The 288358-nt window shown below is 43.4% G+C and overlaps 2 protein-coding genes and 5 long non-coding RNA genes across 13 annotated transcripts in view; 2 read left to right on the top strand and 5 right to left on the bottom strand.

Annotated features, from left to right (window-relative positions):
- Nucleotides 1-70427: 70427 nt before the first annotated feature.
- LOC110130341 (uncharacterized) lies at nt 70428-201797 on the bottom strand. Of its 6 annotated transcripts, XR_011490038.1 has the most exons (5): nt 201509-201797; nt 101195-101269; nt 85887-85949; nt 72240-72451; nt 70428-70743 (listed from the first exon to the last, which is right to left on the bottom strand). It is a non-coding gene; the product is annotated as an uncharacterized lncRNA (long non-coding RNA). The 6 variants fall into 6 exon arrangements; XR_011490034.1 differs by lacking the exon at nt 85887-85949; XR_011490037.1 differs by lacking the exons at nt 85887-85949; nt 201509-201797 and adding an exon at nt 137790-139250.
- Nucleotides 184438-193131, bottom strand: LOC110130340 (uncharacterized). Of its 2 annotated transcripts, XR_002311822.2 has the most exons (4): nt 192683-193131; nt 192022-192118; nt 188435-188521; nt 184438-185742 (listed from the first exon to the last, which is right to left on the bottom strand). It is a non-coding gene; the product is annotated as an uncharacterized lncRNA (long non-coding RNA). The 2 variants fall into 2 exon arrangements; XR_002311821.2 differs by lacking the exons at nt 184438-185742; nt 188435-188521 and having other exon boundaries at nt 191359-192118.
- Nucleotides 185692-199666, top strand: LOC139037184 (uncharacterized). Its single transcript, XR_011490039.1, has 2 exons — nt 185692-185952; nt 199284-199666. It is a non-coding gene; the product is annotated as an uncharacterized lncRNA (long non-coding RNA).
- A 29626-nt stretch (nt 201798-231423) lies between the features above and the next one.
- Nucleotides 231424-236552, bottom strand: LOC139037032 (uncharacterized). The gene is made up of 3 exons (XR_011489814.1): nt 236223-236552; nt 231970-232205; nt 231424-231856 (listed from the first exon to the last, which is right to left on the bottom strand). It is a non-coding gene; the product is annotated as an uncharacterized lncRNA (long non-coding RNA).
- Nucleotides 236553-246082: 9530 nt separating this feature from the next.
- Nucleotides 246083-258418, top strand: PLET1 (placenta expressed transcript 1). Its single transcript, XM_020882293.2, has 4 exons — nt 246083-246295; nt 250777-250978; nt 255076-255137; nt 257303-258418. Exons 1-4 carry the CDS (start codon nt 246112-246114, stop codon nt 257737-257739), a joined length of 885 nt encoding a protein of 294 aa, XP_020737952.2. The 5' UTR covers nt 246083-246111; the 3' UTR covers nt 257740-258418.
- LOC139037183 (uncharacterized) lies at nt 250708-257804 on the bottom strand. Its single transcript, XR_011490033.1, has 4 exons — nt 257721-257804; nt 255590-255693; nt 251055-252374; nt 250708-250944 (listed from the first exon to the last, which is right to left on the bottom strand). It is a non-coding gene; the product is annotated as an uncharacterized lncRNA (long non-coding RNA).
- A 23687-nt stretch (nt 258419-282105) lies between the features above and the next one.
- PTS (6-pyruvoyltetrahydropterin synthase) overlaps nt 282106-288358 on the bottom strand; it is a 9687-nt gene continuing 3434 nt past the window's right edge. Inside the window, exons 3-6 of the mRNA XM_020882267.2 lie at nt 287708-287730; nt 287284-287340; nt 284594-284664; nt 282106-284408 (exon numbers count right to left, since the gene is read on the bottom strand). Coding sequence (XP_020737926.2) covers nt 284285-284408; nt 284594-284664; nt 287284-287340; nt 287708-287730 — 275 coding nt within the window. The 3' untranslated portion in view covers nt 282106-284284. The remainder of the gene's footprint in view (nt 284409-284593; nt 284665-287283; nt 287341-287707; nt 287731-288358) is intronic.

Consider the following 288358-nt stretch of genomic DNA (forward strand, 5'->3'; position numbering starts at 1 on the left):
AACCCAAACATGTTGAGAAACGTGACGAAGAAACACCCAAGTAGAGATGTCCGGGGACATTTGGTGTCAAAAATATCGAAGAGATTTAGTGGTAGCTAAATACATTTAGATGCAATCTCTGAGAAAGGAGAATAGGAGTCAAAGTCAGAACCTCCCCAAGTGCAGGAGACTGAGTTGGCTAGTGTAGTGACACCTGAAGCCAGATGAGACAGTTCCAGAAAAGTGGAACTCCGTGCTGCAGAAAGGCAGGGAGAGTGAAGGGAAGTGCTGTTGGCCTTTAGGAACTGGCTCTCTCTGGTTCTCTTCAAGCAGACAGTTCAGCAGTGGACAGGGCAGGAAATTTAAATGGCTTAGTGGGCAGCAAGGAGAAGGGAGCCCTGAGGAGGACAGAGAGAATTTTATCAACTGTGGCAGAGACAGCTGAGCTGGAGGCTGTTTATCTCCTTTCAGTTTAGGGAGAGCTAAGGCTGTGTTTTATGTGGAGAGGAAGGCGCCAGCGCAGAGATTGCAATATGAAAGACAGAGTAAGAGACGTTGGTAGAGGCAAGATGTGGGAGCTGCAGGAGGAGACTGGGGCGAGTGGGGGTGGGATGAAGGGTTGAGAGGAGGAGACTGGGGGAGGGGGTGAGAGAAGGAGGAGGTGGGCATCTAGCCTGAAGGGAGGGCAAGGAACAAGCAGGGAGACAAGTCCAAGAGATCATCTTACAGGAAAAAAACAGAAAAATAAGTTCCCTGAGTTCAGTCTGGCAAAAAAGAAAGTAGACTTCCTAGGGAATGAGAGAGGGTCCCAGATGGCAAAGGACTGGACTCATGGGTTGCCAAGATTCACCCAGAGTAGGAGAGGAGTCAAATCATTTCTAAAGTTAGAATCTCATGTATATATTGCTAACTGTTCAAAAAATGAAGTCAGCACCTAGAATTACAAGGTCATGAACACCAGTGCAAGGGAGGTCCTGAGACATCATCTGATTCAGTCCTCTTGAAGCTGTGTACTGCAGATTGGGACTTGAACCCACAGTCTTTTAATTGAGATCACACACCTGGTGTCAGGACTTAATAAAGCCCAGGCTCTTGATAAATCATCACAGAAAGAATTCAGTGAGAGATAAAGTGATAGGTAAGAAGTATAATTATCTAGAGAAATACACTGGCAGAAAGAGTGTGGGCCATCTCAGAAGGTGTGAGGCCTCGAAATATGGGGTAGTTTATTTTTACAGACTGGATGATTTCATAGGCTAATAAGTGGGAAAATTATTCCAACTATTTTTGGGAAGGGGAGTGGATTTCCAGGAATTGGACCACCACCCAAAACTTATTCTAGTTAGTATTATATTTCTGAGTATTTATACAAGTGCTTGAGTTCATTTAAGCCAATTAAATAGAGCTCTTTTATGAACTTATTTTGGTAATACTATATATTTACAACACATGTAGATACATACAACACACAAATAAATACAGACGCCTCACAGTTCCCATTTCAAAATTTCAATGCTGAGTCAAGTATAACAATGTAAAACCTATCAGTTACATTCTCATTTCACCAACCAAAAAAAAAAAAAACAAGGCACAAAGAAGTGACATAAATTAACCAAGATCACACAGTTAAGACTAAACCTGAACCGGAATCTGGGACTGCTAACTCCTAGCCAAGTGTAATTTCCACCTAATAGCAACTCTGTTTGCTGGGTTTCCTGGAATAGTTCCAATCATATACAATTTATTCCTGTAACGATGGTAATTATATTAAACACATGACAACATGTGATTTCATTTTGGTAACTTCAAATGGGTTTTCACATTAAAATTTTGAAAAAAGCAATAAATCAGGAAAAGCAAGTCTTCTGTCAGATAACATTTCCCAATTTTTGGCTCTGCAATTACATGGCAGAATTATTACGAGCATAGCTCTGGAGTTGCAGAGGCTCTGCTGGGACTCCAGGTAAGCCCACCACTTACTACTTGGGTGACATTGAATGAGACGACTGACCTCCACTGGGAGACAGCCTCAGCCCTCCCAAGGTGGCAAGGAAGGGAGGCAGACAGTAGCAATCAACCATGCTGTCATCACTGGCCTTAGCATGGGAGAAAAGTGGAGAGTGAAACCCAGAGAGGGATGCAGGCAAAGCTGCGGCTAATAACATTTTCCCTCTGGAATAATCCCTGTGTTTCAGCCAGAGATGCTTTGGAGGCTTTTTGAGAGGCAGACCTGAAGAGAAAATGTAATTACTTTTTCCTGCACTTGAATTTCAAGGCAGTGTCCTTTCAGAATAAAAAAGGCACTTGAGGGGTGGACGGGAGGCGGCAGGGAGAGAAGTGAAGGATGGAGAAGGATCATTCATGCTGAAGCCTGTGACATTTCGCCAAAGTGACTCCTTTTGGGAGCAGCTGGTACAAATGTCATTCAGCTAAGACAGTAGGAAGCAAGAGAGAGCAGTAGACTCTGCAGGAAATAACATGATCCACTCCTCCTCTCTCTAACCACTCCCCTCCCCACAAATCCTGCCTCTCTGGGGGAGATGTCAGGCAGAACCAGGCGCTGAGCTGAGGTCACTGGCCTTGTGCTGGCTGCAGGCATCTCGTAGCTTTCACTACAGTCACAATGGAGTGCATATCAGCCACAAGAGAGTTGCCCCCACAGCAGAGCCTGGGGGTCTCTGTCCAGAGAAAGCACAGCTCTGAACCCCACTTCTCCTGTGTGGACAGTGAGCCAGGAGAGATGGTGCTATGTAGTCACTTTCACCGGAGCAACCCAGGAGAATTGCAGCTGTTGATGACTAGAGAGTAAGTGTGAGTGTCTAGAGCTGGCAACCATGGGGTTCCTGGAATCGATCAATCGTCTAGGGGCATGAAAGAAGGAAGGAGAAGAAAAGAGTTAAGCCAAAGCAGGGTTGAATCCAGCCTTGCCACTTACCAAGTGACCTTAGCAAATTAGTTAACCTCTGTGCCTCAGTTTCCTCATATGAAAAACAGAGAAAATACAGGAGACTGGTTTGACCCCTGGGTCAGGAAGATCCCCTGGAGAAGGGAATGGCTACCCACTCCAGTAATCTTGCCTGGAGAATCCCATGGATAGAGGAGCTTGGTGAGCTACAGTTCATGGGATTGCAAAGAGCCAGATATGACAGAGTGACTGTTTCACAGTTCATGGGGATGCTGGGAAGATGAAGCATATGCATGTCAAAAGTGCCTAGGTAAGCAAGTGCTCAACAGATGGTCTTACATACACATATGGATTATTAAGGAAGCATCAAATTCATGCACATGGGCAATAAAAGCACAGGTCCCTGGGAGAGGTCTCAAAGTCATCATGCAGGAGCATGGACATTCATAAAACTCAACAAGGCGTGATGAGACTGTTCTTTCAGGCTTCTGACATTCCCAGACAGTTGCTACCTATCTCTAGAGATATGTAGATATCGATATATACTCTGAAGAGAACTTCAGAACTAATGGATTCTTCTGGAGCCTGAGATATTTGACACTGGCAAAACCACTTATTAAAAATTTCTTTTTGCTCTATTTTTAAGTTAGTTACAATACATGATTTATACCTCCATGTACTTGCCAAAGATATTTACTGCAACTCTGTACTGATGTGAAATCTTCACGGTACCATGATATTTAGTACACAGTAAGTAGGTACTTGGGCTTCCCTGGTAGCTCAGCTGGTACAGAATTCCCTGCAATGCAGGAGACCCTGGTTCAATTCCTGGGTCGGGAAGATCCCTTGGAGAAGGGGCTGGCAACCCACTCCAGTATTCTTGCCTGGAGAATCCCCATGGACAGAGGAGCGTGGTGGGCTACAGCCCATGGGGTTGTAAAGAGTTGAACATAACTGAGCAACTAAACATAGCACAGCAAGTGGACACTTGGGATTTCCTTGTGGCTCAGTGGTAAAGAATCTGCCTGCCAATGCAGGAGATGTCGGTTCAATCCCTGGGTCAGGAGGATCCGCTGGAGAAAGGAAATGACAATCCACTCCAATATTCTTGCCTGGGAAACCCCATGGACAGAGGAGTTGGCGGGCTACAGTCCATGGGATCACAAAAGAGTTGGACATAACTGAGCGACTAAACAACAAACAGCAGAATAGACAATGCTGAGTGGGTTCTTGATGCCCTTGTCGGGGTGATCTGAATGTGCTTTCTAAATACTGATCTGGGAGGGTCCCACACATTCTAGAAACTGGTTGTATCCAGGACAAACCAAGGCCTTGAAACAAACATATAGGGTTGGTTCCTATATCTAGGAACTCTATCCGAGTTCCTGTATCAGAACTCTAGCTGATACATTCAAAGACAAACCCTTGGAAAAGATTGAGCTTAGAGCAAGTTTTCATCAAACATCAACAAAAAAGTCACAAGCAAGAGAAAGTCAGATGGAGAGAAAACTCAGTGAACAATCTGGAAATGAGAGTTTCTTTGTTCTAGCAAATACAGATGATTCATATAGTTCTGATATAAGAGTAGAGAAGAAAATTTGCTCAAACAACTAAGATTCTCTCTTTGATTTTTCAGAAAGTAGTCATTCATAGAATCTCACCTGTCAGAGGCTCCCCACTAACATGAAATGACACATAACATGTAGGCTCTGTCTCCGAGCAGAACAAGATTCAAATCTTAGCCCTAAGACTTTCTGTATACACTTGAATGAGTTGCTTAACCTTCCTGGACCAAGTGTTTCTCATCTGAAAATGAAAATAATTAATGGCCAGAAGCTCCAAAGTTATGTTCACAATCCAAAAGGATTTAAATTACAACAGGAAAATTTAGGATGGATCAAAAGATATTTCTTACTCAAGGCTCCAATAATTGGGCTTTGTTTGATATCTCTGTTTTTTTTTTTTTCATTATGTGTTTTGGTTTTTAATAAGGAGGTCTATTTTTTAAAGGAAGATCTTTTAGTTTCAGTTAAACGTATCTTTGGGAAGTAAGCTCTTGGGACCTTAAGACAATAACCAAGTCTCCTGATTGAAACTAAAATACCTAGGAGGGAATAGGCTGGCAACTGAGAGCTATCTAACACCTGACGTTCCCCAACAATGGAATGCATTCTCTCCTTATAATTTCTTGTGGCTCCTCTAGGCATCTTCAGGGATGCTGAGAGATGTAGAGAAGGATTCCCTGATTTCAAGGAAGGTTGACTAGAGGGTTCTTATCTATACTTTTGTTCACTTTTAATACTTAGAAAAGCACATCCCTGAGTGGCCAAGGAGTCACCCCCTGCACATAGAAAGCTGGGAAGAGGGAACCCAGCTATGTTTTCCTGCAAATTAGGTGCTGTGACAACTCGGGTGCTGAAACATACAGATACAATATCTGTGCTTAATTAACTACTTGGGGAAAGCAAATGCTAATAATTGATTGAAGCATGAATGAGGCATTGGGAAAATATCCAGCAGAGCTCTGCCTGCCAGTTTTCCCTTTGAGGCAGTGATTAGCATTCCACAGCTCCCCAAAGAAACCTCTACAGAAAGTCTCAGCTCCCAGGAGGGACTGCCCTTGACCGTGAGGAGGGAAACAGAGAGGATGTAGTTCTCTGTTGCTCTAATTATCCACAGGTGATAACCCTGAGCTTCTCTGGGTTGTGAAGACTGAACATATCGCAGCAGGCATGCTTCCCTGGCCGGTTTACCAAAGAAGCAGCAAGGCTAGGAGCTGTGAGTGGGTCCAGTCCAGAGTGGCAAGGGACAAGCTGTCCTTCCACTGGGGGGTTTTGAGCCACACAGACCCAGCCTTGCTCAAAGCATCTGTGGCAAAGCAGGAGGCTTTATGGGGCCTCTGGAAGCCCAACAGCAGGATCACAGCACAGGCCTCTGGGACGTGGGAACAAGGACATGCCCTCCATGCTGACATCTCTTCTTCTGAGAAGCCATTCCTGGCTTGTTCTTGGCGTCTGCAAAGACTAAACAGTCAACCAGGAAATAGCGAGAAACCATGTGGCCTGAGTTGCCCATCATGAACTGGTGGCTATCTGATCCTCTAAATCAATAAAGTTGATCAAAACAACGTTCTATCACCAAAAGGCAGAAGCACTTTTAAGAAGCTGGAATCACAGTAAGACAACTGGAGCCCCAAATGAGAAGAGACTGCTGCTGGAGACACCGGTGAAGGTCACTGTAACCCCTCAAGCCCAAGATCTCCGGGCAATATAGTCCTTCTATGGCTGGCAAGATACATAGGACCAACACTCCTCATATTAGAAAAATAGAGCAGAGCTTCTTAGCTGTGGGCAGTTTATCTCCGCAAGTCTGAGGACATTTTTGAGTGTCACAACTAGGGGGCGCTATAGGCATTTAGTGGGTAGTAGCCAGCTCAGTTCAGTTCAGTCGCTCAGCCGTGTCCGACTCTTTGCGACCCCATGAACCGCAGCACACCAGGCCTTCCTGTCCATCACCAACTCCCGGAGTCCACTCAAACCCATGTCCATCCAGTCGGTGATACCATCCAACCACCTCATCCTCTGTCGTCCCCTTTTCCTCCTGCCCTCAATCTGTCCCAGCATCAGGGTCTTTTCAAATGAGTCAGTTCTTCCCATCAGGTAGCCAAAGTATTGGAGTTTCAGCTTCAACATCAGTCCTTCCAATGAACACCCAGGAATGATCTCCTTTAGGATGGACTGGTTGGATCTCCTTGCAGTCCAAGGGACTCTCAAGAGTCTTCTCCAACACCACAGTTCCAAAGTATCAAGTCTTCGGCGCTCAGCTTTCTTTATAGTCCAACTCTCACATCCATAAATGACCACTGGACAAACCATAGCCTTGACTGGACGGAACTTTGTTGGCAAAGTAATGCCTCTGCTTTTTAATATGCTATCTAGGTTGGTCATAACTTTCCTTCCAAGGAGTAAGCGTCTTTTAATTTCATGGCTGCAATCACCATCTGAAGTGATTTTGGAACCCAGAAAAATAAAGTCAGCCACTGTTTCCACTGTTTCCCCATCTATTTGCTATGAAGTGATGGGACCGGATGCCATGATCTAACTTTTCTGAATGTTGAGCTTTAACCCAACTTTTTCACTCTCCTCTTTCACTTTCATCAAGAGCCTCTTTAGTTCCTCTTCACTTTCTGCCATAAGGGTAGTGTCATCTGCATATCTGAGGTTATTGATATTTCTCCCAGCAATCTTGATTCCAGCTTGTGCTTCCTCCAGCCCAGCATTTCTCATGATGTACTCTGCATATAAGTTAAATAAACAGGGTGACAATATACAGCTTTAATGTACTCCTTTTCCTATTTGGAACCAGTCTGTTGGTCCATGTCCAGTTCTAACTGTTGCTTCCTGACCTGCATACAGGTTTCTCAAGAGGCAGGTCAGGTGGTCTGGTATTCCCATCTCTTTCAGAATTTTCCACAGTCTATTGTGATCCACACAGTCAAAGGCTTTGGCATAGTCAATAAAGCAGAAATAGATGTAGTGGCCAGGGATGCTATTAAAAGTCTACAGAACCTCCTACAGCTTAATGAAGAGTTGTCTGACCCAAAATGTCAAGACTGGCAAGGCTGAGGAACATTGCTGTAGAAGAAAGGAAGAAGACAAGATAAAGGAAATCAGGGATTACTGAGTCGTGTCCGGCTTTCTGAGCGACTAAGCACAGCCCAGTGATTATCATATATTTGACAAAAAAATATGCGCAGATATAAACTTTCTTGTTTCTATAATTCATGACAAGGTCATAGTTGATATTTTTTTTTACTGCCCATCCATATTTCTTCTGTGTATATGTTCACATTCCTGGGCATACACATCATGCTTCCCTTAGAACTTCAAAGGAGTTTTATAGCCAGAAAGAGTTTGAGTCCCTGCTGTTGTAGTTATAATACTTATATCTCCCTCCTCTTGCCCCAGACCCCAACTCAGTGGACAACAGGCCTGGGATGCTCACGAGAATGCTTCTTCTCCCTCCCTCCAATCTGATCTAGAGATTCCAGAGGGGTGTATTCTTGGCTCAAGGTCATTTTCAACTATGCAAAAAATAGGCATATTTTTACATGTGTACTGTATTCCTACTCCATGTCTATGAATTCAGTATTAGAATAACTTCTTGCATTCATTAAATTAATAAATATTTATTGAGCCCCTACAGTGTGTGAGATACTATGCCGGTGGATGTTACAGTGGTAAAAAGACCAGTTTTCTACTCATCTTCACAGGGCTCAGGGACTATGGGTCTTTGCTCACCATTATCATTTTCATTTTGCAGGCTTGTTGAAATGGGAGGCCAGAAGAACTCAGATCTCATCTAATTCTTTCCCCAAGAACCTGTAGTTCCCTCAGGTCATCTCCTGCCCTGGGCCTAACCTGCCCAGAACCTATGGGTTGGGAGTAGCATTGTGCACCATCCCACTGTCTTAAGGGGCTGCCTTCTACAGCGTTTCCACCATCTTTACCTGATTATGTGTTGTCCTCCTATTCTCTGCTAACCTGGGACTCTAAAGAATGTACTGGGAAAGGGCCAGATGCTCACACGTAAAATGGAAACAAAAATGCCAACATCCTTCAAGAAGCCAGAACACCCTTGCAGTAACTTGGAGGTCTAACCTAATATTCCGCTGTTGTTTCTACAGGTGCAGCAGCTTTCTCTTGAGAGGCCTTGGACTGTTGCCACTGCAAGCGTCTAGCATGCCCAAGGCTGAGTGCACTGCTGGCCTGCAGTTTGTTTGGAATATCTAGTGACTCGTAGGGGCAGCCTGCCAGAAGCCCCACCCCATGAGGGTCCAAGGAGCCCCCTGAGTCTGAGGAGCCCCCTGGAAAGGATAACAGGGGGTAGGGAAGAGCTGCCCGGGAAGTCACTGTAAAGGGGAGACCTCTATGGGGGGGGGCGGCGCTTGCACTTGCTCATTGGTTCAACTTCCACTGCTTTGCCTTCTGATTCCTGAGGTAGAACCACCTGGTTATCGCCCATTAGGGTTCCAGCACCCATAGTTTTTACCTAGTAATTAATGTCGTGATGTGGCATCCTGCCTTTCACATTCTCTCAGAACACTCGACTCTATCCCCTTGTGGTTAGGGCGTACTCAAAATTTTGGAGTTTTCTACTTTTCTTATATTCATGTATTTATTATCTACTCAGGAAATTTTATTAAGCATTTATCCTAGATACTCTTTTAGGCACTTGGGCCACTTGGAGTCTAACTTCATAGAGAAAGCAGTGACAGAAAATAAATGAACAGAGATACAAATACACTCAAAATAAGTAAGGAATAGAGAGTGATGGGGACAGGGAGCCGGGTTATGCAGAGGCCAGGACTGTCTCAGGTTGTTGTTGGATGGAGTGAGAATTACAGCATATCTGTAGGCCAGGAGAAAAGAACTAATCAATCATACAAGAGAGAAGGAACAAAGGAGAACACAGCATCCTTGGGTGGGCAAGAGAGGAAGGGGGTCTACCTTATAGCTGGAGGTGTCAACCCTCCATCGAGCAGGGACTTCTCATCCTTGCTACAGGAGGGAGGCAGAGCGTAAGGCTCCATGCAGGGCTGAGTTCAGGTCTCTCAGAAGCAAGCGGGTTCATGAATTTGGTGCTGGAAAGATACACTGCTCCTCTGATTTCTTCTACTATTTCCTTGGAAAAATGAAAGGTGGGCTTTGTCAGTGAACAAGATGGAGGAGAGTTTTTGGACATTAAGGAAAGAGTGAGCAAGAGGCAGAAAGAATCTTACAGACTCGAAGAGTAAATCCTTAATAAATAAGACCACGTGGCAGGAGCACCAGCAGGAGTTGAGGATCCACTTGAGCTTAGCAGTGTCCATTTCATGCATGCTGGTTTTCAGCCCCTCTTCACCACGCACAGGCAGGGGGCCAAGCCTGGCTTGGGTTGAAGAGTGTTGATGTAAAGACGGGGTGGTGTGGAAGGGAGTTCGAGATGCAGCCAAGTCCTGGGAGTTGAGCCCAGGTCCTCCAACCCTCCACCCTCACAGCAGGTTCCCTCAGGTCTTTTTAAATTTCTGGTCTAACAACCTCAGTGCAGGGCATCAGAGAAGCTCTTATTACATCAAAAGGGAAGGGGTTGGGGGTCGAGGTCTCTTTTCCCTGTAAGCTCCTCAACTCTTAATGCACCCAGAACTTTCCCAGGGGACAGATCTGCCCACCAAGGAGGATAAGAAAGGGCGCCCCAAGCAGATGGGGGCCCAAGTACCAAGCTGTGCTGTGGCCTCTTCCTCTTCCCACCCACCCTGTCTGACATACTGGGCTGGGCTGGGCTGGGGGCCCTGCACTAGCAGGTGGAAGCCTGAGCTCATGAAAAGCAAATGGCCCATTTGTTCCCCCATCTGGTAGAACTCACAGAAACCTGGGCTGCGCTCTTCATTTCAACCACATTCAACAAAACAACCCATCAATTCTGCAATTTAATAAAAATGACTTGGGCCTTGGCTTAAAGACATTGCTACTCGTGTGTAGAAAAGAATCAGAAGAACTGGTGCAAAGACAGATAAGGCTTGGTTTCGGCAGAGGAGATTAAACAGATGTGGAGGTCAGGGGAGAACCACATAAAGCATTTCTTGCATGTGTGTGATTGATAGGCTGGTCCCTGAAACATCACCTGCATTGGAGTTGGCTCTGGGGTCCCTGCTCTTCGCTCTGCATCCACTTCATCCCAGAACCTGACAGTCAGTGCCCTCAGGCCATCCCTGCTGTTGGGGGACCACACTTAATAGCCAGCCCCCTCTACTCCCCTCCCCCGCCATAATCAAAACCCATCTCCATTTCTTCCAAGCACTCATAGGAGACTAGTGCTAACTTGATAAATTAATGTAAACCAATGTGAATTATAGCTTAATCTGTTGCCCTTCCCAGACAACATTTACATTTTTTAAAGTAGCATTTGTTCCTTAAATCTAAGGGAATGGGTTCTGTAGGAATGGCAAGCATTGTGGCAGGCAGAGAGGGGAGACTGTGGAAAACCATACAACCTTCTAGGCCCCTCTAGTATCAGATGCAGAAGGCCCCACCTGCTCCTTCTGATCATCAGGGACCTCATGGATCAAGAGGCACCAATGTCATATTTCTATCTAAAACCAGGATATATCTATTTTAAGAAAAATATACTTACAATGCATTTGGCTATTGCTTGTATTACTCTCCTATGTGCAAATGAAGAGTCTTCTGTGCAATTAAAATAAATCTATGATGGTGGCTTGCCTAATTTCCTCTTCTGCACCAGGTAATGTGAGCTCCCTGAGGACAGAAGAAGAGAGAAGAGGAGGCACCTGCCCACTGCTGTCACAGGAGAGCTCTGTCTTAGCCTGGCAGCCCTGCCCAGGCCACTACCAGGACCTTCTGTGCTGCCCTGGGTACCAAGCAGGAGGGTATCAGCTGAGGCCTACTGCACCTGGGAGAAGCAGAGGGGAGACCAGGCACCAGAGAACCCAGATACAGAAAGAAGTTCTGGCCTGTACCGTGTAGGTCCCGCCTCACAAGGAATCTTGGTGGGTCTATGTGAGTCCTGTGCATCAAGGAACCCACCTTGTTGGCATCAAGGTCTATCATGAGAAACCCTAAGCCTGGTATAGGCTGGTAGCCAAGGCACAAACAACAGCTTACCCCATTTTTCTCTGCTTTCTGGCCTGTGAATGAAAAAAAAAAATCCAGCGCTTCGCTTTTCCAGGCCCTCACCAACCGCCCTCCCAACCCAGAAAGGAGAGAGGCTGAGCCCTGCCACTCCAGAGGAAGCAGACATGAGGCAAAGGCCAGGTTACTGCCATGGACAGCCTGACAACCCAGACTGAGCAGCAGGCAGGGAGTAGCTGGCCATATAACAAGTGTCCACCACGGCTCGCAGGAACCTCGGTGGCCTTCATAAGCACTCACCCATACATCCACCCATCATGCGGTCACTGGTTACTTTTTTTGCTAGAGGAATCAGCAGGCAGCCCAGCCCCAGACAACTGATGACTCCCGGGAGAGGTGGGGCACACAAGTCCTCCATTGGATGTGTCCCCTCCTCACCTGTGAGCTGGGATGTGGTGTTACTATGATGAAGGTGTTTGTCTTTGGGATTAAGGCAGAGCCCAGCGTTTGAGGACAAAGGAAATATCTGCTATTTGGTCGCCACTCAGTGGCGGGAGCCAGAGGCCCATCACTGTCCCCACCCCCAGGCCAGTTGCCTTGTTCCTTCTACAAATACAACGTTCCCTGAGCTTAATCTTCCACTAAATGTCTCCATGCTTCTGGAACTTCAATTACAGCCCTCTCTGCTCTCAGACAGACACTGCCACTGTGCAAATGCAGTTTAAATCATTACACACATTTTTTCCCCCCTGTGTTTTCTCAAGCTGGTACTGTCTTCCTGTCTTGACTGTTTTTCAAGGGCCTCTTTCTGTTTGGCTTGCCTTCCTTCCTCTCCAAATCAGCCTGGTACACTCAGGTTCCAGCGTACGGCTCCTCTTGTACGTACGGAGGTCTCTTCTCCCTGCACTCTTGTCTCGAGGATTCTCTCTGGTTTCTGGTTTCCACCGCCCAGTTCTTAGATGCTGACACTTGCTTAGAATCCCTGCCTGTCCTGCTTTCTGAAGCTCCCTAGGATTCAATGTGTCAAACCCTTCCCTGATCCCCAGGCCACCCATTCTGTGAAATGTGAACACACACCCATACCCCATGGCTGCCTTATGCTGGTGCAAAACCCAGACATTGGTGTTTCTTGGTTCTGGATTCTGGGCTGAAGTTCTGGCTTTCAGGGACAGCAGGATATCAGATGCTATTTTCTTGGCCTCCGAAATCACTGCAGATGGTGACTGTATCCATGAAATCAAAAGATGCCTGCTCCTTGGAAGAAAAGCTATGACAAACCCAGTCAGCATGTTAAAAAGCAGAGACATCACTTTGCCAACAAAGATCCATATAGTCAAAGCTATGGTTTTTTCCAGTAGTCATGTATGGATGTGAGAGTTGGAGCATAAAGAAAGCTGAGCACCAAAGAATTGATGTTTTTGAACTGTGTTGCTGGAGGACTCTTGAGAGTCCCTTGGACTACAAGGAGATCAAACTAGCAAATCCTAAAAGAAATCAACCCTGAATATTCACTGGAAGGACTGATGCTGAAGCTGAAACTCCAATACTCTGGCCACTTGATGCAAAGAGCCAGTTCATTGGAAAAGACCCCAATGCTGGGAAAGACTGAGGCCAGGAAGAGAAGGGGACAACAGAAGATGAGATGGATGGATGGAATCAACTACTCAATGGACATGAGTTTGAGCAAACTCCAGGAGATAGTAAAGGAGAGGGAAGCCTAGCGTGCTGCAGTCCATAGTGTTGTAAAGAGTCAGACATGATTTAGCAACTGAAAAACAACAATAATTTAATTTTTTTAGGGTGCCAGTGAACATGATATTGTGTTTTTAGCTTCAAATTCCACCTGTTTGTATGCTGGTACATAGGAAAGCAGTTGACTTTTGAATATTAATTTTGCATCCTGCAACCTTGTAATTTTATATTTAGAGACAAATGAAGGAAGATATAGGTTAGGACTTCCAAGCAGGCAATATTTTAAGTACTTTAAACTTCTTTCTTCCTTATTTTCTTATTCCTTTTCTCTATTTCTTTAAACATAACAGGAAGTGAGAATGATTTATCATAAAAAGAGAAACACTATTTACTCAGATCTTTCTACAGTTGAAAAAAAACCTACTGTGTTAACACAACACAGTGTGGGGAAGGAAGCTTGAGTTGGGAGTTTGGAGTTTCAATTCCTGGTCCATGTCCCACAAGGACATGCAGGAAAGATGTGTGGCAACAATGGGGGCAACATTCACCCTTGAATTACCTTGTCTTTGTAAAGTATGTTCATTCCACTGCCTCAAAGGTAAGAGGAAATGGAGAAGAGCCACTAGGAATATGAGGCAGAGTGGTGGGGGGTCAATTCTTCCCTCCTTGAGCTACAGAGTTAACAGAATCCCAATCAAAACCCCAGCAAGTTATTTTGATTCTAAAGTTTATATGGAGAGGAAAATGACCTAGAACAGCCAACACAATATTGAGGGAAAAGAACAAAGTTGGAGGACTAACACTACCCAACTTCAAGACTTACTATAAAGCTACAGTAATCAAGACAGTGAAGCATTGGCAAAAGAATAGAACATAGATCATGAAAATAGAAAAGAGAACTCAAAAATAGACCCACATTAATATAGTCAACTGACCTTTAACAAAACAGCAAAGACAATACAGTAGACTGTATTTAGCCTTTTCAACAAATGCTGCTGGAACAACTGAATATCCACATACAAAAATATAAATCTAGACACAAACCTTATACCTTTCACAAAAATTAACTCAAATCAGACTATTGACCTAGATGAAAAATGCAAAACTATAAAACTCCTAGAAGATAATATAAAAGAAAACCTCGATGACCTTGGGTATGTCAATAACTCTAGGTAAAACACCAAAGGCATGATCCATAAAATAAAAAACTGATAAGCTGGACTACATTAAAATTAAACTTCTGCTCTACAAAAGACAATGTCAGGAGAATGAGATGATAAGCCACAGACTGGGAGAAAATATTTGCAAAAGATACATCTTACAAAGGACACATCCAAAGTATACAAAGAATTCTAAAACTCAATACAAGAAACAACTTTATTTAAAAATGGACCAAAGACTTCATCCAAGAAGATATTCAGATGAAAAATAAATACATGAAAAGATGATCCATAATACACATCATCATGGAGATGCAAAATACCACTAGACACCTATTAGAATGGCCAAAATCCAGAATACTGACAACACCAAATGCTGGTGAGGTTGTAGAGCCACAGGAAATTTCATTCATTGCTAGTGAGAACACAAAATGAGACAGCGACGCTGGAAGACAGTTTGACAGTTTCTTACAAAACTAAATATACTCTTACCATATGATCCAGTAATCACACTCTTTGGTATTTACCCAAAGGAATTGAAAAACATATGTCCATACAAAAACTAGCACATGGATGTTTATAGCAGCTTTATTAATAACTCCCCAAACTTGGAAGCAACTGAGATGTTCCTTCAGTGGGTGAATGTATTAAAAACTGTATCACATCCAGACAATGGAATATTATTCAGCACTAAAAAGAAATGGACTATGAAGCCATGAAAAGACAGGAAAGTATTAAATGTATATTACTGAGTGAAAGAAGCCAATATGAAAAGGCTACATATGGTATGATTCCAACTACATGACATTCTAGAAAAGGCAAAAGTATAAAGAAAGTTTAAAAAAAAAACAAACCAGTGATTGCCAGAGGTTAAGGAAGAAAGAGGGAGGAAGTGGTATAACATAGAGGATTTTGGGGTGGGGGTGAAATTGACCTTTTCCAACAAGTCAACTCTTCGCATGAGGTGGCCAAAGTATTGGAGTTTCAGCTTCAGCATCAGTCCTTCCAGTGAACACCCAGGACTGACCTCCTTTAGGATGGACTGGTTGGATCTTCTTGCAGTCCAAGGGACTCTCAAGTCTTCTCCAACACCATAGTTCAAAAGCGTCAATTTTTCGGCACTCAGCTTTCTTCACAGTCCAACTCTCACATCCATACATGACCACTGGAAAAACCATAGCCTTGACTAGACAGACCTTTGTTGGCAAAGTAATGTCTCTGCTTTTTAATATGCTATCTAGGTTGGTCATAACTTTCCTTCCAAGGAGTGTTTTAATTTCATGGCTGCAGTCACCATCTGCAGTGATTTTGGAGTCCCCCAAAAATAAAGTCTTTCACTGTTTCCACTGTCTCCCCATCTATTTCCCATGAGGTGATGGGACCAGATGCCATGATCTTAGTTTTCTGAATGTTGAGCTATAAGCCAGCTTTTTCACTCTCCTCTTTCACTTTCACGTGATGGACAGGGAGGCCTGGCGTGCTGCGATTCATGGGGTCGCAAAGAGTCGGACACGACTGAGCGACTGAACTGAACTGAAAGTGATCTATATGATACTATGGTTGTGGATGCACATCATTATACATTTATCCAAACCAATACAATGTGAAACATCAAGAGTGAATCCTGGTGTAAACCATGATCTTTGGTTGATAATATATGTAAATTGAGGTTCATCAATGTACAACAAATGTACCACTCTGGGGCAGGCCTGAGTGAGGACAGAGAGTAGTGAGGCATTTCTGTACCAACCCCTCAAATTTGTTGTAAACTAAAACTTCTCTAAAATGCAGTCTATTCAATATTTTTTAAAAGATACACAACTGAGTTAAGAATGGGGAAAGTTATTTGCCGACTACTGAAGTCTACTAATGACAAATCTAAATAACTGCTCTAAATATTATTGCAAATTAAATGCAAATGTCAGTAATTTTTGAAAGAGAAGATACAATGTAAAAATAAAAATATTTTATAGCTAATATTCTGTATCATAATACTCCCGTTTAATTAAAATCGATGGAAAAGTGGGGAGAGGAGGAGAAAATAGAATTGTGATGGCAGAAAAATGTAAAATATCTGTCAAATTTTTTATCCTACATATATATAGTCAAAAATGTTATTTTGTTTGCTATTTTTATCCTCAAAATATGTATATTGACTTCTATTTGTGAGCTTATGATGGGCTAAAAATTTGGACCAACACTCCTGCTAGAAGCAACAGAAAAATTCTGGAAAGGTATTTATTAAGGGTCTTTAAAGGCAGAGGAGTTCTGACAGTGTACCAAGGAGTTGCTAGACCGGAGTCTAAGAGACTGGAAAGAGCCAGGAATCGTCTGTCCCTGCAAACTTGAATTCCACCTTTGACAGCACCTGAGCTAGACAAAAGGGGCAGGTGTAACTACAGCATTTATCCATACATAAAGCTGGGGTTCCTAAGGCTGCATCTTCACAAGAAGGGTTAATTAGTAGAAGTCAACCTCCCTCTCTGTTCCAACTCCTCACAATTACCATCCCAAACTATCAGTAGGAAGGTTGTTCTGGTCCTGGTCAGAAGATAAGGGGTAAAGTGAAAACAAAGACGTATCTGAGAAGTTACAAATCAGAGCAGCTCTTGAGCGGATTTGTAGCTGAAATTCACATAAATTGGTTGGGGGGAAGAAAACACCTCAGGGCATGAATTTAAAATGGTTCTAGACTGGTAGTTCCCTTAGGTATGCCACAGAAGTAAAAATAAATCCTCTCTAAATAATGCACTTTCATATTATGCTTCAAACAATCTCTAAAATTAATATTTATGAGGGCAATGACATTCATACAGTCAAAAATTATAAAACAGATAAAAGGAGTGAAAACCAACAGAAACAACAAAGAGCAGAGACAGATCCCCTCAAATTTAGATGCTGGGATTATCAAGCTAGATTAAAATTCAATTATCCTTACTGTATTTGAGAAATAAAAGACTGGTTTTTAAATATCTCACCCCAGTCAGGATGGCCATCACCAATAAATCTACAAACAATAAATGCTGGAGAGAGTGTGTAGAAAAGGGAACCCTCCTGCACTATTGGTGGGAATGTAAATTGATAATAGCCTTTACTGCAGTACAGGACACCCAGTTTCGATCTCCTGGTTGAGAAGATCCCCTGGAGAAGGAAATGGCAACCCCCTCCAGTATTTCTGCCTGGAGAATTCCTTGGACAGACTAGGGGGTCGCAAAGAGTCAGACATGACTAAGTAACTAACACTCTCACTTTCCAGAGAGAACAATATGAAGGTTCCTTAAAAAAACTAAAAACCCCAACACTGCCACTACGAGGCATTTACCCTGAGAAAATCACGTTTTAAAAAGACACATGCACCCCAATGTTCAGTACACACTATTTACGATAGACTGGACATGGAAGCAATCTAAATGTGCACTGATGAATGGATAAAGAAGACGTAGTATGTATATATGCAATGGAATATTAACCATAAAAAGGAATGATATTGGGTCATTTGTAGAGATATGGATGGACCTACAGTCTGCCATACAGGGTGAAATAAGTCAGACAAAGAAAAACAAATATCATATATTAACATATTTATGTGGAATCTAGAAAAATGACACAAATGAACCTATTTGCAGGGCAGGAATAGAGACATTGGCTTCCCTGGTAGCTCAGTGGTAAAGAACCCTCTTGCCAACACAGGAGATGCAAGTTCAATCCTTGGGTCAGGAAGATCCCCTGGAGAAGGGAGTGGCAACCCACTCCAGTATTCTTATCTGGGAAATCCCATGGACCTATGAGTCTTGGAAGCTACAGTCCATGGGATTACAAAAGAGTTTGACAACTAAAGCAAGAGTGAGCAGCTAAACAACAATAGAGAAACAGACGTGGAGAATGGATGGGTGGACACAGTGGGAAGGGGATGAGCTGGGAGATTGGGAGTAACATATGTGTACTGCCATACATGAAACATAGCTCATGGGAACCTACTGTATAGCGCAGGGAGCTCAGCTCAGTGCCCTGTGGTGACTTAGATGTAGGGGGTGGGGGTAGGGCATCTAAGGAGGGAGGGTATATGTGTATACATGTGGCTGATTCACTTCATTGTACAGCAGAAACTGACGCAACATTGGAAAGCAACTATACCCTAATAAATAAATGTTATCTACGTCTCAGCAAGAAAGCTACAAAATATTATAGCATATACATTTTAAAGTAAAAAGAGTGTCTAGGAACTTCTTAGAATAAAAACAATGGATGAATATAACAGTTGACAGTCATAGCTAAATAGAGAATTAGTGAACTAGATGAAGCAAAAGAAATAATTCAAAATATGAAACAAAGTTTCCTCAAGGAAAGGGAGAGAGAATAGAGGAGTGTCAATATTTGAAAGGATGATGGCCAAGAAATTTCCAGAATTATTGAAAGACACCAATACACAGCTTCAAGGAGACAAACAAATACTGAAAAGGGTGAATAAAAAGAAATCCACACCTAGTCCCAACATAGATAAACTGAGAAACATGAGAGAAAAAAGAAAATGTTTTTAATCATGAAAGATGAATTACTTCAAAGGAACCACAGTCACTCTGATAATCAACTTTTCAAAAGCAACAAAAGCACTCAAAATTCAAAATAGAATCTTCAATGTATTGAAGGGAAGCAAATGCCCATCTAGAAATTTATTCTTGGCAAAAAAAGAAAATGAGGCCACCATGACCCTGATACCAAAATCAGACAAAGACATCACAAAAAAATTAAATTATAGGCAAATATCACTTCTGAACATAGATGGAAAATCCTCAACAAAATTCTAGCAAACAGAATCCAACATTAAAAGAATCACACCATGATCAAGTTTGATTTATCCAAGGGATGCAAGGATTTTTCAATATACACAAAACAATCAATGTGATAAACCATATTAACAAATTAAAAGATAAAATCATATGATAATCTCAATAGATGCGGAAAAAGCTTTTGACAAAATTCAGAACCTATTTATGATAAAAGCTCTCCAGAAAATCGACATAGAAGGAACCAACCTCAACATAATAGAGGCCATATACAATAAACCCACAGCAAACATTATTCTCGATGATGAAAAACTGAAAGCATTTCCCCTAAGATCAGGAAAAAGACAAGGGTGCCTACTCTCACCACTATTATTTAACATAGTTTTGAAAGTCCTAGCCATGGCAAGCAAAGAAGAAAAAGAAATAAAAATAATCCAGATTGGAAAAGAAGTAGTAAAACTTTCACTGTTTGCAGATGACATAGAAAACCCTAAAGATACTATCAGGAAATTACTAGAGCTAATCAACAAATATAGTAAAGTCACAGGATACAAAGTCAATACACAGAACTCTCTTGCATTCCTATACATTAACAATGAAAAATCAGAAAAAGAAATTAAGGAATCAATCCCATTCTTCATTGCAACAAAAAGAATAAAATACTTAAGAATAAACCTACCTAAGGAGACAAAAGAGCTGTATATAGAAAACTATAAGACACTGATGAAAGAATTCATAAACAACATAAACATATGGAGAGATATACCATGTTTTTGGATTGAAAGAATCAATATTGTGAAAATGACTATACTACCCAAATCAATCTACAGATTCAATGCAATGCCTAACAAATTATCAATGGCATTTTTCACAGAACTAGAGCAAAAAAAATACACAATTTGTAAGTAAGTAAGTGTTCATGGGAAATAGGTGGGGAAACAGTGGAAACAGTTCAGACTTTATTTTTGGGGGCTCCAAAATCACTGGGGATGGTGATTGCAGCCATGAAATTAAAAGATACTTGCTCCTTGGAAGGAAGTTTATGACCAAACTGGATAGCATATTAAAAAGCAGAGATATTACTTGCCAACGAAGGTCCATCTAATCAAGGCTATGGTTTTTCCAGTGGTCATGTATAGATGTGAGAGTTGGACTGTGAAGAAAGCTGAGCACTGAAAAATTGATGCTTTTGAACTGTGGTGTTGGAGAAGACTCTTGAGAGTGAGTCCCTTAGACTGCAAGGAGATCCAACCAGTCCATCCTAAAGGAGATCAGTCCTGGGTGTTCATTGGAAGGACTGATGCTGAAGCTGAAACTCCAGTACTTTGGCCACCTCATGCGAAGAGTTGACTCATTGGAAAAGACCCTGATGCTGGGAGGGACTGGGGGCAGGAGGAGAAGGGGACGACAGAGGATGAGATGGCTGGATGGCATCACTGACTCAATGGACATGAGCTTGAGTAAACTCCAGGCATTGGTGATGGACAGGGAGGCCTGGTGTGCTGCGATTCATGGGGTCGCAAAGAGTCAGACACGACTGAGCGAGTGAACTGACTAACTGAACTGAAGTAAGTGTTAGTCACTCACTTGTGCCCAACTCTTTGCGACCCTGTGGACTGCAGCCCACCAGGCTCCTGTCTGTGTCTGTGAGATTTTCCAGGGAAGAATACTGGAATAGGTTGTCATCTCCTTCTCTAGGCGATCTTCTTGACCCAGGGATCAAACGGGGGTCTCCTTCACAGAAGGCAGATTCTTTACTGACTAAGCTACAAGGGAAGTCCTCACAATTTGTATGGAAACACAAAATACCTCAAATAGCCAAAGCAATCTTGACAAAGAAGAATGGAGCTGGAGGAATCAACCCTCCAACTTCAGACTATACTACAAAACTACAGTCTTCAAGACAGTATGGCACTGGCACAAAAACAAGAATATAGTATATCAATGGAACAAAATACAAAGCCCAGAGATATATCCACACACCAATGTGCACTTTATTTTCACAAAGGAGGCCAGAATATACAAATGGAGAAAAGATAGTCTCTTCCATAAACAGTGCTGGGAAACTGGACAGATATATGTAAAAGAATGAAATTAGAACATTTCCTAACACTGTACATAAAGAAAAACTCAAAATGGATTAAAGACCTAAATGTAAGACCAGAAATTATAAAACTCTCAGAGGAAAATATAGGCAGAACACATTTTGACATAAATCATGGCAAGATCCTCTATGACCTACTTTATAGAATAATGGAAATAAAAACAAAAATAAACAAATGGGACCTAATTAAACTTAAAATCTTTTGCACAGCAAAGAAAACCATAAACAATGTAAAAAGACAACACTCAGAATGGGAGAAAATAATTGCAAATGAAGCAACTGACAAATGATTAATCTTTAAAATATACAAGTAGTTCAAGCAGCTCAATATCAGAAAAAGAAACAACCCAATTTTTAAAATGGGCAGAAGACCTAAACAGACATTTCTCCAAAGAAGACATACACATGGGTAATAAACACATTAAAAAATGCTCAACATTGCTTATTATTAGAGAAATGCAAATCAGAACTAAAATGAGGTATCACCTCACACTGGTAAAAAATGGCCATCATCAAAAAATCTACAAACAGTAAATGCGGGTAAGGATGTGGAGAAAAGGAAAGCTTCTTGCAATGCTGGTGGAAATGTAAATTGATGTCACAATATGGATAACAGTATGGAGATTTCTTTTAAAAACTAGGAATAAAACTTCCATATGACCCAGCAGTCCCACTATTGGGCATATGGCCATAGAAAACCACAATTCTAAAAGGCACATGTTCCCCAGTGTTGACTGCAGCACTATGAACAATAGCCAGGATTTGAAAGCAACCTAGGTGTTCATCAACAGATAAATGGATAAAGAAGTTGTGGTGTGTATATATATATATATAATAGACACACAAAATGAAATATTACTAAGCCATGAAAAAGATAAATTCAAGTTAGTTCTAGTGAGGTGGCTGAACCTAGAACCTATTATGTAGAATGAAGTAAGTCAGAAAGAGAAAAACAAATATCATATCTTGTTGTTCTGTCACTCAGTCATGTCCAACCCATTGCGACCCTGTAGACTGCAGAATGCCAACCTTCCCTATCCTTCACCACCTCCCAGAGCTTATTCAAACTCTTGTCCATCAAGTCAGTGATATTATCCAACAATCTCATCCTCTGTCACCCATTTCTTCTTCTGCCCTCAGTCTTTCCCAGAATCAGGGGCTTTTCCAATGAGTTGGCTGTTCGCATCAAGTGGCTAAAGTATTAGAGCTTCAGCCTCAGCATTGGTTTTCTTTAGGACTGACTGGTTTGATCTCTCCTTGCAGTCCAAGGAAACTCCAAGAGTTTTCTCCAACACCACAGTTCAAAAGCATCAACTAACTCTTCGGCACTCAGCCTTCTTTATGATCTAACTCTCACATCCATACATGACTACTGGAAAAACCATAGCTTTGACTATACAAACTTTTGAAAGCAAAGTAATGTCTCTGCTTTTTAATATGCTGTCAGTTTTATCATGCCTTTTCTTCCAAGGAGCAAGCATATTTTAATTTCATGACTGCAGTCACCATCTGCAGTAATTGTGAAGCCCAAGAAAATAAAGTCTGTCACTGCTTCCATTGTTTCCCCCTTCTATTTGCCATGAAGTGATGGGGCCAGATGCCATGATCTCTGTTTTTTGAAAGTTGAGTTTTAAGCCATCTTTTTCACGCTCCTCTTTCACCTTCATCAAAAGACTCTTTAGTTGCTCTTCACTTTCTGCCATAACAGTGGTGTCATCTGCATATCTGAGGTTATTGGTATTTCTCCTGGCAATCTTGATTCCAGCTTGTGCTTCATCCAGCCTGGCATTTCATTTGATGTACTCTGCATGTAAGTTAAATAAGCAGGGTGATGATATACAGCCTTGACACACTCCTTTCCCAATTTGGAACCAGTCCATTGTCCCATGTCTGGTTCTAACTGTTGCTTCTTGACCTGCATAAAGATTTCTCAGGAGGCGAGTAAGGTGGTCTGGCATTCCTATCTCAGAATTTTCCACAGTCTGTTGTGATTCACACAGTCAAAGACTTTAGCTTAGTCAATGAAGCAGAAGTATGTTTTTTCTGGAATTCTCTTGCTTTTTCTATGATCCAATGGATGTTGGCAATTTGATCTCTGGTTCATCTGCCTTTTCTAAATCCACCTTGAACATCTGGAAGTTCTTGGTTCACAAATTGTTGAAACCTAGCTTGGAGAATTTTAAGAATTATTTTGCGCAGCCATGAAATTAAAAGATACTTGCTCCTTGGAAGGAAAGTTATGACCAACCTAGACAGCATATTAAAGAGCAGAGACATTACTTTGCCAACAAAGGTCTGTCTAGTCAAAGCTATGGCTTTTCCAGTAGTCATGGATGGATGTGAGAGTTGGACTATAAAGAAAGCTGAGTGCCGAAGAATTGATGATGCTGCTGAATGGTGATGTTGGAGGAGACTCTTGAGAGTCCCTTGGACTGCAAGGAATCAAACCAGTCAATCCTAAAGGAAATCAGTTCTGAATATTCATTGGAAGGACTGATATTGAAGCTGAAGGTCCAACAGTTTGGCCACCTGATATAAAGAGCCGACTCCTTAGAAAAGATCCTGATGCTGGGAAAGATTTGAGTCAGGAGGAGAAGGGCATGACAGAAGATGAGATGGTTGGATGGCATCACCGACTCAATGGACATTAGTTTGAGCAAGCTCCGTGAGTTGGTGATGGACAGTGAGGCCTGGCATGCTGTAGTCCATGGGGTCGCAAAGAGTCAAACACGACTGAGCTACTGAACTGAACTGATAGTATTACATTAGAAGATCTGGGTAGAGAACATCAGGAACTCTGTATTATTTTGTGACTCTTCTATGTCAAAAATTATTTTAAAATAAAAGTTAAAATAGCTTAAAAAAAAAGAATTATTTTGCTAGTATATGAAACACGTGAAATTGTGTGGTAGTTTGAACATTCTTCGGCATTGCCTTTCTTTGGGATTGGAATGAAAACTGACATTTTGCAGTCCCATGGCCACTGTTGAGTTTTCCAAATTTGCTGGCATATTTGAGTGCAGCACTTTAATAGCCTCATCTTTTAGGATTTGAAACAGCTCAGTTGGAATTTCATCACCTCCATTAGCTTTGATGTGTGGTGATGCTTCCTAAGGCCACTTGCCTTCACACTCCAAGATGTCTGGCTCTAGGTGAGTGATCACACCATTGTGGTTATCTGAATCATTAAGATATTTTTTGTATAGTTCTGTGTATTCTTTCTATCTCTTCTTAATATCTTCTGCTTCTGTTAGGTCCATACAGTTTCTGTCCTTTATTGTGCCTATTTTTTCATGCAATGTTTCCTTGATATCTCTAATTTTCTTGAAGAGCTCTCTAGTCTTTCCCATTCTATTGTTTTCTTCTATTTCTTTGTATCGTTCACCTTGGAAGGCTTTCTCATCTCTCCTTGCTGTTCTTTAGAACTCTGCATTCAGATAGGTATATCTTTCCTTTTCTCCTTTGCCTTTTGCTTCTCTTCTTTTCTCAGCTATTTTTAAGGTCTTCTCAGACAACCATTTTGCATTCCTTTTTCTTGAAAATAGTACTGATGAACATATTTGTAGGGCAGAAATAGAGACGCAGACATAGAGAACAGACTTCTTGACACAGTGGGGGAAGGAAAGGGTGGGACAAATTGATAGAGTAGCCTTGAAACATACACACTAACATATGTAAAACAGAGGTCAGTGGGAATTTGCCGTATGACACAGGGAGCTCAACCCAGTGCTCTGTGGTGGGAAGGGGTGGGAGGTGAGAAGGGGGTTGACAAGGGAGAGGACATATGTATACCTATAGATGAGTCATGTTGATATATGGCAGAAACCTACACAACATTGTAAAGCAGTTATCCTCCAATTAAAAATAGATAAATTTTTTTAAGAAAGAAAAATATCTTTCAGAAACAAAGATGAAATAAAGACATTTCAGACCAATAGTAACTGAGAATTCACCATAAGCAGGCCTTAATCAAAGGAAATTCACAAGACATACTTCAGGCAGAAAGCAATCTCAGAAAGACTGAGATTAAAGAAGAAATGAATTCAGGACATAGAGAACGTGGGAATACCTATATATTGACTCTATAAAACAATAGTGTTAAATGCCTTAAGGGATAAAAAATACAGAGTTAAAACATGGAACAATAATAATATGTAAGTCAGGGAGCTGGTAATAAGGTTAAGGTTCTGATACTATCAGAAGGAAATGAAAGATATCAATTAACTTCAAACTCTGATAAATTAAGTACACATACAGTAATTTCTCAGATAACTACCAAGTGAATAGAAATGGAGTAAATATTTCCAAACTGGCTGAAAGAAAAATTAAAGTTACTTTAAAAAAAATATACTCCATAAATCCAAACAAATGCAAGAAAGGAGAGTAAAAGAAACAGGTCAAACAAACAAAAACCACAAAATAAGGTGGTAAATTAAAATGCAAGCATATTGGTAATTTCATTAAATATAAATGCGCCAAATGTTACAAATTAAAAGCAAAAAATCCAAAAAGCAGGAGAAAAAATTGTCTTCAACAGGAGGCTCGATAAACAAATCGTGGTAAGTTCACAGAAAGGAATGCTACTTCAATAAAAAGGAGTGAACTAGTCACACATGAAATAATGGTGATAAACCTCAGAAGCATCACTTTTCTGGGGGGAGGGGGAGACGAGTAGGTCTTAGTTGTGGCATGCAGAACCTTTAGTTGTGGCATGTGAACTCTTAGCACCATGTGGGATCTAGTTTAATCCTGATCAGGGATTAAACCCAAGCCCCCCGCATTGAGATCATGGTGTCTTAGCCACTGGACCACCAGGGAAGTCCCAGAAACATCACTTTGAGTGAGAGACTCCAAGCAAACCAAGATACATACTATCTGTTCCATTTATGTAATGTATAAGAAACCAGAAAATGGTTACCTGGCCATAATGATGCAAATCAAACTGAAAGGGGTACCAGGAAATTTTGGGAGTAATTCAGATGTTCTACATCCTGTCTTGGGTGTTGGTCGTAAGGGTAGATATAATTGACAAATGATGTTAAACTTCACATAAGACCTATGCATTTTTGTATATACACTACATTTTGGAGAGGAGATCATGATGGTGAAATAGGAAGACATGGAAATCAGCATCTCCCACAATGATATCAAAAGTGCATCTACATATAGAACAACTTTCACTGAAAACTGTCAGACTCCTGTACAATCGAGGCTGTGAGAAAGATCCACATGGAGTCAAGTGAAAAGGGAAGAGAAGTGATCATGTGACCATATCGGGACTTGTGCTTCTAGGAGGAGATTCATGAAAAAAAAAAAAAAAAGAGTGAAAATGAAGTCGCTCAGTTGTGTCCAACTCTTTGCAACCACATGGACTGTAGCCTACCAGGCCTCTCCATCCATGGGATTTTCCAGGCAAGAGTACTAGAGTGGGTTGCCATTTCCTTCTCCAAGGGATCTTCCCGACCCAGGGATAGAACCCAGGTCTCCTGCATTGCAGGAGATGCTTTGCTATCTGAGCCGACTCATGAAAAGGGAGATTATGTGGGCAGTGGGGAGATGAGCAGTTGGGACCACTTATCAGGAGCCCTGGCCATGAGGTCTTACATAGAGAAAGTGAACCCCCTTGGCTGGTTAGAAGGCCAGTGGGACTAACAGGGGGCTGTAGGAAGCCTGTACTGAGGAAGGCAGGCAGACGTGCTCCCAAAGCACCGTGGAGAGGGCAGGTTGAAAACTGCTTGGGTGGCAAGCCGGGTTAGACCTGTCCAGCATGTGCCATAGCCTGAACCTCGTGAACGGTCCAGCCCAGCTTGCTTCACAAAGCAGCTCCACATTGAGGAGAGGACTTGTCTGTGAGATACAGACGTAGCTCTGATCAGGTGGCATCTGCGCAAAGTGGGGGCATCCATTACTGGTGCTCACACATATAGCACATCAGAAACATCCCTGACCTCTGTCTAAGGCTGAACCACCACAGATCACACCAGTCACTAGTGGTGAAATAGAATTTGCAATGAAAAGACTCCCAGCAAACAAAAGTCCAGGACCAGATGGCTTTACAGGGGAATTTTAGCAAGCATATTAAAAAACAAAACAAAAAAACTAATACTTAGCCTTCTCAAATTATTCCAAAAAGTTGAAGAGGAGGAATTATTCTATGAGGTCGCCATCAACCTGATACCAAAATCAGACAGACACTATGAACAACAAAAAAAGAAAATGAAAGGCCAATATCCCTGATGAATATAGACACAAAAATTTATACAAAATTTAGCAAAAAATAAAAACTTCACTATATCATTCTTGCAAGAAGCATATCAAAACCATAAGGATATACTCTTTGTGACACCATGGACTATAGTCCATGGAATTCTCCAGGTCAGAATACTGGAGTGGGTAGCCTTTCCCTTCTCCAGGGAATCTTCCCAATCCAGGGATCGAACCCAGGTCTCCTGCATTTCAGGCAGATTCTTTACCAGCTGAGCCACCAGGAGAGCCCAAGAATACTGGAGTGCATAGCCCATCCCTTCTACAGTAGATCTTTCTGACCCAGGAATCAAACCGGGGTCTCTTGCATTGCAGGCGGATTCTTTACCAACTGAGCTATCAGGGAAGCCCAAGGATATAGAAAGGTTGAAAGCAAAAGATAGCATTTACATAGTTATTTACTCAATAATTATACAATACTAAACATATATTTTATGTCTTTTCTTCATTATCATAATAAAAACTTTTAAAAGTACACATTTAAATGTTTTTAGTACTTAAAGGTAATCAGTAACATAATTTACAATAGGACATATTTCCAACTCACTGAAGAACACAAAAGCATATAAAACATATTCCATACAGCTTAAGATAGAAAACAAAGAAAAAGCAAAGAGGCATAAAAATATAAAGCATAAAATAGATGGCAAATATAAAAATCAATCAATCAATCATGAAATAAAGGTAAGGAGTTTAACTACCCTATTAAAATAAAAACATTCTCCAATTGTGCCACAAATTCAAATCTTACTACATGCTTCTTATAAGAAATAGACATACAGCAAAAGGGAAAAAAATGGTGTGAAATAAAAGAATGAGTAAAGACTTTTCAGGCGAGTGCAAAACCATGCAGCACAGAAATGACAATATTAAATTCTGAAAGGTTTTATTCCAAGCAAAAAGCATTCAAAAAAATATAAAATGTCATTTTCTATTTATAAAATTATAATTCACAATTAAAACATAATAGTCATAAAATTTTATATATCAAATAATTCAGCATCAAGCTATAAAAAGCAAACATTGTTGGAAGGAAAATTGATAAACACCATAATTTTAAATACCTAAACATCAGCTATTTCTTGATAGATATGGAAAAGAAAAAATAAGTAAAGACATAGAGGATTTAAATAATAAAACGAATAGAAGGGAATTAATAGAAATACATCAAACGATGTGCCGGTTAGTCACCAAATACACCTTCCTTTCATGTGCCCGTGAAACATTTACAAAGTTGATACTGAGCTACAAAGAAATCTTCAATAAGTTCCTAAATTTACGCATTGTTTTGTAAGCAACATTCTCTGACAATATAATAAAACTGGGAATTAATAACAAAAATGTTTAGGCGAGAAAATTTAGCAACTTAAAAACAATTTCCTATATTAAATATCTCAAAGAAAGAAAATTAAAAGTAAATAATCAGATATACACAGATTTATGTATAAAGTGTTATTTATATTAATGGAATATTTGAATTAACTTTAAAACTCAACAACAGAGGTATAGTGAAAATAATGTTATGGTACTTTTATTAAGCATGATAGGAAGTTTTTCCAAGAATTTTGATGGCATAAGAAAAATCATATGATGTTAATGGTTAAAGAATGGTATCGAATATTATATATATATATATTACATACCATAATTATTTTAGATAACATCAATTATATATATACACAGGTATATGACACATGCTATGAAATGAATGTGTCCTAAAAAATTCATATCTGAAAGACCTAAACCCCGGTGTGGCTATATTTGGAGACGGAGTCTCTAAGAAAGCACTTAAGATTAAATGAGGCTGTAAGGGTGGGGCTCAGATCCAGCAGGATCAGTACCTCATGAGCAGAGACACCAGAAAGCTCACTCTTTCTCTCTCCACCACCCCCCACCCCACCTTCTGTGCCCAGGCAGGCAGGGACCAAGGAGAGACCACGTGAGGACAGCGAGAAGGTTACCATCTGCAGCCCACGGGGACAGTTCTTTACCCTACCGGCATCTTGCGCTTGAGCTTCCAGCCTCCGGAGCTGTGAACACATAAATTACTGTAAGTTTTTAAGCCACTCAGTCTGCAAGATTTTGTTACGCAGCCCAAGAAGAATGAGGCAACAACAACAAAAAAAACAAAGCCTAGAGGAAACAGAGCAAAAACGTGACCCATTCGAAAAGTAGAATTACTTTTCTTAATGCTTTATTGTTATGTGTAACTTTTATAATTAGAGTAGCGAGTGAATGTTATACTTCAGAAAATTATAAAAATGCTATAATTTCTAGCAAAAGAAAGAAAAAGGATTGGACTATCTAAGAAAAGGCTGAATCTGCCATCTTATTACCTGCACACACTGCTGGGAAAAACTGCTTTGGGATAGTTTATACAGGACAAGCAAACATTATATGGCAGCTGGAGGCTCGAGAACTTGGAATAAGATGACAGAGGAGATTCTTCTGCTCTCCTTTCCAGGAAAATATTTTTAAGTCTTTAAGGAGAACGAGAGCTGCCAGGTGTTTTCATTCAATTTTCTCATTTAAACCCTATAACACCTCTGCTAGAAAGACTATGACAGCCATTTTATAGGTTAGAGGACTGACTCTCAGAAGTTTGGGCAATAATAGAGCTGGTACACACTGGTCCTGTGATGCTGGATTCATATTCCTCCTGTACCAAGCTACCTGAAAATGTTTCTGACTCAGAAGCGGCTTTGGAATTTCCTACTCAATGTTGGGGGAAGGTTAAGACTTGACATAGAGTTTCCATACCATGGTAAATATTTCACTGGGCCTCTGTCTCAATACTGTGTAAAAATTTGTACTCTTATGAAAGATTTGTTTCTGACCAATAGTTGAAGAACACAGGTAATCCTCTGACTCCAAAATTCAGATGTATCTTGTCATTTAGAAACCAGGCAAGATAGAAACCAGACTTAACAGTGGTGATTATTTTGCATAATGTAAAAATAATGAATCACTATATAGATGCCTGAAAGTAATAAAATATTGTAAGTCAATTATACTTAAGTTTAAAAACAACAACAACAGACCAACAGGCAGTGTAGACATACCCTCAATACACAACTCCTGGCCCCACTGCCTACCTGCTGTGTGACGTTGAACAGATTCAAAATCTCCATGATTGTCAATTTGCTCATCTATACATGGAGTTAGGGATAAGTATTCAGAAATATTCTAGTGAGGATTATAGGTAACATATGCATAGTTCCTAGCACTGGGCAAGCCCTTAGTAAAAGAAGCTATATTTGCCCTTATATAGTATTTAGAGAGAACTTTCCATTTACAAACCATCCCACACAAATTACCTAACTAAAGCCTCAAAATCCCAATTCACAAATGATGAAATTGGGGTTTCAACAAGTAATATTCTATTGCGTACATATGCTGTGTGTGTTCAGTCGTGTCTGACTCTTTGTGACGCCATGGACTAAAGCCTTCCAGGCTCCTCTTGTCCATGGGATTTTCCTGGCAAGAATACTAGAGTGGGTTGTCATTTTCTCTTCCAGGGGATCTTCCCGACCCAGGGATCGAACCCAAGCGTCCTGCGCGGGCAGGTGGATTCTTTACCAATGAGCTACCTGGGAAGCCCACTGTGTATCTATAGCCCACACTTTCTTTACCCATACTTCCATCTATTGACACGGGTTGTTTCTGTGTTTATCTATTGTAAATAATGCTGCCTGGAGGAGGAAATGACAACCCTCTCCAGTGTTCCCGCCTGCAGAATCCCAAGGACAGAGAAGCCTGGTGGACTGCAGTCGGTGGGGTTTCAGAGAGTCGGATGTGATTGAAACTAAGCACAGCATAAATAATGCTGCCGTGAACATGAGGGGCAGACATCTTTTTGAGATATCGACTTTGTTTCCTTCAGATAAATACTCAGAATTGGGATTGCTGGATCATATGGCAGTTCCATTTTTGATTTTTTGAAGCTTCTCCCTACTGTTTCCACTGTGGCTGCACCCATTTCCCTTCCCATCAACGCCTGCGCTGTCATCTTGACTCTTCTTTAGATTCTGATGCTGATTCCACTGAGCCTCATAGCAGCACCTGGCATGGCATCACTTGCTTCAGCAACATAAGCGCACATCACCCAGAACAGGTACATCAAGATTCTCCTCTTCTAATTGGAGTTTTCTAAACTGACACTTCAGTTCTGGTCGATGATGACTGATCTAACACAAGCTCAGCTAATTAGACACATTTCATCTTTGAAGAAAAGGTTCTTTCTGACTCCATTCACTGCCTTCCTGCGTCACTTATGTCAGAGTCCTGTCTGTCCCTTCAAATAAGCTGGAGACAGTGTGGTATATAGTGGTGGCTCCCCCAACTGGTTGACATCAACTAGTTCTCTTTCTAAAAAATACAACACCCCAAGCCCCCTCCTCAAAGTTTTGATTTACCAGGTCTGGAACGGGACTCAGGAAACTGAAAAATTTTTTTAAGTTCAAAATCTAGACTCACTATACATCTAGTAGAATGGTTAAAATAAAAAAGACTGACCAAACCAAGTGTGGGGGGATGTGGAGCAACTGGAACTAACACGCATTGCTGATGAGAATGTAAAAGTTAAGCATTTATGCATTCATACACCAGTCATTTCATTCCTAGATATTTACCCCAGAACAATGAAAATGAAAGTACAAAAAGTTATACGTGAATGTACATAACAATTTATGTGAAATGGCTCAAACCTCATAACAACCTAACTATCCATCAACAGTTGGATTGTACCACAATTAAATGAATTGCGGTACAGCCACACAATGTACTGCTCCTCAGCAATAAAAAAGAAGCAACAACATGGATGAACCTCAAAATGGTTACACTGAGTGAAAAAAGACAAACCCCTTCCCCCACCAAAAAAGATTATATACTACAGCGGGAATCTCTGACCCCGGTCTGGCCCCTGGTGAGTTAGGAACTGGGCCACACATCAGGAGGGGAGCAGTGGTTGAGCAAGGGAAACTTCATCTGCCACTCCCCATCACTCACATCACTGCCTGAATCATCCCCCCACCCCAAAACTAGTCCCTGGTGCCAAAAATGCTGGAGACCACTGTACCATAGTATCCTGTTTATAGGCAATGCTAGAGAATGCCGGCTGATCTATAGTGACAAAAAGCAGATCATTGTTTGCCTGGGGATAGAATAAGGAGGTTAAGGAGGGCAATTGGAAGGGATTACCAAGGGCATAATCAAACTTTAGGGGGTGAAAATTATGTTCATTATCTTGATTGTGGTGATGGCTTCATAGGTATACATATATATATACACATAAGTATATATGTCATGTCAAAACTTATCAAATTGCATACTTTAAATATGTGCAGTTTATTACACCTCAATTTAAAAAAAAAAATCAAATTGGACTGGCAGGGAGGAATCAGCCTGATCTTAATGAGAAGCCATGGGATTCAAGTTCCTGATCCCATACCCCCGTCCACACACCACCCCACCACCCGCCAGGTGGCACCAGTCCCAAACGTGCACTTGGCGTGTCGGCTTAACCTCTCAGTCATGTCTGACACTTTGAGACGTCATATAGCCTGTAGCCCGCCAGACTCCTCTGTCCACGGGATTCTCCAGGGAAGAATACTGGAGTGGGTTGCCATTTCCTTCTTTGGGGACCTTCCCAACCCAAGAATCAAACCTGTGCCTCTTGAGTCTCCTGCGTTGGCAGACGGATTCTTTACGACTGCACCACCTGGGAAGCCCCATTGTGCACCCTAAATACCACATATTTGCCTTTAGATCACCCCCAAATTAATTCTTTAGACAAAGATCTAAAATAAACATGGGCTTGAAAATAAATTTATACTAAGTGTTTTTATTTTGGATAGTTCTGTAGGCTTCTTTCACAGATAGCTGGTAACCAAGGACTCTGGGCAAAAGACTGTTGCTGTTACACCCACAAGCAGAGGGCAGAGCTGGGTTCCCTGATGGAGAGGTGTGCAGCAGACGGGGCTAGACAAAAATGCACATAACACAATCCTGCCCTAGAGGTGCTGTGTCATGGTGGCTCAGAGCTTGGACTCTGAGCTCAGTATTCTTCTTATTTTTGCATTTTATTATTTCTTAACACCAAAGACATTTTGTATTAGGGTACAGTCGATTAACAATATTGTGACAGTTTCAGGCAAACTACGAAGGGACTCGGCCGTACATATACATGTATCCATATGCCCTCGTACCCCCATCCCACCCAGGCTGGTACATAATGTTAAATAGAGTTCTATTTCCTTTACTACAAGTCTTTGTTGGTTATCCATTTTAAATATAGCAGCATGTATATGTATGACAATCCTAAAGTCCCTTAACTATTCCTTCCCTCCAGCTTCTGACGGCTAAATCAATAGCTTGGTGGGAGTAAGAAGAACACCACATGAAATAACTAAATTCCTTACATTTCAAATAATGAGATTAGATCACATGGACGGACAGAGGTTGGCATGAAAACCTCAATTAGAGTGGTAGGTTCTCCATGGGCAGAGTAGGAACATCATCCTATAGAGGACAGCCTGTTGCCCAATGCAGGGAGGGTAAACAGGGAAATCTCCCAGTAGGTCTACAGGGCTAAGTACAGGTCAGGTGTCGGGTGCAGCAGAAGGAAGTGACAGAAGATAGGCCTGAAAAGGACCTTGAATTTTTCAATAGGAGAGGGGAAAATAATCAGATATACATTTTAGAAAAATAAATCTAGAAGATGGAGTGGATTTGGGATGAGACTGAGACCCAGCAGATAATTAGGGAGCTTTTGCAATCATCCAAGACAGGGCTGATGAAACACTGACCCTCCGGGAGGAAAAATTAATCATGTGGAAGGAAAAAAACAACTTAATTTGGTTAGTGTCTCTGGATTCCTTTTGAGGAACAAATAAAAAGTTGAATTCATCTACTGATTTAGTTAAGAACAAGTAACAAATTGTATGCAATAAATACAGAGATGTTTTGAATACACTTCATGTTGGGAATGCAGGCTCATGCATATATCTACTTTGACCCCCACTCAGCTGCCTAAGAATGGGCCGTGGGCCTGGAATACTTCCTGACTGAAATAAAGAGCCCTCACAACTTGTTCTGAACCTCTCACCTTGTGTGGGATAACCCTGCTCTGTTTCAGACTCGGTGTGTATTCCTTTGTTCTGCTTGAGTATGTGCGTCACATGGCACCTGGCCAACCCCACTGCTATCTCCCCCTATGGGAAGGGGACAGGACCCTTCTGCTGCAATACAAGAAGGGTAATGGGCCAGCTGTGCGGCACTGGCCTCTGAGAGGGGCCTGCTGGCCACTGAAGACTGATACCCAAGACCGGAGCAGCTCTGTTCTGTTTCTTTGTGGGAGTAAAGCATTGTTGCATCTACTAGTTGCTGGCATTCCTGAATATGTTCAAATGGCTGAAAGAAAGTGAAAGTGTTAGTCACTTAGTCATCTCCCAGTCTTTGTGACCCCATGCTGTAGTTGGCCAGGCTCCTCTGTCCCTGGAATTCTCCAGGTAAGAATACTGGAGTGGGTTGCCATTCCCTTCTCCAGGGCTCAGATGTCTACTCCTAATGAAAGATGACAGATGCCATTGCTCATTGCTTAAAGTCAGTATTATCACCAGTTAGGGAAGAAAGACGAGGAAGAAGAAGAGCACTCAGTTGCTGCCACAGGGCAGATAAGAGATGAAGAATTACACCAAATCATTGAGATTAAGAATGGATAGAGGATTGAAAACTGTTTAGAAAATAAATTCGATGAACTGGATGATATATTGAATAAGGAATATAGTATTCATGTCAGCCAGTGTCTTCTATTCCAGCTTCCCCTATGAAGGGTAGCACATCATTTGGAGGATGGACTTAAGTGGTCACAGTTCTTACCAGGTTAACTGGCTTCCCCTTTTACAGGTGCTTGGAGTAGGGTGAGCACCTGAGATAAGGGAAGCCTTTCAGTCGACTGATAAGGACCCTGCAGTGTGGCCAAGTGTGAGAAGACCAGCTGGGCCAATCTGATTCCTGATCCCCAGAATTTAAAACTTTGAACATAGAGAAAAACAGGCTGTGAACAGTAAGACCGGAGACCCAAATGAGATCAAGTAGAGGTTCCATGAAGGAGGAGGTAGAGTTAGAACCATGAGAGATCACAAGCCAAAGTCATGAGAACAGTCTATGATGGAGAGAAAAGATACAAGATGGAAGAAAAAAATAAGGAAATTAACTTTCAGAGGTGAATACACGAGAGATGTTGAAATCACACTTGCCAGAAAGTTCTATAAGCTGCATGTCTTGAGATTTCTAGACCTACCTTAGGTCCATTTGCACTTCTTTTTTTTTTTTTTTTTCCATTTGCACTTCTTATGAGGCCTGACTTATTGCCATTAGAGTCCACCTCCACTTCTGGCCAAAGAGGTTTCCGTTACTTGAGACTGAACATGTCTTTGTTCCTTGCTAATCAAAGACATAACTATAATAAATAGGGTAGGAAGAAAGGATTCAAGGCTATCCCCCAGGTTTCTATCTTGAGTGAACACATAAATGTTGGTGTCATTCATTGAAATAGAAAATTCAAGAACAGGAACATGGTTCAGAAGGAAAATGATATACTCATCCTTGAGCATCTTAAATTTGAAATGACTGTGGGCCTTTCAGGTAGAGGCATCTAGCAGAGTTTGTCATAGAGCTGAAATCTGGGGATAGGGGGACAGGGAAGTCTGAGTGAGAGATGAGGATTTCATGCCCATCAGTATATGGTCAGTAACTAAAGCAACAAGTATAGAAGAGATCTACCAGGGCAAGTATACACAGTGAGAAATGCACAGGGCTTGTCTTGAGACCTGCTTCAGTTCAGTTCAGTCGCTCAGTCGTGTCCCATTCTTTGAGACCCCATGGACTGCAGCACACCAGGCTTTCGTGTCCATCACCAACTCCCGGAGCTCGTTCAAACTCATGTACATTGAGTCGCCATGCCATCCAACCACCTCATCCTCTGTCGTCCCCTTCTCCTGCCTTCAATCTTTCGCAGCATCAAGGTCTTTTCAAATGAGTCAGTTCTTCTCATCAAGTGGCCAAAGTATTGGAGTTTCAGCTTCAGCACCAGTCCTTCCAATGAACATTCAGGACTGATTTCCTTTAGGATGGACTGGTTGGATCTCCTTGCAGTCCAAGGGACTCTCAAGAGTCTTCTCCAACATCACATTTCAAAAGCATCAATTCTTTGGCGCTCAGCTGCTTTATAGTCCAACTCTCACATCCATACATGACTGCTGGAAAAACCATAGCTTTGACTATACAGACCTTTGCTGGCAAAGTAATGTCTTTGCTTTTTAATACCCTGTCTAGGTTGGTCATAGCTTTTCTTCCAAGGAGCAACTGTCTTTTAATTTCATGGCTGAAGTCACCATCTGCAGTGATTTTGGAACCCAAGAAAATAAAGTCTGTCACTGTTTCCATTGTTTTCCCATCTATTTGCCATGAAGTCATGGAACCAGATGCCACGACCTTCATTTTTTGAATGCTGAGTTTTAAGCCAACTTTTTCACTCTTCTCTTTCACTTTCATCAAGAAGCTCTTTAGTTCTTCTTCACTTTCTGCCATAAGGGTGGTGTCATCTGCATGAGACCTGGAGGATCACCAATATTCCAGCGCTGATGGAGGAAGAGCTGATTCATTTGAAAAGACCCTGATGCTGGGAAATACTGAGGGCAGGAGGAGAAGGGGATGACAGAGGATGAGATAGTTGGATGGCATCATCGACTCGATGGACATGGGTTTGGGTGGACTCCGGGAGTTGGTGGTGGAAAGGGAGGCCTGGTGTGCTGTGGTTCATGGGGTCACAAAGAGTTGGATAAGACTGAGTGACTGACTGAACTGAACTGAACTGATGGAGGAAAGGGGAGCTCCAAATGAGTCACAGGAGGATTGGCCAGAAATACACAGAGGACAATGGAAAAATAGCACATAGAGGCCAAAAGGATAGATTCAAGGAGGTTGCAAACTGAAACATTAAATGCAACAAGGAAATTAAGACAAGAGCTAAAGAGAATCCACTGGGTCTAGAAATTGGGAAACTACAGCAAAAGTACTTGCAATTAAGATGGAAGGATGGAAGATTACAATAAATCACATCAAGTATGGGACCTCACATCAAAGTTGCGCAGGAAGGGCTTGTGATCAAGATAAAGGTATTTTAATAGAACTTCCCTATGTACTCAAGACTTAGGAGGGAAATGTGTATATATGTGTGTGTTTCAAAAAATGATTTAAAAATTAACATTTTAAAGGTCAAAAATATCTATGAAAACAAAGTGGGCTAGAGTCATGAGACCCACTGTATCCTCGGGGCAACAGGACAAGAAAAGGGCATGGGGGGATGCTGGGGTGTTAATACTGTAAAAGAAAATGAACTAAAGGTACCTTAATGATGGCAAAGGACTGGAGCCTGTGCCCCTGCATGAAGCCCAGAAGTAGGATTGTGCTCCCACCAAAACATGGAAGCTTAGATAGTGATTAAAATGAGCTGCTTTTTCAAGGAGTATGGTAATGAGAAAAAAAGTTTGCAAATTAAAGGGTAGAAAGAGGTACTCCAACTAGCAGTTAAATAAGACTGTTTGAACACTTAAATTTATCTCCTCTCCTTCCTAATATCCCAATAAAATGAGGATAAAGAATTAAAAATGCTATAAACCCACAAGGACAAAGAGAATAGAAGATGAGAGATGGCACCAGATGATGAATGATATAGAAAAGGAGAAAAGCATTAATAGCCCTGAGAAAGTGGAATATCAAGTGTGTACAGAAGAGGATGCCAATGTCAAGCATGGTGCTAAACACCAGAAAGTCTCTATGTTCTGTAGCACTAGGAGCTATGGAAGGCATCAATAAGGCTTGGAACTGGAAAAGATGGACTAAATGGAAGTGAAAAAATGAGATCACCAATACTCTTCCCCTGTATTACAGAACCAAGCAACAACTCTTCCCCACAACAGGATGAGATATCTGATTCATTCTGTGGTAAAACTAAGCCAAAGGAGTGCCATACACAAGGAGACCATCCCAACAAAAGGATGGAAAACAGATGCCTAATTAAAATCAGGATTTGGTGAAAGTGAGATTCCCAGCTTCCTTTCCTTGCTTTATTCCAAGATATAATCCTAAAAGAACAGATTCCAGACAGGAAGCTGGTGGATTATTCTTTGGGGAACTTGCCCAGAAGAACAGAACTACAGATACGTACTTTATGAGTTTCAAATGAAAGAACAGGACCCCACAATGATGCACACCGGTCAACAAGCACCACCTACAACCAAGCTCTCCTAAGTGCCTCACTCTCAAAGAGGAAGGGTCAACCAAGAGTATCAAGACCTTTGAAGAAATTCTCCAGGATGAAAAAGGAGGCCAAAGAAATTAAAAAGGGAGGGGATGGGGAATGGAGACAATGAATAGAGGAGGAGAAAATTTTTTTAGTTGTAATATTCTTATAGAAATAAGAGGAGATTATGTTCATGACATAAGAATAGGCAAAAATGGGTTGCTATAAAAAAGGATGGAGAATAATAAAAGAAAGTCTCAAAAATTTCAGTTAATATAGTAACTGAAGTAAGAGAGTATCGGTGGAAAGATTGAAAGATAAAGTTGAGGATTTGTCCAAAAATATAGAAGCCGAGTGCCAAAAAATTGATGTTTTTGAACTGTGATGTTGAAGTAGACTCTTGAGAGTCCCTTGGACTGCAGGGAGATCCAACCAGTCCATCCTGAAGGAGATCAGTCCTGAATGTTCATTGGAAGGAATGATGCTGAAGCTGAAACTCCAGTACTTTGGCCACTTGATGCGAAGAACTGACTCATTTGAAAAGACCCTGATGCTGGGAAAGATTGAAGGTGGGGGGAGAAGGGGACGACAAAGGATGAGATGGTTGGATGGCATCACCAACTCAATGGACATGAGTTTGAGCAAGCTCCGGAAGTTGGTGATGGACAGGGAGGCCTGGCGTGCTGCAGTCCATGGAGTCCCAAAGAGTCAGACACAACTGAGCAACTGAACTGAACTGAACTGATAGAACCAAAATACAAAAAGAAAATTCCAGGAGAGGTAAGATCAGTCCAGGAGGTTCAACAACAAAATATTCGAAAAGAGAGAACAGAAAAGCAGAGGGGATAAAGCTATTTTAAAAAATAATAGTTTAAAATTTCCCAAAATAAAGGATAGAAGTTTCTAGATCAAAAAGTCACAAACTGTGCCTAGTAAAGTTATCAAAAACAATACTAATTTACATAAGTTTTGAAATCTTAGAAGATCAAGGCTAAAACAAAAGCTCTCAAAAATCTACATGGGCAAAAAGCACTACAATATTGTAAAGTAATTAGACTCCAATTGAATAAATAAATTTTTTTAAAAAGCTACATGGGGCGGGGATAAATTTTCTGTCTAAAATCAGTTTCACTGGAGGTTAGAATGCAACCGAACATTGTCTTCATAAATCAGAGGGGAAATTATTTCAGTCTACAACTTATATTCAGACAAATTATCAATCAAGTATGCAATAAACAATAGAATAAAGATAATTGTAGAAAACATGGTTTCAAAAAGTCTATTTTCTGTGCACCATTTCTTAGGAAGTAACAGGGCAATGTATCCATCAAAAAGAGGAAGCAAACCAAGAAAAGGAACACACAACATATAAGAAGCAGAGGCGCCTACATAAGAGGAGGCAAGAGAGCAGAGGACAGCGGCTCAGCAGAGGCTGAGGGCGCTAGTGCAGAGGGCGAGAGAGGAGGGGCTCGGGGAAGGGGAGAGCAGGCGCTGATTACCTGATGCCTTTCCCTACCTGCAATGGATTTTGCAACTTTTTGGAGTGTTTATATAGTCTCAGTGACATGTAGTATAGGCAACTAAGTAAACAGAAGCACAGTTAGACACTTTCAACATGAATTGTTTTCAAGAATAAAATACTAAAAAGCAAGTCATATGATTACATGTAGGATGTGATAAACTTTATGTAAGTTTTCAAAACACAGAAATACTACCTATCATTCATTAATATGTGCAAATGAAGGTTAAAGCATCAAAAATGGACTGGAAGAATAAAGAATTTCATTATTTGATTTGCCTCTGAGTAAAGAATAAAGAAAATAGGGCTGAGGATCAAGGACAGAGAATTTCCACTTGATCTGTGTGTCTTCTGTATTTCAATAATTATGAGAGGTGGTAGAGTATACTGGTTATTAATTCATATCCTGTAGCTCCACTCACTAGTTGTATGACCTTGAGCATAATACTTAGCCATTGTTAAATATTGTGAGTTAAAGTATTACTCATTAGCCTCATTTACACAACAGTGCCATTCATTATACTAAATTCATAGAATTGTTGCGAAGATTTAATTATCCAGTATACGTGAAAACATTTAGAATTATACTTCCTGCAAGGGAAATATATTTACAATGCATGTAACATAATTGCTTGGAAAAAAGATTTGAAGTGAATCATTAATGTTCATTTCTAGTGTATACACAGGAATTTGTAACACTGGCTATATTTCTGGAGGTTTTTTTTACTCAAATATTTTTAAAAACATGTAGAATTTAGCTATGGAGAAGGAAATGGCAACCCACTCCAGTACTCGTGCCTGGAAAATCCCATGGATAGAGGAGCCTGGTAGGCTACAGTCCATGAGGTCTTGAAGAGTCCAACAGGACTGAGCGACTTCACTTTCACTTTTCACTTTCATGCATTGGAGAAGGAAATGGCAACCTACTCCAGTGTCCTTGCCTGGAGAATCCCAGGGATGGGGAATCCTGGTAGGCTGCCGTCTATGGGGTCACACAGAGTCAGACACGACTGAGGTGACTTAGTAGCAGCAGCAGCAGCAGCAGAATTTAGCTAAAAGGAGAAAGTGTAAGTATTTTACATACACACACATACACCCCAAAAGTAATAAAGTTTTGTTCTAAAAGTTTAGATGAGAACTTCCAGTTTCAGCCAGGATGTAATAACTGGGTCTAGCTTTACCCTTCAATCTAAAACAACTAGAAAGTTGGACCAACTATATAAAAGCAATGGTTTTCAGACATGGGGCAGCAAGCAACAGGGGGCAGTGATCATTTAGAGAGGAGAAACAAATGGAGTGAACACTATGATTTTCCCAGATCATTGCCTAGAGGCGGTTTCCATGACACAGAGCAGAGAAGAGAAATCCAAACAGAGCACACATTCTCTCAGAGTTAAGAAAGTGAGACAGGAATTCAGGGAGATCAACACAGCTTGAATTTACATGAAAGAACTGTCAAAAGAAAGTAACTGAACATGGAGAGCATCAGAAATATATCCATGAGGGTTCTCGTATTTTGGGTTGAATAGTAATCCATACATGCATGACCTGAAACTCTACAAGGAAATAAGTAGACCAAATAATTTTGGAGCTCACATTGTCTTAGGAGTAATTCATATTATCACCAGAGGGAGTGGAGTGATCTCACAATACAGGAGACATCAGGAAGAGTATTGAGCAAGGTGTCACCTTTGTAGAGAGGCTCACTAACCCTATACTAAAGGCTGCTCTGAACCCACTCTCATAAAGCATAAAAGTAAACCTTAGAAGGGTTAATTGCAAATAACTATGTGACAAAGGAAAGTTCAACACTTTCTAAAGAAATATAACAGAATCCAACAGTGAACAGCACAAAATTCATGAGGTCTGGCATCCAATCTAAAATTGCCAAGAATACAGAGAAGCAGGAAAATGTAATCTATAACTAAGAGAAAATTTGATCATTAGAAATGGACCCAAAAATTATAGAACTGACATAATTAACAAAAAGAATACCAGAATAAGCTAGTATAAATATACTCCATATGTGAAAGAATGTAGAGAAAAACATAAATATGGTGAGGAAACAAATGGAAAACATAAAAAGACTCACCTAGAACTTCTACAGACAAAAAATACAATAGCTGAAATGCAAATTTCACTGGATCAGATTAATACCAAATTAGATACTACAGGAAAAATGACCAAAATGAAGTATGTAAGGAAAAGGGGAAATTGAGCAGAGTGAGTACCCAAGAAATAAGTGGCAAGCAGTCTAAAATTTAAGTCTTAGAAATAAAGAAGCAAGAAAGATAGAAAAACTATTTAAAGAAATAATAGCCAAAATATTTCTATGACTGATAACAATGATAAAGCCACAGATCCAAGAAATTCAAAAAAAGCTCAAAAAGAATAAACATATAAAGAACCACATCAAAGCACAGAATAATTAAACTTCTGAGCCAGGGATAAGTGGAAAATCTTAAAAGCAGACAGAGAAAAAATAATTATATAGAGTGAAAGAAAAATAATGATACCTATAGACTTCTCATCAGAAACTATGTGAGCCAGAAGAAAATGGAATGATATCTTTTTTTTTTTTGCTTGTATTTTTTTTTTTTTATGATAGGCATTAAAATACATGATAAGAAGCAGAGTAGAATCCTTTTGGTATCACATAGCCAGTCCTGGGAGTTAACTAAACATAATAATTATAACAAAACAAAAAAAATTAATGATGGCAACATAAATATATGTGTAGTAGATAATTACATATTTATTCATAAAATCTTGGCACACTACAGATCCACTGACATAAACTCCACATCAGTATTTTTTACTGATCTAGGTTTATTGAGATATTATTGACAGAGAGCAATGTATAAGAATATATACGTTTACTCAGTCAGTCAGTTCAGTCGCTCAGTCGTGTCCGACTCTTTGCAACCCCATGACTCTTTGCAAATCCCAGGCCTCCCTGTCCATCACCAACTCCCGGAGTTTACTCAAACTCATGTCCATCGAGTCGGTGATGCCATCCAGCCATCTCATCCTCTGTCGTCCCCTTCTCCTCCTGCCCCCAATCCCTCCCAGCATCAGGGTCTTTTCCAACGAGTCAACCCTTCGCATGAGGTGGCCAAAGTATTGCAGTTTCAGCTTCAGCATCAGTCCTTCCAATGAACACCCAGGGCTGATCTCCTTTAGGATGGACTGGGTGGATCTCCTTGCAGTCCAAGGGACTCTCAAGAGTCTTCTCCAACACCACAGTTCAAAAGCATCAGTTTTTCGGTGCTCAGCTTTATTCACAGTCCAAATCTCACATCCATACATGGCCACTGGAAAAACCATAGCCTTGACCAGACAGACCTTTGCTGGCAAAGTAATGTTTCTGCTTTTTAATATGGTATCCAAGTTGGTCATAAATTTCCTTCTAAGGAGTAAGTGTCTTTTAATTTCATGGCTGCAATCACCATCTGCAGTGATTCTGGAACCCAAAAAAATAAAGTCTGACACTGCTTCCACTGTTTCCCCATCTATTTTCCATGAAGTGATGGGACCAGATGCCATGATCTTAGTTTTCTGAATGTTGAGCTTTAAGCCAACTTTTTCACTCTCCTCCTTCACTTTCATCAAGAGACTTTTTAGTTCCTCTTCACTTTTTGCCATAAGGGTGGTGTCATCTGCATATCTGAGGTTATTGATATTTCTCCCGGCAATCTTGATTCCAGCTTGTGCTTCCTCCAGCCCAGCATTTCTCATGATGTACTCTGCATAGAAGTTAAATGAGCAGGGTGACAATATACAGCCTTGACATACTCCTTTTCCTATTTGGAACCAGTCTGTTAGTCCATGTCCAGTTCTAACTGTTGCTTCCTGACCTGCATACAGGTTTCTCAAGAGGCAGGTCAGGTGGTCTGGTCTTTCCATCTCTTTCAGAATTTTCCACAGTCTATTGTGATCCACACAGTCAAAGGCTTTGACATAGTCAATAAAGCAGAAATAGGTGTTTTTCTGGAACTCTCTTGCTTTTTCGATGATCCAGCAGATGTTTGCAATTTGATCTCTGGTTCCTCTGCCTTTTCTAAAACCAGCTTGAACATATGGAAGTTCATAGTTCACGTATTGCTGAAGCCTGGCTTGGAGAATTTTGAGCATCACTTTACTAGCGTGTGAGATGAGTACAATTGTGAGGTAGTTTGAGCATTCTTTGGCATTGCCTTTCTTTGGGATTAGAATGAAAACTGACCTTTTCCAGTCCTGTGGCCACTGCTGAGTTTTCCAAGTTTTCTGGCATATTGAGTGCAGCACTTTCACAGCATCATCTTTCAGGATTTGAAACAGCTCAGCTGGAATTCCATCACATCCACTTGCTTTGTTCATAGTGATGCTTTCTAAGGCCCACCTGACTTCACATTCCAGGATGTCTGGCTCTAGATGTACTTAAATATAGTGACTTGACTTCTATATAGCATGAAAAGATTATCATGATAAATTTAGTGAACAGCCATGATTTTATACAGGTATAACATGAAATAAACAGAAAAAAAAGTTTTTCTTTGTGATTAGAACAGTTTGGACTTATACTCTTAACAACTTTCATACGTAATGTACAACAATTTTAATAAATGTATCATATTGTACATATTACATCCCTAGTACTTAATTATCTTAAACTGGAAATTCTGCCTTTTGATTAGCTACATCAAGCAAACTAATGCTTGCATTATAGGGATCCTACAGGATAAGAGAGACAAAAATGGGCAGAGAACATATCTGAAGTGATAATAGCTGAAAGCATCTCTAACTTGGGGAAGGAAACAGATAACCAGATGTAGGAAGCACAGAAAATCCCAGTGGGGTCAACCAAAAGAGGACCATACCAAGACACATTGTGTTAAACATTGTAGTTAAAATGACAAAATTTAAGATAGAGAATACTTCTTAAAAGCATCAAAGGAAAAGCAACAACTTATATACACAAGAACTCCCATAAGGACATCAGTCAAATTTTCAGCAGAGAATCTGCAGGCCAGAAGGGAGTAATACAATATATTTTAAATGATGAACCTAGACGTCCACTGGCAGATGAACGGATAAGGAAGTTGTGGTACATATACACATGGAATGTTACTCGGCTATAAAAAGGAAGGCATTTGAGTCCATTTTAATGAGGTGGATGAAACTGGAGCCTATTATACACAGTGAAGTAAGTCAGAAAGAGAAATACCAATATAGTATATTAATGCATATATATGGAATTTTAAAAGATGGTAACAATGACCCTATGTGCAAAGCAGCAAAAGAAACACAGATGTAAAGAATAGACTTTTGTACTATGTGGGAGAAAGTGAGGATGGGATGATTTGAGAGAATGTGAAACATGTATGTTACCATATGTGATATAGATGACCAGGGCAAGTTTGATGCATGAAGCAGGGAACTCAAAGCTGGTGCTCTGGGACAACCCAGAGAGGTGGGGTGGGGAGAGAAGTTGGGGGCCTTCAGGGTGGGGGGGCACAAGTGCACCCATGGGTGATTCATGTCAATGTATGGCAAAAATCACCACAATATTGTAAAGTAATTATCCTCAAATTTTAAAAAATTAATTAATTTAAAAAATGATGAAGGGGAAAAATCTACAACCAAGAAATTTCTGCCTATCAAGGTTTTCCTTCAGATTTGAAGGACAGATCAAAAGTTTTACAGTGAAGCAAAAGCTAAAAGAATTACAAAAGCTAAAATCACCACAAAACCAGTTTTATAAGAAATGTTAAAGAGATTTCTCTAAGCAGAAAAAAAAGGTCCCAACTAGAAATATAAAATTATGAAAGGAATAATCTCATTGGTAAAGGAAAATATATAATAAAAGTAGATCAATCACATTTAAAGTTAATGGGAAGGTTAAAAGACAAAAGTAGTAAAATCATCTATATACACAATAAGCAGTTAAGAGATACACAAAAGGATTAAAATATGATGCCACAAAGAGTAAATATGGTGGGCAGGTAAAAACACAGGGTTCTTAAAATGCTTTCAAACTTAAGATATCAGCAACTTTAAACATTCACACATATATAGAGATTGCTATATAGAAGCTTCATGTAACCACAAATCAAAAGTCTATAATAGATATACAAAAATAGATAAAAGAATACAAAAAAAGAATACAAACACAATACTAAAGCAGACATAAAACCACAAGGGAAGAGAGCCAAAGGAGAAGCAAAGAGCAAAAAAGAACCACAAGGCAATTAACAAAGTGCAATCAGTACATAAATATCAGTTATCACTTTAAATGTAAATGGACTAAATGCTCCTATCAAAAGACTTAAGTGGAAGAATAGACACAAAATAAGACACATGTATGCTGCCGACATGATACTCACTTCAGATCTAAAGACACATAGGCTGAAAGTGAGGACATGGAGAGAGTTTTTCCATGCAAATGAAAATCAAAAGAAAGTTGGGGTAGCAATAGTTAAATCAGACAAAATACTGTAAACAAAGACTGTAATAAGAAACACAGAAGGAAATTAGTCAGTGATCAAGGGATTAATCCAAGAAAAAGATATAACAATTGTAAATAAAGATACAACAAACATAGAAGCACCTAAATATATAAGGCAAATATTAACAGGCATAAAGAGAGAAACTGACATTAACACAGTAACAGTAGGGGACTTTAACACCCCACTTACATAAACAGGCAGAAGCAGAAAATCCTAACAGAAAGCTAATAAAAATAACACTGGCCTTAAATGACAAATTAGATCAGATGGACTTAATAGATCTACAATATTCCATCCAAAAGCAGAATACACATTGTTTTCAAGTGCACATGGAACATTTTCCAGGGTAGATCACAAAACAAATCTTGGCAAATTTAAGAAAGCAGAAACTGTATCAAACATCTTTTCCAACCAGAATTCTATTTCTATGACTAAAAACCAACTATGAGGGAAAAAAATCTGCAAAAAAAATTACCAACATGTGGAGACTAAACAAAATGCTACTAAACAACCAGTGGATCACTGAAGAAATCAAAGAGGAAAATTTTAAATTGAAATTTTAAAAAATTTAAATTTAAATTTGCTTTTTAAAATTTAAAACAATTTAAAAAGGTGAAAATGAAAACATAACAACCAAAATCCATCTTAGAACAGCTAAATCAGTCCAAGAGGAAATGTATAGCAATACAAACCTACCTCAATAAACAAATGAGAAACCTCAGATAAACAACCTAATCTTATACTTAAAAGAACTAGAAAAAGAAGACCAAACAAATCCAAAGTTAGTAAAAGGGAAGAAATCATGAAGATCAAAGCAGACATAAGTGAAATAGAGACTAAAAATAATAGAAAATATCAATGGAATTAATTATTTGAAAGATTAGCAAAATCCATAAACTTTTAGCCTGATATGTCAAAAGAGAGAGAGAGAGAGAGGGAGGACCCAAATCAATAAAATCAGAAATTAAAAAGGAGAAGTTATAAATGATACCACAGAAATACACAGGGTTATAAGAGATTACTACAAATATGCAACTAAAATGAACAAATTCCTTGAAATGTTCAATCTCTCAAGACTGAATGAGAAGAAAAAAACAGAAAATATGAAGAGAAAAGTATCAGTAATGAAACTGAATCAGTAATTTTAAAAACTCCCAACAAACAAAAGTTCAGGACCAGATAACTTCATAGGTGAATTCTACCAAATATCTAAAGAACAGATAACACCTATCCTTCTCAAACTATTCCAAAACTGCAGCAGAATCAAAACTTTCAAACTCATTCTATGAGGCCAGCATCATCCTGATACCAAAACAAGACAAAGATATCACAAAAAAGAAAATTACAATTGCCAACAAGATACTAGCAAACTGAATTCAATAATACATTAAAAGGACCATACACCATGGTCAAATGGAATTTCCCCAGGTATGCAAGAAGAGTTCAATATCCACAAATCAATCAATGTGATACACCACATTAAAAAATTGAAGCATAAACATCACATGATCATTTTAGTAAATGCATAAAAAGCATTTTATAAAATTAAATGTTTATTTATGATAAAAATTCTCAACAAAGTATGTGTAAAGGGAATATACTTCAACATAATAAAAGCCATATATGACAAGCCCACAGATAACATCATACTCAGTGGTATAAAGCTAAAAGCACTATCTCTAAGATCAGGAACAAGACAAAAATGCCCTATCTTGCCATTTTTACTCAACACAGTATTGGAAATCCTAGCCAGAGAAATATGACAAGAAAAATAAATAAAAGGAATCCAAACTGGAAAGAAAGAAGCAAAACTCACTGTTTGTAGATGATATACACTATACATAGAAAATCCTAAAAGCCACCAGAAAACTACTAGAACTCATTAGTGATTTCAGTAAAGTTGTAGAATGCAAAATTAATATACAGAAATCTTTTACATGTCTATATACTTTAACAATGAACCATCAAAAAGAAACTAAGAAAGTAATCCCATTTGCAATTACATCACAAAGAGTAAAATAACTGCAAACAAAATAACTAAGGAAGTTAAAGATATGTACTCAGAAAACTATAAGGCACTGATGAGAGAGGCTGAAGATGACACAGTGGAAAGATATAGCATGCTCATGGATTGAAAGTATTACTACTGATAATGACCATACTACCCAACATGATAATAAGATTCAAGGCAATTCCATCAAAATACCAATGGCATGTTTTTTTAGAACTAGAAAAAAAAACTCTAAATTTTTCATGGAAATACAAAAGACCCCCAAATAGCCAAAAAGAAAAAAAAAGAAAAGAAAGAAGAGCAAAACAGGAGGTATTCACATTTCCTAGTTTCAAACTATGTTCAGTTCAGTTCAGTTCAGTCACTCAGTCATGTCCGACTCTTTGCGACCCCATGAATTGCAGCATGCCAGGCCTCCCTGTCCATCAACAACTCCCGGAGTTTACCCAAACTCACGTGCATCGAGTCGGTGATGCCACCCAGCCATCTCACCCTCTGTCGTCCCCTTCTCCTCCTGCCCCCAATCCCTCCCAGCATCAGGGTCTTTTCCAACGAGTCAACCCTTCGCATGAGGTGGCCAAAGTATTGTAGTTTTTCAGCTTCAGCATCAGTCCTTCCAATGAACACCCAGGACTGATCTCCTTTAGGATGGACTGGTTGGATCTCCTTGCAGTCCAAGGGACTCTCAAGAGTCTTCTCCAACACCACAGTTCAAAAGCATCAGTTCTTCAGCACCCAGCTTTCTTCACAGTCCAACTCTCACATCCATACATGACCACTGGAAAAACCATAGCCTTGACTAGACGAACCTTTGTTGGCAAAGTAATGTCTCTGCTTTTTACAATAATAAAATAGTGGCACTGGCAAAACAAACAAACAAAAAAAAACAGACCCACAGATAAATAGATCTGAAAAGAGAACGAAGAAATGAACCCACACTTTTATAGGCAATTAATCTATGACAAGGAATGCAAGAATAGACAATGGGGAAGAGACAGCTTCTTCAATAATGACGATAGAAAAACTGGAGAACTACATGCAAAAAAAAAAAAAACTAAACTGGACTACTTTCTCACACCACATGCAAAAATAAACTCAAAATAAATTAAAGATTTAATGTGAGACCTGATACCATAAAACTTCTAGAAAAAAAAAAAACATAGGCAGCACACTCTTTGACATCAATCTCAGCAATATTTTTTTTATATGTTTCCTCGGGCAAGGGAAACATAAACCAAAAAAACGTTACTACATCGAACTGAAAAACTTTTGTGCAGTGAAGGGAACTATTGACAACATGAAAACATCATCTACTAAACAGATGACACTGGTGGCTCAGAAGGTAAAAACCTGCCTGCAATGCAGGAGACCCAGGTTTGACCCTTGGGTTGGGAAGCTCCCCTGTAGAAGGGAATGGCAACCCACTTCAGTATTCTTGTCTGGAGAATTCCATGGACAGAGCAGTCTGGTGGGTGGGCTACAGTCCATGGGGTTGCAAAGAGTCAGACATGACTGAGTGACTAACAGACACACAGAGATATATGATAAGGAGTTACTATCCAAATTATGCATAGAACCCATTCAACTTAACATTGAAAAAAAAAATCTCCATTTAAATACGGGCAGAGGTCCTAAACAGACTTTTTCCAGAGAAGACACACAGATGGCCAACAGACACATGAAAAGACGCTCAACACCAACATCTCTAATCATCAGAGAAATGCAGACCAAAAACCAACGACACATCACCTCACATCTATCCAAATGGATATTATCAAAACGACAACAAATAACAAGCATTGGGGAGGACGTGGAGAAAAGGAACCCTCATTCACTGTTGCCAGGGGTGTAAATTGGTGAAGCCACTATGGAAAACAGTATGGAGAGTCCTCAAAAAATTAAAAGCAGAATTACCATATGACCCAGCAACTCCACTTCTGGGTATTTATCTGAAGAAACCAAAAACACTAATTAGAAAAGATATATACACCCTGTGTTGAGTTTCCCAGGTGGCACTAGTGGTAAAGAACCTACCTCCCAATGCAGGAGATGTAAAAGACTTGGGTTTGATTCCTGGGTTGGGAAGATTCCCTGGAGAAGGAAATGGTAACCCACTCCAGTATTCTTGAGTGGAGAATCCCACGGACAGAGGAACCTGGAGGGCTACAGCCTGTGGGCTCACAAAAAGTCGGACACAACTGAAACAACTAAGCACACGGCATGCTGAGAACAGCACTATTTACAACAGACAAGATATGGAAGCAACCTAAGTGTTCACCAATAGATCAAGGGATAAAGAAAATGTTGCATATCTTAACAATGGAATAAAATTCAACCATAAAAAGAAGGAAACCTTGCCATTTGTGACAACATGGATGGACCTAGAGGTATAAAGCTAAGTGAAATAATTCAGACAGAGAAAAACAAATACTGTATGATTTCACTCACGTGTGGAATCCGAGGAACACAACAAATAAACATGACTAAATAGAAACGGAGTCATAGATACAGAGAATAAATAAGTGGTTGCCAGAGGGGAACGTGCTGGGGGAGAAAAGAAATAAGTGAGAGAGATTAAGAGGTACAAACTTTCAGTTACAAAGTTAATGAGTCACAGCTGTGAAGTGTGCAATGTGGGGAATATAGTCAAAAAAGATACAATGATTATATAGTATATTTCAATGGTGACAGATAGCAACCAGACTCATCACAGTAATCACTTTGAAATGTATAGAAATGTTGAATCACTGTGTTGTGTTGTAGGTCAGTTACACTTCAGAAACAAACTCACAGAAAAAAGAGATCAAATTGGTGGCTACCAGAAGTGGGGGATGGGGGAGAGGGAAATAGATGAACATAGTCAAAAGGCACAAAACTTCTAGACATAAGATAAACAAATACTAGGGATGTAACAGGTACAACATGATAAATTTAATTAACACTGCTATACATTATATGTGAAAGTTGTTAAGAGAGTAAATTCTAAGAAATCTAATTACAAGGAAAATTTTTTTATTTAACATTGTATCTGTATGAAATTATAGATTTTCACTAAACCTATCTCATTAATCTTGATGTATGCAAATCAAATCACTATATTTATGTACATCTTAAACATATATATTGCTGTATGGTAGTTATATCTCAATAAATCAGGAGGGAAAAATCAACAAACAACCATCAATTGCATTATACATTAACAATAAACAGTCTGAAAAGGAAATTAATAAAATAATTCCACAGATAATAACATTAAAGGTATAAAATACTTAAGAATAAACTTAATTGAGGAGGTGAAATAACTGTACCCTGAAAACTATGAAACATCCCCCTAAAAGAAATTAAAGACACCAATAAATAAAAAGATATCCCACATTCCTGAACTAGAGGATTTAATATTGTATAAATGTCAGTATGATCCAAAGTGACTTATACATTCAGTGCAATCCCTATCAAAATCCCAATGGCATATTTTACAGAAATAAAAAATCCTTCCTAATATTCATATAGAATCTTGAGGACCCTTAATAGCAAAACAATCTTGAAAAAGGAGAATGCCACTGAATGGCTCACACTTCCTAATTTCACACTTCTTACAAATCTATAGCAATTGAAATGGTAGAGCACTACCATAAAGATAGATAGATAGACCAATTGAATAGAGAGCCCAGAAATAAAACTTTCCATATATGGTCTGCTGATACTTGAAAATGGTTCCAAGATCATTCAATAATCTTTCAATACTTTTCAAGAAATAGTATGGGAGGGGAATGGCTATGCACACGTAAAAGAATAAAGTTAGATCCTTATCTTACACCATATACAAAAGTTAACTCAAAATAGATGCTAAAAACTTAAATGTAAGAGCTAAAACTATAAAACTCTTAGAAGGAAACACAGGTGAAGCTTCATGACATTAGATTTGGCAATGATTTCTTGAATATAACACCAAAAGAATAAGCACAAAAAATTAGATAAATTGCACTACATCAAAAAATAAAACTCCTACACATCAAAGAATACAATCAGCAGAATTAAAGGCAACTACAGAATGGGAGAAAATATTTTCATATCATACATTTGATAAGGGGTTATTATCCGAAAATACAAAGAACTCCTACAACCCAACCCAACCAAACCCTCCAAACACAGAGTTAAAAATGGTGAAGTACTTGAAGAGATATTTCTCCAAAGATGATTTACCAATGACCAATAAACACATGAAAAGAGGCTCAATGGTACTAATAAAAGGAAAATGAAAATCAAAACAACAATGAGATACTCCTCATGCTCATTAAAATGGTTACTATTGAAAAAAAGTAACAAATGTTGGTGAGGATGTGGTGAAAGTAGAATGGTATGCACTGTTGTTGGACATGTAAAATGATGCAGCCCCTAAAGAAAACAGTATGGCAGTTCCTAAAAAATTAAAAATAGAACTACCATATGATTCAGTAGTTCCATTTCTAGCTATAATCAAAAGAATTGAAACGGGGTCTCAAAGAGATACTTGTATACCCATATTTAACACAGCATTATTTGCAGCAGCGAAAAGGTGGAAGCAACCCAAGTATCCATCAACAGATGAATGCATAAACAAAACGTAGTATATACACACAATGGAATATTATTCAGCCTTTAAAAAGAAGGAAATTCTGACACATGCTACAACATATATGAACTTCAAGAACATTATGCTAAGTAAAAAAAAAAAAAGAACATTGTGCTAAGTGAAAAAAGCAGTCACAAAAAGAAAAATACTGAATGAGTTGACTTATATAAAATATTTAAAATAATCGAACTCATAAAGACAGAAAGTAACACAGTGGTTACCAGAGGTTGGGGAAGGGGAAAATAGGGAGCTGCTTAATTCAAGAGTTCTGGAAGTTGGTTGCACAACAATGAGAATGTACTTTCTACTGAATTCTATGTTTTAAAATGGTTAATTTCAGTTCAGTCTCTCAGGCATGTCCGACTCTTTGCAACCCCATGAACCTCAGCAAGCCAGGCCTCCCTGTCCATCACCAACTCCCAGGGTTTACCCAAACTGATGTCCATTGAGTTAGTGATGCCATCCAACCATCTCATCCTCTGTTGCCCCTTCTCCTCTGGCCCTCAATCTTTCCCAGCATCAGGGTCTTTTCAAATGAGTCAACTCTTCGCATGAGGTGGCCAAAGTATTGGGGTTTCAGCTTCAACAGCAATCTTTCCAATGAACACCCAGGACTGATCTCCTTCAGGATGGACTGGTTGGATCTCCTTGTAGTCCAAAGGACTCTCAAGAGTCCTCTCCAACACCACAGTTCAAAAACATCAATTCTTCGGTGCTCAGCTTCCTTATAGTTCAGCTTAGTCACTCAGTCGTGTCCGACTCTTTGCAACCCCATGAACCGCAGCATGCCAGGCCTCCCTGTCCATCACCAACTCCCGGAGTTTACCCAAACTCATGTCCATCAAGTCAGTGATGCCATCCAGCCATCTCATCCTCTGACAGCCCCTTCTCCTCCTGCCCCCAATCCTTCCCAGCATTAGGGTCTTTTCCAATGAGTCAACTCTTCACATCAGGTGGCCGAAGTATTGGAGTTTCAACTTCAACAGCAGTCCTTCCAATGAACACCCAGGACTGATCTCCTTTAGGATGGACTGGTTGAATCTCCCTGCAGTCCAAGGGACTCTCAAGAGTCTTCTCCAACACCACAGTTCAAAAGCATACATTCTTCAGTGCTCAGCTTTCTTCACAGTCAAACTCTCACATCCATACATGATCACTGGAAAAACCATAGCCTTGCCTAGACAGACCTTTGTTGGCAAAGTAATGTCTCTGCTTTTTAATATGCTGTCTAGGTTGGTCATAACTTTCCTTCCAAGGAGTAAGCGTCTTAATTTCATGGCTGCAATCACCATCGGCAGTGATTCTGGAGCTCAGAAAAATATAAAGTCCTCCACTGTTTCCACTGTTTCCCCATCTATTTCCCATGAAGTGATGGGACCAGATGCCATGATCTTAGTTTTCTGAGTGTTGAGCTTTAAGCCAACTTTTTCACTCTCCTCCTTCACTTTCATCAAGAGACTTTTTAGTTCCTCTTCACTTTCTGCCATAAGGGTGGTGTCATCTGCATATCTGAGGTTATTGATATTTCTCCCGGCAATCTTGATTCCAGCTTGTGCTTCTTCCAGCCCAGCATTTCTCATGATGTACTCTAATAATAATAATTGATATTTCTCCCGACAATCTTGATTCCAGCTTGTGCTTCTTCCAGCCCAGCATTTCTCATGATGTACTCTGCATAGAAGTTAAATAAGCAGGGTAACAATATACAGCCTTGACGTACTCCTTTTCCTACTGGGAACCAGTCTGTTGGTCCATGTCCAGTTCTAACTGTTGCTTCCTGACGTGCATATAGGTTTCTCAAGAGGTGGGTCAGGTGGTCTGGTATTCCCATCTGTTTCAGAATTTTCCACAGTTTATTGTGATCCACACAGTCAAAGGCTTTGGCATAGTCAATAAAGCAGAAATAGATGTTTTTATGGAACTCTCTTGCTGTTTCAATGATCCAGTGGTTGTTGGCAATTTGATCTCTGGTTCCTCTGCCTTTTCTAAAACCAGCTTGAACATCTGGAAGTTTATGGTTCACGAATTGCTGAAGCCTGGCTTGGAGAATTTTAAGCATTACTTTGCTAGCATGTGAGATGAGTGCAATTGTGCGGTAGTTTGAGCATTGTTTGCCATTGCCTTTCTTTGGGATTAAGATGGCAAAATTTTGTGTACAGTACCACAATCAAAATAACTAAAACCATAAATAAAATAACAGGAAAAATGATCCCCCAAATATGATCTGAGATCAAAGATGTAACTGGAAGCAAATGATTGATTAAATAAATAAATATTGTTCCCATTAAATACAAACAAATATTGTCTCTACAAAATAATATCACGAGCTTATAGGCTTTTTCATTTAAGTTCAGAATTAAAAGTTTTGCTGAAATGTCACCCAGAAAAGTTTTTAAGGCAAAAACATTCAGATGAGAGGAAAGATTTTGTACAATAACTAAAGGGATATATCGGAATCAAGGGAAGGTTTGTAGTTTTTGGTTTGGGAACATTGGTTTTGGCTGGGGAGGAGGCAAGGCTGTTCATTTCTTTGCTGTGGAGAAATAATAAGCAGAAAGGAAGAGATTGAAAATAGAGGAAAGAGGCAAAATGCAGAAGGAAATCATTGAGAATATCATTGAAGAAGAACTTTCACAAATAATCGAGGCTCTTAATAAGGAATATTTAAGATGTTAATATGAACAGACAGAATCCTCCATTCTCTCAAGCTAAACTCATTGTTAGCAAGGACAGTTTTTCCTAGGGGAGAAAGCTGTGGCCATGCCCAAGTGTCCTTGAGCAATATGTCTGCTTGCAGCTTTCTAGCGTCCAAAAAAGTCCATTGCTCCCAGAGAACTCCTGGCTCTGATTTAACACCTCTTCATCTGGGTAATTCCTACCATGATATGAACTGAGAGCCACCATGACCAATTAATCCCTCCAGAAATTGTCCTCTGACCCTTGGCAGTGACCACGCTCCCCCCACATAGGTGAGGATACTTATAATTTCGGTAGTGTGGCACCAACCAGTTGACCTGCCTCAGCACAATTCACATTTTTTGTCCCATTTCAGCATCACTGTGGACTTGTGGTCTCTTATAAACTTAACATGTTATAATTATCACAGTCATAATTTGCTTCCTGAAATTCACATGATTACAAGTTAATCCCCCACAGGTTCTCATGCCCCAAGCACAGAGCCAACTGTTCTCCAAGGAAAGTTGGACTTTCTTTGTGGAATGATAGGAGAGACCTAAATGTACCTCCTACAGAAGTTTATTGTTTCATATGAGTACATGAGGGCTTCCCTGCTGGCTCAGATGGTAAAGAACCTGCCTACAATGCAAGAGTGCAGGTTTGACCCCGGGTCAGGAAGATCCCCTGAGGAAGGGAATAGCTACCCACACCAGTATTATTGCCTGGAGAATTTCATGAACAGAGGAGCCTGGCGGACTACAGTCCATGGGGTCACAAAGAGTCAGACACGACTGAGCAACTAACACACACACACACATACACACACACACACACACACACACACGACTATATGAGGTGGTTTGTTGACAAAAAAGAAATCATCTTTGTTTTTAAAAAGGGGAGGTTCATGTTGAAATTTTCAATTTGCCTCTACTAATTTTTAATCTTGCTCTAAATTTGATGTACCATGCTATATACTCTTCTAACAAATCATTGTCCAAATTATAATCTTGCCTTCAAATTTTAAAATTCCCATTTCTTTTCTTTTTTGACCTCTGGCTCCAGTACAAGAATTAACTTCAAAATGTCCAGGTCTATGTGGTACCCATCATCAATCCATTCAAGCACTCACTATCTCCAAGGAAAAAGCCTTCCCAATCTCCCTCCAGAGAACCCCCAAAGTCTACACAGGCTTAAGATACCTGGTATCTCAGTGTGAATTCCAAACTCGTCATCAGTGAGGACACAGTACCATCTGGGAGACAAATCTGAGACCATGCCCAAGTGTTCCTGAACAATATCTCTGTAGTAAGTACCAATAACAAAGGGCTATTGTTATTAATAACCAGAACACACACAAACTCCCACTTCACAGGCTTTGTATAAAAATTTCTTGAAACTCTTCATGATCGCTAGAGTCATTATTTAATTTATATCATAGGTAACTTTAGTTTTCTATTTTTAATTGAGGATAACTGCTTTACAATGCTCTGTTGGTTTCTGCCATGCAACAGGAACCAGCCATAAGCATACATGTGTCCCCTCCGTCCTGAACCTCCCCTCCATGGCCCCTCACCCCATCCCACAGCTCTGGGTTGTCACAGAGCACCAGTTTGAGCTCCCTGTGTTATACAACAACTTCCCTCTAGCCATCTATTTTACATATGGTAGAGTATATGTTTCTACTACTACAATCCCACTCTTGCAATTCGTCCCACCCTCCCCTTCCCCACTGTGTCCACAAGTCTGTTCTCTACATCTGTGACTATATTCTGGCCCTGCAAATAGCTTCATCAGTACCTTTTTTTTTTTTAGATCCCATATCTATGTATTCATATACAATATTTGTTTTCCTCTTTTTTACTTACTTCATTCTGTATAATAGATTCTAGGTTCATCCACCTCACTAGAACTGACAAGTCCTTTTATTTTTATGACTGAGCAATATCTCATTGCATATATGTTTCACAACTTCTTTATCCATTCATCTGTTGATGGACATCTAGGTTGCTGGTAGCTTTAGTGTTGCTCTATAATTTCCTTTGGATAAGCTGATATTGTTTTTGCCTGTGCCAGCCTAACTTTTCAAAATCCAATTACTAACAGAAAATGCAACAAAAAATAAAATTAAGAATTATAAGTGATTTTTCATACTCTTCCCAAAAGTCAAAAGGGAGCACTTTTTGTAAAGCCTTTAAAATTCATGCCATATTGGCTGGGTTCCTCAAGATCAAACTCAAACAACAAAAGATATTTAAGGCGAATACATTACAATCCCTTAAGTTCACATTGCATTCTCATAACACTTGATGCTGACTCCAGAAACAATCAAAATAAGTCTTAGACATTTTATATTTGCAGCAGAAATCCTGAATCCTTACCTGGACTAAAGATTCCCATGAATTTAGTTTGCAGTTTATGATAACTGCTCAACCACAAGAGAAAGGAAATGTAGTAACTTTCTTTAGGGTAATTTCATGAATAGGATTCAGTTAGATCTACAAGTGTGAGAGACCATTTTGCCAAAAATTCAAATCCAGTTGATCAAGTATTAAACTACCTTTGTCTTGAGCTCACTATTTCTCTTTACAGAAAATCACTGATTTGATCCCTAGAAACTTTTTATTTAGAAAAAACTACCATATACAGGTCAGGAAGCAACAGTTTGAACTGGACATGGACCAACAGACTGGTTCCAAATAGGAAAAGGAGTGCATCAAGGCTGTATATTGTCACCCTGCTTATTTAACTTCTATGCAGAGTACATCATGAGAAACGCTAGGCTGGAAGAAGCACAAGCTGGAATCAAGATTGCCGGGAGAAATATCAATAACCTCAGATATGCAGATGACACTGCCCTTATGGCAGAAAGTGAAGAGGAACTAAAAAGTCTCTTGATGAAAGTGAAGGAGGAGGGTGAAAGAGTTGGTTTAAAGCTCAACATTCAGAAAACTAAGATCATGGCATCTGGTCCCATCACTTCATGGGAAATAGATGGGGAAACAGTGGAAACAGTGGCAGACTTTATTTTGGGGTGGCTCCAAAATCACTGCCGATGGTGATTGCAGCCATGAAATTAAAAGACGCTTTCTCCTTGGGAGGAAAGTTATGACCAACCTAGACAGCATATTAAAAAGCAGCCCATTACTTTGCCAACAAAGGTCCATCTAGTCAAGGCTATGGTTTTTCCAGTGGTCATGTATGGATGTGATAGTTGGACTGTGAAGAAAGCTGAGTGCTGAAGAATTGATGCTTTTGAACTATGGTGTTGGAGAAGACTCTTGAGAGTCCCTTGGACTGCAAGAAGATCTAACCAGTCCATCCTAAAGATCAGTCCTGGGTGTTCATTGGAAGGACTGCTGTTGAAGCTGAAACTCCAGTACTTTGGCCACCTGATGCAAAGAGTTGACTCATTGGAAAAGACCCTGATGCTGGGAGGAATTGGGGGCAGGAGGAGAAGGGGACGACAGAGGATGAGATGGCTGGATGGCATCACCGACTCGATGCACATGGGCTTGGGTAGACTACAGGAGTTGGTGATGGACAGGGAGGCCTGGCATGCTGTGAGTCATGGGTTCGCAGAGTCGGACACGACTGAGCAACTGAACTGAACTGACCTCCTTAGAGGCTAATAATAGGTTTTCCCATTTTGCATGTCCAAGTAGCTCTAGATAAAAATATTTTCTTGGTCTTATGTTTTGTGCATTTAAGCAAGGGAACACTATCATTTGTTACTTCTACTAGGAACCACCAGTCTCTCAGAGGGGAAGAGGTCAGATGACGCAAGCTGACTTTCAACGTACATTTGGGCAGACTCAATCAGCCTCCCCCTGTGGGGTTCAACTTTCCAAGCAGTTATCTAAGCCAACAACATCCCTTTTCTCACATCTTCTCTTTCAGAAGTTGGAGAACATGGTTTCTTCACCATGTCCTGTCTGACTCCTCCAACATCTATCTCTGCCTTTTTCAGTTCAGCTCAGCCCATCTGGTACATGGTGTGAATCTGCTGTAGGACAGATAAAAACTGCCTGGGACACTCTGTCATTCTTACTGAGTGCAGAAACTGCAAAAACCACAGCCTAGGCCAAGATCCTAAAGTGACCCAAATAAAATGGAAGAAGGTATGACCTTCCCAAAACCACTGGTCCTAGAGATGAATTGCTTTATAATAATTGCCCAGGCTTGTGGCCATCTCCTCCTGTTTTTCTTGATTAGTTTCATTCCAAAATAGGAATCTTTTGCTAAACCAAATTTTGGCCAAAGATATTCAACACTTTTGTTGAACTATCTTGCTGTTTCAATCTGGTATTTTTAATATACTGCTTAAAAGTCACCTTTCTGAAGAATAAAGTTATTTCTGAGACCCTATCCTCTGAAATTTATTTTTAAAACTTTATTTGGCTTGCACAAAACAGTGAAAGCCAAGGTCACAGGTCTCAAATGATTTTTCTGTAAAAACAAAGATTAACTCCCATATGTTAAAGTAATAACATAACACTAGCTCTTCAGTTTTCTCTTTGAAGTCAGCCTCCCTATCTTCAGCTGGTCCTGCACCTCTCATGCAACGGCCTTCTCCAAAACATACTCAGAGCCCCATTTTGCCTTCACTTTCCTGAGACTCCTTCCAAAATCTAATAATGCTGCCGGGGGCGAGGGTGGGTGGGTGGGGGGAGGCTGTTGGTTCCAAACACACTTCTGGCACCTACTGCAACTTTTTTAAGAACTGCAGTTGAGCAAGATGAAAACCCACTGTCAGATTAGAGCATCAATCTCTTTAGCCAAGGATCCAGAAGCTTATCAAAAGAGGATGTGCACGGAGCCGCCATTTGAGCAGAGGCAGCACATCTCAGCTTCATTTTCTTTGCCCTCCAGAGCCCTTAATGGGCAGTGACATTAAACACAGGTCTTATCAGATCTGACAAGCTCATTTCTTGCATGCTCTTAGCTACCACGCTATCTTGTACAGACACCTTTGCTTGTTATTAAGCTACGGTCCCTCAGTTTCACATCCAGTCTTTTGTACCCTAAATTGTAATGGGGCAGGGACTCTGCAAACCACTTGTCCGCTTTGCCAGCAAGTGCCCTGCTAGGCTTGACCAATAGGGGGAGCTAGACGGACTCTGGAAATAGAGGAGGGAAACTAGTCCCCTCCACTTTCTTCGCTCCATCAGGGTGCCTCACTCAGGCATCCGCATGAACAGCAGAAGTCGGTTCCATTTTCCAGCTTCTTCCCACACTCATTGTACCCCTCAGAGACACCAGAGCCATCCAGGCAGAGCCCTCCTCCGAAGGTCTGAGTCCCAACGATGTGGGATCCTCCTCAGAGGTGCTGGGTTCTGATCACTCCAACCACTTCCCTTTGTTCCCCTAACCCTAGGATGGCAGCTGCTTCCGGTAGCCGCTACCTTTGTTGCTTTTTCAGTCCCTTTATCAATTCTATTTAATCCCCCAGTTGATTAAATAGATCCGTTCTACTGATCTATTCTATCCAATCCCTTTATCCTATTCTCCCTATAGATATAAGTAGTATAGTTTCTACTTCACCATCTAGACTCTGACTGTCATGAAAGTACAACCTTTTGTTGATTTTAAAACTTAACACTTTCAAACATTATACCATTTACCATTTCATAGACTTCAACTGGGAATCAGTGAAGGAGGAAACGAGAAATTGTTTCCAATCATCCCAGGCCAGCGGTGCTAGACCTTGATCACTGGTAAGGAAATAATTGATCACACGCAGGTAGAAAATGTTCAGCTGCCAAAGAACTTAAAGCCCCACACAACCATGTTTTGTTCTTTTCTTGTCGGGATACCTTCCTTGACCTTTTCTCTGGCACACATACTTCTATTTGTCCCCACCACCTCCTCCTTGCCAGTCTCAGAACGAGGTAAATTTGTGAAGTCTGGAGTTACAACCACCCAGCGGGTATATGTCTTCTGATGGAAATAAAATGAAATGCAGCATTTCTTAAAAAGCCAATTATTTCCAACCTGTTTCATTAGAGTCAAATATGTTAAATGAGCATGTAACATATTGACTTTTGTGCCCTGTGGCATCTGGGGCCATAAATGTCCTGCTTGTCATACACTCATCTCCATAGCGCCTGCAAAACAGGACCCTCCCCAGGAGAGCTCACATCGCTCATTTGTAACTCAGGATGGCAAGGAGACAGACTGCCTAATGTAACGGAGCTGATCTCCCCCGCACCTTCTGCAGACAGGGCTGGACCTGCTGCACCCATCCACCTCACTACAAGTGAGGAAGCCTCTCCACCTGTGTCTGAACAGATGGCAGACAATACAATGCCATTCTCCAGGAGACGGAAATAAGGTTGCCAAGGAATTTTCCCAGACAGGGAGACAGTGAGGCGAGCCCTGATGAAGCCCACTGGAAGTACTTAAGCTTGGAACCAGAACCACCTGAATCTGAATCTTGGCTCTTACACTTATTCACTCCAAGACTTTGGACAAGTTATTTAACAACTCTGAGCCTCAGTTTCCTTCCTTGGAAAAGGGAACTGATAATGCCTATTATACAGTTGTTGTAATGATTAAATGATATGATATACATAGAGCTGCTTATACGGTGCCCAGGACACTATAAGTGTTTGACCAGTAGGCATTCTTTTATCTAGGGATTTTGGACTGCTGAGGGAGTTGTTCTTTCACTGCTTCCCTTCATCACCTTTGCTGTAGGTATAATGATAAGCACAAAGCAGAAAACATTAACTTCTTGAGTCCTTTAAAATGATCACTTGTTGGACCCCTCTGGAAGAGGCACACCCTCATACCCTTCTCTCCACCACCTTCCCATTGCTTCCGGCACAGCTCCTAGAAACAGGTGGGAATGAGTCTCCTAAGCTCCTCCTATAATACATTCTCCATTCCTGACAAGTTTTCTCTATTTCCCACTGTCTCCTGGATAAATACTAATGGCTCCGCTTCTGATAATCAGCAAGAGCAGAGGCTCAGCTTCCCAGATCCAGCAGGGAAAATCCCAGGTATTCATCAGAGGTGCGTGCAAAACTCTCAGCTCACCCCCTGTACCTTTACACAGGTGTGGTATTTGGGGTTCACCAGAGAAACTGCATAATTACTTAGAAAGAGTACCTTCTGATTGTTCCTTTCTCTGCAAATGCAATCTCTCCTAATAACGTCACCCAACTGAATGCTTCCTAATTCTGTCAGAATGCATTTAATTATCACTGCTTCTTCTGTTGGTGAGCTGTCAGTGAAGTTTTTGATTTGTGATGGAAATAGGGGAGTCATAAAGTATTTTGGTGACAGCTCCTTGATTAGGCAGCATTGCAGCAAAACAAGTTGTCACAATAAAACTGATTAATCAAGTTGTCAGAGTAAAACAAATTAATGCCACAAAAACTTTGCTAGAAATTACCTCCATATCTTAGGGTGTTTGACTGATGGATTCCTTCAGTTAGCAGAAAATTTCCATCTCATGAGCACATCCAAGTCTGCACTTGGGATGTGAGTTGGGCCAGCCACCTTTTAGCAGAGAGGCAACTGAAAACCAAGAGACTTATTTGGAGAATACAGTTATGGACTTGATCTTCAGAGATATTTTCTTCCTGCCTAACTACTTTGGAGACTATTAGTACCAAAATATAATCTAAAGCTATAAAGTTTCAATGCAAAATAAGTACAAAGGCCATTGCTATAATGTTACCAGTGGGTCTGGATTTTCAATTTTTTTAATATTTAATCAGTCCTCTGGCTGGAAGGACACTCTGAATTTTTCTTATATATTTCTCTGACTCAAAAAAAGACTTTGCCCATAATGGAGACGTAAGTCACAGGACCTGTCTACCACAGTTCATTGTAACACAGATGGTGATACGTGGCTATACAGAGCCCCCTCCCCTCACAACTAGAGACTGAACCAGGAGTGGGTATGGCCACTGATCCTGCTATAAAATGATGACCTGGACCAATCGCATTCCATCTTTCAAGGCTTTAACCAGGATATAGAATGGGCTGGTTAACCATGGGATCTGAAGGTGAAAAAGCATCCTAACATAATGCAGTGTCACTAACTGTCACAGCAATCCAAAGTTATAACCGAAAGCTTTTATGTCGAGAAAAGATACAGGCCAGGGCAGGAAGAAGTCAGTGGGGCAGCAAAAAGACAAAGAGGCAGTAGGCCATTAAAGAGTTAGAACCAACACCAATCACTTGGGAATCCTCCATTCCAGGAGTATCTCCAGGTTCAATTCCAGTTTGTCTCAGAATAAAAACCGCTCTACTTGATAAAACTGGAGTTTCTCGCAAACACTATAACAAAGGAAAGGGGACCAAAAGAGAGTGAGTGGTGTTCAAACCATTCATCAAGAACAGATCACTCAGCATGCCATACCAGAGAACTTCGACTACGCATCACACCATAACATATGTCAACTGGTGCCAGTATATGGGAGCTCTACTACAGTGCCAGACATTGCAAATTGCCTCTGCACAGGAAGAAAGGGTTAAAACACAAAACATTGTCTCTGGGGTATTCCCACTAGAAGCTGATAACTGTAACTGAAGAGGGTTGATATTGATGCAGCAAAACCATCAGTGGGCTCCTTTCTTTGAAGGCATTGGGCACAATACTTCTTTCTCTGATAAAACATCACCTTAAGGAGACTATGGCCACACCACCTTTGAGGGCAGAGACCCCCATCTTGGAAGGGAGAAATGATAAAGTAGAAAGAAATAAAGATATTGTGACCAGGTCTAACCCCAAATAATGTCCTAGGATTATAAAAAAAAAAAAAAACTTTGTCCTTTCATCTTCCAAGGGAATAAAGGGTCACTACCTACACAGATTTGTGCTCACACACATATTTATAGTACAAATTATTTAAAATGAAACATGATGTAAGAATATATTTGAGTTCAAAAAGTTGAACTATCAAATATCAGATATCCCAATCATCCTGAGCAATGTTCTCCTAAAAAACAATAAAGCAATGAGGTTTTCAATGCTCTAGTGAATACATGTGCTGTGTTTACTTGCCCAGTCATGTCCAACTCTTTGCGGCACCATGGACTGTAACCTGCCAGGCTCCTCTGTCCATGGGAATTCTCCAGGCAAGAATACTGGAGTGGGCTGCCAAGAATACCCTCCTCTAGAGGATCTTCCCAACCCAGTGATCAAACCCAGGTCTCCCGCATCACAGAAGGATTCTTGACTGATGAGCCACCAGGAAAGCCCAGGGAATACATATGTTTCATCTATTCCACTACTGCTGTGCAAATCAACACAAAGCCCACAAAACACTGGAAGTAAATCTGGCAACTAGAAGGTACAAGTTAGAGCAAATGTGCTACCTCCTTTGGAGAGGTGATGGGGCCATGGAGTGCAGGATCAGAGTTGGGGAAAGTTTAGAATAACTCCAATCTGCACGATTCTTTACAGTTCATAATCCTGTCTCACCCACATCAGCTCATTTTGATCCTCCTCGGTACAATCCCCAAAAATTAGATCCTATTATTACTCTCATTATCTCCACTTTATAGCGAAGAAAACAGGCTTGTAGAGATCAAAAAGATTTCCTGTTCAGGAAAGGCATCCTCTGCTGGCAGCCAGACCCTTCCAAACCACATGGGGCAGGATACTTTTCAAAGCCTGGTCTGGTTACATATGATCTAGCTAGGACCCCAAGCAGAGGTCACAGCTGGCATTGGGACCTCAGCCTGGCAGCTCTGGCAGTCTCTAACCCCACCCTGGGTGACTGCTCCTGCCTGCCTGGAAAGTCACCACCACTGAAGCCCGTGCACCAAACTCTATCCCTGCCATACTCAGCTTCTGGCTAAAATGCAGTCTGGTCCTCCATCCTCATTCCTTCCCACCCTCACCCTTCCTTCCACTAATGCCCTCCTGCTAAACACAGTCCTCTGAGCCCAGTGGAACCCTCATTAAAATGCCCCTTCTGCCCCCTAGCTTTAATGACATCTGAATTTGTGTCTTTCGAGATGACTTCTGCAGCTAGGAAGCAATGGCCCTCTTTTTGATGCACTGTTTCCTAAACCTGACCATTGTTTCATATCTTCTTGGCTTTGGGTTTTTGTTTTGTTTTGTTTTGTATTGGAATAACCTCAGATATGCAGATGACACCACCCTTATGGCAGAAAGTGAAGAGGAAATAAAAAGCCTCTTGATGAAAGTGAAAGAGGAGAGTGAAAAAGTTGGCTTAAAGCTTAACATTCAGAAAACTAAGATCATGGCATCTGGTCCCATCACTTCATGGGAAATAGATGGGGATACAGTAGAAACAGTGGAGGACTTTAATTTTTTGGGTTCCAAAATCACTGCAGATGGTGATTGCAGCCATGAAATTAAAAGACGCTTCTCCTTGGAAGGAAAGTTATGACCAACCTAGATAGCATATTATAAAGCAGAGATATTACTTGCCAACAAAGGTCCATCTAATCAAGGCTATGGTTTTTCCAGTGATCATGTATAGATGTGAGAGTTGGACTGTGAAGAAAGCTGAGCACTGAAAAATTGATGCTGTGGTGTTGGAGAAGACTCTTGAGAGTGAGTCCCTTAGACTGCAAGGAGATCCAACCAGTCCATCCTAAAGGAAATCAGTCCTGGGTGTTCATTGGAAGGACTGATGCTGAAGCTGAAACTCCAGTACTTTGGCCACCTCATGTGAAGAGTTGACTCATTGGAAAAGACCCTGATGCTGGGAGGGACTGGGGGCAGGAGGAGAAGGGGACGACAGAGGATGAGATGGCTGGATGGCATCACCCACTCGATGGGCATGAGTTTGAGTAAACTCCAGGAGTTGGTGATGGACAGGGAGGCCTGGCATGCTGCGGTTCATGAGGTGCAAAGAGTCGGACATGACTGAGCGACTGAACTGACTGACTGATAGTTGCTTTACAGCAAAGTGAATCAGATATATGTATACATACATCCCTCTTTTTTGGCTTTTCTCCCTGTTTAGGTTCACCACAGAGCACTGCGTAGAGTTCCCTGTGCTATACAGTAGGTTCTCATTAGTATCTATTTTACACATAGCACTTAGTCACTCAGTCGTGTCCGACTCCTTGCGACTCCACGGACTGAAGTCCGCCCAGCTCCTCTCTCCGTGGGGACTCTCCAGGCAAGAATACTGGAGTGGGTAGCCTTTCCCTTCTCCATGGAATCTTCCCAACCCAGGGATCGAACCCAGGTCTCCTGCTTTGCAGGTGGATTCTTTACCATCTGAGCCACCAGGGAAGCCCTGCTAACATAAAACCCCAGGGTTCGAGATTTTGGGAAAGGATGAGTGTGTCACGGGAGAAAACCAGAAGCCGAACTTCAGGAGGCAGACTAGCAAAGGAAGGATTTCCAAAGAGAAGTTCCATGGCTTCCTTCCAATCTAACTTGAGCCCCAAGTATACATAGTAGTGTATGTCAATTACACATAGTAGTGTACATCAATCCCAATCTCCCAATTCATCCCACCCTCCCCTTTGCTCACACTGTTCCCTCTGCCTGATGCTCTTCCTGCCACTCTGTGCCACCCTCATTCCCGACCCTTATCTTCCTCTCAAGCACTAACTCATCTTCATGTCTCTGGGTATCCTCTTCTGACCACTTCCTTCTACCATAGCTCTGCTCTGCATAAGGTTTCGCAGTGTTCTGCTATTTTAAGTCAATCCTTTCTTTTGTTACCATCGAGTTACTTTCTTTTTTTATTAGTTTATCTTTTTGATATTTGATTAATCTAGTTTATCTTTTTATCAAAGGCTAACATGTACATAGTGTAAAGAGTAAATAATTCTGTAAGGCTTCGCCACACTCTGCATTTAACTTCCCACTCCCAGAAGGTGATCACTTTCAACTCTCTTACCTGATCTTCTCTTGAATGTATTCCTGTGTCACTAAATAACCTGCTTGCAAGGCTACTTTTAAAAACTTTCAGATTCTGTTGACTCATCTGGAAGATGAAGATGTAACTTCCGCCCCTCCTCTTGGTCCCGCCAGGTATATGCACACTTTCCCACTCCTGTGCCTTTCCTCTATCCCTGCAGAGCCAGAAGGTAAGTTTGGTTAGGTCAACATTTAGTTTCTACATCACTGTGATTGCATATATGTTCTTCACAGCTAAGCCATTTGTACACTATTATTGTTTTTCCATTCCTGCATATTTTGCTTCCCCGGGCTAAATAATGGTCTTGTTGGTTTTCTATGTACTTCTCACTGATTTACCTCAAGTTCTCCTCCAACTGTATGAATTTCTTCTCAATACATTCGAACGCATTAGGTGTTCTGTTAACTTTCTGTTTTTGGAGAAGTCTCCTGGCTGCAACTTGAACTTGTTCTCCATGCCTGCTACACATCTGCCATCTTAGACCCTCCTTGCACCACTATGCTGGGTATTTCCTTCACCTCGGTTTTGTGTTAGAGCCTGTTACTTAAATCCCACACCTCTGTTTTCCTTAGATTACTTCCTCATCTTGGTAAGTGCATTCTTTAGTTGCCTCCGTAGGCAAGAGAGTGCACAGGGAAGAAATTTTGTGTGATCTTGAATCTCTGGAAATATCTTTATCCTACCTTCATATTTATTGATTCTTTGAGTATAGAATTCTCGATGGGAGATTATTTGCCACTCAGATTATGTAAGTGTTACTCCGTTGTCCTCTAGCTTCAGGTGTGGCTGTCCTTGATGTTCTGAGATTTTATAGCACTGACCCAGTGTAGCTCCTGTTGCATTCATTATGCTGATTCTGGAAATCCAAGTCACTCATTTGGAGGAATTTTTACTGAGCCTTTTTTTTCAGTGATTCTTTTTTTCCCACCTGACTTATTTCTTCCAGAGTTCCCATTACTCAAATTCAGATCTCCTGGAAGCCTTTCACTTTGCTTTCCTCTTTCCCATGTCTGCCTTTATCCTCTGCTCCAAGGAGATTCTTGCCTGGAGAATTCCATGGACAGGGGAGCCTGGTGGGCTGGAGTCCATGGGATCACAAAGAGTCAGATATGACTGAGTGAATAAATTTCAAGAAGACTTGCCCAACTTTATTATCATTCATTCATTCTCTTAAAAAATTTTTGTAGAGTGTCTACTGTATACAAAGTAAAATTCAAGATGCTGGAAATGTTGCTGTTGAAAAAAAAAAAGAAAACTTCCCTTATTGATCATACAGTCTTTGGACCCAACTACTGAGCTTTTGGTTTCTCCTGCCATATTTTAAATTTCCAAGAGCTGTTTGTGATCTCTGAGTGTTCCTTCTTCACAGCATCCTATTCTGGGTTTTGGCTGCACTGTATTCTCTTATCATCTCTTATCTCTTTGAGCATTTTGATAGATTTCTTTGAAGTTTTTTTGCTTCTTATACATTTGCCATTTCCTCAAAGTTGCCTTTGTTTGTTTGTTTTGGTTTATGTCTTTCATGTTAGGTGCTTTCCTCAAATACTTGTATCTGTTTATATGTAAAAGTGGCAAGTTTCAGCATCACTAATCATCAAAGAAATGCAAATCAAAACTACAATGAGATAACACCTCACACCTGTCAGAATGGCTATCATCAAAAAGATAAGAAACAAGTGTGGGTGAGGAGGAAGAGAAAAGGCAACCTTTGTTGGTGGGAATGTAAGTTGGTGCAGCCACCGTGGAAAATAGTATGAGGTTCCTAGAAAAATTGAAAATAGAGCTACCATAGTATAGTGAAGTGAAAGTCATTCAGTCGTGTCCGACTCTTTGTGACCCCATGGACTATAGCTTACCAGACTCCTCTGTCCATGGAATTCTCTAGGCAAGAATACTGGAGTAGGTAGCCATTCCCTTCTCCAGGGGGTCTTCCCAACCCAGGGATCGAACCCAGGTCTCCCACATTGCAGGTGGATTCATTACCATCTGAGCCACCAGGGAAGCCTAGGAATAAAGGAGTGAGTAGACTAGCCCTTCTCCAGGCACTCTCCCCAAAACCCAGGAATCAAATTGAAGTCTCCTGCATTGCAGGCAGATTCTTTACCAGCTGAGCTACCAGGGAAGCCCCAGAACTACCATATGATTCAATAATTGTTTCTTGATATTTATCTGAAGATTTAAAAAAAAACCCATTAATTAGAAAAGATATATGCACCCCTATGTTCATTGCAACATTTACAATAGCCAAGACATGGAAACAACCTAAGTAACCAATCACTGATGAATGGTGAGAATGTGGTGTGCTTACAGGTGTATAAATACCTGAATGTTATTCAGCCATAAAAAGGAAGAAGTCTTGTCATTTGCACAGTATAGATGAAACTTCAGGGCATTATTCTAAGTTAAATAAGTCAGACAGAGAAACAAATACCGTTCGAGTTCATTTATTGTGGAATCTTAAAAGCAATAATAATCAGCTCATTTACACACAGATCAGTGGTTGCCAGAGGCAGGGGGTGAGGTGGTAGCTGCTGTTGCTATGTGCTCGGTTGTGTTCGGCTCTTTGTGACGCCACTGGACTGTGACTCCAGGTTCCTCTGTCCATGGGAATCTCCAGGCAAGAATACTAGAGCAGATTGCCATTTCCTTCTCCAGGGGATCTTTCTGACACAGGGATCCAACTCAGTCTTCTGCATCTTCTGCATTGGCAGGCAGATTCTTTACTCCTGCACCACCTGGGAAGCCTGGGTGGGGTGTAGGGAGTGGAAAAATAGAAGAAGAGGCTCAAAAGTTACAGACTTTCAGCTATAAAGTAAATAAGTCATGGGGGGGTGTAGCGTATAGCACGGTGACTGCAGTTAATAATAATACATGGTGAATGCAGTTAACAATAAGTCTTGCATATCTGAAACTTGCTAAGAGAGTAGATCTTCAAAGTTCTCATCATAAGAAAGAAAACTGTAACTATGTATGGTGACTGATGGTAATAAGATTTACTGTGGTGGTCATTTTGCAATATATACAAGTATTGAATCATTATGTTGTACACCTGAAGCTAATATAATGTTATATCTTAATCATACTTCAATTAAAAAAAAGACATCATACTAAAACTGATTGGAAGCTCTGTGTGTATGCTCAGGCCCACTGACCTTGTAGATCTAGCTCTACTATTCTTGCAGAACCTCTGATATAAATTCCTTTAGGTCTTTTCTTTTGGGCTGGTCAGATTTCCCAGAAAAATCTTAGGACCATTTAATTTTATTAATTTTTACCTAATCCCCTATTTCAATACAGTAATCTCAACTTTAACTGCCCTCTGTCCTTGGTACAGAGACTCCCTGTTTTACCTTACATACAATGAAGATGGACATCCTTCTGGTTACACAGGTAATATAGTAATGGTGATGATAATGACAGTACTAGTTATCTATTGCTGCATAACAACTTACCCCAAAATTTAGCAACTTAAAACAATAAGCATTATCTCCGAGCTTCTGTGAGTCAAGCACATGCCTCCACCCTCAGATCTCTCAGGAGGTTCTAACAAGAAGTCAGCTGAGGCCAGTCCTATCTGAAGTTTCAACTAGGGGAAGATCCTGGCAGTGCCCTGGATTTTATCTTCACTTGGAAGGTATTTCTTAATTTTAGCATTGTTTGCCATCTGGAGAGGCTGAGAAATTCATCAATGCCTGACTCTTTTTTGTTTATCAGTACTTCCCTCAATATATCTCTGTCCTCTTGCATTTCACTATAAGCAACAAGGAAGCACCAGGCAGCACCTTCAGCCCTGTACTTTGAAATCTCCTGAGCTAGATGACTCAGTTCGCTGGGCACATTTTTCACTTTCCACATCACTGTAGGCAATAATATCAAGTTTCTGCCAAGGCATCTCAAAGACCTCCCTTCCTCAAATTTCCATAAAATGTTTCTTATTTCCCTCTGAGACCTCACTGGCAGCATCATCAAAGTTCAGATTTCTATATCTGTTCAACTTAACTTAGGTTTTCGCAAATACACACATCAGAAAATCTTCCCAGGCCTCATCCACTGGTCAATTAGAAATCTACTCCATATTTTTAGGTATTTGTTACAGCATCCGCTCTCATGTGGGACCAAAACCCCTATTAGATAGTTATTGCTGTAAAACAAATTACCCCAAACTTAGCAGCTTAAAGCATTTATTATCTCATCATTCCTGTGGGTCTAAAATCCAGACACAGCTTGGTGGGTGCCCTACCTCAAGGTCTCTCAAGGCTGCCGTCAAGGAGCCAGCTGAGAAGAGAAACCACTTCCAAGCTTTTGCACATCCTGCGAGCAGCCTGCAAGTCCTCATGGACTTTGACACTGAAGACCTCAGTTCTCTGCTTGCTGTCAGCTTGCAGCTTCCCTCGGTTCTCTGCCATCTGGGCATTTCCACAGGGTAGCTCACAACATGGCAATTGGTTTCCCCTGGAGAAAATGAGTAAGAGAGTGAGAGAGGGAAGCCCATGGCTGAATCAGTTTTTTTCATAACCAAAGCCGAGAAGTGACACCATCACTGTTCCAAAATTTTGTTGGTTAGTTGTGAGCCACACTCTGTCCAGTCCACACTCAAGGGGACAGGATTACACAAGAGCATAGATACCAAGTGATAGGAATCTTTGGGGGTCATCTTGGAGACTGTCTACCACAATACTATAACTGAATATAATATAATTATCACCAATAAAAGCAAGACATGAGCCAAGGCATTGAGAAGTCACACAATAACAGAAACACAGAACAGAGAGGAAAGGCCTTCTCTTTAGTGTGAGTGCAAGTCGCTCAGCCATGTCTGACTTTTTGTGACCCTAAGGACTATAGAGTCCATGGAATTATCCAGGCCAGAATACTGGAGTGGGTAGCCTTTCCCTTCTCCAAGGGATCTTCCCAATGCAGGGGTCTCCTGCATTGCAGGCAGATTCTTTACCAGCTGAGCTACCAGGGAAGTCCCTTCTCTTTAGGGTGGTTACTGCCAATTTCACATTGTGGTTTTGCAGTATTCACTGACGCACTGGCTGCTTTGTTGGTTGGTAATGCAAACTTCCCAAGATCTCTAAAATATAATTATGGCTGTTATGCAACAATTTTCACAATATTAAGTTTATGTGAATCAAGTATTATATAACTAGGGGTACTATTAAGATCTGGAGGAGAGAAATATACACTGAGAAGTATAATCATCATACCCATGAAATTCACAGCATAGAAGGAACCTCAGCTTCCTGGGGTGACACTGACAATTCCTGCCATAACTTGTCCAGCTTTCCTGCTTGCCTCCCTCTACTTCACGCTGACATCAGTTCATAGGATTCACCACTGACTGGCGTCTAAGCCATTCACCCATTCACTGGTCAACCACAAAGCACTAATTGAGCACCTGCTGTATGCTAGACCTGCACTACGCACTTGAGAGAATTAGTCATGGTCCCCATTCTTCAGAAGCACACAGTCTGAAGGGGTAGGTGAACATATACAAACCTTTGGGCTGAGTGGATGGGTCCAAAACAATATTCCAGGTGGTGGTCATAGCAAGGGTAAAACAGAACCAAAACTTGTTTCTTTTTAAATTTATGTCCACTATAAGGAAGTGGAGGAGAAAATTCATGGCTGGGATGTCTGTTTGTCTTCATAAATCCCATGAAGATGTTTCTCTGCCTAGGAGCATCAGAAGGCCTTAAGTAGAAAGGTCAGGGAAAACTTTCTCACTCAGACTTGTCTAAAATCAAGCAGGTTGCCATAGAAACCACTCTATTTATTTATTCTATTTATTCTCTTTTTCTGTTCCGATCACGGCCTCTCACTTTCTCCACTAAGCCCTGCTCCTTCTCTGTCATTCTTAGATCCTTGACTGTGCCACTGCTTTTGCCTACAGCATTCCCTCAACCCAATCTTCCTCCATCTTCCCAGCTCCCCCTTCCCTCTCAGCTCAGCTTGGATACTACTTTCTCTGGAAATGCCTTCTATATGCACCACCACCCACTGACCAGAGTGATCCCCATTAGCCTCAGAGTTGTCCCTGCTCTAACATTCTTCATCACTATTCAGTGTCTGCCTCTCTAGATAGCTGGACTGTAAGCTCCTTAAGAACCAGCAAGGCTGTTATTTGTCATCTTTCCAGAACCTAGCAGAGTACACAGCATATGAGAGTGTGCAGTTGAGGAGATGAATGGATAAGTGAACAAAGCATTCTCTCTTCCTGCAAGAGGCTAAATGGCCATTTGATGGGAGTGGCATAGAGAAGATTCTGGATGAGGCTTTCTGGAGAAAATCTTCTGGATGAAGATTCTGGATGAGGGTTGGGGCTTTCAGGTGGACGACATGAACTTTTTGCGCCATTCCAACTCTACAGTTTTAGGATATATCAAAGGATAAAGCAATAATAATCTCATTCTTCCTCTATCTGCTCTTTTAAGTACATATTAAAATCTAATAACTTAGTATCTTTGTAAATCAACGCCAAACAAGACCAAGTACAAATGAAATGATCTTTTATTAAAGATAGATTTGAAGGGTCAACTGTAACTACTGGTTTCTTCCTTTAGTTTTGCTCTGAAAAGGTAAATAAGGTGTCTGATGGAGGGGAAGACCCTCCTAGAGTCCATGTTCTGAGCTGAATTTTGACTCACCCTTTAGTGCCTGAGCCTCCCTACCGGGGCCGCACTTGCAGGATGGTTGTTCGTACATGATTTGGCTCATAGCCAACCTTGAGAACTCAGTGAACACTATGAAACTTCCCCCTAAATGCACATAGACACATATATTTAGAAAGTTGCTCTCTATTCATCTCCCTTGAGATCATACAGACCTCAGGTTGAGACACCCGGCCTAGCATGAAGCAGTTACCAAGGTTTTATGTTCCTGAGAACATAGGTCACCAAAAGCACTGCCTCTCTTTCCTTCTCAAATCCTAGGGGTGACAGCAACCAATGCAGATCTGACAGCCACCAGCCTCACCAGCCACTGGCAGACACTGAACGATCTGGAAAGTCCAGATTACAAACTCCTTGAGCTCTGGATCTATCTGTTCAGTGTGGGATCTCAAGTGAAAACACAGGAAGAGGGAAAGACCAATAGAGAGTTCAAAGAAAGAGAGACGTGAATGAGGAAAGACAGGATACAGAGACAGCCTGAAGTGGGTACCAGTGTTACCCAGAGAAAGAGATGGCATCCTGGGAACCAGGGGCCAGGATGGGAGCTTGGTTGCCTCGGGCATGGCCTCCCCGCAGTGGCCCCCCAGCGCCCGCAGAGCGGCCGTGAGAAGAGGCAAAGCTGGACAGCTGAAAAACTGTTCAACTTGTTGGCATGTTAATCAATAAGAACCAGCATAACATTTGTGCTTTGCATCCCTCTTATTTACACAGAAGACAAACTGAAGAAAACTCTATTTCTTCAGCCTTAAATATTTTCTCCCCGGAACCAACCTCCTTCAAAACCACAGCGATATGGTGAGTGGGGAGATGAAGCACTTGGCTATGCTATACTTAGCTCTGACTCAAAGACCAGCTCTTCAAGCTCTTTGCTTGCTCCTTCTCTCCAGCTGGTTTCAAGAGCAGCAAAACGCTCCAATTAAATCGCCAAGAATTTGCAGTCTCCTGTTGAGGCTTCTGATGTTTCTTATTCTGGAGCCTAGAAGAGTGGTTGGGAAGAGAAGGACAGCAGCTCTGGGGCAGAGGTCAAGTTCAGTCCCCCTTTACCCCTCCCTCCCAGAGCAGATAACCCTCAGACCACCCTACCCTGGCCAATACCAGGGTGATCCTGCCCTGACTTCACCTCAGGGCTTCTGAAGGCTTCTCTGACCCCCGCAGGCCAGGGAGATGGAAAATGAAGCAACAGTGGTTAAGAGTATCAGACAGACCCAGTTTTGAACCCCAGTCTGCCTCTTACCACCCCCTTATCTCCAGTTACTTAACTTCTCTAAGTTCCAGCTTTGTTATCTGTAAAATGATCTGGATAATACCTGCCACCTAGGGTTGATGTGAGTACTACCTGTGACAATGCAGGGAATGCATCTAGCATAATATGTGTTGCATGGTAGCAACTCAGCAAACATCAACCACTATGATTAAACGTTCCTCTCTCTCCAGCTCCAGCAAAACACTGAATGAAGCCTGTATGCTGAGAAGGGGGTGACAGAGGATGAGATGATTGGATGGCATCATCGAGTCAATGGACATGTGTTTGAGCAAACTCCAGGAGATGGTGAAGGACAGGGAAGCTGGGTGTGCTGCAGTCAGACATGACTGAGTGACCGAACAAGAACAACAAAGCCTCTATGCTGGCACTTAACCACACTGGGTTGAAATGGGCTCATTTCACCACTCCTCAGAAAAAAGCCTACTCCAACTCTAGCACCTGCCTTACCATGGGCACTCCATGAGTGTTTGACACATAGTGATGTTAAGAGCCAGAAAGGAGGGACATCCTTGGTGGTCCAGTGGTTACGAATCCACCTTTCAATGCAGGGGACACGGGTTCAATCACTGGTCAGGGAACAAGCCACAGGGCAATGAAGCCTGTGTGCCACAGCTACTGAGCCTGTGTGCTCAGGAGCCCACACCACAACCGGAGAGAAGCTCTTGGGCCGTGTAGAGAAAGAGCAAATTAGCCAAGATGGTGGTGGTCAGGCTCGCTCGCCCCACATTGTGTAAATATATGGTTATGTAACATCTGAGATCACATTGCACTGTGCATGCACACACGCACCCGCTTGGCCATGGGCGGCTCTTGTTCCGTAAACATATATAAGCTCCACCTGAAAAAGCCCTTGCTCCAGGGCTGTGCCTGCTGGGTCAACCACAAGAGGAGAATACAGCATGTCTGCTGCTGCCACAGCCACTGTGCCAGTCAGGAGAGAATAAATATGCCTGCAGTTCCTACGGCTCCTTGAGTTTTCACAATTCCAGCTTCCCGCTCATACCCTGCCTACCCTGGGTTCAGTGAACAGTGAGATATAGCAAGACAGGCCACAAGAAAGATCCTTGTGCAGCAACTAACACCCGACACAGCCACATAAGTAAATAAGTAAATATTTTAAAAATAATAATAATAATATTTTTTTAAAGCTAGAAAGGAAAAAGTCACAATATCTCTGGCCACTAAAGTCCCACACCAGGCAATCCTCAGACACCAGCTGGGTTGTCCCACAATTTAACTCAGTTCTGACACTACCTGGAGACAATATCAGATTCCACAGGTTAAGGGTTCATTCCTACAAGACCTCACACACACACCCCACTTTAAGCCCCAATCACAAGTCATCTGTGCTTTCTGACAGGCTGGCTATAAATCACAGTTTCCCTTGACTCCTTCCTAGGGTTCAACTGATTTGCTAAAGCAGCTTCTAGAACTCCGGAAAACAGCATACTTACTAGATCACCATTTTTGTATAAAAGGATGTAACTCAGGAATAGGCAGATAGAAGAGAAGTGTAGGGCAAAGTATAAGGGAGGGACCCAGAGCCTCCACGTCCTCTCCAGGTGTACCATCTCCTGGCATCTCCACTTGTTCGCCAGCCCAGAAGCTCTCTGAATCCCATACTTTAGGAATTTTTTTTATTTTTTTTTTTTTTTTTGCCACCTCTTGCTGCATGCGGGATCTTAGTTTCCAGTCCAGAGAATGAACCCGTGCCCCCTGCTTTGGGAATGCGGATTCTTAACCGCTAGGCCACCAGAAGTCCCTCCATACTTCAGAGATTTTTATGGAGGCTTCACTGGGTAGGTATGGCTGATTAAATCATTTGTTGACAACTGATTCCACCTCCAGCCCCTCTCTCCCCCTCCCCAGAGACTGGGAGATGGGGGGTAGGGCTAAAAGTTCCAGGCCGCTAATCACTTGGTCGGTTCCCTGGCAACCAGTTCCCATCCTGTGATATCTAAGGGCCATTCAAAAATTACCCCATAACATAAACTCAGGTGTGATTGAAGGGGGGCTTGTTATGAATAACAAAAGACTCTTTTTCATTTATGACTCATCGCTGAGGAAATACCAAGGCTTTTAGTTGCTCTGGGCCAAGAACAGGAACAAGGCACTTATTATCATAAATCACATTACAGGAGCATACTACACATAGGGTCAGTTCACATCTTCCTATCTGTATGGATGCAGAAGAGAGCTGTGGAACCTACTCAGGCTTCTGGAATTTTCTCTGTAATATGCTGTTCTTTCTGGTTTGTTCTCTCTGACTTGCCTATTCAACCCCTTGCCCTTTAAACTAAATGGGTCACGTGGGGAAGGGACCCCTGCCTCCAGTTAAGAGGTCTGTGAACTTGCTGAAACCTTCAGCCATCAGCTGAGGCAGAATTAACATTTGTTAATTCTCAAGCCAGTGGTCACGAGCCCTCATCTGCATGGGTTATAACATACCCTGTGTTGTCTTCAAGGCAGAAACGGCCCTAAGAACCACTCAACCGGCTCCAGGAAATAGCTAAATGGCAGGTCAAATTGCCCATAACTTTGACGAGGAGGACGGCTGGATGATTCCGGCGCCTCTCTGGGGAGAAATTAAATTCAGAATCCACACGTCAAGAAAAGGAATCATAAAAAAAAAAAAAAAAAAAAAATCCCCGATGCAGAATTTACATCCTGCCATAAAACAGGGAAGGACTCAGGATGCAGAGGGATCCTTCTGTTAGCAGCGCGCGTTTGTCAGAAAACACCTCCCTCGCCCTCGGCTGGACCAGACTGTTTGCTTTCAGACGATTCCTGTCAAGGCCAGACAACCCAGACATTTGCAATTATAGCATATCAATTTGTTTTTAAATTATCAGGTTGCCGGGAAGAGTCGGCTCCCTGCCGGAAAGAGGCTGCAGGGGGCTTCCGGGCGGCAGCCCCGCGTTGCGCGGCCACCACCCGCCCGCCCGAACGCTAAGGGCTGAGACGTCTGCGCCTGCAGCCCGCGCTGGGCCCCACCCGGCTGGGCCAACTGAGGTGCCGCCCCTCGCTCACTCCAGGAGCTCGGGGCCTGCGAATGCCCCACCCGGCTGGCCTCCATTCCGTCACAGAGTCAGACTCCCCGCGCATGGAGGGCTCCAGAGAGCACCGTGATAGAGTCAGAGGACTGGCGAGGAGACTTTACCCCCGTACTACATGGTGGGCGGCGAGGACAAACCTCACCTTTCAAGGTTTTCTTAGCTGTCGCTCCCTCCCCAGCCCTTTCATCACCACTGCCCGCCTCTCCTCAGGATTCTCCTCCACAGAGAAATGGCGGCTTCGCCCTGAATGCGTTCTCGTGCGGGTCTCTGATAGGGGCTGGAGGTCAGCAAAGTCGTGTGAGCTTCTCTCTCGGTGGGGGTTGAGGGGTGGTCAGAGCAGCTGTTGTTTCCTGGGTGGAGGAAGCGATGTGGGTGCTTCAAAGGCACTAAGGCCTTCCTCCTCCAGAGCCAGCTACAGCCAGCCTCCTCTCGATTTTCTGAGGGGCAGACGCACCTGGCTCACAAGAATTTGTTGTTTTGTTGTTGTTTTTTTTTCGAAACTCATATATTCATTTTAGCTCTGGGACTTGGACCCCTGTTCCTTGTGAAGCAATTATCCTGGCCTTTCTATGACAAAGAATCCTTTCTCTCTTTCCTGAGTCAACTCGTTATAAAGGGCCTCCAAATGTCCCTGGGCTTCCCTGGTGGCTCAGGCCATAAAGAATCTGCCTGCAATACAGGTGACCCAGGTTCAATCCCTGGATTGGGAAAATCCCCTGGAGGAGGGCACGGCAACCCCCTCCAGAATTTTTGCCTGGAGAATTCCACAGACGGAAGAATCTGGCAGGTTACAGTTCATGGGGTCACAAAGACAGACTGAGCGACTAACACAAACACGCAAATACCCCTGCCTGAGCTCTCTAGGACAATGGAGCCAGGCTTCCGGAAGTCACTTATCATGATTGTGGGTGAGGGTAAGGACCATATCAGTTCATTCTGCAGCTCATACAAACTGAGGCATCTCCAACATCCCTACATCATGCGATCCCCTTTTGCAGAGTCCTGCTGCTCCCCTGCCAGCGCAGAAGCCAAAGCAGCCCCAGAACCTTAGAAAGAAGCAGCCTTTCCAAGGAAGGTGGGAAGTATGGTAGCTGACAAGACCCAGAAACACCTCTAGTGCCAGATCACATGGGTTTCCAGACCAGAAAGCCCACCAGATGACCAGACAGAGCTCAGATCACCAGACAGAGCCCAGTGAATGCCTGGGAATGTCAGAGATCTGAGAGGCTATCATTCCTTACTATCAGCTGCTGCACCTTCATTGTGGTTTTAATTTTTGAGATGCTGAGTTCTCCAGAATTCTCTTCCAGATTATTTCCCTGCTCTGGAGAACCTGGGTGTTAAAAAAAAAAAAAAAATTTCTGTCTCTACTGAGCCTTTTCTTCATCAATTATACATAGTCTAGTGCCTGACATCTTCAGAGAAAATTTCTCTATTACCCATACTCTGAAAATCCATTTTGTCCCTTCATTTTTTCATTAAGTCTCTAGAAAATAACACTACTAAAATAACTTACTTTGCTTACCCTCCAAAACCCAGATTGCATGCTCAGAACTCAAATTATCTGCTGCCAAAGTCTCCAGGGACCTCTTTGTTGTGAAATCCAGTGTTCATCATGATGTTGGCTCCTCCTGGTTTTCCTCTGCTGCTCTGGCTGCCTGCTATCATAGGGTGACCATGTGAGTTTCATCTAACCCAGGGCCCTTGAGAAAGTGTAAGGGGCAGAATAAACTGTCATGTGGACACAACAGGCATAAAGCAGAACTAACCACTTGCAAACCAGGACATATGGTCATGCTTTTCATCAGTCTCTTCGCTGGCTTATCTTTCTCTGCTTATCCTTAAAGGCCAGTGTCTCTCAGGACACGGTCCTTAAATCCTCCTCTTTTCCTTCTGCACACATCTCTCAAGCAATCTCTTTCATTACCAAGACTTTCAATATCATTTAAATGCTAATGATTTTCAAGTCTCTATATCTCGAGTTGTGGTAGGCAGCCTCAAAGAAGACACCAATGGCCACTGAGTCCTCTATTCACACCCTGTGCAGTCTTCTCCATCAGTATATCAAGGTCAGTCTGTGTGACCATTAGGATGTGGGAAGTTATGGTGTGTGATTCTGAGGATAGATCAATAAAGACATTGCCATTTCTGCCCTGCTTTCTTAGATCGTTTGCTCTGAGGGATCGTTTGCTCTTAGATCTTTTGCTCTCAGTTCTCTGGTTGTGAAGACACTCAAACCTCCACCTATGGATAGCTCCATATGATGAGAATTTCTGACCTCTTGCCAAGAGCACCAGCTTGACAGCCATCTTGAACAACATCCTCCAGCCTAAGTTGAAACTCCATATAACCACAGCCCTGAGCAGCATTTTGCCTACCACCCAGTGAGAAATCTCCAAGCTAAGGCACTGCTCAATTCTTCATTCATGGAAACTGAAATAAAAAATTTATTATTATTTAAGCCATCAATCTGAGGACAATTTACCATAAGCAATAGGTGGTGCTGGTGGTGTTATTGTTCAGTCACTAAGTCATGTCCGACTCTTTGTGACCCCATGAACTGCAGCACGCCAGGCTTCCCTATCCATCACTATCTCCCTGAGTTTGCTTAAACTCATGTCCATTGAGTCAGTGATGCCATCCAACCATCTCATCCTCTGTCACCCCTCTTCTCCTCTTGCCCTCAATCTTTCCCAGCATCAGGGTCTTTTCCAACGAGTTGACTCTTTGTGTCAGGTGGCCAAAGTATTGAAGCTTCAGCATCTGTCCTTCCAATGAATATTCAGGACTGATCTCCTTTATGACTGACTGGTTTGATCTCCTTGAAGTCCAAAGGACTCTCAAGAGTCTTTTCCAACACCACAATTTGAAAGCATCAATTCTTTGGTGCTCAGCCTTCTTTATGGTCCAACTCTCAACAGATGAATAACTTCATTCTTTCTCTTAAGCCTTGTAGCCACATGCCTAGATGTCTTAGCTCTGTTCTCTAATATCCCAAAGACAACTCAAATTTAACACTCCTGAACTACACACACTTTCCCTCCATCACCTTCTTCCCAAACCCACTTCTCCACCTGCTCCCCATCTCACTGAATGGTGGTGGCATCTTACAGTTACTGAAGCCAGAAACCCAAATATCATCCTTGCCTCCTGTCTCTCCTTCCATGTATTATCCATCATCAGTTCTGACAATTGATTCGTCCGTCTAAGTAAATATCTCTTAAATCCATGTACCTCTCTCCAGCTACTTCAATTCAGACCATCATCATCTCTCTTCTAAGTTATCACAACAGCCTTCTTAGCTGGATTCCTTACTTGTTTTTACCTTCTTCAACTCAAGTTCTTAAGAAAACATTTCAACCACATCATGTGTCAACCCCTATTTAAAACCCTGCTATGGCATCACCATGCCCTTGGAATAAAACCCAAGCCACCGTCACAGCTCACAGAGCCCTATGAAATGTCCAGCCTCCAGCCTCCTGCTTTGCCATCCCACCTGGGCATGCCTTTCCGTACACATTCTCTTCTTCTACCTGGAAACAATACCATTTCCCTCCAGACTCATAGCTGTCACCAGACTGACTCTTACTCATCTTCCAGATTTCAGCCCGAAAGTCGCTTCTTCCAGAAGCACTCCCTGAACAATGCTCACCACATTAGGTCTGACTGCAGCCTAGTTCTCCAGGAGGCAGAGCTGGAGACAGAGGTGAACACGCAGGAGGTTTATTAGAGGATGCTCTCCCAATCAACACCTGTGGGAGAGAAGGGAGGAGAAGTGGGCCGAGGGAGATGCTGAGCTGTGATACAGCCCCCCAAGAGGCCTCAGCTGATCTCACAGGGATTCTGTGACTCAGATGACCCTTCAACTGTCCCAAGCTGGGGCATGGGGTTGGGCCTTCATACACACAATCCATCAGTCATTGGATGTGGCTACCCTGAGAAGAAGCATTATCTGGGACCAGACGGCTCTCCCCAGAGATAGGCACCTCCACAGGGCGCCCACGGCTGAAGGTCCTCCCAGCTCCCAGCAGCTGAGGGGGTATGTCCTTGGTCTCTATTTGGGACTCTCCAAGAACCTCTGCTGTTTCCTCCTGTACCCTGAACCCACTCACACAGCCCTGTACATTGCCTGACTCCATTCTCTGCCTTCTAAGCACAGTTCACACCTTTTTCAACTCTCCAGCCCAGCACCTAACACTATCTGACATACAGTAAGCGCTTTATAAAATAGTGTTGAATTTGAAGAAGAGGGAACAAAATTTGTTCCCAGGTCCCTGGAAATACTCCTTCCCTGAGCTGCCACCTAGGCTTCCACCTGAGGCATGATCAGGTGGCCCTCCTAAGGTGGGTCTTTTCCCAGAACAGACAGTGGAACCAGCCCTGAACCCTGGTGGAAGATGTGTGGGCACTCTCCCCGCTGCTGGGTCAGCTATTAACCCCTGGAAACGCAGAGCTGGAATTAACAAGTCTGATGCAGTCAGATGCCCCAGAGGAATATTTTTTTTCCTCCTCATTTTATTCTCACTTATTAAATTTTAAACAGCCCTTGAAGACTCCAGCCTAACACAGAAATCAAACACAACAAAACAATGTGTTTGTTTCTTATTAGTACGACAGAGCGGACAGCATTGCTCCAGCCAAGCTGTGAGGTGTGGCAGAAAAATCAACCATCTTCCTCATGTCTCCAGTGGGCCCAGCATTCCCCACAGAGGTCAAGACCCCAGCTCCTGGGAACCCCAGCTGCCTGCACACAGATTCACCTGCAGGCTGCTGCCAGGACAGGCCAAGAGCCTTCAGGTAGCTTCTGCTGCAAGGGAAAGCCCAGTTGGGGGAAAGGAGGTTGTGCCCCAAAATAGCTCACTACAGCCTGGGTTCTCCAGCATCAGCTCTATGTCCTGCAGCCTTGATCGTTGGGGAAGGGTCTTAAGAACATCCTGTGAAATGGACACAGTGCCCCTAGAGGAGAGTCACGTGCGTCCCCAGGCCTGTCCTGGGGTCACTTTTACTCCTGCCTCCATCATCTCAACCCTCAGCTGGGCCCTGCCACTAGACAAGAGACATTCCATAGCAACTTGCTGTGTGTTTATTTATGTTGGCTGGGTCTTTGTTGCTGCACACGGGCTTATCTCTTGTTGCACTGGGCAGGGGCTACTCTCTAGCTACAGTGCACCAGCTTCTCATTGCAGTGCCTTCTCTTGTTGCAGAGCACAGACTCTAGGCGTGGGCTCCAGGCACATGGTTTTAGTTGCTCCACAGCAGGTGGGGTCTTCCTGGACCAGGGATCAAACCCATGTCCCCTGAAGGCAAATTTTTAACCACTGGACCAGCAGGGAAAGCCCGAAAGCATCCTTTTGGATCCAGGAACATCTTGAGATAATATGAGAACAATTTACATACATCAGTGGCAAGTAAAGTGGGCTTAAATTGGATGATCATATAACTTACCCAAATTAGGACATTTTTGAAAACAAAGGAGAGTGCCATTAATCATTAAGCCAACAATGACACAAATATTGAATCATTATGTTCCACACCTGAAACTAATAAAATGTTTGTCAATTATACCACAATTTTTAAAGAAATCCAATAAGCCAAGACATGAGGAAATTGTGACTGTGTCTAGTTTTAACTCTCCCGTCTCACACCTGAGCTTTCAACCCTTCCCTGACCCTCCCTCCAAGCCTCAGACACCTTTAGCCTCCCCAGGAGGAAAGGGGTGAGGATAGAGTTGCCTGGATGAAGTGCAGGTCAGGACTAGATGTAGTCCAGAGAAGGGACGAGGCCCAAACAGAGGTGGTGCATGCTTCCCAGGAATTTCAAAGGGCATTTCATGTGAAATCTGGTGCAACACAATAATCAAGGCACAACCTTCTGTATGTATGCCCCCTCTGTGATCCCCATAGTGCCAGAAAAGGCAGTTTTGTGGAGAAGAAGGTTCTGAGAAGAGCAGTGGGAGGAAAACCCAAATCAAGCCCCCTCCTATCCCAGTTTGCCCTGATCAGGCCCCACCCTCTGTGTTCCAGGGATGGGGCAGCTCTTCCCTCCAGGCTTCTGTTTGCTGATCACGCTGGACCTCAGGAGGTTTGGGTCTTCACAGGAGTAAAGAGACCAGAGGCTACTGGTCCACTAACAACTGGAAGCCCAAGCAGTCAGGGGTCATTGTAGGGGGACTGGATGCTGAGCCCTGAATTCTGAAGTTGTGTTTGTGTGTGCTGATGCTTGTGTGCTGGTGCATGGGTACTGGTGCGTGTGTGCTGATGTGTATGTGCTGGTGTGTGCTGGTGTGTCCGTGCTGGGATGTGTATGCTGGTATTTGTGCTGCTGTGTGTATGTGCTGGTCTGTGTGTGCTGATGCATATGCTGGTGTATGTGTGCTGGTGTGTGTGCTAGTGTATGTGTGCTGATGTATGTGTGCTGGTGTGTGTGTTCTGCTGTGTGTGCTGTGTATGTGCTGGTGTGTGTGTGCTAGTGTGTGTGTGCTGATGCATATGCTGGTGTATGTGTGCTGGTTGTATGTGCTGGTATGTGTGCTGGTGTGTCTGTTCTGCTGTGTGTGCTGGTGTCTGTGCTGGTGTGTGTGTGATGGGAGTGTGTGTGCTGGCGATTGTGCTGGGGTGTCTGTGCTGGTGTGTGTGTGATGGGAGTATGTGTGCTGGTGATTGTGCTGGGGTGTCTGTGCTGGTGTTTGTGCTAGTATGTGTGCTGGTGTGTGTGTGTGCTGGTGTGTGTGTGTTGTATGTGTGTGTTGTTATGTGTGTGTGCTGGTGTGTGTGTGTGCTGGTGTGTGTGTGTTGTATGTGTGTGTTGTTATGTGTGTGCTGGTGTGTGTGTGTGCCGGTGTGTGTGCCTGTGTGTGTGCTGGTGTGTGTGCTGGTGCATGCGTGCTTGCTCACCTTTATGCTGAGATGGCAGTGTGTCTTTCCCCAGCCTGGTGTGTCAGAGTTTTCTCTCTGTGCCTGCAGAGACAGGGAGAAGCAAAAACATCAGCAGGACACCTTCCTCTCTCCTCACAGCCTCAGAGGAATGAACCTCCTGAAAGCCCTCCTTCTACCTGCTGAATGGATATTTGTGTAAAACCCTGAGGCTGAGAAGATGGCCCACAGAGCCCCACGAGCAACATCCAGGCATAACCAGCTGATCGAGAAATTCTTCCAGTGGTGGACAGAATAGATGTTTGAAAGGTGGGCTGATAGACAACAGACTTCTAGAAGTCTCCACCATGCAGATGACTGTCTGGGTGTGGTGTCTCAGCGCAGCTGAGGTCGACCACCGTAAGGTCCTGCCCACATACTCAGGCTCCAGGACTGACAGCTTCACTGGCCACCGGTCCAGTAAGAAACATCAGGTGATGCAGGCAGAGGCACTGGGTGACTCCCCCTTCAGGAGGCTGAACTGAAGATTCACATGACTCATGGCTGACAGGAAAGACTGAGGAGCCAGCCAGGCCAGGGCGGTCACAGAGCTGAAACCAGCCCTCCGATGTCAGCCCCCAATGCCCTGCTGGCCCACTGCCCCCCAAGATCCAGCTCAAAAGGCAGCCTGCTGTGTCAGAAAGAGCAGCAGAACAACACGGAACAAGAAGAAGCCCTTTGGGGGCAGAAGTGACCCCAGGCCCTGAACACAGGGGCCAATGGGCCCTGTGACACCAGTTGAGAAAATTGCCACCAAATTCTACCTCAGCACTAAGAACCCAAGGGAGACTTTGCCACCACGTCACAGGAGCAGCCATGTGACACGTCTGCATTCAGGCCGCGTGTGGATGGCCAAGTGGCAGGGTTCACAGCGGGTGGCGGAGACCACCATGCGGAGGGGAGCAGAGATGTATTATATGAGGTGTATCGGCCGGGCAGTGAGACTGGCTGCTCCCTCGGTACATAAGCCAGCGGGTCCTGAAAGCTGTTCCCACTGAGAAGCTCTAAACAGCACCCTGAGCAAGGCAGCCCTTCTGGGATCAATGCCTGGCCCCGGGCTGGGAAGAGAAGGGATGGGGCATATGTCTGCAGGGATGTAGGTGCTAGACTAATTGTTCAAAATACACCTATACATCTTGTCTCCTCATGTAGTTCTGTTTACCTTTAAAATTCTCCTACTTCCCTTTCAGAATCTCTCTGGTGTCTCCTCACTGAATCCATAGAATTCTAGCTGGACGGAAGAAGGGGGCTGGCCACCTGGATCCAAGCCCCCACTCACCTCTGCTAGCTTTTCCCATTAATCTCCCACCCTCTTTCCTGCCTGGACAACCGGACTGGAGAAACCTGTGCCTCCTGCCATCTCCTGAATCACAGACCACATTCTGAGGCCAAGACTTGCCAGGTCTAATGAAGTGGCAGCGGGTATTCTCAGGTACTAAAAAGGCAAGAGCCCCATTTCCCCCCACATGCAGGAACCTAGTTAATTTCACAGTGCGCCTGATTGGGTTTCACCCCACTTTCCCAAATATGCTTCACCGAGTGTCTACACAAGTCAGTGAAGTGGCGGCTTCGACAATAACCACTCTCATGTTTACAATATGATATAATTGTTCAAAACACCTCTGCTTTTCCTTCCAAACTGGTTCAATATTTGCCAAGTGCCCACACAAATTGTGGGGAGCACTGTGCCGGCTGCACAGGGAGTGGAAAATGATGAAACTCAAGGCTGCCCTCAGGTTGTTTTTATGAGATGACCAGGGATGAATGCAAAGGCTAATGAAGGGACGGGCCAAAGAGAGCCGAAAACGAAAACGAGGAGCCAGAGGGGTTGAGCAGGGACAGATGGGCCTGTTGGTGTCGGGAAAGTTTCCAGAAGAGGGGCCCCAAGGGACAGAGCGAGTCTACAGCCCTCAGTAGTGGAGGGAAAGAGAAAGTGTAACAGAGTGAAGGGAACTTGTCCTCTGACATCAGCAAAACCTGAGATCAAACCCCGGTCATACCACTCACCTGCTGAGCAATTCTGACCACATTATTTAACCTTAGCCTTTCCTTCGTCTCTAAACTGAGAATAATGACTCCAACTTCACACAGTAGTGACAAGGATCAAATCAACTAACATTCGTAAGGAGCCCTGTCTGGCACACAAAAGCGCTCCATGAATGTTAATTTATTAGTCATCTCAGCACTAACCCCACACGGTCCTTCTGAGCTGCTTGCAGGCTGGGAAGAGGCAGGACGGGGCAGGGCGGGGCAGGGGAGCAGAGTTCACAGCTGACTTTCTAGTCCAGGCAGTGTTTCCGCGTGGAAGACAAATAGCTTTCACTCATCGTCACCCCAGCATTCTCCTTCCAGGAGCAGATATCACAGAGTTTAAAAGCACACTCAAGTCAACATCCAAAACAGAACAGAAAAGGCCTATGCACGTACGTACACACACACACACACACACACACACACACACTCCTCTTTGTAAGAAACGTTTCCATGGAGATGAAACAGAAACAGCACAGACGCAGAGGAGCCACTGAAATGGCTATAATTAATTTAAAGAATTAGAAACAATTAAAATTGTATTAAAGCAAGTTCATTTGTACAAGGCGTAAATCAGGTGAGGAGATCACATCGACCATGCACAAAATAAAGCGTTGCTTTGGGGTGTTGGAACAGGCACCTTCAAAGGAGGGAGATAAATTAGTCACAGCATTCAGGAACAATAAAATGTTAAGCTAATTTATCTAATGTTTCTGAAAACAAAGCAATTCTCCCAATAATTCCACTTTCTCTAGTACCTTTCTGCCAGGTTAAAAAAATAAAAACCAAATGAGGATGGAAAATTACCCCTTATCAAGTGAGTGGATCCATGTTTCTTTGTCAGATACTGTGGTCCCGGGTCACTGAGCAGTGGAGAAGGGGACAGAAAGGACCAGCATTGTGGAGCGCCTGCTGTATGCCGGTCGCTCTCCTGGCGTCTATCTCATGACCCCCGCAAGCTCCACAAGGAAGGCATGAGTGCCTGTCCTACCAGAAGGAACATAGGTAGATTCCTGACTTACTTAAGGCCTCACAGCAACTTGGTAGTTGAATAAGTGTTAAACTCATAGCTCTCTAGATTCGAGAGTCCGTGCTCTTGCCATCACATCACACTGCTCCTCATGGAAGAAACCACAATGGCACACAGGACAACGGCAATAGGCACCACTTTTGAGCACCTAGTATGTCAGGTCCTGAGCTCCATGTTTCACAGACATCGTTTGACTTGATCCTCACGAAGACCCTTCACCTCACAGAGAAGGAAAGTATGGCACTCACCAAGTCCAACTTGCCCAAGACAATACAACCAATGACAAGCAAAACTGAGATTCACCCCCAGATCGGCTTAACACTCTAACACCCCGTTCCCTACATTTGCCCCCCGTGCATCAACTCCTATAGCACTTATCATTGCTACCACACGCCAAAAACTGCCCCGGATTGAGGAGCCCTTGGGGGTGGCTAGATACTCCACTGTCCCTTCTAGACAACTGAGAATAGTAGAGAAAATTTTTCAGAGGAGGCAAATTTCAAGGTGGATCTTGATTGGGACAAGTGAGGTTTGAACAAGCAGAGCCCCTTCTATTCCTGAGACCTTAGAGCTGAGGCTGAAGGACCTCAAGATGAGGGCAAACATAAGGGATGTTTGCATGAGATGACCTGAAGCCACAAGGGCTAGATGGAGAAGCAGGCCCTCTTGTCCAGGAGACAGGTCTGTGCCCTGGAGAGTGGCGCCCATGATCACATCCAAAGATGAAGAGAGGACAGACATGGGAGAAGAAGTCAAAGGTCAACAGCAGCAAATCAGATGTGGGACAAGAAGAGAAGTAAAGAAAGCTAAGGCTGCCATGAAGGGGCAGGCAGAAGGAGCCAGCAGAAGCTCTCGTGTGCCAGCTAGCCATTGGCCAGAACTCTACAATACAGACATCCGCATTGTTGCAGTATTGAGGTGTGTCATACCAGTTATACTTCATTACTCCCAACCCCACAAGGGCTCCCATCACCTTGGCCACACCACTTCTCCTCTGAGACCCCCTAGAGCCCCCTACACTTCAACAGCTACACTGCCAACATCTCCAATGCCCCAGCATTGGCACAATTTGCCAGCCTAGGCCTCTAGCAGGTACGTATTTTTGCATATCACCCCTTGCACTAAGAGAAGGACTTATGAAAGGGACACATTGAATCCTGACCACAACCATGAGATGGATCATATGATCTCTGTTTTACCAACAGAGAGTTTGGGGGATTAAGCCACAGCATAAGAGCAGTGGCCGTGGGAGAGAAGGGCTCAGAAGCTGGCAAGAGCCGAGAGGGGAGTCAGGAAAATGAATGGCTGGCATCTGATCTCTCACGGCTCAAGAAGCTGAACTTGGATTTATTTCCTTTGGGGAGAAATTCCATGAGTCACAGGGAAAATTCTAGACCATAAAATGCCTATGAAGAGGCCATCTAACTAGGTGCTTAATTAGCCCACTCCCTAGATACATTAAATACAGACAGCCATGTTCAAGAGGTAGATTTACTGATCAGATGAAAACTCAGATGAATGATGAAGGTTCCAGTTGCACCTACAGCAGCCTCCTGCCTGTGATTCCGGGAGGGAAGTGAGGGGTAATAAATAGCTTCCACCCCTCCTGACAGGAAAGACAAAAGGCCTGGCGGGGCAACTTGTGTCTCCAGAAATATTTCTTCCTCTCCGGGATTCATTAGAGCATGCCAACATGGTACAAAAGCAACATGTATATCAAGTTATGATTTCCTAGAGAATAATTTCCTTTGCTTGATAAACTACAGCTAAATGCCCAGACCACTCACCACAGAATAGTCTGAGCTGGGAGAAATCGAAGCAGAAAAGAAGCCAGCCAGAGCTCAAGTTGAGGGGCGTTGGGTAGAAGGTGGAGCTGGGGAGGCAGGAGGAAGAGGGTAAGGACTCATCCACACATGGGATGTGCCAGGCACTGTTCTCCATGCCTGCCCTCGTAGAGTTTCCAATCTAGTGGCCAAGGCAACAATTTAAACAAATATATAATATAATCTCAGGCCATAAGTGGGTAGAGTTGATGCAAAAGTCCTGAGGCCAGAATGTTCTTGCTGTGTTTAAGAGGCAGCAAGAAAGTCATCGTGGCTACAGTGGAGCATGTAAGGGTAAGAACAGGCAAGAGAGTGTTTAAGGGCTGAACCTGTAAAGCTTCCCAGGCTGTAGAAAACAGTTTTGATTTCATCCCGAGGATAATGGAGAGGGTTGAAGCTTTTAGAGGGTTTTAAGTTGGACAGTGACATAACCTGATTTACGTTTTTAAATATCTCTCATGCTGGGTGGAAGCTGGGCCATAATAGGCCTAGAAGAGACATCAGTTAGAGGTTTTGCAATGTACATGATATCTGTTGAGGAAGTATCATGTCATATGTTGTCATGTATTATCTCATGTAATAATATACATCAGTTAAGGAACCAAGGCATGGAGAAGTCAGCAAGCAATGGGGCCCAGGTCCATCTGAACCCAGGTCCCTTGACCCGTCAGCAAGCAATGGGGCCCAGGTCCATCTGAACCTAGGTCCCTTGACCCTAATCTGCTGTGCAACATGGTCTCTCTGTAGCAGTCTAGGTGAGAGATCATGGTGGCCAGGACTGTGATGACAACCTATAGAGGGGGTGAGAAGTGGCTGGATCCCAGTTATATTTTGACACTAGTACTGACAAGATTATCATCTTAATTAGATGAAACAAATGAAGAAAAGACAGTTGGAGACCCTTGCTTCGAAAGTGCTGATATCAAAGCTCTAGTAAGGATCAACCACAATCTCTAACTAACTGGTTCATAAACCTGGAGTTTCAACAGAAAGATTCAGAAACACAGATTCTAACACCTCACTTCACAGGCACTGGAGGAGGCATTTCAGAGGGGGGCCCAGAAACCTGCATTTTTAAACCGCTTCCCAGGTGACCTTGAGGGAGTGGGTGCCTGGGCTGGCATTGCGAGGCCCTGCATCTGGCCTTGATTCTAACTCCCAGGACGTGAGTGCAAAGAACCCCTGGGAGGAGACAGCACCCCACTTAACTGCAGATGAGGACCTCCAGGCCTGAGAGAGAGGTGCCTGACCCAGCTAATAAGGGGCAGCCCTGGGGACAGAGTCTACATCTTTTGACTCCTTGGCCGCAGCTGTGTCCACTACCCCAGACTGACTAACCCTAATACCACTACTGTTTTCCCTCCTCAGCCCTCATGCAGGACAAGCCCTGGACCCCGAGTGACCTCTAAGGCCACGGGAAGAGCGCTGTACTCAGGAAAGTGGATGGAGGTTCTGCCACCTGCCAGCCAGGAAGGTCACTTAGCTCTCTGAACTCCCATTTTTCTCATTTGTAAACTCAGGACATTGAGTTCCCCTGTATTGCCATTGGATTCAGTGAAATAATGCTCATGAAACACTCAGCAAGACCTTTATGTTAGTGGCTCTTTGGCATTTTATTACCATTCATCTAGATTTCCTGGTTCCTAATAAAATGTATTTTTCCTACAGCATTTTCATAACAGTTTTGAAGTCTTTGCTTCTCCAAGATCAAACGCAGGCACTCTAGGAGGAAAGAGTGGCTCTAACGGTTACAGCCGGCCTGCTCAGTCGCTAAGTCATGTCCAACTGTCTGGGACCCCATGGCCAGTCTCCTCGGCCCACGGAATTTTCCAGGCAAGAATACTGGAGTAGATTGCCACTTCTTCTTCCTGGGATCCTCCTGACCCAGGGGTCAAACCTGTGTCTCTTGCATCTCTTCCAGTGGCTGATGGATTCTTTACCACTGAGCCACATCGGAAGCCCAAAGGTTGCAGACCCAGGGCCTGAGAGGTCTGGGGGCTGGGCAACAGGAGGAGGGCACGGGGGGCAGTGAGGAGCAGGGGAGGAACCTGCCTGGCACACACACCAGCCCCACAGAAGACATGGAGGATCACAGCGCGTCTCCAGCCACATGTCAAGCGCTCGGTGCCCACGTGATGGCTGTCAAGTTCCAGACCAACGGTCATCAAAAGTCCTTCTGTAAAGGACCAGATAAACATCTTGAGCCTTTTAGCCACACATGCATTCTATTGCATATTCTTTTTTTTTTTTTACAGCCCTTTAAACATGTGAAATCCATTCTTAGATGATAGGTTATACAAAAACAGGGCCCGGGCCAGATTTGGCTTGCGACTCACAGTTTTCCAACTCCTGCCCTAGACCTCAACTCATTGAGGGCAGGACCATGCCTGATGTGTGCACTGCTGAGTCCTCTGGTACCTGGAATACAGCAGCACTCAGTAAATCATAGTCTCAGGGTTGGATTTAACTGAGGTAGAGCAGGCAAGATTTATTATTCCCATCTGATGTGTGAGAGAAGTGAAGTCAGAAAGTCAAAGTGACTTATCCAAGGCTACACAGCTAGACAGAGACCCAAGCCACGTGACCGCCGGTCCACCCATGGCTGTTTCTTTCAGGTCACATTTCTGTAACATGATGATACCTCTTTAATTGCTTCACTGGTCATCACTCTGATCCCAAGTTGGTTCATCCCTCTCTGCCCTTGAATTTGATCTCAGGGTCACAGATGCCCACTGCAGCCTGGGGAGGGGGCGGGGACAGGGTAGAGGGGTCCTGCGCTTTCTAGGAGACACCTGGGAAAGGAGTTTGTGATGCAAAGCCCATGTCATGCTCCTCTCCCTCCACCCAGGATCTCTCCGGAAATGAGTGCTTTTCATAAGGTTAGAGAAAACACATTTCTCTTCTCCTTTTCAGGCTAAAAGCATCTGCCTCCCTCACAAAGAAGGTAGTGAACCAGTTATAATTACACACCATACACTGGGGAGCGTGAAAGTGACATTTAGCAACACTTAAGCCTCAGATATGTGGTGGTTGCAATAAACATTATATAACTGCTGCAGCATCGATCCCAACAATTAATGCCAAAGAGCGGAGATGGAATGGAAGTTCTCCAAGAAACTGCCACAACCTGAGAGTAAGCCAGAACCCAAAATCTCTCCTGAAGACAGCTCCCCCACCTCCAAATGTTAAAACCTTCTCTCTCTCTCTCTCTTTTTTTTTTTTTTTTTTTTTTGGTAATGCTTTCTGTCCCAACAATTTTCAACACAATTTTCCCAGGGTCCAGGGTCCAGGGACCGGGAAGCAAACAGGCAGGCGGGGACCAGGAATTTGTCTGGTGGACTTGTCTGCTTCCCAGGGCCCTCTGGTCTAATCCGCGAAATTGGTGAACTGGGGGAACTGCAAGGTCAGTGTACCTGGGTCACAAAAACCAAGGAGCAGGCCTCAGCAGACATCCTGGAGAGGGTAAGGGTCTGTCTTTACTGTAGGTGGTGCAGAGTCACTAGAGGGGTTTCTGATGAAAAGCAGTAGAGAACGCTTGCATCTTGGAAAGAAGCAGAGAGACTGGGAAAGAATGTGAGGGGCTGAACTGTAGCAGTGGGGCTGGGGAGCAGTGGACAGATCCAAAAAGTCTTCAAGAGGTGAAATTTATAGGACCTGGTGAGAGAGAGGAGGTAGTAATAGCACAGTCAAGGCTGATTCCAAGGTTCTGACTTTGGTAACTGGGAGGTTGGTGGTGGAGAAGGAAATGGCAACTCATTTCAGTATTCCTGCCTGGAGAATCCCATGGATCAAGGAGGCTGGTGGGCTACAGTCCATGGGGTCACAAAGAGTCGGTCACAGCTTAGCAACCACACAACACCAACAACGGTGATGAGTTGGTGATACTGAACTCTGGAAAGAGGGTGGGAGAAAAAAAATGTGTCAGCGTGTTGGGAACATTAATTATAAGGATGAGTCAGATAAAAGGGGAAAGTGGAAATATGGCTCAGAAGAAATGCTGTGCTGAAGATAGAGATATGTGAGTCACGTACAACTAGGAAGTGACTGGTCAGAGCTGAGTGAGCTTCCTAGGGAGAAGAAATAGAGTAGTAGAAAAGAAGATTGGGATAAACAACAAGGTCCTGTTGTAGAGCACAGGGAACTGTATTTAATATCCTGTGATAAACCATAATGGAAACGAATACCAAAAAAATGTCTATGGTATATAACTGAGCAGAGATCAGCACAACATTGTAAATCAATTATACTTCAATTTTTTTAAAAAAAGAAAGGAAAGACAATTGGGGACACACTAGTTAAGTGGTGAGACAGAAAGGGGCTCCAACAATGGAGACAGAAGAAGGAGCAATCAGAGAAGGCAAAGGAGAAACAAAGAAGGATGCGTGGGTGGTCTTAGAAACCAGGGAAGAGGAGTCTTGGAATAAAAGAGGTACACATCCCTGTCTGATGCTGAAGCAAGGAAAAGTGAGATTCATTCATTCATTTGTTCTACAAAGATTTACTGAACATCTCCGATATGGCTAGCACCATTCCAGGTACTGAGAGAGAGCTGTAAAGTGAACATAACAGGCAAAACTCCCCACCCAAGTGGAAATTTTCATACAGATTGAAGAGAGAAAGCTTAAGCAAATAAATAAGTGTATGGTATATATACATATAAATTTTAGTATATGTATTGGATTGAATAGTGATCCCCAAGAATATACATCCAAGTCCTGACCCTTGGCACTATGAATGTGATTTTATTTGGAAACGGGGTATTTGCAGATGTAATTCAATTAAGAAACTCAAGATGAAATCATCCTGGATTTAAGTTGAGCCATAAATTCAATGACCGCTGTCCTTATAAGAAAAAGGAAAGGGCGACTTGAGACAGACACACAAGGGAAAATACCATGTGAAGACAGAGGTAGAGACTGGAGTGATGCGTCTAATGAGAGAGTCTTGGAACGGATTCTCTTCTGTGTCTTCAAATCTCTCTCTCCATAGAAGGACAGAAGTCATTGGATTTAGGGTCCACCCTAGGCTAATATGATCTCATCTTCACTTGATTACACCTGCAATGTCCCTATTTCTCAGTAAGGTCACATTTGTAGGAACTGGGTTTAGGGATTTAAACATATATTTTGGAAGATGACAATTCAACCCACAAAAAATACCATGTAACCATTTTAATAAATGCAGAAAAAGCACCCACTCATGATGAAAACTCAGCCAACTAGAAATAGAAGCAGTTTTTCTCAGCCTGACAAAGAACAACTGCAGAAAACCTCCAGATAATATTATACTTAATGGTAAAACAGTGAATGCTTTCTCCCTAAGATGGGGAACAAAGCAAGGATGTCCACTCTCACTACTTCTGTTCATCATCACACTAAAAGTCCCAGCCAGTGGAGTGAATGGATGAATGAATGCAAATTGGAAAAGAAGTACAAACTGTCTATTTATACACAACCTTAGTGTCTAGGTAGAAAATCCTATAGAATCTACAAAAACAACAAAAAACTAGTTAGAATCAAAGTAAGTGATTTCCCCAAAGTCTCACAATATACAAAAAGCAATTGCATTCATATTGACTTGCAATGAATAATTAGAAATGGGAATTTGCAAAAATATTATTTATAGTAGCACCCCAAAACCATGCAACACTGAAGTATAAGACTAACAAAATATGTGCAAGATCAGTATGCCATAAACTAGAAAACACTGATGAAAGAAATAAAAAAATATAAATAAATGAAAGCTATACTGTTCATGGATTTGAAGGCTTGGGGTTTTTAAGATACCAATTTTCCCTGGAGTGAGCTACAGATTCAACACATTTCAATCAAAATCTCTGCAGGAATTTTTGTGGGAATCGATCCTTTGATTCTAAAATGTTTATAGAAAGACAAGGGAACTAGAATAGACAAAACAATTCTGACGAACAAAATTTGAGAAATCACATTACCTGACTTCAGGACTTAGTATAAAACCATGGTAATCACAACAGTGTGGTTTAAGAAAACAGGATACACAGAGTGGTGTGCTGGAGACAGCTCATAGCAGCTCATGAGAGCCACCTGTTAAATTTTCGAGAGTTTTACAAGTTGGTTGATGTCAAATTGGCTGCTTGGAACTGTCTATTATGAGAATATTTAAGAAATAAACATCAGCAAACACTACAAATTAGGACTCCTCCAGCCCACCCCTGCTCTTCTCCCAAAGGTTCTTAAATGTTTAGCAGAAGTCTTCTACATGTAGATCAAGGGAACAGAACAGAGAATTAAGAAATTGACATCTGGACAATTCATTTTAAACAAAATTTCAAAGGCAATTCAATTCACTGTCCCACACTGGAACAACTAGATATCCATAAGCAAAAGAAGAAAAAAAGAGAACCTCTATCCATTTCTCATATCATATAAAAGAACTTAAGATTGAACACAGACCTAGACACAAAAGCTATAAAACTGTTACTTGAAAGCATGGGATGAAATCTTTATGAACCTGGACTAGGTAAATATTTCCTAACCCTGACACCATATTGGTAAAATAAACTTCACCAAAATTAAGAACTTCTGCTTTTCATAAGACACAATTACAAAAATAAAAAGACAAGCTATGGTCTGGGAGAAAATATGTATAAATCACATACTTGATAAAAGACTTGACATGGAATACATAAAAGATTCTCAAAACAATAATAAAAAAGAAAACAGTCCAATTTTTTTCATTGAAAAAAGAATTGAACAGATGCTTTCACTGGGCAAAAGAATTGTGGCAGTAAGTACATGAACATTAACCACTAGGGACATACAAATTAAAACCACAACGAGGACTTCCCTGATGGTGCAGTGGGTAAGAATCTACCTGCCAATGCGGGGGACATGGGTTTGACCCTGGTCTGAGAAGACTCTGTATACCTCAGGGCAACTAAGCCCATGTTGCCCAACTACTGAGTCCAAGCCACAGCTGCTGAGGCCTGTGTGCCTAGAGCCCGGCTCTGCAACAACAGAAGCCACTGCCACTGGAAGCCCACACTCCACAAGGAAGATTAGCCTTGCTTGCTGCAGCTAGACAGGGCCTGCACAAAGCAAGGCAGACACAGAGCAGCCGAAAATAACTAAATAGATAATTTTTTTTAATTTAAAAAACCACAATGAGATAACACTATGCATCTAGTAGAATGGCTAAAATGATCTTTGTAATTGATAACACAAAGTGTTATACAGAGTGAAGTAAGCCAGAAAGATAAAGACCATTACAGTATACTAACACATATATATGGAATTTAGAAAGATGGTAACGATAACCCTATATGCAAAACAGAAAAAGAGACACAGATGTATAGAACAGACTTTTGGACTCTGTGGGAGAAGGCGAGGGTGGGATGTTTCGAGAGAACAGCATCGAAACATGTATAGTATCTAGGGTGAAACAGATCACCAGCCCAGGTTGGATGCATGAGACAAGTGCTCGGACCTGGTGCACTGGGAAGACCCAGAGGGAGCGGGTAGAGAGGGAGGAGGGATCGGGATGGGGAATACATGTATATCCATGGCTAATTCATGTCAATGTATGACAAAAACCACTACAATATTGTAAAGTAATTAGCCTTCAACTAATAAAAATTTTTTTAAAAAATGTAAAAGACCACAATGAGATAACACTATGCATCTAGTAGAATGGCTAAAATGATCTTTGTAATTGATAACACAAAGTGCTGGTGAGGATACAGGGCAACCGGAACTCTCATTCAATGCCAGAGGGGATTCAGAATAAGCACAGCCCCTCTGGAAGTGGTTTAAAGATTTCTTACAAAGTGAAACATACTTCTGTCAAATCACTTCTAACAATAAAAGACCTCCCAGGTGTTTGCCCAAATAAACTTGAAACCTACATGCACCAAATAATCTGAATCTGTATGCAGATTTTTAGAGCAACTTCATTTCTATTTTCCCCAAATTGAAAAATACTAAATATCCCTCAACTGGGGAATAGATAAACAAATAGAATGTCTATCCTAATCCTAATCAGTCTCAAAAAGGAAAGAATTGCTGACATACATAACATGAATGAATTGCAAATACATGTGCCAAGTGAAAAAAGCCAGACTCAAAGGCTACACACTACATTGTTCTATTTATATGACGTTCTGAAAAGGCAGGGTACAGAGACAGAAACAAATCAGTGGTTATCAGAGCTGAGAGCAAGGGAAGAGGTAGACACAGAAAAATTATTCAGAGTGATAGAACTGTTCTCTATTGCACTGATGGTTAAACCACTGGATGCATTTGTCAAGACACACAGAATTGTATACTAATGTAGGTAAATTTTGCTCTATACACATTATTTCTCAATAGAAAAAATAGGAAAGAATCACTTTTGTCTTTGGGGTTCAGAGTCAACTGAAGGGTCAAGACTGGAAGCAGGGAGGTCCCTGGGTGATAGTGACATGACTTAGGCTGAAAAGTGCCCAGAATCTAGCAGTACATAGGTCATCAGTGGCCCTGGTGGACACAGCTTCAGTGAAGGTGCAAAGGGAGAGACAGACTGCAAGGGTGAGCAGTGGAGGTGAGCATGTGCAGACAGCCCTGGGTCCTGGATCACAAACAGCTCTTTCCAGTTCTCTTACCTGAGAACAAACTAGTGGTTACCTGTGGGGAGAGGGTTGGGGGAGGGGGCAGCTGGGGACAGAGATTAAGAGGCCAAAACTACTGGGTATAAAATAAAGTATCAGAATGTAATGTACAGCACAGGTAATATAATAAATATTTTATAACAACTTTCAATGAAGTATAATCTATAAAAATATCAAATCACTACATTGTATATCTGACACTAATATGACACGGTCAATCAACTATACAGTAAGTCTTTTACATATGAAATTTCAAGCTGCAAGCTTTCAAAGATGCAAACGTGCATTTGCATGTACAACCATGTGAAGTCTGTTCACGTGTCTGACATGCATTGTCACATGCATGCATCTTCTACAAGTGTTCATGCTTTTGTATACTTTATAGAGTACAGTACTGTGCAATACCGTACAGAGTACAAGAGTACCATATTTCTGTTTCAAGCCCAGAATGTCTGGAAGCAAACATAAAAGCAGCAGTGATGTTGCTGGTACAGTACTACCCAGACATCACTGGATCATTTTTTTCGAGAAGGTATATAGAATTGAACCCAGGAACCAGAGCCTGTGCCATCAAAGTCAGGCCGGAGTGACATTACAGCTCGCCCTCCATCCCCTGTTGCTGACGATCCATCATCTCTTACCATCTCCCACCCCCGCTCCCTCCTCCAGTTAGGAACGCTTCCTGCCTGTTCACTCGATGCCAGTCCCTGTATGCCAGCTATTATACTGTATTCCCGTGCTTTTCAAGGTATTGTACCGTCAGATTTAAAATGTTTTATTTTTTGTGTTTTTTAAATATATTATTTGTGTGAACAGTATTATAAACCTAATACAGTGTGGTGCTTATAGCCAATTGTGTTAGTTGGATACCTAGGCTAACTTTGTTAGACTTAGCAAACAAACTGGACCTACAAACACACTCTCTGAATGGAACTTGCTAGTATATAAAGGACTTGTTATATTTCCACCCATCAGTCAATCAACCAATAAGTAAATAAATAAACTTGCTTGGACCTTTCCCACAGAGTGAGCCCTCACATGGAGAAGAGTCTAGGCCTTTGGTGACCAATCATTCCGTTTTGCCTGGGACTTTCTCAGTTTCGACCAGAAAGTCCTGCGTCTAGAGAAACCACCCCCCTTCCTTCCCAGCTAGACCAGGACACCTGATCACGTAAACCTGGTCCCCGACCTGCCCCAGCTGAAGAGCTGTGCTCAGTTCAAGGCCCCGTGGTTCTTCCCTGTGGTAGAACTGGGGTCCCAGCCTTTCACCCTGTCAAGCCTCCGAGCTCCTCTCTCTGACACCGCTCACCCAGACGAAGATGCAGGAAGGCTGAGAGCAGAGCCACCCTCTGCTTTTTATGGCCCCTTGTTCAGCCATTGCATGAAGGCTCTTGGTCAGATGACTCAATAGCAAGAAGATACAAAAGAGGGATTTGGTCTCTCCCCCGCCTGAAGTTAGGAGCAGAGAACTTGGAACACACGTTGGCTCTCACTTCTGGAATGCCTCTCTAGAAACAGGCTCCTTGAGACACTCTGCTTTGGTCTAGTCCATCGTGATGTCTCCACCACTGCCGACCTGAAAAGCATTCTGTCCTTCACGTCTCGGCTCTGGTTGCCATCCCACCCACTCGCCTTGTGGATGTGTGTTTCTCCATCCCCTTAGTGCCTAAGGAGTCACGTGGCTTCCTCACACACACCAGGGGAGGGGTCTAGAGTCGTGCTTGCACGACCTGCCCCTTGACATTAAAGACGAGCTGGTTTGAATCCCAGCTTTGTCACTTACCGGCACCATGACCTTTGGTATGCCCAGGTATGCCCTCTGTAAGGTGGGTATAATGAATTCCTCTTCATTGGATCACTGTGAGAAGAAAACTTAATGAGATCATGTATGAAGAGGGGGAAAACTCATCACAACCCTTGGAACAGAGCAAGCGACAAATAAATGCAACTCTTGGTCTTATAAAACGTTTCCAAATGCTCAACAAAAGGAAAGTGGTTAATAAGTTAAGCTACAGCATGATTTATTATTTATAGAATACTGTATAACGAAGCCATTAAAAATAATGTTCTGAAGAATAGTTAATGGCACAGAAAAATATTCACAGTATAATTTTAAGAGAAAAAAATTCAAGCAATAAAACTCAGGCCCCAATTCTGTTCTGTAAAAATAAGTGTGTGTGTGTTGTACATGTGGATATGCGGGGGGGGAAGAAATATGGAAAATGTTCGCTGCTTTTTTTCTTTGCTAATGCTTTATATTCCTCTGTATTTGCAAATTTTCTCTGATTAGCATGTATTACTCTCATACCAATAGGTGTTGTTTTTAAAATTCAGTCATCAATTTTTTTCATTCAAAAAGTATTTTTCTAGCACACTGTATGTGCCTAGCAATACTCTAAACCCTGGAGATACTGTGATTAAAAAGTCAACAGGCAGGTTTTTCTCAAGATACCACCTTGCTTTGCATTTAATTCTCCTTAATTGTTTTATGCACTATCTTTGTCTCCACAAATAAACTAACTCCTTGAGGGAAGGAATCTTGTGATCCTCTTCTCTATGGCCCTATGATGCCACGCTCCATACACGTGTGCATGGAGTGCATAACTCAACGGTGCATTTCATTTCAGTACTTGGGATTGATTGAAAAGTGGCCAAGTTTCCTAAAACCAGTTATTATTGGAAGAAAAGAAGGGCTGCCTTCTTATCAGGGGCTATCTTTCCCTTTCCTCCCTTGTCCTGGGTGTGATGGGGTGGAACATACATGGCTGTCAGTGGGTTTTCCAGGAAGCAGAGGAATCTATGGACTGATGTCAGGGGAGCTTCTCTTTCTCCAGCTTCCAAAAGACACATCCAACCTCCCCTTTTCCCATATTTAAGCAACTTGAGAGCTCAAATCATGTCCTCTTAGATCAGGAGTTCACTCTTGTTTTTATAACAGGGATTCCTTGGACAGTCTTGTGAAATTTGTGAACCTATCTTAGAATAAAGGTTTTCAATGCCTAAAATAAATATGCAAGATTACAAAAAAAAACTAAATATACCAAAATACAGTTGTATTTAAATATATTCATGATATAGTGATAAATTTGATTTCTGTGTAACATTAAAAATGAAACATTACATTTTAAATACAGTCAAGTTAAATATCAGTTTTTAATTATTTATTTATTTTGGGCGGTGCTGGGTCCTCGTTGCCGCAGACTTCTCTCTAGTTGGGGAGAGCGGGGGCTGGTGCCCAGGCTTCTCACTGCGGCGGCTTCTCCTGTTGTGGAGCGTGGGCTCCAGGGTGCACAGGCTCATGGCTGTGTCACATGGGCCTAGTTGCTCAGAGGTGTATGGGATCTCCCAGGATCAGGGATTGAACCTGTGTCTCCTGCATTAGCAGGTGAATTCTTTACCACTGAGCCACCAAGGAAACCCCAATTTTAATTTTTAAAGACACACCCATATGAACACTTTTTGCTTACCTAGAATAAGAACATATTGGCAGACTGGTCTTTGACAAAATAAACACATGTCCTGCTGAACTCCAACTGATTTTTTTATGGTTACAAAGTTGAAAATCCAATCCTCAAAGATACAGTGTTTAAAATGAAATTAAAGTTTGTCAGCAACTTCACAGAGTAGAGATAATTGTCTCCCAGGGACCAGGATAACTCTTTAAGGCTTTTCAGTGAAACTTTAGTTAGACTGGTTGTTTTGGTCCTAAGATCAATGAATTCACCTTTGGCTAGCTGAACACTGTTGATTCAGTTTATATCAGAAAGAAAGAAAAAGAATGTGACTCTAGGGTTCAATTTTGCTACCATCAAGACAGAAATAACTTTTGCAGGAGTTCTAAAGTGTTTCCAGGTGTTTATAGATTACTCTTTTCAAATAAATTGACAGCATATTGTAACTCAACTCCACCGAGGTTAAAGCACTTCCCCCAACATTTGAAAGTTTGAAAGATGTTAGCCTCCTATCAGCCAAGAAAGCTCGTAATGTTTTTAGAAGCATTCATAATGATGATATCAAGGCCTTGAATTAAAAGAGTCATCTCGTTCATATGGTTTAAAACATCTGCCAGGTAAGCCAACAAACGCACAGACAAAATTCTTTCAAAGTGTTCCCAGAACGGATTTTCTTTTTCTTTTAGAATAAGTAAAACTTTCCTCTTGAATTCAATGAGCTTCTCTGTGATAGAGAAGCTCATTATTTTCTGCTATGGTTTCTTGATAAAACCTCTAAAAATACTGATTCAGAGACTGACTTTTGATAAAGCTGATGGCTTTTTATGGCTGTCAACAAAACTTCCCTCAGGATTTTGGAAAAACCAGAATATATCTGTTAAATGCAGCAAGTGATAACAACATAAAGTGCTCCCTTTTACACTAAAGTAGATGCACAACTAATCATCACAGGAGGTCCCATGCAAGGATCAGTAGATTTTCTGTCCAGTCAAGTTTGTTTGGGGGAAAAAAAAAAGAAGAAGAAGAAGCTACACCATCTCCAAAATGTACAAAATTCTTTGTATTTTCCAAGTCACCCACAGAACAAGAATTCTTTTTCGATGTGGGTCACCGTGAACAAAAGAAGGAGGTAGCTATATTGTAAGATGCTAGTAGTTGCATCCAGTGATTCACTGAGGAGAATGACAAAGCTGCCAATTCTTCCATAACCCACTTCAAAATACTCCACCAATTCTCCATGGGAACACCTCCCTTGACCTGAAGAGCCACTTCCAGTCCATTCTACATTCCCAGCTTTTGTGGTTTCAGGTTTCCCCAGTCACATGAGGCTTTTGTTTAGCACTTGGTAAGAAACTTCAAGAACTCTTCTGAAAAAGGTTTCCATGAAATGGCAAATCCGCGTTTTGAAGTATCCTGTGCTGTGCTTAGTCGCTCAGTCGTGCCTGACTCTTTACAGCCTCATAGACTGTAGCCCTCCAGGCCCCTCTCTCCATGGCGTTTCCCAGGCGAGAATCCTGGAGTGGGCTGCCATGCCCTCCTCCAGGGGATCTTCCCAAGCCAGGGATCGATCCCAGGTCTCCCACACTGCAGGTGGATTCTTTACCATCTGAGCCACCAGGGAAGCCCTTGAAGTATCCTACCTTTTTGAAACTGAGGTTCTTCATTCACATACACCAAAAAAACCTTCATTTTCTTTAGATGCATTTTTTTAGATGGGCAGACATGATGTATGCTTTCAGTCTTCCTGACTTCAAAATTCCTTTTGCAATAATACCTTCACAAAAGTAAAGAAATCATTGTGATCTTGTGTCCTCTTGCTTAATTAATGTCAATGAAACCAGGTATATAGTTTTCATAGACCTTCATTTCTTTGCCAGCTCAAGATAAATTGGGTCCATAAAAAAATAATAAAGTTAAAATATTTTTGTTCCAGTGACATTTTTTGAAATATAATGTTTTCTTTGTGGTTCCTAAGTGATTCGTTTGATAAATCTACCCAGAAGTGAATTATTTGTATGTTAATTAAGTAAAGTATAAAATATTCATTACATTTTTTGACAAGGAAGGAAGGCAGGTTTTATGATTAGTCAATGTTTGCATTAGTAACATCTTTTCACCTTTGTGTAGACCAGGGGTGACACCAGCTTCTCAGGAGTCCTGTTCTCCCTGGAATTTAGCTATTGCTTCATGTGAAATAATGATTCTCATTTCTCATATTGTCAATGTTTCCCACAAATGTATTTTTAATGTGTGACATTTTCACCAAATAATAGTGCAAAGACAACACGTGTATATACACTGTGCAGGTAAGACTTTACTTCACAACACAGAGAGAGTGTGCAAATGGAGAACAAAGAAGGAAAATCGAAGAAAGGACTATGCTACTCGGAGAGCCTACTGCACTGTCATGACCTGCATCACTTGCAATCTGTTAGCAATCACAAGAAGCTACTTTAAGTATCACATTTGACAGTCAGTGCGGCCACCAGACATGCTTGAACTCGCCTATGTCACCAAAAGCTGCATTCCCAAACAAGAGGGAAGAACTCACATTAAAGGGATTCAGATTTGCAAAAACTTCAGCAGACTATGAAAATGATTCCGCTCCTGTGCACTGACCCACAAACAATATGTTTAAGGGCTACTGGACTGCCTTGGGTCACCCTCCATGAGAATGTGAATTCACTGCCCAGTGGCCGCCCGCCCCATACACAGAGTTGCCAGACAGCAGCGGCCACACTGGAGGAGAATTTGTCAAGAAGTATCCCATGCTTCCAACGGCGACTAATAGCTCCTATAATTTCAATATAGTGATCAGCGTGAATGACATTTCCAGACATCTACCACAATTGTGATACCATGTGAAAATATCTGTGATTTCTATTAATGACAAAAATCACAGGTCATGCTAATACTGCCAGTCTGTTGCCACATTCATAATTGAAAGAAATGCTACATTTCAGATAAAGGATAGTAAAAATGAAGCTGTAATTTCTGCCTACACAAGAAGGCTCTCTGACTTCAAGTCCACAGACCCTGTAGGCCCATCAATCCAGTTAAGAACTTCTGTATTCCATGGACCATAGTGGTCCAAGAGAGTGGTTTCCAGATTTCAGATAAGAAATTTGAAAAAAAAGAGCAAATTTTTATAATGCCAAGTTTATTAAATGTAAAAATTTTTTCTTTGCTTTTAGAATGTTCTTTTGATGAAATGATAGAGACAGCAGGTGGTAACTGTATGTCTTTACTAGGTTAAAATTAAAAGTTGGCAACCCTATCACCAGTTCCCACGTGTGCTCGATGTTCTACTTGTGCAGTCGCTCAGTAATATCTGACTTTTTGTGAGCCCAGGGTCTGTAGCCCCCAGGTTCCTCTGTCCATGGAATTTTCCAAGCAAGAATACTGGAGTGGGTTGCCATTTCCTCCTCCATGGGAACTTCTCAACACAAGAATTGAATTCCCATCTCCTGTGCCTCCTGCACTGACAGGTGGATTCTTTACCAATGTGCCACCTGGGAAGCCAGTTCCCACATCCACGCCCTTAATGATGCATTTATTGGTCTAAGAAAGGCAAAAGCTGGGTCTCATTTGTCCAGGACCTCATGACAAACCCAATAAGCCCGAATATCTCTTCCCCTGAACAGAACCCTAGATTAGTCCACTTTTCCACTCCTCATCCCACTTCTCAGCTCTGAGCAAAACCCTGAACCATCTAAGGGTTCAGAGAAAACCCATTGTCTGAGCAAAGATTGATTTACTGGGTGGAAATATGACTCAGTCTGGCCAGTTGGGCCTGACAAGGATGTGGTTATGACTGGGTGTCTTCTATCTAGAAATGCCAGGGTCATCTGCCTCCCAAGCTCAGGCAGCTTGGGAGCCTTCCTCGGCAGAGGGAAGAGAAGAGAAATTGGCCCCTTGCTGGCATCCCAGGCCTGACCCCACTGTCCGGGAGACACACCACCACTGGACTTTCTGCTATGTGACATGGTTTAATTGTCCATGATGTTTGAGTTGGGAGAGTTCTCTAACTTGCAGGGGAAGTCATCCTAACTGACCCAGCTAGACACTTTGGGAAGCTTATAGGAATGAGCATTACCTCTTAAAAACAAGTTGCCTCACCAGGGTCCAAAATGAGCTTGCCCATCCCTATCTCTGCACATTATCTTACCTGCAGTCCTAACTCTAGCCACCCCCTCCCCATGCCTTGCTGATTTTGCCTCCTAAAAAGCCCCTCTAAAGTTTCCTATTTTTACCATGTCCATTGCCAACTCTAGCCCAGCCACTGCTATCTCTTGTACAATCTACAAGACCGGTGAGCACCATTAGGGACAAAAATATACTTACGAAAGACAAAGTTTACATATCTAATTTATAGGTATCATATAAAAGAGCATACTCTGCACATAATATAGTGATGTGAATAAAATTTCACCACACTTTCCTAATAATTTCAAATTGGTCAGCTATTTGATTAAAGAAATGGAACATTAATAAATTACTGCAAGTGGCACAGAAATAAAAAAAGGACTGGTGGGCACAGCCCATCAGCTGGGTTTCCTGTTCCTACTGGGGCCGCTTCCATACAGCAGCCAGTGATTTTGTTTCCATGCTGCTCGGTTCACATCACTTTCCTGTTTAAAACCTTACAGTGGTTTTCTGTTGCACTTAGAATACGGTGCAAACTCTTTAAATTACCTACAACGTCCAATAGAGCTCTGCATACCTCTTGCCTGGCTCCCTCACCTCCGCCCTCTCAGCTTCAGTCCCATGGGCCCTCCCACCCTCCCCCTCCTGTTCATCAACCTCCAGAGTCCGGATCACAGGCACGGCAGCTTTGCGTGTAAGCCCTAAGCCCCCAAATGCAATGTTTATAGGAGGCGGGGCCTTTGAGTGGTGATTAGGTTTAGATGAGTTCATGAGAGTGGGGCTTCCCTGGTGGCTCAGATGGTTAAAAAAAAAAATCTGTTTGCCAAGCCAGAGACCTGGGTTCGATCCCTGGGTGGGGAAGATTGCCTGGAGAAGGGAATGGCTACCTACTCCAGTATTCTTGCCAGGAGAATTCCATGGACAGAGGAGCCTGGCCGGCTACATAGTCCATGGAATCGCAAAGAGTCGACATGACTGAGCGACTAACATGTCTTTTGTTTTTTATGAGTAGGGTCCTTACGATGAGATTAGTGCCCTTGTAAGAAAAGGAAGAGACTAGAACTCACTCTCTCTTTCTCTTTTTCCCCTCTCTCTCCCTTCCTCTCTGTCTGCTGCGCAAAGACATAGGAAGAAGGCAGGCATCTGCAAAGTCGGCAGACAGACCTCACCAGACAACAATCCTTCTGACACCTTGATCTTTGATTTCTCAGCCTCCCAACTGAGAAACAAATGTTGGTGGTTTAAGTCATCCTGTCTGTGGGATTTTGTGCAGCAGCAAAAACGGGCTAAGACAACTCACCAAGAGTATCGGCTAGAGAATCAGAGACCCGCCCTCATTCCGGTTCTGCCGCTGACTGGGGTGCTTCCCTGGGCTGCGTACATGACATCTCGACGCTTCCATTCCCCATTTATAAAATGGGATAGCAGGAGTATAAACTACATGGAGTTGCCATGAGGATTCAGTGAGATAATATATGTAAGGCTTTTAGCTTTTCATGTGTTAGCACAGAATAAACATTCAACAACAAGGACCTTTATTTTTGTTTGACTTGCTGTCACAGAGCTGAAGCAGAGCCTCGGAGATTACATAATAAACAATCTGATTTAACAGATAAGGAAACATGCTCCAAGGAGGCTCCAGTGGCAGAACCTTCAGGAGCCAAGCTGATGATTCTCCCAGGCGCCATTTGCAATGTACCCTGGTTCTCTGCTCGGACAGCTCAAGGCTCTCTCAGGGCTGAGAAAAAGTATGAAGAAGGAGCAGACTAGAGCTTCTTTCGTTCAGGTCCAGGGGGGACTGGGCTATGGAGTGAATGTGGAAAGGACCAGGTGAGTGCTTCTCTGCCCCAAGAGAATATCCATTCCCCAAGAGCGTGAAAAGACACAGCCCAGGAGAATGTCCTAATTAATACAGAACCATCTGCCTTTTTTTGCAGAGGGGGCGGTGGGGGAGGGCTTCCCTGGTGGCTCAGACAGTAAAGAATCTGCCTGCAATGCAGGAGACCCTAATTTGATCCCTGGGTCAGGAAGATTCCCTGGAGAAGGGAAAAGCTACCCACTCCAGTATTCTTACATGGAGAATCCCATGGACAGAGGAACCTGGCCGGCTACAGTCATGGGGTCACAAAGGGTCAGACGTGACTGAGAGACTAACACTTCACTTTATTTTGCATCTCTTTTTTACCGGGCTTTCCTGGGAAGGACATCCAGGCTATTTATTGGGCTTTCTTTGAAAACTGGGACCAACAGAGATTAATTTCTTACTAATGGCATCCTCATCCTGCTGATACCCAAAGGACAACCTGTGAGGACGCAATTCAGAAACAGCTTCACATGCACACACATACACTTGAACAAAATCTAGGTTCCTGGCTGCCTGCCTGAGCAGCTTCTTGACAACAACTGGGAAGAAGAGAGAGCAGGAGACAGACAGACAGACAGACAGAGATGAACCTATAAGAGGTCCATCTGCCCATGGAGGCGACACAGTCACTTCTATAGAGCATCCTTGCCCTGGAGAAAAGATTTAAGGAAACAGCCAAGCAGACTTAAGGAAAAATTCCAAGCCTACTAATTGAAATCTGTTGTATTTTCTTCCTGTCGGAGAACACTTCTGCACGAGGCAATCAGCTTCTGCCTTATGTAAACAGAAACAGAAAAACCTTTCAAGAGACAGGTTAAGTTTAGCAGAGAGGCCTGGCTCTGTGACACACGGCCCACATCTCCTTCCCCGTTGTCTTTGTGATGAGACATGTCAGACTCCTCCAGACTGAAGGCCCCTCTGTTCCTTCCTGATAATGACAATCTCCGTGATAAGATGCAGCTGCTCCCAGGATGCACTGCGCTCTCTGCAAAAACCACTCACTCTGCCTGCAGCCCCCTCCCCTGGCCTCTTACCCAACCTCCTCCACTGCTGTTTGCCTGCAAGGTGGCCTCATAACATCAGCCCCTGCTGGAAGCCTAATCTGCTGTCCCCAGGAGGCTTAAAGAACTTCCTCCAGTGGATTCCAGTGGCACCTTGTTCCCACCCCTGTTGTGACAATGATCACACTGCTGTAACTCCTGCTTCTAAGACACATTCTTCCCCACATTGTTATGTTCTGATGGGTCATGGCACCCACTCCTATTGTGATAATAATGATTATGCTGCTCATATGTTTCAATTCTGAAACACTATATTTTTTCACATTTGAATGTTTCTAAAAGTGGGACATTTTGCAACAATGTGTACATTTAGTATGGTTGTATTTCTGATTTTTTTTTTTTTTTTTTTTTTTTGCTTCTGAAAAGCTGTTATTATGTTGAGAGTGCATTTTAAAAATAAGAAATAATAGTACTTATTCATGTGTCCCACTTCCCCTCTCCACTATGAACTACAAGGAGCAGGACCTGTGTTCTGCCCATCTTGGGTCCCCACCCCTTCACAGAGAGCTGGGAGTACTGCTCAATAAATGTTGGAGGGAGGGGGACAGTGAGAGAGGGAGGAAGGAAAACAAGGAAGGGAAATCTCTTCCACTGCAATTTAGAAATTGCCATCACACTTGCTCAGATTTAGTTTGATTTCCCATCAGAAGGCACCAGGCTTTCTCCTGGAGAGATCTGCCTTGGAGTTTCCTCCCTCCTGCTGTCTGGGCGCTCCTGTCTATTACAGAGCCTCAGCACAACACAGGGGTAATCAGCCAGGAGGGGCAGGTGCTATGAAGGGAGAGACTGATCAGGGGGAACCTCAGGGTCATCCTTCAATTCAGCTTCACCAGGCAGGAGACTTCTGTGGACTCTGCATCCCACAAGACCTCCACCACATCTCCACGCCTTGTCTGGCCCACCAAGCGGGTCAAGCTCTGGCCTTTTGCCTACCCTTCCTGCCTTATTTCCCAAGACTGCAGTCAGCTGGGTTTCTCATTTTCCCCCACTCGTGCCTTGCCGGTGACATTTCCCCGGCCCCCAGTTATCCCGTGACCTCTTTGATCTCTCTGTCCTCCCAGACCTCACTGTCCCCTGAATAGCCCCTGCTGCCTGAACTAGAACAGTCTGAACTACTGGTTTTTCTGTAGTTGATGTTTTACAGTATTTCCCACAGCAGAGCACATCAGAGCATCTAAGCACCTAATTAACACTCACACAGAGGATGAAAACAAACAATATGCTGAGCAGATGTGGCAGGCTCCTCCTCCCTTTAACAGTTCCTTGGTCCACACTTGCTTATACTCCCAAGCCAAACAAATCCCTCTCTCTGAGGCCCCTGGTCCATTGAGAATTATGCCCTTGTCCCTGATTTTTCCAGGTATTTTACTGGAGATACGCATCGACCACGCTCCAAGCAGCCCCTAGAATCCTGGGCACCAGCAAACGTGTCTCTGAACTGACCTCTCTCCTTCTTAGCTACTGCATCTCTCTTACAGGTTTGTCTCTGTTCCTCTTGGATAATCACCTTTGCAGCCTCCTCAGTGATGCTAAAGTTAAAGTGGCATTAGAGGTGGGAGAAGGGGCATCTGAATTACACTGTTGGTTTATGTGGAATCCACAGCCAGCTGACTCTTTTAGGTTCTGTGAGTGTGTTCAGTTCAGTCCAGTTCAGTCACTCAGTCGTGTCCAGAGCTGCTGTCAAATCAGGGTTTTCATCCTTGACGTGAAACTGATTTTGTAAACCTGAGGCGTGTCATTTACATTTGTCCCTCTTAAATTCGATCATGTTTAGCCTAATCCTTCCGGCTGGTGGTGGTCATTCTGAGGCTTCATTCCACCTTTCAATTCCTCAGCAGGGTGGAAGCAAAGGGTACCCAGACTTTATGGTGACCTCCATGAAGAAATTAACAGCATGTCTGTATCTTTATCTCACTTCTTAGCCCTGGGTTACCACTGGACCTAGCCAGCTGCAGCCTTTAGCACTCATTTTTATAAAAATGGGACATGCCTGGTAATTACCATCTTATCCCAGCCCAGCTCTACCCTTGGGCTCCTCCCATAGTCTCAGTAAACAGAACTGTCATCACCCCAGCAGGCGGCCAAGACAGGAAAGGCATTCCTAATTCCTCTTTCCCCTCCAGCCCCCACACAAAATCATTCCTTAGTCTCACCAACTGATGCTACCTCCTAAATAGACAAAAATTGCTGAACCACCGCTGCCTCTGACACTTCAGCCCACCATTGTACATTCTTCTCCCTCCTTCATCTATTTAACTTCCACATTTCAGGCCTCAGCTTAAACCTCACTCACTCCAGGAAGAATTCCTATCTCATAGATTAGACTAGGGGCTGCAACCACCTATGAGTTCTCTCTCCTATCACCCTATCTCACTGCATGTTGTGGCTTGTGCTTCTCCTTCCAGCTACATCCAGGTTCTGTGACAATGGGGAAGGAGTCTGGTTTGCTCATCATCATGTTTCCAGCATATTGTTGTTGTTCAGTCACTAAGTCAAGTTCGACTTTTTGAGACACCATGGACTGCAGCATGCCAGGCTTCTCTGTCTTTCACTGTCTCCCAGAGTTTGCTCAAGCTCATGTCCATTGAGTTGATGACGCTGTCCAACCACCTCATCCTCTGTCACCCCCTTCTCCTCCTGCCCTCAATCTTTCCCAGCATCAAGGTCTTTTCTAATGAATCAACTCTTTGCATCAGGTGGCCAAAGTATTAGAACTTCAGGTTCAGCATCAGTCCTTCCAATGAATATTCAGGGTTGATTTCCTTTAGGACTGACTGGTTTGATCTCCTTGCAGTTCAGGGGATTCTCAAGAGTCTTCTCTGATACCACAGTTCAGTTCAGTGGCTCAGTCATGTCCGACTCTTTGCGACCCCATGGATCACAACACACCAGGCCTCCCTGTCCGTCACCAACTCCCAGAGTTTACACAAACTCATGTCCATTGAGTCAGTGATGCCATCCAACCATTTCATCCTTTGTCGTCCCCTACTCCTCCCACCTTCAATCTTTCCCAGAATCAGTGACTTTTCAAATGAGTCAGTTCTTCGCATCAGGTGGCCAAAGTATTGGAGTTTCAGCTTCAGCATCAGTCCTTCCAATGAATATTCAGGACTGATTTCCTTTAGGATTGACTGGCTGGATCTCCTTGCAGTCCAAGGGACTCTCAAGAGTCTTCTCCAACACCACAGTTCAAAAGCATCAATTCTTTGGTGCTCAGCTTTCTTTATAATCCAACTCTCACATCCATACATGACTACTGGAAAAACCATAGCTTTAACTATACAAACCGTTGTCAGCAAAATAGTATCTCTGCTTCTTAATATGCTGTCTAGGTTTGTCTTAGCTTTCCTTCCAGGGAGTAAAGCATCTTTTAATTTCATTGCTGCAGTCACCATCTGCAGTGATTTTGGAGCCCAAGAATATAGCAGATACTCAATAAGTAGTAGATACTCAACAAATATTTCTTGAATTATTGACCTTTATAGGGCAAGTTTTAAATCATTGGTAAGTGGTTTTGCTCAAAGCCCATGAAACATTTTGGAATGAAAGGAAGAATACAGCTTTGGCTTCTGATGAACAGTGGGAGTCAACATCACTTAATTTCCTTGAGCCTCAGTTTTCTCATCAGAAAATCGAGAATAAAATTTCATCATGTGAGCCTGTCACAATGCTCAAAGGAAATTATGTATATGAATGTGTTCCCAAATTAAAAGATATGGTTCAGGTACAAGTATAACTGTGGACGTTCCATCCCTCTAGGAGTGGCCCCATCCTAACTTCAGAGGTTGTACCAGACACTCCCATGGGCTCACCCTTGAGCACTGGTTCTCATTAGTTTGGATCCAGTACTAAGTCCAGCAGGACCTTTTTTCTTCCTTCTCAACCTTGTCTGCGCTTCTCATTCTCCTACATTCCTGGGCCATTTCCAGAAGCTTTCATAATCACTACTTCCATTGCACTCTCTTGGTGAAGGGTTTAATGATCCTGAAGGCCCTAGAAATACATTGAATTAAAACACAAAATGAATGGCATTGTGCATTTTAGTGAAACAGCAATTAGGAGCGGCAGTCACCATGTACTCAGGAGGGCAAGAGAGCCGAGGAGAAAAGGAATAAAGTGACCTCATAAAGACACTTAATTTCATTACCACCAGACACAGTTTCCCATTATTGCTCTTGGTGTTTAATGGTTTTATGATTCCATCTATTGATGCTTAGCTAGTTCATTAACTGTGCTGCTAAAAATACAATTATCTCCAACAAAACCTTCATCACTAATAAAAGGGAGGGGAAAAAAGACCTCCATCATTACAAGAAAGCAGTGGGGTGGACATACCTGAGTAGTATGTAACTCCTTGGCCCCAAAGTTTTCATGGGTACTGAGACTATAACCACACACATTTCATGTAACAAGTTTTAAATTTTAGTCAAACAACTGCCCTATTATTTAGCCTGCTCCAACTAACAATTGTACAGATGACAGTTGGCTTTGTCATTGTCAGATGACATTGGCTTTGACTGAGTCATCCGAGTTAACCCATCACAGTGCTGGTGACAAATGAGATCTATGAAGATCTGCTTAACTGTTCATTCACCCAGTAGGTGTTTACTAAGCCCCTACTGGATGCCAAGCTTTAGTTATGCAGACAGTGATACCTAACACAGACAGGGTCCTGTTTTCTGACATTCTGACAGCCTAGTAGACAATGTGTGAATGTCAAGACCACAGGAAGGAGAATTCCAACAATTGAACTAGGACTCAAAATGGACCTCAGCTCCCAATATGGAGTGGGGGAGGAGAAAGTGGGTGTCAGCAGGGCAGAAGGTGAGCATGGTTTTCCATCTCATTTAGCATAAAGCCATTACAGTGCCCTCCCGGGCCCTGCAGACTGTGTCCTTAAGAGTCACCCTCTTTATCTGTCTTCCTTGCCTACAAGGGGTGAGAGGGGAAACCAATGCAAGTAACCCAGATCTGCAGTCCAGAGGGGGCCAGGGCCTAATAGAAACTTGTGTAAAGGTTTTCAGGTGTCCTGCTTGTTCCAAGGGGTCTCTTTTTTCTTTGGAACCCAAACTTCCTTTGTCAGGCTGTCTCCAGGGCTTCATTTCCTATCACCATCGTCCCTCAGTATCCACAGGGGTTTGGTTTCAGGGTCCCCTGCAGATACCAAAATTCAAGGCTTTAGGCTGCTATCCTGCCAAATGACAGTACGGTCTGCCTTTCATATCTGTGGGTTCTAAATCCATGGTTGGTTGAATTCCTGGATGCAGACATGGGGGGCCCACTGTACCTCTCCCCTTGGACACTCTGCTCTGGCCCCAGCAGCTTTGCAACTTCTGTGTGTCTGCCTATAATCTTCTTCCTCCAGATAGTGCCAGATAATCCCTCACTCTTTCTGTGAAACCACTTCTCAGTGAAACATTTCCTGCACACCCACCCACTCTCACCACTCCCTACCCCGTTCCCTGTTTTATTTTTCTCTGTAAGTCTTACCACCATCTGTGATACTGTTATTTTCTTGATATGTTTGCTGTCTATTTCTCCCAACTAAAATATGGGTTCTTAGGGGACAAGGACTTTCTGTTTTGTTCACTCCTGATTCCCCAGTGCTACAGCAGTGTCTGGCTTGTAGAAGGTACTCAATAAATACTTGTTAGCTGCCTGAATGTACTTATTATTTATCTACGGTCTCTCAGCCCCAAGGCCACCCTCCATATACTGCTCTGTAAGGCCTATGCTCCTTTGTCAGCTGACTTCCTCAGAAGACTTCTCAGTGAAAAGATGCTAGGGGAAACAGAAGGCAAGAGAAAGGCAGATGCCATTGTTCTTCCTCCATCTCTCTCAGTCCTTCCCTCTTTTCTCCTTCCCCTGGTGATGTCTCTAAAGCCACTGTGTTATTTCCATCATCCCAACTCCAGCTGAAATAGTCCCTCTTCCATAGTTGGGGCTCTTGAGGCTGTGACCCCTCTTTCTGTACTCCCAGATCCTGGTAATATCCCTCCTCCTCCCCTTTTTTCCCCAACCCCAGCTGTCGTAGCTTCTTCCAGCAGGTAGTAAGCTCTGGGGTGGGACTTCCCTGGTGGTCCTGTGACTAAGACGTTGTCCTCCCAATACAGGGGGCCCAGGTTCGAAAACCAGCCAGGGAATTAGATCTCACATGCCACAACTAAAGATCCTGCAACTAAGACCCAGCACAGCCAAGTAAAAAGACAAAAATAAGTATTTAGGAAAATTAAATTAAAAAAATAAATTCTGGGGCGCCTCACAATAACCCTTTTGCAGCCCCAGACTTCCAACACCTGCACATTCCAAATCCTGTGTTAAATCCTCTCTGTCTGATATACCTAGTGTGGATTCCATTTTCATGAACTTGGGAAAGGAAATCAAGGCACGAGCACAGTTCTATAGACTAAGTCAATGCGGAGGAAAGGACAAAGCTCTGACAGAGGCTGTCCAACACTCCCTAACTTTGAGAGCAAAGACACTCCAAGAATAATGAGGATGCCCAGCAGCAGGGACTGGTCTGCCAGATGCCAGCTGAAGGTTGGTCATACTTGATGCTGGGATAGACACCGAGGCATGTGCCTGGTCTCCAACAGGCTGGGCTCCAGAAAGCCTGAACCACACACAGACCCCAGTGGATCCAGTCAAGAGTCCATGACACTCTCCATCCCAGGCCTGGGAGCATCTGCATCATGGCAACCACCAGAGTGATTCTCAAGGTTATCATCTAATTGTGTTGGTGATTGCTTCATGCCTCACGTACTTCTCTCTCAGCAACTCATCTCTGTGGCCAAAGTTGAGACAATTCGGAGCTTATTTGTGCTTTTTTTCTTTAGTGTGTCTGAGGTTGAGATATATGCATTTAATTGGTAATTGGCACTCAAATTTTCCCAGAAAAGCTGTTATCTGTAGTCCATCTAATAATCAATGGTAACTTAAAATTGAAGAACTGTGGTATTAACAAGAAAAACTGAGTACCTTGTTGTGGTCTAGGCCCTGTTCCACTGCCTTATCCTTTCATACTAGAAACAGCCCTATCGGGAAAGTGTAGCGCTCTAGAGGTGGGGTTGGCGCTGCAAAGCCACTGTTCTATTCCACCCAATATGCTACCCATCCTCATATTTATGACCAGGAGGAAGGGTTGAGGAGCAGCTTCTGGTATCATCTTCTGGTGTGAGCAGTCAGCATCCTACCAGGCCAGTAGTCAGCGCCCTAAGTAATATCTAGAAGCAAAAGAAAGAAGATGCTCACTCTCCCAGGGGTCTTTCCAATGGGGCTGTGGACCCAGTGAGCATCTGCTCTGCAATGTAGAAGGATGAGTTTGAGCTGGGCCTGCCCTCCAGGTGGCTCCATCCCAGTTAGGGAGAGAGGTGCCTGGGGAAAGATAAGTGACCATGGGAAGTATTGTCAATGACAGAGAAATAGGACAATGTGTGTGAACAAGGTTCCCAAGGAGAGAAAACATTCCAGAACTGTACTTTTCTTTGCGCTTCCGTTGCCTCTGGGGAGAGAGTTTCTGAGTGTCAGGAAATGTGCTGGCTCTTTGGCTTTGTTGCAATCCTCACAAATGACTTCAGAATACAATACAGGCCTTGTCCTCCCCACCTTATATATGCTGTGGACCACTCAGGTGGTGAACAGTCAAGCTGGACTTGAACCTCCATCTGCCCTGTCTTCAGTGTTTGTGTGCATGCAGGCTCACACACACACACACACACACACACACACACACGCCTTATCTGCTGTCTACAGGGGCAATTTTTTTTTTTTTTTTGAGAAAGCAACATAGAACATATTGCCAGATGCATTCAGAGTAGCCAAATCTTCCATAATCTTTCCAAGGTATTTTACTGTTTGCAAAAGAAAATGGATTTTTGTGGGGTTTTCTATCGTTTTGTTTTGTTACAATGAGAAGCCTGTTTACAAAGTAAAGCAAACAAGTTGTAAGACCTGAGATTTATTCTTTACCTGGTGAGCAAGCTTCCTGTGGAAACGGGGCTGCACAGAAAGAATGACTTGGTCCTCGGCGCTGGCTTCTGCTCCAGGGAGCCCACTCTGTTTGGCATTGGGCTGGGGCACCTGGGAGACAGCAGGGTTACTAAGTGCCAATCCACCAGGGGCTCCCCATCTGGCCACCAAATGCCTCAGGCTCAGGTCTTCACTCCTGTAACAGACACGCATCCAACACCTACAGGGCAACAGGCACTGGAGACGATAAAATAGCTCTGATGTCAAGATGCTCAGTCTGATGAAAGAGACTGAACGGAAGTTATTTAGTAGAATACAACTTAAGAAGTGCTAAGTCACTTCAGTCATATCAGACTCTTTGTGACTCCATGGACCATAGCCCGCCAGGCTCCCCAATCCATGGGATTCTCCAGGCAAGAATACTGGAGTGGGTTACCATGCCCTCCTCCAGGGGATCTTCCCCACCCAGGATCAAACCCACATCTCCTGTATCTCCTGCATTGGCACACAGGTTCTTTACCACTAATGCCATCTGGGAAGCCCCAGAGTACAATGTAAGAAGTGCTAAACCACAGTCTGTGGGAGCACTCGGTGTGGGGAGCAACTAATTCTGTAGGAGTGGAGCAGGCAAAAGAAGGTGCTAAGAAAACTATAACAAAATTGGAGATAGAAAACCGAGACTGAAGGTTATGGGGAATAGATAAGGCAAGGGAGAGAATTCCTGCCAGAGGGCACAATAAGAGAAAAATCAAGAACAGACACCCAAAGCAATCTATAGATTCAATGCAATCCCTATCAAGCTACCAACACTATTTTTCACAGAACTAGAACAAATAATTTCACAATTTGTATGGAAATACAAAAAAACCTCAAATAGCCAAAGCAATCTTGAGAAAGAAGGATGGAACTGGAGGAATCAACCTGCCTGACTTCACACTATACTACAAAGCTACAGTCATCAAGACAGTATGGTACTGGCACAAAGACAGAAATATAGATCAATGGAACAAAATAGAAAGCCCAGAGATAAATCCACACACCTATGGATACCTTATCTTTGACAAAGGAGGCAAGAATATACAATGGAGGAAAGACAATCTCTTTAACAAGTGGTGCTGGGAAAACTGGCCAACCATTTGTAAAAGAATGAAATTAGGACACTTTCTAACACCATACCCAAAAATAAACTCAAAATGGATTAAAGATCTAAATGTAAGACCAGAAACTATAAAACTTCTAGAGGAAAACATGGGCAAAACACTCTCTGATATAAATCACAGCAGGATCCTCTATGACCTACCTCCCAGAAATAAAAGCAAAAATAAACAAATGGGACCTAATTAAACTTAAAAGCTTTTCTACAATGAAGGAAACTATAAGCAAGGTGACAAGATGGCCTTCAGAATGGGAGAAAATAATAGCAAATACAGCAACTGACAAAGAATTAATCTCCAAAATATACAAGCAACTCCTGCAGCTCAATTCCAGAAAAATAAACGACACAATCAAAAAATGGGCCAAAGAACTAAACAGACATTTCTCCAAAGAAGACATACAGATGGCTAACAAACACATGAAAAGATGCTCAACATCACTCATTATTAGAAAAATGCAAATCAAAACCACAATGAGGTACCATCTCTCGCCAGTCAAAATGACTGCTATCAAAAAGTCTACAAACAATAAATGGAGATGGTGTGGAGAAAAGGGAATCCTCTTACACTGTTGGTGGGAATGCAAACTAGTACAGCCACTATGGAGAACAGTATGGAGATTCCTTAAAAAACTGGAAATAGAACTGCCATACAACCCAGCAATCCCACTGCTGGGCATACACACCGAGGAAACCAGATCTGAAAGAGACAGGTGCACCCCAATGTTCATCGCAGCACTGTTTATAACAGCCAGAACATGGAAGTAACCTAGATGCCCATCGGCAGACAAATGGATAAGACAGCTGTGGTACATATACACAATGGAATATTACTCAGCCATCAAAAAGAATGCATTTGAATCAGTTCTAATGAGGTGGATGAAACTGGAACCTATTGTACACAGTAAGTAAGTCAGAAAGAAAAACACCACTACAGTATTTTAATGCATATATATGGAATTTAGAAAGATGGTAACAATGACCCTATATGCAAGACAGCAAGAGACACAGATGTAAAGAACAGACTGTTGGACTCTGTGGGAGAAGGCAAGGGTGGGATGATTTGAGAGAATAGCATTGAAACATGTATATTACCATATGTGAAATAGATCGCCAGTCCAGGTTCAATGCATGAGACAGGGCGCTCAGGGCTGGTGCACTGGGATGACTCTGAGGGATGGGATGGGGAGGGGTGGGAGGGGGGATCAGGATGGGGGACATCCATGGCTGATTCATGTGAACGTATGGCAAAATCACTACAATATTATAAAGTAATTAGCCTCCAATTAAAATAAACTAATTTTTTAAAAAAAGGAACAGATAATGGGATTTCTCAGACTGTTCAGTGGTTAAGACTCTGTGCTTCCAATTCAGGAGGCACAAATTCAATCCCTGTTCGGGGAACTAAGATCCCACATGCTGTGCTGTGCAGCCAAATAAAATAATAATAATAAATAAATAAAGTTTGCATCTTGTGACATTTTAAAAAACTACAAAATAATAATAATTTTTTTTTAAAGAATAAATGTGCAGATCAGTGGGCACTATGAAATTGGAACACACTTGTTAGGGAGGGGAGGTGTGCCATGGATCAGATCTGGGGATTAGTCCTAGATGGATGAGCTGTCATTTTTTTAAATTTTTTAATTCCTGTTTGAGCACAGACTGATTTATTTCAGGCCCTGACTTAATTGATATTTTATTTATACACTTACACCTGCAACAATTTCAAATGAGAGCAGGTACCTGAAATGAGAATAACGTATGTGAAAGCACTTAGAGAACTGTGAAGTGTTATACAAACTACTGCTTACATTGTTTTGCATTGTTCTAAGATTCAATTTCTAAGATATCAATTTCTGCCTGTACCTATTCACGGAGTCCCTGTCAGGGCACAGCGCACAGTGGGACCAGGAGCTGGGAGGGCTGGGGGAGGGAGGACACACGATACTTCCCCAAACTCCTGTCCCCTGGTCAGATTACTCACCTATCATCACCTGGTGGACATCAGTCCTTCTTAGACCAATAAGGAGATGGCGAGACCATAAACCCTTCCCCGGCAGGCCCCTCACTAAACCACAGCCCTGTCTCAATGGTGTTGTGTGGCTGAAAGGTCAGTGACAATTTCTCACCCCAGCTCTCCACCTGTGTGGCCTGGGGGTTCCATAGTCCTCTAGACCTCAGTGTTCTCCTTCGGAACATTCAGAGGTCATGGTGATATCTGCACAGTTTTCTCTGTTTCCTGGGGCCTCTAAACAGAATTCAGAATCAAAAACTCTCTCTTCACAGCAAACTCATGTAGTCGTACTGGCCACACCAGGAAAGATGAAATAGAAACCAGTAGGAGAGTGAAGGAGAGGGAGATGACCCTCCAGGAATCTACATTCTAACACGGACTCTGCTCACCACCTTGGGTGTGACCTTGAGCAACACTTGACTGACTTGTTTTCCTCTCCTGACCAAAAAAAAAAAGACTGTCAGGAAAACCCTAAACCTCAACTTATCCAATAGTCAACCCAAATGCTACATCAGTTCATTCAGTAAATTTGTAATGAGTATCTGTTTGCTGGCAATGTGCAACACACTAGTCTGCAAAGATTTTTTAATAATAGCTTTTAAATAAAATATTTGTAAATGATAATAAGACACAGCCTCTCAGAATTCATGTAGAATTCTAGCCAAGATAAAAATATGAATATTTCCACAATGTTAAAATTTAGTAGTATTTGACTGTATGATGTGCATAAATGTATGTAACCTATGTTTCCTATGTTTTATATTTCATTGTTTCCTGATGTTTTTGTTCCATAAACGACACTGTAATAACCAACTTTGTCCATAAGTCTCTTCATTTCTATTTCTATTGAATATATTCCTAAGATGCAGCAAGATTACATAAAGTGGTGTGAAAGTTTTCAATATTCTTGATTAAAACAGTAAAAAAGGTGAATATTTCCTATTTAAAGTCGGTGATTTTCCTGGAGTCTTTTGAAGTAGACAATTACAAAACCGTGATACAAGTGCTATGTTAAGATTTTAGAGCAAGTTCCTAGAAGAAGACTAGGCAAATGTGTTAAGTCGCTTCAGACTCTGCGACCCCCATAGACTGTAGCCCGCCTGGCTCCTCTGTCTATGGGGATTCTCCAGGTGAGAATACTGGAGTGGGTTGCCATGCCCTCTGCCAGGGGATCTTCCCAACCCGTTTGCAGGAGGTTTCTTTACCACTAGCACACTTGACAAGCCCCGGCCTAGGGACATAGTCGGTGCTGAATAAACACTTCTTGAACTAACAAAGGTCTTAAGAACAGGGCATTGTGAAAGCACTTAGGAGAGGTCCCAGCCCACGGATGGGGTCAAGAAAAGCGTCCTGAGAGAGGAACTCCTGATGCCTGTTATTGCATCACTGCCACATTGGAGGGAAACCCAGGCTGGGAGCTGGCAGGAGACCTACCCTCTAGGGAGTGTAGGCAAGAGAGCCATGGACCCGTCCCCACCCTCTTCCAATATACAAAGGTAGACTGAAGTGCTACGATGTCAATGCTGCATTTGCCAAAAGATGAGCTGTAAGATGTTCTCAGGCCTGGGAGCAGTGGTGGCGCTGGGGAGAGAATTGGTTATGGGAGCAGAGACGTCCCCACTCCAAGTGAAGTGCTGACAAACACCACCACATGGTCCACATCTACCTGCTGAGGGCACCCCACTGCTTGCAGCCTAATTTTCACTGAGTCACTGACTGTCTTGTTCAGTAGAAGCACTGCAGAATCTGGGCTAAATTACTTGTTGTATCTCCTTCCCACAATTTCCTGATGGAATCATCTTATCAATCAGGCATTTATCTTCATGTCAGAAAAAGGAGCTCTCGCAAGACCAGCTCCAACCACTCAATCTAACCCATGCAGAATTCTAGTCAAGATGAAAACAAGGATGACGTCACTTTCTACCTGGTGGGAGTACGAGCTTGAAGAGGCTTTGGGAATCTGGTTGTTAATGCGTGTGGAGTCACAGCGGAGGGCAGCGCACTAGCTTTGATGGTAATTGAAGCTGCAGCTGACTCTGGGCTCCACCACTCACTAGCTTTTGGACTGTGGGCAGGCCACCTGAGCCTCAATTTTCTCTTGCAGTAGAGCACTTGGAGGGGTAATATGAGCTCCAGTGGAGCAGACACACCATGGAAAGTTCAGGAGCTGAGGGTCGAATTCTAAGCTGGCAGCATAGCAGACACACTGGCCACATCACTGGAAGTGCACCCTGCTGGATGCTCTGGGTGGCGCATCTCCGAAGAGCCCACAGTAGCAGAACAGGTGTCACTCAAATTTGATCCTTTGAGGAGGGTTGAATAGAGTGTGTATGAAGAGCCAACTAATTAGAAAAGACCTTAATGCTGGGAAAGATTGAGGCCAGGAGGAGAAGGGGGTGTCAGAGGCTGGGATGGTTGGATGGCATCACTGACTCAATACACATGAGTTTGAGCAAACTCCAGGAGACAGTGAAGGACAGGGGAGTGTGGCGTGTTCTACAGTCCATGGAGTTGCAAAGAGTCCAGATACAACTGAGCAACTGAACAGCAACAAAAACAAGAAGGCGTGGGCAGGGCAGAGGGAGACCTTGGGAAACAGTGCAGTGCTCTGGAGCTAATAACAGCTTGTACCATCCTACAGGAGCAAGGGTGGGAGTAGTCGCTAGAGCCCAGATGCAGAGAGCCATATATGGAAAGAACTTCCCAGCAGGAGCTGTGACCTTCAGCAGAGGGATGCCGGAAGACAGTGCAGCCTAACAGGAAGAGGATCAGAGGAACAAAGGCCCCCACCTCTCTCTCCTGCCTCTCACTAGTCTCCTGCCAGTGCTCGCCATTGGCCAAACTCAAGCAGATGACAAAAGCCAAAGAAGCCCTCTGATACTGTCTATACCGGTCAACCATCTGGGGCAAAAGCAGGTTGAAGGGGGTGAGAGACTACATCTGGAGGGAGAAACAGAAGCTCTTTAGCACACCCCATAAAAGCAACCCAGGAGAGTCAACTTGGAACACATACCAAAGCAATGAGGACAAAGAGACAAGTTTACAACCGTCTCAGTCAAGTAAGATCTCTCTGGCTTCTGACCTCTCTCCTCCTCTCCTGCCCACCCCAGAGGGGTCAGAAATCACAGAGGGTCAGCAGAACTGAGGGTAGGAAAGGAGGTAGAAAGCATGGAGGAGAGCGCTGACTGTGAACCTTTCCCACTGCAAGCTTTTAGCCTGATGGGGATGTGAGTGGAGAATGTATTCGTCAGAGGAGGTTGGGCTGCAGAAACAAACAGACGCAAACATTTAGTTACTCAACCTAATAGAGGATTATTTCTTGCTCATAAAACAGTGCAGGGAAGTTCCAGGTTAGGGTAGTGAGGAAGGCAGGAGGCTTTGCTGCACACAGTTCAGTTCAGTTCAGTTGCTCAGTCATATCTGACTCTTTGCGACACCATGGACTGCAGCACACCAGGCTTCTCTGTCCATTACCAACTCCCAGAAGTTGCTCAAACTCATGTCCATTGAGTTGGTGATGCCATCCAATCATCTCATGCTGTCATCCCCTTCTCCTCCTGCTTTCAATCTGTCCCAGCATCTGGGACTTTTCAAATCAGTCAGTTCTTCGCATCAGGTGGCCAAAGTATTGGAGCTTCAGGACTGATTTCCTTTAGGATTGACTGATTGGACCTCCTTGCAGTCCAAGAGACTCTCAAGAGACTTATCCAACACCACAGTTCAAAAGCATCAATTTTTCGATGCTCAGCCTTCTTTATGGTTCAACTCTCACATCCATACATGACTACAGAAAAACCATACTTTGTCAGCAAAGTAACGTCTCTGCTTTTTAGTATGCTGTCTAGGTTGGTCATAACTTTTCTTCCAAGGAGTAAGCGTCCTTTAATTTCATGGCTGCAGTCATTTTGCAGTGATTTTGGAGACCAAAAAAATAAAGTCTGCCACTGTTTCCCCATCTATTTCCCATGAAGTCATGGGACCAGATACCATGATCTAAGTTCTTTGAATATTGAGTTTTAAGCCAGCTTTTTAACTCTCCTCTTTCACTTTCACCAAAAGGATCTCTAATTCCTCTTCGCTTTCTGCAATAATGGTTGTGTCTTCACTTTCTGCCATAAGGGTCGTGTCAACTGTATATCTGAGGTTATTGATATTTCTCCCAGCAATCTTGATTCCAGCTTGTGCTTCATCCAGCCTGGTTTTCTGCATGATGTACTCTGCATATAAGTTAAATAAGCAAGGTGACAGTATACAGCCTTAACATATTCCTTTCCCAATTTGGAACAAGTCCATTGTTCCATGTCCAGTTCTAACTGTTGCTTCTTGACTTGCATACTGATTTCTCATGAGGCAGGTAAGGTAAACTGGTATTTCCATCTCTTGACAAACTTTCCACAGTTTGTTGTGATCCACACAGTCAAAGGCTTCAGCATAATCAATGAAGCAGAAATAGTTTTTCTGGTATTCTCTAGCTTTTTCTATGATCCAGCAGATGTTGGTAATTTTATCTGGTTCCTCTGCCTTTTCTAAATCAAGGTTGAACATCTGGAAGCTCTTGGTTCACGCACTGTTGAAACCTAGCTTGGAGAATTTTGAGCATTACTTTGCTAGGGTGTGAGATGGGTGCAATTGTGTGGTAGTTTGAACATTCATTGACATTGCTTCTCTTTGGGATTGGAATGAAAACTGACATTTTGCAGTCCTGTGGCCACTGCTGAGTTTTCCAAATTTGCTGGCATATTGAATGCAGCACTTTCACAGCATCATCTTTTAGGATTTGAAATAGCTTAGCTGGAGTTCCATTATCTCCACCAGCTTTGTTCATAGTGATACTTCCTAGAGCACACTTGGCTTCACACTCCAGGATGTCTGGCTCTAGATGAGTGATCACACCATCGTAGTTATCTGGTCATTAAGATCTTTCTTTGTATAGCTCTTCTGTGTATTCTTGCCACCTCTTCTTAATATCTTCTGCTTCTGTCAGGTCCATATCATTTCTGTCCTTTATGGTGCCCATCTTTGCATGAAATGTTCCCTTCATATCTCTAATTTTCTTGAAGAGATCTCTAATCTTTCCCATTTATTCTCCTCTATTTCTTTGCATTGATCACTGAGGAAGGCCTTCTTACCTCTCCTTGCTATTCTTTGGAACTCTGCATTTGGATGGTTGCATGTAGAGTTTTGCATTGTTTCTGCAGTTATTTGGAAATCCTGGCCAATAATCCTTAATCTACAGCTTCCATCTCAGTCAACTGGAATTAGGAAACAGTATTGTCCAGCTTCCCTGGTGGCTCAGTGGTAAAGAATCTGCCTGCCAATGCAGGAGACCCGGGTTCGGTCCCTGGGTGGAGAATATCCCCTGGATAAGGAAACTGCAACCCACTCCAGTATTCTTGCCTGGGGAAATCCCATAGACAGAGGAGCCTGGCAGGCTATAGTCCATGGGGTCACAAAACAGAGCGACTAAACAACAACAAAATGGAGGGGCACACAAGTTTCAAGGGGACAGGCTTAGAAGTGAAAGGTATCCTCTCTCCTCATGTTCCATTAGCTAGAATTCAGCCACATGATCACTTTACTGCAAGGGAGACTGGGAAATGTAGTCCAGTTGGCCAGCCAAGGAGAGCAGAACTTCATTATGAAGGAAATTTTTTTTTAAATGGAATTTTGGTAGATCGTTGTCAGACTCTGTTACAGAGAAACTTTAAAGTAAATCCTGAATTTTGCTATTACACAGAATAGACATTTAAATTACTGAAAGGGTTTGTTTTGTGATTAAACGTTACAAGAGAATTTTTTTATTTGAGTTGGCAAAGAGTTATGAGTCATCTGCTCTAGATGTTATCAAAGGAACAAAAATGTACTAGACAAGAGCAGGTTTGATCAGGTCTGAACAGCAGTTCCAACAACAGTTTGTAAGTTGTTTACATACATTCTGAGGATTATCACTTGCTCAGTGCATTGATTACTTTGTTATCCTTATGTGATCAGAATGAGTAGTATTTTTTTCTCTCTCCTTTTACTCATATGAGAGACATTTTCTAAGTTTCTCATAATGTTTATTTTTAAGTGAAGAAAAATATGATACACTTTTTTTTAAGCCAGTGAAGTTATCTAATCTTCCTATTCTCTTTAGAGTCCATTCTTTACCAATTACTAGCACCTTCGAGGGCTTACCTGGTGACTCAAATGGTAAGGAGACTGCTTGCAATGTGGGAGACCCGAGTTCAATCCCTAGGTTGGGAGGATCCCCTGGAGGAGGAAGTGGCAACCCTCTCCAGTATTCTTGCCTGAGAAATTTTGTGGACAGAGGAGCCTGGTGGGCTACAGTCCATAGGGTCACAAAGAATTGGACATGACTGAGTGACTAAATACTTTACGCACACTAACATAGCCCCTTTTGCTTTAAACACTATATTCACCCTAATACTTACTTGATGACTTAGTTTGGACTGTTATGACAAATAACCATAGACTAGACAGCTTATACAATAAGTGTCTATCTCACAGGCTGGAGGCTGGAAGTCTCAGATCAAGGTGCCGGCATGGTCAGTCTCTGCTGGGAGCCCTCTTCTGAGCTTCAGATTGCCAACTTGTCACTGTGTCCTCACAAGGCAGAAAGAGGGCAAGAGAGCTCTCCAGGGTCCCTTTCATAAGTGCTCCACACTCATGACCTAACCAGTTCCCAAACGCCCACCTCCTCATACCATCATATTAGGGGTTAGGATTTCAAAACAAGAATTTGATAGAAACAAGACCATTCGGTCCATAACAGTGACCAAGGACTTGTTAGGTACTAGGAAGGTGGTTAGAGCAACCAGGAGAGGGAGCTGGGGGCCACACAGAACACAGAATACGGGCTAAATCAAGGGGCATCAAGGTGTAGTCATCACAGGCAGGATCCACCTGGAAACAAATCATATCAGGGACACATTACAGGAGAGCTCTGGGTCAAGATCCAGGTAAAACCAGTAAAGATTTAGCCAGCACTTGAGGGCTCCTAGATGTCCTCCTGAGACCAAGCCCAGGGGACAGCACTTTAGACTGTGTGTGGCTTCATCCAACTTAGGTCCTAAGTAAATCTCCCCATCATTTATTACATCCTCTTCCAACCCCACCTCCACTATTACCACCATCTGCATTTGACGTCCAAGCTATAAATGGTGGATCCAGGGTTTGACTCCCAGCACCCACCCCAAGGCTGCAACCACTCTGCAATGAAAATATTACTCCCATTGCCCAATGATAAGAGAACACATGGAAAGTGCTTGCCCTAACTGTATTTGTTTGTTAGGGTTGCCATCAAAAGATACATCACAGAGGGTGGCTTACACAACAGAAATTTACTTTTTTACAGATCTGGAAGCTGAAGATCTAAGATCGAGGTATCTACAGCGCTGGTTTCTTCTGAGAGCTATGAGCAAAGGATCTGTGCAGGCTCTCTGCCGGGCTTGTCGGCGGCTGTCTTCTCCCTGGGTTTCCATATCATCTTCCCCCTGTGTGTGTCCAAATCTCCTCTTCCTATAAGGATACCAGTCGTGTTGTATTAGGGCCCATTCTAAAGAGTTCATTTTCCCTTGATTACCTATGTAAAGACTTTACCTCCGAGTGTGGTCACAGTCTGAACTATTGAGGGGTTAGGACTCAGACATATGAATTTGGGGAGGGGGAACATACAATTCAGCCCACAACACAAGCTAAACGGCTGTAGCTATTACTGTGATTCCACTCCCACATTCTCAACTTCAGACTCAGCTTTCCATCGTCTTTATATCCCCTACTCCTGTAACAATCAAACTCTTGCAGTCAGTGTTAACCAAGACACCTTGAACTTACCCTCCACCAAGCATTTCTTGTACCATAATCTATCTAGTGACTCAGATGGTAAAGAATCTGCCTGCAATGCAGGAGACCAGGGTTAGATCCCTGGATTGGGAAAATCCCTTGGAGAAAGGAATGGCTACCCACTGCAATATTCTTGCCTGGAAAATCCCATGGACAGAGGAGCCTAGCAGGCTATGGTCCATGGGGTTGCAAAGGGTTGGATGTGACCAAGAAACTAATACTTTTTTCAACAATCTACCTTTGACAACACAGCCACCAAATCCTCCTTACTGAGAGGCTCAGCTCAAGTCTCACTAACCTGTGGCCATTCTTGCCACTCCAGCCATTGGAAAATAAGAAAGAAAGTTAAAGCATGTGGAGCACTTATGATATATTTTTACCAGCACCCTATCAATCTATTCTTTCATCTTCCTATACCCCCTCAACAGGTTAGGAAATTGAAGCTCAAAGTGGTTCAGTCCTGTGTCCAAGGTCACTCAGCAGATGAAGGTAGGAATGTGACTTTAACTCTATCTGTCCAATTCCATGGTCTCCGAGTCCTGAATTCCTGTAGCAATTCTGGCTGGAAGCATTCATCTGGTTGTTAAGCCTACAGTGCCCTGATGCTAGATCTTCATTATCACCTGAGCTTTTTCTTTGAGCTTTTATTATGTCTTTATTATCAATTTTCTATTCACATGTCTTTCTCTCCAACTATCCTTTCAGCATCTTAAGAAACAAGAATGGATTTTTCACTTGCACAGAGCCTTTCATGGCTGCTGGCAAGGTTCAATGGAGATGACTGATATTGTTTTAGGGCCAGCTCAGTAGCAATATGCTCCCTAAATAACCAAAAGACACACCCACTCTTCCAGGAAGCTACAGACACTCCCCAGAGAGTTGGGCTCCAGCCAGCAGGACACACGGACCTCTTTCTCTTTCTCCAAGTACAGTGGCTTCATGATCTAATTAATTCCAGAGATGGATGTTGAGCAGTCCCCCGCTGGCCCCAGCCTCTCGCAGACCTCACGTGGGGAGGGTACCCCCCCAGAGCTCAGCTGCCAGCAAGAGGGCTGGGCATGCGCACTGACGCCCACCTGCCCTTTCTGCTTCCCCCATCCTTTCCTGTCTCTAGTCTCCTCTCTCTCCTCTTTCAAGGCACCTCAAGGTTGCCTGAAGCTAACCTCTCTTATTTAGTGGTTAGTGTATGGCCATTATTCTAAGCATTTTATAGCTGTAACCACTACATTGAACGAGCAGGACTCAGGAAACAGTGTCATAAAGGTATTTTTACTTTGAGACCCACAGTTCATTTTTACCTCCTCAGTGGAAGTGGTCCTTCTTGGATGAAATCTTAAATAATGAACATGGTTCTTCTGGTCACTTGTAGGTAATAAAGACTTCTATAGTCACTTTCAAATGCAAACAGTCCCAATTCCGCAGTTAACAATGGTCAGATCGCACTCAATAATCAAAACCCGACTTGGAGTTAGAATGTTCCTCTCTGCCCAGATGGGGTCTGCTGCATGTGGACTCTGCAGGGAGTATGACTGTTGGGGAGCAAAAAAGAGGGCGTGAGAAAGGGTGGTCGGGGCCTATGGTGGCCGTGAAGATGACTGCTTCTTTCTCCTTCAGGGGAACCTGCTGTGGGGTCAGAGCTAACTGACAGCCCAGCCCACCCTGGGGTCCCACCGCCACACTTGCACCAAGGCCGTACTTCCCAGGGCTGCTCCCAACGGAAGGCCAAGCACAACCAGAACCAGGCCACTCCTGCCTGCGAGGGGACTCTCCTGATGGCATCCTCTGCTAGGGGACTGTTGTCCAATCGCTAAGTCGTGTCCGACTCTTTACGACTCCATGGACTGCAGCACGCCTGGCTTCCCTGTCCCTCATATCTCCCAGAGTTTATTCTAACTCATGTCCGTTGAGTCAGTGCTGGGGACTAGATGGGGACAAGTGGAAGGCTAGCGAGCCACTCTTAGACTCGCTCAGCATCGCACGTGGGCTGGGATTCTTCCTACCCAATTCCCCCTCCTTTTCCCTTCAACAGTATGGCCCAAAGCATCTCCCTCTGCATAATCTTGCTTTCTTCCCCTTTATTCTTCATGAGTATTTTGATTCTCAGAGATCTGAACTGATGCTTCCTTGCTGCATGGCAGTTTCTATTCGTCCCTAGCGAATGGGGCAAGCGGCAGCCCAGAGGCACATGTAGTCAACTTCTGTCTCTCCCACAGCCCCCATCTTCCTCGACTGCTTCGTTGCCCCCCCAGCCCCACCCTCAGCTCCCATGGAAGCAGGAGACAGAGTAACTAAGGGGGCAGGAAGGTAATCACTTGACTGGCTCTCACTTAAGATGGCCTTTCACTCTCTGGACCTGGCAGGGCTTAAAAGCTGAGTTTTTCTCACGTGGCACTTTCATGGGTTCCACATTGTGGGCAATGCCTCTTCTGCTAGCCTTCCCTATCCTGCCCTTCAACTTCAGTGTTTACTTCCAGAGAAGCAGAACCAGTAAGATATATACGGATGGATAGATAGATTATAGATAACAGATAGATGGATAGCTAGATGATAAAGATGATAGATCTGTAGGTACAGAGATACATAGATAGATAATGATAGACAGATGTAGTACATGGAATTGGTGCACATGATTATGGAGACTGAGAGGGTCTAAGATCTGCTGTTGGCTAGCTGGGGAGGCCCAGGAGGGCCGATGTGGTTCCAATCTGGGTCTTAGGGCCCAAGAACAAGGAGAACCTGTGGTTTAAGTTCTAGTCCAGACACCAGTGAGCTCAAGACCCACAAAGACCTGATGGTTCAATTCAAGTTTGAAGGCAGATTTTGTTGCAGCTCAAAGCAAGCAAAAGGAGTTCCCCCTTAGCCTTTTTGTTCTCTAATTGATTGGACGAGGCCCACCCACATGAAGGAAAGCAATCTGCTTTAACCACCTTTGATTCAAATGCTATTCTCAAATGCTATGAGAAACACAGAAATAGCATCATGGACACACTCAAATAATGTTTGACCAAATGTCTGGGCATCCCATGACATAGTTGGGTTGACACATAAAATTAACCATCCCATCCATCCCTGACTTCTCCCAAGGGGGACACTCACAGAATCTTAGTACTGGTACTGGGGACCTTCCCTTTGCAGGATTCCTTACAGGCCTGTCCTAACACGAGTCCCATATCTGGGCCAGGAGGCATGTCCAGCTGAAGGAGGAGAGTGTGGCTGCTTCCAGATGTGACTTTCCATCTGCAGCCACAAGTGTGAGCCCAGATCATTCCCTATGCATCCCCAAAGCCAGAGATTTTTCTGGCTCTCTGAAGTGGTCCTCAACTTCCCACTGCTCCCTGTGGGATGGGGAAGGTTGCAGGCAGTCCCCAGCCCACCAACAACTCTCTCAGAAAGGGTTCTCAATTTCTCTCACCACTTTTGTACCCTGTGTTGAAGAAAGTAAGGAAAACCACTAGACCTTTCAGGTTTGACCTAAATCAAAACTCTTACAATTATACAGTGGAAGTGACAGATAGATTCAAGGGATTAGATCTGGTAGAAAGAATGTCTGAAGAACTATGGACAGAGGTTCACAACATTGTACAGGAGGAGGTGATCAAAACCATCCCCAGGAAAAAGAAATGCAAAAGGGCAAAATGGTTGTCTGAAGAGGCCTTACAAAGAGAAAAGAAGAGAAGCAAAAGGCAGAGAAAAGTAAAGATATACCCATCTGAATGCAGAGTTCCAAAGAATAGCAAGGAGATATAAGAAAGCCTTCCTAACCAAATGGTGCAAAGAAATTGAGGAAAACAATAGAATGGGAAAGACTGGAGATCTCCTCAAGAAAATTAGAGATACCAAGGGAATTTTTATGCAAAGATGGGCACAATAAAGGACAGAAACCGTATGGACCTAACAGAGGCAGAAGATATTAAGAAGAGATGGCAAGAATACACAGAAAAACTTACAAAAAAGATCTTAATGACCCATATAACCATGATGGTGTGATCAGTCATCTAGAGCCAGACATCCTGGAGTGCAAGGTTAAGTGGGCCTTAGGAGCATCACTATGAACACAGCTAGCGAAGGTAATGGAATTTCAGCTGAGCTATTTCAAATCAAAAGATGATGCTGTGAAAGTGCTGCACTCAATATGCCAGCAAATTTGGAAAACTCAGCAGTGGCCACAGGACTGCAAAATGTCAGTTTTCATTCCAATCCGAAAGAAAGGCAATGTCAAAGAATGTTCAAACTATTGCATAATTGCACTCACTTCACATGCTAGTAAATTAATGCTCAAAATTCTCCAAGCTAGGCTTCAATGGTACATGAACCAAGAGCTTCCAGATGTTCAACCTTGATTTAGAAAAGGCAGAAAAACCAGAGATCAAATTACCAACACCCACTGGATCAGAGGAAAAGCTAGAGAATTCCAGAAAAACATCTACTTCTTCTTTATTGATTATGCCAAAGCCTTTGACTGTGTGGATCACAACAAACTGTGGAAAATTCTTCAAGAGATGGGAATACCAGACCACCTTACCTGACTCCTGAGAAATCTATATGCAGTTCAAGAAGCAATAGTTGGAACTGGACATGGAACAACAGACTTGTTCCAAATTGGGAAAGGAGTATGTCAAGGCTGTATTGTCACCCTGCTTATTTAACTTATATGCAGAGTACACTGCAAAAAAACTGGACTGAATGAAGCACAACCTGGAATCAAGATTTCAGGGAGAAATATCAATAACCTCAAATACGCAAATGACACAACCATTATGGCAGAAAGCAAAAAGAAATTAAAGAGCCTCTTGATGAAGGTGAAAGAGGAGAGTGAAAAGGCCTGCTTGAAACTCAACATTGAAAAAACTAAGATCATGGCATCTGGTCCCATCACTTCATGGCAAATAGCTGGGGAAACAATAGAAACAGTGACAGATTTTATTTAAGGGGGGGGGGGGGGTTCCAAAATCACTGCAGATGGTGACTGCAGCCATGAAATTAAAAATGCTTGCTCCTTGGAAGAAAAGCTATGACAAACAGCAAATAAAAAGCAGAGACCTTACTTTGCCAACAAAGGTCTGTATAGTCAACACCATGGTTTTACCAGTAGTCATGTATGAATGTGATAGTTGGACCATAAAGAACGTTGAGCATCGAGAAATAGATGCTTTTGAACTGTGGTGTTGAAGAAGACTCTTGAGAGCCCCTTCAACTGCAAGGAAATCTGACTAGGCAATCCTACAGGAAATCAATTCTGAATACCCATTGGAAAGACTGATTCCAAAGCTGAAGCTCTAATACTTTGGCCACTTGATGCAAAGAACTGATTCATTAGAAAAGACCCTGATGTTGGGAAAGATTGAACGGCAGGAGAAGGGAATGACTGAGGATGAGATGGTTGGATGGCATCACCGACTCAATGGACATGAGTTTGAGCAAGCTCTGGGAGATGGTGAAGGACAGGGAAGCCTGGCGTGCTGCAGTCCCTGGGGTCACAGAGTCAGACAGGACTGAGCGACTGAACAACAATAAAACACAGCTATGACACGGCGGGGCTGTGACTGGACCCAAATACCTGGTCTTGCCCGTGCACTGTACAAGCATCAGAGCTGCAGGGAGGAAGGGGGATGGCGGCTGTGCAGAATTACTTTCTCAGGAGAGCGTTTGACTGAGGGAAGACAGTGGCTTCCCAGGTGGCTCAGTGGTAAAGCATCTGCCCGCAACACAGGAGACACGGGTTCAATCCCTGGGTCAGGAAGATTCCCCTGAAGAAGGAAATGGTTATCCACTCCAGCATTCTTGCCTGCGAAATCGCACGGACCGTGGAGCCTGGCAGGTGACAACCCTTGGGATTCAGAAGAGCCAAGGACAGATGAGTGGCTGAGCACTCACTCATGAGTGAGGACCGAGTCCAGCACCCTTCCTGTGTTCCGGCAGAATCCTCTAGGAGCTGAGCATGTCCCGCCCACAATAGGCCTCAGTTTGACAGGTTCTTGACTTGGGTTTTTTTTTATTTTCCTTCAACTTTCTGCTTTATTTCTCCTCTCCCCTTGGAGCCTCAGTGTCTTAATTTTTGATATGGGGATAGTATCAGCCCTGCCTCATATAGCGATCCTGAGAATTAACCATCACCCACCCAGTTATCTTGCTCATGGCTTTGCTGGCCGGGAGCTCTGATGATGCAAACACTGGTGGCCAGCTCCTCAGAGAGGGAAAACCCAGCCCCCTGGGGGTCGAATCAGTGGCTGAGCCTGTTGCCTGGGTGGAATGTGTTTAATCCCGAGAGCTGCCCTCATTCTCAGCCCAACTCTGGTGTTGTGTGAGAAACTCATTACAAGCTTGGTTAACTTCTTTGGGGGACATATTCTAACTGAGTCATCACCAGCAGCATTCACAGTTTGTAAGAGGTTTTGTGTTTTTTTTTTTTTTGAGAGCACGTCTTACATTTCAGATAGCCACCAACACCCATTTCCTCACTGCACTGCTTCCTGCTCCAGGGGCGTGACTGGTGACTCTGGGAATCAAGTGGGATTCTGAGCTGTGGGTGGATGTCTTCTCCTGGAGCATTAACCAGGGTGCAGAGCAGCAACCCCCAGGTGGTATAACCAGATAGGTGACAGCTAACCTTGCCAAGCCCCGCTGAGGAAGAAGCAGAGTGTCACAGGCATCTCTTGTGGGAACTGTAACCTCCACAGTGTGACTCCCACAAGCCTGCTGGGGCCCCAGCCTCACAACCGGCCAGCTCCCGCCGTCCAGGCCTCTGCAAAGGGTCCAGCATCTTGTCTCTGTCTGCATCCCTGCTGCCCCCAGCTTTGGTCAGAGCTGCCCCATGGCTCACTTGGTCCATGGCCTGGAGCTCCCACCAGAGGCCCCACCTCCACGCTCATCCCTGCCCCCATCCCTGGCCCTTCCTTGACACCAAGGTCCCAGTGACCCTCAGGTCTAATCAGGTCACTGACCCCCTCCTCAGAAATCTCCCAGTTCCCCACTGCCCCCGAGGGGGGCAGAATGGTGGCCTCAGGCCAGTTACAGTATCCAGACGGATTTTGTTTGATCTCCATAGTTTTTCATATTTTCTTGAACCAATGCTTTAAAATCAGGAGTTACACATAAAAATTCAGACTTCTGACTTATCTCAACCAGGAGATCTGGCAAGCCCACTAGGATGATTAATGTTATGTGCACAGGAATGCCCAGATAGCTGATTAAACATTATTTCTAAGTGTGTCTGTGAGGGTGTTTCCAGAAGAGATTAACATTTTAGTTGGTGAACTAAGCAAAGATCTTTCTCCCTAGTGTGGGTGGGCGTCATCCAGTCCACTGAGGGCCTGCAAGGAATAAGAAGGAAGAAGAAGGGGGAATTTGTTCTCCCTGCTTGAGCTGAAACATCCATCTCCTCCCGCCCTCTGACATCCACTTTCCTGGTTCTATGGGGACCTTCGTCATCATCACTCCTTCTTTTGCTGCCTCCCTGGTTCTCAGCATTTCAAGCTCAGTCTGACCTAAACCATCAGCTCATCTGGTTTTCCAGTTTATAGACTGCAAATCATGGGACTTCCTGGTCCCCAAAACCACACGAGCCAATTCCTACAATAAATCTTCTCTTATGTATATATCTTTACAGATCTTACTGTTTCTGTCTCTCTGGAGAACCACGATTGGTGACCTGGGTCTTTACTTGCATGGTGGCTGTCGGCTGGAGTTGGGTGGTCACAGCCGCCTTTTGAATACTCATTCACTCACGCCCTGACTCTTTGACCTTCTTTCCTTAGTCCCCTAAGCTTTCCTTACAGCTTCACTCTCACTGCTGATGCAATGATCTTCCACATCAGGACGCTTTTGAAAGGAAAAAGCAGCACTAAAAATAAGCACCAGGTGTTCACTGACCCGCAGCAGGCATTATGGGACATTTTCTGGCAAACCTGAGTGTATGGTTGCCAAAGTATTGATCCCAGCTTGGGCATCACACACCCCAATCTCCAGGCAACACACGTCAGGCATTTTTCCTTAGTGTGGCATGTTGGCACTCCTGCCCCTGTTTTCTCAGCTCATGGGACTATCCTCTCTTGTCTCAACCTAAGATTCAGTCACCCTTTCAAAGCCCAGGCCAGGGACTTCCCCGGTGGTCCAGTGGTTAAGATGTCACATTACAGTGCAGGGGTGTGGGTTCAATCCCTGGCCAGGGAACTAAGATCCCACATGCCTCGTGGCCAGAAACACAAAATATAAAACAGAAGCACTACTGTAACAAATACAGTAAATACTTCTTAAAAACTACTGCTGCTGCTAAGTTGCTTCAGTCGTGTCCGACTCTGTGCGACCCCATAGACGGCAGCCCACCAGGCTCCCCTGTCCCTGGGATTCTCCAGGCAAGAACACTGGAGTGGGTTGCCATTTCCTTCTCCAATGCATGCATGCATACTAAGTTGCTTCAGTCGTGAGATACAAATATTTGTTGCCTGTTGACCAAGAAAACAGGAACTTTTCTGTCTTATTTACCTCAGCCCACTCTGTAGAACCCAGAAGTCCAAATTCTTCTGCATCCCAGCTGGCAAAAATGATCATTTTTCTTGGTCTCCAGCCTGTAATCATTGTTAACACACATAACTAGGTATATCTACTAAAAGCAAAGGAAATTTCAGTTGGTCACTTTTTGTCACCACCTACCACAGAAACCCCTGGTGGCTCAGAGGTTAAAGCATCTGTCTGGAATGTGGGAGACGCCGGTTCAATCCCTGAGTTAGGAAGATCCCCTGGAGAAGGAAATGGCAACCCACTCCAGTACTCTTGCCTGGAAATCCCATGGAGAGAGGAGCCTGGTAGGCTACAGTCCATGGGTCTCAAAGAGTCGGACTGAGCGACTTCACTTCACCATAGAAACACTACTTACCACTAGTCAGCAGTTTCCCAAAACTCTGGGCAACTTCTTGCAAAGCAGCAACCCCACTGATTGGGTCAATGCCTCCAAATACCCAAGAGTCCCGATGACCTCCCAGAATAACATACCTGTCTGGGGGAAAAAAATGCGTTCAAAAGAACTTCAACTTTGAATACATTTATAAAGAGTACAATTTATGTTTTTAAATTAAACTTCCTCTAATAAACATACCACCACGGTACAAGATGTTACATGTGGGGTTTGAGGGGAGCAGGGGTTACATGTGAGCTCTCTGTATCTAGTACTCAATTTTATTCTGAACCTAAAACTGCACTAAAAATAAAACATATTAAAAATGTTATGTTCTAATCAGAAAAAAAAAACTTCCTCTAGAGTTTCCCCATAGAAATCAACACCATAAGGTAGAGTCTTCTTTTAGAATTATACTTTTCTCTTCCAAGGTTAGTCATTTCACATCAGCCAGAAAAAAAATTAGCTGTTAAAAACTAGTTCCTATCAAAAACATCTTTAAAAAAAAATTTTAAAAAGCCCAGGTCAAATGTAACCACTTCCTCACATTTCCTGGCTGGAACCCCTCTCCCCAGTTCTGAATTTCCAGAGAGCCTTGTCAATCTGCTATTACCCTTCTCTGTCTGGAGTTAAAAACCACGTCATTCATTCAGTCAACAAACATTTATGGAGTGCTGGGTATACAGCCATGAACAAAGCAGCCAAAATGCATCCCTTCACTGAGTTTTTTCTTGACTACACAGCAGTCTCGCTTGTGAGCTTATAACCTTCTCAAAGGTAAGATTTACAGACGGAAGTGTTAGCACTCTGAACACAACAGATGATCAGGAATATTTGTAGATTAAGTTGTAAAAACGTCTCTGTGCCTTACTCGACTCCTCTGCTTACATGGAATAATGCTCACCCTTCTTCCCTTATAACTCTTGATGACTAATGAAATCCTAAGTGACAATATTTGTAAAGTTAAACACATATTAGCCATGTTGAGTTCTAAAAATAGGAAGTACTGAGCAATGCCAGCTATGATCAGTACATCCTTACATCACTTCCTTTTAAACCCTTAACATTGGAGAGAAGTGTTACCATTCCTTTCAACAGAGGAGAAAGCTGAGGCTCAGAGAAGTTAGGTGATTGACGGAGGGAGGGTCAGGCTCAACCCAGGTGTGTCTGGCTCCAGGCTCTGCGCCTTCCACCACATCCCGACGAAAAGGAACTGGATTCCAGGGCGACACGGTGTCTCCTCTTTGGAGCAAGACTAGGAGTGTATTGAGAGAAATCTAATTTTAGCAACCCTGCTAAGTAAGGGCAGTGCCTTAGCAGGACGGCAGGAGACGAGATGGTGAGAGAGCATCACCGACTCAATGGACAAGAGTCTGAGCAGGCTCCGGGAGACAGGGAAGGACAGAGAGCTTGGCGTACCGTAGTCCGTGGGGTAGTGGAGAGTCGGACGCAACTAAGCAACTGAACAGCAACGACAGTGGAAAAGGGAAAGCAGAGAGCAGGCGCAGAGGGGCTGAGATGTGGAACCACGTGGTCAGCCCCGCCCACCCACTCTGCCAGTGTCCCCAGGGGAGGAGGGTGACACCAGCTGAGACCCCCTCACACACACACACACACACACACACAGTCCTCCGGACACTGTTCAGCACAGGGGAGGAGGCCGGGGCGGGGTGGGGGCGGCACAGGGCTCCCGATTCCTGCCCTGAAGCTGCGTCTCCCTCACCTGGGGATGTTCTCAGACCTGAGCTGAGGGCCTGGCTCTCTGCTCACTCCCAGGAAAGAGCACCGATTGGGTGACAAAGGGCCGTGATTCCAGAAGCCCCGATCTGTGAGGCTGTGCTTCCCATGTCAGTAAACAGGCAATTCACTCTAAACATCTGCTGGCTCCTGTAATTACTCAAGGAAAATGTCATGTTTGCCACTGTGCCGTTAGAGCAGCACGCAGTCTAAGATGCAAACAACTCCACAACAGTATCAATATTTTTAATGGCGTCATTCCAACTCGCTGGTGCACGTGCTTCCGGATGATCACACGGGAGAACATCAAAGAGAGGGATCCTCTGTTAGGAAAGGCAGCCAGCAGGAGCTGCGGCTGAAGACAGACAGCTCGGGTCTGCTGTGAAATCCGGTCTGATCCCTGCATTTGAAGCTATCTTTATTCTCTCTTGCTTAAGACTTTCTCACTCTCTGATTTGATTGCAACATGAAAAGCTGGATGTTGAAGCAGTTTTCATGGAAACCCTTAGCAAAGATATCAAACAGCCTGAAAAAAGAAAGCCGCAGACTGACTTTGGATAAGTCACTGAATCTCCCCGGGTTTCAGCTGTCTCATCTGTAAAATGGGGGTAAGACAGTAACTGTCCAAAGTGAAGATGACTTTTGTACTTCCTTCAAGCTCTGAAAACCATGACAAATTGGAGGCCTTTACTTCATACCAAAGTAAGATGCACACACATGCCAATGTGCCCGATGGTTCTCGCTGATTCTAGAGGATGTGGTCAGGCCTGCCCCTGACATTTGCAGGGCCCAAGGCAAGTGGCCACAGAAAGATTACAAATGGAGGCCCACATAGTATATGTATAGTATTTAAAAGTTGGGATTCAAAGTAATAAACTTAATTTAAATAAAATGTGTTTTGATCTCCTACCTTGAGAATATACCTTTAAAGCCACCTAGAAGGCCAGGTTGGGCTTAGACTTCTTGAACTCTTCAAAGTTCCACACCACACATTACAGTCGTGCATGCATGCATGTGTGCTAAGTCACTTCAGTCGTGTCTGACTCTTTGCAACCATACGGACTGTAGCTTGCCAAGCTCCTCTCTCCATGGGATTCTCCAGGCAAGAATACTGGAGTGGGTTGCCATGCCCTCCTCCAGGGGATCTTCCAGACCCAGGGATGGAACCCACGTCTCCTGCACTGGCAGGCGGATTCTTTACCACTGGCGCCACCTGGAGGCCCTACATGTGAGAGTGGGAGGGACTAACCCAGCCACCCCTTTCTTCCCATGCTGGCTCCATCTCATAATTCAGAGGGGCCCTGCACTCATGCAGACAGCAGCCCAGCCTGCATGTCCACTCTCCACACACACACACACACACACACACATGCACGCCAATGAGTCCAAGGGTGTGCATGCCAGCAGCACAGTCCACTCTCTAGAGGATGATGGACCCAAGAAAGAAGCCTGGTAATGGGTTTGGTGCTGCTTGAGCAGGAAACCCCAGGATCCTGTGTACCCATGGAATGACCTAGAAAAGTGAATACACTCTTAGGGCTACAGACTCCTCACCCATGGGGTAGTGAACATCCACAGGAGGCCAGGTTGGAGCCAGGACAAAGACCCCTTCTGACGGGGTCTACGGGCAGTCCTATCAGTGGTGCAAATGATGCACCACTGACAGTGTGCTAGTTTCCTTAGTATATAAAAGGCCATTTCAAATCAAAGAGAAAAAAATTAACCCCTCAATTAAAAGAGAGACACTTCATTTAAAAGACTATGCGTGAGTTTGTGCTAAGTCACTTCCATCATGTCCGACTCTTTAAAATCCTATGGACTGTAGCCCACCAGGCTCCTCTGTCCATGGGCTTCTCCAGGCAAGAATACTGGAGTGGGTGACTGTGCCCTCCTCCAGGGGATCTTCCCGACCCAGGGATCAAATCCGTGTCTCTTTACATCTCCTGCATTGGCAGGCAGGTTCTTTACCACTAGCACCACCTGGGAAGCCCTAAAAGACTGAATAGCTCCTGAAGATGAAAAGATGCTCAGTCTCAAAGATCAAGAGTTTAATGGCTCAGTTTTGTTGGCTGGTAGAAGTGAAAGTGGTAAAAGCTCTGTGAAGCATGATTTGGCAACAGCTGTAAAACTCACAGATGCTTATACTCTGTGTCCCAGCAATTACACAACTCATTATTTAACTCAAGAAATACTTTAACAAGAAATGGTATTTATTGCATGCATTTTGGTAATAGCAAAATATTGGAAGCAACGTAAACGTGGAGCAATGCAGAGTAGGTTAACTTGGCAATGTCCTGGCACAGAACAGAATGGTATGGGGCAGAGCTACAGGAACAAACTCCAGGACACATGACTAAGTTAAAAAGGAAAGCTTCCTGGGCCAATGGTTGTGTGCTGCTTATTCCTGTGAAAAGAAAGCTCATATACCCTTATGCTCCATGTGCTAAGATTTTCTGGAAAGATGCATGAGGGACTAAACAGTGGCTGCATCCAGGTGGGGAATCTGTATGCCCAGGGACAACTGTGGGAGGGAGAATTACTCTTTGGCGTATTTCTTTCTGTGCTTTTGGAATTTGCACCATGTGTATGATTTACTTGTTACAGAATATTCAAATGATACAAAAGAAAAGTTTAGTTCAGCATTTCATATGTACCTTTCTTAAAGAACACATACTTTTCTATCTTACGTCATCTTTATTTATGCATGAGTTTTGCAAATCTTAATATTTTACAGTTTGAGAAGCCAGAATCCATGTCAAATAATAACAAATATTCTTGAGCACTTATTATCTGCGAAGTCTCATTCTCAATGACTTATGCATCATCTCACTTATCTCTCTTCACTTATTAATGACCTTGGATGATATAAGTACTGTTATTGTCATCTTGCACCTGAGGAACATAAGGGTCCAGCAAGAGCTTTAAAGCTTTCCTAAGGCTACTGGTACAAGCTGGGTTTAGAAAAGGCAGAGGAATCAGAGATCAAATTGCCATTTGTTGGATCACGGAGAAAGCAAGAGAATTCCAGAAAAAAATCTGCTTCTCCTACATAGACTATGCTAAGGCCTTTGACTGTATGGATCACAACAAACTGTGGAAAATTCTTAAACAGGTGAGAGTACCAAACCACCTAATCTGTCTCCTGAGAAACCTGTTATGTGCATCAAGAAGCAACAGTTGGAACCAGATATGAAAAAATGAACTGGTTCAAAATTGGGAAAGGAATATAAGAAAGCTGTACATTGTCACCCTGTTTAAGGTGCATTTAACTGATATGCAGTGTACATCAGGCAAAATGCCAGGCTGGATGAGTCACAAACTGGAATCAAGATTGTCAGGAGAAATATCAACAACTTCAGAAATGCAGATGATACCACTGTAATGTCAGAAAGTGAAAAGGAACTAAAGAGCCTCTTGATGAAGGTGAAGAGAAGAGTGAAAAGACTGACTTGAAATTCAACATTAAAAAACTAAGATGATGGCATCTGGTCCCATCACTTCATGGCAAATAGCTGGGGGAAAAATGGAAACAATGACAGATTTTCTTTTCTTAGACTCCAAAATCACTGATAAAGTGCTGTATATTGTCAACCTGCTTATTTAACTTATATGCAGAGTACATCATGAGACACGCTGGGCTGGAAGAAGCACAAGCTGGAATCAAGATTGCTGGGGGAGAAATATCAATAACCTCAGATATGCAGATGACACCACCCTTATGGCAGAAAGTGAAGAGGAACTAAAAAGCCTCTTGATGAAAGTGAAAGAGGAGAGTGAAAAAGTTGGCTTAAAGCTCAACATTCAGAAAACTAAGATCATGGCATCTGGTCCCATCACTGCATGGAAAATAGTTGGGGAAACAGTGGAAACAGTGACAGAGTTTATTTTGGGAGCTCCAAAATCACTGCAGATGGTGATTGCAGCCATGAAATTAAAAGACACTTAGTCCTTGGAAGGAAAGTTATGACCAATCTAGATGGCATATTAAAAAGCAGAGACATTACTTTGCCAACAAAGCTCCATCTAGTCAAGGCTATGGCTTTTCCAGTGGTCATGTATGGATGTAAGAGTTGGACTGTGAAGAAAGCTGAGCACTGAAAAATTGATGTTTTTGAAGACTCTTGAGAGTCCCTTGGACTGCAAGGAGATCCAACCAATCCATTCTAAAGGAAATCTGTCCTGGGTGTTCATTGGAAGGACTGATGCTAAAGCTAAAACTCCAGTACTTTGGCCACCTCATGTGAAGAGTTGATACGTTGGAAAAGACCCTGATGCTGGGAGGGATTGGGAGCAGGAGGAGAAGGGGACAACAGAGGATGAGATGGCTGGATGGCATCACCGACTCAATGGACATGGGTTTGAGTGGACTCCGGGAGTTGGTGCTGGACAGGGAGGACTGACGTGCTGCGATTCATGGGGTCGCAAAGAGTCGGACACAACTGAGCAACTGAACTGAAACCTGAAATTAAAAGACACTTGCTCCTTGGAAGAAAAACTATGACAAAACTAGACAACATATTATAAAGCAGAGACATCACTTTACTGACAAAAGTCTGTATAGTCGAAACTATGCTTTTGCCAATAGTCATGTACAGATGTGAGTTAGACCATAAAGAAGGCTGAGTGCCAAAGAACTGATGTGGTATTAGAGGAGGCTCTTGAGAGTCCCTTGGACTGCAAGGAGATCAAACCAGTCCATCCTAAAGGAAATCAACCCTGAATATTCATTGGAAGGACTGATACTGAAGCTGAAGCTCCAATACTTTGGCCATCTGAGGCAAACACCTGATTCATCAGAAAAGACCCTAATGCTAGGAATGATTGAAGCAAAAGGAGAAGGGGGTGGCAGAGGATTATATGTTTAGATAGCATCACCAACTCAATGGACATGAACTTGAGCAAACTCCAGGAGATACTGGAGGACAGAGGAGCCTGGCATGCTGCAGTCCATAGTCACAAAGAGTCAGACACAACTTAGCGACTGAACAACAACAGAAAATACTGCCTGGCTCCATGCTGGGGATGCTGCATGATTTTAAGACTGTTCTGCTCCAGTCCTGACTTGAAGAGAGCCTTAACTACTACACATAATACCTCATTCTTCCTATTCCCTGGAATTGTGGAAGAGCTCTGTAGATTTTGTTGAATGAATGAAGGAATGAGTTGTTGAATGAATGAACGATGTTCTGGCCACATTCACAGTATCCTGCACACCATACTTCTAGATCACGTAGATCCTGTTCTTCGCTCTGGGGAAGGGCAGAGAAGAGCAGGTCTCCTTAAATACAATCATGAGTTTCCTTTGCCCACTGCTGCCTGGAGGAAAATATGGAGAAGGAATTGACCAACAAAGGAAGATGAAGAGGTGGGTAGTTTCACACCAGAGAATAATTTTTTAGCAAATGTACTGGGGCTTAGACAAGAGCCGAAGGGCCTATTCTGTCAATTCTGCGTGAAGCATGGCTCACTTTTCCAAGTGCAGAAAGGTCACAGTGCTGGGTACATGGTCCCTGGCCAACGGGAGCCAAGAGGCCCCCTTCCAACAGCAGCTCAACCTGCATGCCTGTCACCCCACCACCTGCGGGCAGAGCTGCAGTGAATCCCACAGTGGGGTGCACTGTTCTAGCAACAGAAACAAACGATGCTAGGATACCCACCTCCCAGCCAAAATAGTTGATATCTTTGTATTCTGTCTGTTTTGGTTCTTAAAAAGCCCTCTTTGAGCTTTCATAAGGCAGTTTGAACCTGGCCCATGATCCTTACCCACTCTTCTGACTCTTCATCTTGCATGATTTATATGGGGGTTAAATAATAAATTGCACCGATGCTGTAGAATTTATAGTGCTCCAAGTAGGTCATTAAATAAATCACTGTATAATTTATATAAATGAACCTAAATCATGCAGTAGGGGGATTTCATGAGAAAATCAATCCTGTGAGTGGATAAACAGAAAGGGTTGGCAGGAGCAGGCCTGTAGTTGCAAAGCCCCCGTGTCCGTGGCGGAACACGTGTGACCCCCAGGGCCGGAGGGCAGCACACCCCACCTTCCATGCAGCCTGCAGCCTTGGGAAAACCCCTTCTCTGGACGAAAGAAATACCCACCTTCCCCTCTTCATTCCCAGGCACTTCCAGGGGGAGTCAGCCCAGCCCAAAGCCAGCCGGGGCCCTCCTGTCTCCGCATAAGAGCCCAGATAAAAAGAAAGGCTGGGTTCCTTCTCGGCGATGGAGCTCACAGGGGCACCTACCAAGCACAAGCTGGCCCGAGCTTGAACACAGGCCAAAAGACCAGCCCTGGCGTCTGGCTGGCAAGAGCGTTCACCTTGCCGGGGGCAGATATTCTGCTGGATGCTGCTGCCTGCCAGCTGACGCTTCCTCCAGCCTCCGTTCTGGATCCATCCCCGCCTCCATCAGACGATCCTCCTCCAGGGCACATAAAGGGTGGACTGACCCAGGAGGCAAGTCCAAATGGGGCAGCTTAACTCCTACAGGCCCCTCCAAACCCCGCCTAGCCACCCCCCCCAACCCCAGGACCGGAGTGTGAAGGGGCAGGAGCGTCCCCAGACCTCTCTTCCCAGCCCCAAGGAGGGGAACGTCGTTGCCAGCAGCCTGCAGCAGCCCTAGGGCGGGGGCCGGAGGCCAGCTCTACTGATGGTACAGATGTTTCAGGAGAAGGGAATTTCAAGTGAGAGGAGGAGGTCTTTTATTTTATTTTATTTTATTTTATTTTGATTTTGTATATTGTTCTTTCTGCAACCTTTTTTTTTAATTGGAGGCTAATTACTTTACAATATTGTAGTGGTTTTTGCCACACATTGACATGAATCAGCCACAGGTGTACATGTGTCCCCCATCCTGAACCCCCCTCCCACCTCCCTCCCCATCCCACCCCTCAGGGTCATCCCAGTGCACCAGCCCTGAGCACCCTGTCTCACGCATCGAACCTGGACTGGCAATCTGTTTCACATATGATAATATACACGTTTCAATGCTATTCTCTCAAATCATCTCACCCTCGCCTCCTCCCACAGAGTCCAAAAGTCTGTTTAAAACCACTGCTTGAGAAAGATCAGTGAGACGGGGTTGACACGATGGAAGATGGACAAAACACTCTGACAAGCTCTCCAGGAGTCATGACAGGGAGGACATGACAGGCCTCCCCAGAAACCTCTGGGGAACCAGCCACATGGGAAGCTAAGAGTCATGAAGTGACGGGCCCCGGGGTAACCAGTGCTGTCTAGTCATCCTAAGGGTGTGCCTTCAAAGATTCTGAACCCCCAACATTGGGGCACCCTGATATCTTGGCATGCACACCCCAAGGTGCAGCGGATGCAGGAATCAAGCCTGGCACTTTGCTTCTGAGAGGGGTGGCAGTCGGAGGAGGAGCCACGAAGACCATGTGCTTGCCTGGCGCAGAGCTTGGCGGCAGGTGGTCCCGGCCCTTCCTGTCCTCTGCTCCTATGAGTTGCCATTCCCAAATACCCACAGGTGACACTGTCCACTGTCCATCAGCCTTCACTGAGACGCTTTGACTTCAGCGCCTGGGAAACGAGAATAAGCCACTGAGAGCAGGGACATCCTTTGAGTCCCCCCAGACACTGTTCAACCTCCCAGTCTTCATGATCTGAGGCCAGGAGCTATAGGGGAAGAAAATCTCTCACGTGGACAGCCCACCTCGCACCAGATTTCCACACTGAACTATCAAGGCCACCAGGGGTGTGTGACGGAGGGCACCGGCTGGCTCTGTGCTCCCAGGAGCTCCTCGGGATCGCAACCGAAAAGGGAGAGGGCGGGAGGGTGGCCAAGTCCCTTTGGGCTGCCGTGACAAAAATACCACAGACGGGTGGCTCAAACAAGAGAACTTTCTTTCTGACAGTTCTCACAATCCCGGAAGCTGGGAGTCCAAGATCAAAGCACCCGTAGATGCAGCGTCTGGTGAGAGGGTGAAAGCCCTCCTCCTGGTTCATAGATTGCATCTTCTCACTGTGTCCTCACATGAAAAAGGAAAGGAGGGAGGCAGAGAGAGAGGCTTCTCCTGAATCCACTGAGTCCACTGGTCCCTGAAGCCACTACCTGGTTTTTCCTTCTTGCCTTCATTGTCCAATTCATTTACTCGAAAATGGGCTTCATTTTCTGCCTCAGCTGCCTCTCGTTTCTAAACTCCTCACCACGGGGCATCCACACCCCCTGCCCCCTGAGAAGGGGCTGGTACCCTCCTCCCAGCCACTACAGTTTTGCATACATTTGGGCATCTCCCGAGTGCCTGCCCAGCTGAAACCCCTCCTCCCAGCTGCACCTTCTCCTGTGGCTCTTCTCTCTGTATCTCCCTGGCATCTTTGCCTTCCTTCCTCTTTTTTTCCCTCAACATCAATGTCTCCACTGGCTCCAAACATCTCTCCTTTGAAAATACCTCTCAGATCTCCATTTCTAACTCTGCCGCGTGGCCTTTCAACGAGCAGCCCTCCACGGGGATCATCAGGTCTCTCACACTGGATACCCCACCACCTAAAGCTGAGCTCTTTCTTTCCGCAAATGGGCCTTCGCTCCTGCTGTTATTATCGCCACGAGGAAAGCCACCACCCTCCAGCTTCTGCATCCCTGGAATCCTCTTTATGCTGCACAACCAGCTCCTCATCAGCATCTTCCAGTGGTTCCTATGATGCGTTTCTCATACCCACTTCACTTCCCCGACCCTTACCCCAAACCAGGCCCTCCTCATCCCATCCACGGGCAAGAGAAACACACTTTTCGAGCTGGGAGGAATCTGTTAATCCAACCCTTCATGTAACAGATGAGGAAACAGGCTCAGAGAGGAGGGACGTGTGCCCAGGACCTCAAGCTGTGTAGAGTCAGGTCTGGAATTTGGGTCTCCTGGCCTTTCCACTGCCCTGCAGACATGCCACACAGCAGCCCAGCCCCTCACACTGCCCTTACAGCCACTTGCACCACTCTGGAATATTTGCCCATCTCAGCCCCAGGGTGGACCAGTAGTCAGACTTTGGTTTCTGTTGCTTGCCATCAGAGTCTTAAGTAATTCTCCACCCACCTCTACCAAACACACACACGTACACACACAGACCTATACAAGGTGGATCTTACTTTATCTCAGGTCTCTGTACAGGTCTGCCTCTGCCAAGGGTGGACATGAGTGGTCTGTTCACCTCGCAGGAGATTTGCAGCTCCCCACCCTGCCCACCAGTCTTCTCCACAGTGACCTCACAGACAGCGTGTCACTCCCACTGATGACCTGCTCCAGACACATCAGTGGGCTTACCATTCTGTAATATTTATTCACATATTTAGCTGTCAGGTTGCAGCTGTGGCACGTGGGATCTTTCACTGTAGCACACGGGCTCCTCTCTAGTCGTGGCCTGGGGGCTCCGGAACACAGTCCGTAGTTGTGGCATGCAGGCTTAGTTGCCCCGTGGCATGTGGGATCTTAGTTCCCCTACTAGGGATGGAACCCCTGTCCCCTGCATTAAAAGGTGGATTCTTAGCCACTGGACCACCAGGGAATTCCCTGGGCTTATCAACTCTCGTCCGGATCCTGCTTCCGCACTTTTGCAAATACCATTTTCCCTTCTGCAGTACCCCCGCCTCCCCCTCTCCAGCCTTCTGTGTACCTGGGTGGCTCCAAACCCTGCCCAAGTTAATTTTCCATGGAAAGTCTTTCCTGGTGAGCTTCATCCAGGTCTAAACTGCACCTCTAGCCCCATCCCCAGCTCAGCTCACCACCTCCTCCCCTGCAGAGACCTAGCTCGTAAAAATGCACTCAGTGATGGGGATATATTTTCTTCCTGATGGTCTGTAAGCTCTTCTACAAGGGAGACAGGGCACGTGTTCTATTCCCCAGCTCCTCCCTCCAGCATCTGGTGCAGCACTTTCCACGTCATAGGTGCTGAATAAATGTAAGCACCTGCCTGCCTGAAACAGGAAAGCCGTAAGCCTGTGACCAGACCTGCTCCCTGCAGGCCTCTAACTACCTCCCCCAAGTGGCAGGCATCGGAGCTCTGGGCCCTCACTCACTTCCAATCCCAAATTAAAATGTGCTGCTCTGTTTATCATAGCCAGGACATGGAAGCAACCCAGATGCTCATCAGCAGACGAATGGATGAGGAAGCTGTGGTACATATACACCATGGAATATTACTCAGCCATTAAAAAGAATTCATTTGAATCAGTTCTAATGAGATGGATGAAACTGGAGCCCATTATACAGAGCGAAGTAAGCCAGAAAGATAAAGACCATTACAGTATACTAACACATATATATGGAATTTAGAAAGATGGTAACGATAACCCTATATGCAAAACAGAAAGAGACTGAGATGTATAGAACTGACTTGTGGACTCTGGGAGAAGGCGAGGGTGGGATGTTTCAAGAGAACAGCATTGAAACATGTATATTATCTAGGGTGAAACAGATCACCAGCCCAGGTTGGGTGCATGAGACATGTGCTCGGACCTGGTGCACTGGGAAGACCCAGAGGGACCGGGTGGAGAGGGAGGTGGGAGGGGGGACCGGGATGGGGAATACATGTAAATCCATGGCTAATTCATTTCAATGTATGACAAAAACTACTGTAATGATGTAAAGTAATTAGCCTCCAACTAATAAAAATAAATGGAAAAAAAAATAATAAAAAATAAATAAAATGAAAAAAAAAAATGTGCTGCTGCGTGAATGACCCCAAGACCTCTAGAAATGTCTGAGCTGAAGGCTGCAGGGCAGGATCTTGGAAAGTGAGACCCGTCGGGGACTCAAGTGTGAACGAACACGACCAAATCCCCAACTCAGGACAGACGCCGCCTCCCCCTTGACCCCCAGGGCACGTGTGGGACTGGGGACGGGCCACAAAAACTTGCCCCACGGCCTTTGTCTTTCAAAGCCCACTGCTAGCATCAGTAATGGGTTCATTCAGGGCTTTTCCCCATTTCATACCCTACATCCCATCCATCACTCTTAACTATTCTTTGCAGATAGAGCCATGAGAAAAACCTAAGTGGCTTTTTAGTATAATCCATTCAAAAATATCTTTGTTAACTGAGTTTTCACTGTATGCCAGGCATTGTATACCTCTTATCTCATTTAATCCTCCATTTGGTTTTTTGCTGTGGTTCAGTCACTCAGTGACATCTGACTCTTTGTGACTCCATGAACTGCAGCACGCCAGGCTTCCCTGTCCTTCACTGTCACCCAGAGTTTGGTCAGACTCATGTCCATTGAGTCAGTGATGCCATCCAACCATCTCATCCTCTGTCATCCTCTTCTCCACCTGCCCTCAATCTTTCCCAGCATCAGGGTCATTTCCAGTGAGTCAGCTCTTTGCATCAGGTGGCCAAAGGATTGGAGCTTCAGCATCAGTCCTTCCACTGAATAGTCAGGGTTGATTTTCTTTAGGATTGACTGATTTGACCTCCGTGATCTCTATTTGGTAAATTATCATTATTCCTATCTTACAGAAGGAAAAACTGAGGCTTGAAGAGGTTAAGAATTTTGCTTAATCTGTGTCTAAAGCCAGATAGACAGGAAGTGACAGGGCTGGGATTTCAATCCACCTGCGCTTTGTGCTGAACTTGGGTATTTCCCCCTTATGTTGCCATCTCCTGAGATAAGATAGCCAGACCCCCTGCTAAAGGAGGGGCTTAGCCAAACTGTAAATTGGGCCCTTCCTGGTCAACAGTGAGTCAGGAAGGTCAGCAGGGAGAAGCATGTCACAGTTAGGGAGAGTGCAGTCTTAGTGACCATTATGAGACCCTGTGTCCCACCCAAAGAGAACACTAATGGAGAACAATGGGTTAGAAAACAAGGCTTCAGAAATCAGCTTTAAAAGTGACCATCTGTTTCCTGCAGGAAAGTGGAGAGGATCCAGCAAATCTCCTCTCCTTCCCCACTACTACTTATCCATATATTTGTTTTATCATCACCATTATTTGTTAACATTCATCACGTGCTTCTCTCACGCCACCTTTGTTGCTGCCGTTTGGTCACTAAGTCGTGTCTGACTCTTTGCGACCCCACGAACTGCAGCACGCCAGGTCCCTGTCTATATCTCCCGGAGTTTGTGCAAACTCATGTCCATTGAGTACATGATGCTATTTAACCATTTCATCCTCTGACGCCCCCTTCTCCTTTTGCCTTCCATCTTTCCCAGCATCAGGGTCTTTTCCAATGAGTCGGCTCTTTCCATCAAGTGGACAAAGTATTGGAGCTTCAGCTCCAGCTGAATGTCACCTACTTGATTGTATTATCTTATTTAACCGTCACAACACAAAGAAATGAGTGTAGTCTCTCCCTCGTCAGCAGGGGAAGCCCGGAGAGCTATAGCACTTTATCTAAGCTGCACAGCAAGTCAGCAAAAGAGCCAGAAGGAAACCCAGGACTATTTCTAGAACCTGAGTCCAGAGTCAGACCACAGCAGGGGCTTTACTAGCCATCACCCTGGAAGGTGTTGGGTTCAGCTCTGAGGTCCCAATACAGGCTCAGAATGTTGACATGTGGTGTTCATCCTAGAGGAGCAGGGTGGCCGTCCCTAAGGCAGCAAAGAGAAGCCCGTGCAAATAGAAGGAGAGCCCGGGGAAGCCCAGGGGGAGCAGAGCTGGAGGGAAAAAGCAGTCCCCCAGGCACTCACCCCCACCTGAAGCATCTGAAGAACAGGCCAAGAGGGAGACACGGGGTATCATATCTGCCGTGTCCTAGTTTCATGATGCTTAAAAGCTGCTTATTCCACCTTCCAGTGGGAAGACTCCCCTTGACCAGCAGCTGCAGCCATGTGTGAACAGAGCCTTCTCAGGGCTAGGCTATCTCAGGACCAAAGCGAAGCCTGTTTTGGATTCTATCCTGGTACTATATAAAATACTTCATCACCACTGTCTTTTGTTTTGGGGGTGACATGGTGGGGAATCTGAAAACATACAAAGAGAAAGATGTAAGCTTTACATCTCTTTTTATTCTTTAAGGATGCTATTTTGGTTTTAAAAAGAGAGGGGAGCAGCTTTGCAGCAGCACTGATTGTGATGCTGGGGGCGGCAGGGTTTGCCGGCTGCGCTGATGCAGTCCTTTTGCATTAGAAGGCAAGCCTGCTAGGCAGAGTAAGTGCTGATGACTGCATAGAAATTACAGAACACAATTTCAGTCTAGCAAATTGAGATTGCAATTGATCTCCATTTTCATATTCCGTTGGATATTGGTGTAATATAATTATCATGAAAAACTCCACACATACATATGGATCCTTTATGTGTCAAATAATGGTGCTAGTGTCTTAAAAACAAGCCAAGGTTTGTGGTATGAGGTTAAGTCCCTGAGGCCGTGCAGAGAGGCAGCATGGTGGAAAGGAACACGTACAGATCTGGGATCTAAGAAACCAAGGTGCAGGGGTCAGCTCAGCCATTTCCTGGTGTCAACCTTGGGAATTCCTGTCTCTGCTCCTTACTCTGCACCTGTTGTGTTCCAGAAAAATGGGTCACTGTACAGAACCTCCTTCCCCACACAACCCAGAACGTGGAGTTGTTTTGTCCTGTTCATCTATGACAACTCCAGACGCAGACCTTCCAAATTCCCATTCTCCGCCTCATCAGTGGTTAGCCATACTGCTTAGTGCCTGATAATTCAATCAGAACAATCGGAGTAAAATGCTTTTAACCAGACAGCGAAGCTGCTCCCCTTCCCCCAGATACTTGTGCTTGGTAAATAAACCATTGTCTGACCTGCTGTTCTGATTGGTTTTTGCTCATTTGGTTCTTTCTACTGTTACTTACTACTCTCCCTGCAAAAGAAAAACCCCATTTGCCCAGACTTTGAGGCCCTTACAGAGGCTACGTGGGAGCTTCTCCCTTTTACAATAGACTCTTTCCCTCTCAGCCCCTAGAATAATCCTTTTAAATAAAGTCTCTTCTTACTAAGCCCAGATTTGTTTTTTATCTGATAGTTACAAGCAACAGTGACCCGTGCTGGTCACGGGAAGAGTCTGAGCTCTGAGACCCAACAATTATCTTCTAAAAGCCAATTTCCAGTCGCAGAAAGTGTCTAAGAACCAAGCAGTTGAGGAGAGATAATAAATTCATATTTCAATCCTGCCCTCCACCAGGACCCCACTGCTCCTCCAGGCACCGTGGCTGCTGGCACAACTGTGTGCATGATGAATGGATGGATTCTGGTCTTCCCTTTGCTGACTTAAAAGAATCCACAACACGAGAGCTGTGAATTAAGTTTCATTTGGAGGAAAATGAGGACTATAGCCTGGGAGAGAGCATTTCAAATAGCTCTGAGGAATTGCTCCAGAGAAGTAGGGGGAAGGTCAGTATATGTGTGATTGCAGTGAAAGGGGAGTGCATGCAACCAAGCACAGATTTTTGCAGAAAGTTTCTGCTAGTCACAGGAGCACACATCCCCATGAAGGAATTTAGTGCTTTTCTAGATATGAGGAGATGAAAGAGTTGGGCTCATAAAATCAGCTCCTTAAAATATCTTAACTATCTGAAGACCTGTTCTGCCAGTTTTCAGGAGCACAGAGTGCCTCATTCCTGGTATCCAGTCTGAGCTCCCTGCAGCAGGAGTTGAAGGTCAGCAGCTGCCGCAGCACATGATTTAATCCTTATAGAGGTCAATGGCAGTGCCCATGGCAAGTGCCAGTTTGTAGCTGACACCTTCTTTCACCTTGACGGTCATCCTTGAGGCTTTGGCACCAGATACAAAGGCAGCTTGGGTCGGAGCGTCTGCCTGGCCAGCCTGAGCCACATGCTGATGCCCTGTGGTCAGGGCTAATGAGGGAAAAGCTCCAGGGATGGGTTCTGAGGGGGGAAGCAGGGTCTTGCACCCCACCAACAATGGGCAAGAGAGCTACCATTAGGCAGTTGGGAAAAAATGATAAATAGCTCCTCTTTCTTTCCAGACTTTAGATTTTTGTATTGCTTTGGGGGGATTTGGAGTTTATTGATGCTGATTAATGAAATTCTAAAACTTGTTCTATCCATCAGTAAAGTTGGGATAAAACCCCCAGGTGAAGATGTCTACCTCAGGCAGGGCTGCACAGAGTGGGTCTTGATTCAAGGGTGACACACGACTCCCAATGCTACCCTTCCCTGCCCATGCCTTCAGCTTTGATGAATCAGCCCAGACGCTGAGGTGAGGAGAGTGCTTGCCAGCTTCCACGGTCTGCAGCTCCCAACGCTCTTCCCACCAGCCTGCTCCACTTATCGCTAAAGAGGAGCCTGGGCCCCACGGGAGAGGAAGAAAGGAAGGTGTCAGCATTAACCTGCTACCTCTTCTGCCAGGGCCTCTGCCAAATGCCAACGGGGAGCTGCCATCAATTGTCACACAACATGCCAACCGAACAGCTGGTGCCCACTCACCAGGGTAACTCGCCCAGCACGGGAATTTCAAGAAGCCCTCCGCACACATGGAAAACGAGACTCACTGCAAAACCAGGTGTTCCGGTCTAATTGCATGAACCAGTTTGAAATGTTAATCTGCTCCCTGGAACTACATTTTGCATGTGAGAAGTTTGGGAGAGAGATTCCCAGCCAAGCTTCAGAGGGAAGAGCAAATATTTTTGTTCATTTATTTATTCATTTGAGGCTGGCTTCAAGTCTTTGAGCAATAGAGGTGTAGAGCGATGTGGCAGGAATTGACCTTGAGGGCATTGGCTCCTCGTCCTGCATAGCAGAGCCCAGCTATGCCAGCTTGGCCCCGGGCAAAGCCAGCCGACCCTTCCTCCCAGGCTGCCCGATCCTGCCTGTTGGATGACACAGCAGTGGACCAGCCTCCAGCTTCCCCAGGGATTCCCACTGTTCTGGCTGGAGCCAAGTGCTCCTGTTCCAGGAGGCAGTAAAACCCAGTCATTAAGAACCTCAGAGGCAGACACACCTCACTCCAGCCTCTGCTCTGCCTTGGCGGGCTGTGTGTCCTCGGACAAGTTCCTTAACCTCTCTGAGTTTCTCAGAGCCTCTGTTTCCCCCTCTCTAGAAATAGAGATGGCAGCCACCTCACAAAGGAGGCAAAAGTTAGCTCAGCTGATATATGTAAAGCATTTTGCAAAATCTATGGCTCATGGTGAGGCCTCCATAAAATAACTGTTATTACTAATTCATTAGCTGAGATAATTTTATTCCTCTTCAAGAAATCTGAGAAATCAAAGCGTCTTCATCCTAGCTCATGCTTAAAGACAGCACAGCATTCCCATTCATCGATTTCTCAGTCCTTTTCCCTCCAGTCTCTCTGATGTTCAGGGCCTGGTACCAGCTGGCCTTTGCTGCTTCTCCAAGTTGACCTGCCAACCTTTCCAGCCCTCCCCCTTCCCCCTTCCCCCCACCTGCACGACGTACCCCATTCTGTCTCTCAGGCCCCGGAAAGCTCTTTCTGCCTTCTCTACCTTCCTAGACCCAAGGCTTCTACAGAGTTCGAACCCTACCTTCTCCACAGAACCTCTCGGGCTGTTCCACGTTATTTATTCAGCAGCAACTACTGACCAAGCAGCAGTGCAAGGCTGGGCCCTGGGCCTCACAGAGGCCAGAAGGACTGTGGACAGACAGGCTGGTCCCTACCTGCCCCACACACAGTCAGCCCTCCCATCACCCCTTCCCTGAACCACAACTGTGCTTCATAGCGTCTCACCACCCATGTGCACGGCTGAGTCATATGTCACGCTTGACCTTTGATGCTAACTTCTTCAGAGAAACAGTGCAATGCAAGACTGGAAGAAAGAACACAGGCTGAGACATCCAATAGCCTTAGGTCTGAATCCCAGCTCTGCCTTTTTCTTAATATTTACTTTTTTTGTTTATTAAGTAGATAATACATTTATTTATTATGGAACTAACGCCTATGCTAGGTCTTAGTTACAGCACACAGGATCTTCAGTTACAACATGCAAACTCTAGTTCACCAACCAGGAATCAAACCTGGGGCTCCTGCATTGCGAGTGCAGAGTGTTAGCCGCTGGACCACCAGGGAAGTCCCCCCAGCTCTGCCTCTTGCTAGCCATGTGACCCTGGGCACGTACTTCAACTCACTACAAGAAGATGGGGTACCAGGCAGAACCAAGGCTCTGCTGACATCTTAGGATCGCTGTCCCTCGGCTTCCGTCAGGGTGGAATCTAAGCAATGTCCCAGACAGGGGCTGGACAGCCAGTCTCTAGACTGGACCCCAGCAACAACTCCTACTCTCTCCCCACAGCGTGTGCACAACATACAAGAAATAACATCAAGGTCTTTTTGTTCTAATCGGCTCATGAAATGATTGAGCCAACTTGCTTATTTTTCAGAGTTCTTTCTCCCCCCACTCTGCACAGTTGTCGATGAATGCATTTTTTAATTGTTCTGGGAAACGTATCTATCTTGCTATTCCCAAGTTAGGCTACCATAACTCTGACTTCTACCAGGCAGGAAGAATCTAGGAGGGGGTGAAATAGACTTTACATGCCTCTTCCCAAATAATGCTGCCGGTTCTTCACGGTATTCTCTATCCATCCTCAGAGCAGTGAGAAGGTGACAGCAACCGGTAAACCCTCCTGGGCCACAGGTGTGTGCCCATGGAGTCCTCATCTGCCCAGGTAAAAGGTAAGGAGGAAGAACACTCCCGCTCTTTCTGTCACTGCCTCTTTATCCCAAGTTCTCAGTCTGTTTGTGGTTTCGAGGGTGGGTGCTTAAGATTATATTGATTTGCCTTTGGTCACAGAAACTTTGTTCCAACCACCTCAGTCCTAAATCTAACAGAAAAGCACTTGAGTCCATTAAAAGGCAGTATAAAAAAACAGAACACTTCAAAATTCAACCAAAATGACACTTTAAAAAGTACAAAGGGGAATCAAGTCATCAAAATGCTCAAAGCTGAAGATAGGGTAGGAAAGAACCAAAGAGGTCACAAGGTGAATTCAATCATATTGACGGCAAACAACAGCGACAAGAGGGTGGTAGAGACCCTGCCTCCCCATCCCCACCCAAAAATTAGCAGCTAGAAGGAGGAGCTGCCAGGAAGGACACTGACTGAAGTGAGCTTCTCAAGGGTTGGGCTCCCCAGCGTTTTGCCTCCAGGCTGAATCTGAAAAATCAGAAGCAATTGGAAGTTCTTTCTGGAAATGGGTAGCATTTCACAGTGGAATTGGCATCCCAAAGTAGGGTCATCCCAATCTCGCCTACAGCTCCCCACTCACACACTTAAAATGCAGTTTGGTTCAGTTCAGTCACTCAGTCGTGTCCGACTCTTTGTGACCCCATGGACTGCAACACGCCAGGCTTCCCTGTCCATCACCAATTCCCAGAGTTTACTCAAACTCATGTCCATTGAGTCAGTGATGTCATGCAACCAACTTCACTTAAAATGAAGCCTGTGTGTAAAATTGGTGCAACACTCAGCCCTCTCCTTCAGGTGAAGGGCAATAGCCAGGAAACCTACATACAGACTCCTTAAGAGGGGAGTCTGGTCCTCCCCCCATAAATGTGTGCAGACAGTCTAGGGTCAGCAAACCCTCAAAGAGAACAGGAAAAAAAAGAAACAGCTCAAAGACATAGACTCAAGGAAATGTTGATGATGTTGCTGAGTTGCTAAGAGTCCAGCTCTTTTTTGACCCTACAGACTGTAGCCCTCCCTTCTGTCCACGGGATTTTCCAGGCAAGAATACTGGAGTGGGTTGCCATTTCCTTCTCCAGGGGCTCTTTCCAAACCAGGGATCAAACCTATGTCTCCTGCATCGGCAGGTGGATTCTCTGCTACTGAGCCACCGGGAAAGCCTGCTAAAGAAGTGTGTAGAACTCAAAGAACTCAATTTAATAACCCCAAAGAGATTTGAGATGAAACTGTATTCATAAAGAATATGTTATGAAAATATAATTGTTGAAACAGAAATTCAAAAAAGTACTCCAACGTGGAAAGCAAAAATACAAACAGCTATAACATGAGAGAAAAATTAAAAGATATAAAAGATTAATCAGAGCCAATATCCATCTCACAGAAGACCAGGGAGAGGGAACCAAAAAAGAAGAAATGGAGAAAAGAGTCAAATACCTCATGTACTTTCAGAACGTGGATTAAGGGAAGTTTCTAAAGCCACTAGGGGAGACATTTTATCTACAATGGATTGATAATCCTCTCAGTCGCAACTCTGGATAATAGAAGACAGTGGGGCAATTCCTATAAAATGTTGTGTAAGGTGATTTTGAACCCAGAAGTCAACCAAGGGAGAGGATAGAAGAAAGATATTTCACACCTGCTAAGACCCAGACATCTTACTTGAGAAAAATTACCTGAGGATATACTCCAGAAAAGCAAACAAGCAAAAATGAACCTGCAGAAATAAATAAACACCAACCAAATAAGGACAAGCACAAGTTATTTATTCAGAGCTTGCAAGGGAACCAACCCCATCACTTGTATTTGGCAGAGACTCAAGTGGGGCAGAAGAGCAGAAAAGCTTTTTATTGGAAAAAGTAAAAGCTTCAGATGTGTGCTGACTGGAGGCTGTGGGCGTGGGCAGGTCATGGGCAGGTTAACTTCCTGTGTGATTGGTTACGGGTGGACACTGGCTGTTCTTGGTAGTCCTAAGTCGGAATCAGGAACAAAAATGAGGGAAACTTTCAGATATTAATCCAGTCCTGCCCCTACTGGTCCTATTGTTTCAGAGGTTATTGTGTGGCTTCATGGGCTGGTTTGCTATGATAGTGGTCAACTTTCCTACAAGTCTGACCTATAGATAACATGCTGGCTTCCTGGACGAGTTACTGTGAATAATGGGTTGGTGTCCTGGATTGGTTGCTGCAGATTTTATTTTTTTCATATCATCTGGACATTGTCCATTTGTCCATCTCAAATCTAAGAGACTGTATGAGATCCAGTAAGCAGTGGAGCTAAGTTAGGAATGCACTGAAAAAGCTCAGGACCCAGTTAGAAAGAAATCTATTTGAAATTGCCCATTTCATACTTATAGAGTAGAATGATTAAGAAGCTGGACATTCTTAGTAATATATGAAGAAGGCCTTTGTTATTTCAGTCAGTAAGAAAAGGGAGAATTGCAATTAGTAATTCCAAGATGAGAGTCAGTGTATGCTCCAGATATGAAATGGAGCATACAAAAATCAGTGGGTTTTTTTGTTTTTTGTTTTTTTGAAGAACTGATAGAGTACAGCAGTAATCCACTTGACCTTGATGCTTGGAACAACCTCCTCTGAGCAGCCCAGATTTGATGACTAGGGTTACATTTCCTCTATGGAATCTGTATGCAGGTCAAGAAGAAACAGTTAGAACCTTCTACGGGAAACAACTAACTGGTTCAAAATTGAGAAAGGAGTATGACAAGGCTGTTAATTGTTACCCTGTTTATTTAACTTATATGCAAAGCCCATCATGCAAAATACCAAGTTGGATGAGTTACAGGCTAGAATCAAGATTGCTGGGAGAAATATCAACTACTGCAGACATGCAGATGATATCACTTTAATGGCAGAAAGGGAAGAGGAACTAGATAGCCTCTTAATGAGGATGAAAGAGGAGAGTGAAAAAGCTGGCTTAAAACTCAGTATTAAAAAAACTAAGATCATGCCATGCTGTCCCATCACTTCATGGCAAATAGAAGGGGAAAAAGTCAAAGCAATGGCAGATTTCCTCTTCGTGGGCTCTAAAATCACTTAAGATGGTGACTGCAGCCATGATATTAGAAGACTTTTGCTTCTTGGCAGAAAAGTTATGACAAACCTAGACAGTGTATTAAAAAGCAAAGACATCACTTTGCTGACAAAGTTCTGTATAGTTAAGACTATGGTCTTTCCAGTAGTCATGTACAGATATGAAAGTTGGACCATAATAAAGGCAGCGTGTCAAAGAATTGATGCTTTCAAACTGTGGTGGTGGAGAAGACTCTTGAGAGTCCTTTGGACTGCAAGGAGATCAAACCAATCAATCTGAATATTCATTGGAAGGGCTGATGCTAAAGCTGAAACTCCAATACTTCGGCCACCTGATGTAAACAGCCAACTCATTGGAAAAGACCCTGATGCTGGGAAAGACTGAAGGCAGAAGGAGAAGAGGACGACAGGGGAGGAGATGGTTGAATGGCATTACCAACTCAATGGACATGAACTTGGGCAAACTCTAGGAGATGATGAGGGACAACAAGGCCTGGTGTGCTGCAGTCCACAGGGTCGCAAAGAGTCAGACACGACTGAACAACAGCAACATAGATCCAGTTACTCTACTGATTCCACAGTGAATAATATTTACAAAATCACAATACCGGTTAAAGCTATGTGCTGATTTTCAATTTTCAGCATCAACAGGTATATAAACAAAACATGAGGACTAACTATACTTGCAGTATGAAATATAAATGTTCTAAATTTTGACAACACTCAGTTAGCACTTACTGAGACGGGAAGGAAGAGGAAGGAGGCAACGGAGTAATGGTCTCAAGTTACAAGGTGGAGAAACAAGAGACATAAGTTAATGAATCAAGGAATGAAGGTTTAAGCCCCCCATTTTAAACCAGAGAGGAAATAAGTAGAAGAATAAAAATGTAACAAAAAATTGGCAGAAAGAAGCCAGGAGAAGATACATGCCTCATCTATCATAGTGGGGAGTCAATAGCTACTGCTTCAACATGATGAGTCAAGAAATAGAAATGCAAGCATATTATTTGAGTTATGGACAAAAACAACCATCATGACCACACGTCAAGTGAAAAACGGGACCAGCCATAGAGGCTTAGGGGAAGACTTCCCTTTCATGTCAGACCCTTCTGTACTATTTTCATTATTATTTCCTCTGGGCATGTGTGGTTAATATTGCTTTTTCTCTTTTAAGCTTAAAAGAAGTTAGGATTCAGAGGTAACCCTGGGATACTCCCACAGGGCTAAATTCTTTTTCTCTGTCCCCAGAGCAACCCCAGCCTCATTATCTGACTGGGCCTCACCAAGACTCTGATTTTAGCTGCACTTTGTCAAACTAACCTCCTTAGGGACTCAGAAGAGACATTTTCATTGCATATTTATTACCCAGGTGAGAAGATAGTAATTTCTGTCCTTTAATAAATATTTACAGAGCACCTACTATGTGCAAGACTCTGGGATTTTGGAGTGAACAAAATAAACTCCCCACCCTCAGGGAAAGTATTTGTGGGTAAGCAGACACCAAGCAAGAAAAACCTGCCCTTCCTTTACCTGAAAGAAAAGAACACGGGCTTCAGAGTCAGACAAACTGAAATCTATATCTTTATCAGTTATGAGACTTTGTGTTCAGCCGCTCAGTCATGTTCGAATCTTTGCGAACACCATGGACTGTAGCCCGCCAGGATCCTCTGTCCATGGAATATTCCAGGCAAGAATATGGGAGTGGGTTACAATTTCCTACTCCATAGGAGACTTTGAGCCAACAATTAAACCTCTCTGAGCCTCAGTGTCTCCACCTATAAAATGGGGATGCTGTCTCTCAGGACTGTTGGAAAAGTAAGAATGTTTCCAAGCTCCCAAAAGGAGCTTACACAGATACAAAGGTTTATTTCAGTTCAGTTCAGTTCCGTTCACTCAGTCATGTCCAACTCTTTGCAACCCCATGAATCGCAGCACACCAGGCCTCCCTGTCCAGCACCAATTTCCGGAGTCCACTCAAACCAATGTCCATCGAGTCAGTGATGCCATCCAGCCATCTCATTCTCTGTCGTCCCCTTCTCCTCCTGCCCCCAATCCCTCCCAGCATCAGGGTCTTTTCCAATGAGTCAACTCTTAGCATGAGGTGGCCAAAGTACTGGAGTTTCAGCTACAGCATCAGTCTTTCCAATGAACACCCAGGACTGATCTCCCTTAGGATGGACTGGTTGGATCTCTTTGCAGTCCAAGGGACTTTCAAGAGTCTTCTCCAACACTATAGTTCAAAAGCATCAATTTTTCAGTGCTCAACTTTCTTCACAGTCAAACTCTCATATCCATACACGACCACTGTAAAAACCAGAGCCTTGACTAGACGGACCTTTGTTGACAAAGTAATGTCTCTGCTTTTTAATATGCTATTTAGGTTGGTCATAACTTTCCTTCCAAGGAGTAAGCATCTTTTAATTTCATGGCTGCAATCACCATCTGTAGTGATTTTGGAGCCCAAAAAAATAAAGTCTGCCACTGTTTCCACTCTTTCCCCATCTATTTCCCATGAAGTGATGGGACCAGATGCCATGATCTTAGTTTTCTGAATGTTGAGCTTTAAGCCAACTTTTTCACTCTCCTCTTTAACTTTCATCAAGAGGCTTTTTAGTTCCTCTTCACTTTCGGCCATCAGGGTAGTGTCATTTGCATATCTGAGGTTATTGATATTTCTCCCAGCAATCTTGATTCCAGCTTGTGCTTCTTCCAGCTCAGCGTTTATATATATATAAACTCAAAAGGAAATGCAAAGTCAATCAAAGTTTCAAAAATCATTTAGGAGGAGCTTTTAATAATATTAATGTCAAATATTTCTCTTTAATATAAGAGCAAAAAAGTGAAGAAAAATCCAGGTTAAAAGATACTTGGGGTTAAAAAGATACTTGAAAAATATTTGGGGCTTCCCTGGTGGCTCAGAGGGTAAAGCATCTGCCTGCAATGCGGGAGACCCAGGTTCGATCCCTGGGTTGGGAAGATCCCCTGGAGACGGGAATGGCAACCCATTCCAGTATTCTTGCCTGGAGAATCCAATAGACAGAGGAGCCTGGTAGGCTACAGTCCATGGGGTCACAAAGAGTCAGACAGGACTGAGTGACTTCACTTTCTTTCTTTCTCTTCTTTCTTCCTTCCTAAGAGACAGTTAGACTTTGAGTATTTTGGTGTCAATGACTTAAAAAGTCAGCAGAATGAATCTCATTCAAGAAAGACTTCATTTCCTAAAATGTGTTTGAGAAAACACTTGCAGCAGGGGGCCTATAGCCAAGCAAATAGTAAGAACACAGCACATCACAGCCCTCTCTTAGAAAGTCACAACGCACGACAGTGTAACAAATGCCTGAGAAATCTTCTGCAGGCAGACCTGTTCAACCCACCATTTCCCAACTCTCTTCATCACGGAATCTTCTACCCACCTTTGACCTTAACCCACCTGAACATCCCCCATCCCCTTCCTAATTCTGAGCTACTGCTCAGCAGAACACACTTTAGAAAATGCTGAACTAGAGAACCTATGGATTCTGTTTAGCTCAAGCTAGAGTTAATAGCCTTCACGGTTCCCTTGCACTAAAAATGTTCACCAGACTTGAGCAAAGCCACGTGGCCAATTGCAGAATTCACTGTGAACAACCAGATTCTCTCCTAAAAGCCCTCAACATTCTGCATGTGGCACTCGAGCAGCAGCAGGACCCACCTGAGCCCAGAGCTGCTGTGTGCAGCCTGGGAGCCCTGCTGAGGAGGCAGCAGGAACAAACAGGCTCCTCTGGCCTCCTGCCGTCACGTCGGGTTCAACACTGATGATATGAGTCACCACTCCCTTCGATCTAACCAGTGCCAGGAAACCCACCCCAGGAATACCTGATCCTCCAACAGCCAGCTGATTGATGCTGCCAGCAATTCTAGAGCCTGTCACCCAGGAAAAGACCCTGATGCTGGGAAAGACTGAAGGCAGGAGGAGAAGGCGACGACAGAGGTTGAGATGGTTGGATGGCATCACTGACTCGATGGACATGAGTGTGAGCAAGCTCCGCGAGATGGTGAAGGACAAGGAAGCCTCACGTGCTGCCGTCCATGGGGTCGCAGAGTCAAACACGACTGAGCGACTGAACAACAATCACCCAGGAAGGTGCATGGCAGAGGGGGCGCGGATACACCCAGTCCCACACGCCTCCAGCCTTCTGCCCCTGGGCCCCACCCTGACCCTGCACATGCCAGTCACACACGGAGCTACCTCTTGGGCTTGTAGCGCTTGCAAACACAGCTGTCCTTGGGACAGACTGGATTGCCAGAAAAGAGTTCTGGAGACAAAACTGCTGCTTCTGGGAAAAACAAGCACATCAAAGGGCATGACTGGCATTCCCTTCTGTCTCCATGACATCTTCATTTTGAGCGGAGAGAGGAGTTTGGATACCACTGACAGCTGTTGATGCTCCAGCAGGAGGCCTGAAGCCCACAGTGCCTCCAAATGGCAAGTCATTCTGATTGCTCCTCCCCTCGGCCGCATGCTGGCGGCCACCTGAAGCATGGCCTGGCTTTGTTCCCTCCACGTTCACTCGCCGGCAGCAAGGCCTGTGCTCTGCCTAACATTCACACCCCACTCTGCTCAAGCCACATCAAGGCGCTGCAAAGTGATCCACGGAGGAAGGTGGAGGAACAGGCAGCTGCGGGTGGCTGGGACATGAAAGCCCTCTTCCCTCCAGAACATTCTCTCCCACTGGCTGTAAGTGCCTCCAGTACTATGGTAAGGCTTTTTTTCTTGGTCCGGACGCAGGGACAGCAAGATGGAATTACATGGCGGGTTCATGCGTTGGTGGCAGGCATCCTACACAACCCAGGAACTTGTTTTTGCTGAATCCTGACCCTGCACCCAATTCCTTCTCAACTCAGGTAGCCCTATGAAACTTCCCATGAGGTTTTAGTCCTAGTAAATATAACTTCCTTTTCCATATTTGTATATGAAATGAAAAAAATGGAAATAATGTAAAGCAATCCAGAAAAAAAGTATGCAGAGGGGAGACAGATGACAGATGAATACAAAAATGGCAGATGGCAAATAAACATTTAGAAGATAGACAGGTGTGGGTTTATTACACTTTTCTCTCTACTTTTGTATTTGAAACTTCTACACTAAAAATTTAAATTAAAATATATTTGTATGAAATCAACATCCATTTATAACCAAAAGGGAAAAAAAACACTCCATAAAATGACCATACAGGGAACATACCTCAATGTAATAAAGGCTATGTATAACAAAATCACAGCCAACATCATACTCAACAGTGAAAAGCTGAAAGCCTTTCCTCTAAGAACAAGAACAACACAAGGATGCCCACTTTTGCCACTTTTATTCAGTATAGTTTTGGAAGTCCTAACCAAGCAATCAGGGAAGAAAAAGAAGCAAAAAGAATCCAAATTGGAAAGAAAGAGTCAAAAGTAACTGATTGCAGATGACATGACTTTAGGATAGACAATCCTAAAGACACCACCAGAAAACTACTAGAGCTCCTCAATGAATTTGGTAAAGTTGCAGGATACAAAATCAATATACAGAAATCTGTAGCATTTCTATACACTAAAAACTATCAGAAAGAGAAATTAAGGAAATAAACACATTCACCATCATATCAAAAACAAAGAAATACCTAGGAATAAATCTACCTAAGGAGGTAAAAGACTTGTATTAGGAAAATGATAAGACACTGATGAAATTAAAGTTGATACAAACAGATGAAAAGATATTCTTGGATTGGAAGAATCAATATTGTGAAAATAACCATATCTCCCAAAGCAATCTGCAGATTCAGTGTGATTTCTATCAAAATACTAAAGGCATTTTCCACAGAATTAGAACAAGCAATTTTTAAATTTTTATGGAAACACAAAATACATCAAATAGCCAAAGCTATCTTGAGAAAGAAGAGCAATCACACTCCCTGGACTTCAGACTGTACTACTAAGCTACAGAAATCAAAACAGTGTGGTCCAGGCACCAAAACAGACACATAGATCAGCAGAGCAGGGTAGGAAGGTCAGAAATAAACCTGCACACCTGTGGTCAATTAATCTAGGATAAAGGAGGCAAGAACATACAATAAAGAAAAGATCGTCTTCTGGGAAAACTGGATGGCTACAGTTAAAGGAATTAAATTAGAGCATTCTCTAACACCATACACAAAAATAAATTTTAATGGATTAAAGATTTAAATTTAAGACTGCATAATATAAAACTCCTAGAAGAAAACACAGGCAGAATATCCTTTGACATAAATCATAGCAATATTTTTGGATCTGTCTCCTAAAGCAAAGGGAATATAAACAAAAATAAAGAAATGGGAACTAATTTAACTTAAGAACTTTTGCACAGCAAAGGAAATCATCAACAAAGTGAGAAGACAACCTACTGAATGGGAGAAAATATTTGCAAATGATATGACCAATACGGGGTTAATATCCAACACATATAAACAACTTATAGAACTCAACAGCAACAAAAAACCCAAACAATTCAATTTAAAAATGGCAGAAGAATTGAATAGACATTTTTCCAAAGAGGAAATGCAGATGGCCAACAAGCACATGAAAAGATAGATGCTCAAGGATGCTAATTATCAGGGAAATGCAAGTCAAAATCACAATGAAATATTATCTCATACCTGTCAGAATGGCTATCATCAAAAAAAACCCACAACAAAAGTTGACGAGGATGTGGAGAAAAGGGAACCCTCACACGCTGTTGGTGGGAATGTAAATTTGTTCCGCCACTTCAGAAAACAATACAGAGGTTTCTCAAAATACTACAGATAGAACTATCATATGACCCAGCAACTCTCCTCCTGGGTATGTATCCAAAAGAACAAAAACACACTAATTTGAAAAGATATACATTCCCTAATGTCCATAGCAGCATCATTCACAGTAGCTAAGAAATGTAAGCAACCCAAGTGCCCATCACCAGATAAATGGATAAAGAAGATGTGGTATGTAATATAATGGAATACTATAGAGCCATTAAAAAGAATGAAATTTGGACATTCACAACAAGATGGATGGACTTGCAGGACATTATGTTAAATGAAATAAGTTAGAGAAAGACAAATACTGTATGTATAAATAGATTCTATTATATGTAGAATCTAAAAAACATAACAAACTAGTGAATAGAACAAAAAAAGAGGTAGGCACAGATTTAGAGAACAGACTAGTGATTACCATAGTGGGAGGGTGGAATATCGGGGTAGGGCATTAAGAGGTATAAACTACTAATATTAGGTGTAAAACAAGCTACAAGGATAGGACTTCTCAGGTGGCACTGCTGGTAAAGAATCTGCCTGCCAAAGCAGGAGACACAGGTTAGATCCCTGGACAAGGAAGATCCCCTGGAGGAGGAAATGGTAACCCACTCCATATTCTTGCCTGGAAAATTCCATGGACAGAGGAGCCTGGCAGCCTACAGTCAGTCCTTGGGGTCACAAAGATTCGGACATGACTGAGCACACATACACAAGCTACAAGGATATACCGTAGAACACAGGGTATGTAGTCAATTTTATAACAACTATAAATAGAGTAAAAGCTTTAATATTGTGAATCACAATATTGTACACTTGAGATGTACGTTATACATTCAACTATACTTCAATTTTCTTAAGAGAAAAATTAATAAATAAATAATATACATGTGTGCACATACACACACAAGCAGTCAAACATAACTTTCTAGTTTCCCGCCCTGCTATTGTTTAGCCGCTCAGTTGTGTCTGACTCTTTTGCAACCCCAAGGACTGTAGCCTGCCAGGCTCCTCTGTCCGTGGGATTTCCCAGGCTAGAACACTGAAGTGGGTTGCCATTTCCTTCTCCTGGGAATCTTCCTGACCCAGGGATCAAACCTGCATCTCCTGCATTGGCAAGTGGATTCTTCACCACTGAGCCACCTAGGAAGTCTACCTGATATCATTTAAACAGCTATTGACAACTTAAATTGTAATGTCAGCAAGTTTTAGGTTTTTTTCATCTTTTTTGAAAGCAGGTTTTTATAGTAAAAGAATAGAAAGAAAGCTGAATTCTCAGCAGGCACAAGGCCATCAGTTGGGGGAGGGAGAAGGCAAATATATTTGGGAGGCCAGGGTCCCTAAAAACATTTGGAAGGATGCTTCTTTACAAGTGTTGAGGCTCCTGCTATTTCAGAACAATCACATTAGGATTGGGAGGTTTGGTGGAAAAATTGAACTGACATTTATTCTTGGCCTTGTTGATCTCTGAAGTGTTCATCTTTGTTGTTACCCAAAGTAGGTAGTTACCCAAAGTGCTTTTTGCGTCAACCAGTTTGACTATTAAGAGGTCAGGCTTTTGCTTTGAGTAAAAGAAAAAAGTAAAAGTTAGTCACTCAATCATGTCCACCTCTTTGCAACCCTATGGACTGTAGCCTGCCAGCCTCCTCGGTCCATGGAATTTTTCAAGCAAGAATACTGGAGTGGGTAGACATTCCCTTCTCCAGGGGGTCTTCCCAATCCAGGTATCAAACCCAGGCCTCCTGCATTGCGGGCAGATTGCTTGAGCCACAAGGGAAACACTTTGCTTTGAGATGTAAACTTTAAAAGTTTGTGGGCCAGCCCACCTACTGTTTCAAGTTAATGACACTATTCATTTCTCTGATCCCAAGGATACTTGTGGATCTGGTCTCAACCTCCAGCAGATTTAGAAGATTTCACTTCTTGTCCATGTTTTATTGAACCATTCTATTCAAGCTTCTCAAACAAGGTCACCCTTCAAGATAGTATGAAATGGAGGAAGTTGGTCTCCTCGCCCACCACCCCCATGTCTCTCTCTTGCCATTTCATCCCCTTCTAAACTCAAGCTGTTCCCCTGTTCAAAAAATAATCAGTGAAAAAGAATTATTCAATAGGAGCATCAATTCTTAAAGCCTTCAGCAATAGGAGTCTGCTTAAATAAATCGGAGTTATCCACACAATGGAATATTTACACAACTGTTAAAAAGGATACATTAGATCAATAGGGACTGACATGAAAAGATCTCTAGATACTCTATTTAGAGAGTGGTGAAAGTCCTGTTGCCCTGTGGGCTTGAAGGGAAGAATTCATTCTCCACATAGAGAGGAAGAGTCTTACCCGTTAATCACTAGAAGTGATCACTGACAAAGCCCGTGGCTCAGTGGAAATTCAGATCTAAATGGCTGAGCACGGTGGGATGGCAGAGTTTAAAAATGGCCCTGTGCCTTATTCCAGAAAAAAGCAAAGCTAATCTCCTCTACACAGAGATCTGACAGCAGCTGAAAGGATCAAAGTCAGGCAAAACTTTTATATACTCATGCCAGGCTTTTGGGGATGGAAAGCCGTTACCTTAAGATCCAAACCCATAAGTTGTAAGTTTCTCAGCATCCAGCATTCTCTTTGTTTATTTTCTTCTTTTCACACCGGGTCCTAAGTGAAGATCTTTGAAAATGCCAAGGGATCCCATTCATGATGGGGACAAAGAAGGAAAGAAAGTGTACTTTCTGGCTGTACATTTCAAAAGAGTAGTTCTATGCCCTCTAGCAGGGTGACTACACAGCAGGAGAGGAGGTGAACTTCAAGGGGTCAAGCTCTTTCTGCTCACACTCCAATCTGGATATTTTCTTTTTTTAATTTTATTTATTATTTATTTCTTTTTGGCCGTGCTGGGTCTTCTTTGCCGTGCTCAGACTTTCTCCAGTTGTGGTGAGTGGATGCTACTCTCTGTTAATAGTTCTGGAGTGTGGCCTCTCATTGCAGTGGCCTCTCTGGTTGTGGAGCACAGGCTCTGGGGCGCACGGGCTTCAGTAGCTGTGACAAGCAGGCTCAGAAGTTGCGGCACGTGGGCTCTAGTCTGCAAGCTCGGCAGTTGTGGCACATGGGCTTTGTTGCCCCTTGCCTTGTGGGATCTTCCCAGACCAGAGATCGAACCCTGCGTTGGCAGGTAGATTCTTAACCATTGGATCATCAGGGAAGTCCCAGTCTGGATATTGACATGAATATCCTCTGATCTTTTGCTGGGCAAATGGCTGTGTGGGATTAAAAACTACATTTCCCAAACTCACCAGTTTAAGTCAATTGACTAAGTCCTGCCAAAGAAAAGTAAGAAGACATGGTAAGTGCAACGGTAAGTGTGATTTCTGAACAGAGTTCTTAAAGACAGAGAACCTTGCTTCTCCTCCTTTCTTTTTCCTGCTGGCTGAAACATATGGCTGGAGCTTGAGCAGCCTTTGGACCTGAGAATAAATAAGATTACCAAGGAGAATTCCAGGGACGGGTCTTGTGCCTCCTCCTCTATTTCCATTAAAAAACAAAACAACAATTCATTCTTTCAGGTGTCCTAGAAATGCTATCCCCTTGTCCTCCAGCCCATCCTGGGGTCACCAGCCAGGATGCAGAATCTCTGGGAAGTAGGTAAGAAGGAGGTTCTCTCCTCTTTATTTCAGAACACCTCCAATCAATTCCTTTAACAATCAAAGTGACAAGATCAGGATGGCCCAATTATAGTTACCAGGGCTTCCCTGAGTCTTTCGGAAAGAACCCCAGTTATGACACTGGACTCCTTATTCCCTTTCCTCCTATAACCCAGATTTAACCCAAATTAAGACAAATTTTAGCAACATTTAATCAGAATTGACCCTTCCTTTCAGATTCACTTATCTCAGGTAGAACTACTTCCAAGATGCAGATTTTTTCTTTAAGTCCTAACAGGAAAGGCCAATACTCTCAAGGCTGAACCCACGGATAAAATTTAAAATGTGAAAGCAAAGATGCTTCCCAATCAGCAGGGACTGGTTTTGTTGGAAAACCAACCAGAAGATGGATGCACCAGCAACATGCAGTTACAACATTAAAAAAGGAACCCTTTGGTTGTTAAGAGTTCATGGTGGTGTTAAGAAAAAGAAGTCATCCTATCTGCTCCAAGCAGAAGAAGCTTATGAGAGAGAAGGTGGAACTGATTTCCCTGAAATACTCTAAGGTTGATGGTATTGGCAACACTGGCCGCCCTCCCTGAGACTTTCTGGTGGCATCCTCACAGCAAGCTACCGTAACATACGACTTTGCAAGTTTTTTCTAATCCTTGCTTCAGGGACTTCTCTGGTGGTCCAGTGGTTAAGACTCTGCACTTCCAATGCAGGGTTCAATCCCTGGTTGGGAACTAAGATCCCAAATGCCATGCATTACAGTCAAAAAGGAATTTAAAAAAAAAAAGACTCATTGCTTCAACAGTAAACATGTGTGTTAATACAAAACCAGAACGACCTTAAACATTGAATTTTATTCCAATGTTTTAAACATGAAGACCTTGTTTTCAAAAAGACAAATCTATAGTGGTAGAGAACAGATCAGTGGTTGCTAGGGGTTATGAGTGGGGAGAGGATGTGATTACCAAGAGGCCGCAGAATGTGGGTGATGGGAAGTTCTGTATCCTGATCTGTGCTGGTGGTGGTCCCACAAATTTACGTATGTGTTAAAACTTACATAGAATTTTACATCAAAACTTTTCAAGTTTATTGAATGATAGCCTTTTAATTAGTTAAATTTAAACAAATTCAATTTTAGAAGGTCTTTCCTAAGCAGTCAAAAAATAAGCAGACCCCTAGGCTAGTTCATGAAGAAACTATCATTGGAAGTGTCTAGACGGCCAGCATCCAGGTGCCAGTCTTGGGACATTATTCACAAACAGAGGCCACAAGTCACTTGGAGATGGTCGCAGGGATGGGGAAAATGGGAGTAACTAAACTAGTTACACAAAAACTAGTACATCTTTTTACAGAGAAGCATTTTCCATGCACAGGGATTCACAGGAGACCTCCAAAGTGTGCAAAATAAAGCAGCTTGCAAACATGAAAAAGAAAATAAAAAAGAAAACTAGCTCTACCTGACTAGGTAATCAGAAAAGTCATCACCAGAAACAAAAACACCCTATACACCATGTAAACATCGAGAACCATCCTCCACAGATACCAGCACAAAGCACAAAGCTTGCTGCCTGGGAAGCATCCAATGACTCACGGAAACCCAGAACTAACCATGCAGCTGGGAAGGAGGTTGGCACATGGGAAGGAAAGTCCCAAAATGAGATAAAATTTTCCATCAGTACAATATGATGAGAGCACAGGAGCAAACTTAGGTTAATATATGGACATGGATAGTGGTGAAGAACCCGCCTGCCAGTGCAGGAGACACATGAAACTCGGGTATGATCCTTGGGTCGGGAAGATCCCCTGGAGTAGGAAATGGCAACTCACTCCAGTATGCTTGCCTGGAAAGTTGCATGGGCAGAAGAGCCTGGCCCTGGGGTCACAGAGTCGGACACGACTGAGCATGCAGACTGGACCGCTGACCCTGCTCACAGCGCCAGTGGCCTCGCTGTTTGCGCTGTCTGCACTGTTTGCGGCACCCAGGGTAGGCCAGGCGTGGGCTAAGAGTCTGGAAGAAGACTTGAGGAGCCACAGGAGCTGCAAACACATTTATTCTCTCCTGGCTGGCATGGTAGCTGTGACATAGCCTCTCTTCCAGCTGCTGCTGCAGCCATAGCAACAGCCATAACATAACCATAACGTAGCCAAAACACAACCTCATGTAACATAACCATGATGTCGCTCCAATATAGCAGCCGCAGCCAGGGCTTTCGTGGTGAAGCCCATACAGGTACACTGCACAGAGTAACCCGTGACCAAGAGAGGACCTCATAGCGCGCCTGCACAGCGCTAGAAGTGATCTCAGCTGTTACACAGTCACTCTTTACAAAATGTGGGGCAGGAGCGAGGCGAGAGAGCGTGACCACACCATCTTGGCTAACTTGCTCTTTCCCCACACACATGCACAGAGATTTCCCGCCCACCTGAGACTGGTGCCTGCCATGCCGATGAAACTCACACGCTGGTCACCGTTGATGACTAAGTGGTAGTTCATCTCCTCCTCCCGCTCCCTGCCCACAGGACAGACAGGCGTTCTGTCTGTGCCCTACACCGTGACTTCAGCTGCTGCTGAGACTGCTGGTCCCCATGCCTGGTCCAAGGGACCCACTCAAGCGCCCTCCGAGTCTCTGCTTGTCTGCCCTAAGGCTTTCTTCCTCCACATCCCAGTTGTTAAGAGCAGTCCGAAGGTAATTAACACCTGCAAGGGCAAATCCTCAACCGATGGCATTGCAAGTCGGTCAATAAAACCACCAGAATCCCCCTGCAGAGGGACGATTCTGACAGGTCCTCACCAGAACTGGGCCCAGTTGCCCATGTGGTACCAGCTCTCTAAGACTCTTTCTCCTCGTCCGTTTCCCTCACCCCTTTCCCTTGGATCTCTGCCGAACAGAAACTGCTCCCCAATCCTTTTCTCAGGCTCCTCAGTTTGGGGAAACCCACACTGAAGACAAATAGCTAGACTACTATTACTCCCTACTCCATTGCACTCATTCTGTGAGGTCCTAGAGCCAGTGCCTGAAACAGAACTGCACATTTCCACCTAATGCCAATGGCTGGAAAAACATAAATCTCTTAGTGTCAGTAAACCGGCTAAGAGGTTTTGGCCGTTTCTAGTGAGGACACTGCAGCCTCCTCCCCGTTATCTCACTTGTATGTAACCATTTCAGGAAGCTGTTCATGCTTCTCACCCCCAGCCTGGGTTTCCTGTGGCCTGCTGGCTGTAAGCAGCAGATCTTGGCTGTTTTGGTTTTCTGACCCCATCTGTATAATGAGCCCCAGGAAGTTGGCACTCGAGGCATTTCAGTGCCCACTGGAGGGCTTGTGATTTCTTCCCTAATTAGGGAGGTGAAAGGGCAGTCCAGGGGAGACTCTGCTCCTGCATCTGATACTAGCATCGCACCAGGTGGCCCACCGCCCCCCTCCCTCATCAGTCCGTCAAGCCCGTCGCCCTCCAGCCACAACTGCTCAGGTTAAGATGCACCAAGACGGGAAGTTGCCACTTGATTAAGATAAAAATAAATTAATCAAAATATGTAACACATCCCTCCTTTGAACAGATGGCTGGGGAGCTTGCCTCATAACGTGGAACATCAAAAATGAATCAGAGGCTCATCTCCCTGCATAATCAAGAATTTGCTCACTGTTTCTACTGCAGCCAGGCAGGAGCTGGTGAAGCCATAGGCAAAGGCTGAGAACCCACTGATCCTATCTCAAGCCTCTCCTTAGCCTTGTCCTCTGTCTGTCAGGTAACACTCCTCGGCATCAGACACCATGTCAGTGTGGGCATGGGGATGGGGAGACAGGAGAGTATAAAATAAATGAAAGATGTGTCAGTCTATCCCTTCCAAAGTGCTCGTTACCCTTTATCAGACTGCACCTGTTGACACTTTTTCCAAAGAAAAAGTATTCCAGCCACCTCCTGTTTTTGTTTTTGTTTTTAATCTCTTGGAGACATCCCAGTCCAGATATGTGTCACTTCACTCTGGTTACAACACTTGGGCACATTGCATTATGATTTATTTGTTTACTTGTCTTAGCTCCCTTGAGCTCTTTGAAGTCAAGGATAATTTCTTATGTGACTTGATATCACAGAACCCAGCAAAGACGTAAATAAATGTTTGATGTATGAATAAAAATAAATGGAATATTGAAAGAGCCTCTCAGTTGGTCTCCCTCCATTCCCCTTGTTCTAGTCCACATGGATGCCAGTTTAAATATTTGCAAAACTTTCAATCAGACAAATCTATAGTTGCTATGAAATTATCTCCAAGATATAGGGTGAGGCGAAGAAAAGGAAGATCTAGAACAATGCATGTATAACACATGTATAATTGATTTAAATGGAAGCAAAGGACATGTATATATATGGATGTATGCATATATATATGTATTTCTAAGATTTCACCCCACCTGCCTCCCCATCCACTTCTTGCCCACTCTACACCTGCACCAACTCGAGGAGGGGCTGATTCTGTCAGATCCTCAAACAGGCTTGGCTACACAGTTTGCAGGGCCCAGTGCTTAAGGAAAATATGAGATCTCTTTTTCAAAAGGCATTAAGACTCAAGACAGTGGCAACAGAGCATGACATCAAGCACCCATCCTACTGAGCCTGGTACCTGTGTAACCACACAAATCACACACCCGTGAAATGGTCCCTGATCTCAGACCTCCTCCGAAGGGGAAAAACAGCTTCTCAGAGAGAGTGTCAGAGAGAAATGAGCCATCTCCCACCCCAGCTTCTCCATCCAGGCAGACTTTGCCATCCAAAGCTCCTTCCTACATATTCACTCAATATTTTGATTAAAAACCATGATAAACTTGTGGATGCAACAAAAGGAGAAATTGATGTTTTAATACAACTCATTAGAGCACCTTTATTAACTCCAGAAATAAAAAAAGGGGATATAAAATAGAAAGATTAGTTTAAAATCAACACTGCACTGGTGAGGGCAGCTGCAATTCCAGAAACATTAATTGCTGGGTCGTCTCATTACTGATTAAATAAGAAATCTCAAATACCATTAGACAATTGTGATTAAATGTATGTCATTCTAATTGAATGTGTGGTTTATTGCCTTCCCTGGATCGGCAGGTCACCTTCCTGTTGTGTATATTTGGAAAGGGCACATCTATACAGTGATGGCACGTGAGCCATTACTTCTCAGACAGCCCTACAACCCTCAGAGTTGTATCCTAAAAAAAAATGACTGCATTTGCAGGTGGGGAAGGAGTGTGTGGTGCAATAAGAAACCTAACATGATGAAAATAAATTCCACTTAATGTCATGGCTGGGCACTTTTCCAGACCAGGCTCTGGGTCTTCTGATGTCAGAGTTGCTGACAGTCCCTCTGGCTTTGAAGTCACTTGTGGACTCAAGGGTGTGGGGCATCTTTTGGGCTTAAAGAAGCAGCTCTGGATCCTTGAAACTGGATTTGACTAGAATTATGCGGAAATGAAAAACCTTGGCGCTAATTGCTCCCTCACTATGCTAAGGAGCGAGGGCAGAAGAGTCTCCTAAAGCCTGTTCATTTTCATTTCCCAAGGACAAAGGTACAAAATTAATTTTGCCTTCACTCTGACTGGTTGTTGCTACCTCCCTATCACATGGGACGTGGATATACTCTCCCTTCCCTAGTCTTACTTCGTTTGGATTGGAGCCATGGTGAAGCAGGAAGAGCATCAGGCCACGCGCTTATGAGATCCAACACCCCACCAGGCACGTGATCCAAAGAGGGAACAGGGCAGCAGCGGCCCAGGCCTGCCCTGGAGGGATTATGCAGTCAGACAGTCATTCTTGGGAGCATTTTGTTGCACACACACTACACACACACACACACACACACACACACACACACACTGCTTCAGTCTGCTGTTTGGAACTCAGCAGAGGGTCAAACAGGAAGCGGGGACATGGGGAGGCTTGTACTCAGGAAGGCCTTGCAGCTTCCTGCTCGGTTTCAGTCCCCCCCCCCCCTTTTCTTTGATGCTCCTCAATCCTGAGGACAAGAAAGGGAATAAAGTTTTGGGTAGAGAGGTTAATCACAGACTCAGCAGGGGAACTCAGTTTTAGGAGGATTCAGTTTCGCCTTCTTCCCATCTGTATCCCTGTCTTCTCTCTTTTGCTTTCTCCATCTAGGTACTCCTTTCGCCCCTCCCACACTCACGAAGAGCATGATTTAAAAAATGGCTAAAAGGAAAGCCTTGTGTTACTGCTATTGATACCAAATCAGACCCTGTGGGGCTCCTGGGCACAAAACCCTTTCTGTGACCCCCGTTTCTTGATTACAGGAGACAGGCTTCATTCAGCTTCCATCACCTTCCCTGAGTTCCAATGGGCAGGTTCCAACAGCTGTTATTAAGGAAGAGAAGGGAGGTGAAACAAGGGAGGAGCAGGATATAAATACTTAACAATATCTTTGAGCTATTTTGCTGATGCTGAAACCCCTACTACATGGGAGAAATTAACCATATGCTGCCCACAAGCAAGTAGACACAAGACCAGTTAGAACCAGAAGGTTAACGATGCTGACTCCCACTTAGCTCACCACCAACCAATCAGAAGAATGTCCACAAGCTGGTCACACCCTCCCCTTTGAGCCATTACTATTAAACTCCACACTATCCCCACCCCTCCAGGTTGGGACACACAGTTTTGAAGGGCATTAGTGCCTGGTAAGGCAATAAAGCTGTTCTTTCCTCCTTTATTCAAAACTCTGTCTCCAAGAATTAATTTGGTATCAGCGTACAGAGGCCAGATTCAGCTTCAATTGTGTCGGTAGATCACAGACAGAAAAGGGCTCTACCAAAATAGCCCTGTTTCTGCATTCAGCCAGCTTCCTGGCCAGCACTTCTGTGGGCAGAGAAGGCCTGCATTCCAAACAGCAGACACAAGCAGTGTATGTGTCTATCTATGCGACCTGAAAACAATGAAGGAAGTTCACAATCACCAGGCTGACAGCAGCTATGAGATGCATGGACAGGAAGGCTTTCTTTCTATTTCATCAATTCTTCTTTGGTACAAAGCAAAAATCAATAACAGCTCACTTCAAATTTACAACTTTCCCAATTTGGAGGTTCAACTTTTAAGCCTCCTTTAAACATGTTGTCCTAACTTGGGCCTCAGTTCCTGAGCACAGACTCTCTGCACCTAGTCCATAAACATGGCCAAGAAAGGGTTCTTGGGAAGCCCCAGCCTTCTCTGAGAAGCGTGTCTCTGCATCCACATTTGTAGTCAAAGGCCCCGGCCTGCTCCAGTTCTGGAATCTCATTTCATTTCTGCCATGCACTTCGCAGGCTGGTAGGTGTGACAAATTGTCTTATCTTTGTCTAACCTTTGTTGGACCCATGCTGGCTTCAGGTTTCACTTTAATATATGACTTCAGTTTAATAGCAAAGTGGTTCTCTTAAAAATGTCAGATTGTAAAATGCTGAGTCATTCACCAAGAAAAGACTGGTCCTGAGTAGAAATTAGAATCACTGGGGCACGCAGAATAAGACCACATATCTTCAGTCTAAATAGAGGGAGATGGAGCTTAAGTTCAGATTAAATTTAGAAAGTAGTTCTGAGCTCCAAAGACACTGTGTGCTCTGAGAGACAAGAATGAATCAGCCAGAAGGATGAAACATCATTAAAATAGTGTAATACCTAAAAGCAAACACAGTGAAAGCAGAGTAGATGTAACATTCAAACTTTTATGGACTTAACCACTGACTACACTGTACTAAATGGGACAAAACTATGAAGACAACCTAGCAAACAGATTAGAAGTGTAAAAAGGGATACAATCCTGCCCACAGGCATATAAGATTCTTTTATTTTTGCTTTATAAGTGTCTTGTCTTTGCATTTATAAGTGAATTAAACTACCCAGTAATAACACATGAATGAATGACTGAATCCTAAAATCAGTAGGCAAATTGTAAGAAGAAACAGGACATTTTTATAAAGTGTCTCCTCACCAAACACTTATTGCAAAAGTAAAAGCAGTTGGTGTACAGGGCAGACATCTGGCAGCCACCACCTTAAATAAAAGCTCAAAGTTAACACCACAGGTACCAGAACAAAGAGAGGCCACGCAGCTCCTGATATGATGCTCTGAGAAGGATACAACATCACTTCTGTGCTGCTTTTGCCAAAAATGAATAGCCTGGATGTAAGTCACAATGAGACATCACATAAACCTAAATTAAGAACACCCTAGAAGATAACTGGCCAGTTCAGTTCAGTCACAGTCGTATCTGACTCTTTGCAACCCCATGGACTGCAGCACGCCAGGCTTCTCTGTTCATCACCAATTCCTGGAGTTCGCTCAAACTCATGTCTATCAAGTCAGTGATGCCATTCAACCATCTCATTCTCTGTCATCCCCTTCTCCTCCTACCTTCAATCTTTCCCAGCATCAGGGTCTTGTCCAATGAGTCAGTTCTTTGCATCAGGTGGCCAAAGTATTGGAGCTTCAACTTCAGCATCAATCCTTCCAATGAATATTCAGGACTGATTTCCTTTAGAATTGACTGGTTTGATCTCCTTGCTGTCCAAGGGACTCTGAAGAGTCTTCTCCAACACCACAGTTCAAAAGCATCAATTCTTCGACACTCAGCTTTCTTGATGGTCCAACTATCAGATCCATACATAACTACTGGAAAAACCATAGCTTTGACTAGATGGACCTTTGTTGGAAAAGTAATGTCTCTGCTTTTAAATATGCTATCTATGTTTGTCATAGCTTTTCTTCCAAGGAACAAGCATCTTTTAATTTCATGGCTGCAGTCACCATCAGCAGTGATTATGGAGTCCAAAAAAATAAAGTCTGTCACTGTTTCCATTGTTTCCCCATCTATTTGCCATGAAGTGATGGGACCAGGTGCCATGATCTTACTTTTTATAGTGTTGAGCTTTAAGCCATCTTTTTCACTCTCCTCTTTCACCTTCATAAAGAGACTCTTTAATTCTTCTTCACTTTCTGCCATAAGGGTGGTGTCATCTGCATATCTGAGGTTATTGATATTTCTCCCGGCAATCTTGATTCCAGCTTGTGCTTAATCCAGCCCGGCATTTTGTATGATGTACTCTGCAAATAAGTTAAATAAGCAGGGTGACAATATACTGCCTTGACATACTCCTGTCCCAGTTTGGAACCAGTCAATTGTTCCATGTCTGGTTCTAACTGTTGCTTCTTGACCTGCATGCACATTTCTCAGGAGGCAGGTAAGGTGGTCTGGTATTCCCATCTCTTTCAGAATTTTCCACAGTTTGTTGTGATCCACACAGTATTCACTACACTTTGAAGTAGTTAGTAAAGCAGAAGTAGATGTTTTTCTGGAACTCTCTTGCTTTTTCTATGATCCAACAGATGCTGGCAATTTGATCTCTGGTTCCTCTACTTTTTCTAAATCCAGCTTGAACATCTGTAAGTTCTCAGTTCATGCACTGTTAAAGCCTTGCTTGGAGAATTTTGAGCATTACTTGGCTAGCATGTGAGATGAGTGCAATTGTATGGTAGTTTGAACATTCTTTGGCATTGCCTTTCTTTGGGATTGGAATGAAAACTGACCTTTCTCAGTCCTGTGGCCATTGCTGAGTTTTCCAAATTTGCTGGTATATTGAGGGCAGCACTTTCACGGCATCATCTTTCAGGATTGGAAATTTCTCAACTGGAATTCCATCACCTTCACTAGCTTTATTTGTAGTGATGCTTCCTAAGGCCTACTTGACTTCACATTCCAGGATGTCTGGCTCTAGTTGAATAATCACACCATCATAGTTATCTCGGTCTTTAAGATCTTTTTTGTGTAATTCTTCTGTGTATTCTTGCCACCTCTTCTTAATATCATCTGCTTCTGTTAGGGCCATTACTGGAGAAGGGAATGACAAATAACTTCAGTATTCTTGCCTTGAGAACCCCATTAACAGTATGAAAAGGCAAAAAGATAGCTGGCCAGCACTTTTCAAACATGAAAAGGTCATCAGAGACATTTTAAAACCAAAGAACTATTTCAGACGAAAGGATACTAAGCAGGCAGGACCATCACATGTAAAGTGTGATCCTGGATGGGATCCTGGAAATGAGAAAGGGCCTAGTGGAAAAACTGGCAAAATCTGAGTTAAGTTCACAGACTAGATAATAGTATGTATCAATGCTAATAGTTTTGATTATTGCCGTCTAGGTTATATAAGATGTTGACTTTTGGGAGAGTCTGGGTGAGGGGAATTTCTCATACAGTTTTTGCAATTTTTTTCTTAAGTCTGAGATGAATTCAAAACGAAAAAATAAAATGTTAAGTGAATTAAAAGATCTCAATCTAGCAATTGTAAGGAGAAAAAGTTTTGATAACTTGAAAATATAATAGTATAATCAAAACTATATGAAACCAGGTATATAAATAATAAAGCATACCATATGGGGTTTCTTTTCTCCTGTAACTGTAAAATCTGCACATTTTTCATCAAGATGGACAACATGAGCTTTGAGGCTAGAAGACCAGGTGTGAAGTGAGGTGGAGAGGCTCTGTTCCCTGGGAGAAGCAGCCACCACCTCCTGGAGGCCTGGGCACTTTCCCTGAGTTTCTCTTAGCTCCGTCTCCTCCTCCACTAAACAATCCATCTTGGTGGCCTTGCTAAGAGGTATGAAAGGGCAGTGCTAACTGAGGGCCCCTGTTCCCCTTCAGAGCAGCATGAGGCCGTGTTGCTGGGTGAGCAGCTGGGGCACCCTGGCTTGCCTGGCCTGGGGGCACAGCAGCCTTCACTCGGGGCCGCTGAATGTGCAGTCCCCAGCCTCCGTCTCCATGCCTCCAAGACCAGGGATGGGTAAGGGTCCTCTGCAGAGGGACAGGACCAGCCCCCCACTCAGCACCCCTGTCATGCCATTTGAGCTGCAGCTCCCCACAGCCTCCCGAGTCCTCTCCTGCTCTCTCTCTCTCTCATCAGCACAATCCTGCTGCCAGGCTGCCATGTCAGAGATGCAGTTTACACTTTACATCAACAGCCTGGTGCCACCTGTGGCAAAGGCAGAAACGCCCGGCAGGCAGGTGCCTGGGTCTGGCAGGAGACAGGAGACTGGTGGGCTTGGGCCCCATTGAGCCTTTCTTCACAGAGACTGGGGTGGGAGCCTGTAGGGGTGCCCCCCACCCCAGACATAGGAAGGTCTCATTCATTCCCCATCCTCAGTACTCACACCTGCTGCTGTCAGCTCATTCTCAACCCTCTAGAGGGTGCGCACGCGCGCGCACACACAAACACACACACACACACACACATTCACACACCTGTTCTTGAGGAGGGCATAGAAACCTACAGTTGCTCCAGACCCACACTGCCTGGCTCACAGGGCCAGGAACCAGGCAGGCTGTGCTTATTAGTATCCGCCCAGCAAAGTCCCTTTCTGACCCTTACCCATGTTCCTGTCCACCTGCCCATTCTCTGGCGGCAACTGGAGAGCAGAAGGCTATTTCCAGCCTCTGGCTGCTGGTCTCCTCTCCCCAAACAGCCAAGTCAACAAGTGTTTATGGAACCCTCCCGTCTGTCAGGTAAGCACAACTGTCAGAAGAGATCTGCAGAAGCCTTCAAAGTCAGACAAACAGGGATGCAAGTTCCAGCCCTAGAGCTTGCTAACTGTGCATCCTTGTCTGAGTCACGACCTTTTGGATTTCAATGACCTCAGCTGTACAAGAGAGGAAATAAGTATGATGACTTGCAAGGTTGTTCTGAGGCTCAAACGAGGTAATGTCTACTAATCATCTAGTGCAGGGTATGGCACACCCCGGACAGTCAGGAAATGTTTAGTTTCAACCTCCTTAATAATACAATTATTGTTAATGAAGCATACCAGTCTCTGGGGTGGGCACATCACCTAAATCATCTCATGTAATCTCACCGTAAACCTACAAGGGAAACATCTTCATCATTTAACAGAGGTCAAGTAAGTTGCGCAAGGTCATCCAGGCAGGAAGTGGGAGAGCTGGGACTCTCCTTCTGATCCCAAACGCAAGTCTTTCTGGTCTTCACCACCTGGGCTCAGCCTGCTTTACCACACATCAGGACAGGGCTGACATCAAAAAGGGGGCGACTGGGAGACTCCAGGTTCTGGAACCAGAAGCAGCGGCAGGAAGAAGTCCAGTCCAAGATCCACAGCAGCAACCCCAGGGATGGAAGGAAGGGAAGGAGCACCTCAGCTTGAAGAAACATCACACAGACTGATGGAGTCACACACCAGCTTGGTCAGAGGGGCAGGATGGGCAGTGAGTCCATCTGGCCGCCTGAGCACAGCAGGGGAATCTGGGTCGAAGGACACTCAGCACCACGTGGGAGGTATGCTGGTCAGATTACCTTGCTATTCAAAGTGTGGTTTCAGGACCAGCATCATCTCCTGGAAGACTGTTAGAAATACAGAACCCCAGGCCCTCCCAGACCACCTGAATCAGAATCCCACACTGAACAATATTCACAGGTGTTTCTTATGTACATTTGTGTTTGAGAGCCACTGCATCAGCAGGTGGCTGGACCCTGGTCACTAAACTAGGGAAAACATAGAGCAGTGGTTCTCAAGCTAGGCTGGATATTCAATCACCTGGAGAACTTTAAAAAGTCTCAATGCCCAAGGCCAACCCCAGATCACTTAAATCAGAATCAGGTATCAGTGTTTTAAAACTCCCCAATGGGTAGTTAGTGATTGCTACGAGGAAAACTTCTGGAGTGAGGTTCAAATTGACTCTATTTAATGATGGCATCACCTTGGGCATGTCAGCTCATGTTCAGAATCCTCATCTGGATAATGACATTATCCAGCCCATACGGTTGTAAGCATTTGTGACCCAGGAACCAAAAGGACCCTTGCAAACTCATGCCAGAAAGGCAGCACCTACTCTTTTTGCTTCTCATGTCACAGCAGCTCAAAACCAAAGAAAGTGAGACCTTGTTCCTTTGGATTTCATCATTTAATTTAACCCTAATTCACCTACCCTACCCCACCCCACCCCCCCCCACACACACAAAGTCCCAAGAAGGGGAAACCATCCTCTGGATTTGCCTCACTTAAACTTGAGTTTCCTGGCTTCCCAGGTGGCTCAGTGGTAAAGAATCCACCTGCCAATGCAGAAGATGCAGGAGACTCGGGTTCCATCCCTGGGTCAGGAAGATCCCCTGGAGAAGGAAATGGCAACCCACTCCAGTATTCCTGCCTGGGAAATTTCATGGACAGAGGAGCCTGGCAGGCCTACAGTCCATGAGGTCACAAAAGAGTCAGACACAACGTAGCAACGAAACAACAACAAATCCTGCGTTTCCCACCTACCCCAATTTGTCTCATCTCCCTCTCAACACCCTGGGGCACATGATACACTGAAGGAATGGGAAAAAGAACAACCACGTCTGAGCTCCCAGGCCTTAGGGTATGACAGCCCAGTCAGCACCGTTAGCTCCAGAGTCTTGTCCAGGATGCACACGAATGTACTTGTCACATGGATGGAGGCTCAAGCATGCTACTTCAGTCTCAGCACAGCCTCTGTCTTTTGGTCAGATCAGAACAGGTCAACTGCGGACTAAGACAGGAGGTCTGGCCAGGAAAAGCAGGTGCATGAAGACCTGGGCTCACATGAGAGCCTTCAGATGGGGGATATTCAGAATTTCATGCTTCATCCAGCTTTCCCTCTGATCTACCTGTGCCACTGGATGAACTGTCTCACCCTCAGTTCCTACCTGTCCTCCCAGTGGTGTGCAAATCTCTATTAACCACTGGAATATTATTACAATGTTATGAATAGTCCTTCTGATGTCAGTTAATAAAGAATGGCTTACATTTACAGATGTTTGATTCGATTTAAAGCACATGATAGATGGTAAACAAAGTATCATTATCTCCACTTTATAAATTTAAAAACTGGAATTTGGGTCCACCGAGAAATCTGCTCAAACTGTTGAAGTTTTATGTGAAGGCTAATGTGGAGAATAAAACCCAGGACTTTTGACATCCATGCCAGTGCTCTGGCACACTGCTAGCTCCAGCTGTGTTCCACCAAATGTATCCATGAGAAGCACATTCCATTTCTACCTCCATAGAGAAAGGCACGGGTGCAGGTGCGCCCTGTCCAGTTGTGACTGGTCCTGCTTGAGAAGTGAAGGGAGAGGTCAATTTCCAAATAAAGTCACTGCTAGAAAGCCGCAAAATGTGGGCTTCATACTAAAGAGCATTTCTGATTGGACAGATGCGGGAACAATGCCAAGGAAAGTGTAATGGAAGACAGCTGGAGACACAGGTGTGCAGACTTACAAATTAACTCGGCAGCTCTTCACAAGGGTTCCCCCCAAGACTCACAGCTCAATGGGAAGACTGGTGCTCTCGTCCACCCAAGTAACCCATAGGTCTGAGAGGAGGGTCATGGTCAGGCGCCCCCGTTCCCCTCTGGATAGGACCTAATGGGCTTTCTTCCCAAAGCCAACAGTGATAGTCATCTTCGGACAGTCTGACCAGTGCATAGTGAGCCTCTCCCTGAGAACTGCCCCCCACCCCAGCCCTGAGTTGGAGTCAGCAGTTACACTAATAGCTAGTTCTTAGGGAAATTAAAATAGAGGAAGTCTTGCTCAGGCTTCAAAAGCAGGAGAGCAGGCCTCTGACCTGCTTCTGACCTGCCTGGACACTGCCTGAATTCCATGCCTGCCCACAAGCACAGCTAGTCAGGTGGCACTTTAGATGAGAAAGGGAGTGGGTCTTGATATTCTTGAGCCCCTGAGAGTCTGGTCAACCCCATAGGGTCTAACAAAATCCTATGACAGCATTGTAAAAAGGTTAAAGTAAAATCAAATCTGCACTATTGCCCATAAACTGATGACGATATCAGTTTGTGGCCTGGGATTATAAGCGGGAACCCCCAAAACTGCAGTTTGAAGTCTCACTGATGGGGTGAGTCTGTGTGGACTTTGGAGACTTTGACTGTGTGGATCACAACAAACTGTGGAAAATTCTTAAAGAGATGGGAATACCAGACCACCTTACCTGTTTCCTGAGAAATCTAACAGTTTTGGAGCTTCTAGTCCCAATTGTCCTTGGATTCCTGAGGTACTCCAGCATTCCAATATGCTTTTTTTTTTTTTTTTTCATTTTTCTTCTCTTTCTCTCTTTCTCCACCTTCCCCCACCCGCCACTGTAATTGGTTTCTATTATCAACAATCAAAAATACATTGAATAAGACCCTAGGTCAGAGAAATTACCCTCCATTTGATGACTGTTTTACATGGCTACCAAAAGAAGTCACACCCTTACTTCCTTCAAAGGCCCATGCAATGAAATTTAGAGAAGCATCTGAAGACAACTTTGGACCCTGTAGATCCTGCATGAACTGATTTAGGGTAAACAGAACATGATGAGTAAGTAAACTGAACTAATTCCTAGACCTGTTTTTTTTTAAATAAAATAAAGTCAGGTTCTCTTAGGGTTTAAATGCCATCTGGCTTGACACACCCAATGAAGTGTCTCTAAACTTCTCTCTAAATTACTTACAAAACAGAAAAAGAGATAAATATTCTCAACAACTTCAAAACTGAAGAATAGGCCTTCTCTGGTGGAAGTGAAAGTGAAAGTCACTCAGTGGTGTCCAACTCTTTGCAACCCCATGGACTATACAGCCCATGGAATTCTCCAGGCCAGAATACTGGAGTGGGTAGCCTTTCCCTTCTCCAGGGCATCATCCCAACCCAGGGATCAATCCCAGGTCTCTCGCATTGCAGGCAGATTCTTTACCAGCTGAGCCACAAAGGAAGGACTTCTCTGGTGATCCAGTGCTTAAGAATCCCCTTTATCAATACAGGGGACACAGGTTTAATCCCTGGTTCAGTAAGATCCCACATGACATGGGGTTACCAAGCCTGGGTACCACAGCTTACTGAAGCCCACAGGCTTCAACAAAAGAAGCCACCACAATGAGAAGCCCACACACAGCAATGAAGAGTAGCCCCCACTCACTTCAACTAGAGAAATCCCTGGTGCGGCAATGAGGACACAGCACAGCCAAAAAATAAATATATAATTAATTTTTTAAAAAATGAAGATGACACCAAGCTGTTACCAGAATCTGAAAAGAATTTCTGTTACCTAAATAAAGCTATTGAAGCTAAGTTGCATTGAAACAAACAATCCTTGTTTCACCTTGTAAAACAGGGTAGACCTACACACCTGAAAAGTGATAGGAATACTTTGCCTTTCTCCTACTTTCTACCCCTAATTCAGAGATCCAGGACCGAACCAACACCTGGCTCTCTACTATGGGTATTACTCTTTGGATGGCCCCAGAGAACTGTTCCATCTCCCCCAAATTAACCACATCCATTCACAGAATGGAATTCCTGGGAAACCAGGAAGCAGGAAGTAGATGAGGATGAGTAGTGATGGCGCATCACACTGTGGAAGGTATTTTGCCCACACATGATGCTGTAGAGGCAGGACAAAGAAAATTTGTGCTGGAGAGTAAGACTTTGACATGCTCATCAGTTCTGAATGTTAGAGAACCGAATGTTAGTGAACTTAGAGAAGTTCTGTTGTTCTGAATGTTAGAGAACTTAGAGAAGGAGGAGGAGATCTCACAGCAGTTCAGCAGGGCTGAATCCCATTAAGATGAATCTGGAAATTGCTGAGGAGCTATGCACCTCAACTGGCCCTCCAGCTACACATCTGAAGAACAGCCCAGTGAGCAAAGCCAAGGACAAGCCACACTTCCTCTGCTAGCCATCTCCAAATCTCCATAGAGTTCTATTGCCTTATTGTAAAATGAAGAGGGGTCAGGGGTTGGGGGAGGAGAATTGGACCTACTGGAAAACAATGCCACATATGAGAAAAAAAGAGAATCACCCAGAAGACTAAGAAAAAGAGCACACTTCTGAAGATGATTTACTATAGAAACCAGAAGAAAATTTTAGGAAACTGTCATCTATAATATGAAAAATATAACATGGCCCTTTGAGGATGAAACTGAAAACCATATGGAAAGCAAGCTGAGATAAAATTGATACCAGGATAAACCTGGACACAGTGACAGACTTTATTTTCTTGGGTTCAAAAAATCACTGCAGATGGTGACTGCAGCCATGAAATTAAAAGACATTTGCTCCTTGGAAGAAAAGCTATGACCAACCTAGACAGCATATTAAAAAGCAGAGACATTACTTTGCCAACAAAGGTCCATCCAGTCAAAGCTACAGTTTTTCCAGTAGTCATGTATGGATGTGAGAGTTGGACCATAAAGAAAGCTGAGCACCAAAGAATTGATGCTTTGAAACTGTGGTGTTGGAGAAGACTCTTGAGAGTCGCTTGTACTGCAGGGAGATCCAACCAGTCCATCCTAAAGGAAATCAGTCCTGAATATTCATTGGAAGGACTGATGCTGAAACTGAAACTCCAATACTTTGGCCACCTGATGTGAAGAACTGACTCATTGGGTAAGACCCTGTTGCTGGGAAAGAATGAAGGCAGGAGAAGAGGACGACAGAGAGTGAGGTGGCTGGATGGCACCACCGACTCGATGGATATGATTTGAGCAAACTCTGGGAGTTGGTGATGGACAGGGAAGCCTGATATGCTGCAGTCCACGGGGTCGCAAAGAGTCAGACACAACTGAGCAACTGAACTGAACTGAACTGAGGATAAGGCTCAAAGACTGCCACCTGAAATGACATTATAGGTCTTACAAAAATGTGATGGGGGTAAGCTTCTTTGTTTATGCAAAGGGTAATTGCGAATCTTTTAAAATAAACAATAACAGAACTTTTATAATAAGAGAGACAACAGCTAAAAGAGCAGAGTTTTCTAAAAAAAATATTTCATCCAAAATAGCATTAGATATAGTCCAGTTATTACCCATCCAGGTTTCAGTCACTTGCTTGCAAGAGTTCTTCTTTTCTTCTTTTATCAAATGTCTGAGCAATTCAGAACTCCATGTACTCACTGGGGAAAGATGGTATTCTGAAACCTTTTTTTATTTTGGCATAAATGATGGGAATGTTAAAATCTGGTAATTACTTCATTACCTCATTTGCTATAGTTTCACTGTCCAAGTTACTCTCTTTTCTTAGCAGCAACAGTAATTAAGAAAGCCAAATTCAAGGCAATTCTCACTGAAACTTTGTAAGAATTTTATGAAAATCTTTTAGAAAAGGTACATGGTGATTTCAGAATATGTATTAGAGTAAATTCAGCTGCTGTACAAATACACCCAATATTTGTATATTGGATGAAATAAAATAAAAGTTGACTTGCCACTTAGAAAACAGTCTAAGGCAAATGTTTCAAGTCAGCAAGACCTCCATCCTTGGGCACCCAGGATAACAAAAGTGCCACCATTTTCATCATGTGGCCTCCTGGGTTGTCACTGTCATCTTCTGGCACTCGGCAGTAATGAGGGAAAATGAGCATGGAGAAGAGCTTAACGAATGCTCTTATGGGGAAGTTCTATAAGTCACACACATCATTTGAATTCCATAGAGCTCAATTGTATGGTAAATATCCAGGGGCTTCAAACCTAGAAATGAGAATCTGACCAATGGTATCCAAGAACAGATAGAAGGGAAGCTAGTTCTGATAAGAGCTCTATCTCCAAGAAAATGAGATTGTTAAACAATAGTTAAAAGCCACATACAGGAAGCAGTGGACAAGGAAGCCTGGAGTGCTACAGTTCATGGGGTCACAGACTGAACAACATAGGAAGCAGTAAATGAGTGCAGTTGACACGCAGAAAATCAAGTATTATGGATGACAAACTTGAGAAACACTTCCAAATTGCAGAGAAAGAGAACAAAGAATTGATATTATCATATTTCACTGATTCTAAGATGTCCATCTTTTCACAACAATTCAGAAATCAGTTAAGTCTTATAATCAGTGGCATCGTATAATCACTGTGGACCTGGGAGCTGTCCCAGTGAGACTGTTGTCAGGTCCTGGGCATGGCCTAACTGTGGTCTCAGCTGTTCATGTTCTAAGCACCTTAATTGAGTTATGCACATTGTTGCAATCACATGTGAGCTTAATTGCCATTTAAAATGTCTTTTAAAAGATTACACTATGATTTGGCACTAAAACAAGAAGTTATTGTGTATGCAGAAAGGCATGGAATTAGAGCAGCAGGGTGTAATTTGATATTACTGAAGCAAATATCTGTTTTAGGAGCAATGACTGAAATTCCTGTTTTAAAAAAGCCAAGTTCTTTACAGGATCCAAGAAAGGGAAAAGAAGTTATCCTTAAGTAGAAGCTTAGAAACTGTTATGTTTTGTAACTAAGATACACGCAAAAGAGATTGCCTGTCACATGCCAAACAACGCAATTAAAGGCAGGAGAAATTGTCAAATATCTCAAGATAGATGAAGTACTTCACAAGAAAGAAGCTGGTATGATCAACTTACCAGTTTCACAGGACTGTAATTATGGCATTATGTCATAGTTTAACTGGCAGCATCTTTTCTTCCTTAATAGTACATAAAATACAAGTACTGCTTACAACTGATAAAATATTGATACAGTAATTAAAGAAGAAGATGATAGCTATTGAAGACCAGGAATAAAGATTCAGCCCAAGACTTATCGTTTCTGAGGAAGGCTCTATAACAGTCAAAGAAGAAGCAATCACTGAAGATATAGCGAAAGAAAACTTTCCAAGGAGGAGTGCGGGAGAACGAAACACTCACCAGGTTCCAGGGAAAAGTAACTGACACAGACTCATGTCCAAAAATATCCTGACAGTTTTTTATTTTATTTTTTTTTTTAATTTTTATTAGTTGGAGGCTAATTACTTTACATCATTACAGTAGTTTTTGTTATACATTGATATGAATTAGCCATGGATTTACATGTATTCCCCATCCCAGTCCCCCCTCCCACCTCCCTCTCCACCCGATCCCTCTGGGTCTTCCCAGTGCACCAGGCCCGAGCACTTGTCTCATGTACCCAACCTGAGCTGGTTATCCGTTTCACCCTAGATAATATACATGTTTCAATGCTGTTCTCCTGAAACATCCCACCCTCTCCTTCTCCCAGAGTCCACAAGTCTGTTCCATACATCTGAGTCTCTTTTTCTGTTTTGCATATAGGGTTATCGTTACCATCTTTCTAAAGTCCATATATATGTGTTAGTATACTGTAATGGTCTTTATCTTTCTGGCTTACTTCGCTCTGTATAATGGGCTCCAGTTTCATCCATCTCATTAGAACTGATTCAAATGAATTCTTTTTAATGGCTGAGTAGTATTCCATGGTGTATATGTACCACAGCTTCCTCATCCATTCGTCTGCTGATGGGCATCTGGGTTGCTTCCATGCCTGACAGTTTTTTAAATTAAAATATAAAACATGTTTTTTGTCTATCTACATATCCAGACCCAAAAATGAACATAAAAATATCTATAAAGGAATAAAAATCATGCTGACCTTGTCCTTCTCTTCTGCAATGATAGATGCTGACAAAGTTTTGACATGGTAAAAAATTTAGACTCAGGTGTTCTACTCACAGATAAGTTTTAATTTTGAGATGAGAAAACAAAAGAGACATTCATAAGAGCTCAAAATGTCTGCCACTCATATACTGTTTAAATCACTTTGAAATATATTCCAACTGCTCAAGTGACAACTTAAAATTAGGACCTCAAGAATGGGAAAATCAAAACATAAAAGGACTAGCAGTGAGCACTGAAGCCAACCACACAAAAAGACAAGTCTAAGATAATTGTTTAAATACAGTTACAAGACAGAATATGTGTCAGAAATATGTTTCAAAAATCTAAATCCAGGATACACACAACATCAAAAGTAATTTAATAACAACCCAAATTACAAACCCATATTTAATGAACTTTCAGATAAGAAGGAAGAACAGAGGGAAAGAAAAAGATACAAAAGTCATTAGTCTCCACAGTTGTGAACCTAAAAATACCATTTTACCCTTAACTTTATCACTGGGAGAAATACCAACTGGTGTTCACACACATATTTAGAACATAGTGCATAGGAGAGTAGCGGGCTGTCCGTGCAAAGATAGATAAAACTTCAACCTCTGCCTCAAGATCTTTAGTCCAAAGACCTCTAGTCAATATAGAGGATATATTTTAGTTTGTCACAAGAATAAACACATGTGAAATTCCTGGAAGAAATCTATGGACAGTCAGTCTTCAAACGATGATTAGACTTCACTGCATACCAATATTTTCTATTCCTTCTAGTAAAAGATTCCTAAAATCCAGTACATAAGGGTGTAGAGTTCTTCACAGTTCTTCACAGTGGTCACTCACACACCACCGCCCGTGTCAGTGTAAGCTGTGACAGCCCTTAAGCTGGACAGCCTTGTTCAACAGCATCGCTGTTGTCACAGAACAAGATAGAAAACTCAGACCACAAGGAAGCTCCTCACAGTGACTGTCGCGACACACACCTCACTCAGGCCTGAAGCAGTACATACATTCACAAGATGTTTTCCAGCGGAGCGGGCAGAGGCAGATCTGCAAGCCAGGAACTTCTGGTGTAAAAGTTTCATCACACCACACCACACCATTTCCCTAATTCAAGCAGAGACGGTAGAAGGAAAGAGAGGAAGAGATTCATTTTATAATTTATGAAAGTCTTAGTACAGGTGCTTCCTCTTTTACAAAAACAGTAATAATACGGCAAAGCACTGAGCTAATCCCCCTGGGCTGGCACCTCATTATTCCTCTCTCAAACATTCAGGGAGTGAGTATAGGGCTCCTTTTTCTCCCACATAACTGGTTCTGAGACCTTCCCAGGAAGTGCCCTGGTCCCTGGGGCCTGATTAGCCAGGACCAATTAATGAGCCTTCAGGCTTCTTTGTTTCTTCAGTATTCTGGACTAACCTTTCTCTTGCCAGGAATTAAGTTTAGATGGAGTCATTGATTTACTCTAAAGAGTTTAAATTCCAATGCATTGCTGCTTCCCAGAGCCTTGAGGAGGGAACAATACTTAATGCATCTCTGATAGTGGAATTTTAGACACCAACAAGGGATTTACTGCCAGCCACCCCTTAAAAAAAATTCTTCACACCACAGTATATTGAGACAGCGGTTCCTCAACTGCACACCCAGGGCCCTTGGCTCATTTCCGTGTACCTTGAACTCAATGTCTTGCACTCCTGCAAATCCTGCGGAGAGAGACTCAACCAGGGTGTAACCAGACTGGTCGAACCCCAGCTCCCAGACTCCGGGAGACATCGAGCCGCCGCTGGGGGCACCTCGCGGCTGCTTCCGTGGTTCCTTCCCCGCCGGCCCCGGGGTCAGCCCGGCCAGCCTTGGCGCCCCCGTCCCCAGCCACTCGAGCGTCTCCGAGCCGCCTGTGTCTCCGCGACCTCCGCCCGGTCCGGAGGTTTGGAGACGGCGGGCGGGCTGATGCTGCCACCTCTCGGCCACCTTCTCCCGCGGCTGCGCTCAGCCCTCTCCCTCTCCCACCTGGCAACCCGCCCCCAAACCCTCCCCAGGCGTCTGGGCCCGGGAAGGCCGTGATCACTGGGCCTGGGAGGGGGATGACCTTCCCCGCAGGGGCGGCTTCCTTTCAAGCCACCCCAGCGGCGCACCAGGACCGCGTGTTCGAATGAGCGCGGCCAGCAACCAACTGCCCTACTGTTCTGGGGCTGGTGCCCACGCCCCCTCCCTGACTGGAGATCAGAAACGCCGCCTCGTTCCCCTGGGCCACAGTTTGGCCGGAAAACAACCACATTCACCCCCCCAAACCTGGGCCCTCCTGGCTGTCTAAAAGAAAGCAGGTGGGAGCACAGGTTTTTAAACTTAGATTCCCTATTCAGACCCACTGAATGCGAATCTCCAGGAAGGAGAACAGGAAACTATTTTTGCAAAGTTCTCCAGTGATCCAAATGGTGAGGCAGGCTAGGGACCCTGTTAGAAAATCTACCTGACCTTTCCCCAGTACCTGCTAGTATGCATACTCACTCACTCACAAGCTGTCAAGAGACAAGCCACCCAGTATCAGCGCAGGGCTTGAAAAGAAAAGGGTTTGATTGAGGGCATCCTCACATCAAATGCAAAAGGCAAAATGAGGAGACAAGAAGAAAAGCTGAGAAAAGAAGAAAGCCAAAGGCAAAAGAGAAAAGGAAAAATATAACCATCTGAATGCAGAGTTCCAAAAAATAGCAAGGAGAGACAAAGTCTTTTTAAGTGAACAATGTAAAGAGATAGAGGAAAACAATAAAATGGAAAAGACTAGTGATCTCTTCAAGAAATAGAGATACCAAGGGAACATTTCATGCAAAGATAGGCACAATAAGGGACAGAAATAGTATGGACCTAACAGAAGCAAAAGATATTAAGAGATGGCAAGACTACACAGAAGAACTATACAAAAAAGGTCTTAATGACCCAGATAACACGGTGGTGAGATCACTCACCTAGAGCCAGACATCCTGGAGTGTGAAGTCAAGGAAATTATTACTACGAACAAAGCTAGTAGAGTTGATGGAATTCCAGCTGATCTATTTCAAATCCTAAAAGATGCTGTGAAAGTGTTGCATTCAGTTCAGTCACTCAATCATGTCCAACTCTTTGTGACTCTATGGACTGCAGCACACCAGGCCTCCCTGTCCATCACCAACTGCCGGAGTTTACTCAAACTCATGTCCATTGAGTTGGTGATGCCATCCAACTGGCTCATCCTCTGTCATCCCCTTCTCCTCCCACCTTCAATCATTCCCAGTACCAGGGTCTTTTCCAATGAGTCAGTTCTTTGCATCAGATAGCCAAAGTATTGGAGCTTCAGCTTCACCATCAGTCCTTCCAATAATAAATATTCAGGACTGATCTCCTTTAGGATTGACTGGTTGGATCTCCTTGCAGTTCAAGGGACTCTAAAGAGTCTTCTCCAACACCACAGTTCAAAAGCCTCAATTCTTTGGTGCTCGGCTTTGTTTATAGTCAAACTCTCACACCCATACATGACTAATGGAAAAACCATAGCTTTCACTAGACAGATCTTTGTTGGCAAAGTAATATCTCTGCCTTTTAACATGCCTAGGTTGGTCATAACTTTTCTTCCCAGATGGTGGTTTAGTTGCTAAGTCCTGACCAACTCTTGTGATCCTGTGGGCTATAGCCTGTCAGGCTCCTCTGTCCATGGAATTCTCCAGGCAAGAATATTGGAGTGTGTTGTCATTTCTTTCTCCAGGGGATCTTCCCGAGCCAGGAATCAAACCCGGGTCTCCTGCATTGCAGGCAGATGATTTACCAACTGAGCTATTTAATTTCATGGCTGCAGTCACCATCTGCAGTAATTTTGGAGTACAAAAAAATAAAGTCTGTCACTGTTTCCACTGTTTCCCCATCTATTTGCAATGAAGTGATGGGACCAGATGCCATGATCTTCGTTTTCTGAATGTTGAGTTTTAAGCCAACTTTTTCACTCTCCTCTTTCAGTTTCATCAAGAGGCTCTTTAGTTCTTCTTTGCTTTCTGCCATAAGGGTGGTGTCATCTGTGTATCTGAGGTTATTGATATTTCTCCTGGCAATTGTGATTCCAGCTTGTGCTTCTTCCAACCTGACATTTTGCATGATGTAATCTGCATATAAGCTAAATAAGCAGGGTGACAGTATATAGCCTTGACATACTCCTTTCCCAATTTCGAACCAGTCTGTTGTTCCATGTCCAGTTCTAACTGTTGCTTCCTGACCTGGATATAGATTTCTCAAATGGACTGGAATGGGTGAATTTCACTCAGATGACCATTATATCTACTACTGTGGGTAAGAATCCCTTAGAAGAAATGGAGTAGCCATCATAGACAACAAGAGAGTCTGATAAGCAGTACTTGGATGCAGTCTCAAAAATGACAGAATGATTTCTGTTTGTTTCCAAGGCAAATCATTCAATATCACAGTAATCCAAGTCTATGCCCTGACCAGTAATGCTGAAGAAGCTGAAGTTGAACGGTTCAATGAAGACCTACAAGACCTTCTAGAACTAACACCCAAAAAAGATGTCTTTTTCATTATAGGTGACTGGAATGCAAAAGTAGGAAGTCAAGAAACACCTGGAGTAACAGGCAAATTTGGCCTTGGAGTACAGAATGAGGCAGAGCAAAGGCTAATAGAGTTTTGCCAAGCACTGGTCATAGCAAACACCTTCTTCCAACAACACAAGAGAAGACTCTACACATCGACATCACCAGATGATCAATACAAAATCAGATGGATTATATTCTTTGCGGCCAAAGATGGAGAAGCTCTATACAGTCAGCAAAAACTAGACCGGGAACTGACTGTGCCTCAGATCATGAACTCCTTACTGCCAAATTCAGACTTAAATTGAAGAAAGTAGGGAAAACCACTAGACCATTCAGGTATGACCTAAATCAAATCCCTTATGATTATACAGCTGCACTCAATATGCCAGCAAATTTGAAAAACTCATCAGTGGCCACAGGAATGGAAAGGTCAGTTTTCATTCCAATCCCAAAGAAAGGCAATGCCAAAGAATGTTCAAACTATCACACAATTGCACTCACTTCATATGCTAGCAAAGTAATGCTCAAAATTCCCCAAGATAAGCTTCAATAGTATGTGAACCAAGAACTTCCAAATGTACAAGCTGGATTTATAAAAGGTAGAGGAACCAGAGATCAAATTGCCAACATCCACTGGATCATCAAAAAAGCTAGAGAATTCCATAAAAATGTCTACTTCTGCTTCATTGACTACAATAAAGCCTTTGACAGTGTAATCGCAACAAACTGTGGAAAATTCTTAAAGAGATGGGAATACCAGACCACTTTACCTGCCTCCTGAGAAACCTATATGTAGGTCAAGAAGCAACAGTTAGACCCAGACATGGAACAATGGACTGGTTCCAAATTGGGAAAGGAATACACCAAAGCTATATATTGTCACCCTGCCAATTTAACTTATATGCAGAGTACATCATGTGAAATGTCAGGCTGGATGAAGCACAAGCTGGAATCAAGATTGCTGGGAGAAATATCAATAACCTCAGATACACAGATGACACCACCTTATGGCAGAAAGCAATGAAGAACTAAAGAGCCTCTTGATGAAGCTGTAAGAAGAGAGTGAAAAAGATGGCTTAAAACTGAACATTGAAAAAATGAAGATCATGGCATCCAGTCCCATCACTTCATGGCAGACAGATGGGGAAACAATGGAGAAACAGTGACAGATTTTATTTTCTTAGGCTCCAAAGTCACTGTGGATGATGACTGCAGCCATGAAATTAAGACACTTGCTCCTTGGAAGAAAAGTTATGACCAACCAAGACAGCATATTCAAGAGCAGAGACATTACTTTGCCTACAAAGGTGCAAACAGTCAAAGCTATGATTTTTCCAGTAGTCATATGTGGATGTGAGAGGTGGACAATAAAAAAGGCTGAGCACTGAAGAACTGATGCTTTTGAACTGTGGTTTTGGAGAAGACTCTTGAGAGTCCCTTGGACAGCAAGGAGATCCAACTAGTTGATCCTAAAGGAGATCAGTCCTGGGTGTTCACTGGAAGGGCTGATGTTGAAGCTGAAGCTCCAATACTTTGGCCACCTGATGCTAAGAGCTGACCCATTGGAAAAGACCCTGATGCTGGGAAAGATTGAAGGCAGGAGAAGAAGGGGATGACAGAGAGTGAGATGGCTGGATGGCACCACCGACTCAATGGACATGAGTTTGAGCGAACTCTGGGAGATAGTGGAGGACAGGGAAATCTGGTGTTCTGCAGTCCATGGGGTCACAAAGAGTCAGATACAACTGAGCAACTGAACAACAGCCTCACCTAGCCCAGGAGTGGGGTTCCAACCTTCTCTGTTGATAGTGCTCACAGAGGCTTGGTAATTTTTTTCACAGCCCTCTGAGGCCAAAACAAATACCTAAGGATTCTTTTCAGGAAGTATTTGGGTTGGTACAAAAATAATTGTGGTCTTGCATTGTTGAAATTTGCTGTTTGGTATTGGAATACATTCTTAAATAAATGTGGTTGCATTATACATCATTTTAATGCATATTGCTTGATCTATTTTTTTTTTTTTTTTTGCTAATGATATTACTTGCTGCTTATTTTATATTTATTTTAGACTAGGGAAATGATGTTAGACCAAAAGCAAATTCAAGCAATTTTCTTATTTGAATTCAAAATGGGTCATAAAGCAACAGAGACAACTCAAAATATCAACAATGCAGTTGGCCCAGGAACTGCTAACAAACATACAGTGCAGTGGTGTTTCAAGAAGTTCTGCCAAGGAGACAAGAGCGTTGAAGATGAGAAGCAGAGTGGCTAGCCATCAGAAGTTGATAATTGAGAGCCATTACTGAAGCTGATCTTACAACTTAACACGAGAAGTTGCCAAAAAACTGTGTCAACGGTTCTATAGTCATTCAGCATTCGAAACAAATCGGAAAGGTGAAAAAGCTGACCAAAAATTTTTAAAAATCATCATTCTGAAATGTCCTCTTCTTTTATTCTATGCAACAATAATGAACCACTTCTCAATCCAATTGTGACAAGCAATGAAAAGTGGATTTTATAAGGTAACCAGTGACGACTAGCTCAGTGATTGGATGGAGAAGCAGCTCCAAAGCACTTTCCCGAAGCCAACTTGCACCAAAAAAAGGTCAGGGTTACTCTTTGGCAGTCTGCTGCCTGTCTGATCCATTACAGCTTTCTGAATCCTAGCAAAATCATTACATCTGAAAAGTATGCTCAGCAAATCGATGATATGCACCAAAACCTCTTAACAACTACAGCCAGCATTGGTCAACAGAAAGGGCCCAATTCTTCTCCATGACAATACCCAATGAACATCACACAACCAGTGCTTCAAAAGTTGAATGAACTGAACTATAGAGTTTTGCCTCATTTGCCATATTTACCTGACCTCTCGCCAACTGACTATCATGTCTTCAGGCATCTCAACAACTTTCTGTGGGGAAAATGCTTCCACAACCAGCAGGACGTAGCAAATGCTTTCTGAGAGTTCGTGGCATCCCGAAGCATGGATTTTTATGCTACAAGAATAAACAAACTTATTTGTCTTTGGCAAAAATGTGTTGATTATAATGGTTCTTATTTTGATTGACAAAGATGTGTTTGAGCCTAGTTATAATGATTTAAAACTCACAGTCCAAAATCACAATTACTTTTTCACCAACCTAACATTTAGGATCAGGAATTCCCTGGCAGTCCAGTGGCTAGGACTCAGCACTCTCACTGCTGGGACCTGGGGTTCAATCTCTGGTGGATGAACTGAGATCCTACAAGCCCAGACAAAATAAATAAATAAGGTAGGTAGGCCCAAAGAGTGTAATAAGTTTTTATGTCCTAATAACTAAGTAGCTGTTCAAAAAAATAATACAGGGACTTTCCTGGTGGTCCAGTGGCTAGGACTCTGCCCCCCACCCCACAATGCAGGGGGCCTGTGTTCCATCCCTGGTCAGGGAACTAGATCCCACGTGCCACAAGGAAGACTGAAGCAAGAAAGAGAGAAGATCCTGCATGCCACAACTAAGACCAGGGCAGTCAAACAAATACATATTAAAAGAGAAAAGAATGCATGCAAATTGGGAAAGAATGATATTTTTTTGTTTCATCCTTAAATAACCACAACCGCTTACTAGCGGCACGTGTGTTATGTCCCGGTGGGGCAGGGCACAGCCTCTCAAAACCTAGAATCTGATGAGACACTGCCACCCTCATTTTCTGTTCTCCATCAGTTTTCCCACGGCGCTTGCTTTTTATCACAGCAACCAGTGAAAAGCCAGCTTCACAAAGCGACGCCATCAAAAAGCACGGAGGGAAGTCTCATGATGAAACTGCAAACTATCCTGGGCCAGTTAGTAGTCTGCATGGAGTCCAACAGATGCTGAGGGTTCTCTTAAACACCGAACTTCCCACAGAGCCCTGTGAGTTCCCTGCGGGCCTCCAGACACCCTGGCATAGCATGCGCGAGCAGGTCTGGACTCTGCTCCTGCTCACCAGCATCTCTCACAGGTCCTGGCAAGGCAGATGCCCTCTCAGCCTTCAGGTCTCAGTTCAAATATCACTGGACAACCCAAAGACTCCTCGGGCCTCCTATTAAATCACTCTCTGCTACTTATGTGAGTCTCTTTCCTTGTCTTTGTGGCTCTTATCACAATCTGAATGTATCCTGTTTATTTATTTAATGGTTTCCTTACTTGTTTTCTAGCTTCCCCATCAGAATACGAGCTTTGTGAGGGTTTTGTTCATTACTGTTTTCCCAGAACCCAGAACAAGGCTTTGATGGGCACCAGCTGCGCCCTCTGCACCACACTGGGCGCCCTGGGAGCCCGCCTTTCAGACAGTCCCTGAGTGAAGCAAGGTCTGTCTGGACACACTCATCTGCACGCCCTGCAGGGCGTTTCAGGCTGTGTTCCTCCCCTCACCCCCGCCAAGGAACTGTGAGGGCACTCACAGGGCAGACGCTGGGTGGCTGGACACTGAGTTTGAGACCCTTGCACAAACCAGATTAAAATCTGGTCTGTAAAAGCAGGAGACCTGGGCTTTGTCTTTCTCTCCTCCTCACATGCCTCGATGTCAACATGTTCCTATTAGACAGCGTGGTTCACGCAGCACAATTCACCTTTCCTCTCCTCTCCTTTACACTCCCCTTGGCCTGGCCAGCTCCTGCTTCCTTTTTCAGGATCAGTCCCCTTGGTCCCTTCTCCAGGAGCCTTCTCGAGCCCCCACTAGACCAGGTAGCTCTCCTCTGTGCTCAGAAACAAGCCACATATGATTGGATCCTGGTCCTGACCATGTGCGTGTGCTTGCTCAGCCACTAAGTGGTGTCCAACTCTGCATTGCCATGGACTGTAACCCACCAGGATCCTCTGTCCATGGGATTTCCCAGGCAAGAACACTGGAGTGGGATGCCATTTCCTCCTCCAGGGGATCTTCCCGACCCAGGGGCTAAACCTGCATCTCCTGTGTCTCCTGCATCAGCAAGCAGACTCTTTATCATTGAGCCACCTGGGAAGCCCCAGGATGGGGTCCTTTCACTGCATTGTAATTACCCGTGTGTGCGGGTCTGTCTCCCCCATCAAACTGAACACTTATTCACTGTTGCATTTCTAGCCCTCAGCACCATGCCTGGCACAGAGTAGGAGTTTAGGAGTAAATATTTGTGATGGACAAGTTACTGAATTCCCAGATGTTTTGACCCCTGGTTGGGAAGATCTGATCACCCCAGTTCTAATCTCTTTGCTGCCAGCATTTGTAGGATCTTAGAAAAGACCCCAGGGGTCATCCAGCCCAGCACACGGGCACCTGCACCCCGAGGTCCCTGCACTGGAAAAGCGGCCCTCAAAAACCACAAACGGCAAGAGAACGGCACCCTGGGAAAGGCTTGGCCACAGGCTCCTGTCAGATCTTAAGGCTCTGAGCCTGCATCCCTGACTGTTGATGACCAACTCTGTAATCTACCCTGGGTCAGGGAGCAGGGACCCCCGCCATGCAGAAGGTCACTGTGATGGCTCCCTCTTGGACTTGCGGCATTACCTCCACCCACAGCAGCCATCCCTGACAGCAAAAACAGCCTGCCAGAAAAATCATCAGAAAAGCAATTAACATGAGACTGGGTAATATGAAAGCAGAGGGCTTCTCTGGCACTCTCTTGCCAATGCTAGAGACATGCCTTCAATTCCTGATCCGGGAAGATCCCACGTGCGTTGCAGCAACTAAGCCCAAGCACCACAACTATTGAGACTGTGCTCTAGCGCCCGGGAGGCCTCAAGTACCGAGCCCAGATGCCCGAGGGCCCGTGCTCCACAACAAGAGAAGCCACTGCAATGAGAAGCCTGCACCCCGCAAATCAAGAATGTCACCCGCCTCCACCACAACTACAGAAAAGCTCTGGCAAGAAAGCCCAGCACTGCCAAAAATAAATAATAAAGCTTTTAAAAAAGAGAGAGAAAGCAGAAACCTGTAAGAACAAAGGAGATGACTCCTAATAGCAAAGTTTGCAAGGGCCTGCCTGGAAGCCCGCATCTGGAGACCTGCGGATCCGGCTTCGGCTTCAGTCTTCAGGATCGGCCCCGCGGCTACGTTTCTGACCCGCACAGGCCCCCTCCCCGTTTCATCTTGAGCCGGCCTGGTGTGGGAGCCCGCGGGGCCCGCTTGAGGCCAGTGACGGGAGAAAACAGCGCCGCTCAGGAGAACCGCATACCGTCTCCCCGCCGCCCACGGAGAAACAGCGGCTTCTCTGCCGCAGGACTTGGAGAGGCGGGAAAGAGAAGAAACATTTAGGAAACGCGAGGTGACCAGCTGTCTGCTGACCGGGCATGCTCGTGGGGAGAAATGAGAGACAGAGCAGGAGAGAGGAGGAAACACACGGACACAGACTGGAAAGCAGAAGCCAAGATCTGAAAAGAGGATGTTTTAAAGGGATGAGTTTTCAGGATCAGTGAGATTCCCGGGAGCAGGATCTCTCCTCCTGAGAGATGGAAGTGGAACATGAAAGCATAACCAGAATGTTCGGGGCCTCATCCCTGGAAGCTCAAACCAGAGCACATTTCCTTTCAGTTCCTAAACTGTGATCCCCTGAGGCTGAGGTTCCACACGCCCAGCAACCCACCTGTCAGTGGTTCACTGGCTTCGCCTGGGCGTCCAGGAGCCCCCAGGGCACCAGGGAGCTCGTGGATCTGCGGGAACAGCAGGCCTCCTCCGGGGCGCCACTCGGCTGGCCTCTAGGGAAAGGGCCTGGCTCAGAACCCTGCTTCTCAGCCCTTACCCTGGGATCCACTGCACAGCGCAGCACACACAAGCTACGTTTATCACGAATCTCCCAGAGGCCTGGAAGTACAGCAGGGCATACGTAGGCGCCTTATCCACCTGCCTCCCATCTCCCCTCAGCCCACCCAACTTCACAGGGCTGGTGTTGTTCACCTCCCACCCATCACCAGAAACTGGTGAACTCCACCCACTCTGGAGTCTGAGTCCAAGAAATGTTGCCTCACCCCAATCTAAGGCCTCCTCCCGAAAACACTCTGTGCCCTGGACAGTCCCCTTTCACACCCCCTCCCTTCCAGGGCACACCATTCCCCATCCCCTGCACCCCCTGTAGTCCAGATAGGCTGGGGCAAGGCCATCTTATGTCAGACCACAGTACATTTCCCAACACCTGGCTGATTCTTAGAATAACCTCCGATTTGAGGGAGGGTGTTTCAAAAGCTCAGCTCAGCTTCTTTATAGTCTCCTGAAAGTTAAAGTTCAGATCCCCCCAAAGTTCCCTCCCCCATCTATATACCAGTGAATTTCCTCCTCAAAACTATCAACTGAAAGTTTGCAAATCATCAAGGAAAGGCAAATCAAAATAGTGACAACTTATCACTTCACACCTGTTAGAATGACTATTAGCAAAAAGACAGAAACGTGCGATAAAGATGTGGCGAAACTGGTGTACTGTTGGGGGGAATGTAAATTGGTGCAGTTATGGAAAACAGTATGGAGGTTCTGTTAAAATTAAAAGATGCTTGCTCCTTGGAAGAAAAGCTATGACAAATCTAGACAGCATATTAAAAAGCAGAGACATTACTTTGCCAACAAAGGGCCAAACAGTCAAAGCTATGGTTTTCCCAGTGAGAGTTGGACCATAAAGAAAATTGAGCACCAAAGAATCGATGCTTTTAAACTGTGATGTGGGAGAAGACTCTTGAGAATTCCTCGGACCGCAAGGAGATCCACCCAGTCAATCCTAAAGGAAATCAGTCCTGAATGTTCATTGGAAGGACAAATGCTGAAGCTGAAACTCCAATACTTTGGCTAAATGACCCTGATGCTGGGAAAGATTGAAAGCAGGAGGAGAAGGGGACAACAGAGGGTGAGATGGTTGGATGGCATCACTGACTCAGTGGACATGAGTTTGAGCAAGCTCTGGGAGTTGGTGATGGACAAGGGAAGCCTGGCATGATGTAGCCCATTGGGTCACAAAGAGTTGGACACGACTAAGCAACTGAACTAAATTAAACTGATAGAGGTTCTAGAACTATTGTATGATCCAACAATCCCACTTTTGGAGATACATACAGAAAAAACATAATCACTACCTCAGAAAGATATCCATGCCTCTACGTTCATTGCAGCATTATTTACACTATCTAAGATATGGAAATAAACTGTGTCCACTGACAGATGAACAGATAAGGAAATTTTGTTTATATATGTATATATATAATGGAATATTATTCAGCCATAAAAGAAGTAACTCCTGCAATTGGTGACAATATGGATGAAACTTGAGGGCATTATGTTGCGTGAAATAGTCACATGTTGTTGTTCTTTAGTCGCTTCAGTCGAGTCAGACTCTCTGTGACTCCATGGACTATAGCCCACCAGGCTCCTCTGTTCATGAAATTCTCCAGGCAAGAATAGTGGGGTGGGTTGCCATTTTCTACTCCAGGGGATCTTCCCAACCCAGGGATCAAACCCACATCTCCTTCATTAGCAGGTGGATTCTTTACCACTGAGCCACCAGGAAAGCTGAAATAAGTCACATCAGTTCGGTTCAGTCATTCAGTGGTATCCGACTCTTTGCAACCCCATGGACTGCAGCATGCCCGGCTTCCCTGTCCATCACCAACTCCCAGAGCTTGCTCAAACTCATGTCCATCAAGTCAGTGATGCCATCCAGCCATCTCATCCTCTGTCATCCCCTTCTCCTCCTGCCCCCAATCCCTCCCAGGATCAGGGTCTTTTCCAACGAGTCAACCCTTGCACATGAGGTGGCCAAAGTATTGCAGTTTCAGCTTCAGCATCAGTCCTTCCAATGAACACCCAGGACTGATCTCCTTTAGGATGGACTGTTTGGATCTCCTTGCAGTCCGAGGGACTCTCAAAGAGTCTTCTCCAACACCACAGTTCAAAAACATCAGTTCTTTGGCTTTCAGCTTTCTTTATAGTCCAACTCTCACATCCATACATGACTACATAGAGAAAGACAAATACTGTATGATCTTGCTTATATGTGGAATCTAAAAATAAATAAATAAATGGACAGACAGGCACACAAAATAAGTCATAGATACAGAGAACAGTTTGATGGTTGCCTGAAGTTATGGGAGGAGAGAGCTGGAATGGGTGAAGATGGCCGAAAGGTAGAAACTTCCAAACTTCCAGTTAAAAAATAAATAAATACAGGAGGTGTATTGTAAAAAGGAAGAAAGTGTGTCCATGTCCATTCCAAACTCCCTAACTATCCCTTCCCCTCCTCCTTCCCCCGGCAACCATAAGTTTGTCCCTAAGTCTCCTTCTGTTTTATAAGTTCATTTGTATCATTTCTTTTTAGATTCCACACCCAAGGGATGTCATATGATATTTCCCCTTCTCTGTCAACTTACTTCACTTAGTATGACAGTCTCTAGGTCTATTTGTGTTGCTGCAAATGAACACTATTTCACTCTTTTTAATGATTGAGTAATCATCCATTGTATATATATGTACCACATTCTTTATCCATTCCTCTGCCTATGGACATTTAGGTTGCTCCCGTGTCTCGGCTATTGTAAACAGTGCTGTAATGAATACTGGACGTGTACACACTGCTGTGTTTGAAATGGATAACCAACAGGGACCTTAGCACATGGAACTCTGCTCAGTGTTATGTGGCAGGCTGGACGGGAGTGGAGTTTGGGGGAGAATGGATACATGTACATCCATCAGTATATGTGCGGCTGAGTCCCTTTGCTGCTCACCTGGAACTATCACAATATTATTAATCAGCTATACCCCAATACAAAATAAATTTAAAAAAAAAGAAGGGAGGAAGGGAGAATAGAAAGGATAAAACACATGTTGCCCACCATCCAGTTCTACCTACAATACACCCGGAAAGGAATTCAGGGCAAAGATCAGGAATGACGTACTCTGTGCCCTGAGAAAACAAGCAGAACAGGCCCTCAGATAGTGAGATTGTTTCAGGAGAAAATTTCATGAATCCAGATTCTTGCATCTTCCCACACTTAGAAAAGCACTGAGATACCTGTGCCTGGTGACTAATAGTAACCTTCTACCAAGATGTGTGCCTAACAGCACGTAACCCTTCTCCAAAATCACGCATCTACTGACCTTGTCACCCCCATCCTGTCTGGAGCAGCTCCTCAGAACTATCTGAGAGGCTGTTTCCCCATCTCCGAAAGTGAAAAAGTGAACTGAAAGTGTTAGTCATGTCCGACTCTTTGCGGCCCCATGGACTGTAGCCCGCCAGGTTCCTCTGTCCACAGCATTCTCTAGGCCAGAATACTGGAGTGAGCTGCCATTTCCTCCTCCAGGGGATCTTCCCCACCCAGGGACTGAACCTGGGTCTCCGACATTGCACATAGTTTCCGAACTGTCTGATCCACCAGGGAAGCCCCATCTCCCCAGCCCTAGGCCTCAGTTAGTTCCTACATAAACTCGAAACTCATTGTGCATTTTTATTTCAGTCAACAAAAGAAGGGGAGAGAGAGAGGGTGAGAGGGGAAGAGAGGGAGTGGGGGAGGGAAAGAGGAAGACAGAGAAATGAAGAAAGAAAGAAGATAAGGTTACTTTGTGCTCTTTGGCTTACCAAATGAGAGTCCACATGGTCCGGCTTTGCAAAGTTTTCTCTAGCCCACCTGCAGCCACTCTGCTGCATTCAAACCTTCCCTTCTCCCACCCACTTCCATCCACGTCCAGGCCTTGGTACAGCTGCATCTTCCTCCTGGCATATTCTTCTTTGCAGTTCTTACTCATCCTCAAAACTCAGTCCAAACACTGGTGCCTCTAGGGAATGTTCTTGGACTTAAAACATCCAACCGAGTTTCCCCTGCTCTGCACCACTCATGCTGCGGCTGCTGCTAAGTCGCTTCAGTCGTGTCCGACTCTGTGCAACCCCATAGACGGCAGCCCACCAGGCTCCCCCGTCCCTGGGATTCTCTAGGCAAGAACACTGGAGTGGGTTGCCATTTCCTTCTCCAATGCATGGAAGTGAAAAGTGAAAGTGAAGTCGCTCAGTCGTGTCTGACTCCTAGTGACCCCATGGACTGCAGCCTGCCAGACTCCTCCATCCATGGGATTTTCCAGGCAAGAGTACTGGAGTGGGGTGCCATTGCCTTCTCCAACTCCACTCTCTTTCTTAAATGGAAGAGTGATTGAAGGGAGACACCAGGAGTAAATTCCCTTGAGGGCTACTGTGTAGACACTCATTGGTTACTAAAATCTTTCTCCTTTTATTAGAGGACTAGAACTGTACTTGGACACTGGCTACAGGAAAGGAATACTTTACCCAATGCCCCTTGCTTCCAGGGGACTAAATTCTCACCATTGGAAAAATGAGCAAAAGTGATGCGTGTCACTTAAAATACATCCACCTGCAGACTTCCCTAGCATTCAGTGGCTGAGACTCCAAGCTTCCAATTCAGGGGACACGGGTTCGATCCCTGGTCAGGGAACTAGGGGATTCCACATGCCTCATGGTGTGGTCAAAAAAAAAGACACATCCCACATGCTTCTTTCTGGAACCCAGAAGTGCCTGTAAGCCAGCTTAGGCAGCAGTCCTAATGCTCTGGGGATGGTGCCAGCTTCCTGACTCCCCTTGTGGAATAAACGCACTCATCTATTCACAATAGACTGTTGAATGAGAGAGAAATAAACTAGAAATAAACTAGTTCTTTAAGCCACTGTATTCTTGGGTGTTTTTCTTACAATGGCTTTTCATTTCATCCTAACTAATGACAGCAGGCTGTTTCCTGTCATGAGTCTCACCTGATTCCAGCTCACAATAGTGATCGTGCCCTCTAAGGCTCAATTTCACATGATGCGACGGTTAGAGCAGGTACTGGGCAAGACTAAATGCCTCCCCTGCACTACGGATGGCCTGTCTCTTCTAACAGGTGACCCATCCCGTCCCTGTCCCTTCCCAGCATGCAGAGGATCCAGTGGGAAGCAGCACACACTCAGTAGCAACACTCCCCAGCGAGTGGTCTTGAGCACGTCTCTGGCCCCTGGGCTCCTTTCCCGACCTACTCTGTGTTAAAGGGCTGGACTAGATCAGCACGCCTTAGCTTTGGCTTGCCGGAGAATCACTCAGGGAGCTTTAGAGAAGGGAGATGCTGAGTCGATGCCAGACCAGTTAAAACCACCTATCTGTGGGTAGAGAACCTCCAACTTGGAACTAAATCCGGTTTTCAGGTTGACTTTGTCATACCCTGGAGGCACATCATGTGGCTTACAGTCCAGTCCAGCACAGCCTCCAGGGGGGATTTGGATCTTCTTAACAGCCCGACACCTAGGACGTGAGTGATACATAGTAAGTACATGCTGGTTTTTCTTTCTGAGAGGTTGCTGTAATCTTGGATAAAATTCTATATTTCCTGCAGTTAATTTCAGAATATGTGAATGAAACTTTCTAGAGGGGATAAAACTAAATTCATTTGCTTATTCCTATGGGGGAGGAGGGGGTCGCAGCTCATCCCAGGTGGCGCTAGTGGTAAAGAACCCGCCTGCCAATGCAGGAGAGGCAAGAGACTTGCGTTGGATCCCTGGGTCGGGAAGATCCCCTGGAGGAGGGCATGGCAGCCCACTCCAGGACTCTTGCCTGGGGAATGCCCTGGACAGAGGAGCCTGGTGGGCTACACTCCATAGGGTCCCAGAGTCCGACACGACTGAGGCAACTTAGCACGCACTCCTATGGGCTCTCCAAGAGATTGGTGCCACAGAAGAGGCATGAGCTGTGAAGTCATTCAGGCCTGGCTTTGAATCCCAGCTCTACCCCTGCCCCATCGTGAGGCTTGAGCAAGTGACATTGGCCCCACCTCTAACCACCATGCAGCTTCAGTTACAAAGTGAAGAGCATCTCTTGGAGCAATGAAAAGACACACCTTGCAGCAGCCGTGGGGAAGCCCTCAGCCCAGTTTCCATAGATGTAAAATGAGGCTCATCATAGATCCAACAGGTCTGATGCAAAAATATGAACAATGTATATGAAACAGCACTGCATCTAGCATATAGAAAATGCCCAACAACTGCTTATCTTCTCCCACTCCCCCTCAATATTTTCTATATGGCAAATCTATGCACTTGTGTCCGCTGAACAGGAAGGACTCCTGTTCCATTGCCACGTGAGATCCTTGCGAGGACCCTGTAGAGGCACGGCTGGCTGAGATGCATGTGGTACTCAGTGTGGGCCCGGCAGACAGTGCAGACAGCAGGGCCAGTGCTGAACACACAGCTCCTTGTTATCAAATGAATCGCATCCACTGCTCGCCACTTACAAACTCAGCAAATGTTGAAATTTACGAAATGAACAGTTCACAAATGTTGGTAGCAAAGGAGAGGTGACTTTATGCAGAATGCCAGCAATCTGGGGAGATAGCAGACTTAGCGTCCCCCCAACACCACCTCCCCGAAGACTCTGCTTAAATCCTGAGAGCTCCTTTCACCCTGTGGTCCTCACAAATTTGTTTGGTCTCTACAGCAGTTCTCTGGAGGATGTCAGCGAAGGGTCTTGAGGAAGAGGTGCCTTTTTGAAATGCAGACAAACTTGCTCTATCAATTAGCAGCCGACTCCCAGCCCCACTGCCTGTCTCTTCTGCCCCAGTGTGACTTTGTCCCTCATCAGCCAATTAATCAACCTGCCCACAAGGAAAGTCCTGATTGTTTCCACCTTAGGGTCACACAAGCTCTTCTTTGTGCTCCTCAACACTGACCACACAGAGAGGATGGGAAACACCACAGGACAAATGGAGATGAATCCCCCCAAGACGGGACACGCTTCCAGATGGAAGAAACTGCCTGGCCTTGGGCCCTTCTGCGAAGACATCCTCAGGTGCTTCTATTTTGTATCACACCCTCCCCTGCCCAGATGATTGCAACGGGAAGCAGAGCCCCAAATGGCCAATTCTCTGGCTGGCCAGAGATTTTTGAGGTACCCCTTTTTAGTACCCCCTAAAAAGGTGGTGACATCAATTAGATTTCTGTCTCAAGAAACAGAACTAGAAAATGCCAAGGAAATAAGTCAGTTGGTGGTAAGCACTGAGGCTGGAGTCTCTCAAAGTGGAGGGACAGGAGAGATGCTAGAGGGACCACAACAAGCTCAGGGTAAACCAAAATTTTGAATAAGCAGAAGCTAGGATGCAGAGAAAAGGCAAGGGCAAATTCAAGCAAGCAGAAAACGGAGAGGAGATAAGCCACCTTATCGGGGAGAACTAGACAGGGCAAAATCCCAGGAAATCCTGCCCTGGTATGACCTTAGGTCCAAAAGGCAGGCTCTGTGGACATCTCCTCTGATGCTCCCCCGTCCTTTTAACATCTTCTCCAACTTCTGGGCCACCAAGGAATATAACAATTTGCAAATTTTGGCTTCAGGAAATTATGAAAAACCTGGAAACTGAAGCTAAGTTCAGTCTCTCTCTCTTTCTCTCTTTCTCTGTCTCTCTCTTCCTCCCTCCCACACCCCCTCCCTCCCTCTTTCTTTCTCTCTCTCTCTCTGTCTCTCTCTCACACAGGTCACCACTGAAAAATCAGTTCATTTTAGTCAGAATGTCAGATGGGGTCTTTGCAATCTACAACTTTCCCACCCACAGCTCAGTGGATCTTCTTAACCTTGTAAGGGAATCTACATGGACCAAACATCGAAGAAAGCATCATGAGATACACCTTGGTAGCCACTAGAGGGAGGTGCTTCCTTGTGAAACAAATCTTAGCTAGCTGCCTACCAAAGACCATGCTTGTGTGCATGCTAAGTCACTTCAGTCATGTCTCTTTGTGACCCCTTAAACTGTAGCCCTGGAGAAGGCAATGGCACCCCACTCCAGTACTCTTGCCTGGAAAATCCCATGGACAGAGGAGCCTGGTGGGCTGCAGTCCTTGGGGTCCCTAAGAGTTGGACACAACTGAGCAGCTTCACTTTCGCTTTTCACTTTCATGCATTGGAGAAGGAAATGGCAACCCACTCCAGTGTTCTTGCCTGGAGAATCCCAGGGACGGGGGAGCCTGGTGGGCTGCCGTCTATGGGGTCGCACAGAGTCAGACACGACTGAAGCGACTTAGCAGCAGCAGCAACAGCAAACTAGAGCCCACCAGGCTCCTCTGTCCCTGGGACTCATCAAGCAAGAACACTGGAGTGGGTTGCCATTTCCTCCTCCAGGGGCTCTTCCCCACCCAGGGATCAAACCTGTGTCTCTTATGTCTCCTGCATTGGCAGGTGGGTTCTTTACCACCAGTGCCACCGAGCTGAGACCAGATGCGAGGAAACCCATTCCCCGTCTTCTTTCAGAGACATCAGTGGGCACCACCTTCTCAGGAGCTAAATGGTCTGTCTTTCCTCCTTGGTCAGGACAAGCCCGTGTTTTACAACGTCCGTGTGGTAATCCCGAGTTCCTGCAGAGTGAAAAAAACATGCTGGGCACAGCAGAGGTTGAATGAGGGAGCCAGGGGAAAAAAGTCTACTGCTGCCCCCAAACAGCTGAGGGGAGATCGGAAGGGGCACATCTACTCAGAGCTGCAGATGAAACTTCCGGCTGAGAGCTACACGAGAAACTTAGATGCTCGATACCAGAAGGGCTCTCTCCCTGAAGACAAAGCTGTGCAAATGCAGGTGGTTCTGGACAGGAAGCTAATCCCGCTGAACTTGCCCATCTCTAGATGTAGTGTAGAGGGGACACCTGTACTGTGCAGAGGAAGGAGAAAATGACTTGAGTGTCCTCTCCACCCCCCTGCCCTCTGAGTGGCTATCTGCCAGTCTTATCACCACATGCCATCAGCGGGCGTGGCTGCTCCGGGAGAAGCCATCCCACTGAGGTTTTCAGAGCCGTCACCTTGGAGCATGGCCACCATGGATAAAAGACCACCTTCTGGGTCAGGATGTCACACCAAGTCCAGTTGTGCTTCACCGTACTGGCCCAAACACATTGCAAAATATAAAAAGGGAAAAACCAAAAGGCCTAGTTGGACTGAAAAAAGTAATGCTACATCTCTTTGGATGAGAAGTGAACAAAGATGAAGCTCTTGGCTCCTGGGTTTTAGGTCTGGAAGCTGGCAACGTCAGGGGGCTCAACTCTAACGACAGAAAAAGAAGTGCTCTGCTGCTTAGAGTCAACTTTGGGTGGGGTCACCTGTAATCCAGAAAGGAAGCTGAAAAACCTGCGGCCCAGGGCAGCCCAGGGTGATGGAAGCTGTCGGCCCAGCAAGCTGGAGGACCAAGCCTTTCTTCCAGGAACCAAGTTAAGAGAGCCTACCATGCCACCCACCTCAACCACCAGCCAGCAGCATAAAGCCTGTTCCCAGACCAGAGCTTCAGGGGGCAGTGAGGAACCCACTGCAACAGCTTGAAACACGTAGGGCTGGACACGTAGGAAGAGAAAGAAAAAAAAAATCCCGAAGCTTCCAATTCCAAATGAGCCTGCATATCAAAAATTATGAAACCCATGGAGAAGTCGAATGCTAAGAGTAAGAGCCAAACACATCAATAATCTACACGTGACCCCATCCAAATGAAATCAGTTTTAGGAAGCAGCGTAATAGACGTTTGGAAGTGTGTTGAGGAAATTTGAGAGATAAATGAAGGTATAATGTCCACCAGGCAAATAAAAGCAAGAACCAAGGAGCCCAGGCCCTGGCTGCTGGGGCCACACCCACTGGGTGAACCACAGAGAGGAGCAGGCCTCGAGTCTTGTGCTCTTAGGGCAGCACCGGGAAGTCCCGCACAGTGAGACCTGAGACTGCGGGAGAGGGACCCTGCCGCTCAGCCTGACCGCGCTAGAGCTGGAGACTAGAGAAGCCTGCGTGGTAAATAGAAGGGGGAAAGTGGAAGCAGTCCCAGATTTTTTCTCAGGCTCCAAAATCACTGCAGACGGTGACAGCAGCTATGAAATTCAAAGACACTTGCTCCTTGGAAGAAAAGCTATGACCAACCTAGACAGCGTATTAAAAAGCAGAGACATCACTTTGCCGACAAAGGTCCATCTAGTGAAAGCTGTGTTTTTTCCTGTAGTCGTGTATGGATGTCAGAGTTGGACCATAAAGAAGGCTGAATGCTGAAAAATTGTAGCTTTCAAATTGTGGTGCTAGAAAAGACTCTTGAGAGTCCCTTGGACTGCAAGGAGATCAAACCAGCCCATCCTAAAGGAGATCAACCCTGAATATTTATTGGAAGAACTGATGTTGAAGCTGAAGCTCCAATACTTTGGCCACCTGATACAAAGAGCCAACTCGTTAGAAAAGTCGCTGATGTTGGGAAAGATTGAAGACAAAAGGAGAAGGGGGCCGCAGAGGATAAGATGGTTAGATAGCATCACTGACTCAGTGAGCATGAATTCGAGCAAACTCCAGGAGATAGTGGGGGACAGAGGAGCCTGGTGTGTTGCAGTCCATGGGATCACAGAGTCAGACATGACTTTGAGATATAACAGCAGTACAGTGTGACAGAATCTGGGCTCAGTGTTCCTGCTGGGAAGAAGTACCAACCCAATGCCTTGTGATTGAGACTTGTCCAAGCCTAACGGTTGTAGCTCAATGACTTAGCACCTTAGTGGTGTGGATTCACAGCTGGGGAAGAACCAGCCCCCCTCTCCAAGCATGATGAGGGAGTGAAGATGGAGGGCTGGTACCCAGGAAGCACGTGGGACAGTTCCCCAGGATTCTTGCAGGACATCAACTCCATTTCTGGGAAGCCCATCTGTGGCGGATCAGTCCCCACCCCACACTCATCACTGGCATTACAGATCCGTGGAGGTGGAATGCTTTTGCTGTAACTGGTTATTGACATGGGAAAATATTCTATTCTTAGCTCCCACAGTCTTGTCTCCCATAGGCACCTATTTACCTCAATGTCTACTTCAAAGAAAACCAAAAAATTATGAAACCAAAACAGACAGATATAAATTTTCTTCACCTTGGAAATGAAAAATAAAGTCATTGAATTTAGAATTCAGTAGTCACAAGAATCTCTGCACTAGTCACAGTCAGAGCCAGAATTAGTATTTGAAAGACGGCACCTTAGAATTTGCCAAGAATGCATCCAGAGCACAAAGAAATGAAAGGTATACAGATGAGCTAAGATAGCAGATGGACCAAGAGGATCTAGCAAACATTCAATCAGGAGTTTCAGAAGAAGAGGGTGAAAAGAATAGTGATGAGGTCTTAGTCCTCTCTCTCACCCCCCACATCCAATCGACCAGCAGGTTCTCCTCCCTCAACCTTCAAGATACACCTCGAATTTGAATTCCCACCCTCCCTGTTCCTACTGCCATGATCTCTTGCTTCCTAACTAATGTCTAGCCCCAAGACAGTGTTATCTTCATGCAGCAGCCAACGTGGTCATCACAAGATGTAAATCTGATCACGTCATTCCCTGCTTAAAGCCCTCCAGCGGCTGCCAAAGCCTGAAGCTCTTACTGTGACCTTCAAGTTCTTTCATGACCCGGCCTGCAGTAAGCATGCCATCCCAGCCTCCTGATGACGACACTGACCCCTGGCCACAGCTCCGACCCTTAGGGTGCCTCACCCCAGGGCCTCTGGGTTTGTTTTTCCAACCTCAAAGGGGGCTTCCGTATCTTTCTATCTAAATACCCTAGCAATGCCATCATGGGTGACATTACAGATCCATGGAGATGGAATGCTTTTGACATAACTGATTAGCTACATGGGGGAACATTCTATTCTTATCTCCTCTAGCCACAAAAATAGATCTCTGGTAAATTCAAGACCCAAAGGTGACATGTAAATCTTCCCAAATTCAGAAGAAAATATATCTTTTTAATACTTAAAAGAGGGATATCTTTTTAATACTTCATGAAAGGAAAAGGTTCTTTTTAAAAGACTCAAAAAAAAAAACCTGCCCATAAAAGATTATAAAAGTGCATGCATGCTCAGTCGCACAGTCATCTCCAGCTCTTTGCGACCCCATGGACGTTAGCTCCTCTGTCCATGGGATTCTCGAGGCAAGAATACTAGAGTAGGTTACCATTTCCTCCTCTAGGGGATCTTCCCAACCCAGGGATTGAACCCACATCTCCTACATCTCCTGCATTGCAGGCAGATTCTTTCCGCTGAGCCACCAGGGAAACCCCATAAATGTGACTATGTTAAAATGAAAAATGTGTGCTTAACAAAACACACCACAAAGAAAGATAAATGACAAGCCCATATTTTGAGGAGCAATATAATACATATAACCAAAAATGTTCAGTCCCCAGTATTATAAAGAACTCCTACAAACCAATAAGAAAACGGCAAGCAACCAAATAGAGAAATGAGCAAAGAGAAAGCCAAAAGGGCCACACTATTAACTATTCTATAAAGGAAATATTCCTTCAAACAATGAGATACTGCTTCACACCAAATTTGCAAAACATTAAAGTGTGAGGATTCCAAATATTAGCAAGGCTGTGGAGCACCTCCCATCACTATTGACAGTGAGATGTTTAACCCGGAGACCTGAAACAAAATCAAGAAGGAGCCTTCAGTGCTAGGAATTGAGGGAAAGACTTCTAGGTGGAAGCTTGTGAAAGACCTTGAGCTGAGGAAAGTCTCAGAGGAACAGAGAAGAGGATCCTGCAGCCAAAGCACAGCCACGGGAGGAAGAGGGAGGCATGCGATGTCCCAGGGGCAGGATATTAAAAGGTGACACAGGCCAGCCTGTGAGAGCAGTCTGCGCTGAGATTCTTGGTGACATGACCATCTGAGCAGGCTTCCTACCTGCCTTCTGGGTCTCCATCCAGAGCGCCAGGTACCTCCAGGTTCTATGGGACCTGAAGCTCATGCCCTGCTGAAGGCTGACTCTAAGAAGAAGGTTACACGGACTTCCCTGGTGGTCCAGCAGCTGAGACACCACACTCCCAATGCAGGGGGCACAGTTCGATCCCTGGTCAGGGAACTAGATCCCACTCACTGCAACTAAGACCCAACACAGGCAAATAAATAATTTTAAAAAGAGGAAGGTGACAAAATCACAAATTCAAAACAGCTAGGCCCACGTGCAAGGTAGAGACCTTGAAGGGTAAACTCCATTAGCTTTGGGTAAATCTGCTTCTGCTGACGTACATCATAGTTTGCAATTAATGTGTTTGCTTCTTAATTGCCTGTCTGCACCACTAAACTGTACAGTCCATGGGGCCAGTGATGTCTTGCTCACCATCTAGCCTGTTTGTCACAGAGTAGGACTCAGTGAATCTAACAGAATGGATTAAATATACAGCACCAGCATCCCGGAGGAGTGACAAGGATGTCCTTGGAATCTTCTCTTCCTGATCACTCAGACCATCGGCTCTACGGTTAGGAAGCTTGAATGTGAGGTCAAGGCCTTCCGCTCACACCAGCCCTGCCGTCCTCACCTGCTTCCCACCATCACCCTCCTCCTCCCCTCGCCCATGAGGCTCTCCTCCTCCCTCATCATCCCTGGGCCTTCCCTCCCGAAACCTTCATGCGCGTCCAACTCCTTACACTGCCCTCAAGGTCCAGGTCAAGTGAGTGCTCTTCTCCTCCACCAAACCCCACCAGAACTAATCTCCCCTTCATCTCAAGCCCCACGTCTCACTAGCTGTCCTTTGCTTATGGTGACTGTCCCTCTCTACTGATTTTACTGCTATTTATGTCCCTGAAACCCTCTTCCAAGGATAAGCTCCTCCAGGACAGTTTGGTTCATTCTCGTGTTTCCTCCTACCTTCACACTTTTCAGATGGAGAGTGCCTTGTGCTAATCAATACTGATTGCATGAATGTGAGTTGTTTACAGGCTACTCAGCAAGACTTAGCAACTAATCAATAAGGGATCAGAAGATGTGATCTAGCAATCCCTCTCCTGGGCATATATCCAGAGAAAACCCTGATTCAAGAAGATACATGCACGCCAGTGTTCATTGTAAAACTGTTTACAGTAGCCAAGACATGGAAGCAACCTAGACATCCATTGACAGAAGCATGGATAAAGAAGATGTGGTACATATATACAATGGAATATTATTCAGCCATAAAAAAGAATGAAATAATGCCATTTTCAGCAACATGGGTGAACCTACAGATTGTCATACTGAGTAAAGTCAGGCAGAGAGAGATAAATAGCGTACAATATCACTCATATGTGGAATCTAATTTTTTTTAAAGATACAAGTGAGCTTATTTACAAAACAGAAACAGACTTACAGATATTGAAAATAAACTTGTGGTTACCAAAGGGGAAATGTGGCAGGGAAGGGAAGGACAGGTCAGGAGCTTGGGGTGAACATACATACATGACCATAAACAAGATAAGTAACTAACAAGGACCTACTGTATAGCACAGGGAACTCAACTCAATATTCTGTGATAACCTATGTGAGAAAAGAATCTTTAAAAATCTTAATGAATACATGTGTATGTATAACAAAATCACTTTGCTATACACCTGAAACTAATACAATGTTGTAAATCAACTATACTCCAATATAAGTAAAGTTAAATAATTTTAAAAAATAAATAAAAGAAAGGCGATGTGGAGGATGACTCCATGGATTCTGGGGCTGCTGTTTTCCAAGGTGGACTACAGGAGGAGAAACAGTCTGAGGAGGTAAGATAACAAGTCCATCTTAGACACGAGGGTTGGATGTGCACGTGCTGATCAGCACATAACTCTGCCCTCCCGGGAGAGAGGCCTGGCCCAGCAATCATGCCAAAGATTTCCAGTGACATTGCTGTCTCCACTTAATGAATTTAAAAAAAAATTTGGATAAGGAACTTGCTCACACTTGGACGGTAGAAAGTAGCATATTCCAGTAATGGACCTTACCTGACACTACCCTTGCTAGAGAGAGGAGAGGACACAGAAGTCTCTCCCCCAGGAGATTCAGAAGATTCTAGAGATTAGAGATTCTACTGGCGACTCCAGAGGCTTGGGGAATATCCAGGGCTAAAGTCACCGTTTTCTTGCACCCCAGATCCTCAAAGACAGATGAGTGTAGTTGAAAAAGCACTGGGTAAGGGACACAGTGAGGGGAGGGGAGGGGGGAGGAATTGGGAGGTTGGGATTGACACATAAGCACTTGTTTAATTGCTAAGTCATGTCTGACCCTTTTGCAACTCCATGGACTTGTAGCTCTCCAGGCTCCTCTGTCTATGGGGTTTCCCAGGCAAGAATACTGGAGAGGGTTGCCATTTCCTTCTCCAGGGGATCTTTCTGACCCAGAGATTGAACTCACATCTCCTGCACTGGTAGGTGGATTCTTTGCCACTGAGCCATCAAGGAAGCCCTATATATAAAATACACCGTGTAAAATAGCTAGTTAGTGGGGACCAGCTAATATAGCACAAAGCGCTCAGCGCGGTACTCTGTGATAACCTAGAGGGCTGGGATGGGGGTGGTGGGAGGGAGGCTTAAGAAGAAGGGGATATATGCCTAGACATGGCTGATTCACTTCATCGTACGGCAGAAACGAACACAACTCTGTAAAGCAATTATACTCCAATAGAAACAGAAAAAGAAAACAAGAGAAAGTTCTGGCCCAGGAAATATGACACTCACTACTAATTCATATTTAACCTTATACATTTCTCTCCTGGTGCCTCAGTTTCCTCAGCTGTACAATGAAATTAAACAAATGATCCCTAAGGTCCCTCATAACCTAGCATAGATGAATCACTAGTTCATCTCTATTTCTTTCATGTTTTAGGACAAGTCCAGGACTGCTTCTTTTCTAAGTAACTTTGTTTCTGATTATAATACTAACATCATTTCTATAATGTTTGCTGTAGAAAATTTGATAAAAGAGAAAAACCCAAGGAAGGAAGGAAAAATCACTCTAGTATTACCAATCAGAGATAACACTGCTAACATCATGCTGTAAATTCTACTGGTCTTTCTTTAACATGTGCAAATACATATCTTTTTATAAAGCAGAAATTGGGTAATAAAAGCCACTATTGATTGAGCACCCAACACACATCAGTCTCAGAACCAAGTGTTCTATGTACACACCAACAGTCCTTACAGCAACTCTGCAAAGCTCCATTTTAGAGAAGAGAAAATCGAAGGGCAGAAGAGGTCAGGTAACCTTCCAGAGGCCACACAGCCAGTAAGGAACCAACCAGAATTCCAGAATGCCTTTCGCTCTCGCTTTCTGAGCTGGTGCTTTTTATTTTTTAAAGAATTTAATCCATCTTTAATATGTTCCCATTTTTTTCAAATATATTTCTACCACATTATTATAGGTTGCTTGAAGATGCTAATCACATAGTCCTAAGATGTTTTCCACTTTCACTAGCATGAAGAATGCTGTTTATCTTTCTCCACTCCACAGTAATTTTTCTCCTTAGGGTAAATATGTAGAGATATGTGCATCTTAAGGCTATCGACAGAGCATCAGTTTGCCTTCTCAAAAAAACTGAACAAGTATTCCCCCATTAACCATTTATAGAAGTTTCATTTACCTGCGGCCTCATTAATGTTGGGAATTATTTTTATTCATTTCTGCTGATGTTTTAAGTGAAACTTCTGGTCAATGAAGCTGAACTTTAATATCATTGACCACTTCATGATTCATCTTAATAATGGTTTATTGTATAAATCCTTAGAAGACACGGGAGGAATGAAGGGATGAGATGAAAGATGGGGAAAATTAATTTTATTCATTTAAGAAAACCAAGTACCTAACATGCAGATCATGGTGTAAGCCCTAAAGTCACTGAAATGGATAAGAGGGAGCAAATATTGAGCATCTACTCCATGCTCCATCCCAGGCATGCAGAGAATCAGGGGAGGCACTAAGGGAGGCACAGAAAGTCCCCTACACACAAACCTTCAAGCTGTGGACTTTCAAAGACGGGAACATTCGATCCATGGCGTCAGGCACGAGTGACACTGCAGCTCGCCCTCCGTCTCCCATTGCTGACCTTCCTCCAACTCCACCATCTCCCCTCTCCTTTCTCTCCTCCAGGCAGTAACTCTTCTTGCATGTTCACTGGATGCCAGTCCCTGTGTGCCAGCCATTGTCCTGTATGACCACACCTTCCAAGGTACTTCACTGTAAGATTTAAATGTTTTGTTTATTTTTTGTGTTTGTTTTGATGCATTATTTATGTGAAAAGTATTATAAACCTATTACCATACAGTTCTGTATAGCTGACTGTGTTAGTTGGGTACCTTGGCTAAATGGGTTGGACTTTACAAACAAATTGGACTTATGAACACAATCTCAGAACAGAGCTCATTCGCATGTAGGGGACTTGGACAATATTTACCTTCTGAGAACTTGCAGTCTTGTTGGGGAGGGGGAAAAGCAACATACAAGAAGGCATTCTGAATTTAATTCTTCCCTTTCCTGTTCTTTCGTGGAACTTTTCACATCCAACAGGTCTTTGAAGGATTCATCTTAACCTCTTGCTACATGTCCATATGATTCTCTTCCTGGATCGCCTGAGAGCCCCAGAAGCTGGGATGGTGTCTTACTCACACTCTTATCACATCATAACAGTGAACGATTTCATAATCCCTACACAATTCAGTATTCATTGTTGTAAAATAGTGGCAGGTTGCCATGTCCTCTACCCACAGCCCACCCCATCCCCATTAGTCCAGTTATATCTGAGAACCTCCAAAGCACAGGCAAGTACTGATCTACAAGGGTGTAGCAATATTCCTTAAATTAGCATGAAACCAAACCAACCAGAATGTCATTGTCAGTTTGATTAAATAACTGCCACACTCTCTTCTACCACCAGATCCTAAGATTTTCCTCTGTCCGTTCATTTACACATTCCCCCTGCACACGTAGGGGGGTTCAAGGGTCTGGAATTTGTTTGCACGCTTGCTTCCTCATTTTTCACCTTCTCGCACCTTACTGATGTCCGCAGGTCCCACAGACCACGTGATCATCTGAACATCTGACTCAAGAAATCAGCCCCTCTATACCTAAGCTGAGCAAACTTCATTTCACAAGCCCTGTTAGCTTGTTTTTCACCCTTTCGCCTGCTGCACTATGTCCTGCCCATCCCTTTTCCCCGCTTTCGGCAGTTTCAAACCCGGCCCTGCCAGGTCGCCCTTCTCTGTTCCCTAGGGCACAAGAGTTTTCCCTCTACCATTCACTGATGTGTATCATCTGTATTGCCAAAGCATCTAGCTTGCACTTGCGTATGTGCTCAGTCATGCCTGACGCTTTGTGACCCCATGGACTGTAACACACCAGGCTCCTCTACCGATGGAATTTTCCAGTCAAGAATACTGGAATGGGTTGCCATTTTCTATTCCAGGGGATCTTCCCAGCCCAGGGATTGAACCCACACCTCTTGCATCTCCTGTGTTGGCAGGTGGATTCTTAACCCCTGAGCTACCTGGGAAGCCCAAAGCTTCCCAACTAGATAGACACTTGCTTTACTCAAATTTTGATGTTGAATTGGAACTGAATTAATTCAAATTCTATTTAGAATTTCAAGAGAGTTCCAGTTCAGTTGTGGGCTGGAGGTGTTGGAGAGGACTGGCTGCCAAGGCAGGACTGGAACCCACATAAAGTGTAAGATTCAGGTGACAAGGTGGGCAGGGGTCCTTGCACCCCATTCTTTCCTTTTCCCCTCCCCCCACTTCTGAGGATCCTTCAGTAAGACAGAGAAAAGAGGCAAATTGTTAGCGAGGCACAGTATTGAGGGAAGTGAGGGGAGGCCATCAGTACACCTGCCCTGCTCATGGTCCACACATCAGCCTCAGGAATGACCCGAGGCCCCTGCTTGCAGCAGAGCCGTGAGAGCAGCTGCGGATAGAAAAGACCAAGAAGCCTGTGGAAGAGAAAAAGGGGGAGATGAGAGCAAGAAGGGGGATCCCCAGAGGTGTAACTGAGAGGTGTTGTGAAGGGAAAAGTGAAGCAATATTCTGCCCACCCCCTGGATGCCACGTGTATCAGCTAACAGTAAGCTCTCTGTGGGTTCCTATGCCCCTCCCATGTCACCAATACCGGGTTGTGTGTAAAACCTGTCATTGTTCAGGCACGCCCTGCACCAGGTGCTGTATCTATATTACCCCACTGAATACCACTAGGTGCTATGCACCCAGGACCACCGAGACTCCCAGGCAGAGGTTCTCAAACTTTGACAAGCTTAAAAATCACCTTGGAGCAAAGCATAATGGCACACCAAGGCATCACGTCTTCAAATCTTGGGTGGGGTCCAGAAGCATGCATTTTTAATAAGCATACTGACACCAATGTAGATGTCCAAGGACTATGGTAGTATATCCAAATGGGATCATTCTGGAGATCCAGCCTGGCCCTGGGAGGCTAGCTGCTTTTTTTTTTTTTTTTTTTTGGACAACCAGCCTGTTTATGCTTGAGCCCCTCCACCCTGGGGAAAGCCCCTCCACCCTGGGGAAAGCCCCTCCAGTTACCCCTCCTCCACAGGACACTTCAGGGCTGCTCCATCCTCCGCTGCCACCCTCTCCTCCCCATCTCGACATTCCTCTCACCAACCTTCCCTCTGGCCATTTGAAGCCCGGACTGCCTGGTAAACTCCATGACATCTTTGATCCATTCTCTACACTCTGCCACCTCTGATGAAACCCAGCTCTCTCCTGAGGACACCACTCCCTAAGGCTAATGATAGCCCTTCTGAACCTTGGGCAAATTAGAAGGTTGGCTCCTCTGGTTTAGAAGGTCACATTGGTTAAAAGTACCCCCCAGGCAGTCCAGCCCCTGAGGACTCAAAGTATGATCAATGGTTTCACTCCCTCCCCTCCTTGGACAGACTCCAGTCTGACTGCTTCCCTGTAGCCCTTCATGGGAATCGCTCAACTCCCCACTCCCACTGGACCCAAGGTCCGGAAGAGGGGGTGTTCTCCTCCTCACTCCCCAGGGCCATTTCCAAACCTTTGCTCTTCCTTTTCCCGAAAAAAAAAAAAAAAAGCCTCTGCCCTGAGGTTCCATGGGCTTCTGCCATCCCGTCCAACGTCTAACCTCGCACTCAAGACCAACACCGCTTCGCTCTCCTCCCCGTCCGCCATCTTGCTGGGAAACTTGGGTGTCCGTAGCTCACAGACGCCGCGCACAAACCTCCCCAATCCCGTGGCTTTGCTTCCACTCCCTTCAGTTCCCCCACATCCAGGAACCTCGTCAGAATTGCCGCGTATCAGAAATCTCAAGCTCCAGTAGCCCAGTCTCAAACAGCAACCCTCTCACCAGGCACTTCTCTCCTGTTCTCACACTATGTCTGCCCCTCAGCCTCACAGACACCTACCTCGAGTCCTTCATTTTCTGCCCACCCAGCCTAGACCACACAGTTGACCTGAACCCATCTCTCACAAGCATCTACCTTCCACCTCATTCTCCTGAGGATACCTAACGCATGCCATGACCTGCCTCAACACTCCTCTGCTTTGAAGGAAAGCACATAATTCCATCACGGCACCAGGAACTCCAATATCAGCTGGGTTCTTAGTGTCACAGATCAAGGATCCTTTCCCTTGTGCTTTGCAGGTGATCTCTCCCATTCGCCTCAGAAATTGTTCCAGCCTCCACAGCCCTCTTCAAGCCACCCCCACCCAAACCCAAAGCTCCTCCATCTCAGCAGACAACAGCTCTTCCGACCTTAATGAGAAAATGGAAGCCCTAAGATGAGAGCTTCATTAACTTTCCAGCCCCCATCCACACCCTTATCCATCTTCACTTTTCCTTTCCCCTCTCCCGACAGCATGAGAGTTCTTCCTGCCCTAGGCCAGTCCCTCCACCTGCATTCTCTACCTTTAGAACTTGTCTTTATCAAGTTTCACTCCTTATCTTCTTTGGTTTTTTTTGGAGAATACTTTTTTAACTTCTGTAGTCAAACCTATGTAGATAAGACCTTACATGTTTATACAGTGTGTTCAGTTCAGTTCAGTTAAGTCGCTCAGTGGTGTCCGACTCTTAGTGACCCCATGAATCACAGCATGCCAGGCCTCCCTGTCCAGCACCAACTCCTGGAGTTTACTCAAACCCACGTCCATCGGGTCGATGATGCCATCCAACCATCTCATCCTCTGTTGTCCCCTTCTCCTCCTGCCCCCAATCCCTCCCAGCATCAGGGTCTTTTCCAACGAGTCAACCCTTGCGCATGAGGTGGCCAAAGTATTGCAGTTTCAGCTTCAGCATCAGTCCTTCCAATGAACACCCAGGGCTGATCTCCTTAAGGATGGACTGGTTGGATCTCCTTGCAGTCCAGGGGACTCTCAAGAGTCTTCTCCAACACCATAGTTCAAAAGCATCAATTTTTTGGCACACAGCTTTCCTTATAGTCCAACTCTCACATCCATACATGACCACTGGAAAAACCATAGCCTTGACCAGATGGACCTTTGTTGGCAAAGCAATGTCTCTGCTTTTTAATATGCTATCTAGGTTGGTCATAACTTTCCTTCCAAGGAGTAAGCCTCTTTTAATTTCATGGCTGCAATCACCATCTGCAGTGATTTTGGAGCCCAAAAAGCTAAAGTCTGACACTGTTTCCTCTTGAGAAACCTGTATGCAGGTCAGGAAGCAACAGTTAGAACTGGACATGGAACAACAGACTGGTTCCAACTAGGAAAAGAAGTATGTCAAGGCTGTATATTGTCACCCTGCTTATTTAACTTATATGCAGAGTACATCATGAGAAAAGCTGGGCTGGAAGAAGCACAAGCTGGGATCAAGACTGCCGGGAGAAATATCAATAACCTCAGATATGCAGATGACACCACCCTGATGGCAGAAAGTGAAGAGGAACTAAAAAGCCTCTTAATGAAAGTGAAAGAGGAGAGTGAAAAAGTTGACTTAAAGCTTAACATTCAGAAAACTAAGATCATGGCATCTGGTCCCATCACTTCATGGGAAATAGATGGGGAGACAGTGGAAACAGTGTCAGACTTTAATTTTGGGGGCTCCAAAATCACTGCAGATGGTGATTGCAGCCATGAAATTAAAAGACACTTACTCCTTGGAAGGAAAGTGATGATCAACCTAGATAGCTGTTGAAAGAAAGTGAAAGTGAAGTCGCTCAGTTGTGTCTGACTCTTTGCGACCCATGGACTGTAGCCCACCAGGCTCCTCCATCCATGGAATTTTCTAGGTGAGAGTACTGGAGTGGGTTGCCATTTCCTACATATGGGAAAAAAAATGTTCACTGGATCTAGACCAGGAGGCTGTTAATTTCTGTACAACGCCAACCAAATATAGTACAACTGGGATACTGTTTGAAAGCTGGGAGCACCACTAATGTTTCCAAAACTTCAATTTTATACACAGTAGGGCCCCTACATATGAACCTCCAAGTTGAGAACTTACAAACTTTAGGAACATGCATTCACACATCCAATCACATAAGTTAGTTCATGTGTCTGTCTGGTGTTATCTACAAAAGCTGGGTACCTAGGATAACTTTATTGGAAGAACAAGTTGGACTTACGAACATGCTCTCAGAATGGAACATGTTTGTATGTAAGGGACTTACTGTATATAAGATATGAGTTTATATGCAAAGAGAGAGAACATATCAATATATTAGGCATTAATAGCAGTAACAGCTTTTTCGGGTTTTGCAGTCATGTCCATTTAAAAATAATAATTTTTAAAAAGACTATGGAGAGAATTATGGAGATTCTTTTAAAAACTAGGAATAAAGCTACCATCTGTATCATTTCAGTCACTCAGTCATGCCCAACTCTTTGCGACCCCATGGACTGCATCACTCCTGGCTTCCCTGTCCATCACCAACTCCCAGACTTGCTCAAACTCATGTCCATCAGGTCAGTGATGCCATCCAACCATCTCATCCTCTGTCGTCCCCTTCTCCTCCCGCTTTCAATCTTTTCCAGCATCAGGGTCTTTTCCAGTGAGTCAGTTCTTCACATCAGGTGGCTAAAGAGCTTCAGCTTCAGCATCAGTCCTTTCAATGAATATTCAGGACTGATTTCCTTTAGGATTGACTGGTTTGATCTCCTTGCAGTCCAAGGGACTCTTAAGAGTCTTCTTGAACACCACAGTTCAAAAGCATCAATTCTTTGGCCCTTAGCTTTCCTTATAGCCCAACACTCACATGCATACATGACTACTGGGAAAACCATAACTTTGACTAGATGGACCTTTGTCAGCAAAGTAATGTCTCTGCTTTTTAATACTCTGTCTAGATTTGTCCTAGCTTTTCTTTCAAGGAGCAAGCATCTTTTAATTTCCTGGCTGCAGTCACCATTTGTAGTGATTTTGGAGCCCAAAAAAATAAATTATTTCACTGTTTCCATTGTTGTCCCATATATTTGCCATGAACAAAACTACCATATGACCCAATAATCCTACTACTGGGAATATACCCTGAGCAAACCATAATTGAAAAAGACACATGTACCCCAATGTTCATTGCAGCACTATTTACAATGGCTAGGACATGGAAACAACATAGACGTCCATCAATAGATGAATGGACAAAGACATTCACAGAGGTAGGATACAGTGCAGGCACTCTCAATCACTCAGTCGTGTCCTACTCTTTGTGACCCCGTGGACTGTAGCCCACCAGGCTCCTCTGTCCATGGGATTCTCCAGGCAAGAATACTGGGGTGGGTTGCCATTTCCTACTTCAGGGGATCTTCCTGACCCAGGGATTGAACTCACATCTCCTGTGGCTCCTCCATCACAGGTGGACGTTTTACCCACTGAGCCACTGGGGAAGCCCGGGATATGGTACTGTCCCACATTTATAAAACCAGAGGATATAATTTTTAAATACATTATTTGAGACTTGATTCTGCTTGTCCAGCAGAGGACCCAAAGGATGCTGTGGCACAGCCCTGGCACGGAAATGCACCTCCCCGGATAGGATCTCCTTCCTTTAGCAGCACGGTTATAGGTACTCACTGCTCTTTGCAAATGTCAGCTAAAATCCATTTAGAAAAACCACAGAAAACAACCATTGGATTCATACAAAGATGACTGAGTGGAGGCAAGCAAGACTCAGCCTAGCTAATACTTTACCAAATCTGTCATGTCTGAATGGGGAGAGTTTCATGGGAGAAAGGAGATGCCAAGTAGCATCTGAAGAGTCTGAGGCAGAGCAATTAAAGGCTACCCTTTAGATCCAAAATTAGGCCAAAAAAAAAAATCTGGGATGCTGATAAAGGTAATGTAATCTGCCAGAGAGCCCTCAATGCCTGGAAAGTGTTATAAAAATTTGTCTGACCAGGCTATTGTACTTGTCCAGAATAAAGATGTGAAGTCTGGTAAGATCTGCTTTAGCCTGGAGAAGATGTGTGTCAATCAGTTGGGAGACTTCGAGTCCTGTTGCCTGACTCAGCTGATGCTCATACAATACAGGAATAGTCTGCATATTTGAAGTTTGTTGAAAGGCAAGACCCAACTGGCAGGTTCCTGGTGTTGGATAACTGGAAAGTTGTGGATGGCAGTACCAGGAAGGACCACAGATGGTGGGGATAGGCTGCTATGCATAAAGGTTGGCTGAGATCTCTATGGTTGAAGTGAAAACTAAATAATTCCTGAGCCTGGGAAACAGCAGGTCTGGCACCCAGACGAGGCAGGGGTGCATAAGTAAGTGCTGGAATCAGCTGAACTGAAGTAGACTGAGAAAAACCTGGTTGGAAGCCTTGTTGCTCAGTCAAGTATGGCGGAGCCAACTGTTCACATTGGATGATTGAATAATGACTTGGGTCCGCATAGAAAGCTGGAATTTGAGCTGGTGCAGACTGAGACACAAAGACTAGTGGACTCTGTTGCTGCTGGGTGAAAAGGGAAGGCTTACAGTTTAATTGTGAAAAATGACTTGCAGAAGGCAGGCTGCTTGTCTGAACTTGTTGGAGTTTCACGTCACAGATATCAGGCTGGTCTGATATGGTTATATTCACTCCCTGTCTTTCAGCCTCCCCTTCTCTAATATTCTCCTGCCTCTGATACTATAAATATGCTTAAATTTTGCAACATTTTAAAAGAGAATGAACATATGGTTGTTGGGGATGAGGGGAGGATGAGAGGAAGGGATAGTTAGGGAGCTGGGAATGGACATTACACATTGCTATATCTAAAATGGATCACCAACAAGGACCTACTGGCCAGCACAGGGAACTCTGTTCAGTGTTATGGGGCAGCCTGAAAGGGAAGGGAGTTTGGGGGAGAAAGGATACATGTATATGTATGGTTGGGTCCCTTTGCTGTCCACCTGAAACTACCACAACATTTTTAATCAGCTATACTCCAATACAAAATAAAAAGTTAATATGTAAAATGGGGATTGTAGACATAATAAAAAATAAAATAAAAGCAAACAAAAACCTTCCTTCACTTGGGTCTCTCAGCCCCACTTTGTCTTCCTTATTCCTTCTTTATTGAAACCTGTACTACTCTTCCCACTTCCTCCCCTCCCCAGTTCAATTCACTGCAGTCTCTGATCCCCTAGTTCATTCCTCGGTCGAAAATCATCAACACCTTCCTATTGCCAAATTCAGTGGCGAGTTTTCTACACTTTTATTATTGGTGCACGTGACTCTATTACTCACTCTCTCTTCCTTGAAACCATCTACTCCCTCATGATTGTAACACCATCCTCTCCACGTAGGTATGAGCTTCCACTTTGGACCCTTTCTCCACCCACCACTTAATCACTGGAGTTCCCTGTCAGTCAGCCCTTGAACTAGTACTTTTCCCATTCCACACAGTCCTCTTGGACAATAGCATCCACTGTGGAAGTTTTCACTAACATCTATGTTCAGGCAACTCACAAATCTATACCCCAGCCTGGATTTCCTTTCCGAAATCAGATTTGTGTATACACTCTGTGCTAAGCATCTCCTTTGGGACATTTCACAGGCACCTCAAACTAGACCTGTGTAAAGCTGAGCTCATCTTCTCCACTCTTACCCCAAACCGGCTCCCCCTGTGACCCTCAGTGGTCAATGGCACATCCTCCACACATCCCAGGTAAGCCAGACACCTGGAGTCATCCTTAACCTCACCCTCCCCTCAGCCATCTGCCTCTAGGATCTGCTCTTTTTATTGTCCTGATTTTTAACATCTGACCCCTGTCCTCTACACCCTGCACCTGCTGATGATGAATTGTGTGGTAATTTATCATCACTCACCTGGACTATTACAATAGCCTCCTACCTGGATTCCTAATTCCAGATTTTTCACTCTCATATCCGTTCCCAACATAATCGCTAAAGTGACTGGTCCAAACCCAAATCTGGCCATGTCACTCTCCTGCTTTAAGATGCCTTGCCTATAGGATGGAGTTCTAAATTCTTGGTGTGACCTACAAGGCCTCCCATTACTTAGCCACTATTCACTCTCCAGCATCAGCACCATCAATCTTTGCCTTGAACATTAACTTTTAGTAACCCCCTGCTCTCATCATGTCATCTCATCTTCCACACTTCTGTCTTCCAGGAGCATGTACCTCAATTTCACCCACTTGCCTGGGTCATATCCCACCTTTCTTAAAAACTCATCCACTGTTTACTCCAAAAAGATTTTTTGCCTTTCATTTGTACTCCTAAATCATCCTGTGCTTACCTCTATGAGCATTTACCCATTATTTTGAAGTTATCTGTTTTTGGCCCTTACCTCCCAATGCTAAACCAAATTCAAAACGAGGGATTGAAGGACTTGCCTGATGGTCCAGTGGCTGAGATTCCATGCTCCCAAAGCAGGGGGCCTGGGTTTGTTCCCTGGTCAGGGATCAGGATCCCACATGCCACAACTAAAGATCCCGTATGCTGCAACTGAGACCTGGTGCAGCCAAATAAATAAACAGATTTTTTTTAACATATGCATCTTTAAAAACAGATCAGGAATCGAGTTCTGGGTACTGGTCTTTGTGCCCCTCCATACTGCGCACAGTGTCTGACACACACTGGGCATTCAAATAACAATTATTGAATTGATTGTCACAGCAGAGCAGTGAGCCTGGTACAAACAAAAATACTCGGACGTGAATAGCAAGTCACATACTATTAGTAGGTGGGAGAGCAGCAACTTGAAACCAGCTCTAAGGCCTGTGCTCCTTCAAGCACAACCTGAAAACCGTAAGCTAAGTGTGGAGATGGAGATGAGAATGGTGGGTCAGGGTACCAGCCTAGGAGTGATGGTGTATGGGAGGAAACTAGGGAAGGTGAGCACAATTCTGTGGGCAGAAGCATATAGTCCTAAGACCCTGGGGTTGCTGGTTCTAAGGAGAACCCCGATGTGATAAACTGTCTGAGCTGCCAGGTAGATAAATCCAGATGCTGAGCCTGAGGCAGCCAGTGTCCCCACCAACACTCAAGTCTGTGCTTCACGGCCATCTTCTGGGTCCTGCACTTGCCCCTTGCTTGGACACAAGAACTTCCTCCAGGAAGTTCCTAGTGTAGAACAAGACAGAATATCCAGGGACTTCCCTGGTGGTCCAGTGGCTTAAGTCTCCATGCTCCCAATGCTGGTGGCCCAGGTTCAAACCTTGGTCAGGGAACTAGATCCCACAGGCTGCAACTAAGATGCTCACATGCCACTACTAACAATCCGGCCTGCCTCAACTAAGACCTGCCACAAATAAATAAATACACTTTTTAAGAAAAACATGGAATATGCAAAAATTATGAGAAGATAAATAAAAGTGGACCTGTGCAAATAGGAGCTGCTGTGTCCCTCGCCCTCTCTAAGGGAGCTCCCCATCTCTCCCCACCACTTTCCAGCAGCCAGCACCCATGCCCCAAAGCAGAAAGCCACCAACAAAGGAGCCAAGTGTCAGAGGCTGATAGAGGCTGAGGAGAGCTCAAGCCCATGACCGCACAGAACGAAGGCAATATTCCAAGACAGCAGTCAACATGGGGGGCTGTTAGATACAGCTAAAGGCCCCACACCTGCACAGTCAGAACACGGCCCTCCTGGACACTGCACGATGACTGCCCTGGACCAGGAAGTCAGGAGGGCATGGGGCTGGAATAATACCAGAGAAAGAAAACTAAAAATATCTGTTTACAAAACACAGGAAAAGGCAGCAAAGGGTGTGGATAACAATGGATGAAGACAGAGTGCCCTTCCCCGGTAGAACCCACGTCAGACAAAGGCGAAGAGCCCAAATGACCTCATTGGCGAGAACCTGGCAGGTAGCCAGGGTAAGAACACCCCCGCCCTCTGTCCTCACCCGAATACCTGGGGGCCAAGCCAGCCTATCACCTGCCCTGGAGGGTTCTAGAGAGCTCGCATCCTGTCTGGGGAAGGAGTCTGGGGCAGCCCCAGCTCTAACCCATATGTATCATGCACAGATGGAGACCTTCACACTTCACTCCGCATGATGCTTCTGCTCTGCAGACCGAGATGAAGGTGCTCAGTTTAGGAAGTTTCACAGGAAAAAGGAACTTGCTCTCCATCCTCTTTCCTGCTTCCTCCGCCCTCCGCCCCCTGCCCTCCACCCCGCAGTCAATCAAGCCCAGTTCAGTTCCACCCCAGCTCAGCTGCGGTGATGAACAGCTCATGACTAGCTGGACAGGCTGTGTCCTGGAGCCCGAGTGTAGCACCCCCGGCTCTGACTCAACTGTAGTCCCTCAAAGAGGAGCTCCCCTCTGGAGAAAGTGTGGGCAGCTCCCAGGCCCCACCACAGTGGACTCTCTCCAAGAGTAATAACAAATAGGGAAGCAAGACTTTACTGAATGCCTCTCTGTGCCAGGCATTGTGTGCCACACATATTATCTCATTAAAAAGCTCCCAGCCACCTTATGACCTGGATGCTACCATTATCCCCATTTTATGGAGGACAAATTATTAGAGCAATTCAATATATTATTCTGAGGTCACCTGGATGGCAAATGCCAAATCAGGAAGACAAAAAAAGATCTCTCTTCCCCACTTCAGAAATCCTGATCTTAACCACCCACATTAAAGGGACCGTCTTACTTGCCCCTGTGTATAGCTCTTTTTCATTGTATGGACTGATTATGATTTTTCCCCTTTGGTAGCTGCTCAAATTTTCAGAACTTCCTGGTTTCCCATTACAGTTTCCCATATATGAAAATCAGTTTTTGGACCTTTGGAAGTGATACCAGGAACACAAATACTGACTGATCAGTTGAAGCGTGCAGACACCACAGATTTTTGTTGTTTTTGCTTGCTTGTTTATTTATTTGTCAGTGGTTCCTCTGGGCCGTCGTTGCTGCACACAGACTTGCTCCGGTTGTGGCGAGCAGGGGCTCCTCTTTGTTGTGATGCACGCTCTTCTCATTGCGGTGGCTTCTCTTGTTGTAGAGCACAGGCTCCAGGATGCATGGGCTTCAGTAGGTGCAGCTCTCATGCTGTAGGCCTGCAGGCTTCAGTAAGCTGTGGTGCACGGGCTAAGCTGCCCCGTGTCAGTGGGATCTTCTCAGACCAAGGATGGAACCTGTGCCCCTGTGTGGCAGGCGGTGGATTCTTAACCACTGGACCACCAGGGAAGCCCCCCATGAATGTTTAATAACTGGTATTTATTGGTTGTTATTAAAAGCCACGAATATTTCACATACCTGGAAATTCCTTTCCTCTAGAGCAGGGTTTCACAACCTCAGCACTGTTGACATTCGGGGCTGGACAACTGTTTGTCGTGGGGGCCGTGCTGTGCATCGTAGAACATTTTGCAGCAGCCTGGCTTCTACTACTCACCAGGAGCACTCTCTTCACTACTTGTAGCAACAAAAATGCCTCCAGACATTGCCAAATATCCTCCGGGTGGCAAAATCACTCCCAGTTGGGAACTATTGCTCTAAAATAAGTATATAAAGATGATGGCATTTATTCTCTCAGCGTAAAACTGCAAGAAAGCTTATTTCCACCTACAATAAAACAGCACTCTTATTACTCATAGTTAATAAATGTGAGAGCTCCTGAGAAGTGCTTATTAAATAACAGCCCCAGAGCACCAATTTCAGAAGATCAAGATAATGTTTCTGTTATGCCTGAACCAAGTCCAAATCTTCTGTAATGGGATGTCAAACTATGGGAACCCGTAACCAAAAAAGGAAAGGCCTGGTTTCAAATCTCAGCTTGTAGTCCCAAATCAATTTTTGTAACAAGATGAAGTAGACATAAAAGTTTGTAAATCTCAGCTCCTTCACTTACTAGCTTCTCCTCAACTCACTATCACTGGGTCTCAATTCCTGTAAGATGGGAGTTGATGGTTCCTAGCTCATGGGATTGTTGTGAAGATTAAATAAAACAAATGGAAAGCAACTATCTACCAAGGTCTGCCTCAAGAGGACTTCAAAACAGTCACTCCTTTCCCTGTCCTCACTTGTCACCAGCTCTTCAGAGCATCATTATTGTCATTTAGTTGCTCAGTCATCTCCAACTCTTTTGTGACGCCATAGGCTGTAATTTGTCAGGCTCCTCCGTCCATGGGATTTCCCAGGCAAGAATACCAGAGTGGGTTGCCATTCTCTTTTCCACATCTATTTTATGTTTAGGATCCATGTGTTTCATCAGCATTTTTAGATTCTATGTTTTAATTTCAAAGATCATTTTTAAAAATAGCCCTTATAGTTGGGGGAGGATAGATAAATTGGGAGCTTGGGATTAACGTATACATACTACTATATATGGGCTTCCCTGGTGGTTCGGATGGTAAAGAATCTGCCTGCAATGCAGGAGACCAGGGTTCAATCTCTGGGTCAGGAAGATCACCTGGAGAAGGGAATGGTGACCCACTCCAGTATTCTTGCCTGGAGAATCCCATGAACAGAGGAGCCAGTGGACTACAGTTCATGGGGTCGCAAAGAGCTGGACACAACTGAGCAACTAAGACTTTCACTTCCATATGTGGGTTTCTCTGGTGGCTCAGACAGTAAAGAATCTGCCTGCAGTGTGAGAGACCTGGGTTTAATCCCTGGTTTGGGAAGATCCCTGGAGAAGGGAACGGCTACCCACTCCAATATTCTTGCTTGGGAAATCCCATGAATAGAGGAGCCTGGCAGGCTGCAGTCCATGGGGGTCACAAAAGAGTTGGACACAACTAAGTGATTTTCACTACTATATATAAAATAGATAGCCATCAAGGACCTACTATAAAGCATGGGAAACCCTACTCAATACTTTGTAATAACTTTTGTGGGGAAAGAATCATATATGTGTGTGTGTGTGTGTATACGTGTGTGTGTATATATATGGAAAAGAAAGTAGAAAATGAAAGTCGCTCAGTCATGCCTGACTCTGTGACCCCATGGACTGCCGCCTGCCAGGCTCCTCTGTCCATGGAATTCTCAAGGCATGAATACTGGTATTCCCTTCTCCAGGGCATCCTCCTGACCTAGGGCTTGAACCCAGGTCTCCTGCATTGCAGGCAGATTCTTTACCATCTGAGCCACCAGGAAGACCTGTATATATAACAACCACTATGCCATATAACTGAAACTAAACAACACTGTAAGTCAACTATTCTCCAATAAAAACTTTAAAATAAATTTTATTTAAAAATCTATATGTTTAACAGTTTAAATATATTTTATATGTTATTTTTATTTTTTAATATTTCTTTCTTTATTTTACTGACTGTGTTGGGTCTTCGTTGCTATACACGGGCTTTCTCTAGTTGCAGAGAGCGGGGGCTAGTCTCTAGTTGCAGCGTGCAGGCTTCTCAGTGCGGTGGCCTCTCATTTCAGATCACAGGCTCCAGGCAAACAGGCTGTCACTAAAGCTCATCACCTCAGTCGCCTGCGGCATGCGGGATTTTCCCAGGCCAGGGACTGAACTGGTATCCCTTGCATTGCAAGACAGATTCTTAACCACTGGACAACCAGGGAAGCTCTAGATGTTATTTTTTACAAAGCATCTTTGAATTGGTCATTCTTAACTGAAAGATATGTTCAAATAAGACTTTAACTTCTTCAGGTGATGACTTTCAAAGTTTCAGGAAACAGTGCTACAAATAATTTGAAATTACTTTATCAATAACAAATTGCATGTGACAAAGATGTGTTTGTATACAAGGCTATAAATAGAGCCTCTATGTTATCAAAGTAGATACTGTTATTTATTTTGTTTTTAGGAAAGATAACGAAGCTACAGTATGCAGTAATAGTATTTAAAATGTTTCCACATTGTATCAAATCAGTACAAAAAGGAAAAAAAATGACAGTTCACAATTAATGGCAGAAGTCAGTAGTGTCTAAGAGAATTATATGAATTAAAGGATGTCCCTGGGACTCAACTAATGGAATGATATTGGAAAGGGAAAGGTTTCCCTGGGCTGGATTCAGCTTTGCATTTCAATAGTTGTTGTACATTACATGAACACATCATAAACTCCATTGGAGTAGGGATTTGTCTTATTTCCTCAGTGCCCTCAATAGTACCGAACTCAGAGAGACAGTCACCCAGCATTTCTGAATAATGGGCCTCACCTTCCTCTTAATCATCTTATTCCTTCTACTCATTATCCTTATAGCCTTAACTTTTTGCTTTTTAAATCTTATATTTCTGTTAGCTACCTTAAACCCACATGAATAAAGTAGGATTTTAGAAAATCAATATACCTATTTTCTTTTTTTTTTTGACTGTGCTGGGTCTTTGTTGAAGCACGTGGGCTTCTCTAGTCATGGCATGAAGGCTCAGTAGTGTGAGGGCTTAGTTGCCCCAAGGCATGTGGGATCTTAGTTCCCTGACCAGGGATCAATCCCTCATCCCCTGCCTTGAAAGACGGATTCTTAACCCCTGAACCACCCCGGAAGTCCCTAGAAAATCAATACACTTTGAAAGGACAGGCTGTAAGGGAATTCTCATATGTGGCATCTTTTTTTCATTTTACCTCTGGAGAGTTGTCTCCATCACTTTCTCATTAGACCACCACACTGATCCATCCTGGGAGTTCCAAGGCATGCCTCACTGATTAAACCATCATATATCTTTTCACTATTAAGCTGTCCAGTTAAATAGTAGGAACAAGCATTTGAATTTCTTGATAAGTGCTTCATCCTCCAAAGTAATTTTAAAGTCTAATTAACAGAAATTAAGGGCTTCCCTGGTGGCTCAGTGGTAAAGAATCCACCTGAAATGCAAAAGACAAGGGTTTGATTCCTGGGTCAGGAAGATCCCCTAGAGAAGGAAATGGCAACCCACTCGGGTATTCTTGCCTGGGAAATCCTATGGACAGAGGAGCCTGGCGGGCTACAGTCCATGGGATCAAAAGAGTCAGACATGACTTAGCAACTAAACAACAACAATAACAGAAACTAAACAGAGAGCCAACTTTCTCCAGAGGTAATTGACCAGGGCTTCCTAAACTCTCCCCAAGCACCTTGCAACGCACCTGCTCTCAGGCAGAGTTCTTGCCTCTCAAAGGAGAAACCAGTTACCAAACCAGGTTCCTTTGTATGATGCTCAGCAAGGTAAATGCTGAGATGATCAGGCTTGCAACAGAGAAACGGTTTATTCATGAAGTAGCCAAATGAGGAGATGGGAGAAGAACTCTGAGCTCTGCCTTGTCAAAGTCAAGGGACTTGAAATATTTACGGGTTAAAGAAGCAGAGTGGTCTTAGGCATTCAGAAAGAGGAGTGGAGGCAGGGAAAAGGTCAGGTAATCGGTGTTCTATCCAGGTCCAGTTTTAGAGTCAATGGTCCCAAATAGTCTCAGCTGGTTCAAACTGGGCAAGAGCTGATTCCAGATTCCTAGGCTATGTGAATCTATGAGGACACGCAATCGGCAATGAAGTGATTAAAGGCGAGCTTGCGCTTGCTCAAGTAGGGCAGGCTATAAGCAGAAGGAAGTTTTAAGAAGCTTTTCCCTTACCTGCTGTTCTGTAAGATAAGCTCAAGAATTTCAGATAGTCACCAGTTTCTGTTATCGCTGTGGGGCATGGTTTCAAAGCCATGCTAGCTGGTCACATGCTAGCTGGATGTCCAAAGCTTCCTCCTCCCCCTGTTGCGGGTGCAGTTTCGAGTTCCTTTTCTGTTGGGGGTTGGGGAGTAGTGAGGGCAGACTTCTATTCTTGTCTCATTTCAGTCCTTCACCCACCAACCCAGACCACAAAGTGCCCTCAATGCTTTTATTTTTGCCTAAAAAATGAATGAAATCAATTTTCAACTGGGGGGAGCTATGGATTCTAATATTGAAAGGAGGAACTCAAAAGGTTCAGCCTCCCTCCCAGTGAGAAAGAGATCTTTGAACACACCCTGAGACAATTTTCCAACTCCTACTTAAATGCCAGCAATCTCGGCTCCTTGCCAAGGTAATACAAGGCATTTTGGAAAGTTATGATGCAAAATCTTCATAGACCCCCAGTATCCAGATTTTGGATTTCAGGGGCCTAGATAGAATGCTAATTCTTCCAGAGAGGAACAATTTTTTCTCATTTTGCCAAATAAAAACATTTTAAAAAGTAAACAGATGAGTGGGAGAGGGATCAACTATCTATAATCTACAAGGACCATACTTTCATTTTAAAAAGACATTTTAATTATAAAATGTCAAAATGCCATAAAATTAGAATAAAAAGCAGGCCTGTAAATAAATTTTTGTGTTCTCTTTTTAAAGTCTCATCATTTTACTCTCTATTTCTCTCATTCCTTTGACAAGTGTGTGTTGATCGAGACTGTCATCAGCCTGGAATTTGGCGACAACTGAGTATAAGACAGGGATCACTTTTCCCGAAAGCCGTGTGACCTTGAGCAGCTTGTTTGATGCCCCCAACCCTGACCCCAGCTACTGAAGATGCAAATGAGGCCGTGTGGCCAAAGTAGTGTGCCATTCCAGCTGTTCTCTGGACACACAGTTCAGGATTAAAGCCACAGATGTGACCAATAAAAAGTCTCAAGCAAAGATAGAATAATGAACTATTGCAATAGCAACCTTCTCTCCAAATTCTATAAAACGAAAACAGATGGAGAAAGAGTACTGGATGTACACACCTAGCACATTAAAATTAAAACATACTACACCTTGACTTGGTCCCATCTGAATCTAAAATGCCAAGTAGGAACAAGCAAGTAGTAACTAGACAGTAGAACAGAACAGTGTAGAAACACCCCGCCAGGAGCAGGTAGGGTGGGGTGGAATGGTGTTCTAGGCCCAGCTTTGCCACCGAGTGGGTCTATAGCCTTAGGCAAGTTTAATCTATGTTCAGTTTTCTCAGACATAAATGAGGGAGCTTGATTAAAGTGATTAGGGCCAGTCCAGCTTGAAAATTCTTAATGGCGTGTACAATAGTTTGTCATCTCTCTGAAAATGTGTCAGCTTCAGGGAATGAGAAGGATAGTATACATCTTCTGAGCAGCTGACCACCGGATTATCCTAAACCAAAAGAATCCACACTATGAGAGCCTCAAAAACATGACATCCACCACCCTAAACCAAAGAGCCAAAGGGTATAAGCCAATCAGTCCCTGAATATACCCGTGTTGACTGAAGCACCCACCCTGAGGAGACAGACAAGAGTCAACGTTCTCGGGGCCCCTCCCTCCCCCGGGGTCCCTTTTCTTAGATTTGACTGTGACCTGCCATCAGTGGTTAAGAACCCCCACTTAAAGAGCATTGGCCATGGCAGGCAGTCACCTGCATTATTTCTTAAACCTTGACACAATCCTGCAAGGCTGGTGTTATTTTTTCCACTATATGAATAAGAGAACTGTGGCTTAGATAGTTCTTTTTCATAAGTACAGGCCGAGGCTACAAAGAGGTCTGAGGCCCCTCTGACTCCAGTCTGTTTGTCCCCCCCATGGTGGCCAAACTGCATCCCAGACACCTTTGACACACCCAGGACACTGGATCAAAACCCCGAGAAATTCAGCCTGATAATCCCTGCAGCCTGCAGTCGCCAGTGGTCGCTTCTGGGGAATTTCAGGGACCCTCCCCTCAGCGTTTGAGCTTAGAAGAGCAGCTGCCCTCTCGTCTCTGATAGTGCTCCTTTCCAGAGAGACCAGCCAGGTATTGAAGTGCCCACCTTCTACACCATGAAGCGTTTCAGCAGATAAACTCTAGGCAAGTTGACTAGTTTGAGGTACACAGTAGTCATAGAACCTAGCTTTTTCAACTTTAACAATTAGTTTTAACATTCAATCTGTTTTATGCAGATCAGCTGCTAAACCTGTGCTGTTCAAGGTGTGGTCCATAATCAACAGTTCGGCCTTATATGGGAGCCTGTTAGAAATGAGGGGTCTCAGGCTCCACACCAGACCCATGAATCATGCATGTTAGTAAAATGTTCCATGTGACGTGATTGAATGTTAAAGTTAAAAAAAAAAACACTGTTTTAGAATCACCTATGGAGCTTATTAAATGTGTGCATGTCCAGGAACTAAGGTCCAAAATTCCAAAGAAAAGGGTAGAGGAGAGGGAAGCCCAAAGAAATGTATTATTTTAAAAACTAGTTTTCTTGTGGTCCCTAGTAATGGAGGGAAGGAAGGGAGGAAAACAGAGAAGGAGGGAGGGAGGGAGAGAGGAAGGAAAGAAGGAAAAAAACAAATTAACATGTGTTATACACCTACTGTGAGTCAGACCCATCTCACCCCCCTAAATGGTTTACATATAGTTCTCACTTAATATGCATAAAAATACATAAAATTGATATTAATGTCTCAATTTTCAGCAGTGGAGACTAAAGATCAGATCCGTTAAAATTCTCCTAGCACTAACATTCTGTCTTGAGTGGAATCTGGATGAACTGGCCTTGCTAATCACATCTCTCCCCCGTTTACTGCACTTGCTCACCTTTTTCTTATGACACCTTTCCATGACTTTTCAGTCTTTCCATAAAAACACTCAGGTTTATACCATTAGGCAACATCTCCTGGGCTTCCCTGGTGGCTCATGGTAAAGACTCCACCTGCCAAGGGCAAGAGCATGAGATAGAGGTTTGACCCCTGGTCCAGGAGGATCCTATGTGCTGCGGAGCAACTGAGTCCACGGGACACAACTATTGAGCTTGTACTCTAGAACCTGGGGGCCGTAACTACTGAGCCCACATTTCACAACTGCTGAAGGCCGTGTGTCCTGGAGTCTGTGCTCCACACCATGAGAAGCCGCCCCGCTGCACCGCCCACCACAGCTAGAGTAGGCCCACGTGCGCATCAGTGAAAACCCACCACCGCCAAACTACAAAACAAATAAAATTATTTTTTTAGAAGTCTCCCCGTTACTGGAGGTGCTAGCTAACACTGTTCTTAGTAGTCATATAGCAAGATAAAAGTGTTGTCAGTATTCTGTACACTTAATTTTTTAAATATTTATTTATTTTTGGCTGCTCTGGGTTTTTGTTGCTTTTGCATGGGCGTTCTCTAGTTGCAGCAAGAGGCGCGGCTCTTCATGGCGATGCTCGGGCTTCTCATTGCGGTGGCCTCTCTAGTTGCTGAGCATGGGCTTCAGTAGTTGGGGCACACAGGTTCAGTAGTCGTGGCTCATAGGTTTAGTTGCTCTGCGACATGTGGAATCTTTCCGCACCAGAGAACACACCTGCGTCCCCTGCATTGGCAGGCGGATTCCTACCCGCTGAGCCACCAAGGACGTGCCTGTTGTACATGTCACACTTGCACAATGTTACATGTCAATTATATCTCAGTATAGCTGAAAAAAATCACTTGGGTTTGCTCATTTCTTCATATCTTCATTTCCCTGTGATGGCTCCCATGTCACTTCCAACAAATAAATTTGAGTACTTTTCTCTTGTTAAAAAGATGAGTAAATAAAAAATAAAGTTCGGTCTCATTCTTTCTACTCTACCCCAACTTGCCTACACAGAATAGTATGTAAAGAAAAGAGTTTACTGAAACATAATTCAGATACCATAAAATTCAATTCAGTGGTTTTTTCGTATATTCACAGATTTTGAGACGATCCCCATTATCTAATCCCAGAACATTTCCATCATCCCAAAGAGAAACCACAAACCAACTAGCAGTCACTCCATTCTCCTTGTCTGCCAGGCCCCTAACAGCCACTTTCCATCTCTATGGGTCTCTTCACTGATAATGACTACTTTATTCTCTGTATCTGTGGGTGTGTTTCTTTTTATTATGTGTGCTCATTTGTTTTATATTTCAGATTCCACATATAGATGAAAACATACAGTGTTTGTCTTTCTCTGTATGACTTATTTCACTAAACATAATAATCTCTAGGTCCATAGATATTGTTGGAAATGACAGAATTTTATTCCCTCTTATGTTGGAGTAGTAGGGCATTATGCACGTATATTGTGTGTGTGTGTACATTTTGGTTTGTTTCCTTTTCCTTAAAAGAAAGATTCCAAAAAATATTGCTACAATTTATGTCAAAGAGTGTTTTGCCTATGTTTTCTTCTAGGACTCTTCCAGGTTTACACTGTGGTCTTTAATCTATTTTGAGTTTATGGTTGTATTCAGCGTGAGAAAATATTCTAATCTCATTCTTTTACATGTAGCTGATTTTTTTCCAGCACCACTTCTTGAAGAGACTGTCCTTTCCCACTGTACATTATTGCCTACTTTGTCATAGATTAATTGACCAAAAGTCATAGATTAATTGAATGTTGAAGTTTGTCAAAATCTTTTTCTGTATCTATTGAGATGGTTATATGATTTTTATTCTCTGACCTTTTAAAGCCTTTTTAAAATTTATTTATTTATTGGCTATGCAGGGTCTTCACTGCCACTTGGGCTTTTCTCTAGTTGGAGTGAGCGCGGGCTACTCTCGAGGTGCAGAGCACAAGCTTCTCATTGTGGTGGCTTCTCCTGTTGTGGGGCATGGGCTCTAGCGCACAGGTTCAATAGTTGTGGCACACAGGCTTAGCTGCTCGGCAGCATGTGAGATCTTCCCAGGCCAGGGATCAAACCCATGTCTCATGTATTGGCAGGCAGATTCTTTACCACTGAGCCACCAGCCCCTATTCTTCAATTTTTTAATGTGGTGTATCACATTGACTGATGTGCAGATATTAAATTATTCTTGCCTCCCTGGGATAAATCCCACTTGACCAAGGTGTATGATCCTTTTAATATTGTTAATATAATGATTTGATTTCCTAATATTTTGTTGAGGATTTTTGCATCTATGATCATCCATGATGTGTGTGTGCATGCTAAGTCACTTCAATCTTTGTGACCCTATGGACCATAACCTGCCAGCCTCCTCTGTCCATGGGATTCTCCAGGCAAGAATACTGAAGTGGGTTCCCATGCCCTCCCCCAGGGGATCTTCCCAACCCAGGGATCGAACCACGTCTCTTATATCTCCTGCAATGGCAGGCATGTTCTTGGCCACTAGCACCACCTGGGAAGCTCTCATCCATGATATTTGCCTATAATTTTCTTTTTCTGTGATATCTTTGTCAGGTTTCAGTATCAAGGTGATGCTGGCTTTTCGAATGAGTTCAGTGCAGTTGTCTTGAAATTTTTTGAAATATTTTAAGAAGGATAAGTAAGTCTTTTCTAAATGTTTGGTAGAATTCACCTGTGAAGCTCTCTAGTGTGGAAGGGCCTTGTCCAGTAGTGGCTCTGGGCTCCAGGGGTATTAAGGCAGCCTGTCTGCTGGTGGGTGGTGCTGTGCACCACCCCAGGTAGTTGCTTGGCCTGAGGCGTCCCGTTATTGGTGTCAGAAGCCTGGGGGGTATAGCTGAGTCCTGGCACTAATAAGCTAGAGGAAGGATCAGAAGATGACTCTTGCAGCACCAGTGTCCTGCGGTAGATCGAGCTCCCAGGAATGGCCGCCGCCAGTGTTTATACCCCTGGGATGAGCCCCAGTTTCCTCTTGCCTCTCCAGGAGACTCTCCAAGATCAGCAGGTGGGTCTGATCTTGTATGCACCCTTTAAGAGTGGAAGCTCTATTTCCCCCGGCCCTGTAGGTGTCCAATCTAAGGGTTTGTTTTTCCAGTGCAAGACCCCCAGGCTGGTGAGCTCAGATCCCTTATTCCTTGGGGAGAACCTCTGAAATTGTCATTATTTTCTCAAGGGGTATGGGTCCTGACAACTCCTCACCTCCTACTTGTCTTCTTGTGGTTCCTTCTCTATGTCTTTACTTGTAGATCTTTTCTGGTAAAAACCAGTCTTTCTCATCAATAGTTGCTGGACAAATAGTTGCAGTTTTGTGTGCCCATAAGAGGAGGTAATCTTATTGTCCTTCTACTCCACCAACTTTCCACACTGTCTTGATTACACTGTCTTCATGGTTTTGAAATTGGTAAGTGTGAGTTCTCCAACTTTTGTTGTTATTGTTTCAAGATAAGTTTGGCTTTTATGAGTTCCTTGTAGTTTTCAGTATATAATCTTGCATTTCTTTTCTTAAATGTATTGAATATCTTTACTGAATATCTTCAAGTTTATTGATACTTTCTTCTGCCAGTTAAAATCTGTTCTTAAGTCCTTCTAGTGAATTTTTCCTTTCAACTCACTACTAGTGAGTTTTACTTTTCAACTACAAATTTTCTGTTTGGTTCTTTTTATCATTTCTATCTCTTTATTAATATTCCTTTTTTGTCGAGATATCATTCTTACACTTTTCTTTTATTCTTTAAACATGGCTTCCATTAGTTCTTTGAACATATTTATAATAATTGAATTAATATTTCTGTCTAGTAAATCCAATGTCTGGACTTCTTCAAGAACAGTTTCTATTGGCTGGGAATTTTTTTTCTATAAACAGAACATACTTTTTTATTCATTTGTATGTTTCATAATTTTTTATTGAAAATTGAACATTTAAAAAATATAATGTGACCATTGACCATTCTGTACACCCAATTCCCCTCCTTCCTAGGGTTTGTTGTAGTTCCTATTGGTTATTATTTGTCATTGCTGCTGCTGTTTGTTTAGCAACTTTCTGAATTCATTCTGCAAAGTCAATATTCCTTATTATGTGTGGCCACTGAAGTCTCTGCTCAGTTAGTTTGTTGTTGTTTAGTTGCTAAATCCAACTCTTTGCAACCCCATAGACTGTGTCCCACCAGGTTCTTTCATTCATGGGATTTCACAGGCAAGAATACTGGAGTGAGTTGTCATTTCCTTCTCCAGGGGATTTTCCAAACCCAGGGATGGAAACTGGGTCTCCTACTTTGCAGGCAGATTCTTTATTACTGAGCCACAGGGGAAGCCTTCAGTTAGCTTAGTGGTCAGTTAATGAATAGACAGAGATTTCCTGAACATCTTGAACCAATAAGTCACTCAACTTTTGCCAGCTTCCTCTCTGTACGCATTTTAAAGCATGAATTCACTGGTCGAGTAAACATTTTACAACTTGGCCTTAACTGCATTTTTCTTACTTGTATAGATCCTCAAGGTCAGCCACAGATGAGAGATAAGGGCTTTCTCAGATCTTTTCTGGGCCTGTGCATAGCTCTGTTCGAGCAGATGGCATTTTAGATTCCCAGGAATTTGTCAGAGCTTGCCAAGGCCCCTAGTCAAAATCTCCTTCTCCAGTTTTTTCTTATACATTTTTTCTCAGCTCCTTGTTAGTTGCAACCGCTGCCTCAGGCAGCTGCAATGTTAAGAACTTTCCAATGATAAAGAATTTTAAATAAGAGCCCAAAGTAAACAACCCAAAAGTAGGCATTGTTGTGCATGTCACTCAGTCGTGTCCAACTCTTTGTGACCCCATGGACTGTAGCCCACCAGACTCCTCTGCCCATGGAATTTTCCAGGCAAGAATACTGGAGTGGGTTGCCACTTCCTTTCCCAAGGGATCTTTCTGACCGAGGGGTTGAACTCGTGTCTCCCTCACTGGCAGGCAGATTCTTCACCACTGTGTCACCTTGGAAGCCAAAAAAGTAGGAATTAAATGACTCAATAAAGGTCACAAATCAATAGCCTAAAGTGGTCAGGAGTCGTAACACAAAAGAGAAAACTGAGCTCATTAAAAAAAAAATTTGGGGGGTCATATAATGTCAACATATTTTGTTCTTAGTTCTGCATGTAACACTGTCAGGAAGACACAAAGGATTTTACTGAGTTTACTGGGTTACTGAAAACAGAATATCTTATGTCAAGGGGACAGCAACTCTTTAGCACTATTTAATGAAATTTTTTGCTCAATATTCCCTCTTTTCAAAAGAAGCTAGGAATCTAGATTTTGTTCCCTATTTTAAAATAATAAACAGTGCACAGAACAAAGGACATTTCCAGGTTTAGTTCAGACTGATGTTCACCATTTTGGAAACTCTGTAATACTTGGATAAAGTCTATGTTAAAGAGAGTATATAAATATCTGGTTTAAATAAATGAAGTTCCAAATATAAGCAATGATTTTCTTAATGTGCAAAACACCAAAATTTATGTAACAGCAATATAGCTGAAAGATGGTCAGATTGGGTTTCAGAAAATATGTTTTTTTCAACCTGAATATATTACTTAGTAAATATACAGGAACATCATTTACTCATCACTCTTTGATGAGAATAAAATGACACATAGAAAATGCCTGGGAAGTCATAAAATACTTTAAAAATTCATAGCATCATAATTAAATCGTATTAATAATAATTATTAATTTCTAAAAAAAAACACCTTTCCACTGACTATTTTCAACAAATATCCTAACAATAAGGTTGTTTGCACAGAGAAAGTTCTGAAAGCTCTGAGAATTCATCTTTATAGACAATTTGAAATAGGTCACATAGTGACAACTCTCTGAAAATGAAGCTTTTTGGAGCACTCTAAACCCATTCTTTCCCCTCCCTCTTGATGGCTAGTTTGCTGGTCTTCATGGCTATCTCAGTTGCAAGATTGTTGGTTTCTAAGGCTACCTAAAGAGGTGGGGTGAGAGGGATGGGAACAGGGCAAATTAAAATGTCACGATGCTCACTGTGCTTAATGAGATTTAGCCATTTTTCTTAAACAAATGCTCCTCAAATTACTGCAAGTTTTGGTGATTTCCAGAGTTCTGAAAAAGTTGACTTCGTTTTTGTTTATCACTTTTCTGGAGGAGGGGGTTTTTCAGAGGTCCTTGCTCCACCATTTTGTAAGTGCTTTTCTCAAAGAAACATATATAAATATCTCTTTGATTCAAGTCTACATTTTTTGTTTTCCTTTTACTCACACAATAGAATACATCTTTCCTCTTTTCTCCTTCAGCGAGTGAATTAAAATCAGAAAAGAGATGTGAAAAAACACATTTTCCAATTTTTTTCAGTAGTTTCCTTGTGTTATAGAGGAAAGTGTTAGGTAGGAGAAAGCTGTTTCTTTCCAAAGAAACAAATATAAATCCAGAAGTACAGTCTTTCCAGTTCTGTGATAGTCACAAAATGAACTGGGACAGGAGGATGTGTTTGATTAAGGAGTATTGGAAAGGGTATGTAATATTCGATTTAAAAAAAAAAAAAGTGCTTTAATGCCTGAGTTTCCTACACAGAGAAGAGTGTAGTTTCTACATGGGCCAGGTAGGTTATGATTACTCAACTCCAAATCTCACTTTGCCAGTATTAACTCCTTCCAATAGCTTCCTTCAAATATCAGAAGTTGAGGTGAATGAGATGCAAAATACATCATAATCAGTACATTCCCCTTCTTGAGCAAAACTGGAACTGGTGAAGGGTCACAGAAACTAGGAGAGATTCATTCCTGGTGATATCTTGGGCCAAATTCCAGAAGCCCAAGGGAGGAGTGGGCAGGACATTTGCATGCATGACCTCACCCAGAAGATCCAGCCCCAGAGCATATAAACAGGTGAGTTGTCACTTTTGCCCAGTTCCAGGCTCAGCAGTTTGCAAGCGGATTGAAGCATGGCGATCCTCAGGCCCCCGCTTCTGCCACTGGGGTTGCTTCTGTGCCTCTGGCTTCTGTGTTCTCTGGCCAGTTGTACAAACCCCGCTGTCGAATGCAAGCCCATCACTTCAGTCACCAACAAACTACCCTCATATATCGACGTCTACCCATGGGACTATGAGAGCAACAAACTCTACACGGGTGAGTAGAAGCCGCTCTCTCTGCTGTCCTTTGTTCTCTGAAGGGCGATCAAGCCAGAACTGCAGGACATAGCCCTCCACCCCTGCTCTCAGTGACACCCAGAGCATGTGTCTTTGACCGGGCTGGGACATTGACTGCAGAAGAAGGGAGAATGAGAACGTGGGAGTGGGTGGATGGGGTGGGATGCTTCCTGCTCATGCCCTCTGTGAACCTGAGCCACGAGAGCCAGGATGCCCCAACACTTAGGTTAAGCGAGTCGCAGCCAGAGCATGACTGCAGCAAGTTCTCTCACTTAAATAAACTGGACTTAAACTGTCTGTATTTGGGAGGGGGAGGCATTTTTATTCTTTTAAGAAGCAATAACTGCATCTCAGTTTGTAGTCTTTTCCCATCCACTTGCTAAAACAATGCCACGTGGATGATTGTATACCGTGAAACTGCAGGAAACACTGTTCACACTCAGGCTATGGGCGGAACATCTAGTGAGTTAGCCAGGGAAAGCGTTACTGCCCCACCCAATAAACGAGGAGTCTGAAGCTGAGAGAAGTTAAATGACTTGCTCAGGGTCTCACAGCTAGTAAGTGGCAGAACTGCCTCTTGAATCTTAGTCTTTTCATTCTGAATCCAGGGCTTTTCCTTGATGTGCCTAGAACTATTATATACACATCCCTTTGGGGATCAGTCAGACCTAGAAGTCAAGGCAAGTGCTCTCTAATACAACTTTCTTAATAGCAATAAATTGAATATGGTTGTTTATGTGTACCGATACATTTAGCCCTCACAACGACCTGCTGGGTAAAAGCTGCTGTCAACCCCTGTTTGTAAATGGGAAAACAGGCGGAGATGCCAATCGCTCAGGTCATAGAGCCACTGAAATGATGGACCTGGAATCTGAACTTGAGCTTTCTAGCTTCAGAGACCCTTCTCTTAATCACAGCACTATATACCTCTCAATTACGGGAGTGACAGCTAAGACATCTCCCTGTGTTCTGAGTGCTGATCTAAGGGGAAACGCTAGTATCATCTGCACTTTACAGATGAGAACTGAGGCACAGGGGAGTTAAAGTTTTACCCAAGGTCACTAGTAGATCGTACCGCTAATATTTGAACCGAAATAATGGCCAGGAGTTGCCCAGCTTTGTCCAGTCAGGCGGTCCAGCTTCAGAGCCTGCCTCCTCATCTACCATGTCATCCTGCCTCTCCCAGAACCCTCACCACATTTTGCAGAGAACACTGGAGTGCTGCCCACACCCACGGTCTACAGATGCCAGGCTCGAGCAGGAGAATGACTGCCACCTGCCTTCACACACTCATTCTGGCTAGTCCTTTTTCCTGTTGTTGTTTTTTCTCCCTTGGAGACGGTCACTAAGTGCCTCAGCTGTGGTGAGGCTCCCTATGTCTGACTCCGTCAGGCAGTGGATCTTGTTCTAACCGGGGCAGGGAGGATGATCTTGTGATTCGAGATGAGACCCAGGAGGTGTGGGCTTGTGTACAGGGAAGAGTGGGAGCTTGCATACAGGGAAGGATCTGGGTGGTCAGAGATCTCAGAGCTCTGACTTAAGATAACACATCATGAGGTGAGGAATTTTGCTGTTGAAATGGAAGAGAAAGAAACCTATCTTGTGAAGACGCAAAGGGTGTGGGTGGGGCAGTTAGAGGTGGGGGTGGCAGAGAAACCTTCTGAAAGTAGGAGCACAAGAGAAAGAAGAATCAAAAGACCATCCATAAGACGATCCATAAGGGAATGTGCCCGATGAGATGGATGTGACAGCCTTTATCGAGGCATCAGGTCCAGAAGCAGAAACGAAGACTCATTGGACATCTGCTATGTGTCACGCACTTCTCCAAACTTCATCTGATTTCCTCTCAGAACAGAAATGTGTTAAAGCTTTGTGATAAACTGACTCACTGTAGGAATGATTTAAGTTGAGAGTCAAAATCCTATGCCCTTGGATATGTGATGTATCAGATTCCACACCTGGAACTACACAACAGGCTCCATGATTTCCTTGTGTCATTTCAGGACCTCACTGGGATTCCTGGGACTTTTGGGAAGACCAAGTAAATGTCCACACAGGCCAACTTCTCCTTATTTTAATATTGATTTTTTTTTTTAATTTCAGGGTTTGTGTTAACATTGGTGAGACATGTATAAATGGTTTGGCAGGTTTCAAGATACAGATGCAGCTCAGGCAACATCATAGAACAGGTTCCCTGGGTCTGCCTTAATATCAGTCAAAGAAACTCGTCAGGCAGTAGCATTTACAATACATTATAACGTGCAGGGTAAACATCTGCCTCCATTTTTACTTTGACGGGAAGAGAAATTTAACTTGCTTTTCTTTTTTCCTGAACCTTTGGATTTAAGGTTCTATGCAACACTGGATGCACAACTTTTTAAAAATCAATGAGCAAAAAAAAAAAAAATCAATGAGCAGCTACTTAGTGCTTTCCAAGTACCCAGCACTGGATTGCCCAGATCCACGGGTGAAACTACAGTGTACAGTACAAGCCAGAATGCAACTAAGTCCTCTGCTCTATAGTTAAAAGCGTACATGATTCAGGAGTGAGAGGAAAAGAGAGCAGAATCTTGGAGAGTAAGTGGGGGTGAAATGTGAGATGAGAAGGAAGATGCCAGGCAGGCACCAGATATGAACAAGGGTGAGCAGCAGGCAAGCCAGGTGTGTCTGCAGAACAGAGGAAGCTTCACTATCTAGAGGAGGGGTACAAACAGCAGAGTCAGTGGGGTTATGACAGTCACAAGAGCTGTGTGCTGGGTGTTGGGATCAACAGAAGCAGAGATATAAAAGCAAAAATGTTTAGAGGCTCTAGAAAGAAAAGCACTTTGAAGATTTTGAATAGGTGTGGGTCCTCGGGTGGCAGTCTGAAGGGAGGGGGCCATGGAGGTCAGGAATCTGAATAATACAGATAACTAGGAGGGATGAAAGGAGGATATAAGCCAGAGAGAGAGAGAGAAAGCAGAAGGACAACGGCAAGCTCAGAGCCCCCCTCCCTCCCCTCCACAACAGGACCATGACAGGCTTGATGATGACTGGATGACACTGTTGCTCATTAGCATCCACCCCACCACCATGCACAGGTATTAAGGACAAATATCAGGTTCTAGCTGAGCAAGTCAGGGCCAGGGGATCTGGCTCAGCAACCTTGACTGGCAAAAACAAACAGAACAGAGGACTGTTTTGTGCTAAGAATAATGATAACAACTTATTCAACACCCACCAGTACTAAAGTTTTTACATTCCTCTCTTCACTATCCCAAGAACCTTTCAAGATAAAGTATCATGATCTCCATGCAATGACAGATAATGTCATTGTCCTCATACCTAGAACCAAGCCTAAAGTATCATGATCTCCATGCAATGAGAGATAATGTCATTGTCCTCATATCTAGAACAAAGCCTAATGCAAAGCATAAATATTTGTGGAGTGAATGATGGACAGAAAAGAAACCAAGGATCAGAGGTGAAGTGACTTGGTCTTAAATGCTAGGGCTAGGATTCAGATCCAGGACTGTCTGCTCTTATCATGCTACATGATCAGTTTTCTTTATTTTGTAAAGGAGAAGCTGTTGAAGAAATTTGGGGTGATTGGGAGGGCCCTAGAGAATAATACCCTTAGGATTGAGAAACTTGTTCAGAAGGGATCTTCTAAGGGAGGAAATGGACAAACTGAAATATTCTCTTGAAATTCCCTCCCTAATACACTTTGGAAAGCTGAAAACAGCATGTGGAATTCATAAGTATCAGTGGCCCACGCCACTGTGGGCACATGCTGGGCTAAGTCAACAGGTAAGATTCACTGAGTGGAGGGGACCAGGGAACCCTAAGTGGTTAGTTGATACTGCTTGGATTAGGGCCTCTGGGTCTCAGAGACCCCCTCTCTTCCCTCACCCTCCACAACAGAGATCAAGAACATCAGCATTTCTGGAACCAGCAAATAGGTTTTGTTTGACTAGGCAGTAACACACCCTTATTTCCTGAAGCACTTCCCAGGAGGCCCACTTGAGCTCTTCACATACATCTACAGCTTCAATCCCCCCACTTCACTATCATGCTACCCACCCACCCACAAAGGACAGAACTGTCATCTGGAAGATAGGAACAGGACTCAAGAGGTTAAAAGTCAGCCAGGATCTCATCCCTGGTACGTAGCAAAGCCAGGACCGGAGCACAGTTCTTCCTTTGTCCACCTTTTCCTACAGAAAACTTGGAAAACACAAAAAAAGCACTAGGAAGAAAATAAAAATCATCTATAATTGCACAATCAGGAAACCCTCATAGCTAATATTGATATATTTCCTTCCAGGTTTTTTTCAACTTATTTTATATTTTATAAAAATGGGACCATACCTTATTTACATACTACTCATCACTTTCTTTTTTCATACTTAATTTTGATTTTATGACCCCATCTCACGTCTCACTGTACAGACAGCTGACTGTTTCCTTATTTCCTCCTAGTGTCACTCATTGTGGAGCCCAATATTACCTCTGTGATCTTGGAAGCACGGGACCAGCATGACTCAGTCGTTGGCTCCTGGCAAAACCCCAGTATATCTTGTGAAGGCCGGGCCGAGTACAACTTGAAGGGTCAAATCAGGACGCTCTTCGAGGCAAAATGGATGTCTCCTAAATCCACGGACATATGCTCAGTCACGATATAGTAAGAAATTATCCATAAATGATTTGCTCTGGGGCTTTTACAATTTCATATTGGGTTTGTACATTTTTATACTGACCTTGGAGGATTCAAAATACAATCCAGATATGATGTGAAGAATTCAGTAGCTGCACTCCTTTTCTGCCTCACCATTCTTTGTCCTATCTTTTATCTGCAAAAGTTTATACATCACACACACACATACACACACACACATATACACACACACATACACACACACACAAGGTACGCTCAACATAAACAGAAAAAAATTGGTGTTAAAGAAAAACCCAGAGCTGGAGAGTAGTTAAAGCAAAATGAATGAATGAATGGATAGACAAACACAGATTTTATTTGAGACTATTGCAATAAGAGAAAAGAGAACTCAGTATAGAACAAGTCTCAGTTCTGAATACAACATGGGCAAGTGTGAATTTATCACCAAGGAACAGGGTAGGGGGTGAGCGGATGGAAACTCACTAAGAGGAAGCATCAAAACCTGTAGGAGGGATTCTGGCTAAACTGACCTAACAGGATTCCTGCTGAAGGCAGGCCAAGGTGATCAGATATCACCTGGGGAGAGCTGAGGAAGAGGAATTCAATCAGATAATAAGGGTGACCAGATATCAAGGGTAGGAGGTTCTTGCTAAATTGACTTATGAGGAGTCTGGCTAAAGTTGGATTTTACAAGGAAGTGCACAGATGGGTAGGAGAAGGTTCTAGAACCTGACTAAAGCTTGGATTCAGAAAGAACCCATGTCATTGGCACCCAGTTTGCTTCAAATTCTCTCTATTCCCCTGCTACTTCCACCCAATTCACTACTATTAGTCTGGGGCTGACAGAACTCCAGAGCCAGGCAGGGTTGGGGGCAGCAGTTGCAAACAGTTAAAGATAAAGACACTCGTCCTGAAATCATCTGGCTACCTTGGCACTGCCCTCTCTGCCAAGCCCTGTGCAGTCCTTTAGAGGACTTGCTAAACTGAGGGTGCAGAGAAGCTGCCTGCAGCCAAGAGCCTGCAGGACGGGTGCTCTTAGCCCCTACTGTTACTGAACCAAACCCTCCACTTGCCTGCTGCAAAACGCAGCCAATGTACTGACGCCAGGTTGTGATGAAAGAAAGGATAGTGTTTACTGTAGGCACCAAGGAAGGAAAATGGGTGGCTCAGGCACAAAAGACCTGGTCTGATGGCCCTCAGGGAAGGTCCTTCAAAGGCCATGTTTGGGGTGAAGTTTGCAAGGGGCATGACTTTCTTCTGATTCACTGGTGGTGGTGAGGTAAGAGTGATGTTTCAGGAGTCCTAATCATCAGCCTTCTGATTCCAGACAGTCTGGGGTCTGTGTGCCTGTGGTCCGCATGTAGTCAGCATCCTCCACCAGGGCAGGCGGTGGCCTTAGTTTCTGAAGAACAACGCAAAGATATGTGTGATATTATTATGCATATCCCTTGAGAAGAACTAGGACTCTGTTCTATCACTGAAGTATGGTTTCTTGACTGTCTTTCCCTAGTTTCTGCCTTTCCCCACTTCTCTAATTAGTAACTGATGGGTCTGCTCTTTGGAACTCAAGGAGGGTCTAGGAAACTAAAACCTTTTTCAAAAAACAAGAAATGGGGGAGTATGGAGGGGCTTTTGTACCAGAGTGGGCCTCCAGGGTCCTGTTTGAGTTTAGTCTCTCCCATTTTCTTTGATACTCCTCAATCCTAAGGGGAATAGGAATAGGGAAAAGGGTCAGCATAAGAAAGATAATAACATTTTGGATAGAGAGGTTAGTCATAAACTCAGCAGGGGATCTCAGTTTTAGGGGGACTCAGTTTCACCACTACACAGAGAATCCTTTTTTAAAACATAGATGCATTTGGGGAACGGCTTGCTAGCAAAACATGTGATGACTGTACAATAAAATTGGCTTCCTAGTGTCCTGCAAAATGGACACAGATTCTAAGGTGAGGCCACTGGGGACTCGTATTACAGTTTAAGAGAAAATTCCTCTCACTCCCAGTTGGGGATTTGTTTACAGGTTCTCATCAAGGACCAAATGTTGCGAGGTCCTTATACTTTCAGACTGCCCTTTTGTACTGAAAGGGCAGATCTGCCCACCAGGCCATGTCCACTATGTCCAGGTCTTTGTGGACAGTGGTGATGGTCATGCTATCAGGCCACTCCACCCTCTCCTGCCACACCCTGGGCCTGGTCAAACCTAGCTGTCTCTGGAGCTCTGGAGGGGGTACTGTTATGTCCACAGAGTGACTTGCAAGGGTAGAATTCAAGGGAAGCTGCTACCACCCAGCCTCACAATGACAGCAGCCTTTTAGAAGCCAGCCAGGACCAATGAGGGTGATGACCTTCCTTTCGTCTCCCCTCCTCAAGTCCTCCACACTTCCTGAAACAGTAGATGGTTTACGAAGCGCACACGTGGCGTTGTCTGACAATGTCTTGCTGCGGCGAGGCTGACGAGCGAAGGGAGGCAGCACCTGGGCTGGGGGAAGCCCCCCGTGCTGGGTAGGGCACAGAGGGGAACAGGAGCAGGGTCCTGCCCAGAATGTTACAGCGAGGACTGGGGAGGCAGCGCCATGCAACAGTGATGACTGAGCTTATACAGCACTTCCTCAGAAAGCATTCCCCGAAGCCCCGCATCAAGTCCCGCTCCCAGTTTACTCACTCTTATCACTGCCACTGCTTCATCCAAACACGTGTCACAACTGTGACCAATTACTCGTCAGTCGATTATTTGTTTCAAATCTTTCTCTCTGCAGGGACTCGAAGTGCCACCAGGGTAAGAACCAGGCTTGCACTGTTCACTGCGGTCCCCACAGCACCGAGCACAGGGGTGGGCATGTAGTGCACTCTCTTTAATTGTTACTGTCTGAACAAGTTTGTTGTTCTGTCGCTAAGTCGTGTCTCACTCTTTGTGACCCCACGAACTGCAGCACTCCAGACTTCCCTGTCCTTCACTATCTCACCGAATTTTCTCAAACTCGTGTCCATCGAGTTGGTGATACTCTCCAACCATCTCATGGACAAGAGCCTGATACAATAACAGACCCACTGATATTAAACAGACCAGGCTGTACAGATCCTTTAACAAACACTGAGCACCATGATGCTAAGTGTCAGCCGCTGTCAATGACAGAACTGGCCCTTGAGGAACTGGCCCTCCTGTGTGAGGAGAGGCACATAGCTAGGCTGTGCAGTAGAGAGGCTCATCTCCCTGATGCAGACCTATCTGGGTTCATGACAACAGGGAAAAGCAATGTCAGAGAGGCTACTGTTGAGTCTGTGGGCAGATGTGCCTGGGACTGGTATTACAAGCGGAAACACTGGCCTGAACAAAGACCTGCACTGTACCCCAGCCTGTGAGGAGTACAGGGTGGTGGAGTAGATGGGGGAGAGGAGTGGATATGAGCTAGTCTGGAGTAAGATCATGGAGGATCTTAGTCAAGCCAGTATAGAGAAGATCACTACTGAATGATCTGCTAGATGTGCTATAAAGTTGTTGTTCAGTCGCTAAGTCCTGTATGACTCTTTGCAACCCCATGAATTACAGCATGCCAGGCTTCCCTGTCCTTCACTATCTCCCTGAGTTTGCTCAAACTCATGTCCACTGAGTCAGTGATGCTATCCAACCATCCCATCCTCTGTCACCCCCTTCTCCTCTTGCTCTTAATATTCCCCAGCATCAGGGTCTTTTCCAATGAGTCAGTTCTTTGCATCAGGTGGCCAGAGTATTGGAGTTTCAGCTTTAGCACCAGTCCCTCCAATGAATATTCAGGGATGATCTCTTTTAGGATTGACTGGCTTGATCTTCTTGCTGTTCAAGGGACTCTCAACAGTCTTCTCCAACACCATGGTTCAAAAGCGTCAATTTGTCAGTGCTCAGCTTTCTTTATGGCCCAACTCTCACATCCATATATGACTACTGGAAAAACCATAGCTTTGACTAGACGGACCTTTGTTGGCAAAGTGACGTAAATAAAGTGATATGCTTATAAAGTATGTAAGCACAAAAGGAACTAAGAGGTTGGGTTCCCCTGGGAAGTCAGCCATGGGAACTGAACTTGTGAATTCCTCACCATTAATTCTCCTCGATTTGCCCTCCACAGCGTCTACTGTGCCAATCTCCTGAGACATGCTGAACTTGCTCCCCTAACACTGTCGAGAGTTGGTAAGTTTCTCTGCAGCCTATTTACATATCTGGCAGTGAAATCCATCAGCCTGGAAAATAATCTTGTGGGTGCCCTAGAAAAAAAGAGTCTACTTGTGCATTATCCAGATACCAGCTGAGTCTTTCAGCACCTTGAGTTCTCATAAAATAAGCTCAACCCTGTGCCCTGTGGAAAACGAAAGCCACTTCCAGCAGGTCTTTGATTCTCATGGTCACTTGGCTCCAGACCTCAGGAGCTCTTTCCATATCTGCAGGGATATGTTCCTTCCTCAATTTCCATAATAATCCCACCTTGCACAAAGCCTTCATAGGTATGGCAGACCTTACTGAAGAGTTTAAGGGAAGAGAAGAGGGATTTGTACAAAGAAGGGCTGATAACAATAAAAACCAATAATGCCACTAGTTCTCAAGGTGGCCTCTGGCCTCCAACACAACCAGGAATTCCCACTCACTTTTACCAGGCTGTCGTCCTCAACTTCAAACCATCGTGAGGCTCCTTGCCCCCTTTCTCTCCTTTCTCTGCCCCCTTCCTTCTCTCTTGTCTCTCTCTGGGAAGCTGGAACGAATTCAAGAAACAGGTTCAGAAAAGATAGGTAGCTTGCCAAAGGCCACACAGAAACTAACGACAAAACTAGTACTCAAATTCCACATCTTATACTTCTTTCCACTTTTCTTGAACTTACATTAAAACTATAAATACAATCTTTTTTTTAAGTAAGTTTTAAAATACAAGCTTTAGCCAAGAACAGGAAACATTAGTCTTTCTCAATGCCCAGATAACAGGTCTTCCTCGTGAGCCCCGAACACTGAAATACATCTAGTGTGCTGCCCATTTTCCCATCAGTCAAGCATTGCAAATGTGGTCAAAGACATATCTATTTTCCACAACAGATGTTAAAGTGATCATGCCAAATCAAAATATTTTACAAAAGCATTAACTGTTTCTTTGGTGGCTTCCCTTTGTGAAAAGATTGGGATATTAGTATCTTTCTAGAACATTTTCAAAATGAACACTCATATAAATGCAAGGAAAAGAAAAAAAAAGTTTGTTTCTGGTCAGGACCCCTTGGTCTTCAGTTCCTCAGTCATGTCCAACTCTTTATGACCCTATGGACTATAGCACACCAGGCTTCTCTGTGCATGGAATTTTTCAGGAAAGAATACTGGAGTGGGTTGCCATTTCCTACTCCAGGGGATCTTCCTGATCCAGGGATTGAACCCGTGTCTCATGTGTCTCCTGAATTGGCAGGCTGATTATCACTGAGCCACCTGGAAAGCCCCCCAGGACTCCTTAGCGCCACACTAATAAAATCAAGATTTTTAAAAAATAAGGAAAAGAAAGCATTTGTGTTCAGACTTTTGGCTCAGTGGTGTACTAGAGAAACATTTGCCCTGAGGAAATGCTAAATGAGATAGACAATGCCACAAAACTGGAAGGCACTGGCAGGTGGGCAGAATGCATACAGGTCTGAGCAAATTACTGGGCATTTCCCTCCTCCTTCTTTATAGTCCCTTCCGTGGTTCACTCAGACTGTTGGAAGTGTCATTGCCAAGCTCCAGCTTTCCAGGAGCGGACAGCCTCCCAAGGATATAGGCCTAGATTTCTCTGCTTCTTTGCAAGGCAACCTCAGAGAACCAACATGTGATCAGATCACCATGAGAATGACCAGTGACTCAGACACCACGAAAATGGATTTATGGGTTTGGACAGGGCTTGTTTACACTCCCTTAAAAGCAGAGTTAGCCATCCTCAGGTCTGGATGGTGTCTAGCTCTTTAACCCTTGAAATTAGCAAAAATTAAACATTTGTACTAATTGATCAAATGTAATATTAAGGACATGAGGACATTTGAGGGCAGATTACTTTCCCAATAGTCAATTCAGTAGTTATATAACTTCAGTATAAATTCAGTAATTATATAAGTTCAGTATAAATTCCTTCTTCCATAGACCTTAAGGTCAGAGTGTTTATTTTTTGATCCTTGACATTCTGAACCCCCTGGCTTCCCTGTCCTCTACACACACTCAACCCTTGAGAAGTGGCCATTGAATTGTGCCTATGAACTCTGGTCCCAGCATTCTCTCACATTAGCCTCCTTTCTCTAGTGCCCACTCACCACTGAAAAGAGTTTCTGATGCCACTGTTGTTGTTGTTTTTTCCCCAGGGGCACCCTCAGGTGAGAACGCCAAGCATTTCCCAGTCAGGAGCATAACACCCCCAGGCCACAGACCAACCGCAGCTCCCCGGAGAACAACCCCAGCTCCCCGGAGAACAACCCCAGCTCCCCAAAGAACAACCCCAGCTCCCCCGAAACCAACCATATCCCACCCAACACCAACCACGCCCCACCCAACACCAACCACACCCCACCCAACACCAACCACGCCCCACCCGACACCAACCACGCCCCACCCAACACCAACCACATCCCACCCGAAACCAACCACATCCCACCCGAAACCAACCACATCCCACCCGAAACCAACCACAACCAACCACAAACACACCACCCGAAACTCAGCCAACAGAGCCTTCCTCAGCCCCGTGAGAGAGGCCATCCAGATCCTGCTCATCTTTCTCACCAGCACACTCCTCTTCTAGAAGGAAATGGAGGGAATGACTGCTCCTGGCTCCTCTGCATCCTTCTACGTTCAGTCCCAAGCCAGGGCTCTGACCTGTGTGAATGACCTCTGTGAATGATTTGCGCTCTCAGATGTAAAAGTACTGCCACTGCTTCAGATCCAATTAGAGACCCGAGGGTCACCTAGACCTGATCTAGGTGTAACTTGGAATTCTGGCTCCTAATTGAACATGCTGGCAGCCAGTTCCCTAGCCAATCTAAACTTCTATTTAGATGCGACACCGGTAGCATCTGAAGGGCAAGAAAATAACAATGTACCGTGTCTGAGTAGCCAAGGATAGTAGAAAGGCATTATTTTCTGTCATACCTAATAGACTGCACCTCAAATAAGAATAATGAATGTGTTAAATTCAAATATGTCTTTAATGAGTGATTAACTGAAAATACAGAAAACGTTATCTAATTTTATTCACTTATGTGAGCATTAAAAAAAATCAATGGATTTAAAATAGATAACTAATAAATATTAATTGTATAGCACAGGTAGCTCTACTCAATATTCCATAGTGACCTATACAGGAAAAGAATCTTAAAAAGAGTGGATACATGTGTATGTAAAACTGATTCACTTTGCTATACACCTGAAACTAACACATTTTAAATCAACTATACTACAATAAAAATTTTTTTTAAAAAACAGTGGAATGGTGAGAGTGTGTTTTTAAGGCCAGATATAAGAGTAAAATTTTAATTTTTCTCAGGTGCAAATTGGTCATTTTTCCCATCATGGTAATTTCCACTAAGACAAAAGGGCGAAATATTTATAATATTCATAAGGTAATATAAAGCCAAAAAAAGCATGGCATTTCCAATAAAAAGCAACCACATTTTCTTTTAAAAGTTATGCTAAATTCCAGGATGCCAACATCAGTGACTGAGTGCCAACTTCCAGCTGGCCTTCCTCAGGGACAGCTTCTGTCAATTTTTTTCCCTGTGAATAGGCCATACTTTCCTATTTTGTATGTCTTTAATTTTTGTTAAAAACAAGATTTTGAATATTATAATGTGGTAACTCTGGAAACCAGATTCTGCCTTCCCATCAGGTAATGTTGTTAAGGGCTGCAATTATCCATTTGTCTAGTAACTTTTCTAAACTGGTTTTACAAAGACTGTGTTCCTGTTGAATGTGGTCACTGAAGTCTCTTTTCTGTTATCTCAGTGGCCAGCCAGTGACCTGACAGATTTTCATGTATGTCAAAATCTAGCAGCCTCTTTCCTCATTAAGCATTCCCCTAACAACTGGAGTTCAGAACAAGCTGACCCTGACAGATTTTGCTTGCTTAAGGGCGGTCTCTCAGTGGAGGGACCAATTCTTTGAGGTCCTTATTCTACCATTTCCCGTGACATCACTTGGTAGCCACTATGAGTATCTGCCAGGCATCATCTCTCTTAACCCTCACAACACCCCTATGAGATATAGCCATTTTACAGAGGAGGACACTCAGGCAGAGAGAGAGAGAAACGACTTGCCCAAAGTCACTCAGTGAACAGGTAGTGAAGCTGGGTTTTGAAGAGCGGGCTACACCACTTCAGAGCCTACACCTTTACCTAAACACCCTAAGGGCTCCCTGAGCAGCTCCTTCATCACCTGGGATCCCCCAGAATAACCAGCTTCCCTGGGTCAAATGACAAGGAGAGGGTATGGGTGCTGCATGCTCCAGCAGTGCGCCTCCAGCCTCCACTTCTCTGCCACCACCTCCAAGAGAAGTTGCGGTGAGTGAGTCCTAACCCAACAAGCTAGGAAGGAATTTCATATTTGTCGTTCATCGCCCAACCTGATGCCTCAGCTCAGGTTCAATGTGGAGGGTGACGAATACTGGAGCCTCAGCAAAGACACTATCTGAAACTGGAAAATGTTTAGACTCAAAGAAATCTGGTGTAGATGAATTCAGACAAGCGGTACAGACGTTTCTGAGCACTGGATTAGGAGGCAAGAAACCTATTAATTTCCACTTCTGCTGCTAAGTAGAAAGGTGATCTTAAAGAAATCACTTTACCTTCTTCTGTCTCAGATTTTTTATCAGTTATATACAAGGCTGGCCCACAGGTGGTATCTCAGTCCTCCTCCAAGCGTAAATTTTGATTTTTTGGTCACACCCAGACTAGTCCTAACGGTCTAGTCAGAGATGCGAAGTAGGTGTACCTTATGTCATACCTGACTGATTGGCAGAGGCTGCTGGGGACACTGTTGAGGATTCCAAAGCAAAATCTAGGATCAAAAATTCTTCATATTCAACTAATGATATCTTCCTGGGGCTCAGGAGGCAGGAATTGAAGCAGAACAGGCTCCAAGTATTTGCCATTCTTGGTCACTCCTTAAGTGAATCCATAAGTGGCAAGCACATCGCAAGCAGCAGAAGAGTGAAGGAGTATGTACACTCATGGTCTCAGGAATAGCTACTCCTGATCCTCACTAATGGGAAAGTGATACACCAAAAAGAAAAAGAAAAAAAAAAAAAAACCACAGGCAATGACAGGGAAGCCCAGAGTCCGCACTTAATGCACAGAAAGAGATGGACAGTATATTGCTCCCAAACGCCCTGGCCCAACCTTGCTCTTCCACGTGTGTGCTCTGGTTGCAGCTTCTTGTTTTATAAAATCAGTGCATTCTCATCCTGTGTCAGAAACAGTAAGTGCCTCCCCACTTAATGGAAGTGATCATTCATTCTGAGAAAGTAATAGAAAGAAAAGTGTGCTGTGCTGTGCTCAGTCATGTCTGACTCTTTGCAACCGTATGGACTTCAGCCTGCCAGGCGTCTCCATCCACGGAATTTTCCAGGCAACAATACTGGCGTGGGTTGCCATTCCCTACTCCAGGGGATCTTTCTGGACTAGGGATTGAACCTGCACCTCTTGCATCTCCTGCACTGGCAGTGGATTCTTTACCACTGAGCCATCTGGGAAGCCCAGGAAAGAAAATTAATGTCTTTCAAATCCCACTACCTCTGAGACCTTCACACAAGAGAAAAGTTCCAGATCTAGTCAACAGTCCAACTATAATATCAACCATCAAGCAAGAAAAAGATTAGAACAGTGAGGAAATTTAGACAGTATTTTATTGCCTATCAACTCCCACATTATTTTTTAAAGTAAATGTTGAAAATATAATAATATTTACTTAATAAAGTAAAATTATATTATTTCATAAGAGAGGTTGTTTTGGCAATTGTCTTAAAGGATAAATTCTGAAGCCAGACTGTGTGGCTCAATTTCATTTTACCACTTATTAGTTGTGGCACTTCATATAAGTTACTTCTCTGTACCTTGGTTTCTTCATTTCTAAAATAGAGAGAAAAATAGTAGCTACCTACTGGTTGTTATGGAGATTAAATCAGTTAATATATATAAAGCACCCAGAATAGCATCTGGCACAAAGCAAGTACTATATAATTATTTAAGACCACAAAGGGCATCACAAATTGCACATTGATGTACAAGAAAGCCAAGTATTATAACAATATAATATGTGAAAATGGTGCCCATAACAAGGACTAAAATCTCTAATTTGTAACTGTTAAAAGAAATGGCTAATGTCTGACTTTTCACCATCTTTCTTCCTCCAGCCTCACCTTCACCTCCACCCCCCAGGCTTCTAAGTAGAATGTCTTCTAGCTTTCTGGATCAGCTCCCAGGCTCTCTCTTCTTGTAAGGAATCCAAATAATGGCTAAAGGAGTTAAATTATCCTAAATAATAGAGATCTAGATCAAAGGAGAGGGTGGGGGAAGAGAAAGCAAAGGCAAAGTTTGGGTCAAGCGATTTGTAAGGCCTGAGACAGAAAGCTCTGGAACCTCCATGGACTGAAAGTAGAGGCTAGGGCTATGTCCCTGGCATCACTCTTGGTTACAAACTGGTTCTAGTAACGTCCTTCAAGAGAAACAAGTGAAAATCAGAAATATTTTACTTCTGATTGCTGGACTGTTTGTTTAAATATGGCACAGCAGTGAAATCAGGACATAAGGACCACCCCCCACCCTGCTTTTATGTAAGTTCTATCCATATATATAGATAAAGTTAAATGTATATACCTGATATAACTGGGAAGTAATTTAACATTTGCAAAAATAGCTGCATATTTATCAATGCATACATATATAACCTATATGTAAAAATAACTTTAGATTCAGATGCTTGAGTCCAACAAACTCAAAAAGTCTTTGGCTAAAATAAAATGTGTAGATAAAGCACATGTAAAGAGTTTGGGATTCTTTTTGAAAGTCGTTGAATCAGTTTTTCCTTTTTTTTTTCAACCCAAACCAATCTAGGTTCAAATCCCAGTTCTTCTACTTACTAAGTCACTTTGAACAAGACTCAATCAGATTCCTCACAGTAAACTGGGGCTGACTCCTACGATAAAGGGCCTGATGAGTGAGACACTGGACACATTGTGGCTGACATAATGCTAATTCACAATAAATCAATCAACACAAAAAAACCTGTCAGTTAACCACACAGACACCAACAACAACCTCAAATGAATTGATGGACGATGTCATACCCCACAATCTGGTTAGGTTGCATTTTTCCTTTTCTAAACATAGTTTTCTCCTTCACGAGAGGAACCTTGATGTTCCCCCAGTACTGATTTTGGGGAATTACTGAAAGTTATTATGGCAACAAATTGAGCCCGTTTGCCGAAAAACACATATTGCCTCAGGGTTGCCACGGATCTGTCAGCTTTGTACTCCACAAGGAACCCTGTTCCTAGGGGCTAAACAGATGAAATGATAAAAGGCATTCTTTGCAAAACCAGCTGAGGCCCCACTGCCTACAGTAAACCCACTCTCCACTAGCCAGGACGATAACTACCCACCAATCTTTACTGTCTATCCTACCATAAAGGGAATACCCTAGTGATCCCCTGAGTGCGGGGTGCTAAGCAATTTACTAAAAGACCCTTGATTCAGAATTCTAGCTTCTCTGTACTTAAATCAGTAGCTGAGGACTAAAACAAATGTTAACCCACAGATGGAAATGGAAAATCCCCAGGAAGACAAAGTTAGCCCTATAAACAAGTTTGGAGGAAGAGAGGGGATTCTGAAGGAGAAATTTAAAATTCACTTTTGGAAATGTAAGTTTGAGATGTCCAAAAGACATCCAACTACCCATATGTGGTTCTATCTGTGGAAATAAAAACTTTAAAAAGTAAAAGCCCACACTAGCTCTATTTCATCATGCTGTCCCCAGGACAGTGCTCACATTTATTAAGACATTGTGAAAAGTGAAAAAGGTTTTTTAATTTAATTTTTTTTTTTTTTTTTTGGCCTGCACTGCACAGCCTATAGGACCTTAGTTACCTGAACAGGGATCAAACCTGTGTCCCCTGCAGTGGAAGCGTAGATACTAACCATTGGACCACCAGGGAAATCTCCATACTTATTATCATACAAAATTGGGAATTTTCATTGACTAGTAAATGGTTGTATGAGGGTGAACTTGGGCTTCAGTACTGAGGACTTGTTTCTTGAGTGTCTTTAAAAATACATGCCTGACTGATTCTTGTTAATATTTGACAGAAAACTACAAAATTCTGTAAAGCAATTATCCTTCAATTAAAAAAATAAAGTGGCAAAAAAAAATCAGAATACATGCCTGAGATGTCATTTCTTTAGCCAGCAACCAGGAAAGGAAAAGGAAGGGGAAAGGAATTCTAATTCTCTTTTCTAATGATTAATACTTCTGTCTAGATGATGACAGAATATTGGGAGCAGCAAGTGGGTGGATTTTGAAGGAAGCAAAACCAACTGATGAAAGCATAACTGCTGCTTTGAAAAATCTTCCAATGCAAGAATCACTTTACCCGAATTTGTGGTAAAAGCAGTTCTCTCGGGAGAGATAAGTGTTTATGTGGGGCACTTTCCAAAATGTCTGTCTTGCAATAGAATCTTGTTATATAGTTAAATGGTGTGGAACTAACAAGGATTTTTCTATATGCAAGGGAGACTAGGAATATCCTAGACATAACAAAAGCAAAATGAGCACAGTCTGCTCCCCATCTTTAAGACAATTTCATTTCCAGGAAGAATGTGAAAGTTTTCAGTTTAAAAAATAAAAAGGACACTTATCACAGATCTTTTTTCACTCTTGCAAAGTGAAATATACTTTACTCCCCTGGGATCAAACAAGGCATGCTACACACTCCCTGCCGACCTGCCCAGCCTCACCTCCTGCTAGTCTTGGTAACACATTACACACTAGATGATGTTTAATCCCCCCCTCCCCATGAGTGTGACATGGATCTGGGGACTTGCTTCTAAGGAACAAAAACACATAAAAGTGATTAGGTTACAAGACGCTGGCTTCCATCCTGCTGGCGCTCACTCACACACACACACACACACACACACACACCCCCCACTTGGCTCCATCCCTGATTCTCTTCTCACCCCCTCTTCTCACTCTCGCTGGCACTCTCCCTTGCCCACCCTGATGAAGCAAGGTGCTCTATGAAGAGGCCTACAGGGCAAGAAAGGGAGGGAGGAATGGAGACCTGAGTCCAAAGGAACTGAATCCTGCCAACAATATATGAGTGAGCAGGGAGGCTGATCTTTCCCAGTCAAGCTTTGAAATGCCTGCAGCCTTATGAGTGACTCTGAGCCAGGCGTCCTAGCTAAGCCACATCCAGGTTTCTGGCACGTGAACAATGTGAGATAATAAATGTGTGCTGGTAAGCTCCGATGTTTGGAGTAATGTGTTATGCAGCAATTGATAACTAGTATGGTCACCCCGCAGGGTGGTTATAAGGGGAAACTGAGGTCGTGTAAGAAGTATTAGCACAATGCCTGACACCACAGTAAGCACACACAACGTCAGTTCCAAACTTCTCGAGTCACTCTATTTCCACTGCCACCGTCACACTCATGACACCGTCACCTCATAACCAAAATAGCCTGTTTGCGGCTTCTCAACTATATATATTGTACATCTGCTTTAATTACTACAGAAAAGGGTGTAGTGATCACAAGAATATCCATATTAAAAATAAAGATTAAATACCTCCCTTCCTGGGACACCAGTGCTGATCCTCCTTCAATGAGGCTGCTATCCAAAAGTCTACAAGCAATAAATGCTGGAGAGGGTGTGGAGAAAAGGGAACCCTCTTACACTGTTGGTGGGAATGCAAATTAGTACAGCCACTATGGAAAACAGTGTGGAGATTTCTTAAAAAGCTGGAAATAGAACTGCCATATGACCCAGCAATCCCACTGCTGGGCATACACACCAAGGAAACCAGATCTGAAAGAGACACGTGCACCCCAATGTTCATTGCAGCACTGTTTATAATAGCCAGAAGATCCCTTCCCAGGTGCCAAGGTCATACTGACTCGCTGTGTATGTGCTGATCTGGCTTTTTTGAAACCATGAAGGAATGTACCCCTGGCTTGTTTGATGTTTTTTATTCTGACAAGACATAAAACTGTGCTGAAAACCATGCTTCTCTGGAACAGTTCCTCAGAGTTATCTAGAGGCAGTCTTCTGGACTATGGTCCTCAGTTTGGCTCAAATGAAACTTTTTCATATTCCTATTATGGATTGTCTATTGATTATTTTCATCAACACCCTTAAAGAATAAAAATCGAACTGACATTCAAGGCTCCTCCTGTTGTGCCCATTCTGTATCTCCAAGCTGACTTCCCATGACCCTCTCACACTGCATCACCATTCTATCAAGATTAACCTATTTGGAGACAAACTTAAATAGCAGAGAGTAAGACGGGGAGAGCAACTTCCCTCCATACATGCATCAAGGATTCCTCAGCATGTGGAACAGCTTCTACAGAACACCACCTGAACACTGACCGAAGATCCCAGACTTCCTAAAAGGCAAGCCAATCTCCTCAAAATGAAGTGCGGCAAAAGATAAAGATTAAAACGAGAGAGAGAGAGAAAGGATTTCGGGATGGGGACCTGTGCCTCGGGGAGGGAGACGTGAAGGAGGAAGTTTCTGCAGACTCGGGAACTCCCTCCCAGGCGGGGACAGGGGAGAGGGGGTCTCAGCGCCTCAGAGGGGAGCCCAACGACAGGTGCCAGCAGGCAGAACGGGGAGAATTCAGCCCAGAGCCCGCTGCTGAGCAGCCCGTCCCAGCTGAGAAGCGGCTGACACGGCCTCGCGGCAGAGAGTAGGGCCTGGGTCCTCAGGCTCGGGCTCCAGGGGTCGGACCCCCGGGGGAGGACCAGGGTTGGCTGCCGTGAAGAGCCTCTCAAAGGGCTGGTACGACACAGCTGGGGGAGTGCAGGGGAAAGCCCGGGCCTCCCAGAGAGGCACATGCGTCTCTGCTGTGGGAACACTCTAGCTCTGCGAGGGTGCAGGACGCAGGACCCTTGCCCTCGCGAGAGCCATCGGGGGAAAAGCCGCCGCCAGTGCCAGAGGTCAGGAGGACCGTACGGTCTCCATCACCGAGCTGCGAGCGGGCACAGGGGTCACTGCCCACAGCTTCCTGAGCAGCCTGGCACTGCCCAGAAGCCCACCAGCCGACACCACCGCCCTGGGGAAGTGCACATCTGCCTCTGCCTGGGACGACCTCCCGCAGTTCCCGGCCCCGCGACACTCCCCACACACCCTAACTGTGTCTTGAGGGCCACCTACAGGCAGAGGCGGACCCCAAACTAAAACTGAACAGCAGGGGCAGCGTGAGCCAAAGAGAGAAGGGGAAAGCGCCCCTGCGCCACGGGTGCAGGGGATGATACCCCCAGGATCAGCCTGAGACTGTGGGCTTCAGGGACAACTGTGGACCTTAGGAGCAAGTACAAGCTGGAGTGGGGGCTTCCCTGGTGGCTCAGAGGGAAAGAATCTGCCTGCCAGTGCAGGAGACTCTGGGTTTCGGAAGATCCCTAGGTTGGGAAGATCCCCCAGAGGAGGAAATGGCAACCCACTCCAGTACTCTTGCCTGGAAAATCCCATTGACAGAGGACCCTGGTAGGCTACAGTCCATAGGGTCACAAAGAGTCAGACACAACTTAGAGAGTAAAGATCACCACCACCACAAGCTGGAGTAAGGCAAGATCTGAGTCTGAGCTGATTCCACACTGCCAACAACAGGACCAGAGACCTTCCTAGAAATATTGGAGGACTTTCTGAGTGGGCAGAGGGACTCGAGAAAACTGTGTGGAGAGGAAAATGAAAGAATCACAAGGTCATTATTTCACTACCACTCTATCTATATATATTCCTATTTCTTCTTTTTTTTTCATATTCTCATTTTATTCTCTCTATATTATTCCTTTATTTTTCATAACCTACTTTTCCCATTTTTAAAGCATCTTCTTTTTAAATTCATTTTTTCCTACTTTTACAGTACCACTTAGTTATATTGCATTTTTTTTTAATGTTTTGATCTTGTATATTCACTAGTCTAGTTTTTAGTATTCACTTTCACTTAGGGATTTGTTTATTGACTTGATTTCTCTCTTCTTTTTTGACTCCTGTTTTCATTCTTTTTTTCCCTCTTTTTTCTCTCTTCTTTTCTTTATAAGTGTGTGAGTTAGGTGTTCTTGGCTGTTTGATGTTGCTCTCTCCATCAATCTTGGAGTTTTTTCTTCTGCGCTGTGTGGCCTGTGAAGTCTTGGTGCTACAGTAAGGGGTCAGGCCTGAACCCCAAGGTAAGAGACCCAAGTCCAGGACTTTGGACCCCCAGAGAAGTCCCGACCCCATTGGGAGAGAGCTCTCAAGAGCTCTCTAAGACCAAGCCCCACCCAAAGGCCAACAAGCCCCAGAGCTGGATGTCTCATGCCAAATCTTTAGCAAAACAGTAACCCAACCCTGCCCATTAGCAGAAAAGCTGCCCAAAGCCTCATCAAGTCCAGACAACCCAAAACGTACAGCTGGACACAGCACTGCCCTTCAGAGAGACACATCCAACTCCATTCATCAAACCACAGGTACAAGTCCCCCAAACAAGGAAACTTTCACAAGGCACTGGTCCAAGCCACTCATGGGGGGCAGACTCCACGATTGAGAGGGACTGAAACCTTCCAGCCTGCAGAAGGGAGACACCAAATACAGTAAATTAAACAAAATGAAAAAACAGACAAACATGCATCAGATGAAGGAACATAGTAAAAATCCATAAGATAAAACAAATGAAGAGGAAATTCTTCTACCTGAAAAAGAATTCAGAGTAATGATAGTAGAGATGATCCAAAGTCTTGGGAATACAACAGAGGCACAGATAAATAGACTGGAGGCAGGGATTGAGAAGATACAAGAAATGTTTAACAAGAACCTAAATGAATTAAAGACTAAACAATCAGCAATGAACAACACAATAACTGAGATTAAAAATACACTAGAGGGAACCAATAGCAGAATAACTGAGACAGAAGAGCAGATAAATGAGCTGGAAAATAGAATGCTGGAAATAACTGAAGCAGAGCAGAAAAAAGAAAAAAGAATAAAAAGAAATGAGGACAGTCTCAGAGACCTCTGGAATAATACCAACATTTGAATTATAGGAGTCCCAGAAAGAGAAGAAAAAAAAAGGTATGAAAAAATATTCGAGGCATTATAGTCTAAAACTTCCCTAGCAAGGGAAAGGAACAGCCACCTAAATCCAGGAAACCCAGAGAATCCCATATAAGATAAACACAAGGAGAAGCACACCAAGGCACATATTAATCAAACTAATGAAAATTAAACAAAAGAACAAATATTAAAAGCAGCAAGGGGAAAGCAACAAATGAGATACAAGGGGATGCCCATAAGGCTAACAGCTAATCTTTCAAAAGAAACTCTTTAGGCCAGAAGGAAGTGACAGGATATAATTTATTTCTTAATATAAATTTATTTATTTTAATTGGAGGCTAATTACTTTATAATATTATAGTGGTTTTGCCATACATTGACATGAATCTACCACGGGTGTGCATGTGTTCCCCATCCTGAACCCATTCCACCTCCCTCCCCATCCCATCCCTCTGGGTCATCCCAGTGTACCAGCCCCAAGCACCCCTTGTACCCCTGATTACACAGCAACAGTATATCTTGCCCAGAGACATTGTCTGGAACCTGTTCTCCCTGGCTAATCTTGTGCCAAAGTTATCTCAAAATAAATGTCTTGAGAAAGGGAGAGCCTATGCTGATTTTTTAGCTAGACTAGAAACTGCTATTTCCTGTAATGTTATCAAAAAAGAGACCAAAATACAAAAAACTGCTTACTTATGAAAATACAAATCAGGAATGTCAGAGAGCTATCACTTCAATTTTTGAGACTGGGACTATTATTGATTATTTGAAGGCTTATCACGATTTAGGATAAAACAAACAAACAAACAAAAACCTCAAAAAATACAAATGTTAACTAAACCAATGGCTACTACTTTAAAAAAAATTAAAACTATTAAAAAACCTCCAAAAATCTGCCCTTATTGCCATAAACAGATATATTGGACCAAAAAATATCAAAATACATATGATGTTAAAAAAAACACCTATTTCGAAAAACTCCAAGCTGGGGACTCCCCGGGTCCCCATCAACAAAAACCAGGGACAAACTCCATCTTTTCCCTCAAACCCTCAACATCCAGCAGTGCTGCCATTGATATACCAACCCTAAATGATTTTCTTCTTTTTCCTCACACAGTCCCTTCTAAAATACCTACCAGACTTTTTAGACCCCTACCTCCAAAAACCGTTGGCCTTTTACTTTACCAATCTAGCTTGACTTCTAAAAAAATTACTGTTCATTCTGAAATAATTGATTCAGATTATAAGAAAAAAATTCAAATTATGATGTCATCTCAGATACTATAACAATTCAAAAAAAAAGAAACAAAATTGCCCAATTATTTCTTTTACCTTACGTTTCTATTAACTCCTCTAATGATATACAGACAAATGAATTAAAAAATACAAATCAAAACAATCCTTATGAGTATCATTGATATCTAAATATGCCTGACCAAATATAAATATCAAAACTAATGATAAAAGCTTTTCTGGTCTCCTCGATACTAGATCCAATATCACTATTATTTCCAAACTCTTATGGCCTAAATCTTGGCCTATACAGGAAATTTCTTACCAAATTACAGAAATTTCTCAAACAAAAATACAAGAAGTCTATCAAAACATTCAAATTTATCCTTGTGAAGGACCAAAAGTCTGCAACATTACAACCTTATATGATAAATGAGCCCCTTAATCTAATAAAAAAAAGATTTACCTATGCTATGACAAACTCAAATATACATTCCACATTTTTCCTAAGGGCCACTGCTCATTTACCAAACAATACAATTATTAAAATAACTTGGAAAAATGACGAGCCTATTTGGACAGAGCAATGACCCCTTACAAAAGAGAAATTGGAGACTACTAAGAAACTCATAACAACACAATTGAAATTAAAACATATTGAGGAATCTTATTCCCCTTGGAACGCTCCCATTTTTGTTATAAAAAAGAAATCTAACAAATGACATCTCTTAACAGATCTTAAAAAAGTTAATGCATCTATGAAACCTATAAATGCATAAAAACCAGGAATTCCATCACCTACCACTGTTCCTCCAAACTGGCATATTATTATTATAGATTTATGGGATTGCTTTTTTAGTATACCTTTACACCCTCTAGACCAAGAAAAATTTGCTTTCTCTCTTCCTTCTCCTAATCACACTGGGCCTCATAAACGATACCAATGAACTATACTACCTCAAGGAATGATGAATTCTCCTACCATATGTCAATATCATGTAGCCAAAGCCCTTAAACATATAAGAAAACAATTTCCTGACTTTCTTGCTATTCATTACATAGATGATGCATTGTTTTCAGCTCCATCTGTTTTAAAAACTCAACACATGTTTAACATAGCTCAACAATGCTTGAAAGACTCTGGATTAATTATTGCCCCTGAAAGAATCTAAACCTCTATACCTTACCATTACTTAGGGTTAGTTATTAATAGACAACACATTACTCCTCAACTAATACAGATTCATACTGATAAATTATCAACCTTAAATAATTTTCAAAAACTTTTAGATGATATAAATTGGATTAGATCCTCCTTAGACATTGCTAATTATCAACTGACTAATCTATTTAATTCTTTAAAAGGAGATCCCAATTTAAATAGCCCTTGTTCACTTTCACGAGAGACACAAGTAGAACTCAAGTAGAACACAAGTAGAAATTGCAAAAGCAATTTCTTGCACGTACTAGACTTGATTTACCTCTAAAATTATTTATACTTGCCTCTCTTCATTCCCCCACAAGACTTCTTGCCCAACTAAAACAACCAATAGAATGGATCTATGCCCATTTTAGAGGGACAAAATCATTTACACCCTATCTTGATCGCTTTAATCATTATCAATGAAAGAAATAAAACTAAGACATTAATTGGCTCCGACCCTCATAAAATTGTTGTACCTATTAATAAATCTCAATTCAAAAACACATTACAAACTTCTACTGATTTCCAAATAGCTTTTCTGGAATATTTTAGAAAATTTTCATTTCATTATCCTTCTAACAAGCTCTAGAATTTCTTCAAAAATACTGAATTTATTATCTCCCACATCATCAGCTCACAGCCTATACTTCAAGCTGATGTTTTCTATACAGATGGGACTGACAACGCCAAAGCCTCATTCTAGTCTCTTAAAGAATGTAAAGTCTTTCATACTAAATTTCACTCTGCTCAACAAAATAAATTATATGCTCTTATTCAAGTTATCCACCTACATCCTTACCCCATTAATATAATCTCTGGTTCCTTATATTTAGTTTTTGTGTTAAAAAATATAAAAACCTCCACTAAGCTCCAATCAACCTGTTATTCAGCAACTTTTTTTCAAACTACAATCTATTATTAGAAAACGCACTTCTCCCATTTATATTACTCATATCCGAACACATTCTTGCCTTCCCAGGCCTATGACTCATAATAACGAACAAGCTGATAAACTTGTTTCTTTTGCTACTCCCGAAAAACAACATGCTTTTTACACAATAATGCTGGCTCCTTACACCATATATGAAAAATTCCTTAACACTAAGATAAAAAAATCATTAATAATTGCTCTACTTGTAAACCCTTACACATTCAACCCATTACACAAGATACCAATCCTCGAAGATTACAGCCTAATGAATTATGACAAATGGATATGACTCATTGCCCTGAACTCTCTCCATCTTTCTTACATGTCTATATTGACACAAACTCTTCTTTTATCTGGGCCATACCTCTTCAAGGTGAAACTACACAACACGTTATAACTCATTTATTAACTTGTTTTGCTATAATGAAAACTTCTAATTCTATAAAAACAGACAATGGACCTGTCTATATTTCTAAACACTTCAAATAATTTTTACAATCATTTTCTAGTAACATATTACAGGTATTCCTTATAACCCACAAACACAAGATACAGTCAAACGACCACATCACACACTAAAACTACAAAAAAAAATTTAAAAAGGGAGAATACACAGGAACCACTACTATCTTCCTTATCTAAAACAGACTTTACTAGATTCCAACATAAGCTATTCTCTAAACCTATAACTATTGTTAATACAGCTTTATTTGTTTTAATTTTTTTTAATTTACCACAAGGAAATATCTTAACAAGAGCAGAACATTTCGAGGGATCACAGGATGCCTCTCTTCCTCTGCCCATTTGGTATCAAAATGGGCTAATCAAACAATGGAAGTCTAGGAAATTAATCTTATAGGGAAAGGGGTATACTTATATTTCTCCGGATGGATCCTACGGAGTCAATTGGCTCCCTCTTCAGAAGATCCACCCCCTGGGGAACCACTGGTGTTCAAGATAGAGAGGAAAAGGTGGAATTCCCAGAAAGAGGAAGTTCCAACATAAGCTATGAGGCTTTCAGTTCAGTTCAGTTCAGTTGCTCAGTCGTGTCTGACACTGAGACCCCATGAATCGCAGCACGCCAGGCCTTCCTGTCCATCACCAACTCTCGGAGTTTACTCAAACTCATGTCCATCAAGTCGGTGATGCCATCCAGCCATCTCATTCTCTGTCATCCCCTTCTCCTCCTGCCCCCAATCCCTCCCAGCATCAGGGTCTTTTCCAATGAGTCAACTCTTCGCGTGAGGTGGCCAAAGTACTGGAGTCTCAGCTTCAGCATCAGTCCTTCCAATGAACACCCAGAAATGATCTCCTTTAGGATGGACTGGTTGGATTTCCTTGCAGTCCAAGGGACTCTCAAGAGTCTTCTCCAACACCACAGTTCAAAAGCATCAACTCTTCAGCACTCAGCTTTCTTCATAGTCCAACTCTCACATCCATACATGACCACTGGAAAAACCATAGCCTTGACTAGACAGACCTTTGTTGCCAAAGTAATGTCTCTGCTTTGTAATATGCTGTCTAGGTTGGCCATAACTTTCCTTCCAAGTAGTAAGTGTCTTTTAATTTCATGGCTGCAATCACCATCTGCGCTGATTTTGGAGCCCAGAAAAATAAAGTCTGACACTGTTTCCCCATCTATTTCCCATGAGGTGATAGGACCAGATGTCATGAACTTAGTTTTCTGAATGTTGAGCTTTAAGCCAACTTTTTCACTCTCCTCTTTCACTTTCATCAAGAGGCTTTTTAGTTCCTCTTCACTTTCTGCCATAAGGGTGGTGTCATCTGCATATCTGAGGTTATTGATATTTCTCCCAGCAATCTTGATTCCAGCTTGTGCTTCTTCCAGCCCAGCGTTTCTCATGATGTACTGCATAGAAGTTAAATAAGCAGGTTGACAATATACAGCCTTGACGTACTCCTTTTCCTATTTGGAACCAGTCTGTTGTTCCAAGTCCAGTTCGAACTGTCGCTTTCTGACCTGCATATAGGTTTCTCAAGAGACAGGTCAGGGGGTCTGGTATTCCCATCTCTTTCAGAATTTTCCACAGTTTATTGTGAGCCACACAATCAAAGGTTTTGGCATAGTCAATAAAGCAGAAATAGAGGTTTTTCTGGAACTCTCTTGCTTTTTTGATGATCCAGCAGATGTTTTCAATTTGGTCTCTGTTTCCTCTGCCTTTTCTAAATCCAGCTTGAACATCTGGAAGATCACGGTTCATGTATTGCTGAAACCTGGCTTCAGCAGTTTGAGCATTCTTTGGGATTGAAATGAAAACAGACCTTTTCCAGTCCTGTGGCCACTGCTGAGTTTTCCAAATTTGCTGGCATATTGAGTGAAGCACTTTCACAGCATCATCTTTCAGGATTTGAAATAGCTCAACTGGAATTCCATCACCTCCACTGGCTTTGTTTGTAGTGATGCTTTCTAAGGCCCACTTGACTTCACATTCCAGGATGTCTGGCTCTAGGTGAATGATCACACCATCATGGTTATCTGGGTCGTGAAGATCTTTTTTGTACAGTTCTTCTGTATATTCTTGCCACCTCTTCTTAATATCTTCTGCTTCTGTTAGGTCCATACCATTTCTGTCCTTTATCAAACTCATCTTTGCCTGAAATGTTCCCTTGGTATCTCTAATTTTCTTGAAGAGATCTCTAGTCTTTTCCATTCTGTTGTTTTCCTCTATTTCTTTGCATTGATCGCTGAGGAAGGCTTTCTTATCCCTCCTTGCTATTCTTTGGAACTCTGCATTCAAATGGGAATATCTTTTCTTTCTCCTTTGCTTTTTGCTTCTCTTCTTTTCACAGCTATTTGTAAGGCCTCCTCAGACAGCCATTTGCTTTTTGCATTTCTTTTCCATGGGGGTGGTCTTGATCCCTGTCTCCTGTACAATGTCACAAACCTCTGTCCATAGTTCATCAGGCACTCTATCAGATCTAGTCCCTTGAATCTATTTCTCACTTCCACTGTATAATCATAAGGGATTTGATTTATGTCATACCTGAATGGGCTAGTGGTTTTCCCTACTCTTCAGTTTAAGTCTAAATTTGGCAATAAGGAGTTCATGATCTGAGCCAGTCTTGTTTTTGCTGACTGTATAGAGCTTCTCCATCTTTGTCCACAAAGAATATAATCAATCTGATTTCAGTGTTGACCATCTGATGATGTCCACGTGTAGAGTCTTCTCTTGTGTTGTTGGAAGAGGGTGTTTGCTATGACCAATTCGTTCTCTTGGCAAAACTCTATTAGCCTTTGCCCTGCTTCATTCTGTACTCCAAGGCCAAATTTGCCTGTTACTCCGGGTGTTTCTTGGCTTCCTACTTTTGCATTCCAGTAGCCTATAATGAAAAGGACATCTTTTTGGGGGTGTTAGTTCTAAAAGGTCTTGTAGGTCTTCATAGAACCGTTCAACTTCATCTTCTTCAGCATTATTGGTTGGGGCATAGGCTTGGATTACTGTGATATTGAATGGTTTGCCTTGGAAATGAACAGAGAGAAAAGGGGAAGAAAAGGTGGAATCAAAAGAAGAGAGACAGATCCAGACAGTAATCAGTTCCCTGAGTGTTCTCCACAGCCCAGAACACACAAAGAGATTCACAGAGTTGGATAGAGAAGAGAAGAGAGAGGGAGAAGATAGAGGCGACCTGGTGGAGAAAAAGGAGAGTCAAAGGGGGAGAGAGCAATCCAGCCAGTAATCTCACTCCCAAGTGAAAATGGGTACTGAAGATTGGGGTCTTAAAGGTACAAAATTGATAACAAATACCAAAAAGGCAAGATTAAAAATCTAGGGTAGAGAGGTTAGATTCTCAATAATACAATATTTTTTTAAAAGTCACAAAAATTATAAAATATATATATATATGAAGTTTGCTTTTAAAATGGGGGGGGGTTGCAAGGCAATAGTAGGTTATAAAAATGAAAAAGTAGTAGTAGAGGACTTAAAAATAAAATTTTCTTTTTAATTTAAAAAATGATGATAGTGAAAATATATCTAGGAATTTCCCTGGAGCTGTTGCGGAGAGTGTGGGGTCAGTTCATTTTTAGATAGTACCTTGATCCGGCTTGTACTTCTCAAGATCTATAGGCCCCTTCCTATGTAGTCGGTGCTAACTGCAGGGTTTTAATCTATTGCACCTGTCACTTGCAAAGCGGTTCCCTCTCTATTTTAGCTTCTTCTGTTTGCTGGTCTCTTCGGTGTCTAATTTCCGCCCTGACACAAGGGGGCGATGGTGGTCACTCATTTAGGCTCACTTGTTCAGTCGTGCTGTGGGAAGGGGGGAACACTGCAACCAAATATCCCTGGCGTGTGTGCACTGGGTTTGCCCCGCTCAGGGCGTGTGCGCTTTCATGGTCTACACTGCTCAGGCCCCAGGTTGCTCTAGGGGAACTGTCCGAGGCGGGCCCTGGGTTGTGTGCACTTCCCAGGTCTCAGTCGCCCAGGTTCAGGTCCTCGGGTCCTCCCCAAAGGCGCAGACTCGGTTGGGCCTGCGTTCTGTGCCTTCCCCCGTCCCAGCAGCTCAGGCGACCAGGTGCGTGGTACGCAGTCGCCCTCAGGTGGGCAGCGCATCCTACCGCCTCCCCCGCCCCAGCCGCTCGGGTTTCTGGGTGAACAACAGGCACGCCTTCTCAGGTGTACCGTGTGTCTCTTCTGGGGAGCTGACCTCTGGCTGTGACCCTTCTGGATGTCACTCATCCAGAATCCCAAGTCTTGGTTAGCAACAAAGCCTGCTTGCAGTTTGGTAGAGAATGCCTCTCTGGGGCTGTGATTGCCCCCTTCTGGCTCTGGCTGCCCCCGCCTGCCTGTCTCCGGCAGGGGATGGGTCTGTCCGCAGCCAGCTAGCTCTGCTCAGTCCTTTGTTCTGTGAGCGGGCCTGGCAGTGTCTTGGTTAGGGCTTTTCGCAGGATAGTTCTCTCCTCTCTCTCTCTCTGGCTATCCCACAGTCTGGGTTGCTATCTCACGTTAGTTCCCTCAGATTGCCCTCGGGGCATTCAAGCCTGCATTACCCTAAGCAATGCAGCCGGCACCTCCCTGTCCAGCCCCTGCTTGCTAGTGGTGGATGCAAGCGTCTGGGCTGCTTCTCCGCTTTGAGAAGGCACATAATCTGTAGGTTTTAATTATTTATTTATTTATTTTTCCTCCTGGTTATGTTGCTCTGAGATTCCCAAGACTCGCAACAGACCCGCAGGTGAGATTGACTCCTGGTGTTTGGAGGCTTCTCTCTTTTTTAAGACTCCCTTCCCAGGACGGATCTCTGTCCCTACCTCTTTTGCCTCTCTTTTTATCTTTTATATTTTGTCCTCCCTCCTTTCAAAGACAATGGGCTGCCTTTATGGGTGCCTAATGTCCTCTGCCAGCATTCAGAAGTTGTTTTGTGGAATTTGCTCAGCGTTCAAATGTTCTTTAGATGAATTTGTGGGGGAGAAAGTGGTCTCCCTGTCCTACTCCTCTGCCATCTTAGGACCACCCCCTACAGGATATAATTTAAAGGACAAAGGAAAAAACCCACAACCAAGATTACTCCATCCAGCAAGATTCTCATTCAGATTTAAAGGAAAAATTAAAAGCTTTACAGGCAAGCAAAGTTAAAGAGAATTCAGAACTACTAAACCAGCTTTACAACAAATACTAAAGGAAATTCTCTAGACAAGAAACACAAGAGAACAAAAAGGCCTACAAAAACAAGTCGAAAACAATAAAGTAAATGAACAAACCAATCACAAGCACAGTAATCAACACTGCAATAAAAAATCTCCCAACAAACAAAAGCCCAGGGCCAGATGGCTTCACAGGCAAATTTTACCAAAAGTTTAGAGAAGAGCTAACACCTATCTTACTCAAACTCTTTCAGAAAAGTGCAGGGGAAGGAAAACTCCCAAATGCATTCTATGTGGCTACCATCACCCTGATACCAAAACCAGACAAAGATACCACAAAAAAAGAAAATTACATGCCAATATCACTGATGGAGAATAAAATGGCAACCCTCTCCAGTATTCTTGCCTGGAGAATCCTGTGGACAGAGGAGCCTGGTAGGCTGCTGTCCATGGGGTCGCACAGAGTCGTACATGACTGAAGCGATTTAGCAGCAGCAGCAGCATCACTGATAAACACAGATGCAAAAACCTTCAAAAAAATTCTAGCAAACAGAATCCAACAACATATTAAAAGGATCATACATCATGATCAAGTGGGCTTAATCCCAGGGATGCAAGGATTCTTCAATATATGCAAATCAATCAATGTGATACACAATATTAACATATTGAAAGATAAAAATCATATGATCTTCTCAATAGAAGTAGAGAGATTTTGAAAAAAATGCAACATCCATTAATGATAAAAACTCTCCAGAAAGTAGGCATAAGGCCATATATGACAAACTCACATCAAACACTATTCTCAACTCTGAAAAACTGAAAGCATTTTCTCTAAGATCAAGAACAAGACAAGGATGCCCACTCTTATCACTATTATTCAACACAGTTTTGGAAATCCTAGCCACAGCAACCAGAGAAGAAAAAGGAATCCAGACAGGAAAAGAAGAAGTAAAACTCTGTTTGCTGATGATATATTATACATAGAAAACCCTAAAGATGCCACCAGAAAATTACTAGAGCTAATCAATGAATAAAGTCACAGGATATAAAACTGATTCACAAAAATCCCCTGTACTCTTATACACTAACAATGAAAAACCAGAAAGCAATATTAAGGAATCAATCCCATTTACCATTGCAACAAAAATAAAATACTTAGGAATAATCCTACATAAGGAGACAAAAGAGCTGTATATAAAAAACTATAAGACACTGATGAAAGAATTCAAAGATGACATAAACAGATGGAGAGATATATCATGTTCTTGGATTGGAAGAATCAATAATATGAAAATGACTTATACCCAAAGCAATCTACAGATTCAATGCAATCCCTATCAAATAACCAATGATATTTTTCACAAAACTAGAACAACAACAACAACAACAAAAATTCACAATCTGTATGGAAACACAAAAGATGCAAAATAGCCAAACTATCTTGAGAAGGAAGAATGGAGCTGGAACAATCAACCTTCCTGACTTCAGATGACAATACAAAGCTACAGTCATCAAGACAGCATGATACTGACACAAAAACAGAAATACAGACCAGTGAAATGAGATAGAAAGCCCAGAGATAAATCCACACACCTATGGGCACCTTATCTTTGACACAGGAGGCAAAAATATACAATGGAGAAAAGACAGTCTCTTCAATAAGTAGTGATGGGAAAACTTTGCAGGTATGAGTAAAAGAATGAGATTAGAACATTTCCTAACACCATACACAAAAATAAACTCAACTGATTAAAGACCTAAATTGAAGATCAGAAACTATAATGATCTTAGAGGAAAACATAGACAGAACACTCTTTGACATAAATCACAAGATCCTCTATGACCCAACTCCTAGAGTAATGGAAATAAAAACAAAAAGAAACAAATTGGACCTTATGAAACTTAAAAGCTTTTGCACAACAAAGGAAACTATAAACAAGGTGAAAAAACAACCCTCAGAATGGGAGAAAATAATAGCAAATGAAACAACTGACAAAGGGTTAATCTCCAAAATATACAAACAAGCAGCTCATGCAGCTCAATACCAGAAAAACAAACAATCCAATCAAAAGGTGAGCAGAAGACCTAAACAGACATCTCTCTCCAGAAAAGACATACAGATAGTTAATAAACACATGAAAAGATGCTCAATATCACTCATTATTAGAGAAATGCAAACCAAAACTGCAACGAGGTATCACCTTACACGGATCAGAATGGCCATCATCAAAAAACTCACAAACAGTAAATGTTGAAGAGGACATAGAGAAAAGGGAACCCTCCTACACTGTTGGTGGGAATGCAAATTGATAAAGCCACTATGGAGAATAGTATGGAGATTCCTTAAAAAACTAGGAGTAAGACTACCATATGACCCAATAATCCCATTACTGGGCATATACCCTGAGGAAACCATAACTGAAAAAGACACGTGTACCCCAATGTTCATTGCAGTACTATTTACAATAGCTAGGACATGGAAGCAACCTAGATGTCCATTGACAGATGAATGGATAAAGTTGTGGTATCTATATACAATGTAATATTACTCTGCCATAAAAAGGAATGCTTTGGTCATCTGATGCAAAGAACCGACTCACTGGAAAAGATGCTGATGCTAGGAGCTAGAGAGCAGGAGGAGTAGGGGGCGACAGAAGATGAGATGGTTGGATGGCATCACAAACTCAATGGACATGCATTTGAGCAAACTCTAGGAGATACTGAAGGAAAGGGAAGCCTGGTGTGCTGCAGTCCATGGGGTCACAATGAGTCAGACATGACTTACTGAACTGAGCAACATAAAAAGAAACAAATCTGAGCCAGTTCTAATGAGGTAGATGAACTTAGAGACTATTATAGAGTGAAATAAGTCAGAAAGACAAAAACAAACATTGTATATTAACACATATATAGGGAATCTAGAAAGATGGTACTAATGAATCTATTTATAGGGCAGAAGTGGAGAAGCATACATAGAGAACAGACTTGTGGACACAGTCGGGGAAGGAGAAGGTGCGACAAATTGAGAGAGGAGCATTGAAATGTACACATTACTATATGTAAAATTAGACAGCCAGTGGGAATTTGCTGGATGACACAGGATGACAATCTAGAGAGGTGGGATGTGGGAGGGAGGTCCAAGAGGGAGGGGGTATATGTGTACCTATGGCTGATTCATGTTGATGTATGGCAGAAGCCAACACAATATTGTAAAACAATTCTCCTCCAATTAAAAATAAAAATTTTTAATTTTAAAATTTGTAAAAATATTAATCTATTCACTATATACCAAATACACTTAGCACATGATCACATTGGTGATCTCACAAAATTTTACCTCACTTACAAAATTTTACCCTTTCAGTTTTTCCCTTTTTCTTCTCAATTCTAAACTATTCCACCTCCCTGTCCCATCACTTTAAGCACCATTCAGGACTAACCTTCTCCACTAAGCTTTTCTGAACCTCACCACCCCACAATAATCTTTTCCCATCTCTAAGTTAATACCCATTTGGTATTTAAAATCATTGAGATATAAAATCTAAGATCAGGCAGAAGCAACTTCAGAAAACACCTGTCCAACATTCATTTTGGAAAACTAAGGCTCTGAGGTGAAAGGGACAAAGCTGTTTGGTAACAGCACTCAGACTAGGACTCAAGGCTCAATGTTTTCATGTTACTCAATTGTAAAAATACTTATCACTATGTATAAGATACTGTAAAATTTCAGCAGTTTCTACCAAACACCATTCATTTAATCAACAAAAATTATTGCATACTATTTACCAGATATTCTGCTTAATTTTGCCCACAAGTTATCAGGGCAGTGAAAAAACAAAACAGTAAAGCTTCCCAGAACACACCTGCAATGCAGGAGACGGAGACACAGGCTTGAGCCCTAGATTGGGAAGACCCCCTGGAGAAGGAAGTGGCAACCCACTCCAGTATCTTTGCCTGGGAAATCCCACGGACAGAGGAGCCTGGAGAGCTACAGCTATGGGGTCGTAAAGAGTCGGACATGACTTAGTGACTAGACAACAAAGCAATAATTACAATATTCTTTGATAAGGTCTCTGACAGCAGTTCTAGGTGAGATTTTAAAAAGATCTATATCCTATCCTTGAACATTCACTCATCTACTCACTCACTCATTTACTAGATAGATAGATAAACAGTATATAAATAGAATTCTCACTTTCCTAAGAAGAGCAAGTAGGAGAAAAATGTTCTCTAGAAGCAACTCATGAACACCTGGAGTGTTCATGAGTTGAACACTCAAATACCTGGAGTGACTGTTACCACAAAAAAAAAATGTTTTTTTAACATGATATTAAATCTGCATAATTTGGTATCAAAAAAGTATTGAAATGTATACACTTTTTTTTTAAGTCTGTACTTGGGAGTCAGACTGAGCATCACTCAGTTTACTACTTATTTTGCTGAGTTAGTTTAGGCAAGTAGCTTAAAACTCAACTCAGTCTCAATTTTCTCATCTGTAAAATGGAAATAACACTCACCTTGAATGGAATTTTTAAAAATTAAAACATAAATTGCCTTACCAAATTATTGTTATCCTGCCTATCAAGTAATCTATACAAAATATAAGTTAAGTACCATAAAAATTGTGCTGATAACTAAAGACATTCAAATTTGATCAAGTGGGCATCATATTACTGTCAAAATTGATTGTAAAATACATGCAGTTAAACTCTCCAAAGTATATACTCCTTTGAAAATTTTTTTAGTGTACTAATCATGGCACAAGTCCTTTTACTCTTTTCAGGCAGCAGCATTCTAAGAATCCATTGTGTACTAGTTAATATGTGAAGAGAAAAATGAACCCTATATTTAAGGAACTTGGTTTTAAAATACAAATGAGAACACAAGTGAGAACTGTTCTTTATGGGAAGAAAGCAAATATATTCTTGTAGATTTTGGCATGAAGAAAGATACCAGAGATGAATGCCACAAAAGCAGCTCAACTTGAAGCAGGTGATTTAGTGATCAGAACAAAACAAGATTAACTAGGAAAAAGTTCCATAAAGAGATGCTGTACAGAGTAACATATCCTTTTCATGCTGATTATCTTAACAAGGTTTAAGACATGTGATTATTTTTCAGTCTTCTGAGTTTAAATGGTTCAGGTAGCCGTAAGGTCTGAAAACAGACAAATACACAAGAGCAGTTTGCTCCTCTTCTGTGGTATGTTCAGCGTTCCTCACTAGCAGTTCAGGGTTCCGTGAGCAAATCTGCAGTGAACAGCATGCACTACCAAAAGGCAGCCCCGTCAGTCCCCGTACATTCACTTATAACGCACTGTGCCAGACGATTCAAGTCTAATTCTCACTGACCAAGCGTGCACCTTTTCTCCTTTGCCTTTTGCTTCTCTTCTCTTCTCAGCTATTTGTAAGGCCTCCTCAGACAACCATTTCACCTTCTTGCATTTCTTTTCCTTGGGGATGGTCTTGCTTAGCACCTCCTGTACAATGTCACGAACCTCTGTCCCTAGTTCTTCATGCACTCTATCAGATCTAATCCATCGAATCTATTTGTCACTGCCACTGTGTAAGCATAAGGGATTTTATTTCGGTCATACCTGGATGGCCTAGTGGTTTTCCCTACTTTCTTTAAGTCTGAATTTTGCAATAAGGACTTCATGATCTGAGCCACAGTCAGCTCCTGGTCTTGTTTTTGCTGACTGTATAAAGCTTCTCCACCTTTGCCTGCAAAAAATATAATCAATCTAATTTCAGATTGACCATCTGGCCCTATCCATGTGTAGGGTCATCTCTTGTGTTGTTGGAAAATGGTGTTTGCTATAACCAGTGCATTCTCTTGGCAAAACTCTGTTAGCCTTTGCCCTGCTTCATTTTGTACTCCAAAGCCTAACTTGTCTATTACTCCCAGTATCTCGTAACCTCCTACCTTTGCATTCCAGTCCCCTATGATGAAAAGGACATTTTTTTTTGGTGTTAGTTTTAGAAGGTCTTATATGTCTTCAAGGAACCATTCAACTTCAGCTTCTTCAGCATTAGTGGTTGGGGCGTAGACTTGGATTACTGATATTATAATGAATTTTGATATTGAATGGTTTGCCTTGGAAATGAACAGAGATCATTTTGTCATTTTTGAGACTGCACCCAAGTACTGTATTTTGGGCTCTTCTGTTGACTATGAGAGCTACTTCATTTCTTCTCAGGGATTCTTGTCCACAGTAGTAGATATAATGGTCATTTGAATTAAATTAGCCCACTACAGTCCATTTTAGTTCACTGATTCCTAAAATTCGATGTTCACTCTTGCCATCTTCTGTTTGACCACTTCCAATTTACCTTGATTCATGGACCTAACATTCCAGGTTCCTATGCAATACTGTTCTTTACAGCATCAGACTTTACTTGCACCCCCAGACACATCCTCAGCTGGGCACTGTTTCTGCTTTGGCTCAGCCTCTTCATTCCTTCTGGAGCTGTTTCTCTGCTCTTCTCCAGGACCATATCGGGCACCTACCGACCTGGGGAGTTCATCTTTCTGTGCCGTATCTTTTTGACTTTTCATACTGTTCATGGGGTTCTCAAGGCAAGAATGCTGAAGTGGTTTGCCATTCCCTTTTCCAATGGAACATGTTTAGCATATCCTACAAGAGTAATCAAGGGAGCTCAATCTACTAGAAATATTATGTAGTCTCTGTTTCCAGACTTTGTGGTCACTGGTATTTTTTATAAGATTCACCTACTGTCAGTCTTATAAACATTTTTGTCATTTATATTATACCAAGAAAAAGTGAATACTAAAAATGAGATAAAGGAAAAAAAAAAAAACATTTCTTTTGCTTCCAAATAATTCTACACCAGAACATTTTGCTGAAGTGATTTTAATCTACAGATGAACAACTCTTTAAATGATACTCAGAATACATTACAAACTTGGTTTTAAATTAGATTTGAGTCTAGAACAGGACTCACTCACAGTGATTCCAGAACACAATGTGGAAGTGCAACAGTTAGGTGATGACTTCTTAATTGTTCAAGGGGATAAAGATCTTCAAATATGGATGGAAATTAATCTCTAGGAGTTATTCTCCTTTATAGACCACAATATTATTGTCAGTTTCATATACTTTTACTTTATAAAGAACTCCCACAGGAAGAAATTTCTGGAGGTTTTCCCAGATATATACGGCTACATTTTCTGTTGTGCTGGAGAAGAAAAGGAAAGAAGGTCAAAAGACAAATAAGCGAAACTTCATGTTTAATATTTACAGAGAATAAAAATTCTAGTTTCAAAAGATATCATTACACTAAAAAAAAAAAAGTCACACAATCATCAAGTAAAATGTTAAATTCTTCTTTCTTACTATTTATATAAAATAAAAGTCACTCACCTTACAATGTCTGCAAAATATGGCACATCTAGATCCAGATTCTTATGATCAAGGGGCTTCATAATCACCTCCTACAGACAAAACAAAGGAAAAGTATCACTGATTCCATTTATGAACCATATTTCAAAGTGTCCTACCTTCGCCTCTAAATCTTGCCTTATCATCTCGTCACTAACTCAGTACTTGCAAGAACTTTGTGTCTTACAAAACAATCTCAGAAAGTTTAAAGTTGTAAAATAAAAAAAGGCCTAGCTCTCCATAATGGCTGGATATCCTCATTACTGAATGCAGAGAGGTAAGAAACCAAAAAATAGAGAATTTACTGGTTCTTTCTCATAACAAGCCTCTGTGATTCAAAATTTAGTTTAACACTTCTTGAATTCGGTCCAAAACGATACCACAAATACTTTTCTCTAACAGTCTCACCTTCAGCACAACGCCACAATATAGTTAGGACACACCTTCAATGAGCACTACATTTTATAAAGCAGATTAAGACTGAAATTATGTAAGGTGTTCTGAGTTTCTGCCATAGGAGTAATTTAACAATGATCCTGGGCTCTTAGAAAGAAAACTAAAAACATGTAAAGACTGGCTTCTTAATACTTATATATATTATACACAGCATTTTTCTTTGTCAATGGCAAGAATTGTAATTGCCTTATTCTTTGTAAAGTTTCCCTGGTGGCTCAGATGGTTAAGTGTCTGCTTGCAATGCGGGAGGACCTGGGTTCAATCCCTGGGTTGGGAAGATCTCCTGGAGAAGCAAATGGCAACCCACTCCAGTATTCTTGCCTAGAAAATTCCATGGATGGAGGAGCCTGTTAGGCCACAGTCCATGGGGTCACAAAGACTTGGACATGACTGAGCAACTCCTTTCATTTCACTTTTTGTAAACTTTTACTTTTAGCTATTGAAAAAACCTAAGCAATCTTAAAAAATTAATAAACTAGTGAACATAACAAAAAAGAAATAGACTCACAGATGAAGAAAACTAGTGGCTACCAGTGGGGAGAGAAAAGGGAGGAAGGGTATAAAAGCATAGAGGATTAAGAGGTATGAACTATTACATACAAAATAAGCTATAAGGACATACTCTACAACATGAGGAACACAGCCAATATTTTATAAACTATAAATGGAGTATAAACTTTAAAAAATGTCAATCACTATACTGTACACCCATAACATATAATATTATAGATCAACTATACTTCAATTTAAAAAAAAGAATTCGTGGAACAATCTAAGTTTCCATATGGTATGGTTCTAAGAAGGGTACATTAATAATAACAATAACAATCAGTTTCTGAGAAAAATCAGAATCATATAAAAAGAGTAAGTCCTAAGCCAAACAAACTTTAAATTAATGATATCCACATGGATATCAAGAAAATAAATCCTTGTTTAATCTTTGTTTTAACTGAAAACTCCTGTTCAGATCCCAACTTTTCTATTGAGACCTCTCCTACAGGGCTCTTTCTAATTTGTCTCTGTCTGCCATAAGCCACTTTTACTAATGTAAAAGTAAAGTATGTGGTATGCAGCGTTCTTCAGGTAAACAAAGATGGGAAAAAAGTGCAGAGAATTTCTCCTCTGGTATTTCGCTGTATGCCTGTCTAGGTGTTTCTTATAAACCTTAATGTATATATATTTATTTTATGTCACTAGTGTTTGCAAGAACTTTGTCTTATAGCTTTCCTAAAGTACTTTGAGCACAGCACTGTTCACTCACTCACTCATTCTCCTATTCATCTATTCAACCAACACTTAACACTTAGTGTTCTTCACCTGCTATAAAGTCATGTGAGCATGCTGTGGCTAAGAGTTATGTCTCATTCATCATTGGATTCCTAGTGCTCAGCTAAAAGACTGATGCAAAGCAGGCAAACTTGTTAAATATATGGAAGATAAGCAACATGAAAGAAGTAATGATTATTCATAATAACATTTTTAATTAAACAAATGTCAAATTTTAAAGCAAAAGTAAGGAGCAAAGCTGAAGCACAACAAACAGGTAAAATGATAGCATACAAAAACAAAGCTGGATGGAAGGAAATCTACTTCCCGACTTTGCAAAGGATTAATTACATGACTGAGGGCAAGTAGGAGACGTTAACTATTCAGTGTCTCTCACTCTCAGTCAAAGGAAGGAAGAAGCTGGCATAGATAACCTCTGCAGTCTCTTACAATCCAAGAATTCTGTAATGATATAAGCAGTTAAGTCTTTTAATGAAAACCTTCTTTTTTGTTATCCCTATCATCAACTGCTCCAGTGAGTTTATAGTAAAGCTAGAGTGAATAAAACAGGATAGTATTAAAATTTGTGATTAAAGATATAAGGAAAATTCAGGAATAGAAAGCTTCAAGGATAAAGTGTCCTGAAAGAAGGGAAGAATTTGTTAAACAGAGGAAATCAGGATATGTCAACAAAGAAGACAAGATGAACACACTACATTTCATTCCTGTCACTGTAATACAACCATGACTAATTTCCATTCAGCCATCCCAACACCTTTAGAGAACACTGAGAGAAGTTCCTCCAACTATTAATACTACCCCATTCCCACACCCAATTCCACCTGAAAGGTCATGGGACCTCTGATGGTACTTGGCTGGGGAAGTGAAAAGGGGGCCATCAAATATTATACTCAGAAGACAGCACAAAACAGCATCCAGCATGCCATTACCTCCATACACTCCTTGAGGTCAGTCAAATTCATGACCATTCCTGTAACAGGATCAATCTAAAGAAAAAACAAAGGTGAGTATTACTACAGCATGCTCTTCATATTTTAACCTCTGTAAGACTGCGACATGTGCGGAACCTGGTCCCACACTGCCTTCGTCCCCGTGACAATCCATCTCAGCATGGAAACACCAGGTCCTCGAGGCTCCCCTTCCACGGCACCGCCCTTCTACCTGTCCACACACAGCACACGACGGACGATGCTTTGGGACAGGACAGGCCCGAAATGGCAGCAGCTCACCGTACACAAAGACCAATAACGAAGCAACACGAATCTGAACAGAAGTTTTCAACACAGAATCCATCGCTTTGGCTGAAAGAGGGCCCAGCAATCTGCACAAACCACAGACAAGTTTGGCACGTACCTCTCCATGTACTGTCACCACAACTATGGGGAAGAAAACAAAATAACCAAAAAACCAGCGTGACTTTCAACAGGTTAACATCCAAACACAAGTTAGCAACATAAATTAGGTGTTAGAGCCCAGCTCTACAAAGCTGTATTCCCCCCTACAATGTCTGTTCTTTCGGTTAAGATCTTTTTATCAACTAATGCAATTCGGCCACGGCAGAGGAACTAAAGAGTGCCTAGCCAGGGCCAAAAAGGGTATAAATTTTGCTTCTGATGTACTTGGAAGGAATCGCTACTTCAAGATGCTGCTTAATCACTGCCTACAGAAGTAGAAAATGTACAAGAAGACATCCAACTACACACTGGGCTGCTCCCACCTTCCTGAGCAAGCAAACTACTGCTGGGCCTAAAACTCGTGTCCTTTATCTCATAAAACTGTAAACACAGTGTATAGCAATGATTTGTAGATTAACAAGTACTTCTGAAAAAATGTGTACCTGTGGCCAATTCATATCAATGTATGGCAAAAACCATCATAACCCTGTGAAGTAACTCTTCTCCCATTAAAATTAATTAATTTTTAAAAAGTGAAACTTTTGAAAGATCTTGATCAGAGTGCTTTGCAAATTAATGACTTTTACATATTTCTTTCAGTTTCATAGAA

This window comes from Odocoileus virginianus, chromosome 10 (genome assembly GCF_023699985.2).
Source record: "Odocoileus virginianus isolate 20LAN1187 ecotype Illinois chromosome 10, Ovbor_1.2, whole genome shotgun sequence".
NCBI classification, from domain to species: Eukaryota; Metazoa; Chordata; class Mammalia; order Artiodactyla; family Cervidae; genus Odocoileus; species Odocoileus virginianus.

Excerpts from the sequence above, each read along its gene's own strand:
- PLET1 (XM_020882293.2), top strand. The coding sequence starts at position 246,112 with ATGGCGATCCTCAGGCCCCCGCTTCTGCCACTGGGGTTGCTTCTGTGC. Across the intron at positions 250,979-255,075 it reads ATATGCTCAGTCACGATATA|CGTCTACTGTGCCAATCTCC; the intron begins GTAAGAAATTAT and ends TGCCCTCCACAG. Across the intron at positions 255,138-257,302 it reads CCTAACACTGTCGAGAGTTG|GGGCACCCTCAGGTGAGAAC; the intron begins GTAAGTTTCTCT and ends TTTTTTCCCCAG.